At 36.7% G+C, this 264369-nt stretch overlaps 16 protein-coding genes and 2 pseudogenes across 19 annotated transcripts; 12 read left to right on the forward strand and 6 right to left on the reverse strand.

The window, feature by feature from the left end:
• The first annotated feature begins 2676 nt into the window (after positions 1-2676).
• On the forward strand, positions 2677-6974 carry LOC146165423 (uncharacterized). Its single transcript, XM_083380923.1, has 6 exons — positions 2677-2796; positions 3633-3748; positions 4180-4372; positions 4848-5033; positions 5896-6006; positions 6906-6974. The coding sequence occupies exons 1-6, from the start codon at positions 2677-2679 to the stop codon at positions 6972-6974; spliced, it is 795 nt and encodes a 264-aa protein (XP_083237049.1).
• Positions 6975-9515: 2541 nt separating this feature from the next.
• On the forward strand, positions 9516-13221 carry LOC146165424 (uncharacterized). Its single transcript, XM_083382266.1, has 6 exons — positions 9516-9697; positions 9811-9933; positions 10131-10329; positions 10724-10909; positions 11555-11665; positions 12298-13221. Exons 1-6 carry the CDS (start codon positions 9540-9542, stop codon positions 12508-12510), a joined length of 990 nt encoding a protein of 329 aa, XP_083238392.1. The 5' UTR covers positions 9516-9539; the 3' UTR covers positions 12511-13221.
• A 1702-nt stretch (positions 13222-14923) lies between these two features.
• On the forward strand, positions 14924-21203 carry LOC146165425 (uncharacterized). Its single transcript, XM_083382304.1, has 6 exons — positions 14924-15095; positions 15200-15322; positions 16221-16419; positions 17611-17796; positions 18905-19015; positions 20187-21203. Exons 1-6 carry the CDS (start codon positions 14938-14940, stop codon positions 20388-20390), a joined length of 981 nt encoding a protein of 326 aa, XP_083238430.1. The 5' UTR covers positions 14924-14937; the 3' UTR covers positions 20391-21203.
• A 465-nt stretch (positions 21204-21668) lies between these two features.
• Positions 21669-26693, forward strand: LOC146165426 (uncharacterized). Its single transcript, XM_083380924.1, has 6 exons — positions 21669-21826; positions 21928-22050; positions 23201-23399; positions 24457-24642; positions 25325-25435; positions 26481-26693. Exons 1-6 carry the CDS (start codon positions 21669-21671, stop codon positions 26691-26693), a joined length of 990 nt encoding a protein of 329 aa, XP_083237050.1.
• A 1757-nt stretch (positions 26694-28450) lies between these two features.
• Positions 28451-32063, forward strand: LOC146165427 (uncharacterized). Its single transcript, XM_083382282.1, has 6 exons — positions 28451-28669; positions 28764-28886; positions 29350-29542; positions 29949-30134; positions 30679-30789; positions 31561-32063. The coding sequence occupies exons 1-6, from the start codon at positions 28512-28514 to the stop codon at positions 31771-31773; spliced, it is 984 nt and encodes a 327-aa protein (XP_083238408.1). The 5' UTR covers positions 28451-28511; the 3' UTR covers positions 31774-32063.
• Positions 32064-33346: 1283 nt separating this feature from the next.
• LOC146165428 (uncharacterized) lies at positions 33347-43550 on the forward strand. The gene is made up of 13 exons (XM_083380925.1): positions 33347-33700; positions 33812-33934; positions 34891-35083; positions 35964-36149; positions 36655-36765; positions 37081-37288; positions 38055-38058; positions 38586-38753; positions 39641-39763; positions 40230-40422; positions 41023-41208; positions 41969-42079; positions 42621-43550. Exons 1-13 carry the CDS (start codon positions 33543-33545, stop codon positions 42843-42845), a joined length of 1989 nt encoding a protein of 662 aa, XP_083237051.1. The 5' UTR covers positions 33347-33542; the 3' UTR covers positions 42846-43550.
• Positions 43551-45768: 2218 nt separating this feature from the next.
• On the forward strand, positions 45769-49557 carry LOC146165429 (uncharacterized; annotated as a pseudogene).
• An 810-nt stretch (positions 49558-50367) lies between these two features.
• Positions 50368-56237, forward strand: LOC146165430 (uncharacterized). Of its 2 annotated transcripts, none has more exons than XM_083381313.1 (6): positions 50368-50557; positions 50913-51035; positions 51466-51658; positions 53492-53677; positions 53964-54074; positions 54835-56237. In XM_083381313.1, the coding sequence occupies exons 1-6, from the start codon at positions 50400-50402 to the stop codon at positions 55051-55053; spliced, it is 990 nt and encodes a 329-aa protein (XP_083237439.1). In that variant the 5' UTR covers positions 50368-50399; the 3' UTR covers positions 55054-56237. The 2 variants fall into 2 exon arrangements, with proteins under 2 accessions (XP_083237439.1, XP_083237441.1); XM_083381315.1 differs by having other exon boundaries at positions 53964-54094; positions 54835-55000.
• A 774-nt stretch (positions 56238-57011) lies between these two features.
• Positions 57012-63140, reverse strand: LOC146165431 (uncharacterized). Its single transcript, XM_083380926.1, has 4 exons — positions 62927-63140; positions 62398-62515; positions 60769-60889; positions 57012-57309 (listed from the first exon to the last, which is right to left on the reverse strand). Exons 1-4 carry the CDS (start codon positions 63138-63140, stop codon positions 57100-57102), a joined length of 663 nt encoding a protein of 220 aa, XP_083237052.1. The 3' UTR covers positions 57012-57099.
• A 1323-nt stretch (positions 63141-64463) lies between these two features.
• On the reverse strand, positions 64464-65252 carry LOC146165432 (uncharacterized; annotated as a pseudogene).
• Positions 65106-70187, reverse strand: LOC146165433 (uncharacterized). The gene is made up of 4 exons (XM_083382641.1): positions 69872-70187; positions 68869-68986; positions 67934-68054; positions 65106-65621 (listed from the first exon to the last, which is right to left on the reverse strand). The coding sequence occupies exons 1-4, from the start codon at positions 70083-70085 to the stop codon at positions 65412-65414; spliced, it is 663 nt and encodes a 220-aa protein (XP_083238767.1). The 5' UTR covers positions 70086-70187; the 3' UTR covers positions 65106-65411.
• Positions 70188-88158: 17971 nt separating this feature from the next.
• LOC146165434 (uncharacterized) lies at positions 88159-93500 on the reverse strand. The gene is made up of 4 exons (XM_083382213.1): positions 93248-93500; positions 92580-92697; positions 92219-92339; positions 88159-89225 (listed from the first exon to the last, which is right to left on the reverse strand). The coding sequence occupies exons 1-4, from the start codon at positions 93459-93461 to the stop codon at positions 89016-89018; spliced, it is 663 nt and encodes a 220-aa protein (XP_083238339.1). The 5' UTR covers positions 93462-93500; the 3' UTR covers positions 88159-89015.
• Positions 93501-98447: 4947 nt separating this feature from the next.
• Positions 98448-100816, reverse strand: LOC146165435 (uncharacterized). Its single transcript, XM_083380927.1, has 4 exons — positions 100603-100816; positions 99933-100050; positions 99539-99659; positions 98448-98657 (listed from the first exon to the last, which is right to left on the reverse strand). Exons 1-4 carry the CDS (start codon positions 100814-100816, stop codon positions 98448-98450), a joined length of 663 nt encoding a protein of 220 aa, XP_083237053.1.
• A 4725-nt stretch (positions 100817-105541) lies between these two features.
• LOC146165436 (caspase-8-like) lies at positions 105542-110739 on the forward strand. The gene is made up of 2 exons (XM_083382952.1): positions 105542-105638; positions 107570-110739. Exon 2 carries the CDS (start codon positions 107642-107644, stop codon positions 109676-109678), a length of 2037 nt encoding a protein of 678 aa, XP_083239078.1. The 5' UTR covers positions 105542-105638; positions 107570-107641; the 3' UTR covers positions 109679-110739.
• Position 110740: 1 nt separating this feature from the next.
• Positions 110741-176932, forward strand: LOC146165437 (phospholipid-transporting ATPase ABCA1-like). The gene is made up of 48 exons (XM_083382951.1): positions 110741-110873; positions 111346-111439; positions 111918-112068; positions 113770-113906; positions 114367-114485; positions 115074-115292; positions 116171-116365; positions 117141-117262; positions 118233-118324; positions 119701-119873; positions 120876-121052; positions 129110-129212; positions 131289-131400; positions 132851-133042; positions 135475-135589; positions 136066-136173; positions 136758-136867; positions 138739-138850; positions 139786-139967; positions 141585-141797; positions 142138-142368; positions 143307-143521; positions 144165-144298; positions 144597-144785; positions 145809-145962; positions 146551-146659; positions 147089-147219; positions 148367-148474; positions 149716-149760; positions 151262-151291; positions 152018-152171; positions 153106-153258; positions 153867-154006; positions 155318-155428; positions 156595-156712; positions 157404-157572; positions 158263-158432; positions 159243-159420; positions 160236-160397; positions 161161-161244; positions 161814-161952; positions 162542-162653; positions 163309-163503; positions 164267-164481; positions 170946-171142; positions 172024-172350; positions 174139-174252; positions 174934-176932. The coding sequence occupies exons 1-48, from the start codon at positions 110811-110813 to the stop codon at positions 175084-175086; spliced, it is 7026 nt and encodes a 2341-aa protein (XP_083239077.1). The 5' UTR covers positions 110741-110810; the 3' UTR covers positions 175087-176932.
• On the reverse strand, positions 167368-169707 carry LOC146165438 (uncharacterized). Its single transcript, XM_083382953.1, has 2 exons — positions 169296-169707; positions 167368-168654 (listed from the first exon to the last, which is right to left on the reverse strand). Exons 1-2 carry the CDS (start codon positions 169531-169533, stop codon positions 168233-168235), a joined length of 660 nt encoding a protein of 219 aa, XP_083239079.1. The 5' UTR covers positions 169534-169707; the 3' UTR covers positions 167368-168232.
• A 1034-nt stretch (positions 176933-177966) lies between the features above and the next one.
• Positions 177967-191813, forward strand: LOC146165439 (spermatogenesis-associated protein 6-like). Of its 3 annotated transcripts, none has more exons than XM_083381867.1 (14): positions 177967-178106; positions 178275-178358; positions 178566-178688; positions 179110-179215; positions 179683-179855; positions 180196-180303; positions 180853-180985; positions 182052-182230; positions 183086-183224; positions 185336-185386; positions 187283-187421; positions 188265-188415; positions 189211-189293; positions 191235-191813. In XM_083381867.1, the coding sequence occupies exons 2-14, from the start codon at positions 178308-178310 to the stop codon at positions 191389-191391; spliced, it is 1593 nt and encodes a 530-aa protein (XP_083237993.1). In that variant the 5' UTR covers positions 177967-178106; positions 178275-178307; the 3' UTR covers positions 191392-191813. The 3 variants fall into 3 exon arrangements, with proteins under 3 accessions (XP_083237993.1, XP_083237992.1, XP_083237994.1); XM_083381866.1 differs by having other exon boundaries at positions 188268-188415; XM_083381868.1 differs by having other exon boundaries at positions 188268-188415; positions 189211-189307; positions 191235-191369.
• A 28524-nt stretch (positions 191814-220337) lies between these two features.
• On the forward strand, positions 220338-248425 carry LOC146165440 (indian hedgehog protein-like). Its single transcript, XM_083381855.1, has 4 exons — positions 220338-221254; positions 238058-238181; positions 238994-239128; positions 246157-248425. Exons 1-4 carry the CDS (start codon positions 220607-220609, stop codon positions 247125-247127), a joined length of 1878 nt encoding a protein of 625 aa, XP_083237981.1. The 5' UTR covers positions 220338-220606; the 3' UTR covers positions 247128-248425.
• The last annotated feature ends 15944 nt before the right edge of the window (positions 248426-264369 follow it).

Below are 264369 nucleotides of genomic sequence, written 5' to 3' on the forward strand. Positions count from 1 at the left end.
TTTAAATAAAATATTGAAATATACTGGATAAACATGTTCCGTTTACGAACAAGTACAATCAATAGTTTTATTAAACGTTGTGTGCAAGTTTTAAAACACAAGACAAGAAAGAATTATACTAACAGGTAGGCCAAATCTGTACATTTAGATAACTCCTAAATAACTAACTGCGATAGCGCGAAGCGTAAAAAAGCTATTTTTATATACACACAAAACAGTTACTTCTCTAGAAATTATTATGTTTTCTTACTCTTAAGCGGCTTGGAACTGCTTTTGCGCGCCGACGCCTTTCCAAGGCAATCTTTGACGTAATTGTCGACCCAGTAGTTTCCATTTTTATCCTTCCGATTAAACACGTCACTCAATTGTTGTTCAAGGATAGCCTGTACACCATGAACTCCATTGTCGGTCGTCCAATTGTTCACATCCTTGGCATTTGCCGGAAAGCAACAGTGGCTTGCCGTACCGATTTGAAAGTGATTTTGGACCGCAACTGAACCAACATCAGGAGTAACAGTACCTAGTTTTACCATACTTAAATCACAGAACGCTTAGGAAGACTTTGGCATACCTTATTTCACTTTATTTCCTGCGTTGAACCAGGCATGTTTTGTTACTTTTCATCGCTGCAGCAAACAGGAAAAAAAAAACAGTAACTATTTTCATACGGTTATATACAAGTGTGAGTTATTAACTACTAAGTTTTTGTACTTTCTCTTTTCGTTAAACTATGCAAAAATAGTGAGTACGGAAGGCCAATTACGACAACATGACTAAGCTGCCTTGTCGTGAAAGAAAATGCTAGATCTGGTAGCAAGTCGAACTTTACAATAATTTTATTCAGCTTGTCAAAATGTACCTCGCAGATCACTTGAAAAACTACAGCGATTGGACCTACATTGAAACGCCTCAAATCACAACAGTTTATGCTTTACTGATTGCAGTCTTAAAATAACGCTGGAAGCCCCCAACACGACAAAATAACAAAACGATATTTGTTTTTCTGTAAATCTCGGTTGACTGATTTGCAATGCAAACACCAGTACGACCCATACGGAACCAGTCGTATGGGTTTCGAACACACATTGACAATTTTAAAAGCAATTAAAAGTGCTGGCATATGCAATTTGTTCACAAATTTAATGCGAACGGCGTTCTCCGGGAGACTAATACTAAATGTGGGTTGACTAAACAATAAATATTAAACTTGGCCAATTAAAGCTGCCAGTTCATCCAATTTTAAATGATAGTTTATCAGCAGCTAACCAAAACACACTAATTGGGTCCAACCATAGCGGTAATAAGACGTTTATTGGAACTCGTTTAGTGTAAACCAGTGTTTCTTACCTGTGGTACACGTACCAGGAGTGGTGCACAACGGCCTACTTGTTGAACGCGAGCAGTTTTACATAATGATTATACCACACAAATAGATTAACTTAGCTTATGTTTCTGTCACCATGAATCGATCTACAATCTAAACTTCCGGATAGCCTACACACATAGAAAAAGTCGCAATTATTTTTACGTATGTGCCGTACCGACTTCGTAAACGTTTTCTTAACAAAAAACAGCTAGAACAGACTTGCCATTCGGTTGTGAAATTAGCCCAGAAAATACCTAGACAAAATGTTTTAAGGTTATGTAAAAAGCAGCCTTCACTATAACAGTGAATTTGCCTTATTACTTTTATTTATATTACATTTGCAGTAATATTACGTACATCATTGGTAGCCTAAGTAAAACATATTTCTGATGCAAAACAATTTGGTTTGGCGCTCCAAGCGGGCATATATGACTTTGTAGTGAAAATGTTCATTGCCCCAAAGCATATTCAAGCCAAAATGTATTTAGACTGCTTTCGCGTAAACGCAGAAAAACAAACGTCCGTTGTTCAATGTCAAAGTCGCCTAATGAGTTATCACCCGCATAAAAGTGTGTTCTATTTTAGTCTAGCAAAAACAGCTTGCCACGACTCTCGTCGTAACATTAGTTGCTGCTGATTTGTCAAAGAAAGTGACGTGTGCTGATAAAACAGCTCAATCGGTGAGGAAACCTTGAATATTTTAAGGAAAACGTCATAAAATGTCGTCATAACGTAACGTTATTGGGCAAGTAACCGTGATAAAATTCTCATTGGCGGTCGAATTCATGCTAAATATGCAACTAAATGCGAGCATGAAGTTTGCGTTTACTTGGTTTAGTTGGCAAACTTTATAAATACTTGGCGCAATAAGCACACAAAAAAAAAAAAAAAAAAAAAAGATTCTGAATCAATGCGGCAAATTTTTTGATTTGCAAAGTTGGGCATTAAGATCTGTAATAATGTAGCCTAATATACAAGATTTAAAATTGACGGGTGAACATAGTAACTAAAACATGACAAGGACCGTTTTTTTAATTGTGACTCCCATTCGCCTGCTTAATTGCTTGCTCTACATTCGGACGATAATGCTGCAGCCCTATTTGTTGCGCTGAAATGGTGTTAAAGTAAACTGACCAAGGAGTAAACCTGGACAGGAAAGTTTGGTCAAACATTAACAGGAGAAAAAGAAAAAAAGAAAAGACTACGAAAAAGGCATTCTAGTGTTATTAGTTATTCACTGGTGCGTCTTTTTCCTCATTGTTTATGGTTAACTGAAGTAGGAGTTACTATAAACTAGAGTGGACAAAGTCATGTCAGTAAGCAACCTTCTACCGATTGTGGATTTTGGGAAATGCTCAATCGAAAGAGACGACTTTACCAGGGAAAGTCTAGTTGAAGTTGGCAATAAGCTTCTGAAGGCATTTTCAGAAGTCGGATTTGTCTATTTGAGGAATTGTGGAATAACCGAGTAAGTATGCTTTAGAACAGGGGTTCTTAAACTGGGGTCCAATGGACCCCTTGGGGGTCCGTGAATTAGTTTTAGGGGGTCCATGAAAGCCCAATTGAAATATTAGTGTATGCTAATGAAGTAATCAATTTATAAAAAAAAAAAATTAATTAAAAACAAAACGTGTTTGCACTGAATGTATTTAGACTTAAATCCTCTTACCCATTTTTGGACCAAAATCAGCAAAATTAAAAAGTTTATTTGTACTGTGGCGTCAATTTATGACGTCATTTTTAATATTTTTTGCCTACAGTGGTCCATGCGAGCTAAAATAAATTTTAGGGGTCCACGGTAGAAAAAGTTTAAGAACCCCTGCTTTAGAAGTATGTTTGTTTATATTGTTGTGTATAGGGATGTTCAAAGCAGAATACTGGCCATTCTAGAATATTAGGTTTCGTAAACCGAATAAATTGATTTAATTTACTACTTTGTAATACGGGGTGGTACAAATTACCCTCAATTGATCTGCCTGGAAGCCATTTCCAGGGTTCGTAAAACATATCAACATAATTAAAATAGGACGGTGCTGCCAAAAAACTCTTTGTCAATGAGTGAGTACCATAATGTAATCGATTTTTAAAATGATTGTGTGTAATATGTCTCACATACTGGCTTGCATGTCGATTTTTAATACGATCAGTTCGTTTTCCTAAACTAGAAAATGTTTAGCGGCACACAGTTTAAAAATCGCTTATTTATTTTGTGTTAAAATGTCTTGCTAGGTATAAAACCTATACTCATTATTCTCCATAAATCTAGTACATCAACCAAATTCACCGAACCACTGAAGCGTTTTTTACAAGTTCTGAGGCCGATAGAGAAAGGTATCAAAGAAGAGGCAAGGTTTTTGGTTACATGGGTCTTGCTGGCGAAAAGTAAGTTTGAATTTTAATTAAAAGTTCCTTTTTTTAGCATTTTACAGGCCTCTATTTTTAGTAAAACACTAGAAGACTACCACAAACAAGTTATTCATCAGATTGTTTTCAGACATGCATGTCTTTTCACGTAATCTAATTAATTATTACGAATTTTATCGCCATTGCTTAAACTTGATCGTCCTGTCCTTTTTCATTTCTCGTTATGCAATATAATATTCAGTGCCTTTTGGGGAGTCTTAGGGACTTAACAATGGTCCCAATAAACCGAAGGCATCACCCTAATACACTACATGCATGTGTCGCTATCAGGTTAAAGAAGGCACGAAATCTCGTTATTTTCATTGCCTGTGTCTATAAAAATTAAAAAATGTTTACATACTTCTGAAAATTGCACAAGCTTAACGCAATTACCAAATTAAATTTCCCAGGACGAATCTTGAAATTCCTTCTGATTACAAGGAGTTGTTCAACGTGGATGCAGCATCTTTTGCAAGGGATGAAAGTGAATGGCCAGATGACTTGGCTCCGGGATTTTCCGGCACTATGCTAAGTTTCATGGAACGGGCAAACTTGCTGACTATGAGGATTTTAAATGCCTTAGGGTTGGCAATGGATCTTAAGGTATTGAGAGAGTGCATTTGTAAAGTCATATTCTCTATATATTTTTTTCTTTTTTTTGGTTGTCGGAATGGCTCTTAATGGTTGGTAATCCCCCAACATAACAGGTTCAAAAGATTAATTTTGTTTTTTGTTAATTTAAATGTAAGTTTTTATGTCATCTTGTGCTTGGTTAATCATTCATTGCAGATTCTTACTTTATACTTATAAGGAGATGTAAAGCAGGTTAGCGTTATTGCAGTGAAATAGGACTTTTTATTGCGCTGGCCTAGAATCCCTACCACAGCTTTAAATTATTAAATCAACTCAGATTATTTGCGTTAAGGTGCGGTTTTGTATCGGGGTGGGTCAAGTATAATTAATATATTTCTTCTCCTAGTTTTAGTTTTAACCACTGGTTTTGTTACTGTAAACCAGGTGGTAGGATTCTAGACCAGCGCCTTTTTCTTTCTATATGAACATGTGTATTTTCCTGCAGGACGAGCATTACTTTGAGAAATGTCACAAGAGCATACAGACTGCCAACACATTCACTACAGCCCGTACATTGTACTATCCGCCAGTTGAAGCTAAATACCTCAAACCAGGGCAAGTTAGGCTTGGGGAGCATGCTGATTACACGTCCATTTCAATTCTATTCCAGGACTCTGTTGGAGGCCTACAGGTAAAACTGCAGTGTTTATTTAACTGGTTATCATGTGTTAGAATTGTAGTTGCTTAGATTTGTATTTATTGAACAAGAACCCTAAATGTTGAATGATATAAAAGCACATATATGTGTTTTTTACAACTGAAAATGGTTGGAGGTTGTAGTAAGACGTAACAAGAATATCAAAGCCCATACAGAATTTGGTATCATTTCGAACGAATTTAAAAAAATTAAATAAAGAGTTATTCGAAACAACCCAAATGATACCTACTTCTATATGGGCTTTGATATTCTTATGATATTTTGATATATCTTCTAAATTTGTTTTTTGACCAACGAATATGGCTTCCGTATCTATAGTTTTCCGAGTTTTTTAACAACCGCCTTGCTTGCATCATTGATCGAAGGGTTCGGTCAGTCTGTGATTGCTTTCGGTGTACTAAAAGATGCCAATATGTGTACTAAAAAATTGTAATCGATAAAATGTATTTGTAATACCGAGGATAGTTTTTTGGGCGACCAATTATTTGCCAATAACTTTCGCCTAATCATCAAGTGTTTTGGGGCTAGAGGCAAACGTGTAATGCCAGGTGCAGAGTTCGCCATTTCATTAAATGCTCTAAGTTTCCAAATTAGCATTCCATCGTAAAACGTGCTGGTCTCTGACAAAATGCGCTACGGAGTAACTCTGAAGGTAAACTTTAGGCTAATATTCAGCGAGGTTACGCACAACGTAAATTGTTACGTATTGGTTACGCATTGCTGGCAATAGTAACTTTGTATTCTTTGCAGCAAAACATTAGACTGCACATGGCCATCAACAAAGTTAGCAAAATCAAAAATGCAGGTTGTCAATCTCAATAAACTGTTGTTCCAGGTGAAAAACGTGGATGGCGAATATGTCGATGCCAGACCTATTGAAGGTACAGCACTCATTAACATTGGAGAGACCATGAAAATGTGGACTTGTGGGGCTCTAAAGTCAACTGTAAGTTGCAAACTTTTGATTGCTTTGCCAGTAAACCAGTCATTATTATATACGTAACTTGAGTCACAGTCAAGTCGCAGTCAAGTTATTTGCAAAATAACTTAAGTCTGAGTCAAGTCATATATGAAATACCTTAATCCAAGTCACTTTTTGAATAAATAACAAGTCAAGTCCCAGTCAAGTGATAATTAAAGCAAGTCAATTTTAGTCAAGTCATTGTCATAAAATTACCGGCTATGAAATTAATTTAAACTCGAAATTAAATTAAACTAACTAAAAAATACCGAAAAGACAACCGAGGACAAGAAAATTGTTTTATGTGCAAAAATGCAACATTTAATGTCAGCCCAAGTCATTAGTTTAAAAGACTTAGGTCAAGTCAAGTCAGTTTGACCGAAAGACTTAGGTCTAATCAAGCCATATTGAAACAGTGACTTAAGTGAGCTTTCAAGTCATTAACTTGAGTCACTACAACACTGTGCTTTGCTGTGGGCAGATAACTGGTACACCGGAGGTTCTTAACCGGGGGCAGTCACACCTATTGGTAAATTTGGAAAAATTTACTGAAAAAGCACGATTTTACTTTATTTACTAAAAAAGCACGATTTATAAATAGGGGCAACACCAACTTTCAAAACTTTTCTTAACTGATTGACTAACCTCACTAACTGTTACGCCCCGCCGCGACCTGTGCACTGGGGCTTGGCCCCTGACCCCATACAGTTTCCCGGCGGGATGCAACCTCGCGAGTTCTTGTTGTTTGGCGAAGGTTTCCAGTCAGATATGCTACCTGTCATAACCACAACTAGAAATCCAATCAAAAGTATATGGTTGCAACGAATTAAAACGTTATCAAATATAGCATTAGTGAACGTTATTTTCAAGTTAATGTGAGACAGACAGCCACCGCCTATTGCAGCGACTGTCGGGTAAGACTTCGCAAAAGACTTCTCAAGAGAAAAGCTTAAAGCCGCTAAGAAGCGACATGTATATAGCCAATACGCAGGAAGAAAAATAACACGAAAGTTACGTCATATTTGGCCAATAAGACTGGCCGGCAATCTGAAAACATGGCTAGGCATTACAGCGGCCATTCCAAGGCCAAATTTCTGCGAGAGTCAGACGCCAGCAAAACAAGTGGCTTGTTTTGCAGAACGTGAGAACATCGCCCGCAAGACTGACAGTTATAGATTACGAGATTAAAGGTTACATGTCAAGTTTGAAACGAGGCGAATTGAAGCAGGAAAACTCTAGAATTTTACACACAACAATACGGAAAACTTTGCATCATAAAATAGGATATTATGTAACTGAAGAACATATTTGGCAAACGAAAGCTGAAACGCGTAATCTAAAGCCCTATTTAAAAATTCGTAAGATAACTTAATATTAATATAAACTCTAAGATTTGGCTTATGGCAATTAACTAATTTGGGTGTTTAAGTGTTAATAAACACGTAACACTAACCCACCCTGCTTGCACAATATCCTGGCAACAAAGACGAAAAAGGAAAGCCCATAGAACCTAGGTAGCATTTTTTCAATGAAAACTTTACAAAATACTACCCACCCATGTATTAGCTTTGATATTCATTCTACGTCAAACTACAACATCCAGTCATTGTCTTAAGATTGATTTGAAACGTTCACTAAATGCTACTGACTTATGTATGGGCTTTGATATTCATTCTACGTCTAACTACAACTCCCAGCCATTATCGTAATTTTTCATTTTTTACACGTTTTTGATTCATATTTTTCTGTTTTTTGTACGGTTTGGTTTTTAGAAATTGGTTCTGAACAAGATTTCTGAAACAATGGGAAAAATGGCTAATTTTACTCAAATAATGCTATTGTCTCATCTGGTTTTTGTTTGTTTGAGAGATTACCTCGCCAAAGCTCACTGCTATACTCACGCTTAGTTTTTCGCCGCAAAAAGGTTGAAAAACACTGGAGTAACCGGATAAACCAGTGGCATTACTATAATATAATTAAAAAATAGGACCACACGTTTGTATGGCATTTTGACGGTTTCGATTTAGTAATGCCATGGGGTGATGCAACAATCGCAAGTGTAAGCACTAAGCAGAATTAAAAGGATATTGTACTTAAATATATAGTTTGACTTCTGTAGCTGTTACAGTAATTCGTCCTTTTAATTGTCTATCGGTGTAACATCATGCTGCACAAAAATACACCGTGATATAGCTGTTATGCCTTATGTTTTCCACCAAGCCGAAAAGTTATTTCTGATCGAAAAACTGCTTTTGTTTTACCTCAAACTTACGCTTCGCTTTTCTGTTGCCTTATTTTTTTATCTTGCATTAAATGTACATATTAGTCGTTTTGTTTTTATCCTGCCTCATTTTTCTTATCTTGCGTATAATGTGCACTGGTCGTGTTTTTAGTGATTAGCTCAAGGTTTTCATTATACCTAAAATGCACGCAAGACGTTTTGTTTTTATCAAGCGTCAAATGTACAATAGTCATCTTGCATTTTTTTAATTCCTTGTTTTTTCGTGTCTTAGAATTATGCAAGTTTTGATTTTTACTTTAAATTAGTCGTTTCTTTTATTTGCCTTGATTCAGATAACCGTAGTCATATGGTTTTTATAATTAGTTTTTTTTTATAAAATGTTAAGCCCTCTTAAAATGATTTACCAAATATTAAACTTTTATGTTGAACAAGGGATTAAAGTATTTTTTTTAAGGTATGTTGGTTCCACTTTTATACCGAATTTGCAAACGAAGCCACAGTGCGCCGTGGCACCCCCGCTCGGCAATCCATGCGCTGTGCCAGGGGTGGACAATTATGCGCTGTGCCAGGGGTGGACAATTATGCGCTGTGCCAGGGGTGGACAACTATTTTGACAAGGGGCCGCATGAGAGACAGAAATTTTTTTTGGCGGTCCAGGTTAACAAGGGGATTTGAAATCAACATAAAAATACATACAAACACGTAATACAATACAAAACAAGGCTTTATATATTATCGCCTTTACTCGCGCTTTTCTGCTTTTGCATTTTGTATGTTTTAGTTGCTTTTTATTTGCACTTTGACCTGATAAAGCATGGTTGGGTTGTGCGAAATCATTTGCATTTAAAAAGTGTCACCTGATTACCCTTGAATATAAAGTGTGATTCCTTTATCAAACTGGGTATACATATTTTAGTTTTGACAAGCTGGTATAGGAGTAGGGATAAATAAGGATGCCTTGCATGTGTAAAGTGATTACCTTAAAAAAACACGTAAAAGCTTACCTCTAATAAAAAAGTTTTATAAAAAGTAAGCCGCGGGCCGCATTTGGCCCTCGGGCCGTAGACTGCACAGGTCTGCGCTATGCGGTTGTGCGTTTGAATTTAAGCAACAGGTCAAGCGTTTTGCACAAGTTCACCTTTTAACTGTGAAGAGACACAAGAGAACGTTAATAAACGAGAAAAAAGGGTAACTGCTCGTACGCTCAATCTGCTGGTAAACAACTTCTGATAAGCCCTGCTTACGGCTTGCAACAAAGCACTGCCTTAGGTTGATAATGCTGGAAAGCAATTACATACCGATTGTTGATTTCGAGAAATGCTCAATCGAAAGAGACAACTGTAGCAGGGAAAGTCTGTTTGAGGTTGGCAATGAACTTTTGAAGGCGTTTAATGAAGTTGGATTCGTATATTTGAAGAATTGTGGAATAACTGAGTAAATATATAGTAGGCTATTACTATAAATGTTTCTTCTATAACAACTATATAGCAGATAGTTGAAACTTTTCGCTAGTACTGGTTTGTCCGATATCCTGTAACGTTTTGCAGTGACTACGTTGAACAGCTAAACAACACAACAGAAAAGTTTTTTTTGAGTAACGAAGATGACAAACGCAGATACAATAGGAAAGGCTCAGTTAATTTTGGCTACGTTGGTATTGGTGACGAAACGTAAGTTAGTATTCTTATGATTTTGTGCAACATACCTACATTTGGTTTTTAGCTTATAAAAATATAACTTTGGTTGGCAAAAAATCCATCTTGTTTTGTTTTCTTTGTGTTTGTAAAGCACGTTTTTATTATTTTTCCTTTTGAATAACAAACAAAATATGATTAATGTCCAGCATATTATAATATGTTTTATATAGTTTCAACCGCGGCTCAAAACTACCAGGTGATTACAAAGAAATATTTAATGTTAACGGCGAATCGTTTGTGAAACCTGATCGTCAATGGCCCGATGACATTGCCCCTGGATTTAAAAAGGCAATGTTGGATTTCATGGATTTGGGAAAAGTGCTTAGCCTCAGGATTTTACATGCACTGGCATTAGCCATGGAACTTGAGGTAAAACAATGTTCATAAGAACACTGCAGTTATATCTAAAAGTATTATACTTCGAAATTCTGTTATTTATCTTCTATAGCTTAAAACTTTGTGTTATTTTCAAACTCTGTTATTTGACATTGTTTGATAATTGAATGTAATTCCAAAGTCTTCCGTCAGAATTGTTTTGTGTGCAAACCCAAGCTATAACTTGGTCGAACGTGCAATTCCATTTTTTATGATTTTTATAATTTTTTTGGCCACATCCTACAGACCAAAAGTTCAGTTATTTATCTGTAAATTATAGGCTATGAAAGCTGTCTGAAAATATCAATCATTAACTTTCGGCCTTAATCAAACTTGCCAGAACTGTAACTGCAGCTCCATCGGTAAAGTCCCGTGTTTTACGATTTAGGACGAGCATTACTTTGAGAAATGCCACAGCGACATTCACACCGAAAACAACTGGACAGTTGCCAGAACCCTTTACTATCCCCCTCTGGAAGCCAAAGACTTGGTACCGGGACAGGTTCGGCTTGGGGAGCACGCTGACTTCACTTCTATTACAGTTCTATTCCAGGACTCTGTTGGAGGTTTGCAGGTAAAACACCTGATGTATAAGTTACATGTTGTTTAACTAAACTAGGTTGGGAGTTGAAATACATTTTAAATTTGGCATATGGCACCGTATCCTTTTCCCCAGCCTTAATGTGCGACTGTAAGAGTAAGGTTGTCCAGTGTTTTAAACAAGACTTTTTGATACGACTGAGGTCCTAGTCAAGTGCTATTCAAAGATTGAAAAGTCAAGTCCCAGTCCAAGTTAAGAGTTGCCTAGGTCAAGTCCCAGGAAATAAGTCACTATTAAAGCAAAAGTCAAAGCACTGATATGAAAAATAAAACATAAAACAATAAAATTGGTGTGTTCGGCCGATTATGAAAATGATAAATATTATGATATGCACTTATTGCCTATAGGCCTACTCGTGTATCAAGACAGATTTTTAAGTTATGATATTTCTGTTTTGTAGAATGTATGTCGCGAACAGTTTTGATTTTCTTAGTGTGCCGCAAGCCTAAAAAGGTTGACGATCCTTGACTGAATTAAATCGATTCAATAGCCTGTCAGTTGTTACGTTGCGAAGCTTTTTTATGTTAAGCTTTGCCTTTAATATTTGCAATTGTGATTCACTTTTTACATTGGATGGCAGTTTATCCCGACCCTATACTAAACCGAATATTTGTTTAGGTTCAAAACGTCAATGGTGAATTTGTCGATGCAACTCCGATCGAAGGAACAGCTCTTGTCAATATTGGAGAAACTCTGCGGATGTGGTCTTGTGACACTCTCAAGTCGACCGTACGTAAAACAAGCAACCATGCCGTGATAATTGGAAAAGTACACTATCGGTCTAGTTAAAAAAGACTATCGGTCTAGTTAAAACAGTGTTTGCACTTCGTTCCATCTAATTACAGTTGCCTTCAACTCAAATATAAGTTAAAATCATTTAACTTAAAGTTATATTGTCGAAGACACGAAATGTTCATTTATTGAAATGCTACTTTTATAAAAGGAAAAGTTCCAGACAAGGCTTAGGAAAAAAATAGGCCTGTTTATTCGACTTATCAAGAAGTTATCAAAAAAAGTCACTCGTCTGGGTTACACTGCACTGGCATTTGTATTTTTGTTCCATTTTCCACGATAGGACAAATTGCAGCTTAACCAGTTAGCAATGTAACTTAGCTGCTTAACAAAAAATATACCCAAATCAATACAATTTAACTGCATTTTTTTGTAGTACGACAACCGAACTAAAAATATAATGTTTACTTGCGCAATTTATACCAAAGTGTGTAATTATTTCATCTCTTGGACACCGCAAAACTTTTCGAATACCATCAATCCATATTGTGCTGCCTTAAGCGAGAGGCATGGTAAGAAAGCAAATCGGTAACTTTACCGCCACCTTCTGGTTTCTTACATTACGACAGAGACACCGCGTGGTGGTGCCCACAAGCGACGAGAGCTGCCGAAAAGTGCGAAGGTCTTTGGCTTACTTCGTTCACGCCAATGACGATGTCCTGGTGAACGCCCCTCTGGTCTACAAGGACAAGTCCAAGAACAAGAAAGAGCCAGATGTCCTAATGACGTCCTGTGATTATGTGTGGAAAAAGTTAAGGGCGCTTTGGGAACCTACTGAGTAGACGTTTGACTGTGATTCGAGCTCATGCAGCCGTTTGCTTAATCGTTTTTAAATTTCCACTGAAAACACGTAATCACCGTAATGTTGAAAGCTGTTTATGTTATTGTGTTCTTGTATTGCTTCTTTGCTAATTAAGATTTATGTGAGTAGCATTATGTTCTCTGTGTTAAATGTTTGGCAGTACTTCGTCACATTGTTGTTTTACCACAGAGAGTTTTTATTTTATTGCTGCATCACCGTGTGTTTCGTCATGGTAAGTTTTCGGTAAAAATCCATTGCCTAGATTTATTGCAATCGCATTTCAAGTTTTGCGTTATCTTTGCAGCAAATGTGCAAGATTCATTTTTGACACCAATTTTTATGCGTCACAGCATTTTCTAAAATAACGTATATACGTTTTAGCATATGTTTTCAAAACGCCGGTCCGCGCCGTGGTGTAAACATAGATTAGTTTTCCCCGGTCGCGTAAATATTCATTTGTTGTCATTTGACTGAAGTCAGAAGACGTTTCGCAACCGCGTTTTGACGTAAAAATTGTATGTTTAGCGTCAGAAATAAGTGTGAAGAAGGTTGAGTTAACGCCCTTTTTGTCACGTGGTATTTTGTTAAGTATTGTAAGAATTAATGACGTAAATGACGTAAATCCTTTTTTTGTTCACAGAAACTTTGCTAACTGATTCTCGTCTATAAATAGCGTGCTCAATCAATACAGAATGCCCTTTTACTCTGACAACAAATTCGAGTGCTTTTGTGACTGAAGCAGATACGGGATATTCAATTCGTTATTATGAAGATCAGTATCGAATAAAGTCTTGTCTGTTACTCAAGGAACCAATTGGAGTGCTCGTATGTCAGAAGCAGTCGACAATGAACAATTCAATATGAATGCAGAATCTACCTTGTAGGTCTTGAGGTTGATACGCCGAGGCACAAAAGACAATTAAATGAGTACTCATTATCACCCACTTTTTTTTGTAGAGTCTCCGAATTTTTGTTTTTGTGGATCTAACTTTTTTTTATCAGATATCAAACAAGGACCGAAATTTAATGTATTGTGTTTTTTTTTTCAAACTATACCGGGTCCGCGAAATGTTTAATCCGTCATTTATGCCAGATACAAAAAAAAACATAATAACCCACACGGCCACTCTAGATTGTTTTGTGTTACTTGATTCAATTATGTATTTAATTAACCATATCCATGCTATCAACGCACAAAAATTTAGTTATTGATAATTTCGCAAAACAGTGGTAAAAATCTATCGTCCTATGCTTTTGAAAGAGCTGTGCGCACCTGCAAAAGTATATAAAAGCGCAAAAGAAAAATGGACGAGTATAAGAATTCGGCACGAATATGGTTTGGTAAGTATATAGCTACAACTAGATGGATGTATAGAGCCTCCACAGATAGATTAGAGGCACAGAGTTACTACCGCTAGCTAGAGGTATAGAGTCACTACAACTTTACCAAATAGATATAGAGTACTGCTTACAGTTGTTTTGACGAACTTATGTACCTTGCTTACTTTTCAAACAAACTTGAGAAAAGAGCAGAGACTCTGTTTTGTCGTTAAAAATGTCGGCGCTGGTCTAGAATCCTACCACAGTTCTAAAATCAACGCACAAAATTTGAGTTAGGGTGCGGGTTAGCGTTTGGGTGTGGGTGGGTCAAGTATTATTATATTCTTTGTTTAATAATAATACTTGACTTACCTTAACCCAAACGCTAACCTGTACCCTAACCCAAATGGTGTTTCATTGTGGTAGGATTCTAGACCAGCGCCAAAATGTCAAATATTAGCTGAGCACCCTTGGATACCTTTTTGTACTGGTGCTCCCCATGCATATTTTAGAGCACTATAGAGTCACTATACAACTAAATAGAGATGAGATTAGAGTCACTGCAGCCAAATAGAGGTATTGAGTCACTACAACTGGAGATAGAGGGGCGCTCTTTCACTATTGTACGTGAAAAGTTATGCAAAAAAATATATTAATACCGCTTACCACAACGCATATTATTTGGGTTAGGGTGCGGGTTAGCGTTTGGTTGAGGGTTGATCAAGTAATATTATGTTTATTATTAATAATAACTTGACCCACCCTCAAACAAACGCTAACCCGCACCCTAACCCAAACAATATGCATTGTGGTAAGCGGCATTTGAAGAAAAAAATTTTTTTATTAATTTTTACGTACAATAGTGAAAGAGCGCCGATAGAGGTCCGTTTATTCTTCAGTCACCTAAGAATTGTCATTGCACAAACTTAGCTTTTACCTAACACGAAGCCGCAATACAAAAGTGGCCAAACAAAAACTGGATTTCTCCAGACAGTACAAATTCGTAAACTAATTCGAAAACGTTTACTGTACACACTGTCTGCAATGCTCTACTTTGCTTTTAGGGACTAAATGAGACTGCATAATAATGCCTGAAATTAACCATATACCGATTGTGGATTTTGGGAAATGCTCAATCGAAAGAGACAACTGTAGCAGGGAAAGTCTGGTTGAAGTTGGCAATGAACTTTTGAAGGCGTTTAAGGAAGTTGGATTTGTTTATTTGAAGAATTGTGGAATTACCGAGTAAGTATGCTGTTTAATCTTTTTCTTATATTGACAATTTAGCTAAATATTGAATCAATAATAATTAATATATCTTCGCTAATTACCTGCTATTATTTTTACAGCAACTATGTTGAAAAACTGAATAACACAACAGAAAAGTTTTTTACAAATAATGAAGATGATAAGATGAAATATGAAAGACAGGGCACCATTAATTTTGGCTACGTTGGGCTTGGTGCAGAGACGTAAGTTGGTGTTGTAACCAAATTTGGCAATCACCAAATTGGTCATGTTCAAAATTTTATCTGCATTCTTGATTGGAAATGCAAATGTGAAGTTTTATGAATAATTTAGAACTGAGTAGGAATATTGTTCTTCTTTATTTTCCAAATTCGTTTTAACATGTTCACTACAATTTTAGTGGTTTCACTATATAGTTCCTGTAACTGTTATCAAGGATGTCTGATACTTGACTGTTTATTGCGATGCACAATATTTCAAATATAATTTAAAGCAAACTTGCATGAGATATAATGGCGTCATTACTATGCTAAAACCAGTGAAATAGATTGAATTGTTATGTTAACAGGGAGTTTTATGAGGTTTCTAAGCCACAGCTGTTTACCATTCACAAATGCTATTTACAAGTTTAGTTACCTCCAGTGGTTAACTTAGTGTTTATTGATAAATTTACCTCCCAATGTGAACATCACAGTGTTGAACTGTAAATGATGGGTGAAATTACTATATTATGTTGGCATCAGATCGACAGTGACACTACAGTAGTATCAGGCATGTATTAATAGTATAACTTGGCCTCCGGTATCAATTCCGGTCCAATACTATCAATAATCGTTCCCAAAGTACTTAATGCACAAAATCTTTTTTTATTCACTTATATGGTATACTCATGTTGCCAAATTTTAAAATGCTAAAAATTTAAGTTTAAAATTTTTGTAAAGATCAGTTTTTCTTTGTAATATAACCCAAAAAACCTTTATTATACTGTATACAATAAAAAAATGCTTAGGATTACTACATTAAAGCCTATTAATCTTTCTGTTCAAGGCAAACTTTTAGCTACTATTTGCCAATCACACATAACCCAACACCTATATATCTAGAAATTATTATATTTTGTAGATTCGACTCCAAATCCAAACATGCAGGTGATTATAAAGAATTCTTCAACGTCAATGGCGATTCTTTTGTGAAACCTGATCGCAAATGGCCCGATGACATCGCCCCTGGATTTAAAAAAGCAATGTTGGACTTCATGGATTTGGGAAAAGTGCTTAGCATGAGGATCTTGCATGCACTGGCAATAGCCATGGAACTTGAGGTAAAATATAATACTATTGATAAAGATTACAGTTCTATGAAACAAAGAACTCTTTTCTATAGAAACTTTTCCTCTCTAATAAAATTATCTGCCTTTGTTTAATAAGTGAAATTGAGACATTTAAATCTGTTATGGCTATGGCAGTGCCAGGCAGTGTTTTCTGTAAAAAAATTCTTTCTAAAAAATATTTTTTTTGTTTTTAGTGTGTTTCTGTTAATTAATTTAATGAAGGATCAGCGATTTTCTAAATAAAACAATAATAATTAAGTCAAAAATATTTCAGACGGATTACATTTAGCTTGTTGTTGGTGTTATTAAAATCCCTACCAACTTGCTGAAGTCACAGCCTAAAAGGTTGAGCAAATCAGCATCATCTTGATACAGACAGTTTGACACACATTTGGCTTTGTTTTTAATTATCAAGCCACATTACAGATCCGTGCATAATGTTCTTTAGTCTTGACCAACTAGTTTTCGAACAAATTACTGTAGGAAATAACATATGGTTTTTTTCACATTTGACATGTCTGTGTAGAACTGTAACTGTAGTCGTGGTATTTGTAAACAAATGGTATATTTACATAATACATATATATGTATGTTTCTGTGACCCCTAAAGCAGTGAATGGAACACCACTGTGACCACCAAGTTAATTTAATTTCTTCCATATGCCAGATTTAAAATCCTTGATTTGCATGATAATCCTCAATAGTGCTTCGCCATGTGGCTGACTGTAAAACAGTTTACAAAAAAGTTTTATTTTTAAGACGGTTTTTATGTTATTACATACTTAATAACAAAAAAAATCTTTAAAACAATTCTTTTTAAAGTCTTATTGGATAAAAGCATATTCAAATGTTATAAGAAAATATAGAAAGAGAGATATATAAACTCTATTTAACTTTTTATAAATTTTACCATTACAAAATCCCCAAAGAAAGATCTTATAAGTTAACATTCAATTTAAAGGAGCTAAAAAAATTAGAATTACTGATTAAGATGGTAAAAAGCTAACACATATGTTCACTTTAGTTTTTGTTAACTTAAACAACTTTATTTGTTAAGAGTTTAACATGTGTCCGTACTAATAATCTTCAAGTCCAGCATATACTTGCCTGTGATACATACAGTCATTACCTTTTGGTGTTCTTTGAAATTGTAAGTACTTCAAACTCAATAATAACTTTCAGGACGAGCATTACTTTGAAAAGTGCCACAGCGATATGCACAGCGACAACACATTCACAACTGGACGCACGCTCTACTATCCTTCTGTGGAAGCTAAAGACCTCGAACCAGGTCAAGTTAGACTTGGGGAACATGCTGATTTCACTTCTATCACAGTTCTCTTTCAAGACTCTGTTGGAGGTTTACAGGTAAACAAGTCTTTCATAACCATCTGCTGTTTGACTTAAAACGTATTAACTTACATTTTAAAATTAGGATTTTATACATCCAGCTATTACTTCTTTCATAAAAAATACACTAGGTGCACTTCTAACTAGAGATTGACCATATCACTTTTTTGCTGATGCCAATTTTTATTTACCTGAATTACCTGAGGTATTGTAGTAATTCCAAATAAATTGAAAAAAAATGCAATTACAGGGTTGAGATTTTGCACTCATCCGTTTGCCAAGTAAGGGCAATTTACGCTGTGCTAGTGCCTTTCCCTTCTGCAATCAATTTGGTTTGATGTGCAACTACAAAAACGTGTTAAAAAAGCTTGCCAAACATGGTAAAAGGATGCTGGTCTAGAATCCTACCACATTTGTTTTTACAGTAACGAAACGTGTTGTAAAAGTTGAAAATACAAGGAAAGGCATAAAATATGAGTGATTAAATCGCAATAACAATACTTGACCCACCCGAATGCAAACGCTAACTCCCCTAACCCAAATATTATTAGGAACATAAATTCCCGGACGAAAACGTAGCACTATTCTAGACCAGCGCCTGGTAAAAGTCCTATGCAGTCAATGATATGATAAGCAATAAACAAAAAATAGGCTGGCCGTATGATGTAGACGCACCAAAATAGAAATACAGGTTAAACCAAGGTGAAAAGCAATTAGGTAAGATAGAAATGTTCAAACCTCGGCTTTATCTGCCTTTCAAATAGGGCAATTTGTCTTTACACGGTGCCACCGCATTTCTCTATTTCAAATAGGATGTCCGATAATATCGGAGCCGATACCCGATACCCGATACCAAGTGTTAGTATCGGTGCTCTACTAAGGTGGTATTGGTGCCGATCTGATACCAAATTAATATAGGAATTCAATCCAAATTATCATAGGGACGCGATGCAACCTAGCAAGTTCCAATTTAAAGTCAATTTATTTGTATCGAATCGGACCGCTATACTTTTTGTCCAAAATATCGGTATCACAGTAAAATGGCAAGTATCGGTCATCTGTAACTTTCAAAGCAATCCTAAATAAGTTGAAGAAAATCTTTAACCTGTCCATTTTATTTGTTCAGGTTCAAAACGTCCATGGTGAGTACGTTGATGCAACTCCAATTGAAGGAACAGCTCTGGTCAATATTGGGGAAACTCTGCGGATGTGGTCTTGTGATACTCTCAAGTCGACCGTACGTAACACACAAGCATACTTGTTGCTTTAAATAAGTTAAAACGACATAACACCACAACGCACAATAGACGGAGGTTGTGAGTTCGAACCTCACCGCAGTCTAGTTGTTTTTTTAGCCTGGCCTTGCTTGCACTGTTCATCTGGTCAGGCCGACTGATTTGAGTAAGCTGTTCCGAAAACATATTTTGTATGTGTCCAGGGTTTTTTTACGGTTTGGTTTGGGTGACCGCTTTGGTTTGGGTGAAGTCCAAAATTTGGGAAACCGCTGGAGAAATTTGAAAAAAAAAAAATCAAAACACCTTTAAAAAACACTAATGTGTAATAGTATGGGTGCCATTATGTTAGCCAGTACGACTCCAGAAGAGCTTAATCACAGAATACGCATTGTGTACGGATAAGTTTCAATTGCTTAAAGACACAAGTAATCAATACTTCATGCATAAAAGGATTTGTTAATTTCCTACAACAATCATGTTTTTTTTTAATCGAACTACCTGATTTTACAAAGCTTTTCACAGAGACTTTGGAGCATAATGGTTGGAGGTTGTAGTAAGACGTAATAAGAATATCAAAGCCCATACAGAAGTAGCTAGCATTTTGGACGCTTCGAATAACTCTTTATTCATTTTCAACATCAATTTGAAAATGAATAAAGAGTTATTCGAAACGTTCAAAATGATACCTACTTCTGTATGGGGTTTGATATTCTTATTACGTTTTTCACAGAGAGTTTAATATGTAACGAGACTTAATTTGTACTGTATAGCACCTTTGATGTGTCGCACATGCAAAATAGTTTTTGTGCATTCATTGACTAACATTTATATTTTTATTTTAAAGATATTATTAGTTTAATTTTATTCGAAGGACAAGGCTACAATGCTTTTAATGAAGGTTTAAAAATAGCTGTTACCTAAGCTAAGGCTGTGTTATATTGCCAATTGCCAATATTTTCCTAATCATTATCGGGGCATTTTTTTAAAAAATTTACTGACTATCACAAGTTTAAGATTGTACTAATCTTTTTAAAATCCAAAAGTTTAGCGAAAACAATTGTTTTCTGTCTTTAATTGGGATTTTGAAACCCAGTGTGCTTTTTCTTTACGGCTTACGCAATAAAGGAAACCGAAACCTTTGGCGCCACCTTACGTTTTCTTGGTCTACGATAGAAACACCGCGTGGTGGTGCCCACGAGCGACAAAGTGCGAAGATCTTTGGCTTATTTCGTTCACCCCAATAACGACGCCCTGGTGAACGCCCCTCTGGTCTACAAGGACAAGTCTAAGAACCGGGAACAGACGGACAAACCCATGACGTCACTGGATTACATCACTCAAATAATGCACGAGATTTGGTATAATGTTGAAGATTAGACATTTGGCGGCATGTGTCTGTTCAACGGGCGATTTCAAATGCCAACCATGAAAAAGTAATTACGTATATTTCGCCAATAATACGAAGATTGAACTAACACCAACTATTCGAAATTAAATTAATTTACAGGCTATTTTTGACTAAACCTATAGTTCTAATAAGACCTAAACCGCCATAATGTGATCAGGACCCCGGGGCATGGCGATTTCTTTGTATTGTCAACAGGGCTAGTTCGTACTCAGCTTGGTTATCATGAGTTTAAGACGTATACTTGTTGGTTCAGGACTTTATTCCGACAGGTTAAGGCAGTGGTTCTCAACCGGGGTGCCGCAGCGCCCTGGTGTACTATTTCTAATGCTCAAAGGTGCTGATAGGTTTTGAAAATTTAAAGAATATCAGTTTTGCTCGATTGGTAAGCTTCTTGATGCAACTATTTGTGTACGGTTAGAGACCATTATATCAAGTGATATTTTCCTACATGTTTTCAGTTGGTTGTATTGTTCCAGTTCCATTTATAGTGACATTTCATTAAAATACTTCAAACGAAAATTCCAGTCGGGGTGCCGAAAATCTATTTAATATTTTTGTGGGTGCCGTAAGCCACAAAAGGTTGAGAATCACTGGATTAAGGTCTTATTTTGGCCTAGATATTATTGCGTATTCAGTTTTATTATGTCTCTGATTTTTACACCATTGTCTCCTTAATCGCAATAACCGCGAAAGGTGTTGATTTTATTGTGCACTTGTGCTACTAGTGTTCTAAGAAACGTTTTTTATCGCTGGTGCTAAAGCGTAATACAATTAAACAATGAAATTCACAAAAGTGACTCTTGGTAATGTGATATCAAAAGTTTGTGTGTTTGACCAAAAATCAGTGAACAACACAAAGGTGTTTGTTTTAAGTAATTTTACGTAAGTTTGTCGCGTAACAATTTTGCAGAAAAAATCTTCTACTTTTTGTTCCGCATTTTTCTTTTAATTTTGTCAGCGTTCTGCAAGTTCGTAAATTTTCGAAACCACGGCCTCTTTCTGCAAAAGCTGTGTTCACAATTACAGCAGATTTTCTCCTATACTCGAAGTACAGATAAGTTCGTTTGCCGAGACAAATAACAAATAAGCTTTCAGGTAGAACCAAACCGCAAGGGAAAAAGGCATTTTCTGTAGACTGCAAAGGTAGCACGAACACTCGAACAGACTTGTGGTAAACAACCTCCAGGAATTCCTGTTTACTGTCTGCAACATTTCAACTTTCAGCGACTGAAAGAGACTGCTTAAGTATGCCTGAGAATAACCATATACCGATCGTTGATTTTGAAAAGTGCTCAATCGAAAGAGACAGCTGTAACAGGGAAAGCCTGGTAGAAGTTGGCAACGAGCTTTTAAAGGCGTTTAATGAAGTTGGATTTGTTTATTTGAAGAATTGTGGAATAACCGAGTAAGTATGATGATTAATACCTTGCTTTAAGCAGATTTACTTGTATATTGCACCGATTTGATACTACTGTCTTTTGCAATTACCTGTGATGATTTTTACAGCAACTACGTTGAAAAACTGAATAGCACCACAGCAAAGTTTTTTGAATGTAATGAAGATGATAAGCTGAGATATGAAAGACAGGGCACCATCAATTTTGGCTATGGTGGAATTGGTGCTGAAACGTAAGTATAAAGATCTTTGTCAACACTTAATTTGCAATGTTTTAGCGTCTATTCTATAGTTTACTAGTATGTAGTTTTTGAATGCATGGGAAATTTTATTAAAGTGCTTAAATATTGTAAGTAGATTTGCTTTATCCACATAATGCTTAAATCACCGTTACCCTGTAAACTACATTAGGTATAAAAAAACGCTAATTTTATTATTAAGAAAACTTATTGTTTTCATTATTTTTAATTTTTTTGCCGTTGGTCTAGAATCGTACCACAACGCATATTATTTGGGTTAGGGTGCGGGTTAGCGTTTTGAGTTAGAGTGGGTTAAGTATTATTATTATATAATAAATACACTAATACTTGACCCACCCACACCCAAACGCTTTAATCATTATGATAGGATTCTAGACCAGTGCCAATTTTGTTAATGCTAAACATCTCAAAACTAAAATGTTTAATTTCATAAGCTTAATGGTGAAAATAACGGCCCAAATAGACGTAAAAAGCGACATGCTTTATTGTTCAAACGTCTCGGCAAATTCTCATGTCATCATCAGTGATATGAAGGCCACGTCGGTTACACCCGTTTATATACACTTTGGTCGCATAAAGGAATGATAAAAAGGTGCGAAACAAGCAAGTTATTGCGTATTTTTGATGTGACGTACTGTCCTACTATTGTTTCTTTGCTTGTAAATATATTGTATGTCGTAGTTGCTCTGTACCTGTTTCTTCAGACGCACACTCGCAGGTGGCTTACATCTTTTTATCTATCGTTTTTGCGACGCTTGTTTCGCACCTTTTTATCATTCCTTTATTCGACTAAAGTGTATATAAACGGGTGTAACTGATGTGGCCTTCATATCACTGATGATGACATGAGCATTTGCCGAAACGTTTGAACAATAAAGCATGTCGCTTTTTACGTCTATTTGGGCCGTTATTTTTACAATTAAAATGTTTAAATATTAGGAAAATTTTGTTTAGGCCTGAAAAGTTTTTCCTTTAAAACAACTAAAATTTTTGTGTATTGCTATATTAATGAGTGGTTTTACAAAACCTTTTTAATGGAAAAATTTTCAGTCAACAACACCGTTAAATAGTTAATAAATCTACATATGTTTAAAAATATCTATATTTCCATTATTATTTTTAGGCCCAACCCTAAAAATAATATACCAGGTGATTACAAAGAGGTTTTCAATGTTAACGGAGATTCTTTTGTGAAACCTGATCGCAAATGGCCCGATGACATTGCCCCTGGATTTAAAAAGGCAATGTTAGACTTTATGGATTTGGGAAAAGTGCTTAGCATGAGGATCTTGCATGCACTGGCAATAGCTATGGAGCTTGAGGTAAAATATCATAATATTGTTGAAAGCTATGATTGTACAAAAAGTGAAAAATGTTGATTACAATCGTTTCATGAGCTAAATTTATTTAAACTTTAACATAGGCTATTTCAATTAAACCGTGTAATGGCTGTTACCAATTCATGTTTAGCACTATTTTCTTTTTAGTGGAAAAACTGTGATAAAAAACTTAAACCTCCACCCCTCTTGAATTTCCATTGGTTGCAAGTTATACTCAGCCCCAAACTAAAAGATCACTTGACTGAATGTAATTCAGACAAAGTTTATATATTTATACAAGAATGTGTTATATACTTTAATAAATGGACCGGTTGCTGTTTAGTTCTATGTGCCAGCCAGCTAGCAATTTAAATACTGCTTTATAAATAAAATGCCTAATAATTGAATTATGGCCTTTCTTTCGTGAAAGCAAGCTTCCTGATTTTGAATGTTGAGATACCAATAACTCTGATTGGACTTAAAGTAATTAACACACCGTGTCTTGCAGACAACATAACGCTTAACTAGAACCTTGATTTTAAGTTTTATGATTTTGCAGACATTCAACACAAAACATGCAGCAACATGCAAACCAGACTTGGACAACTAGATTTATTTTAGCTTTTTAAAATTAGATTGGAAGTAAAATTAGATCATTTCGGTTTTTCAAAATTAGATTAAAATTACTAAATTCCTAAAAAAAAAGTATGAACTAGAATTTTAACTAGGATTATTTTTATTTAATCACAATAAATTTAGTTTAAATTGCAGTTTATTCTAATCAGAATGTAGATTGCCAATATTTCTGTGCTATTTTTTATAGATTTCGACTTTTAAGGTAAAAATCACCTACAAGCCGTTCCGACCAAAAGTTCTAATTTAAATTTTTGGTTTTGACTGAGATACTAAATATGCTGTTGGACAAAGTAGCCGTTTAAGTAAAATCCGAATTAGATTAACACCCTTTGATACATCAATTATTAACTATTGCTGTTTGTTGGTCTTGTCAGTCCTGCTAATCACATTTTATCAATTTAAACTCTTGTGTTCTATTCTTAAGGACGAGCATTACTTTGAAAAGTGCCACAGCGATATGCACAGCGATAACACATTCACAACTGGACGTACGCTTTACTATCCTCCTGTGGAAGCCAAAGACCTTGAACCGGGGCAGGTTAGGCTTGGGGAACATGTCGACTTCTCGTCCATTTCAATTTTATTCCAGGACTCTGTTGGAGGTTTACAGGTAAAACCCCTCTTGCATAAGCTATTCGTCTAATTTGGGTGTAACCATACTTTTCTTCATAAAAGAGTCTGATAACTGAAAAGGTTAGGCAAGCATGATCCAGATAACTGTAAACATTAAGAAGGGCAGATGACATTTTTACCTTGCTTATAACTTGCTTATAATTTATCGATGAAGCCAGACAAAAAGTTATCACATTTTTTAGTAAACCTAATGAAATTGTTCTTAAGTTTAAAATTTGATTTAAATTTATCTCGGCTTTGCATCTGACAAGCATTCCTGTTGATCAATAACCATTTGAAAAAATCCTTCATAATTGAAGAAATAAACCCGTTGCCCTGGTTCAAATTATACTCATATATTGTCTTATATTGAAAAAAAAACGTTATTTTTTTCACACTAGGTTGTTTTTAATTACAAAGAATATGAAAAGAACTTCTATATTGGTGGGAGAACATGCAATTTATATTGCCTGACAAAAAAACGCATAATGCTGGGCATCATTTGCTGCCTATGGAACGCTATAGAGCATTTAAACTTTACACAAGGCTGTACCAAGCGCTATAAAGCAACCACGATCTTGTGCTTCACGACCCCGACGTTTAACTAACGGCTTTCAATTTTTTGCAACCTTTTAAAGTTCATGGCGACCTTTTAACCCGTTTTTTTTTTATTTGTTCAGGTGGAAAACGTCGATGGCGAGTTTGTTGATGCAACTCCAATTGAAGGAACCGCTCTGATCAATATTGGTGAAACTCTGCGGATGTGGTCTTGTGACACCCTTAAGTCGACCGTACGTAAAACGAATGAAATTGGTCTAAACAGGATAAATCGTGGCATAAATCCTATTGTTCAAGTTCCTTGGGTAAAGTCTATTATAGTATTTTCGTTACCAAAAAATGGTATATTAAACGCAAAGATTTACTATATAACATACTCGTCAACTAAGCAGGCTTTTTAGGCTATAAATTTGCTTTAGATTCTATATAGGTTACGTTTGAAGTCCAGTTTCATTAATGACACAAAAGGTCTAACTCTAACCCTAAAAATTTTTCAATGGTTGAACAGTATTTGGTATAACAACAATGTGGTAAATCTAAAACGGACTTTAGCCATAAGGTAAATTTCGAGATAAAGCACAGCTCAGAATAAAACCTATACAGGACTAAAATATAATAGCCGAAATAACGTTTAAAACGGCAAACGACCAAATCAGTCCGTACAAAAGCAACATGGTCAAAATTAGGCTTATACAACCTTTCTAACCCTGAACCCCTACCCAACTTAATCACCAAAAACCTAGTAGTTTTAAACCTAACCCAAAATATAACCTGACCCATAAGCCGCTCCTAAGCCCATAGGGGCAAACATTCCAGCGCCCAAACTTCGACACGAAAATGACCAATACCAGAGGCAGGTGTGTCGTTCAATCCCACACAGTCTTTCTCTAGTTTCGGGCGTTATTTTGCCCATTTCGGCCTTATTCCCGAGAAGTTTTGACCATTTTGGTCTTATTTCCGACGATTTTTTGTTTTTCTAATACAATGGTGTTAATAACCGTGTTATAAATTATTCTGCTTTAACTATTGTTGCCCTGTATTCTGCTTTAACTATTTGTTGCCCTGGTTTAATTGTGTGTTCCCTCTCAGTCTAAAACGTAGAGTGTAGTTAGTTTGCCGAATTTCAGTTGATTAGCCATTGTGTGGTAGTGCTATTTTACTTACTGATTACTTTATTCTAAACATGTCAGGGGCAATTTTAGCGGACCGTTAATTGTTTACCGCAATATTACAAACCGACGACTTACCGCCACCTGTTGATTTCCTTAATCACGATAGAGACACCGCGTGGTTGTGCCCACAAGCGACAAGAGCTGTCGAAAGGTGCGAAGGTCTTTGGCTTACTTCGTTCACCCCAATAACGACGCCCTGGTGAACGCCCCTCTGGTCTACAAAGACAAGTCAAAGAACCGGGAACAGACGGACAAACCTATGACGTCATTGGAATACATCCATCAAATAATGCACGAGATTTGGGGTGTGGAGATTTAGACGTTCTACGTCACCTGTATTTTCATTCTATCCATCGCTTTTAAATGTCATCTGCCAAAGTGTGATAATAATTTCAATCGTGAAAAATGTTGATATTATCATTCAATTGTGCAATGCTTGTTGCTTTAAAAACTTTATGTGCGTTGCTTAATGAACTAACGGCGCAGTTTTGTCATTAACCCTGTAAAGTATATTACCGTTGTGTTGCTTCGTGTTGGGTTACCAAAGTGACCATTTACAAACCACCATTCAAAAGGCCGTTGGGTTTCTTTATCGTTCCCGGAAACCACTGTTCCACCATCATTACGACGTTTCTTGTTAACTACATGGCCCAGTTGAATGTATGAAATATCTAAACAATTTAATTTACCCTTATAGCAGATAAATACCCAAGATAGTCTTTAATTTGATGAAATGTTTTAACTTTTTAAATATGTTTTTAACACGTTCTTAAAATTAAGCAAAACGCTTAAATATATAAATGTTCTATATACATTTTTCAAGTATGTTCACTTGTCTTACCTTTATAGCCAGTATTATTTCAACGTTAAAAAAGTCCGAACTATCGAGTTTTCAAAATAAGAAAATCTCCGTTGTTCAAGGGATACGCTGGCAAACTTGCATTAAATCACTTTGCAATAGATGCAAATAAAAATATTTTGCATTGTTTGTTTTTTTGTTTCAATATGGCTTCACCCATTCTTTTTAAGTGACTTTATTGATTAAAAATGTCGTTCGTCGACTATTTTTCGCAGAGCTCCAAATAACGGAGACCAGTGTTTCTTCTGTATATAATACAATGCAGTAAATTAAATTTACATTTCGTAGCATTAACAGTTAGCAGACATATGTGTCATGTTACGAGTTTATCGTTAACCCATAGCTTTGCTTAGTGAAGCTCGCTTAACATGTAAATAACAGCAAATTCAAAGTTATGGCATACGTATTGGATAAGAAAATATATGCCGCCCGAGCCTAGTAGAGGCTGTAAACTGTAAATGCGATAACAACTTGAACAACTTAAGAAAAAATGCGCCCTTGTAAGATTGACGATCAGCCATTTGTCGTAATCTGTCGTTTCACTTGATTTTGTCGCCTTTAAGTTAATACTAGAAAAGTAGCCTTACACCATTGTGTTCTTAATCGCAATAACCGCGAAAGGTGTTGATTTTATTGTGCACTTGTGCTACTAGTGTTCTAAGAAACGTTTTTTATCGCTGGTGCTAAAGCGTAATACAATTAAACAATGAAATTCACAAAAGTGACTCTTGGTGATGTGATATCAAAAATTTGTGTGTTCGACCAAAAATCAGTGAACAACACAAAGGTGTTTGTTTGAAGTAATTTTACGTAAGTTTGTTATTGAATATTTTGTGGTTTAGGAAAATATTCTGCTTTGTGCGTTACGCGCAGTCAATTGCCTCGCCGTGAAGTAAGGGTTTGAAATAAACAGGCGCGACCGTCGCGTAACAATTTTGCAAAAAAAATCTTCTACTTTTGTTCCACATTTTTCTTTTAATTTTGTCAGCGTTCTGCAAGTTCGTAAACTTTCGAAACCACGGCCTCTTTCGGCAAAAGCTGTGTTCAACAATTACAGCAGATTTTCTCCAATACACGAAGTACAGATAAGTTCGTTTGCCGAGACGAAGCACAGATAAGTTTTCAGGTGGAACCAAACCGCAAGGGAAAAAGGCGTTTTCTGCAGACTGCAAAGGTAGCACGAACACTCGAACAGACTTGTGGTAAACAACCTCCAGGAATTCCTGTTTACTGTCTGCAACATTTCAACTTTCAGCGACTGAAACAGACTGCGTAATAATGCCGGAGAAAAGCAATATACCGATCGTGGATTTCGAGGAATGCTCAATCGAAAGAGACAACTGTAGCAGGGAAAGCCTGGTTGAAGTTGGAAACGAGCTTTTGAAGGCGTTTAATGAAGTTGGATTTGTTTATTTAAAGAATTGCGGGATTACGGTGTAAGTATGATGATTGATGCTTTGCCTTTAAACAGATTTACTCGGACCGATTTCACACTACTGTCTTTTGCAATTACCTGTGATTTTTTTACAGCAACTACGTTGAAAAACTGAACAACACAACGGCAGAGTTTTTTGAGTGTAATGAAGATGATAAGCTGAGATATGAAAGACAGGGCGCCATCAATTTTGGCTATGTTGGAATTGGTGCTGAATCGTAAGTATAAAGATCTTTGTCAACACCGGGACTTGCCATGTTTTAGCATCTATAGTTCACTAGATGTAGTTTGTAGATGCTTTAACCTGTAGACTACTCCAAGTATTAGTTTTACTATAAATAAAAAAAAACATTTTTATTCCTAAGAACATTTTACTGTATCAAACAATATTGACGGTTATTATAGTCTGGTTATTTCAAGTGTTTGTTGATGCTAAACATCTTCAAACCAATTTTTTTAAATATTAGGAAAGTTTTGTTTAGGCCTGAAAAGTTGTATCTCAAACAATGGAAGTTTTTGTGTATTTCTATATTAATGAGTGGTTTTATAAAGCCTTCCAATTAAAATAATATTAGTTAACATAGTTAATAAATCTACATATGAATAAAACTACTGAAATATATCTACCATACATATGTAACTTTTTAATGGAATTGACTTGAATATTATTATTATTTTCAGTCCAGACCCCAAAATACCAGGTGATTACAAAGAGATTTTTAATGTCAATGGCGATTCTTTTGTGAAACCTGATCGCAAATGGCCCGATGACATTGCCCCTGGATTTAAAAAGGCAATGTTAGACTTTATGAATTTGGGAAATGTGCTTAGCATGAGGATCTTGCATGCACTGGCAATTGCCATGGAACTTGAGGTAAAAAGAGACTATTGTTATTAACAGCTATGATTGTACAAAAATTGTTTGTGTTTTTTATGTTTTACTAGTATCTTGCTTAAAAATTTAATTACCTTGGTAATTACCGAACATCCATCTTAAATGAATTATATTTATTGTTTCAAATAAACTTTTAGTGATTTGCAATCCTTAACATTTTACTTCAGGTTTTTGCAATAACTGTGGAAACAACATGCTATATGCAAACAGTATTATTTGCATTGGGGCCTATTTGTTTTACATCAAACAGTTTCAGACAGACTCATCATTCTCTATTTTTATGACACCCTTGCAATTCATCAATTATCAACGATTGCTGTTTGTTGATCTTGTCAGTCCTCCTGACCGCATTTCATCAATTTAAACTTTTGTTTTCTTTCCCAAGGACGAGCATTACTTTGAAAAGTGCCACAGCGATATGCACAGCGATAACACATTCACAACTGGACGCACGCTCTACTATCCTCCTGTGGAAGCCAAAGACCTTGAACCAGGGCAGGTTAGGCTTGGGGAGCATGCTGACTTCACTTCTATTACAGTTCTATTCCAGGACTCTGTTGGGGGTTTACAGGTAAAACACCTACTGTATCAGGTATCATCTATTCGTTTAATTCGCTGGTCACCATACTTTTTTCATAAAAAGGTCTGATAACTGATAGGTTTGGCGATTGAGGCCGGATAACTGTAGATATTAAAAAGGCAGAATATTTTTTTATATTCACCTCGTCTGACTTGATTATAATTTATTGATAAATGCAATACAAAAAATTTTAGTAAACCTAATAAAATTGTCTTTAAATTTGTGATTTATCTTTATTTAAATTCACACTAGATTGTATTTTAATTACAAAGAATGTGAGTAGTACTTCTATTTTGGTGGGAGAACATGCAAATTATAATGCCTGTCAAAAACGTATAACACTGGGCATCATTTGCTGCCTATGGAACACTATACAGCATTTAAACTCTACACAAGGCTGTACCAAGCGCTATAGAGCAACCTCGATTTTGTGTTTTTTATGACCCCCGACGTTTAATTGACGCTTTTATTCGGCTTTTTTGCGACCTTTAAAAGTTCATGGCGACCTTTTAACCCGTTTTTTTTATTTATTTAGGTGGAAAACGTTGATGGCGAATTTGTTGATGCAACTCCAATTGAAGGAACCGCTCTGGTCAATATTGGGGAAACTCTGCGGATGTGGTCTTGTGACACTCTGAAATCGACCGTACGTAAAACGAATGAAATTGGTCTAAACTGGATAAATCGTGGCATAAATACTATTGTTCAAGTTCCTTGGGTAAAGTCTATTATAGTATTTTCGTTACCAAAAAATGGTATATTAAACGCAAAGATTTACTATATAGCATACTCGTCAACTAAGCAGGCTTTATAAACTATAAATTTTCTTTAGATTCTATATTATAGTTTGCATCTTGTAGCCCAGTTTCATTAATGCCGCAAAAGCTCTCTAATCCGAAATATTTTTTTAAGGTTGTACAGTATCTGGTAAAACAACAAGGTTGTAAATCTAACTTCAGCCATAAGGCCAAAGTTATAACAACATTAACTTCAGACCAAAACACAGCTTAGAATTAAGGAGAATAAATAGCCAAAATTAGGCATAAACAACCTCTTGCCTAATCCTGAACCCCTACCCAACTTAATCACGAAAACCCTAATAGTTTTATGAAATTTGTTTTGTCTAATACTATTATATTATAAATTATTCTGCTTTAACTATTGGTGCCCTGTAGGTCTTATTTGTATGTTCCCTAAGTCTAAAACGTAGAGCACAGTTAGTTTCGCCTAATTTCAGTTGGTTAGCCATTATATGGTGATGCTGTTTTACTTACTGTTTAATTTAGTCTAAACATGTTAGTCAGGGGCAACTTTAGCGGATCGCCTGCGTTGTTTATAAGTGTAACGCGCGGTTGTTTTACGCCATATTTCAAATCGACCTCTTACCGCCACCATGTGGTTTCCTTAATCACGACAGAGACACCGCGTGGTGGTGCCCACTAGCGACGAGAGCTGTAAAAAAGTGCGAAGGTCTTTGGCCTACTTCGTTCACCCCAATAACGACGCCCTGGTGAACGCCCCTCTGGTCTACAAGGACAAGTCTAAGAATCGCGAACAGACAGACAAACCTATGACGTCAATGGATTACATCACTCAAAAGATCCATGAGCTTTGGCAAATCGAAGATTAGACATGTCTGTTCACTCGATTCGTCGCTTTTAAATTTCATGTGCCAAAGTGTTGTAATAATTTCAATCGTGAATAATGTTAGTATTATAACATTCAATTGTGTAATGCTTGTTGATTTAAATTTTTATGAGCGTTGCTTAATGAATCAACCGTGCAGCTTTGTTATTAACCCTGTAAAGTATATTACCGCTGTACTTTTTTGTTTGGGTTAACAAAGTGACTATTTTAAACCCTATGGTTTACTAACAGTTAAAAGGCCATTTGGTTTTCAAATCATTTTTATAAACCACAGATTCGCGATAATTGCGAAGTTTCTTGTTGATCACCCAGTTGAACGTGTGCTGTAAAACATCTAAACAATTCATTCTCATCTTATAGCAGTTACATACCGCAAAGAAGTCTTTATTTTGATAGTAGGTGTGTAAATATTTCATGAAGCCCACCCATTCCCTATCCCTGACAAAGAACAACAGTCCGGTGCTAAAACATCTTGGACCAAACCGCCCAAAATCAAAGGCAAAATGGTCAATCATCTCATACCCTATTCCTGTGTTCTTGAATGTTCTTGGTGATTCTGGATTAACCAGGGTTGGATGACTGATTGCTCCCCTTTTTTTGGAAACTGCGCTGCTGATAGTCGAAACAGGATTCCACTAAAATCAATCACAAATATTTCACGGTCTTGGTTTAGTGTTTCGCCTGAAGTTAACGATTGTACACTAATCGGTTTTGCAGCTGGTACCTGACAGCAGGGCTGCGGAGTCGGACTCGACCGAGTCGCTTTAATTTTGCTAGTCGGGCTCGGGACTCAAGTAAGAAAACTACCCGATTCTCGAGTCCGACATTTGCATGTGTAGGCTAGTAGCCTACCAAATTTTGAAACTGACATGGCCGCCAAACGCGGAATACCATATGGTGGATATTGCCAACCATGTATTGTGAGTTTTTGAGTTATATTACACCCCAGTGTTGTAAACAAGTCATTTTGAAATAACTTAAGTCCAAGTCAAGTCTTTTGAAAAAATAACAAGTCCCAGTCCAAGTCATCGGTTGCCCAAGTCAAGTCATTAGGAGAGCAAGTCAATTTCAAGTCATGTCATTGACATAAAAGTAAATTGTTAAACTATTAAAATTGGGAACTCGTACGATTATAAGCAACAATTTAACTAAAAAAACACACGAACGCAATATACAGCAATAAGAGTGTTTAATGTGCAAAACTTGAGATTAATTTAAATGAAAAACACTTAAAAAATGACTTAAGTCCAAGTCAAGTCATTTAAAAACAGTGACTTAAGTCAAGTCAATGACTTAAGTCATTACAGCAGTGTTACACCCCTATGAGTGGATTGCTGAATATCCACCGTATTTAGTGACGTAAATGGGTGAAACGGTGACTGTAGAGTTCAACCCGAACTCGGGACACGACGAAATCGCACATTTGTCCGGAATCGGTATTTGTTAACCGACTCCGTATCCAGGAGTGTCGACGACGCACGTGTTCAATTGGCGTCTAAAGATTCGCTTTTTCTGGACGTTAACTGACTGTTTTTGATTATTTTTTGCCCTATTAAGACGTCATTACAATTACTATTTTAACACTCTTATGACCGTCGCTATTTTATAAAGTCAATATTTATTAACGACAGACAAAAATAGGGGAATTTCCCAAGATGAAAATTTGTGACATCTCCCACTTTTTGGATTTCTGAATACGCCCCTGACTGTGTGCAATACTTTGCTTAAAGCGACCAAAATTACTGCTTAAATATGCCGGAGAACAACCACATACCGATCGTGGATTTTGAGAAATGCTTAATCGAAAGAGACAACTGTAGCAGGGAAAGCCTGGTTGAAGTTGGCAATGAACTTTTAAAGGCGTTTAATGAAGTTGGATTTGTATATTTAAAGAACTGTGGAATTACCGAGTAAGTATGATGATTAATGTCGTAGTAATTAAAAATCTAGTAACTGTTGCCTAATATTGAACCGCTTTAATACTACTGACCTTTGTCAATCGCCTGTTATTATTTTTACAGCAACTATGTTGAAAAACTGAATAGCACCACGGCAAAGTTTTTTGAATGTAATGAAGATGATAAGGTCAGATATGAAAGACAGGGCACAATCAATTTCGGCTATGTTGGAATTGGTGCTGAAACGTAAGTTTAAAGATCTTTGGCAACTCTTATATGGTCATGTTTTAGCATTCAAAGGGGGGACAGGGGTGCGGAGTGTAAGTAGGGATGTGGAGTGGGTTAAGAGCAACTGTAGTGTGAGTTTGACTAAAGTAACATATTTGAATCTTGCATTTCAGCCTAATTTGCCACTTTACCTTAGTCCTGACTTCGACTCTACAATCTGTATTACACTAAGTTATGTAACTAAATTAGGGTTGATATACACCAATCCTTAGGGCACCCACAACAAGTGGTTAAAAAATATTAGATTAATATAGGCTATTTTAACTTCAAAATTTTGCGGCTTCATCAAAGTGATTTTATTACTGCGCTTGTAGCGTTTGGATCTTGCATTGTCTTAATCGAGTCCGACCCCAGTAAAATGAACTGACTCTGTTGACCGCAACTTCACAGCCATGGATGCAGGTTTAAAATACATTAAAAATCTTATGTTTATCACATCGACCAGGTATGGAGAATTGTCTCAATACCGATTTTCATTGACCCACTTGCTATTCTAAAGATAACCAAAGCTTATCAAATATTTTCGAACATACCAAAATCTGTATAAAGAACAAACATTTATGGCACCACTGTATGGACCATGTGAAATTGCACCCCTTACAGGGCGTAGCACCAACCCAGGTTTGTTTTAACAATAATAAGATATTTGTGGTAGCTTACTTTGCTTGTTCTTAATATTAGTGGAAAGCTATTTTTTATGTTGGTCAAAAATCAAAAAATACACTTAAAATCAATATTTAGATGTAAAAATTAATAGAATAAGGTTAATTTTGCATAGTTTTTACTAAAACACCATCACTAAAAATGTGTAACTTAACTAACTACCCTTTCTTATTTGAAAAGTCATATATACGATACCCAATGTGACAAAACATACAATAACTGCAATCCTGTCTTGTTTTTGTTATTTTAAGTCCAGACCCCAAAATACCAGGTGATTATAAAGAATTCTTCAACGTCAACGGCGATTCTTTTGTGAAACCTGATCGTAAATGGCCCGATGACATCGCCCCTGGATTTAAAAAGGCAATGTTGGATTTCATGGATTTGGGAAAAGTGCTTAGCATGAGGATTTTGCATGCACTGGCAATAGCTATGGAACTTGAGGTAAAAATACATATATATATATATATACATATTAAAATTAATTAAAATATATCATTATAAAAAAAAAGTTATGTGTGTTTGTTGCAATAATTATGGCTTGTGTAGTGTATCACTTTAGGGGAATAAGGGTTTTGGATGCATTTTACCTGCTTTGTATATATATAGGTCATGTTTAGATACTTGTAATGCTTCTTGAGCAAAATGTATTATTTGTTGACCTCCAAAAATTTTCTTTTTAGTTTTTTGCCAACTTAATACAAGTCCTTGTTTTATACTATATATAACTGAGTAAACAACCTGAATTTTATAAAACAACAAATTTTGAAACACTTATAGAAATGCATATACAACTTTGGAGTTTACTTTTGTAATCAGTAGACTGTGTTTCAGTATCCCCTTTAACATAAATGTGCTTACTGTAAGAGGCAATTAAGTGTCATGGTTGATTTTCAATTGATTTACACTAAGCCTGCATAGTTAGTAGAGACTCAGTTAGTAGAGTGCAATGTTTGGGCCTAAAATAACTTGTGAGATATTCACTGCAGGCTAGATTTGTCTAGTCTTGCCTTAGTTCCAGAGAATTCCCTTTGTAATTTGCTTTTCTGTTAACCCTTTAAAGCAGTGGTTTTCAAACTTGGGTTTGTAAGGGGTAGCCTTCCTTGGGGAAGGGGAAAATGCAAGACCAACAATCACAACATCTATTAATTTCATGAACTGAATACTTATTTAACAGTTAGGTTTAAGGTTTGATTTTCGGTATAGTAATGATTTATCGGGTTTTCTTCTTGTTGGTTTTAAAAACATGAGGTCCATAAAAGGTGTGTGTTGTCATTTCTGTCAACTGCAATTTGTTAATAAGACTCATACTTTGTCTCTCAAGGATGAGCATTACTTTGAGAAGTGCCACAGCGATATGCACACCGATAACACATTCACAACTGGACGAACGCTTTACTATCCTCCTGTGGAAGCCCAAGACTTGGTACCAGGGCAGGTTCGACTTGGGGAACATGCTGACTACACATCTATCACAGTTCTGTTCCAGGACTCTGTTGGAGGTTTACAGGTATAAACACCTGCTGTATAAGCCATTGTTGCTTAACTTAAAATGCACTGACTTACATTTTGAAAAGTAGGATTTCTTTCACTAGGTTACATTTCCATCAGACTGAAATAACATCTACTTCCATATTTGTTGGAGAACATGTAATTTATTTTGCAGAGCCTAAGCGTATTACACTAGGCTTTATTTTTGGTCTGCAAGTTATAAAACAGAAAACCTTTAAACCTTAACTAGAAATGAACAAGGCCATATCAAACACTATCAAATTTATAGGAAAATCACTTTTATACCTTTTGCATTGAATGGTAGTATGCTTAAAAGCATTTCGTGATGCTAGGTGTGTTTTCAAACAGTGTTTCATCTTGGTCAATCTAACGGATTGTTTTAGCACGATTTAGTGTTTTTAATCTGCCCCCCTCCCTAATTAAACATCAGCTTTTATTGGCTTTTGAAGCGGAATCAAATTGTTTAACCCGACCCTATACCTGACCGATTATTATTTGTTCAGGTTCAAAACGTCAATGGTGAGTTCGTCGATGCAACTCCGATCAAAGGAACAGCTCTGGTCAATATTGGAGAAACTCTGCGGATGTGGTCTTGTGATACTCTAAAGTCTACCGTATGTAAACCTATAGCAAGCATGCTGTGATAAATAAAATGGGACGAGTTAATCTTGGCCTACATCATACCTGTAAGCACTTATGGAACTTTTTATTTCACCGAAACAAAGCAAATGATTCTGTTAGCCTTTTAACTATAATTTCCGTTTAACTATATTTTCTGTTAGCCTTTTAACTGTATAGCTTTTCTTTTAGCTATAAATTCTGCTGGTCTTTTAACTATGAAAAAGTATTCTGTGTTAACTCGTTTGCTCTGGTCTACGCAATAATACCATCCCTTTACCTCAACCATGTGCTTTCTCATTTAACGATAGAAACACCGCGTGGTGGTGCCCACGAGCGACGAGAGCTGTCGAAAAGTGCGAAGGTCTTTGGCTTACTTCGTTCACCCCAATAACGACGCCCTGGTGATAGCCCCTCTGGTCTACAAGGACAAGTCTAAGAACCGGGAACAGACGGATAAGCCTATGACGTCACTGGATTACATCACTCAAAAAATGCGTGAAACTTGGGTCATCGATGGTTAGGCGTTTGACGTCACCTGTCTGTTCACTCGATTAGTGGCTTTCAAATGCCAAACATCCAAAAGTGTCATCTAGTTAGTTGATATTATCATGTACTGGTGAAATGCTTGTTGCCTTCAAATATATTTTTTATTGCCGAATCGATCAACGGTGCAATTTGTTACTTACCTAGAAGTGTATTATCGCTGTACCGTCTTGTGTTGGGTTAACAAAGCAACCATTTAAAAAATCTGTATTTGAGTTAACCCGCATTGGAGTCCAAATTGTGATTGTAAGCCAACGAATTTGTGATCCGCAATAGTTAGGACACTTCTTGTTGATTACCTGGCACATAAAACACTCGGCCCAAACGATCTAACCATTTTACTTGCTTTATTTTCCTGATATGTTTCTACTTTTTTTAAATATATTTTTAAAACGTTTTGTAAATTGAGCAAATTAAAAAAAAATTGGGTATACGTTTTTTGTTTTATTTTTCCATAACATAATCAACATTATTGAATCCAGCGTATTCTTAAAATGTTATCACTATGCATTTTTAATTAATTAAGTTCTGATTAGTTAAAAATGCATAGTGATAACATTTTTTTGCTGAACTAATTAAGTTCTGAAAAATATACCTTCTTGACTAATACTATACACAAACGGTGTGCTTTGTAAAATTGCTATGTAGGCTACGTTTGTACAGTTGCACCAAACAATGTTTAGAATTACCTGACAATTGTAAAGCACTTTTTCATAACCTTAGAATTACCCACTTGTAGAAAAGTAACAAATGTTGAACTGCAATCAAACACTGATCAAACAACAGAATGCATTGCAACATTTCGCTTTCAAATGTCAACTTAAATGACTGGCATAAGGTCAAATATAGCATATAATGCACCAGACCTGGGTAAAACACGGATTCCGACCTGTCAAACATTTTTTTCAGGCCAACGGCCATTTTTCCATTAAAAAAAGTTAAAATAAAGCTTTACGTTTTTTAGCGCGATTTTATGGTATTTTAATTAATAAATTGCACTTGTAGGAAAAGTCTACTTTTTCCTGTTTTCACCAGCTTGTCAAAAAAATGCTATTTAAAGCTTTCTTATCAAAAAATATCCCGGTTATAATAGGAAAAGTTACCTCGATAAATTCCAAATTCTACATTTAGGGAAATAACCTTAAATGCCGAAAGTTTGTGATCTTGAATTGCAAACGTGTTGCGTAATTGCTTGTCCTTGGTTGAAAACCTATCACTAAATCATATATAAACTCAGCATTTGTTGAAAACTTGAAATGACTGCTTAAAGAAACTGCATTATGCCGGAGAACAACCAAATACCGATAGTTGATTTTGCCAAGTGCTCAATCGAAAGGGACACCTGTAGTAAAGATAGCTTGCTAAAAGTTGGCAACGAGCTTTTTAAGGCGTTTTCTGAAGTTGGATTTGTGTACTTGAAGAATAGCGGTATTACAGAGTAGGTAAACTAATGTAAAAATAAAAATGGTTGATATTATGGCGCTCTTTCACTATTGTACGTGAAAAGTTATGCAAAAAATAATAATAATAATACCGCTTACCACAACGCATATTGTTAGGGTTAGGGTGCGGGTTAGCGTTTGGGTGAGGGTGGGTCAAGTAATATTATGTTAATTACTAATAATAACTTAACCCACCCTCAACCAAACACTAACCCGCACCCTAACCCAAACAATATGCGTTGTGGTATGCAGCATTTGAAGAAATTTTTTATTTTATTAATTTTTACTTACAATAGTGAAAGAGTGCCAATATTATTTCCATTGTTGTAAACAAGTCATTTTTAAATGACCTAAGTCCAAGTCAAGGTATAAGTTCAAGTCATTGAAGTCCAGTCATTTGAAAAATCATAATTCGTCAATTTTCAAGTCAAGTCCGAACTATTAAAATTGGTTAAATTGTCCGATTATAAGCAATAACTCAAGTAAAAAATGACAAAAACGCAAATCATAGAAAGTTTATAAATCAATTCTATAAAAAATGCCCACTAAAAACACTTCATTTCAACCCTGTCGTCCAAACGGACTTAGCAAGTCAGTTAAGTAAAGTTATTTTGCCTTAAAGGCTTAAGTTAGGACTTAACATCTCTGACATTAATAGAAATCTTAAATGTTTTTTTATAAAAGTATTAAAATATATTAAAATCTACATTAGTTTTATTAAAACCTACCCTCACTTTTTTGATAAAACATGAACTCTGTGGATTCATTGAGCCATGACAAATCTTGAAATGCCTTGTTTTAGGAAAAAAACTAACACTTGACTTTATATCTATAATAACCCCTATGAATGTTTATCTATTTCACTAATAATGAAAATTTACAGCAAATTTATCGACAAAGTTCAAGATACAACAGAAAGATTTTTCTTAAGTTCTGAAGCTGATAAACTGCATCACAAACAGAAGGGTAAAACTGTTTTTGGATATGTTGGGATTGGAGCTGAAAGGTTTTTCTTTTTATACATTTATTATATAATATTATTCATGAAACTTTGTTTTTTAAAAACTCAAAAAAGACCAACATCATTAAAATGTAGCCCTCTAAAAAATATGTAACTGAAACTAAACAAATTCATCATAAATTGTTTATTTATCCTAACTATTCAAGATAAATTGTACAAGTATTTGATTAGAAGGTACGTATCTAAAAAAGTGGAAGTTATATAGACAAAGTTTCTACTAAAATATTAACTTAATATTTATTTGATATTATTTTTGAGAATATAGAATTAATAATGAACTGCTAAATTTAAAAGAGTTTAAAGAGAATAATTTTATGGTATTAGAAATTAAATGCTTATGCTAGATAAGATAGAAGAATTTGTGATGCCTAAAGCAATGTAAGAGTGTTTGGCTGTTCACTTCCAATTATCTCAATTCTTCTATCCGATGTATGTTTGATTGACTTTCCAGCACAAACCCAAATATTCCTGCTGATTTCAAAGAGGCATTTGATGTTAATGGAGAATCTTTTACCAAAACTGAGCGTCAATGGCCAGATGAATTTGCTCCTGGATTTAAAGAAGCTATGCTGGGGTTTATGCAACGAGGAAAATTGCTTGGCATGAGAATTATGAATGCACTTGCATTGGCAATGGAACTTGAGGTAATGTTACAGAGTGAAAAACCCTACCAGATAAAATAATTTCAGCTTGTAAATCACTTCTTGTTTGGTTTACCCTGTTTTTCAGTTTTACCAAAAAAGTAGAATTAGACTTTATTTGTAATTAATAATTTCTGTTCTGTTATTTTATGCCAAAGTTTTCTGTTTATGCTTATTATTACATAAATTAGTGTTTCTTAAACAAAGGGTCCTGGCTCAGAATTTGGTTAATGTTTTTATCGGTTGAGTCGCCGAATGCAGTAGTTCATATGGTTTAATTTACTGAGAGCTTCTGAGCAGGATTTTATGGAAAATTCACATTAAGAAATTGGGAAAAAAATATAAAGACATGGTTCATATCAATCAAATTCGAACATATTAATGTTAATCTTTTATGTTTTGCTTACGAAAAATTCAGACTGTTATACTTGCGCTGCTTTAATAAAAATGTTTATAAAAGCTGATCTGAACCCAGTGGTTTTAAATTTTTTTGACCTGTTAAACCCCTTTTACTTCTTAAAATATTTTAAGAAGTAATCAGTTTCACTCAGGTGAATTGTAGAATAACAACATACAATATTATAGATGTTTTTCCCCAAACAGGATGAACATTTTTTTGAGAAGTGCCACACCAACATGCACATAGGTGACACTTACACGTGCAGTCGAACCTTGTATTATCCACCAGTGGAAGCTAAGGACCTGGTACCAGGACAGGTTCGACTTGGAGAGCACGCCGATACTTCGTCAATAACCTTTTTGTTTCAAGACTCTACTGGTGGTTTGCAGGTGAACTTATTTCATTTATCCAGTTAAAATACATAGCTTTTGTTTTTTTGATATTTATGTTTAAGGTTAGGTTATACAACAGGTGTGACCAAACTGCAAATCCAACAATGTTTTATGGCTCTTTTATGTATATATAAAGAATTGTTCAAATTGATAGAGTTCGGATACAACTATGTTTTTTTTGTTTTTTAGTGTGGGAAAACAGTATTGTTTTCTGTATTCAACTGTGACAAACACTTCCTAACAGCGAGTTTCAATTTTAAAATAGCAAAGTTTTGGACACATTGATGACAGGGTGGATAATCACCTGTAGATACAATTTGACTGTACTATTTATGTACATTTCGCTTTATTTTCGCTTATTTACTAAACACCAAATGTCCATTTAAAATTTTTCTACTAAACTTGATTGTTAAGAGTGACAATTGACAACCCTTTCCAGAGAGCACCGTCGGACATAATGACATATATATTAATTATTCATAATTTGTGCCTATATTTAAAAATATGTTTTGGTGGTCCTGCCAAATAGCCTGCAGCCTCGTAGTTTTGCGTGGTTGCACGAAAATTCACTAAACTTTATTTAACTCTTTGTGGCGCTTAAAGTACTCAATTATATAATGTGGCTTTTATGCTAAAGGTTTACCTGTCCCTGCTATATAACCATAAATATACCTCAAAATTGTTAAGAATATGAGATTTCAAAAAAAGTGAACTTTTTATCCCTGTGACTTAACTGGTTTATTTGTCATAACTTAAGGTTCAAAATATTGATGGTGAATTTGTTGATGCAACTCCGATGGAAGGAACCGCTCTTGTTAACATCGGAGACATTCTGCAGAAGATGACTTGTGGAGCTCTGAAATCTACTGTGAGTACAACTTAAATACTTGTGGATTATTTTTTACACAGGATTCAATAAGTATGTGATGGATCATAATCAAAACCCATATGAAGTGCGTTTCTAACGTTTTTGTGAGTATCTCTTTGTTCATTTTGAGATCTTCGAGACGTTCACTAAATGCAACCTGTATGGGCTTCGATATTCTCACTTCGTCCAACTAAAACCTCCAACCATTATGCTCCAAATGTATGTGATTGTTTTTAGAAATTTGTCTTGGTCGAAAACGCTTCTAATATAAAATCAAGAGTTTAGTTTTGTTGTGTGATCTGCTGTTTATTAATATGTCTACTTTTTATTTTTCAGCGTTTATACTCGTATGTTGTTGTACGTTTTTCACCTGTTTAAACAATTTAAGTTTAAATCGAAGTACTAGAGAAATAAAACCGAGTCTTTTGTTAGCATTGTTATTAATAATAATATATGTCCTTTTCACGAAATATCCCTTTTTTTCAACAAATGTTGGTAGGTAAAAAATTGGTTCATGAAAGTTTGTTAAATATTTTCCCAGAAACACCGCGTGGTGGTGCCCGTGAGTGACTCCAGCTGTCGCAAAGTGCGAAGATCGCTGGTTTACTTTGTGTACCCGAACAACGACACACCGGTCAACGTACCACTGCTCTACAAGGACAAGGACAAGTATATACCGCAACCTGACCAGATAATAACCGCTGAAGAAATCGTACTAAAGCAAATCGAATATTTGTGGAAGAGTAATGACAAAGAAGGACCCTGACGTGATTTGCTGTTGGTAGCTTGGTAATTTTTCACATTTAATTCGCTATTTTTTTGGTGGTAGTTAACTGCTGTTTTATTCACAAAAAAGGGCAAGGAATTGGTTTTTCATTCTCAAGATAAATCCAGCTTAATGTGCCAATCATTAGCAACAATATATGAGTGACATCAAAACTAATATAGTACGTTTTTATATTTTAGCCATTTCAACTTTTCTGGAACAACATTCTGTTTAACAAGTCCCTTTCCTCACAAAATTAACTTCTGTGGTCTATGTGTAATCCCAGTTATTTCCCAAAAACATATATTACCGTTTGATATTTTAAAACATGATAAATATTTTTAGATATTTTACAACCTACACTGTGAGAAGTTGTTTCTAATTGTTTCACGTGTTACCGGTTTTATAAAAAGGCCTTGCAACGCTTTAAATACTTTCATTCGTGTAAATTGATAAATTCAAGTGGACTTTTATTGACCTTAAAAAACACGTGAATATCACTATTTCGTTCACTATGCAGCAACCGTGTAAAACAACACTGGTGCTTAAGCGAGAGTTGAACTAACGGCCTTGGGTACACGCAAGTATCGTATGTGAACGACTTACTCCAATTGCAAGCATGCTAATATCAGCGCACCCAACGTCTAAATACTTCTTGGTGTGTTTTCTGCACTTTGTGTATCGACGACCGACGTATATAGCAATGTTCCATCTTATCATTTTTTTGGCGTTATGCTGCCGTGTCAAACGATAAAAGAATTATGAGCATAATGGTTGGAGGTTTTAGTTAAACGCATTAAAAACATCAAACGCCCATATAGAAGTAGGTAGCATTGTGAACGTTTGAAATGTCTATTTAATTATTTTTAACATGATCTTACTACAGATAATCTATATTCAAGTTAGGAGTTATCATTTTCGTTATTATCATTTCAAAACAACAGGCGATAAAAATGATTTTCCTTAACTTGTACGAACAAACAACAGCAAAAATGACACCAATATGCCATAATTTCGCCTTTAATTTTACCCCTGAAGCGCAATTTTGAATTTGGTATGTTATTGGTATGTTACCGGATTTGGTATGTTACCAGACATGACCTACTGTATTTTTATGCCCTTCAGATCATCTGTTAATCTTGTGCTGCGCTTTTTAATTTAGTAATATGCAATAAAAACTTTATTCCAAAAAAAATTTGGGTAGATACTCTGTTTGATTTTAGACCGAATAAGCTGATATACTCAAAGGAGATTTTGACTATTTTCTATTTTTATATTATTTGGCCACCTTTCTATACTACCATCTAGCTACCACGTCTTTGGGTCTAAAGTTTTGGAATGTTCGAATACGATATAGCTACAATAAAGCAGTATCATAGACGCCGACTTTTTGGACTGGGGTGCCCAACCAGTAAATATTCAAATTTTATAGATTTAATTTATTTGGTTTAGCTTATTTTACCGTAGCAATGACGTCATTGTGTATGGGGTCTGTATGCTTTATACCTATAATATGAAGGTTCGTCTATAGGTATCGAAATGGAATATGATCGAACATCCCTAACTGCGAATAAAAATGCAAATCTGCTTTTTTTTTTTTTCGCAATTTATTATTTCGCACATCTTGGCAACTAAAGTATTGAGTAATCGGACATCCTAAACTGCTAAAAAAGCTAAAAAGAGCTAGTTTTTTAAAATGCGCAATTTCGTATCAGCACGCTCTGCTGGCAACTAAAATATAGGGTATATTTTTTTGGAATAAAATACTAAGGGCCGACATTGCGAACTGCGAAAAAAACTGCGAATCTGCTGTTTATTAGTCTTTGCAATTTCGCACATGCTGTCAACTTCTGTACAAGGCGTTGCGGTAGAACGTGTTTGCTTGGCTTGTTACAGCACGGGCTGCAGCTAGTGCTGAATTGCGTTTTTTTAAGTTCAATGTGCCTGAAAACTCTTAAATGCCGATTGCAGACTTTGCCAAGTGCCCAACTAAAACAAACAGACAGGGACAATTAATGAGAAATAGAAAAAAAATGGGCTTAACAGTTTGTTTGCATGAACCTGTTTGTTATGGAATGGTAGTATATAACTATATAGGCTATATAGGCAGGTATGACAGCGTTATGTAAACTGGGGTAACAATAAATTTCATGTTATAACCTTGTATAGAGGTCTATAGGTTTAATATTTTAAGCCAGCGCAGGGTACATTGAGTCGGTTAATTGTAAACAGGCTTAGTATAATGTAGAGTTGCATTGTAAACATGGTTTAAATAAAATATTTAAAAGCGAACAATATTTGTTCTTCTAGTGTCCATTTACAAAGTGTATTATATGTGCAAACTACTCATTACCCAAAACCAGGGGTTCTTAAACTTTTTTTTACCGCGGACCCCTAAAATATTTTTTTGACGTCGCGTGGACAACAATAGGCAAAAATTTTCAAAAAAATGACGCCAGTAATTGACATCACAATACAAATAAACCTAATAAATCTGTTTATTTCGGTCTAAAAAAAGTGAAAGTGAAATGGAGTACAGTCAGTGCAAAACCGTTTTGTTTTTAATTAAACTGCTTTCTTTGAAAAAATAAATACTTTTTAAATATACACTAATATTTTTTTTTTAATATACACTAATATAGGCCTTCATTGGCCCCCTAAAACTAATTTACGGACCCCCAAGGGTCCATGGACCCCAGTTTAGGAACCCCGGCCCTAAACGTTGGCTGTACCGACGACAGCGATGTTTGGAAACAGAAAAAGCAAATAAGCGTGCCTGTCGTTGAAAGAGAAAGAAAAGGGCTTGAGATATCGGTTAACAAGTTTAGCAAGTTCAAATTGTCTGGCTGCAGCATGCTTAACTCATCACATTTGCAGTCTTGACCTGTTTTTAATGCTTTTCGACTTCAAGGAGTGCTGCATTATGCCTGAAAACAACCATATACCGATTGTAGATTTCGAGAAATGCTCAATCGAAAGAGACAACTGTAGCAGGGAAAGTCAAGTTGAGGTTGGCAATGAACTGTTGAAGGCGTTTAATGAAGTTGGATTTCTGTACCTAAAGAATTGTGGCATTACAGATTATGTTAATTGCAATAAAGCACTTTTTGATTGACGTAAGCACACCCCAAATACAGTAGCCTTAAAGGGCAGAGTGTAGCCTATTTTGTTTTGCACCTTTGTTGTTTTTCAGTGAATATGTCGACGAAGTTCAGAAGATTACCGAAAGGTTTTCAAAAATTCAACAACTGATAAACGTCGACACAAAATGAAGGACAACGTTAACTTTGGTTACGTTGGGATTGGAGGCGAAACATAATATGTTAACGCCAACGCTTTTTACTAGTACTGTATTATATATATTAGGAAAAATAGCTTTCAAGCCAAAGCTGCTAATGTTTAGCTAAACAACAACTCACTAAGAACTTTTTAAAAATATGGTTTAGGAATCGTTTTTCAAGTTGGACGTCGGGTTTAAAAGTGTCTACTGCCTCATTATAAAAGCCTTTTTAAAACTGTACTGCGTAGCCAAACTTAGTAAAATTACAACTGAATTAATGCATATAATAGCATGTGGAAACTTTACAGTGATATCCGTCGCTTTCCTTTCTTTAAAAAAAAAATTAAATCTCAAAAAAAATGTTTTAGATTTTTTTCAAAGCATTTAGCTACCGATTAACCCCAAACTGAAAAAAAAATCCAAAATTTTTGTACTTTTGACGACACAATATATTTACGCTAATACCGACATTATTCCAGCAACAGGTTTGTCGACATTATTCCAGTAACAGGTTTACCTATATTTTTAGCCCGAACCTAACTTTCCTGCTGACTTCAAAGAGGCTTTTAATATCAACGGCAAATCGTTCACCAAATCTGACCGAATATGGCCGGACGATATTGCTCCTGGATATAAGGCCGCTATGTTGGGATTTATGGAACGAGGAAAAGTGCTTGCCATGAGAATTACGAATGCACTTGCATTAGCAATGGAACTTGAGGTAATGTTACAACGGTTGAGCCAGTGTTTCTCAGCTTTAATAAATACATTGCGGCAGTAACGATAGAAAATGCGAGGTTACCGTTTGACGTAGTGCACAAATATAAACTGCAAATTTAACATCAAGGTCTACAAAATGACATACATTGCAAGTTTGTTCTAACGCAGGGATTCTTAAACTGGGGTCTATGGACCCCTTGGGGGCCCGTAAACTAGTTTTAGGGGGTCCATGAAGGCCTAAGTGAAATATCAGCGTATATTTAGGAAGTAGCCTAATCAATTTTTTCGAAGAAAAAAGTTTTATTAAAAATGAAACGGGTTTGGACTGAATGTATTTAGACGCCATTTCACTTTCACATTTTTTAACCGAAATCAGCACATTTCAGAAGTCTATTTGTATTGTGACGTCAATTTATGACGTCATCTCTAAAAATGTCTTGCCTACCGTGGTCCTCGCCAATAAAAAAATAGGGTTTCGCGGTAAAAAAACTTTAAGAATCCCCTGTCTAACGTCTTTTGTCATTAAAGGACGAGCACTTTTTTGAGAAGTGCCACACAAAGATGCACATAGGCGACACTTACACATGCGGCCGTACCTTGTACTATCCACCAGTGAAAGCCAAAGACCTTGTACCTGGCCAGGTACGACTCGCAGAACACTCCGACACTTCTTCGATCACAGTCCTGTTTCAAGATTCAACTGGCGGATTACAGGTAAATCACATATAAGCTAATAAATAGGGCTGTTGGTACTATTTCGACCAAAAAGTGCTCTCAAAATTCACTTCATAGTTATGCCACTCCAATTTTAGTCTGATATGCGATAATATGAAATAGTTTAAGATGATAATTCCGCGTTATGAACCCTCAATATGTTAAAATCAATGTGGAAAATTATTGTTTATTTGTTTGTCATTTAAAATTTCCAAATTAAATCTTCAAATTACAGATATTATCTATTGGGGCTGTTTGCAACCTCCAAAAACAAGCCAAGCACTTAAAAAATCCATTCAACAATGGATGATATATTAGTCTTTTGGACAAACTTCATTGATTTGGGATCAAGTTATTAGAATATTGTTACCAAAACTGTTGTAGAATTTAGTATGTTTTTAGTTCCAATTTCTGTTTGTAAAGTAGCCTGCTTGCTATTTGTTACGTTTTTGGGGTTTGTGGTTCAAATAATCGCTGTAGATTGGGCTAATTTGGCAATTCTAAAAACTCTATTTTGATGAAAATACCTTGGACTTGGACTGGGACTTTGACATGCTGTATATTTACGCAAATCATACGACTTGTTTACAACACTGTTAATTTCTATATTAACATGAGGTTTTACCTGGTCTTGGTTTCGCGTTCAGGTTCAAAATGTCGACGGTGAATTTGTTGATGCAACTCCAATGGAAGGAACTGCTCTCGTTAACATCGGAGATGCTTTGCAATTGATGACTTGTGGCACTTTGAAGTCTACGGTAAGTGTAATAAATAACAGTTCAAAAGGAAATGGAAACCTGGTTTAAAAAGTCTGTTTAAAATCGTTCTGGCTATTTCCTTTTCGGGTAGCATTCATCCGTTAACTGGCCAGTAAATCCCTAACGCTTTTCCTAGACGCTTGTTTTATTCGAATTCTACTGCAAACCAGTAACAACAAAATGCGCGCCATACTTGCGAGACGTGTTTTTACTGCGATGTAGGCCTAAGCTGTTTCTGTTTTATTGAAAGCGGAGTTTCGAATGTACAATGAAATTGTAAGCGATCTGATACAATGATGCGTTCAATAAGTTTATTTTTTTCGCGAGGTTTTTATTATTATTAACTTGGGAGTCGGAGCTGTATTTGATATTTGTGCATTGGGATAAATGGCCCATTATATTGCAAGTGGAAGCGCGAGTTTACCGCGTTTAACACACAATCACAGAAATAAACCTGCCTTAAAAAGCACGCTTATAAAGGAAAAATTTGGTTTGGTGCATTTATAGCAAGCACACGACCACTTGACACATTGTTCAGTGTTGCAATGACCTAAGTCAATGACTTGACCTATATGCACTCAAGTCACTGTTTTAAATTACTTGACTTATGTATTGTAGCAAAATGATTGACTTGACTTAAGTGTCTTTGGGAGAAATGAGTGGCATTGAAATGAAGTGTGTAAATCGGGCATTATTTTAGAAAAACTCGGTCATTGATCTCATTTAGTGCATGTAAAACAATACTCCTGCTATATGTCGCGTTTTGTGTTATTTTATTTGAGTTATTGCTCATATTTGAAAGATTTTACTTATTTTAATAGGATAACGTCTAATTTTCTTGACGAGGACTTGACTTGGAATTGACTTGTTGTTCATTCAAAATACTTAACTTGGCCGTGACATTTAATAATGACTTGTTTACAACACTGAGATTGTACCTCTAAATCGTCAGACATTTCTGCTGTAACCACTCTCCTGAACGGCTTAGGAAAATTGTGAAGTTTGATTGATCATTTACGTATCACAAAAACACCGCGTGGTGGTGCCCGTGAGCGACTCTAGCTGTCGCAAAGTGCGAAGATCGCTGGTTTACTTTGTGTACCCGAACAACGACACACCGGTCAACGTACCACTGCTCTACAAGGACAAGGACAAGAATAAACCTCAACCTGACAAAATAATAACCGCTGAAGAAATCGTATTGAATCAACTCGAATATCTTTGGATTAATAAACAATAGATTCCAGTTATTTTTCTGATAATTTTATGTTTTAGTTGGCAAATTAATTGCTTGACCCCGCAGAATCTTTTAGCCGTCCACGTTGTATTTTTTGTGCAATTTTTTTTCAATGTTCCCAAGTTACACAAGAATAAACTGAAACCTAAATGTTATCCATTTAACTGCAGTTAGTAATTCCAACTCCAGTTTCTTAACTATTTAAGTGCAGTTCGAACTAAGGTAAGCTAATATTGTTAAGGAAATTTTTTTTTTGATTGGTTATGATTGTTTGAATCGCAATATCCCTATATGAGTGACTTTCTTAACGACATCTAACACTTTTTTGTGATCTTCATATTTTGAAACACTTTATTAAGTTAACACAATTTCTCATACACAACACAACAGTCTTAACCTGTAGTTTTATGTATATGTGTTAATGGTATATCAATCTATTTTTTTTAAGGTAAAACATGGTATCAATATATTTTTAGTTCGAAGGTAAAGTCACGCATTGTAATTTTTCAATATGTTGTTTTCTGTGTCGTTACAAAATAAATAATTTTAATCAAAAAGAGTTTAAAATTTTTAGATATAGTCCATAGTGGGTATAGTTTTAAATTTAGCCACCTAAAAGTATTTTATTTTTGATGCGAGTTGCATATCGGCTCACTGAGGTCTAGCTGTAGTCAGCACGTTCCGGAAATGACAAAACCACAGCCTCGAATTAGAAATGTTGTCACGAACTCTTGGTGGAAATCACGCGCAGTGTACTTTATAATGAACTCGGCTTAAACCAAATGCTTATACTTCCCCAGGCATTCGCGCCAATTCAAGCAAGTGTTGATTAATTGACAGCAGTTATGCCGATCAACAACTTGGTTCCAGTGGTGGATTTTCAAGCGTGTTCACTTGACAGGGACTCTTGTAGCAGAGAAAGCCTCCTAGAAGTTGGTAATGAGCTTTTAAAGGCATTTTTCAAAGTTGGATTTGTCTACTTGAAGAACTGCGGGATTACAGAGTACGTATGCAATGCCTTGGCTTACTTACTTCGTTGTTGTATTACGAAATAAAACACGGGTTTGCGACTTTCCAAATCAATATATTTAAAACATATTTGCGAACTTGCAGCCATTCACAAATGCAAGTAATCCAGCTTTTAACGCGTTTTATATAAATCTTCAGAATGGTTTGCTAGGACTTTCACATAACTATTAACTATATTTCCTCTAAATGAAAATGACTAACCATAGCTGTAGTTTGAAGTGCAAAACTATAATACAGTCTATACTGCCTTTTTTTAACTTATAGAATCGTTTAAATTCAAAAACGGCTAATAAAATGTTTCGCTGTAAATCGTGATTGTCGTTTTGCAGTGAATATGTCAACCAAGTACAAAAGACCACAGAGGCTTTTTTCACCAGTTCAGAGTCGGATAAACTGCGATATCGAAGGCAGGGCATCATCAATTTCGGCTACAGCGGAATTGGAAGCGAAAGGTAAATGTTTTGTCAAATGACAGCATCTGTTTTGCGATACAAATTTAACAAAAAACAATTCTAATTTAAGCTCGCATAAACTACATTGCAGCTTGCATTGTATAGTAGGTTAATACTTGGATATTATCCGTTATCTAACGCGCAGTGTATAGCTGAACATTAAAAGCATGTGTGCATTTTTTCATGCGTATTTCTAACACAAAAAGGAATTTTCAAAAAAATTGCATAATTTTTCGCTAAACTCTTGAAAATAATCATTAGTAACAGGGGTTGGCAATTATTTTAGACAGGGGGCAGCACGAGAAACGGAAATGTCTTGGCGGGCCAGTTTAAAAAGGGGATAACATACACATATTATAAAGCGTTTTTTTTATGCTAATTACATTTATGATGGTCCTTCCTTTGTATAGTGTGCTTTCATATTTTTCAGCCCAAACCCTGAAATCCCAGCCGATTATAAGCTAGCGTTCAACATCAATGGCGAATCTTTTACCAAAACGGATCGAGGATGGCCTGAAGACATTTCGCCAGGCTTTAAAAACGCAATGTTGACTTTTATGGAGCGAGGAAAGCTGCTTGGAATGAGGATTATGAATGCACTGGCCCTGGCTATGGATTTAGAGGTAATGTTACAGTAGGGCTACCACATTTTCAGCACCCAAAAAGAGGACATTTTTTGCCGGAAAGTAAAACGAAAGTAGAATTGTTCTGTTTGACTTTAATGATGTTTTACGCTGATTTTCGGGATGTTTGGTTGTTTTGGGATTCTCAAATATTGAACGCAAATATTGATCTATTTTCGAGCGCGATGGCTTTGCTGTTGACGGCTACGAAGAGAGTTATAAGCGGCGATTTAAAATCCTGCGTTTTGAAGTGAATAATCACACAACTTTGCTTTATTAATGGGTCTTTACATGTGAGGTTAGGTTGCAATTTTTATGGCGCAATGTTTACAATAACAATCAACAAGATAAGGGCTGGTAGGCAATTTATCGGAAAACTTTTTTTAAACCAGCAATTCAGCATGTTTCATGGATACAGTATTTTTTCGCAAATAAATACAACGTCTGGCCTAAAAGTCTTGTTAAAATTATAAGCAACTAACTCGAAATGCGAAAAAAGAGGACGTTTGGGTATGTTTAAGCGTCCTCGGAGGACCATTCACTTTTCTTGAGAAAAGGGGACAAATCCTCTTAAAAAGAGGACAAATGGTAGGCCTATGTTACAAGATATCCGTACATACAGCGAAAGCCAGCGCAAATTAACCCAATATTTCGAGAAATATACAAGCAAGGCAGTCTAGAAAAAAAAAACGAGTAGTCTCTCTACCAACTGAGCTATATAGGCTTAGACAGCATTCTGTCAGTACGAGCAACTTAATATGAAAGGGGGGGACCTACAGTACCATATCATTCAATAAAAGTTAAACACACAGTAGGAACAACTGTCATAGGGGCTAGATCACAGTTGTTGAACACATCGCGTAAACAAAAAATGGCAAACAAAAAAAAAACGGTTTACAGATAGAAATAATATTGATGATTAAAATAATGAATTTCTGACACTGTGAGCTCTTTCTTGCTCTTATTTATGCTGGACAATACTGCACATATGCTAAATTACTGGAAAATTGCCGGGTTTGCGATATGGGATATGGCCTTTAATGTTAACTTGTTGTCCAGTAACGTGCTATTTTTCTGTTGTATTTCGCAATATTTCTACAAATTCCCTCGCTGATTCAGTTGATATAATTATAATAAACAAGTTAATATTGATCGCTTACGTTTGCAAATAGTTCATGAATAAGTAACGTTTCATGTTGCGTAACAAATCCGCAGGTGGGTTTAGTAAGTTATATGAACTATTGAATTGCTTACCTATAACCAATAGTGCCTTTGAATTAAAATAAAAGTGTTTTAACAGGCGAGTTATAGATTCACATAATCTAACCCAAAAAGGCTATTTAGTACAAGAATGCTAGCATAACGAATGGACGCTTTTCAATAATTATTATAGACGGCCTCCCTACAACCAGCCTTATGAAATTCTATAGTTTTTCTTTTTAAAAAAATTCTATTCTGCCCGTTTTACACCACTATGCAACTAATTCTACAGCGAATCTAATTTGAAAAAACGTCATCAGAATCCAACCCAAACCTGTTAGAGTAATTCCTAAATTCATTTAAATGAGGCATAAATGGACAAAATAACGCTTTGTGTCAACGTTTAGACGCACTAATTTTAACGGCCCCGTTGGGGCGCCGCTATTAGGCATTTTGCCCAGGACAAAATTGCCCTTTTGGGGGGTTAAGGTGGAAAATGGTCTCAAATTGGGTTAGGACTGAAATTATTAGGGAAGTTAGTATAAAGTTAGGGGTGGGGTTTGGGGCTAGGTAAAAGTTCAAATAGATAAAAAATATTTTCGTCGTACTATTTTGCTTATATGTGTTAAACAGGACGAACACTTTTTCGAGAAGTGCCACACCAACATGCACATAGGCGACACATACACTTCCAGTCGAACCTTATATTATCCGCCAGTGGAAGCCAAAGACCTGGTACCAGGACAGGTTCGACTTGGAGAGCATGCCGATTCTTCATCGATTACAATACTCTTTCAAGATTCTACTGGTGGACTCCAGGTACATTTAACTGACTGTGTTACTCTGGAAAATTTAGTGATGTAAATTGGGTTATGTCGGCCATTTTGACTAACTTATGTTGTCTTTGATCTCCACATAGAAAAACAAATCTGTCAAGTAAAGTCATTTGTCCAAATGACTTAAATTAAGTCATTTGAAAACAGTGGCATTTAAATCAAGTCATTGACTTAAGTCATTACAACACTCATTTTAATACGACTTGTTTACAACACTGTTAATTCCTGTGTTAACATGAGGTTTTACCCGGTCTTGGTTTCGCGTTCAGGTTCAAAATGTCGACGGTGAATTTGTTGATGCAACTCCAATGGAAGGAACTGCTCTCGTTAACATCGGAGATGCTTTGCAAATGATGACTTGTGGCACTTTGAAGTCTACCGTGAGCAGTTTTTTTTTAAGGTTTGGTTTGGGTGACCGCCAAGTAGTTTTAAGAGACCGCAAGTGTTTCAAGTCCAAAATTTGGGAAACCGCTGGAGAAATTTGTGGGACCGTTTCGGTCCCCCAAAACACCTTAAAAAAACACTGACCGTGAGTGCAAATTGGTTTGACATTCTTAAATAAAATCGTGAGCCGTGCACAACAAAAGTTGACACTAAACTCTTCGCTGTTTTATGAATGTACCAGTTGTCAAGTTACTGTAGCACAATGAACCGCAGATTGACAGATATGAAACACATACTGAAAATAAGCTCTTCCGGTTCTTATTTATGTTATCTGACGTTTTGCCTACCGATGCAGATGCCTTCATTAGGGAAATGCAAGCAAAAAGTAAAACGATAGTAAAAGGGTAGATAAAATGCGATAACCAACGTTCAATATAAAAAGCTATAAGGGCAACGTTTATCCAATGATTTCCGGCGCAAAAGAACAACATTGTTGCACAATTTAAACACTTTTCCGTGATGTCCCACGTTGGACAAATTTAAAAAGATTAAAAAAAAGATTTGGTACCGGTATTCTACAATTTAAGTTTGTACTAAACTAAATAAAGTCAAAGAGCTTTACAGAAGCAATAAAATGTCCTCTGTCAGTCTATCTATATTAATGGAAAGCTGTCTTTTCCACAAAATACCCAATTTCCAACCAAATGTTTTTAGTTCAAAAAATTGCGAATAAATTTTTTTTAAATATTTTTTCAGAAACACCGCGTGGTGGTGCCCGTGAGCGACTCTAGCTGTGGCAAAGTGCGAAGATCGCTGGTTTACTTTGTGTACCCAAACAACGACACACCAGTCAACGTTCCACTGCTCTACAAAGATAAGGACAAGAATAAACCGAAACCTGATGAAATAATAACCATCGAAAGTGTGGTGTTGAACCAAATAAAATCATTCTCGAAAACGGAGAAAGAAGAATAAAGCCGCTTCGCACCCCGCATGCTTGGGGTAAACTTGTGTTTTATAATTATCATTTTTGTTTATAAAAAATTTAATGTGTTTTCTCTGTTGCAAGACATTTTCATTATAGTTAAGCTACACACTCCTGTAGGTTTGGAGTATCCTTGTTTTTAATTTTATTCGTTGAAAGTTGATTTAAATGGGAGCAGTGTAATATATAGTTAATAAATATGCTGTTGCTACCAGGCATAGTATATTTAAAATATAGTTCTTGGGGCTTGGGGTAGTCTGGTATTTATTTTTTTGTTTTAAGACGGTTTAAATAGGATTATATATTACACTGCTGTATGTGTGGCGTATTCTGGAATTTTCTTTTCTTTTGTTGTAAGTTTTAAATAGGATTGAGCTAGTATACATTCCTATGGGCTTATTCTTGAGTATTTTGTATTTTATTTATTTTGGTGTAAAAAGTTTTAAATTGGATTGAGCTGGCTGCTTCGCAACAGTAGTACAATTTGCTTAGTAAAAAAAATGGCATTTAATTATATAACACCTGCTCACAACCTATGGGATACACATAAAACTTTTTTTATTTTTTTAAACATACAATAAATACGATGTACGCCAGGGGTTATGAAAACTACTTTATTTTTCATTCAAAAGTTTCCCTTGGCTTTCAAGGTGCAGAATTTATTTTTGCAAAAAAATTATCGAACTCTTCAGTATCATTTCCGTATGGTCAGTCATAAAATGGTATTTTGTATTTTTAAACAAATAATTTGCTACTGTACATTGAAACAGAATTCGTATCAAAAGCGGTCGCCACCTTGCTAATAATTGCTTTAGAAATCTAAATTCGTCATTAAAATTAAGACTCGGTTTCCAAACAACTTAAAATTGTTTGTTTAAAATCGTTGGAAATTTACTGGGCTCTGATCTGTAATATCAAAGAGATCAGTAAAATAACGAGAAAAAGTGATATAGACTATATATCTTAACCGGTGTCTCATACTTCGTTACCTTTATTGTTGATATGCTATTTTTCCCAAAATCAAATTACACACATTATTGAAAATTAGTACTTCCATTAATCATTCACGAAGATTTTCTTTTTTTCCCGGTCACACTTTGAGTTGTAAATTATCTTAATAAATTGATTTTGGAAATTTTATCAACGAACAATATTAGGTACTCCTAGATTTTAATAGGCAAAAACAGAATTATTTACGCATTAAAAGAGCATAGATCCCAATATTTTTCAAGCAGATATTATTTTTTTGTTTTGTTATGCCAGAGGCCTTTGATAGCTAGAAATGTAGGAGAATTTAAATCTAGTTTGTATATAGCCTACACTTGTTTATTTGGACGTAATTACCAAATTTGGACATTTCTCAAAAACTATAAACATGAGACCTACAAGAAATGTACAAATGAATGAACATCAAACAATAGGAGCAAAATTGAAAGTTAATAAATTGATGGTTTATTGTTTGTAGATTCAAGGCGACTTTTTAATGGTTATTATCTAATCAGGTTGCTGCTTATTCTTGTCCTTGACGTTGTAGAGCAGTGGTACGTTGACCGATGTGTAGTTGTTCAGATACACGGGTACGCGATTTACATTAGGTGCACGTGAAGCAAAACATAAAAATAAATTGTTTTCGATTATTTTGTCTTAAAAGGTTTAGGAAAAGTAAATAATTAAATGTAATTTCTATTGCACTCAAACAGCATCCGGAACAACATTTTTGCATTTCACGTTGCCGTTTAGATTAGTGATTCCCAAACTGTGTGCCTCGAGAGATTGCCAAGTATGCCACGAAACTTTTTGTAATTTCGGAAAATAAAGTATTACACGCAAGCATTTTAGACTTGAATACACACTACCCATTACAGGTTAATCGTATTGGGACATTTACTTATGTCGTGTGTATTGTAAAATGACTCTATTGTTGTTCTGTTAAAAGTGTGCCGCGAAATATTTAAGATACTTTTAGTGTGCCGCGAGCCAAAACAGTTTGGGAACCACCGCTTTAGCTGAAACATTTTACAAATAAAAAACAGATATCAGAGCCGTCTGTAAACCAAAATGAAAGAATTAAACTTGTTCTCGGTGTTACTAAAGTGAACGTATTCGTGGATTCCAAGACGCTCTATGCATCCATTTTTCTCCAGTTGAGCGAGGTGCTGGTCAAATAAGACCTTGTACGAATCGTCGCTTTTGCCTCTTTTTGAAAATATCAGCAGCCCGCCGCTCCTTACCGCTTTCAGCATACCCTTGAGGCAAAGCGTGGTTTATTTCCACAAAAATCAACAGTGTTTATGGAGCTGGTACACCAGGTTTTGTGTAGTAAAGGTGATAGGTAGGTCGTTTATTTTTTGACTTGTCAAAAGAAGGCAAAATTTGGTTAAATTTAGACGTTCGTTCAAAATGTGTCAAAATTAAGTTCAAATCGATTAAAAATAAATATAAATTGTTTACAAAACTACTAAAACTATAGTCAGCTTTTTGAAATTGTCCTTCAGTTAAAATCTTATCAAAAAAAAATAGTTTTGAGTTATATTGAACGTCATCCTAACTGTGTCATATCTTCAGTAGAGCAATATACAATAATTCACTATTTTTAAACTTGAAATAAAGTCTTCGAGGTAAAAATTACTTGACTGGACTAAATTACCAACGACAATAACTTGGTAAAATAAGTTCTTTAAGCCAATTCCAAAACGTAATAAATGTTTACGTTTTATTTTTTTTGGTTGTATATATTGGCCGAGCGATATATTGGTTAGAATAGTACGCGTTCCCATGGGCGCCCGCACGGAGGGGCAAGGGGGGGGGGCACTTGCCTCCCCTGGAATTTTAAAATGCGATTATTAGTATTATTGTGTAACATGTATCACTTATGAAGGTTAAAAATATTATACATTATCCATCGCCCCCAGTGGCGTATCCAGGGGGCGGGAATTATTACCTCCCTCTTTTTGTAAGTGAAATTGTCGTTTTTTGTTCGTTTTTGTCATGGTTTAACAAACTGCTAGAAGCGGCGTGCTTTTTAAGCAATTGGGTCACGCATCTTAATCTAATGCGAAACCAAAATCGAGTGCAAGACGCCGTTTCGTCTTTTGTTTGGTCGACCGTAAACCCTGGATAGTTTTTCTCTTTCGTTATTTGTTTAGGTTGACTAATTAGCAAGTGTGTATTCGACAACTGACAACGCTAAGTCAAACCTTCTTTCTTTTTTCTTGCTAAAAAACGTCCTGGGAAAACCGATCTTTGTTTAGTATTGCAGGTGGTGAAAGACGTGCTTGTAATTTAGCGCTAGTTCCGTTCATGGAACTTGAAAACTGCGCTGCTGATAGTCGAATTATCTATGAGTCTAACACAATTAATCACATATATTTCACGGTCTTGGTTTATTTTTTCGCCTGATGTTAACGATTGCACACTGTGGTTTAGCAGCTGGCGCCTGACAGGATTGTTAACGACGCACGTGGTCGCTTTGCTAAGCGTATTTGGCTGTTTCTGATTAGTTTTTTTATGACGCCTTGCAATCACCATTCTATGACGTCATACTATCACTGTTTTATGACGTCATTATTCATTAACGTCAGACGAAAATAGAGGAATTCCCTAAGTTGAACATTCATGACCCTTCTTTTTGATTTTCTGGTTACGCTTCTCTGCGGGCGCCCCTTACTTTTGATGCTAACGACCTTAAACTTAATTTGTAATGCTTTGACAATAAGTCGTACTGTGACTTGACTTGCTATTTGTTTAAAACTATTTGACTTTATTACCGCCGCTCTATCCGGTTTAGATGTGTGTGTATCTCTCTTTGTCTCCTCCTTTCAGACATCTGCCTCAGCGTACACACTTACAATGAGTGCCTTCTCTCAAAGTTGAAAATGGAAAGAGATATTCGAAACGTTCACAAAATGCTACCTACTTCTGAATGGGCTTTGATATTCTTATTACGTCTTACTACAACCTCCAACCATTATGCTCCAAACTATTTGAATTTACTTAAGTTATTAAGTAGACTTGGCTGAAATTTATGTCATTTTGCAAATTTTAAAGGACCTTTTTTATTTTAAAATGACGTTTGCAGCATTGCAGAAAGAGAATGAGTGGCATCTTCTTGAGAAAATAATCACTATTGTTATGTAGCATTGTTGCAATGTTTTAATTAAACAATATTTACCAGCAACAAAAGCTATAGCAGGGATGGCGAACCTTTTCATCGCGCGGGTCACAAACACGGCCTAATCCTTAAAAAATGCTCAAGCGGGTCATATATTTAATTAAATGCTAATTTTATGCGAAACTTTGCTGATGCGTGGTGTTAAGAGTTATTGTCTGAGTTGGGGGTTCAAGGATTTAGACGTTTCGGATTTTCGGATTCCCACGAATATTAAAAACATAGATAGGTAATAAGTGCTGCAACATTATTTATGGGTTTACAGGAGTTTAACAGAAAGGTTTTCAGCTGATAATAGGGTATGCATAATTTTTAGTCTGCGAGTTCTTAATTTCCCGCCACCCTTTACGTTTTGCAGCAATGGTGGACAAACAAGTACTCTTTTCAAAATTATGAAAGGCCCACCACGCAAAAGTACGAAAACAGGGGCGGATTGAAAGAAGAATATACGCATATACAGTTATATACAGTTAAAGTTGGCAAAAAAATATAGTTTGACAGCTGGGGCCTTTCCAAGATGACCCAATTTAAAAATGATATGCCACACCAACTTTTAAATTAAAGTGCAATGAATGTATGGCTATCATGCGCCCCACAACTACATGATAACACTAAGCTATTTAAAAGTAACTCGCGGCCCACTAAAAATGTCTCTGTGGCCCACATTTGGGCCGCGGCCACAGTTTGCCGACCACTGTTTAACAGCGATAAACAAAATGCTTTTAATTGTCTGCTTTCTACACGCACTTGTTGAAGTGTAGTTAATATAGGCCTATACTCGTCACCCCTAACACACTTTTGCACGACCCACAGAATGGGCAGCCCTGATTTAAACAGTATATAGTGCTATTTAACGAAGAATCGTTTTTTACATTTATCATTTTCTGAAAATGATTGACAGCATTTCGGTATTTCTAGAGAGACAAGTGGGTCGTAAAACATCTGTGGTGGGTCACTTCGTGACCCGCTGGTCAGCGGTTCGCCATCCCTGAGCTATAGTATTTACAGTAAAAAGGTTAAGCTTTACAAATTTGTGTGGCTTTGTTAAAGTTGAAACAATTGCCACAACAGAAGTAAGAGACAGTTAGTTAGAAACTGTTGTGGGCGTCCAATGTAGCCTAAAGTTCGTTTTAAGCAATTTTACTGCATACTTCATATTCAGTATTTAGGTCAGCGATAAAAAGCGATATATTATGTAGAAAAAAAGTTGCTTGGCTTTTAGTAAAACTGAAACTTCAAGTCAAATTTTTGTTACGTTTGGCGAAGTATTTGTCACACCTATGTTAATCTTTATTAAAGATTTTGTAAAACTGTTTCAATGAACAAAACAAATATGTAGAACTATTTTTAGTTTCATCTGGTAAACCAAGTCCTTTGTCTGTTTACCATATTTCTCTTTTGCAAAAAAAAAAAAGTTCATACTAAATAAAGCATAATTAATCTAAACATGGGCGACCCCATACTCCTACGAGCGGTATATATAACTCAAGAAAGCTGTTAAAATGGCAGAAAATCTTTGATTTTTAAAGTAATATACCTTAACTGAAGTCGCCGGAATGTGGTTAGGCACAAAAGAACCGATGCAGAACATGACGTCATAACTGTCGTCACGCACCACTAACTTTCCGTCTTCGTTCACCGTGTGACGGATTATGTTTCTGAAGAGAAAACAAACAGATCCGTTATGGCTTACAGCACCCCTCAAATTAGTGCAGTTCTAAGCAAAAGGGTATACGACAATTAGGGCATCCAAAGGTTCAAGAAGTCTGACTTTTAGACTTTAAGGTCTTAAACAATGCACTAACCCAGGGGTTCTTAAACTTTTTTTAACGCGGACCCCTAAAATTTTTTTTAGCTCGCACGGACCACTGTAAGCCAAAAAAAAATTTAAAAATGACGTCATAAATTGACGTCACAGTACAAATAAACTTCATATATTTGCTGATTTTGGTCCAAAAATGGTAAGGTGAAATAAAGTGTAAATACATCAGTGCAAAACCGTTTAGTTTTTAATTAAATTGTTTTTTTATAAATTGATTACTTGATAAGTATACACTAATATATACATTAGACTTTCATGGACCCCCTAAAACGAGAAATTATCTTATGCCCACCCGAGTTTGGGCTTCCCCCCCAGCGTTTAAATAATTATTAAATTAACGCACGTTATTTGGGTTAGGGTTTGGGTTCAGCTAGGTCCAGTATTGAGAAATCTATCTCAATTTTTTTTTTATCTTTTGAGAACTTTCAACGAATATTTTCAATTTATCTATGCCGGGAGTTTACCTAAAGCTCCAATTAGTACATTGCCAGGACCTCAAGGTCTAAAAGTCATACTTTTCTGCCCTTGGATCTGGATGCCCTAATTGTCGTCGACCTTTTTGCTTGGTGCAACTGCACTAATTTGTCATTGACATTTATTGACGGTTTTGATGGATTAAGTATAGAATAAAAAATTTCTAGACATATTTTGAAAAAAAATAATACAATTCTAAGAAAATGTTTTGCAACTGTCTGTTTTTTCGTAATTCTAAACTTCCTTCACCTTTTCACTACCTAATGGGTTTCAATCAGTCCTTTACCAATTAATCGAGTAATGAAAAAACACACACTATAGAACGGCCGTATACATTTCGTTAAAATTGAGGGTTAAAAAATCAACTATTGCAAAGCTGATCACCACCCTTGGTTGCTTTTGGGTAGTACAGTCAAGTCATAAACAGAGCAAGTTAATTCCAAGTCACGTTCTTGTCATAAAAACTAAACATTAAACTATTAAAGTTGTTAAACTCGCCGGATTATAAGCAATAACTTAACTAAAAAACATAAACGCAACATGTAGCAAGCAAATTATTTTATGTAAAAAACTTAAATAATAGCCTAAAAAATAGCTTCATGAAAACAATTCACATTAACCGAAGTCATTTGTCCACTTTAGTGAATTCAAGCAATGCAGTCATTTGTCTAAAAGTTTTAAGTTAAGTCAAGTCACTTTGCCCCAAAATGACTTATGTCGAGCCAAGTCATTTAAAAGAAGTGACTTAAGTGCACTTAAGTCAAGTCAAGTCATTAACTTGAGTTATTGCAACACTTGCCCCAAACATCGTGTTTCAAAATGACAGTTTCGAAACTTAGTCAAAAACTTCCATTATTTATTGGTGAATACCTAAAGTTGAGATTCTTCTTGCTTGCAACATAAAGCATTTCCATGTTGGCGTCCATAATGTCGATATGTCCTTGGTAGTTCGCCGACTCACGCAACGCAGCACCAATAGTGCAGGTTCCTTAACAAACAAAAACAGGTAGTTTTTAATAATTAATTAATTCGCAGGTCAACATATATATTATATCAATATACATATATAGGCATTTTTAAATATATTGCAGAAACAGATATTATTTACGACAAATTAAAAAATTTCTCCACAACAGTTTTCGTATTTACAAACAAATAAAACAAAAAACGTTTTTTACCCAGAAAAAAACCTCAACGCCAGCATTTATAAAAAACCTTAACAAGCGAAAAATAATGCCTTACGACGATTTGACAGGGGCTTAGTCTTACAACGATATTTAACAAACTGTACACAGGACTTTACATTTAGAACGAACTGTGATTTTTTATTTTTTTTATTTTTTCACGAACTGTCATTTTATAATGACTTGTTTACAACAATGCAAATCTAGCCACTTACCGGATCCCACGTCCAGCACAGAATTGACCTTGAGGTTGCCTGAATACTTGGTGAAACACTCGACCGCGTACAACGGCAAATTTGCTCCCAGCGCAGTCAGGTCTTTATCGTAGTCTTTGCACCAGGCGTCGTAGACGCGCTGACATTCGTCCGCGGTTTTGCCTTCTAGAACGGTTTCCACCGCTTTTAGGGCAGACTCAACTTCACTACCCATTGCGTCAGGTTTACTTTTATGGCTCACGGCACCACTCAAAAATAATAAATAGATTTTGGCACCCCAACTGGAATTTTCGTTAAGTATGTTACTGAAATGTTTCAGCGCAAAACTTTCACACAACTGGTATACTTTCGGCAAACTAATACACAGCATCCACAAGACATTTTTGGGAGCTGGTCTACATTTCTACCACATTAATTTTAACACTTTTGCACCCTAACCCAAATATTGTTAGCAATATAAACCCCCGGACAAAAATGTGGTAGGATTCTAGACCAGCGCCCGTTGTTGCAGTTTTGTTTTGTTGATAGTTCACAGTCGTTGCAATTACTTCCGCTTTCTACTTCCCTCAACCGTCGAATTTTGATGAATTGTCGACTCAAAATTATGAGCTAAAACTGTTACCAGCTACTGCAACAATTGTTCCTTGGTTGTTTTGAAACAATAGCTCATAAAAGGGCGGTCATTTAAGCCAGTGCTTTCCAAACTTTATCAGTTCGCGACCCAACACTTTTAATGCAAGTTTTATTGTGCGACCCACAATGAGAAATGACCAAAATGATTTAGCAATAATTTAAAATGCAAATAATTGGAAATTAGTTAACAGTTACACAATACTTGTATCTTTACTAGCCTATACTGGTGATAATCAAATAATTTCCCTATCTAATAGAAAACTGTAAAATTTAGAAAGGCTTTGTGGCCCACCAATGGGTCGCGACCCACTGGTCTGGAAGCACTGACTTAAGGCGAAGTTAATCGTGGATAAATAAGAATTTGCTTTACGGTCAAAATGACCATTGGCAGTAATTTAAGGTAAATCGCTTCGTACCTTATACTGTGGCTATAGGTGACCTTGACTTAAGAAAAGTCAGTAAGTTTCAATATTCTTAACAGCTAAGTAAGCGTAAATATAAACGATTAAAAATCAAAAACTGTTTAATGTGAAGTCAGTTTTATGTTTAATTGCGGAACAAAGGCATTGTTAAAACTGGCCCTTTAGCAATGCAAGTTAAAATTTAAGAAATATACTAGTATTCAGCTACGTGTTTAGAAAGGGTGCATTCGATTCACATGATTTTGTGACCTCCTATAACCAAGAACTTATTTACAGTGTTGTAATAACGTTTTAGCAATGAATGCATTTAGACTCCATTTTACCTAAATCATCAGCATATTTCTGAAAGTCTATTTGTATTGTCACGTAGATTTATAAAAAAATCTGCATATTTCTGACATCAATTTGACTGTGACGTCAATTTATCACGTCATTTTTTTAAATGTCTTGCCGACGGTGGTCCACGCGAAATTTATACGCACCTATAATTCTTTTTTAACATCAGATAATGCCTATTTAACATCAGATAATGCTTTTTTAACATCAGATAATGCTTTTTCAACATCAGATAATGCTTTTTCAACATCAGATAATGCTTTTTTAATATCAGATAATTCTTTTTTAACATCAGATAATGCTTTTTCAACATCAGATAATGCTTTTTTAACATCAGATAATGCTTATTTAACATCAGATGATTGTTTTTTAACATCAGATAATGCTTTTTTAACATCAGATAATGCTTTTTTAACATCAGATGATTGTTTTTAACATCAGATAATGCTTTTTTAACATCAGATAATCCTTTTTTAACATCAGATAATGCTTTTTCAACATCAGATAATTTTTTTTTAACATCAGATAATTCTTTTTTAACATCAGATAATGCTTTTTTAACATCAGATAATGCTTTTTTAACATCAGATAATGCTTTTTTAATATCAGATAATCCTTTTTTAACATCAGATAATACTTTTTTAACATCAGATAATTCGTTTTTAACATCAGATAATGCTTTTTTAACATCAGATAATGCTTTTTTAATATCAGATAATCCTTTTTTGACATCAGATAATACTTTTTTAACATCAGATAATTTTTTTTTAACATCAGATAATGCTTTTTTGACATCAGATAATGCTTTTTTAATATCAGATAATGCTTTTTTAACATCAGATAATGCTTTTTTAACACCAGATAATGCTTTTTTAACACCAGATAATTCTTTTTTAAACTGGGGTCGATGGACCCCTTGGGGGTACGTTAACCATTAAGCGATTAAGGCCTAATTCAAATATTAGTCTTTATTTATAAAGCAATCTTTTTTCAAACAAAATAGTTTAACTAAAAATAAAACGTATTCGAGTGTACTATATATAGTTGGGAACCACTGCTTTATCTAAAACATTTTACAAATAAAAAACAAGATATCACAGCCGTTTGTAAACCAATATGACAGAGTTAAACTTGTCCTCGGTGTTAGTAAAGTGAACGTATTCGTGGATTCCAAGACGCTCTATATATCCATTTTTCTCCAGTTGAGCAAGGTGCTGATCAAATTTGACCTTGTACGAATCTTCGTTTTTGCATCTTGTTGAAAATATAAGCAGTCCGCCGCTCCTTACAGCTTTCAGCATACCCTTAATGCAAAGCGTGGTTTATTCCCACTCTGGAGCTGGTACACCAGGTTTTTTGTCGTAAATGTGATGGTTATCAAGTGCAGTAAAAACTGCGACGTTTTTGCGTTGCGTTTAAGATTAAACCTAAAAACGTTAACTTGTTTTTTATTTCTACGTTGACATGATAAAGCACGGCTGTGCGAAAGCTTGTCGGGAATTTAATACAGTTTGTCTTCATAGTAGACAAAAACGGCCATTTACAAAGATTAAGTCAATCACGAAACATAGCAAGTACACCGAAAAGCCATCGCAGACTCGCCGAATCTGTCGACCTATGATGCAAGCAGAGCAAGCCAGAAAAACAACTGGCCTGCAGTGAGGTTCGAACTCACGACCTCCGGTCAAGCCGGGACCGTCGCTCTACCAACTGAGCTATGCGGGCTCAGAGAGGAGCGAGTCGAGAAACAACCATACGCCAATACCCGCACATTCTGTTAGTTCAAGCAACTTCACATTTCCCCCTATTGATACGGAAGCCGTAATCGTTGGTCATAAAGCAGCTTCCGAGGGGCTAGATCACAGTTGTAATTAAACACATATGTGTGTGTGTCTTTCATTAAACGTAGCAAGTGTTTACGCTCTATTTGTTTTGGTTTAAGGCAGTGCTTCTTAAACGTTTTTTAGTTTTGTTCACCCCTAGCATCTATCACAGATTTCATTCACCCTTGTCTCATGACATCTATCTATCTCGTCTATATATAACAGCACCCGGAATATCCGCCCTGCTTTTAAGCTATCATCCATTTCTGACGGTTCACCATTATTCACCTGTTTTGGTTGGTTCACCCCTGCAAAAATTTTATTCACCCTGGGGTGAACCATTCACCTGATTAAGAAACACTGGTTTAAGGTGTTTGCCTTGCGATAAATTGGTTGGGATAGTGCGTGTTTACAAATAAGTTTTACAATTATTTTCGATGCCAACGACTTTCACTTTAATTTGTATTGCTTTGACAATAAGTTGGACCGTGGCTTCACTTGCAATTTGTTGAAAACTATTTAACTTTGACTTAAGGTATAATTTGACTGAGATTTCTGTCAATGTGCAAACTTATTGAAAGGGATTTTTTTTATTTTTAAACGACGTTTGCAGCATTGCAGAAAGAGAAAATGTGGCATCTTATTGGGATGGTCGCAGAACATTACTAAGTGTTAGGCAGCATTGTTGCAATTAATTAAACAATATTTACCAGTAATAAAAGCAATAGGATTTACCAGTGTTGTAAACAAGTCATTTTGAAATAACTTAAGTCCAAGTCTTTTGCAAAAATAACAAGTCAAGTCCCAGTCAAGTCATTATGAGAGCAAGTCAATTTCAAGTCATGTCATTGACATAAAAGTAAATTGTTAAACTATTAAAATTGGTAAACTCGTCCGATTATGAGCAAAAATTTAATTAAAAAACCCACAAACGCAATATACAGCAATAAGAGTGTTTAATGCGCAAAACTTGAGATAAATTTAAATGAAAAACACTTAATTTACTCCCAAATTATTTGACAAAAATAAATTATTTTGACAAAAATGACTTAAGTCCAAGTCAAGTCATTTTGATCAAAGGACTTAAGTCAAGTCAAGTCATTTAAAAACAGTGGCTTAAGTGCTCTTAAGTCAAGTCAATGACTTGAGTTATGCAACACTGGAATTTACAGTAAAAAAGTTGAGCTTAACAAATTCGTTTAGCTTTGTTAAAATTAAGACAATTGCCACCAAAGTAGTAAAAGACTGTTGGTAAGAAACTGTTGTGGGCGTCCAATCAAACAAGCTAAGACAAGGATGTAGCCCAGGGGTTCTTAAACTTTTTTTTACCGCGGACCCCAAACATTTTTTCTTGCCTCGTTCGAACCACGTTAAGGCAATTTTACTGCATACTTACTATTTAGCGTTAGGTCAGCGATAAAAAGCGAGTATTCATTTAGTGAAAAAGTTGCTTGGCTTTAAACAAAACTATAACTCTTAAGTCAGATTTTTGTTACATAGGGAAAAAGATTTGACGTAAAAAATATTTGTCGCTCTTATGTTAATTTTTAACATTAGATCCAGTAAAAATGTTCAATCAACAAAACAAATATAACTAATTTTTATATTTTTTTGGTAAGTTAACTCCATTGCCTGTTATTACCATATTTCTCTTTGAGAAAATAGTTCATAAAAAAACGTAATTTAAAAACGTAATTTAAACTTAGGCGATCCCATACTCACAAGGGCGGTATTATATAACTTAAGAAAGCTGCTGAAAAGGGAAAAAACCTTTGGCTTATTAAATAACACACCTTAACTGAAGTCGCCGGAATGTGGTTGGCCACAAAAGAACCGATGCAGAACATGACGTCATAGCTGTCGTCACGCACCACTAACTTTCCGTCTTCTTCCACCGTGTGACGGATTATGTTTCTGAAGAGAAATGCAAAACAAAAATTCCTGCGCAAAAGTGTCAAGCCTGTGAAGCCAAAATATCTCGCGACATAGCGTCATTAAAATTTATTGACGGTTTTGAAGGGTTAAATACAGAACAAAAAGTTCCAAGAAAATATAACCCAATGGGTTTCAATCAGCCCTTTGCCAATAAATTCAGTAATGAAAAAAAACAAACTAAAACAGCCGCATAACTTTCATTAAAATTAACGTTAAAAATTCCAGCTATTGCAAAGCTGAAAACCACTCTTCTCTGTTATTTAGTAGTTTTATTTTATTAAATAACAAGCCTAGTCACAGTCAAGTCAAAAATATAGCAAGTCAATTCCAAGTCAAGTCCTTGTGGTTCTGGCTGCTTTTTATGTCAAAAAACTTCAAATCAAAAAGCTATGGTTAGATTGAAAAAGAAAAAAACTAAACCTTAAACCATTGAAGTTGTTAAACTCGTCCGATTATGAGAAATAACTTAACTAAAAATAACGTAAACGCAACATATAACAGTCAAACGGTTTTATGTGAAAACCTTTTTAAAATTGTACGAAAAAGCACCATGAAATAAAATCATTTTAAGTAAAGTTATTTGTCTTAAAACACAAAATCAAGTCAAGACACTTGTCCAATGGACGTAAGTAAAGTTAAGTCATTTGTACCCAAAACTAAGTAATCCAAACCATTTTAAATCAGTGACTTTAGTGCGTCAAGTCATTGTAACACTGCCGCAACGAACGAGGTTTAAAATGACAGTATCGGAATTTAAATACAGCTAAATGTTTCACTATTTACGGCTGAGTACCTAAAGTTGAGATTCTTCTTGCTTGCTACATAAAGCATTTCCATGTTGGCGTCCATAATGTCGATATTCCCTTGGTAATTGGTCGACTCCCGCAACGCAGCACCAATAGTACCAGTACCTTAACAAAAAACGGTATTTTCTTAGCAATAAATTAATTCGCAGGTCAACATACATACAGGGTGGGCCAAAAGTAGGCGTACAGTTATTAAGTTTTTTAGGCATGAAATGGCCACCACGCTCACCTGACCTGACACCAATGGATTTCTTTTTCGGGGGTGTTGTAAAGAACAAGGTGTATAAGAAGAACCCCAAAACCATAAATTTACGTTTAGACCAAAACCCTGCATTTTATAACTGTAAACCTACTTTTTGCCCACTCTGTATATGTTATATATGTATACGCATTTATATGCTAATCGGCCTTTATTATAAGCATTATATATAGGCTATGGGTATTTTTAAATATATATATAGGGGTATTTATAAATGTATTGCAGAAAGAGGCATTATGTCACGACAATTCAAAAGATTTCTCCACAAGAGTTTTCGTATTTACAAACGTAAAAAACAAAAAACGGCATTTTACCCAGAAAAAAAGCTTAACGCCAACATTTAATACAAAACCTTCACAAGCTAAAAAACAAATATGCCATAAGTCCAAGTCAAGTCATTTAGTCATTTATAAAACAACATTAAGTCATTTTTTTAATTTAACTTTAAAAAAAAATGACATAAAAAACCGAAAGAACACTAACTACAGTAGGAAAGCTTTTAGGCACCTAAGACCATTTACTTTTGTGTATTGTCATACTTCCCCTTTTTAAAGCCGAATGTTTTTAGGAAGTTCGCACAGAGGATAACATTGCGAAAAAGCGTAACATAGTCGGGGCATTTTCGGCATATTTACATTGATAGATGACATACCTTGCACATAACAGGACACAATTTAAACGTAGTCATTTTGAAACGACTTGTTCACAACAATGCAAACCTAGACACTTACCGGATCCCACGTCCAGCACAGAATCGACCTTGATGTTACCGGAATACTTGCTGAAACATTCGACCGCGTACAAGTGCAAATTTGCACCCAGCGTAGTCAAGTCTTTATCGTAGTCTTTGCACCAGGCGTCGTACACGCGCTGACATTCGCCGGCTGTTTTGCCTTCTAGAACGGTTTCCACCGCTTTCAGGGCACATTCTACTTCACTGCCCATTGCGTCAGTTTCGTCGGTAGTCCTTACTCAGTGGTTCTCAACCTTTTTCTGGCTTACGGCACCCCTCAAAAATAATGAGTAGAATTTCGGCACACCACTGGAATATCAGAATATCAGTTCAGTATTCCACTAAACTGTCACTGTGAATAGAACTGGAACAACACATGAACCTAAAACAGGAAGGAAAATGTCATTTGGTAATATGGCCGCTATTCGTACATAAATATAGTTGTATCAAGAAGCTTACCAAAGCACATACCAAAGTAGGTATCATTTCGAACGTTTCGTTATAGAGTTTTCCGAAAACGTTCAAAATGATACGTGATTTTGTATGGGCTTTGATATTTCTATAACGTCTTACTACAAACTCCAACCAATATGCTTCAAAGAAGCTTACCAATTAAGCAAAAAAGAAATTCTAAAAATTCTAAAAATACCTATCGATACCCTTGAGCATTAGAAATAGCACACCAGGGTGCCGCGACACCCCGATGGATAAGCACTGCCCCAGCTTGATAAGAGGGCATTAGCCTAAATCGGTGTATCGCAGCTCATGGAGCACAAAAACAACAGGCAAAATTCGCGGCACACCACTTCAGCGTTTCGGGTTTGCTACAGGTAGGTAAGGCACTGGCCCTTAGGCGAAGGCCAATGGCTGCCTATGTCTCTTACGCGTTTATAACGTTTTAGTTTTATTACTTTTAACATTAACGTAAGTTCTAATGTTATATGTGTGCCCTGTTTAACTAAATGTCTGCCTACTCTGGTAAAATGATATCAAACGAAGGCCTATTATACAAGTTATTATGCTCATGTAGGCATTCAAAATGGCTGACACAAACACGGATGGTATGTTAAGGCTATAGGTTAAGAATAGCGCAATCACAAGCGCAATAATAACTCCATCTGGACCTCAACACTTTAACACATATTTCTGCTAAATGAGAAATGCATTTTTAAGTAATATACGATTGACTCCAAGGAGTAGGCCGCTAAAATACCTGTTCTTAACGTCTTGTTGAGCTCTCGACAGAGTCCCTTCACTCAGTTGAAATTGCTCGTTAAGTGTATTCACAAATCTCTAAAAATACGATAACGTAACACGGTGGTTTAGGTACAGTAGCTCTCAGCCTTTTATGGCTTGTGCCACCTCATAAGAGATAATAAATAGATTGCGGCACACCTAAAATCTTTTTCCGTAGTTAATTTACTAGAATGTCACAATAAACGGAACTGGAACAACATACACCATCTCTACACTACATAGAAAGTTATAATTTTATGTATTCCACTCTAATCTTAGACAAACAGTTTTAGGAGAAAAAGATTCCTAAACATTCCTAACTATCTCTGGGCACTCTCAAGCATTAGAAATGGCACCCCGGTTGAAAACCACTTTGCTAGTATAAAGCCATGTCAAGTAAAATACTATGGAGTAGAAACCAAAGCGAAGCGTCGATCCGCAAGCTATGGGTGGTCACACCTCAGTGGACACCGGTCACTTGTATTGGAAGGTCATATAGCTACAGAAAATTCCATTACTTAAAAAAATTACCCTTAACCAGGAGAGGGTCAACGCATTTTTGTTTGCTTAGGAAGCACAATAAAAAGATATACCGTCACAAGTTACGCCGTGACGTCATAAGTGGTGTGCGGTGAAGCAACTAAAGGAAAAATACCAACACGAAAAAAACGCGTTTGTCTGATTTTCTAGTTGCATAACTTTTTCGTTGCAAGAAAATTGGCACATGGGCACATAAAAGGATTAGCATTATGTACTGCGCAGCTGAAGCTATGTACAGACTAAGCACGAGGGGCTAAAGAGCATATTTGCCTTTAGACTGTTTAACAAGTTAGATTAGTGTTCCACATGATGTAATGGCTATATTACAAAGGCAATATAGATTTGCCCAAATGAAAAAAATGCATTAAATAGATAATTGAATAAATGCATTAACTACATAATTGGGCGAATTGCTCTTTGTAGGGTTCTGAATCAACACAGCTGTAGGCTGTGGACAAAAAAAAGCGAAAATATTAAACAGCTTTCAATAATATAAAACAAGAATGACCTGGTAGTAAATGAATTTCAATATACCATTACAAATTAAAAGCAGATAGATTAATTCTTTTTACTTTGTACGGTAAACCTGACATTCAATATCATCGTCAAAACTAACCCCACAAAATTGTCAAACTAATATTGAATTGGGGCCATTTTAGCAACGAAGTTCAAAGTTGTATGAGCCATAAGCAAGAAACTCAACGCAGTTTTGTGTTCACTACTAACCCTTACACCTCCCGAATCAGCGTACTGAGAAATCCGCATAACTTTCACACAACTTGTACACATTTTCCGCAAACTAATACACAGCATCCAATAGACATTTTTGCAGTTAGTTTTGTTGATTGTTCACGGTCGTTTGGCATTACTTCCACTTCCTACTTTCGCCAACCGTCGAATTTTGATGAATTGTTGACTAAAAATTAGGAACTAGAACTGATACCTGCTACTGCTGCAATTATTCCATGGTTGTTTTATTTGAAACAATAGCACGACGAATTTAATGGTGGAGAAATTAGAATTTGCGTTACGGTCAAAATAATTGGAGGTAAATCGCTTCCTACCTCATACTGTGGCTATTCCAATAAACTAAGGATTACATGCTAAAATGTGACCTTGATTTAATGACAGTCAATAAGTTTCAAAATTCTAACAGTTACCTAAACGAAGATATAAACGATTAAACAAATCAAAAACTGTCAAAATGACCGCTCCGGTAATTCTATAGTGCAATGGTTCTTAACCTTTGGTAACCTGTAGAACCCCTATGTTATCATACAAGCGTTCGTCGAACACCAAATTTTTGCTCAGTATTCGTTTCTTCCTCCTAGCAGCTGAAACTGGTCATATTTAAATTATAAACTTGCATTTATATAGGTTGAATTGGCCAAACTTTCAATTTATAACGCTGCGTGACACCTTGGGACATATTCCAACGTAGCTTAAAATTACAGCATTTATGTTTCAGAGGTCGTTCTCGCCGAACTCTTGAAACAGCTGTGTTGAACCCCAAGGGTTCGATTGAACCCTGGTTAAGAACCACTGCTATAGTGGTAATGAAATGCTGTTTGCTGCACAAACGGTCTACTATTCTGGCTGATTTCTAGGAAATTTAATTACAAATACGCCTAGTCGCCTATCTTTGTACGCTGTAAAACAGTCGGTCGACTAGTAGATGTCACTACCAAGGAACGCACAGTATTACTGCTGCTAACAGTATTCTAACCCGTCTGCCTGACGCCGAAGCTACAATTCGTAAAATTTCGGTTAAATTGCGCCACGAAATATCCCCCTTTTCAAAATATCCTTATTTTATCAAAATATCCTTATTTTTTCAAAATATCCTGCTTTTTCTTGTTTTAGGCAGAAACGACTGTTTAATTTTTTATATATACAGGATAAAGTGCGCGCAGGTAGTCGTATTATAATTTTGCTACGAAGCCTACCTGTGTATAAATAAAGGCCCAAATAGAAATTGCCGTCTTAATGCCAGGCCCTTATATTTTTGTTTGAGCTGCGTAATATGTAGACTTCTGAAACATAGGAAATACGCAAACCTTTGCCAAGAAACTGGTTAATAGGGCTCCTTTAAAACTACCAGTGTTGTTTACAGTGAATTTTGTTTAATGTGAAGTCAGTTTGATGTTTAGTTGCAGCTAAAATTCATTGTTAAACTGGCCCTTTAAAATACAATGTTAAATTTAAGGAATAAATTAGTTTTTAGCAAGGTGCATTATAATTGCTTGGGAATGACATTTTACAGATTGAATGTAGCACTGAATACGTAATAATGGAAATCACTCTGAACCTTGCAAGATAATGTCGACGTTAATTCCTGATCAGTTACAGCAGACTACTTTAACAAGAAAACAGTGGGATAGCAAAGCTAGCAATTCAGATCACGCACCATTAAAATATATTAAAACATGTATATATATTTAGCCAGCAAAGGCTTCGTCAGTATATCTTATTTAAATGTTTCAATAGCGTCTGACCTGAATTGCTAGCTTAGCTAGAGTGTTCTGCTGTTTACAAAAATAAAGCCACAAAGTTTCGCAATAAAACATTAATCCTAAAACCACCTGTTGAATGAAATTCTTGCCCGAATAGTGGGCTGAACCCAGTCTAATGGCGCATAGCGCAACTAAAAATCGCGTTTTTTTTGTTTTTAATAGAAAGCCTGGTGTTCATATAATGCATGGGCAAAAACATAACCTTTTCACGCGGCCCATAACCTACATGAGAAAACTGAGGAAATACAAAATTGCCCGTGGCCCACTAAAATAGCTCAAATTACAGTTTGTCGACCGCTGGCTTAAACGTTTGCTATGATTTAGTGGTTGGCCAACTTTTTTGTCGCGGCCTAAACTACTGTTTTCAGAACTAGTGAAGGCCCACTACCTAAAACCAGGGCCAGATTAAGGATACTTTGCGCCTAAGGCGGTTTATCGAGAAGGGCCTAATTTATTAGAGAAGGGCATTCATAACTCTAGAGCCCTAGACCTAATTTAAAAAACAACTCCGTGGTTCTCAACGGCCGGTTCGCGTTAACTTTCCTGTCGGTCCGCCAAATATATTGGAGAACCACTGCTTTTGAGAACCACTGCTATAACTAACCTGGCAACTAAATCACAATTACAATTGCCATTCTAACTAGGCTTGCAAAGGGATAAACACAGTGGTCGGCAAACTGTGGGCCGCAGCCCAAATGTGGCCGCGAGTTACTTTTGAATAAGCTTAGTGTTATAATGTATTTGTGGGCCGCGTGATAGCCGTACATTCATTGCACTTTAATTTAAAAGTTGGTGTGGCATAGAATTTTTAAATTGGCTCAGCTTTGAATGTTTCGCGCTTAATATTCTTCGTTTTATAATAGGCTATGTTTTATATTATGATATGGCAGTGTTTTGGGCACCAAGGCGCCGTATTATATTTCACCTTAAAATCAAATATCGTAAATCCGCCACCTCCTCATAGTAGTTTTACGTAGTGGGCCTTCAATAGCCCAGAAAAGAGTATTGGGCCGCAACAAAAAAGTTTGCCGACCACTGGCATAACATATTCAATTAAATCTGCTATCTGAAAAAAAAAATAGAATGACAATAATTTAATGTTGATTGGTAATACAACAATGTGCGGCGTCGCTTAACCTAATTCGCAGAAATTGCTCATTAATGGTGTCAATAGACGCCGGTCACGCAGCAACTGTATTGAATTGCAACTATTAAATAAAAAAAATTAGAGGCGAATTTCCAGGGCCTAAGGGTATAGCCTCATTAGCCTAATCGTTAATCCGGCCCGGCGTTAATCACTACAAAGAAGGGAGAATATAAAAAATTTTTTAGGTTTGGAGCATGCAAACTGTTTCAATTATTTTTAAAACACCTGTTGTTCTCGAGCGAACTTGTGCGCACATTTTAAAAGCCAGTCTAATGACGCATATCGCAAAAAAATATTACGTTACTTTGTTTTACATTGGCAAAACATCTTGGTGGCCCTGCGATGCACTAATGAGCCAAGATTAAAACTTTTAGCCACACCAGCTTTTAAAATACAGTACAGGAATGTTCATAAAGCAAATATATGCGATACGTTGTATTCAATGTAGAACAAACGCATAATAGTTTGGCCCTTTTTCAAGCCTATGTAGTTGTCATAGCATTCTTTATGATTGAAAATAATCCCGTTATGGTCTGCTTTAAACGACTAAAACATGAATATTAAAAAGCGTTTAGTGTAAAATACAAACAAAGGTTTAAATTTATGCGCACCTATAACGTTTTTTTGACATCCTTATGGTTACAAATATTTTGTTTTGTCTGCTTTAAACGGCTAAAACAGAAATATTAAAAAGCTTTTTGTGTAAAATACAAATGAAGGTCTACATTTATACCCACCTGTAATGCTTTTCTGACATCTTTATGATTAAACAAATATTCCATTTGGTCTGCTTTAAACGGCTAAAACATGAATATTAAAAAGCGTTTAGTGTAAAATACAAGAAAATGTCTAAATTTAGACGCCCCTGTAACGCTTTTTTGACATCTTTGTTGTTAAAAATTCCGTTTGGTCTACTTTAGACGGCTAAAACATGAATATTAAAAAGCGTAACGTTTTTTTGACATCATTAAACAGCATGTGAAGCTAACCCGGGTGAATTCGTTTTTTAACAATTCTATTCATATATTGTTGTTTCCTTATTGAATAAGCAATTTAACCCTTTGATTGCGTAAAACATTTTAGGTAAGCCTAATAGGAGATATTTAAAACAAAATGGTCTAATTTTAGATATTTTATGTTCACATTTTGCTGAAATCATTGCAAGCTTTTTTTGAAGTATTTTTTCACAGCATCTTCTCTGAAGAAGAAAAAAAGTTCTATTCTATTTTCTCTGGTATTCTTTTTTCTGACTTTTAGTGAGAAATAATTTTATGGTCCAGAATGCGGTTAGGTCGCATAGTAATCAACGTCAAGGATAGATCAAATTCAATCTTAATTTTATTCCTAAACCGATTTTGGATAAAAAGTATCCCTATCCGATCCCATACAAAACGTCATTTCTAAGCTTAAATATGCAAAATTGATGAAATTAAACCGTTTAAATCAGGGGAACGTGTTTTACCGCGGACCCCTAAAATTGTTTTTGCCTCGGTGTGTTCCAAAATGACGTCATCAATTGACGTCAGTGTACAAATATACTTCTGCTGATTTCGGTCGAAAATATGAAAGAGAAATGCAGTCTATATAGGATTCAGTGCAAAACCGTTTTAATTTTATACAAACTGTTTTATTTAAAAAAAGACTACTTCTTAAATATACACTAATATTTCAAGTAGGCCTTCATGGACCCCTTAAAACCAGTTCGCGGACCCCAGTTTAAGAACCCCTGGTTTAAATGTTTTTTTTGTAGGCTATTAGACCAGAAATTGCTTTAGCGTGCGTTAAAAAGTTTAGTTCCCTGCAGTTATATAAATATAAATTTACCTTTTTAATTGTGAATTGGAAATCATGGATGGAATTAACATTATAGTTAGGTATCGGATCGGCACCGGTGTAAAAAATATTAGAAAACGTTTAAACACATATTTATGAGCAGGAAACCCGGATTCGAGACTGTTTGAAAAGACTTCTATACAGTGGGCTATATAGGCGTTCAACAAACATGACGTCAGTTTGTGTAAAATGGGAACGCGTGTGCAAATAAGGATGTGTTTGTAATCGTCTCGCCTATACGAGCATTACTTAAATGTCATATAAAAACGGTTGCTACCAAGCAATAATATTAATCAAAAACTGCTCTTCTGGTAATTGTAATTGTTAACCAAAGTTTCTGCAACCGTTACAAGCGTTCGGTGTCATTCAACCTGAACAAGGCGACTTGAATATAGGTTGCTGAAAGGTTGGTCGACGATTGCAAATACCAGAAGTGCAGTTTTTGATAAACTTTAATGTCATATCACTTCAAACAAATTCAAACTTTCCATTTACATTCGACATATGATATAAAACGTAAGCCAAGAATATAGACGATGCGGCGTTTTTTTGCAAGACTTTATTAAAAGTGCCACCAGCTTTATTTAATCCTTGTTGCTAAAGTGGGATTGGGTACAAACCGCCTGTCGCAAAACGTGACGTCACAACTTTCACCGAACGGTAAAACCCCCTCTCTAAGTTTGGCAAGCATCTCCGCAAAAAATTGCACAAAACAAAAAATTACATAGTCATATCTCACCAATCTTTGTTAGGTTACAACAGAGCATTTGCCCAGATTACTGTAAAATCTTGGCCCACACAAAACAATACCAATACAGCGTTAACGCGACAACGGCTGGTAAAAAACATCCAGGCCTAAAAAGAATATGTGTTTAAAACTGAGTTTGTAACCCTACCAACGGTATCGCCTTTGAAAAGCCCCTTTAACATTCTTCTGATTATGACCACTTATCTTCAAGTCGAACATACTTTGCTGCTATAGGGCATTTAGCTTGAGTTTTTGGCCATTTTTTTCCTTGATTATTTCTCACTATAGTTAGGCTTCCACTTTTATAAGAGCGAATCGAGATTTGTTTTTTTGGGTAGAAGGCGAAGGGGGGTGAAACAAAAAATACATGTTGTTTTCAAGCGGACCCGTGCAAAAATGTGCAGCTAAAAACCAGTCTAATTGAGAATGTCCAAATGACTCTTATACTCTTATGTAATGTAAATACGTATGTTAACAGCATCATTTTGGCAAACAAAGGTAAAAAATTGAAGCAAAAAATACACGTTGTTTTCCACCCGTGCGAAAATGTACAGCTGAACCCCAGTCCGGGCACAGACGAATTCCCCCCCACTCTTAACACACGCGCACAGGCACAGAGCACCACCACGCGTTGGAACACGGGGTTCGCGCGTGCGCAAAATTTTCCGTTTTCTCGTTTGATCGTCACCAGACGACTGTTGTTTGGTTTCAGCTGCCACATTTGCCCTTGGCGCACGTGTGTTGCGTAAGGGTGTACACGAACCCAACCAGGGTTCAATCGAGACGGAGGCTATAAAAGACGGTTTTTCGATCCTAGGGCAATTCCTACTTGAGAAATCTGGTCTGCCGCCCACGGGTTGCTAAACGTCTGGGCATGAAGCTCGCGCCAGAGATTTTGTTCAACTGAGTATGCTGTTGCTACCAGGCATTGTATATACTGAAAATAAGTTTGTCCGGTACCAACTTGTTTTACCCGACTCCTATATACGCCGCCTGCCTTTATCAGGGATGGAATAACACTACGACCAATAGGAGAAACTTTTTGTGTCATTTTATTTTCGTTGTGTTAGGCGTGGTGTTGTTGCATTCGCCTAAGTCACCTGTATAGATGCCGAAACGCCAGATAAATCAAATAAGTACCGGACCAACTTCCTTTCAGTATCTGTTCAACTCCTGCAATGAAACTTTTTTCGATTTTCGCCTGAAACGGGCAAACATACTAATAGTAAGGTGATTGGTTTAATAAATATATGTAACACGATTGTATCTTTGCGGAATCCGAAACCATTGGCCTCCGGTTTTCTGCTTTAACCACCAGATAAAAGTATAAAAACCCGCGTAAAATAAAAGTCCAGTCTTTCAAATTTAGTAACTTGGCGTCGTTTTAGGCGAAATATTTATTCCTTATGCAATAACCCGATCCTGTATTATTTCCCAGGTTTTTAAGCCTTGATTTTTACTTATGTTAATTTTAACATACGGCCTTACTTTGATAAAAATATTCAAGTCGGATCATTGGATAAAATCCTTTTAGATTTAAATTTATTTTGTTACATTTCGACTAACTAATTAACTTTCTCACTTAGTTGTAGTATAATCACTGGTGATACATAACCAGAATTATTAAATAGGTTATCATTTGCACAAACATTAATTATTTCTTTCTAAATCAAAATATATCGTTACCGCGATTCCATAAATTAAAGGTGTCCAACTGTCCATAGAAGAAAAATTATCTAAATTTAGACAAACCAGTCCCAACTACGGGAAAATAATTTTGTGATACTCAGCTATTGACAAAACAAACATACGTCTATTGTTGCTTTCTGTGTTATGTTTGTGGATTAAAAAGCACAAAGCGACTGACTGCATTTATTCATACTAAGTTTATCTATATTTTGTTAAAATACCTCTCTTACATTAATAGCGCTACGGCAATGCAATATACAAAGATCGAAAAAGAAACCTGTAAGAGCCACATAAAACGATTATTGCTGGTATGCTGATAAACTTAACAAAATAAATAGTTTTACGAAAGCCCCCCGCCCGAATCCATCTGTTTCCAAAAATCTTTTAAACCTAAAAAAAATTAGCGAACTTAAAAAAATCGTCTTAATTAAACAGAGCCCATCATTGAAAAACAGTTGCAGCCTAGTAATTAAACGAAAATGTCGAAAGGCCAAGATGAGATTATGAAGGTGGTGGACACAGTGGTATACGGCGACAGCGTGGAAGAATCACAGAAGTCGTATGACGCTTGGAGCGCTAACTACGATGAAGATGTATCCAAGCTGGGCTTCAACCTGGCTCAAAGAAGCGTGGAATTGCTTATTAAGAACGTCAACGGCTTGAAAGTGAACGCCATATTGGACGTAGGAGCCGGTGAGTTTTGATGGTTGTAAAAATGATTATCAATGTATACACGTAAAGAGTAGGGCAAATATTTTTCGACTTAGCAAAGAATGTCAAAGTTCTGTCAAGATTTACAACGTCAGGTCTAGATTTGTCAAAATCATTTACAAAATAAACAAAAAAACTGTAGTAAGATCCTTGAAATTGTCGTTAAACATTATATTTGATCAAACTGATCGTGGTTATTTTTATTCTTGGGCGTGTTAATGGATTATGTTTCTCAGTGATCGGATGGGATAGATATTAAAATAATGGGTCGATTAAGCGGTGTCAAGCAGCATCCGACCACAATAGGCAAAAATATTCATTTAAGCATCGACAGACCAACACATTCGTGGAGTCGAAGCTAATACTTTGTAGTTACAGGAACCGGAACTGGAGGCAAAATGCTGCGCGATTTGGCCAATTACCAGGGGGTTATTGACATCATGGACGCCAACATGGAAATGCTCTATGTGGCCAGCAAAAAGAGCTTTGGATTCAGGTGCGTAATCGAAAGGAAGATTGTTGACTATATAAAGATAAGAATTGCAAAGCCAAACAGATCGACAGCCGAGTAGATCGACATCATCTTGATTAAGACGTTTCGATACGAACTTGTATCATATTCAGTTATTGTGAGCGTAGTTCTCAGTCACATTAACTGAAGATAATACAAGTTCGCACCGAAACATCTTAATCAAGATTATGTCGATCTACTCGACCTTTTTGGTTTTGCAACCCATCACCAAGCTAGAGATAAGAAATTTATTATAAATAAAAAAAAGTCTGAAACCGCGTTTCGTTGTAATAGTGTATGTACGGTTCAATACAACTAAAAAGTCTTGTTCGCGAGTTTGCCCATTCATGTATAATATTTAATATTTAAACTGTTGCTACCTGAAATAGTAATAAAAGTCACAAAACAGCTCCTCTGGTAATTGTAATTCTTTACCAACCTTTCGGCAACCTATGTAAGCCGCCTTCGTCAGGGTGAATGACACTGAACGCTTGTAGTACAATGTATGGAAAAGCACAAAGGAAAAAACGCGAAACGATAAGAAAACTTTGGAGCATAATGGTTGGAGGTTCTAGTAAGACGTAATAAGAATATCAAAGCCCATACAGAAGTAGGTATCATTTTGAACGTTTCGAATAACTCTTTATTCATTTTCAACATCATGTTGAAAAATGTTGAAAATGAATAAAGAGTTATTCGAAACGTTCAAAATGACACCTACTTCTGTATGGGCTTTGATAAGAAAACAATTAGCAAAACGTTTTCCTCTAAGGCAGGGGTTCTTAAACTGGGGTCCATTGACCCCTTAGGGGTCCGCGAACTAGTTTTAGGGGGTCCATGAAGGCCTACTTAAAATAATAGTGTATATTTAAGAAGTAATCTTTTTTTAAAGAAAACTGTTTGATTAAAAATAAAACGGTTTTGCACTGAATCCTATTTAGACTCCAATTCACTTTCACATTTTTGGACCAAAATCAGCAGTTTTTTAAAGTCTATTTGTTTTGTGACGTCAATTTATGATGTCATTTTGGATTTTTTTCCCGACCCTGGTCCACGCTTGGTTAAAAAAAATTTTTGGCGGCCGCAGTGAAACAAGTTTAAGAACCCCTGCTCTAAGGCTAGTCCTTCAACATGATATTTAACTTTTTAAATCGATATGCCTCCTCCAACGTTTATTAGGACGACGATCGATTAAGAAACTTACTGTGTTTAAATAAACTTTTAGAATAAATAAACAAATTTGTGATGAAAAGCGTTTAAGTTTGGGATCATGTGTTGTTGTAAATAGTGGACGCACGATTGCATACAGGTTAAACCAGTGGTTCTCGACCAGTGGGCCATGGCTCACTGGTGGGCCTGAAGAATATTTGAGGTAGGCCACAGACCAATTTAAAAAAGCTAGATTTAGTTTCATTTGTGTCACTATATTTAATTTTACAGAATTAATGACTTGGGGAGGATTTAAAAAGGAATGTAAATTTATTGTTCAGCCACAAGTATCCACGGTTGAATAAATAACTTGTTTTGAAATAAGTTCTGCTGTGTTTTGTTCTAAACCTATATTTTGCATTTTTTTCTCATAAAAATTTGTTGGGCCACAGAATTTTTTTTTTTGCAACGTAAATGGGCCACGAAAGAAAAAAACACTGGGTTAAACGAACTTGTTCATCTGATTGGCCATTCAGCAGTTGTAGTTAACATTCTATATCTGTAAAAGCATCCTCAGGCGTTTATTAGGGCAAAGTTTAACTTTTGAAAGAGAGCATTTACCCGGCCAACGCAGTAACTCAAATTGAGGCATTGTCACAAGTAGGTGTATGAGTAGTTACACAGTAGTTGAAATAAATCAGGTCAAAAATCAGGAAAATAATTAAAAACTATAAAATATTAATTTACTAATACTAAACATAACACACCTGAACCCAAAAGCTACCAACATCAAAAAGTGATGCAATCTTTAAGAACTCTATAAACCTGAGCGAAAATTGCTAACTCACTGCACAATCACTGTTGTATGTATGCGTAACTTGAGCTAGTAGGGCAAAAGTCACTTCCTAAAATGTTTGTGTTGAGTAAATTTTAGCGGCCATTCGTATTCTTAGGTGTTTATTGCCCGTTGAAGAGCTGAGCAAGTAGGGCAAATAGACCTGTGCGAACTTAGGGCGCCGAGATTTTTTACACCGTAAGTTCGGCCGCTAATAAGCTGAAATTTTTGTCAGTCCTTGTATTGGCTTTGGCATTTTAACAGCAATTCTAGCAATTCAACAATTACGGCTTGTACGTAAAGCATAATTACACTTTTAGCTTTATGGATTTAAAGAACATTACTACTCAGTTTTATTGAATATTAATATGCAGCCATTTCATCACCAACTAATTGTTGAAGTTTTCCGTTGAATGTTCCACAATATAAAGTACAAGGCGTACTCTTTAAAAATAGCTTTTGCTTGTAGTCAATATCAGTCGGGCTATGTGTTGAATATTTCATTAACAGCCACTTCGTAATAGTTATGTGTGAACCGGCGTTTTATACTTTCTTGATAATGGCTATCTTTTGTTTATAGAAACATAATCCGGCACTTGGTAACCGAAGAGGGGAATTTACCGGTCGGAAACGAAAGTTATGACGTCATGTTTTGCGTCGGCTCGTTCGTACCCAATCACATTCCAGCAACATCGATTAAGGTGAATGACTGAAATGGCCAATTTATATAATTGGTTCCCCAATAGAACAATCAACGTTCAGCTATGATCTTTGTCGCAGTCATTTTAATTATTGAAAAACTCCATGCTAACATTCTCATTATAGATTGTCTATTGATTTGAAAACTTAAAATATTGCCTTTTGCTGGCTGTACCTTTCAACTGCCGTAAGTCATGTTTGTTCTAAACCTTATCTCCTGTAATATAGTACTGATAAATTCAAATCAAAATACAATCCACTACAAAGGTTTCAAATCAATGATTCTTAAACTGTGTTCTGCAAGAGATTTTGAAGTGAATCGCGCAACGTTTTACTTTTAAAAATAAGATATTTGTATCCTAACGTGCGAGAAAGCAAGCGTGTTAGAACTTCGCATGTGAAACTTTAATGCACAATAGAAAACTAATCATTTTAATACATTTCCCCGTTGACTTTGTATTATTTCGTCGAAAATGTGCTGCGACTATTTTTTTATTTTTTTCCTGGCCGTATGCGCAAATAGTTTTGGAACCACTGCTTTAAAGCCTTGTGCGACGTTTCAAAAATTGCGATCAATGGTTAAAACATTTGTGTCACGCAACATAAAGTTTTAATGGTTTAATGTAAATATACACAGAAATGTAATTCATTCGTCCATGCTGCTCTTTGCCGAAAGAGTTACCTAACCATTACCAACCATTTTACTAACTTCTTAAAAAAATCCAAACTTTAGTTTAGCTACAAGAACGTGTGCACTGTGCAGCAAGTGTGTGTTACAAGTATTATCGCGTTTCTTTGAAAACAAATGACTGCATCAGAATTTTTTGTCCAGCAACAGAATATATTACATTTGATTGACAGCTAGGTCGATTTATTTTACTCGGCTGATCCTGAGAAGAAAACCAGTCCGTACTCGTGTCGAGTCCGAGAACTGGGATTGGCCACGCCGCATCCTTAGTAGGTAAAAAGGTAACTCGTCAAAACTGTTTAACAAGCTATATCAAGCAGTGCTGTAAACATTTCATGTCGAAAAAGTCCAAAGTTAAGTCATTTATAAAATAAAATGACACTGTGGTAAAAACACGATTCTCAATTCGAATTCTGCGAGGTCATAACAGTGTTGTAAATAAGTAATTTTTAAATGTAAATAAGTAATTTTTTAAACTTAAGTCCCAGTTAAGTCATTTCAAAAATAACGTCGGTCGGTTCAAGTCAAGTATGAATCTAGTCCCAGCCAAGTCATAATTACAGCAAGTCTACTTTGTCATAATAATAGAACTTTAAACTATTAAAACTGCTAAAATCGTCCGTATATCAAGTAAAACAACATAAACGCAACACATAGAAAGCAAATTGTTAAATCATTTGTTCAAATTACTTAATTCAAGTCATTTAAAAACAGTGACTTAAGTCAAGTGTTTGACTTACAAAATCATGACAACACTAATATCATAGGCGGATGTACAGCAGTGACCCACCCTATTTGTTGAACACGGTAATTTGTTTTATTAATGTGTTCTCCATACTAACCTTGGTGTATTGATTAAGTCGAGATTACCCATTACCCAACTAGCAAATTAGACCAAGGATTTTAGGGAGGGGACCTATGGGTGTTCAATTCATCGAGAATTAACTTAAGTTTAAGTCTATTTATTTTAAATTAACTCAAGTTCAAGTTAAGTGATTTGCCTAACAGCAAGACAAGCCCAGTCCAAGTGATTGTCATAACAAGTCAAGTCATTTTCATCAAAATAAATTATGATTTTTCTTAATTTTACTCAGCAAATGCTGACAAACAGAATATTTTATTGCCGTGGTTTAAAAAAATTTAAAGAAACTAAACGTATAATATAATATTATGTCTTTTAGATTTGTTTATGTTGGAAATACCACATTTCTAGAGCACTATGATTGTTACGTTTGATTGTTGCGCTTGATTGTTATGTTTAACTTAAATCCTCTACAGAATTCAGCTGTTCGCCAAGTAAAGTTTGTAGGCTGCGAACCTATTGTTTACATTTCATTACTTGGGCACCCCAATTGCTTATTGCCTTGTCGCTATCATGTGGTAAATAAAAATTAAACAGGTTGTAATTATAAAAGTTTCTTGCAATTTAAAGACCCTTTATTACTTCCAGCAGCCTTAGCGATTCCAACTTTTAACTGTGTTCCTGACTTCAGGGTATGCTCAAGGCAGTCAGAAAAGGCGGACTGCTGATTTTCACAACGCGTGCCGAAAGCACGGAATCGTACAAAGTGGTGTTTGACAGCAATCTGGCAAAGCTGGAGCAAGACGGAGTTATTGAGAGACTCGACTGTCAGCAGTTTGTTCACTTCGCCAACGCAAAGAATAAGATCAATTCGAGCTTTTATGTTTACAAAAGGCTGTAAAACTCCGTTGTGTTGTGGCCGGCTGCATTTATTTTAGATGCTGCTGCGGCTTCAAATGTGTGACCGTGAAAATAATTTTACCTGTAGAGTGTTAGTTTTGTCTTTCACAAAGATTTAGCCAAGTATGAATAAACTGGTAGTGTAACTGTGTAATGAGAACTGGATTTTTGAAGTAGGTCATTTCTTGACTTATGCTGCTTCCCTAAGGGGATAGACTGTATTTTGCGTTAATGTTTGAAAAAAAATATATAATGTGCTATTATTAAACGAGACTTTTTAAATAACGAAGCTGTTGTGTAAAGTAGTTAGGCCTGAATTGCTTGCAAGCCTAAAATCGAAAACTGGAGCCTTATATTAAAATCCTAAACTACAGTGGTTTGGCAATATGAATTTATTAACTTTTGCTGGTTTCCATAATAGCTTAGCTGTGTAAATCAGTCATTCTAAAACCACGTGCCGCGCTGTACAAGGCAGACTTGGTTTTTAATTATATTTTGTTTTGACTGAGAGACTAAATATGCTGTTGGACAAAGTAGCATTTTAGTAAAATCCGAATTAGATTAGAACTAGAATTTGAGCACACAAGCAATTCACAAATTAGATTAGAATTATATTTAGTCTCATTTCGATCTAATTCATTGAATTAGAAAACTAGAATTGTCTAGTTGTCCAAGATGGTACCAGGGTCACCAAACTACGGCCGCGGGCCAGATCTGGCCAGCAGTGTTAATTTTACCAGCATATTTCCGTATTTGCCTACAGTTCAAATATTGTCGGATACAATTTCAAACTAAGTTTTAATGAAATTTTTAACTGAACATCAATTTTGTACAGCTTATCCTACTTTCGTCTTGTCGCCTACTTATTTCTATTTCATTCGTTTATAATCTAGTTAATATTGTTAATACAGTTCTACATAACATTGTATATTCGGCCCCCGAGCGTAAATCAATGCAGTTAACCGGCCCTTATTTTTTTTTTAAATGCCGGAGCTCCGCACTACGCCATTGTTTTGTTTTTTCAACCAGAAAAAAAATTAGTGTGCCGCAGATTTTTTTAAACTTTGTGAAATAATCTTTTCGCATAGCAAGCAGACATACAGCCAAGTTTGCGAAGTTTACACTGGGGCACTAACTGATAATAAACATAATACATTCACAATATACTAACTGATAATGAAGTATTTTTTGCCAAATTCCGTGTTTTAGGGTGAATGGCGAGCTATAGTTCGGAGCATAATTGGTGGAGGTCGTAATAAGATGTGTTAAGAATAGCAAATCCCATACCAAAGTTGGTATAGCATTTTGAACTTTTCAAATACGAATAAAAAGGTACCCGAAACGTTCGACATGGTTCCTACTTGTGCATGGGCTTTGGTATCCTTACTATGAGCTACAGTATTATGGTTTCGTAGAAAATGTATACGGTAAATTGATTATTTCTTGGTTTACCGAAACTAAATAACTAAATAAACACCGATGTATATGCGTGCAATTTGTGCAACCGAGGCCGACACTATCTTTGGAGTTTGGTGAAAATGGATTTCTGCAAAATATGAAATTGTGCTTTGTTACCAGTTATCCTCTTTTGTGTTAAAAAACCAACTATATCAAAGCGTTTTGGAGGAGATTTAGGTAAATCTGGCCTTAAGTCTGTTTTCAAATGACTTGACTGATAGAATTTCGGAATAAGCTTGACTTGACTTAATATTTCAGATGAATAACTTGACTTGAACTTAAACCTGACCTAAATTCATTAAGTCTTTTATGACTTGCATTATAATTATGTCTATTTATATTAAATTTTTTAATTTGTTTATATATTTCATTTTTCGCACGTAAAACAATAGTTTGCTACATTTTTCGGAGCATTAATTATGCTTGTAGGTTGTAGTTAGACGTGTAGAATGTATATCAAAGTTGATAAATACATAAGACTATAGGTAGCGCATTTTGAACGTCTAAAATAATTCTTTATTCATTTTCAACAAATTGTTATTATTTGAAACGTTTAAAATACGCTACCGACTTCTCCACTGGGATTTTTCTGGAAAGACTTGACATGGACTTAAGTTATGTCATCTCAAAATGTCTTGTTTGACACTGGCCGTACTAACCGTGCATTGCGCCCTATAGCTTTTTAATATTATTACTTTTACCGTTATTAAAATAGATTTATTTTAATTAACATGAGTTCTGACCTTATTGTTCTGCTCAGCTCAAAAGCCTTAAATGCTGTCTATTCTTCAAATATAAAATCAAACTGTAAATTTAAATAGTGGGCTATATTAGCGACGAAAAAACAAATTTCACATATGCAAAATTATAATACATATACAGTATACAAAATCTAAGTAAAGTCCCGTAGCGTTTTCAGAGAGTCAATTTTAAGCGAGTTTTGCCTTGTAAGCCCCGTATATTTATACAGGATACTTACGGCATAGTGATGTTTCAGATTGGGCTGTGTTTTGCTTTAAGGCCAACAGGCCCGTGTAACCCGCTCTGTGGAGTGTAAACACTGGCTCTTACGAACATTTCAATAGCCATGAGATGGTGTAATTAGGACCAGAGTCGAATCAATTACATTAATTCAGTTCAATTACAATTACTCTCTTAAATGTTTCAATTACATTACAATTACAATTACATTAAAAACTGTAATTAATTACATCAATTTTAATTTCGGCATTGAAACTTCACTTTTCTCAAAATCAATGTATTGAGCCAAAATTTTAGCAAATAACAATTAGAATTACAAAGAATGAAAATGCCTCAATTACATTAAAACCTGTAATTAATTACATTAATTACAATTACAAATGATCCAACTCTGATTAGGACTAGGAAATCGTTTGCTTACGTATAAGTCCTTTAACCTAGCTATAAAGGCTAAACGTTAAAAAATGTTATGGCACGTTTGTAGCAATATTTAATGTTGCAATATGCAACACGCCCTTCTCACCACATGTAGAATATGTTGACCACCCCTGATCACTAGCCATGCCGATTTAATGACAAAAGCAAAATCTACAAAAATAAAAAGTAAAATTGCATAGGTTGATTCGTATATTGAATTTATCACTAAAGCCGCAACATTGCATTAAAATTAGGAGCAACGCTGCAAAAAATCCACAAAATGTATCAAACCCTCCTGTAAACGTAAATGCTCGAATTAATCTTCTTATCCAAGTTGGCAAAGTGAACGAAATCTTTGCAGTCCAGTTTCTCAATAACTCCGTCTTGCTCCAGCTTTGCCAGATTGCTGTCGAACTCCACTTTGTATGATTCCGTGCTTTGAGCACGTGTTGTGAAAATCAGCAGTCCGCCTTTTCTGACTGCCTTAAGCATGCCCTAAAGTCAAAAAACTAGTTAAAACATGGACTCCCTAAGGTTGTAGGAAGTTATGGGGTCTACAAATGGTGAAAAGATATCTTTATTTAAAATTGTTTAATTTGTGTTTACAGAATATTAAGTTTTTTTTAACTGTCATCATATACTAAAGTCAGAAAACTGGTTAAAACTTGGGACTAGCTAATAATGCAGGAAGTAATAGGGTCTACAAATTGTAAGTAAGCTATCCTAAAACTAATTGTTTAATTTGTTTTTACCGAATATCATAGCTATAGTCTTTTTTTACTGCCCTGGTCATGCCGTAAGAAACACGGTTAAACTTGAACTGGCAAAGGTTGGAATGAAGTAATTGGGTTTACAAATGTAAAAAGCAATCTTCATTCAAATTGTTTAAATTGTGTTTACAGGACACCATTGCAAGTATTTTGTAACCTGCCTTCATATCCTAAAGTCAGAAAACCGGTTAAAACTTGGACTATAGCTAAGGTTGCAAAAAGTAATAGACTACGATTGTATAAAAACACTTTCTTACTACAAATTTTGAATTTGTGTTTTTATCGCATATCATAGCAAAAGCCTCTGTTTGTGGGCATCTTATAAGGTTTAGCCGACTCATTGTACTGTTAGCTTGTTCAATTTGTGTTTACCGGATATCAGCATAAGTCTTTTTTAACTGCCCTGAGCATGACTTGAAGTCAGAAAAACAGTTGGCATTTTTGGGGGAAGAAAATAAATTAAAGCCAAAAAGTAACAGGTTTTCTACTCAAGTAAGTGGTAAAGTAAACTTGGTCAGTTATAGGATCAGCTTTTATCATATAAAATTAGTAGGTCCTTGGTTAAATCAGCGCTTCCTAATCGGTGCGCCGCAGGCATAAAACATAATTTTTTTAATTTTGTTTCTGGTTAGCTTATTTATCCTACAGTACTTTTAAGGTATGCAACTGTAAAGGCAATGTAATAAAAAATTGCAGGCAATTGAAGAGAAATACCGTTATACCCGAAAATGTGTGTACTCGCTTCACTCGCCAGGTCAAAGGTAAAGTCATAAACTTAAGAAACACTGACTTACCTTTCACTTCAATTATTTTGACTCTAATTAATGTATTATGACTAGGGCGAATATTTTTTGACTTGTCAAAAAAAGTCAAAATTTTGTCAAAATTTGCACGTTAGGTCAAAATTTGTCAAAATTATTGCAAGTCAAAATCGATTAAAAATGCACAAAATTCGTTTACAAAATTGAAAAACACTATGGTCAACTATTGTTTAGTTAAAATTTTATCAAGAAAATGTAGTTTTAAGTTGAATTTAACGACATATTAACTGTATTATGCCTTCAATAGAGCAAAATAAATACGGTATACGCGAGCTTGCAGAATTAAATATCCAGGCCTTTATCACATTAGGTTCAGCTAGAACTTGATTTTACATTATAGTTGTTTATCTCTGAAAACAAATGTATTGAACAGTATTGGCTGTCTTTTCCATAACTAGAGTTTTGCTAAAATTTTGAAATTATTTTTAAGTTGTGAGCTTATTTTAACTGTTTACACAACATTTTTCTAAAATACTCTTTTTCAAATGACAAACATAACAATAAGCATTTTCATGAGGTTCGAATAAACTCGAAAAAATATCTGATTTGTTTTGTCCGTACGTCAGTAAAACTTCAAAAACGTGTAGTTGACGACGCCAAGACACTAATGCAGGACTTCAAACAAAAATATGCTGTTTAAATCAATGATTTTGAAATAGGTCAAAATTTTGTCAAAAAAATATATTTTTTGGTCAAAATTTGTCAAAATTTTAATGTTTTAGGTCAAAAAATATTCGCCTCAATTATGACATCATAATAGACAGAGGTAAATGAACGCTCAGTCTGATTCGCCTTAAACGAAAATAAAATGGTACAGTTTGGCCCAGTGGTTGGTTCTCTACCTAGGTTTTATGCGAAAGTTTAGGCAAATTATAACAGATTTAATATGTCAGGATGTATATTGAAATAGGAATCCCAGCGATCTAATCTTTAAAGATAAGTTTATGAAAAAAATGGTAGGTTACAAACTGATCGTAACTAAACTTTAAAACGCAAAAGCTAGTTTTGGTCCAATAACCTGGCAAAGAAGCGTTTGAACGTTTTAATTCCACCTATAGCATTTGGCCTTTTTGAGCCTGTACCGGATCGGATTTTGTATTTTATTTATTTATTTTTTTTTTGTGAGTATCAGATATCGGAATAAAATATCAAAGATAGGACATCCTTAGCAAAGGTAATGAATATATGTAAAACGGGCCAAACAAGGATGCTAATCGTCACTTAAACCAGTGCTTCTTAAACTTTTTTAGTTTTGTTCACCCCTAGCATTTATCTCCAGCAAATTCAGCATCTTTCATGGCTTCAGTATTTTTTAGAAATAAACGCAACGCCTTGTCTGAAAGTCTTGCTAAAAGTATTAGCATGCAACTAACTTGAAATGCGAAAAAAGAGGACATTTGGACATTTTTAAGCGTCCTCGGAGGACCATTCAGTTTTCTGAAGAAAAGTGGATAAATCCTCCAAAAATTATTGGTTTATACCCTTATTCACCCCTATAAAAATTTTGGGTATAAATTTATACCCTTATTCACCCCTTTTGGTTGGTTTACCCCTGCAAAAATTTTATTCACCCTGGGGTGAACCATTCACCACTTTAAGAAACACTGACTTAAACAATCACCAGTTCGCTTCATTAGGCAACGTTTTGGTTCCAAGGACAGGCTTAGTGCCTAAAAAGCTTTGCAAATGGCCGTATTTGTCTAATTCTAAACAGGGTAATCTATATAAAGACAAATTGTTAATGGGTTTTAACGTTGGCCTGATGAAGCACGGTGGTGCGAAAGCTTGTCGATAATACAACATAATATGTCTTTATATAGTGCCACCGGATTACCCTATTTAGGAGCCTAAAAAGGTTATCATTTTAAAATAAAAAAAAAAGCGATAAAACGATTACCTCGATTGATGTCGCCGGAATGTGGTTGGGTATGAAAGATCCGACGCAAAACATGACGTCATAACTTTCGTCACGCACCGGTAAAACCCCTTCTTCGTTTATCAAGTGCCGGATTATGTTCCTATTTACATGCAAAAGAAAATTAATAAAAGTGGTTCAAGTACAAAGAACCAACAACAGCACATACAAGCGAAAATTAATTTGCGTACATGAGCTTTCGGTGTACTAATAAAAACGTAAGACGTAATCGTTGGTCAAAAAGCACCTCAGAAGGGCTAGATCACACCTGTTGATAAAAATATGTGTGTCTATTCTTCATTAAAGGATGATTTTTATTTGTATTCAATTGAATGTTATATACCTGAATCCCAAATTCTTTTTGCTTGCCACATAGAGCATTTCCATGTTGGCGTCCATAATGTCTATTTCGCCTTGGTAGTTTGCTATTTCGCGCAGCATTTTGCCTCCAATTCCAGTGCCTGAAATAAAACGCATGACGTCAATCCCATGTAGTCGGGATGTCCGATGAATTTGCAATTACGACAACTAACAACTACTTCTGAAATTATAACATTATACTGTAGAGCAGGGGTTCTTAAAATATTTTTTAAATGATTTTGACCAATCTTGACCTGACGTTATAAATCAGGGATCGCGAACCTTTTCATTGTGCGGGTCACAAACCCAACGTTAATTCTTTAATCCTTTCATGAAAAATTTAATCCTTTCATGATTGATAACACTTCGATACTTCCAAACGAGAAAGAGGGTCATTACAAATCTGAGGCGGGACAGTGGTTCGCCATTCCTGTTATAAATCGTGACAAAATTTTGTCCTGTTTTACTAGATCGATAAACATATTCACCCTACTCATCATGTGTATACTTTAATTAACATACATTTCTACAGCGGACAACACCTACCGCAGTGCGGTTCTCAACCTTTTTTGGCTTGCGGCACCCCTTAGAAATAATAAATAGATTGCGGTAACCCCATAAGATCACCCCGGCTGAGAACCACTGACTTACCGGCTCCAACGTCCAATATGGCGTTCACTTTAAGGTCGCCAACGTACTTCATGTAGAGTTCCACGCTTCTCGGCACAATGTTGTAGCCTAAGTCATCGAGGTTCTCATCATAGCTGCTGCTCCACGCGTCGTACGCCTTCTGCGACTCGTCCACATTTTGACCGTGAATTACGGTACTCACGACCTTCAAAATCTCCTCGTGACCTTTGGACATTATCGACCTTCAACACTTTTTTTGTATCTATACCACAGCATCCCTGTCGAAGTAATAAAAGGGATAAGTCTGGAGCATGACGATCGGAGGTTGTAGTAAGACGCAGTAGGAATACAAAGCCTATAACAGAGGTAGGTATCATTTTTGACGTTTCGAATAACTCTTTATTCAAAAGATATTTTAATTTGAAAAAAAAAATTTAACACGGTAATTTGACAACATAACTCAAGTCCAAGTCAAGTCATTTGTCCAAAATACTTTAGTTAAGTCATTTGAAAACAGGCACTGTTTGGGGCATCAAGGCGCCGTGTAATATTTAACCTTCAAATTAAATATCCTCAATCCGCAACTGTTTCGTAGTGGTTTATACGTAGTGGGCCTTCAGTTTCTCTGAAAAGAGTACTTTGGGCCGCAACAAAAAACGTTTGCCGACCACTGGTCTACTCTATGGTTTGTTTGCTATGATTCTCTTGCTAACTACCACTAAAACTAGATTGTAGAGTTAATAACAACATTTTACCGTTTTAAATCACATCAATTTCCTTTGCTTTAAGTGACCTAGGCTTGCTTATGTTTTGTGTTATTTTATCTGCTTAAAACAAGTCATAGAACAGAACTAACTATCCGATTCCCAGGTCCCTGTACATTTTAAACAGCAACATACAAAATGTTTGGGCTTCATTAGCAAGAACGTCGTGTTTTTATACTAAGTGTGTTTTACATATAGCAGCATAAACTTTGCCAAAGAGTTAGATTTTAGAAACATATTTATGCCAAGACAAATTGCCTTTGGCATCTCACGCGCTGTCTGATGCAACAGGTTTTATTTTGTACAAATCAATTCTGCAAAAAGTCTCACACTGGTCGCAAAATAAACTGGTTCGGCATTGGGGCATGCTTTGTAGCATAACGGCTGGAAGTTGCAGATAAATATTAACTCCCTATACTGAAGTAACTGAAGTAAGTATTTTCTACAAGCTGAAAATGAATATCACAGTAGTTGTCAAGTATACCTTCGGTATTTTAATGTTAAATATGATTAAATAATAGTTACAACGTTCACAAAACGCTCTACCTACTTCTGTATGGGATTTGATGCTCAAATAAGTCTTACAGAAATTTGGCTTAGTTTTTCAACAGTTGATACAAGACTTACACGCCTACTAGTCACAGACAAACCTGTATACAGCATCTTGCAAACCTGCAAGCTAAAGACAACCACAAACACGTGCCAGTGCACAGTACAACACTGTAAGGCGCACCCTGTGTAAACAAAACGATGAGCTCGCCTCACTTTTCTCGTTTCAAATTTCGCCGAATGGCCAAGCGGCGGTATGACGCAACAATTAGCGGCTTTGTTGCCAACAGATTTCATCAGAACTTCGAGTAGACTACTTCAGGACCCAGCTGAGCGAAATGAGCAACAGGACTCAAAACCAAAACCTGCACAATGTGCACTTACGATATGTGGCGATAAAGTGCACATTGTTCAATATCGCTGAATGTGCAACTTACAATGTACCAGTGCACGTTATATAGCAAAAGAAATAACTTCATATTATACGATTTTTCCGATGATGTTTATTGTATTGAGAAGATAAAGTAATGCATGTTATCCTTCGTGCAATTCTTTTTATTATTATATATATTTTTAATTGAGTCCCAATTCTATAGATTTCGGACTATATGGGATAAATTTACTAGAAAAATAACTATAAACCTGCAAATTTAGCGAAAAAAAAAACGGGAAAAATATTTTTAAATGTTCTTAATTTTTATCTACTCTGCTTATGTGGTCATGGTTATGGCGTCATTGGGTATCGCGATATTGGTTATTGAATAAAATGTCAAGTTTTGGGCACCCTAACCCAATTGCATGTTGACACTTTGTGGAGCGCAGCCATAATGAAATAATATTTATTGCAAATAAACAAACGACAAACAGTACTTACAGGTACTTGCGATATACCTACAATACTTAACTCCAACGTATACGCGATCTGGAACCCCACAATGAACAGTAAGACTGCTGGACGCTGGTTTAACCATTCACAATATTTCTTATATAGCCTTCATCGGCCTGATGTGAGTAATTGCTAATTTGTTAGAAAACGCGACACATAACACGACTTAGGAAATCAGCCATTCGACGAACGAAATTATAACACGAGGCGGGAAGTTAAAATGACAGAATGAGCGATTCAGCCGGCAAGCTGTTCACCGAATGGACAGAGTTGACGGGGTCACAGTTCCAAAATCCAAACTGCTACAACTTCTTCCATTTTAAATGTAATTCAACTGCAATATTGCATTTAAATTTTGTTAACTTAGAAAAAAGTTTGTTAGAATTAGTTAAACATTGAATATCCATAAGTCAGCTTAGATTGTTTGTTTTTTAAACGATCAATGACTCCTTAAAATAACTTTCGTAATTAGTGGCTCGATCGACCTCTCTGATTCACTGCAGTTAAAAAAATATAAGCATTCTTTATTATGAAATACATTTAAAATGGGTGATTGTAGAAGGTTAAGTCAGGCCATAATTCCGTAAATTTAAAAACTTCACCATAAAATTTATTTTACAAAACAGGAAAATTGAAGGCGTCACAGCACGCATATGGAACAAACACAATTAAGGAAACAAAAAATACTCACTACAGGGCGAAAACTAATAGCAAGAAAAAAAGTTGGAAATGGTTGAATAAAAAAATTTTAAACGGAAAGAGCAACCTGAAATGCAGCGGCAATATTTGCGAAATATTTTAAACAAGATTATAAACGAAATAGGTAGGCAATATGATAATGCGACAGAAAAAAATTAAATATAACCTCAAATGACAAAGGAAAATGGAAATATAGTAAAAATAAATTAAACATGACCAAAAAAAAACAAATGAAAGGTTATCGAAATAAAAAAATTAATAATCAATTACACTGAAGGGAAATTGAAGACGAACGTAGAAAACTGCTGCAGAAACATAAAAAATACATAAGGTTAGATTACAGAGAAAAAAATAATTACTGAGAATAAAAAGTAAAGGCATACATTTATGCAACATCTAAAAAGGTAAAGAACCAAACGCAACTGGACAAAGTTCCCAGTTTTCATTTGCAAATTTTTCCACATAAATTAATTGCAAATTGCAAACCTATTATTTTAGCCACGATAGCATAAAAACCTCCACTGCAAAACCGCACACTTATTTTTTTTAGCTCTGTACCTGAATGTATTCATTTTCCTTTTCGCCATAGACTTCGAGCAATCAATGCTTGTTTAACAGCCTTTCAGGTGCATTATCTGACGTGGCATGCCATAGCATTGTGATTTTACATTCAAATATTGCCTTTCGTGTTTGTAAATATATATTGCAGAATTTCTCATACAATTTTGAGTAACAAAAAATCTGGCGAAAATTGTGCGGTCCTTCTCCACGGGGACCGTGTTCCTTTTATCTGTCTTCTGGTAAGAATAGGCTATAGCAAGTACAAATCCTACATCTGCTTATCTGTCTGGTTTTAAGTTCAATACTAATCGGCTGCCGGACAAATAGCGCCTTACCATCACACGCGGTGGAAAAAGTGATCACGGAAAACAGAGTGTGCACCTTTACAGCCACCTTTGCCGCACATGCACATTAGATGCATATTTAGTGTACATTTGGTGCAAATATCGCAAGTGCACCATTTGCGCACTATGTGCACTGAACCGTGGGCATATCGCACGTTTTGGTTCGTGCACATATGACAAGTGCACAATGTGCACATTTTGGTTTTGAGCCCGTCTCGAAATGAGCGCGCCGAGATTTCTTTAGAGCAGGGGTGTCCAACAAGCGGCACGCTTGCCAAATGCGACACGCGACCTAATAAAATATGGCACGCAAGACCCCCTAAAATACTTAATTTGTTATTCAGCCAATTGTCAAAAAAATCTTAATTTTTTTATACAGTAAATTGTTTATTTCACTAATATAAAACAATCGCGGCAATCACGACAACTAACAATTACCTCTAATACTATAACATTATATTGTCATGGAGGCTAGCATCCATATATCTATTAAGTTTGGGGTGAAGAAACAAGAAGCAAAAGTCAGATCACCGACGGACACTTAGATGCAGTAATGCGCACTGCTAACTACACGTTTTTATTATTTCTAAAAAAACGCTTTTATTATTAGAAAGAATTACTTGCTAAACTTTGGAACGGGAAGAAGTTATAGGATAAAAATTGGCATGCCGGCGTGTTTGAGTTGGACACCCCTGCTATAGATAATATCTCCGAAAGTTTTGACGTTCCAGAGTTGAAATTTTTACACAGTCCTTGCATTGGTTAACGCTGTCCAGCAAATACACTTCTAACAAACAGTATTTCATAAATATGAATACTATTATTCATCGTATACACCATTGGCTGCCGAGACAACAAGTCCAAACTTTAAATTTATGAATATTAATTTTTTTTATATATTTTTTTATAATTACTGTTTTACTCTGTTAACCGTGTGCCTACTCAATACCTATGACATTGCAAACAGACAGCAGTTGACTTTGATGTGCACGCAACGGTTTTACTGCTTTCTTGGAGCCAGCTTCCTAAACAATAAAACAAATCTATCGAACAGCCCTGAAAAAACGTTGACTCCTGTAAGCTTGATGTTTCGAAAGGGGTCCGTGTATAAAAAAGGTTGGAAACCTAAATCGTAGCATAATGGTTGGAGGTTGTAGACGTAGAAAGAATATCAAAGCCCAAACAGAAGTAGGTAGCGTTTTAGCGTTTCGAACATCTCTTTTTTCGTTTGTTGAATATAAATAAATAGATATTCGAAACGTTCACAATGATACTTACTTTTGCATGGGCTTTTATTACGGTTTACTTGGGTTTTAATTCGCGATAAAACTGCGTTCACTTATTTATTATTGCATATCACTTAAAAGTCGAAATTTTCTTGAAATACATGCAACGCCACAGTAAAAACACCAAATCTATCAAAGCCTCCTGTAAACGTAAATGCTCGACTTAATCTTCTTATCAGCGTTGGCAAAGTGAACGAAATCTTTGCAGTCCAGTTTCTCAATAACTCCGTCCTGCTCCAGCTTTGCCAGATTGCTGTCGAACTCCACTTTGTATGATTCCGTGCTTTGAGCACGTGTTGTGAAAATCAGCAGTCCGCCTTTTCTGACTGTCTTGAGCATGCCCTAAGGTAAAACATTGATAATATACACCAGTGGTTCTCAACCTTTTTAGCTTACGGATCGGTAAAATTTCAAAACAAATTTTGCTGACCGGCGGACCTTTAAAATTCGAAATCAACCCAACATGTAATTACGAGAAACGTATGAACCTTAAAATCCTCAATTTAAAAGTATAAACCTTGGAAACCCCAATTTAATGAGCAATTTGCTGCTGTCTTTTTAATATCCTAAGTGGTTCCATTAAAATTTTTCTTATTTAAAGTTTGGGAACTGATTTAAAGTTTGGGACTTAAACGAGTTGTAGCCTACTTTTTACAGTTGGGCACGACACTGGCAGCATTGTGGCGTTCAAAAAGTAGTATATGGTACGTCACAATGCTGCAAATTACCGAACCGGTTAAGTTCTTAATTTGCTGGACAAGCCTTCTTGCATTTGCAATTGAGATTTAAAATTGTAATATATTTGGCGGACCGACAGGAAAGTTGACGCGTTTTAGATGCTAACGCCATTAAATAAGTCCAGCAATGTCAATATGCAAAGCGATATAAAATTAAATTCGATATTATTTTAATAAAAAGCTCAAACCAACCTCGTGAAATGGCAAATTGCGGTTTATATTAGATTTATCCATTTTTAGGAAAAATGGTCGGCCTTAAAAATGTAATATCAAACCCCATGTTTATCGAAAAATACACCTTACTACGTTTTCTAGGTACATTTTGCAAATTCGCGGACCGGCTGTCATAAACCACTGATATACACAATCACAATTGTGTTTAATCAAGTCCCCTCTGAGCCTGAATAGACCTCAGTCGGGAAAGCGACCGTCCCAGTTTTTCCCGGAGACAATATTCTGTTGTGGTAAAACAAACTAAAAAATTACCTTGATAGATGTCGCCGGAATGTGATTGGGTATGAACGATCCGACGCAAAACATGACGTCATAGCTGTCGTCACGTACTGGTAAAACCCCTTCTTCGTTTATCAAGTGACGAATTATGTTCCTACACAAGAAAAATATAAAATACATTGTTGGCATACTTCAAACCTAGACTAAAACCACTGATTCGCTTGCGAAAACTTGCGAAAAGCAAGCAAGCACGCACACACGCACGCACGCACGCACGCATGCACGCACGCACGCACAAACAAACAATTAAGATAAATAAACTAATTTTATTTAAATAAATATAATGAAAACTCCTAGTCAAGTGAGTTGTCCTCAAGGCTAAGTCATTTTGAAAACAAGCACGCACGCACGAAACTTTTTTATCTACCTGAATTCCAGTTTCTTTTTGCTTGCCACATAGAGCATTTCCATGTTGGCGTCCATAATGTCTATTACGCCTTGGTAGTTTGCTATTTCGCGCAGCATTTTGCCTCCAATTCCAGTGCCTGGAAAGAAAAATACTTGATAATGATAAACCCAAACCCAGCTTATATTCTTCATATTAAATATGACCGGTTTTCAAATTATACATGACATATAGTGCTGTTTTCGATCACGAGTCCAATAACCATTTCTTCAAGCTATTCTCGTTTACTTAATTACACGATACCTATAGTGCTGGGCCACGTCTTATGTTGCTATTTCTAGTCTAGCACTCAACACTATGGGGCGATTATTTTTTTACCTAAAAAATGAAAACAAATGACAAATTGAGGACATGATACTGTTGAATTGTTGTTGGATGTAAATCAAATCTAGCTTTAATCAAATATTAACTTAACGACAATCTCAATGAGCTCACGAAAATTTTTGTTTAGTTTTTAAACAATTTTGTGCATTTTTTAAGTTTTTGACTTGAAATAAGTTTGACAAATTTTGACCTAACGTTGTAAATCTTGACAAAATTTTGACCTTTTTTGCCAAATCAAAAAAGCATTCGCCCCACCACATATCACGTGTATTTATTGATGATGATTTCACCAACGGACAACACTCACCGGCTCCAACGTCCAGTATAGCGCTTACTTTTAGGTCGCCAACGTACTTCATGTAGAGTTCGACGCTTCTCTGTGTAAGGTGGCAACCTAAATCCACCATATTTTGGTCGAAGTTTTTGCTCCAAGTGTCGTAAACTTTTTGCGTTTCGTCCACGTTTTTCCCGTAAACCACAGATCTCACAACCTTTGAAATCTCTTCATGGCTTTTCGACATTTTAGGTTTATGTTACACACGTTTCTGTCAGGGCGCAAAATAGATCTTTGGAACAAAACGATTGGTGTTAGGGTACCGTTTTGTAAAAAGGATTTTCAAGTATCAATTTTTTTCATTTATACCCGTGGTGAAAGTATAAGTGATTCCGTTTTGCACCTAAACTCTATTGTGATATATAATAAATTACTTACAAATCTAGTATCCCCTAATTTCTTATAATCGAACTCATTTTCAGGCAAAAAATGCTTTAACTGAATACAATTTTCTGAAACAAATAAAACAAATTAATTGAATCGCTAAGTTCCTCGCAAATCCACCAAGAATTTTTTTACAGGCTTTGCAAGAATAAAAGTTTTATGTAATTTCTTTTTCAAGCTTTTTTGAGACCAGTTAGTTAAGTCTCCTCCTAATTATTTTTGTCAATTTAAATCCATAAACGATTTTTCGCTTCGCGCAAATGCTTTGTCTACTTTTCCCCTGTGAAAGATGTTCCACTGAGCCAGCGAGCCTTTGATTTATATCAAAAGTGTCGACAAAACGCTTCTTGACGCCCACGGGTGAAAGTAGAGGTTTTCTTACCGCAGGGCTTGCACATTTTCACATTTGGCGTCACAAAGGTAGATCATAATGGGACTGTTAAACTAGTAACATTTGTAAACCAGAGGTGATAGACGTGCACACGTATGAGACTAAATCTTAGTTTAACTACATTCAAGGAGATGGCGGGGTGGCCTGGTTAAAAAAGGACATTGTCAGGATAAAATCAAACACTTTACACCGGTACGGCGGCATGCAAAGAATTTTTTACTGTAACCCCGTTTCGTCTTAGTTTTAGCACTGCTGATGTGCTAAAACTCGTTCAATATTTTTGAGTCACGATGCCGTAAACTAATTCATCGTAAGCTTGACAAGGAAGCCTTATGGAAAACACGACCACAACCAGTGTTTTCTGAGCAATTTTTCTTCTGAGAAAATACTTGTTTCATTGAACTGCTTTAAGGCTGCATTGACAGAGTGACTGACTTAGGTCGACTTTATTCCCAGTCAAGTCTTTTCTAATCACTTAAGGCCAAGTCAAGTAATTTGTAAAATAAATTAAGTCACAGTCAATTATTTTTAAATAAATAAAAAGTCACGTCATTATTAGAGCAAGTCAATTTAACTCAAGTCCTTGACATAAAAATTTAAAAAGTGTACTTTTTGTTTGAGAGTTTTTAGCAATGTAACTCCTGACAAAAAGAAATCAATGTGAATAAAGCGATTACTTGATTCAAGTCAACTTAATCATTCAATTCGAATGGCTGATTGTCTTACCTGAAGGTTATTGCATACAACAAATACACTCGAGTTTAGTTTTGTTACTAAATAGATTAAATGTCACTTTATATATCGACAAAAGTATAATAGAAAATACTTTGACTTGGCGCAGTATTCTTGCTTCAGTAACACGTATGTTATAATATGTTACGAAAAACTTTTCTGCAAGGTTAGATTCCCATACACTTTCCTGCATTATATAGGCCAGGGGTGGGCAAACTGCGGCTCGCGAGCCATATGCGGCTCTCCGGCATGTTTTTGGTGGCTCTTTAAGTTGAATCGTAAAATTTCAAAAAATAAAGGTTACCAAGAGTACCGTTTATAAACGTTTCTCTATTTTTCCTTTCTTTATTTAGGCCAGCATTTCGTTTATGACGTACCACTAAACATAGAGTCCGAAGAGTTAGTTAACAAAAGACTGATAGTAATAAATATTGTGCGTCTTATTTTGTTATTACTGTTGTTATTGTGTTGATTATTACCGTTTTGTTAGATTACAATTCTGTTATTATTGCGACTGGCCTGTTTATTTGTATTGAAATAATTTTGAGGCTCTTGACTGCTTGTATTTTCTGCAAATGGCTCTTCCATTGAATACATTTGCCCACGCCTGATATAGGCGGACAGGCTGAATTCTAACGGTTCTTTTGAAACTGGCTTTGACTGCTGTAACGAAAAACGCTGCTTTACTGAATGATGTTCAACGAAGCGAACAAATTTGATCAGCGTGTCGTTTTACAGGATGTTACAGGCGCAATGCAAAAAAATCATTCAATGCCTTATGTGCGGGTTTGTTAAGCCTTACCACGGCTTGTGTATGAAACTGAAGCTTAACCCTATTGTTGTCCGATAAGGCGCCAGTGTTGCAATGACTTAAGTCAATGATTTGACTTAATTGCACTCCCTGTTTTCAAATGACCTTTGGGCAAAATGACTTGACTTGACTCATGCCTTTGGGGCAAATGACTTGACTGAAGTCTTTTAGACGAATGACTTGGGTTGAAATTAAGTGGTTTCATTGTTTTTTTTTCGTAAAATTGGGCTATTAATTATAATTGTTCAGAATTGGACGAGCTTACTCGAATTTTAAGCCAAGGTGTAATTTTATGACAAAGACTTGACTTGGTATTGATTTGCTTAAATTATGACTTGACTTGTTATTTATTCAAAAAGACTTGACTTGGACAAGTTATTTTACATATGACTTAACTGGGACTGAAGTCATTTCATAATGACTTGTTTACAACACTGTAAGGTGCAACCACGCGAGTTCTTTTGGTTGGTAAAGGTATATTCTGTCCAAAAATGCTACCTGTCAATACCACAACAAAATACTAATCAAAAGTGTATTGTTCACAATGTAAGCTGAATGTTAATGAACATTGATAAACGGAAACAAATATTTCGCAAAAAGCAGTCGTGTTGCTAATCCGAACGGGGTTATTTTACTTTGCCTAACTTTTATATGCAACTTTTTCTTTTGCCTAACTTTTAAATGCAACTTTTTCGAGCGTCGCGCAAACTTTTTTGCTCACTGCTATATATATTTTTCGCGTTTAGGTTGCAGAGGTCCCACCGTCTGTATTTGTTATTTACTGTGTTTGTTGTGCGTGTGCTAAATGCCTGTTGAAGTCGTTCTGGTATATTTCCTTTCCCTGCATCCTGCTCGTTAACTGGCCAGTTTTAATCCTCAACGCATTCGCTTTTACTGCAACGTTAGTCGTGTACTTTCTACTGCACAACAGTCAACAATGCACGCCTTACTGGCAACACATTATTTACTGCGCTGTAAGCTCTTTTATTGAAACCGAAATATGCTAAATTATGTGAATATACAATAAATCTGTAAGCGACCTGACAGTATGCTCTTTAAATTACAATGGCAGTTTGTTTTAGTTTCGATTTAGTGGAGTCAGTTAGCACGGTGGTCATGTCTCACCTCTTGAAATATACAAGGTTAACGAAACATCGGTACAATAGTTAATTAATAAAACAAATATATGCCGAAAAGACAATTTATAATTCATACAATGCCTGACAGCAACAGTATATTCAAATGTGGAAAACCAGTCTGGTATACGCGCTTCCAAATTCTCAACAACAAATGACTTAAACTAATTTGCTTGCCTTTTGCTTTCAAAACATCGCGTAAAAAAAATCCAACAAATTGCTGATATTTTAAGCACCACGTTATTCGTATTATTAGCTCTTGCCGGCGTAGAAACCTAATTTTCTAAACACACTGGTCCACAATCTGAGGCATAAATTCAGGAGTAAAAGTGAATTTATTCTTACCCGAACAGTTTAATATTTAAAACAATTTTAGAGGTGACGTCACAAGGTTACGTCATAACTGGACATCTAAACACGTAAACTTTGGAAACATTTCGGTTATTGTTCGACGTGGCGCACCAATGTGAAACTGAAATCTTAGTTAAAATACATTAAAGGCGATGGCAGGATGGCCTGCTAAAAAAGGACGCAGCTTTTTAAGACCATTTTTTACTGGTACGACAACTGGCTAGAACACACTTAAATCAGCACAGTTTTTTTTACAGTTACGTTGAGTATCCAGTCATAATTTGCGATTTTACTGCTGTAAAGTTACCTTTAAAAAAAAATTAATTGTAAATTAACGTACCAATTTTTGTAAAACAATGCTATCACATCTTGCTTAAACAGATATTAATTATTTTAGTATCCGGTTAGCAGCTGCATCGCTTTTTCATGGCATTACGTAACGCAAATGTCGCAACATATTGCGGTAGACTTTTTTTACTTGCGTGCCATTGAGAGATTTCGAACAGTTTTCACTCACGACCTTAATCTGTGAAATCTAAAAGCTTACTTTAGAATTATCTAAAAGGGTTTAACTTTTCACACAACAATCAGCACAAGTGTTCACAGGTGATGTTTGGGGGCCGCAAAATATCAAATATCCTAATGTTCTGACTCGACGGTTTGATTACTCCGTAACTTTGATGCACGGCACCTTAGTAACATCAACGACGGGTACATCTGGAGTTTTACTGAGCGAAAAAAAAAAATCTCTGCAAAAATATTCTCAAGTCAATTTAATTTTGGTTTTACATGCGGTATTGTAATGACGTTTTATTATTTCGGGTACATTTTAAATTTTGTTCCGCTGACCCTATAGGAGGAACGTTATTTTTAACGTTATTTTTAACTGCTGTTTAGGACATATTCGAGATTAAATTCAAGAAACATTTTGTAGAGTGTTCTGTTTAATAATATTTATTTTTTATACTTTTTTTACACGAGCTAAGGCCCAGGCTTTAATTACATATTGCTTTAGGAAATAAGTTAGGTCGTCCAATAAAGATGTTGGATCTTAAGTCATGTGATGTTTATCTCAGGTTTCCCAAAAGGTGTTTTACCTAATGGTGATAATAAAGGTAGGTAGGGTAGATATTTAGAAATTGGTTCTGGTTGGATTTGGTTCCGCTTTTTTACTGATGTCGCTTTTCTAGTTTTGGAATTCCAGGTTTGAATTTTTCTATTAATTATTAACTGTCTGTCAGATTACTGCATATGTTTTTAACAATTATTGGCGCTGGTCTAGAATCCTACCACATTTATTTTAACACTAACGAAACGAGTTGTCAAAAATAGAATTGTAAGCAAGGCCTAAATGTGTAAAAATAACTACAATAATAATACATGACCCACCCTAACCCAAACGCTAACCCGCACTCTAACCCAAATAATGTTTCTTGTGGTAGGATTCTAGACCAGCGCCCAAATTTATTACACACACAACTTTTAAAACCTAGCAGTAGGCCTACTATTTTAGTTAGACAAATCCGACAATTTTTAAAATGTTTTAGACATGAGCAACAAAAATTATATTGTTGCATAAACAAAACATGAAATAACTAAAAAAAGTTTACCTGGAATGGAACCACACTTAACCGAAAATCCTCAAGTCGAAAGCCAATTAGTTGACTACACAAGCTTTTTTGGTACAAAACCGAGTGCTGGTCTGGAATCTTACCGTTGTTTACACTACCGTAACAAAAGAGTTGTCAAAATTGAAATAGCAAGAGATAAATAAGTTTGGGAGAATAAATGTAATAAAAATACTACTTTACCCATCTGAAACCAAACGCCAACTCGCACCCTAAACCAATTTATGTTAGCAATATAAATATCCTGGTGGAAATGGGTAGGAATTTTGACCAGCGCTTCATAGCAAAAAGTTTAAATATATTAATTACCAAAGAACCATGTGCTGTTTTTTTAACATTTTAGGAACAATTTATCAAATTAAGGTTAACATTTTTTTAATTCTGAAACTGTTAGTCTTCATCAGTTTTACAAACCTTTGCTGATACATAAACACTTAAGTTTTTTTTTTTTTGACCTCCAATTCATTTCATAAGACTTTTTAAACATATATTTTATTTAACTATGGATGATCCATATTTAACATTTCTATACCAATACTGGATGCCTGAAAGTATAGCGATCCGATACCAAATGACGCCATTCTATTTGTCAAACCAGAAAAATAGATAATATTGAAACACATTTCAAGGTAATTTTTTCCAGATTTTGGCCAAAATCTGCTTTAATGTGAAGACTTTTTACTAGTTACCTCCAGTTGTTTTTATAGTTGCCCTCCATCTACTATGTTTCAATATTTACTTTTCAGGGTAGAATCACTGCATTAAATAGCAAATCATGACTTTAATTCCTATTTTAATTTGGTGTCGGATCAGCACGATGCCATACTAGTATCGTACGGGTGCCGATTCTATCACTTGGGATTGACTTCCCGATCCAAACCAACATCCCTAATACATACATTTTGTGACATGATTATATGGTCATTTAATCAGCCATCTAATGTTCAAGTAGTTTCAATTTATCGTCACTCTTCTATAAATAAACAAAGCCTTTGTATACCCTGGTATGTAGGACAAAAAAGCCCCTGGAATGTACGACAAAAAAGCCTTTTTAATAGTTTTACATTTCCGAATTTATTAAAAAAAATACAACTTTATGAAACATTTAGTTGAAATATTGCATCATTTCCCAATTAAAAGTGTATCCAATCTTCTTTGGCTCACTAAAATTTGGTATCACAGACTTGCCATAAAGTCTTTCAATCTCTGAAAGTATTGAATTGATATGCATGTCTCATAGAAAAAAAAAAACTTTTTCCAAAAGTCTTTAAATAACCTTTTGACTTTATTTTAAGTTCTGTTGAAAAAGTGTCGTTGTAAAACTAAGTTTTCAACTATTTGTTATCGGCTTACAATGGTTTATACTGTTTCTTTAAATTATATTAGACAAACCAAGAGCAGTCCAATTTTAGGCCTTTCATAAATGCAAAATGGTCTGAATTTTTTTTTTATAAAATTGTGTGTCAAACCCTGTGTAAATAGCCTTACAACTTTTTATTGCTTTCAGGATTTTTGCGACTTGCATATACAAATTAATCCCTTTTGAAAGTAAACTCGTCTTCGGACAATCCGTTTCATAATGGAGGAAGGAGAAGAAGACTTCCGGCATTTGATGCACTCCATCATGGAGGGACTAACATCGGAGAACGTTAAAATGATCCGATACCTTTGCAAAGACGCGATACCCAACGGTCGGCAGCTCAACACTGCTCTAAGCTTTCTTCAGTACTTTGAAGACAAGGGCTGGATCAACTTTGGCGACATGTCATTTCTTGCCGAGGTCCTCTACCGGATTAACAGGCAAGACTTGCTCAAGAAGTTGCCGGGCGTTAAAAATCGCCGTGACTACGAAGACTTTCTGCTGAACCAGCGAGCGCAGAACTTTACGCCGTTTCGAATCGCCTGCTTCATGTTAGTAGATGAGCTGACACATCACGAATTTCGCATGCTCAAAAATCTTTTTCGCGACAAGCTCAGCGTGCGGAACTTCAATCGTTCAGAGGACGTTATTTCTTTTCTTGTTTGTTTGGAAGAAGAAGACCTGGTTTACGAAGACGATCTCGATTGTTTATTGAACAATCTGAAGCGCTTGGACAACCAGAAACCGTACAAGACCTTTCTGAAACTTCGCAATGGCGACACCAGTTACGTTTTGCCTAGAAGACACCAGAGTACATCGCAGTTACAGCAAATGGACTACAACAGAGACAAGCAGTTTCATTCCCACCACAGCTTGCCCAACATGCAGTCCACATCACACTACAAAGTCTACAACCCAGCATTTTTAAGCCACGTTCCTGGCCAGGCGGTTAACTACGGTGAACCAAGCGGCTATCCATCGACTTCATTTCAACCTTCCTACCAACCCAACTTCCAGATGTCGAGTAGAACCTTCGGAGGCCCAGATGATGGTGATGTCCTAAAGTATGGACAAGGGCCTAGCACTACAGTGGCAAATTGTAGCCAAGTGCCCGAACATGAAACGTGTCCAAAGCAGTCTGCATATGTAGCAGAGATTCCGTTTAGAACATCATCTGCTCCGGCTGAGCACTCCTTGACCACGGTTAACGACTGTGGGGCTTCTTATCCCGAAGAACCGTCAGTGAATCAATTTTCCGGGATGCAGACTGAAGCTGAGACCCACCAATCTGTTACGAACGAAGAAACGCTGGCGAGCTCTTTGGAGGAAAAAATCCAGGTTTCGAATGTCGAGGGTGAAGTTGAAAGATTAGAAGGGGGCTGTTACTCAATGGAAAACGACCCTTGCGGCATCTGTCTGGTCATCAACAACGAAAAGTTCGAAGGTCAGGTTAATACCGAGGAGGTACAAAGAAGGGTGGCTCTACAAAGCAAGGACTTCCAGGTGCCAAACACCAGTTTCAAGGATCGGGCGGGGAGCAGAAATGATCTGGAAAGCATCAGCACACTGATGGAGTCGTTTGGCTTTTGTGTGAAGACATACGAGAACCTGGGTCACCGAGAAATAAAGAAGGCCCTGTTGGACTGCGCCAACAGTGACCATACGATGTACGACTGCTTTGTGTGCATCATAATGTCGCACGGCTTGGAGGGAATCATTTATGGCATTGACGGAATGCCCGTCAGCACCACGAAGATCAAAAACACCTTCAAGCCGGAGAAATGCCCAAGTCTTACAAACAAGCCAAAGCTGTTTTTCTTCCAGGCTTGTCAGGGGGATAGAAGTATGGTCGGGCATTCGTCGTCGCCGATGGCCGACATTGAAACCGACTCGTCACAGTCTGTCATCGAGTTGACCAATGTTCCGAGCGAGGCAGACTTTCTGATAAGTCACTCCACCGTGCCTGGGTACGTCTCGTACAGAAACCGACAGAACGGCAGCTGGTTCATCAACGCGTTGGTTGATAATTTGGCGGCGCATCACAAGAGAGACGACCTTCTGAACATTTTGACGCGTGTCAACAACCAAATTTCGCAATACCCGCTTTTCAAGCAGATGCCGATGCCGATCTACACCCTCCGCAAAAAGGTCTACTTCAAGAAACGCAGAAAAGATGCAAAAACTGTGGTGGCAGAGCCCGTGGCACAAACTGCAACGTTTAGTCTGCCTGTTCAGAATCAAGACCATGAAAACTAAAGCAGAATTGGGGATGTCTGGCACGATTACGTCAAGATATATACCTAAAACCAGATGATAGTAACATTTTGAATTTGAATGAATATTTTTGGCATGGTGTTTTTTTAAAAGACTTTTTTCTATAGTGTAATCTGTGCTTTGATACTACGGCAAAATAACATGGCTAACATTGCTTTGGCATATTTTCATTACTTTGTTTATTTGATTCTAAAAATTAAGTAATTGCTATTGAGGTTAGACAGTTGCACTTCTGGCAAAACGAATCACCTAACAGTAAATTGTAATATAGCCATTTGGATTAATGATCTACATGTTAAAATGTGCATAATTTTGTTCACTTTCACGCTTATTTAATAATGTTTATGTTGCATTGGCAATAAAATAAGTGTATATATCAAAAATCAGTTGTTCTAATGTTGCACAATGGGTGGCTTGTATTATGCAATGGCATTTCAAAAAAAAATTTATTGTATAAAAAACAAAGAAAATAACAAGTTAGAAATGTCTACTTAAAAACTTAATTCTGTAATTACTACTGTGACTTTAAAGTTTTAGGATTTCAAGCATTACTTAAGGGATTGCCATTATATAAACCAAAACTATTTTATGTTAACAAAACTAATTGTGTGTGATCATTTCACTTGTAAAAATGTTTTGAACATACCTACTTTTATGGTATTTTGATTTTTCATTTTCTTTTTTTTAAATGGCAAACTTTTCTATTGTCATTATCATGGTGTGTACATTATTAGCCTAGCGAATATATACAGCTAAAAAGTTATAATTTGTTCAATTTGTATGCACTGTAAATATAGCAATTTTCCCTTTTGTGTGTTTGCTTCATGCTCTTAATGTTTACAGACAGACTGTCAATGCCCAAATAGTGTAAACACAGTTTCCCTTCTTTTCTCTTCACTTGGTGGCACAACAGAGCAGTAGTGAGCTTGCCTGTCATTATTGTCATATCATGCTTTATGAGACAGCCTGTAGTTCAGTCTAGTCACTGTTGTGCATTACTGTACATAACATGCTGTAATAATAATGCTGTTTTTTTTGCCTAGCCAGATTTTTTGTTAGGTTTGTAGTGTTGTTTAGTAGTTGGGATGACATAACTTAATAGAGTGGGATTACAATGTTTTGGAAGCAGCTGTATCTGCTTCTGTGGAAGAATTGGATTTTAAGAAAACGTCATCCAGTAAGTAATGTCGCTATAACTGTTTTCAAGTTATCTTTTCCTGATTTTAGTCAAAGTTAATGAACTTATTTAGGTTACATTTCTTATTTAGGTTGCATTGTGTTTACTGTTCTTAAGCTTTAAAAAAGAAATGAATGGATTTGAATTAACCATTTAATTAAAAATGTAGGTTATGACCAGCAGTCAGTCCATTTATTACACAAAGACTAGAATTATGTACCAAATATTTGTCCTTCGAATTTGTATGTAAAAATAAAATAACTAGAGGATAAATATTACTTTATAAGTTTCATTGGTTATGGTAGGACTTTTTTTATCATTGCCAAAGTTACCCAAATAAATAAATCATAATAATCACCCAACAAATATATCAAATTATTCTTCATGGGGCACATAACAACATCAACAGTAAACCTAAATTAATGTTTTCGTTTAGCATTTGAATATATGTGTATTTTTGTTTTTTATTTAGATAAGAACTGTTATCGAAGTCCTTTGGCCTCTGGTTCTTTTAATTGTCCTTGTTGCAATCAGACAATCTCAAGAGGTCGAAACAAAAGGAGAATGTAAGTATTTTTGCACTGTTTTATGCTAATTAAAATATTTTTATGCAATATGCCAATTACAATGTTGGTTAAATAAAATGTTCAGCAAAAATTAATCAGTTACTAGTGTTAGGCATTTTGTTGTATGCTTTGATTAGTTATTTTATGAAGTATTATGTTAAAAACAGTTATTTTATAAAAAAGCTGCTACAATGTAGTTTAAGTAAATATAAAACATATTACTTCAATAAGTTTCTGGTCTTTTTCTTCTATTATATATTATTTTTTTCAGTTAATCTATGAAGAGTTATGTAAAAAAACTATAGTCAAACTTTAATGCAATGAACTGCAAACATATATACTGTATTTACCAAAATACTAAATATTTTCACACCGTATAATATGAATTAAATATGGTGTTTAACCTAATTGCGGCACAATTATCATCTCTTTTTAACCATAACCATTAAATAATTTATCAAACACACTTGTGCAATAGGTCACTACCCAGCGAGAGCAATGCCGTCAGCCGGTGTCTACCCCTGGTTCAAAAGCCTGCTGTGCGACATTCAAAACCCCTGTTTCAGTGTCCCTGTGCCATCCGAAACCCCAGGACAGATTAACGCCCCACTGAACATGACAAACGATGGGTGAGTCAGCGAAAAGTTATGTAACACTTGTAGGTAACTGGATGAAAGGTCAAATCAAGGTAAAACAAAGCAGGTTGACCTTGGTAAAACAGCACTTGAATTATATATTTGCCTTAATTTCCACTTAACCGAATTAACTTCCTGAAGAAGATTGTAGTTAGACGTAGTAGCACTATCCAAACCCATATAGGTAACATTTTTAACGTTTTTTAAAGCTCTTGATTCATGTTCAGCATTTTGATAAAAATTAAAGCATAATTAGAAGTATATAACATTTTGACTGTTTTGCATAACTCTTTATTAATTTTAAACATCTAATCTCAATCCTTTTTTTCAAATGTTTCCCAAGCGTGTAAGGTGGTTGAATGTTAATGCAACCCAGGGGTTCTTAAACTTTTTTTACCGCGGACCCCTAAAATTTTCTTTCATCTCGCGTGGACCACTATAGGCAAAAAAAAATTAAAAAATGTTGTCATAAATTGACGTCACAAAAGAAATATACTTCCTAAATTTGCTGATTTTGGTCCAAAAATGTGAAAGTGAAATGGAGTCTAAATAAATTCAGTGCAAAACCGTTTTATTTTTGATTAAATTGTTTTCTTTAATAATGTGATTACATCTTAAATATACACTAATATTTCAATTAGATCTTCATGGACCGCCTAAAACTAGTTCACGGACCCCCAAGGGGTTCATGGACCCCAGTTTAAGAACCCCTGATGCAACCAAACACTGTCATTGTTATTGTCTTTCGACAATTTTGTGTCTCTTAAACAAATAGAGTACGTTCCTGCCTACAGGTTAATTATTTACATAAGCCAAGCCCAGATAGAAATAAGGAAATTGTTTTAAATACCTTTCTAACAATAACCGCCCACAATACCTTAATGCATTGAGGCATGATGATCATCACTTTCATTTATATTGAATCGAAACATTTAAAACAATCACCTTTAGGCATGTGAATATATATATAATCTTTATTTCCGTTGACCTTTATTTAAAACAATTCTGGTTAAAAAAAGACGATGTTTATAGCACTAACGTAGATAAAAGTAGAATTTGATAATTTGTGTTTGTATTATTCCTGTATAGAAAGTATTCATGTGAGTAAATTACATACCTATTAAACATGGATTTATATAACATTTTTCACTGCCTAGTGCCTATTATGTGCATACATTCAGGTGTATAATTCTGAAACATCTTTATTTTCTTAAAAAATATCTGGCAGTATTAATTGTCCACTGGAATATTTGGCCACACAAGCCACATCCCTATTTTGTTTTATATCGCCATTCAGTCTAAGGGAGGAATTTTTAAACTGGGGTCCATGGACCCCTTAGGGGTCTGTGATCTAGTATTAGGGGGTCCCTGAAGACCTAATTGAAAGTGTATATTTAAAGAGTAATCAATTAATAATCGAAAACATTTTAATTAAAAATAAAACGGTTTTGCACTGAATGTGTTTAGACTCCATTTCACTTTCACAATTTTGGACCAAAATCAGCAAATTTATGAAGTCCATTTGTACTGTGACATCAATTTATGACGTCATTTTTTAAACTGTTTTGCCAACAGTGGATCACCTAGGTAGAAGAAAATTTTAGCGGTCCGCGGTAAAAAAAAGAACCCCTGGTGTAAGGAATGTAGTCAGACAGTGGTTGCTCATTTTGCAAAACAGGATTTTTCTCTCTTTAGGTTAAGCACGTCGCTGTTCGGCATCGCATCACTGCTCACCCAGAACACAAGCATCTTCAACAATATCACAAAACTTGCAAACGATCTTCAAACCATCACCAACGCCCTACCTAGTGCCCTGCCCAGCAATGCAACAGGTAAAACTATTTTTTACATGTGATGTGAGTGTCTTCCATTTAACAAATATTGTGCTACTAAAATTGTATTGCAAACTTCTAATTTCAAATTTGATACTTCAGAATAATAGGTGATAAAATTTTAAAAAAATATAAAAAAAACTTTCAAAAAATTTAATTTGAAGTAATTTTGAACATTAAGTTTTACCTTTCAGTTATTGCTAAAATAAGTAAAAGAACATGTTCCACTGTATTTTCCTAATAAATTTAAACCAATTCGAAATGAACTTAATCAACTGAGTTTTAATTTTATTTGGTAAATCATTAACCCTCTAACCATTAGCTCATGGCTGTGTCGTGTGTACTGTCCAAAGTTTACATCGGCAAACTTGAAATAATAATATTTTACTCTGGTTGGGTCTTATGTTGATTTATCCTAAAGCCTTTCACGTTTTGGCTGATTTTATAAATATTTTTTCAGCACTGCTTTCAAGCCTACTTGACAATGGAACAGCGTATCAATCGTATCTGCAAACAAACATGTCGATAACTTCAGGTGTCACGCAAACAATTGTTGCCAGTCGGGTTACATTTATTCAGGTACGCCCAGCAGATATATCACTTAACAGTAGCTACTAATAATATTTTTTTTTCGCTTTTATTGTCCCAATACTGCCACAGTGCTTCGAAGGTTATAATAATGTATACAAAATCAGAGAATAATAGCTTTGATAAATTCGACACCATACTATTTTAGGTTTTGGTTTTAATTTAGAAAAATGTAAATGACATTTGCAGTTTCTATTTTTGTACAAGCACTTATATGCTAATATTGTTAATAATTTGCTTTGAAAAAACATCAACAATCCATTTTAATTTTTAAAACCAAACATTTCCCAATGACTTCTTTATTGGCAGTTTACAATACTTAGAGTTATTTCTTATTATCAAATTAAAGTACCGTATTAAAACCAAAATAGTTATTTTGCCACTTTTTTATTTTTGACATTTTTTGAACAATATTTTTTAGGATTCTTTCCGATTATATATTGTCATAGCATTTTCTTTTTGCATATCCATACATTTTAAAAGTGTTTTTTTTTACCACTTTTAACACACCAGCCTATCTGGTTGTTTTCCAATTCTCCCCTACCTTAACCCTAAAAAAATCATTTTGGTATTTTTAAGGCATCAACCCTTGCCGCTACCCTTGGATCCAGGATTGTGGTTTGCAACGAGACGTCGTTAAACCAGGCTATGCAATTTCCAGTCGCTGGTCTTGCCACAGTCACTCAAGTGTCCACATCACTTTGTAACCTCACAGATGCACAACTCACTTCACTGACCAGCATCACTGCGCAAAACCTTGGGAATATTACTGTCTTGAACACAAAGTTTATAAGTCAGGTATTTAGCAAACAGGGCTGAATAGTCTGACTCTGGTAAAAAATGTATTCAATTGTGACGGGCTCTGACTTACAGCCTGTATTTCTCTCATTTAAATAACTGTCTTGAACACCAAGTTTATAAGCCAGGTACAGTATAATATGGTAACCAGGGCTGTGTAGTCTGAATCCTGCAAAACAATTAATTCAGTCGAGTTGGGGTCTGACTTACATCCTGCATTTCAGCCATTTTCATAAGTAAAATAGGGTGCATATTGAGCAATTCACTAATAGGGGTGTTATATATTTCATCCACCCACAATACATGGTGAATATATTCGAAACTATTTTACCATATTCTATTACATCTTTTAGCGTTAACAGTTTGAGGCCTTATCAGTTTCGATATTTATTACTGCGCATAGCCGCATACCCACATTGGACTGTGGTAGTCATACTCAGGTCCAAAGTCTGACTCCTGGCTTGTCCTAAATACCAAATTAGTACAGAACTTATTACTTGTAAATATTTTTGTGTGTGCTTTTAAGTGCTGACGATTTACTTAGAAAGTTTTAAAACTAGCGTCTGAACGGGATGGAATTTGGACAGCTTCTGGCACTTAACTTAAAAATATTTTAATTTTTAAAATAGAGAAATTGTGTAGAGTTGAAACAATTGAAAAATGGAGTTACAGTTGAGACCTTGTTAAATAATGATTTTAAACAATCAGTCCTATTTTTAATTTGGCTCTTTAATGAATACATAAAGTAATGTTAATTAGGTCACTTTGTAAATTTTACTAAATTTAAAAAAAATTTCAAGGCAAAATTGTTACTAAATTTATGAATAGTTTGGGTTTGGGTTTTCATGTCGCTAATTTACTAATATTGATTTTTAAAGGGAATTGTTCCGGTCAATCCAACTTTGCTACTGAATGCGACCAATCAGACTGGCTTTAACCAGTATCTTGCGGAACTTAACCAGATACAAGGACCCCTACTACAGTTACTCAGTGTGCTTAATCAGAATACAACCTCTACCAACTTGCTATCTTCTTTACTGGGTGTGGACCTTTCTTCTGAAAATGCTATGTCTGTAAGTTAAAATATTTTTTATTTTAATTCAATATGTTATTCCTAGGCCAAGTCCAGTGCTGTAAGTTAAAGGTGCTTGAGGTTAAAAAGGGTCTTAACGTATTTTACATTTTTTTTAACTTCCTTTGATAAAATAATTGCAGTCTATAAAAATTTCCAAACCTTAAAAAACTTGACCAACGCTATGGGCTGCTGGGTGGAATTTTTTAATAAAGTTAATAAAACCATTTTCCATCCAGTTACTATCAACTCTGTTTGCTAAGAGTGGAAATTGCTGTTATGTAATTTTATGTCACCTACTAAATAAAGTTTACTTAAGTGTTTACCTTGCTATAAAAGTCATAAAAAAGCTTTTATCTAGGACTAGTTGGTAAGTTTAGCTTCAAAACGTTTTACGCTGAATCACGCCATTAAGTTTACTTTTATGTGGGTCGAAATACAATGTTTGAAGTTTAAACTATGTAATAAAAACTTTATTTTTTTGAATGAAAAATAGATTTTGATTCTTACTGTAAAGTGTAAAGCGTTATACAATTCAAATACCAAGCTTTGCATTTTGTGGTGAAGTACTATATATGTGATTAATTTTTTTTAAACATTTATAGCTAATTAGTTTCAGAAAAGTATACCAGTTTATGATGTTACAATAATAAATCTGCCCCATATTTCAGCTATTTGTACCAATTTAAGATATTATCATAAAAAAAAAATCTGCCCATATTTCGCCATTTCATCCCAGTTTTAGGATATTTCTTAAAAATCTTTCTGAATTACAGGAACTCTGTGGACATCCAGAAAATAAAACAACAGTTCTGAACAGTTTTGCCACTCAAGGACTCCAGGGCGCAGTTACCAGTCAACTCAATGCGGTTGTGAACGAGTCAACTCTCAACCAAACGTAGCCTAATATTTGTTTTCATTCTGTCTAGTTTCCCATAAGGGTCGCTAAACATTATTAATTTTTTTTAACTTTACAAAAAATATGATTATAGTCAAATTTCAGCCCGTTCTTTTTATTTGGTCTAGTTTGTCATCAGAATTGCTAAACATTATTATATTGTAACTTTACAGATAATATGAATATAGCCAAATTCCGGACAGGTATTTCTTAGTTTTTTTTTCTAGTTTGTCATTTAGGATTGCTAATCAATGTCATTTTTTTAACTCTACAGATAAAATGAATAAAGTCAAATTCCAGACCGGGATTTGTTTTATTCAGTCTAGTTTGTCGTTAGGATTACTAAACATTATCAATTATTTTGTAACTTTACAGAAAATATGAATATAGTGAAAACCCAGACCTGTATTTCTTTTTAATTCTGTCTAGTTTCTCTTAAGGATCACTAAACATTATTATTATTGTTTTTTACTTCACAGTAGGCCCTATAATATGAATGTAGTCGGATTCCAGAACTGTCAACATTTTTATGTCATTAGCAAAGTGGTAGTGCTGGTAGCGCTAACATTCATTAACTGTAAATACCATTGTGTGTTTACTTTTGTCTAGGACTAATTTGCCCTTAGGCCATTATTTGCAGTGTTTGATTATGATCCAGAAATGAAATGAATCTAAATTTTTGACACAATTAACTGAGTTTCTATTTATCAGTTAAGTGAGTTTGCATATATATATATATATATATACATATATATTTATATTATGCAGATTTACTTCCAATTTCAAGGTTGGGCTTTACAGTTAAAAGATTAACGAAAATTACCCAATTGATCAAGTTTACTCTAACCTTGCTAAATTAGTTAATGTAAAACACTTATATTCCACAATTTATTAATCATACATGACATTTCATTTAAGGCAATGCTTTGGAACTATTGTCGTAACACACTTTCCTTTTCTTTTTTTTCAGTTCGGTAGAATTCTGTGATAACCTGATCGGTATGTTTGAAAACAACTCACAGTTAACTTTCTTGTGGGATACAGTCAAGCCACTGCTATTAGGTAGGATACGTTTTTTTACTTTTTAGTAGTACATACATTATGATGAATGTTCCATTTTGTTTATTTTTTATCGTTTTGTTGTTTGTAGAAATTTCTTTCAGTATCAACTGCAAAATAAAATAATCGTTTAATGAATATTTGAACAAATTTTTTGCATAATAAAGCTTTAAAAAATATGCCGACTGAAATTATTTCGTTATGCATTTGGATGTCATGTTAAAAAGAATTGTTGAAAAAGTGGAGTAACACAAACTGTATAGAGCATATTATATAATAATATTGTGTTTGTGTTCTATATAGATGTAGCCGTGACATTTTAAACTGGTAATAAATAGGATTAGCTAACTTAAATAAGTTAACGACATTTTAGATCTAGTATATACTTTACAGCCTAAAAATAATGAAGTTTGAAATGTGCCGAAGCGATATTAATAAAAGTTATTTTTTTAGTTACGAAGTTTGCCTAATAAGTTTAACAAAATATAGCAATAATTTTGGCTGCTGCAACGGTGATTGTGTGTTTCTAGAAACAATAAGAAATCAGCGTTGCTACTTGTTTTACGTAGCACGTCATTGCAGTCTTGAAACGGTCTTTTTATATGCTGTATTGCCGCCGGCTGTTAGGCACTTAACAAGCGGAAATGCAACAAAATAAAGTAGCGTTGGGCGAGTTTCAAGAGCTAATGTAAAATGAACGATGTGGCCAATCTCATAACAAACGTTAAATGCGCAAAAAAGCCAAATGCTTGAATGTTCCTAAAGCTTCCATAAGTAGGATTTTTCACATGTGATAAGGGGTTATGGTAACATTGAATAAGAATCATATGATAAAAAAACTCACCGATGGCGCCACAAAGTTACGTCAAAACGTGACATGTTGTCATATTATGAAGACGAAAAAAACTGCAATTTTAACTCGGTCAAACGTTTATTTTTAAAGGGGCAATGAGACGTTCGAAGTCCATACAGTCATTTGTGTACGATTGAAATAAAATAATTGAAAAAGATTTCCTGATTTTAACCTGATGTTCACTGCCTTGATGACATGTTTAAAAAAATGTTTCAAACTTGACGCATGATGGCTGAATGTTGTTGTCGAATTTCAAATCCTATACATAAGTGGTAGCATATTTGAAAAGAATAAATAATTATTTATTCGATACCGCCAAAATATGCCACCAACCTCTGTATGGTCTTTGATATATTCCTTCTACGACAGTATAAACTGTTGATTTTAACTCACTAAAAAAGGAAATGTTAGAGCCTATAGGCCACAAGTTTTAACCTAAAATACCGGGTAACAGAATCGGAGTAGGTAAGTGTCAGAACATACAGCAATTAGTCACTTCTAATGACTCCACCTGTGCTCACAACAGGGAAAATCCCGTACAGCCCCCATACACCCCTGACGGAGAAAATCATCAAAGCGGCAAACCGGACTTTCGAGTCGATCGCATTCATTCAGTTTCTCGGTGAAAGTTGGGAAAATTCGACCGGACCCAATCTCTACAGGGAACTGCAGGACGGACAACTAACAAGCTCTTTAAGGGTAGGTTAAATAGAACATTTTTAAGCAGAACTGATTATGCCGTTTTTGGCGTAATTCAAGTAATCCGTTTTTTTGGCGTAATTCAAGTATTCTGTTTTTTTGGCGTAATTCAAGTATTCTGGTTCTTTTGGATCTTTAAGGATGATTTTACTCAGACAAATCCTGAATGTAGCTGGCAGTGGGCAAATGAAATCGGTTGGACGAATAGAATTTTTTTCACATCATAAGGCATGGCTAGAAAATTGCAGCCTGCTGTAACACTGTTGATAACTGAGCCGTTATCGTTGGTCACTATGGCTTCAGAAGAGACTTTGGTTACTTTCTTTTAAACAAAAAAGGCTTATCGCCTTATTTATGCTGAAAATTGCAGCTGAACAATCGATATAGTTTTACATAGCCAATTCGCCACCTTTCTGGCAATTGTTTTATCCAAAAAATTTTGATTATTTTACTTTTTGTGCAGTAGGCAGTCTACGGATTTAGTTCCAACTGGCAATTTGCTTCAAAAATTAGAACAAAATTGAATCAAATTGATAACAACGCGCAACATCAAATCACTGTTATCTCTCAAAGGCCTTGTATTTTAGTAACAGCCGTCACTGTATGGTTCACTAGTTGTGGCGTTTGGCGCAAGAGCATAAAGCATAAAGCAGTGGTTCTTAACCGGGTGCCGCGGCGCCCTGGTGTACCATTTCTAATGCTCAAAGGTGCTGATAGGTATTTAAGATTTTTTAATAATCTGATTTTTGCTCAATTGGTAAGCTTCTTGATACAACCATTTGTACGGTTAGAGACCATTATATAAAATTCAATTTTCCTACATGTTTTAAGTTGATTGTGTGTTGTTGCAGCTCTATTGATAGTGACATTTTATTAAAATTCTCCACAAAAATTCCAATCGGGAGCCGAAAATTTATTTATTATTTTTGAGGGGTGCCGTAAGCCCTATAAGGTTGAATATCACTGGTCTAAATTATTCTAAAACCTTTTGAATTTTCTTAGGCTCTACTGAACAACACGCTCACAGTAAACGCGATTGCGGCTCAGACCAACCTCACCGTTGCTCAACTTCAGCAACTTGCCGTGTTTCTCTCCAACGACGACAACCCCAATGACCAAGTGACAACGTGGAAGGACACCTACAGACAAGTTGACATGCTCGTTGCGCTTGTGACCAAGGTAAGGTGTTCACGTTAGAATAGTGGTTGTCAAACGTTTTTCTCCGACGCATTTATAAAATTTTTTTTACTAATTTTTATTTATTTATTTATTTGCTACGGAAAATCAAAATCAATCGCTCTAGTTGTTTTTCATGGTATAATAATAATTATTTGCAAGCGTTTTATTAACACAATTAAGATGGATATGAAACGAAACCATTGTGCGACGCCCATGTTGAAACGAAACGGTTTTAGAACCTCTGCATTTGGACTTTAAAATCTGTGTTGGTTTAGTCTTTTCCAAAGGCTGTGTGCTTCTATATGTGAAACGAGTGTTGTGGATATTTAGGCACCAATAAGCTAATTTCGGTAAGGTATCTATTGGTTTTAAGTACTTGTTTGGTTTAGTTCTTGTACTCCCAGGGGCGTGTACTTGTTAAATTCAACCACCATTTTGTTATTCGAAATAGCTTGCTTGTATTTTATAGAAGTTTGGTTGTGTTACTTTGGTGCCTTTCGGAATAGGGCATGAACTCTGCTCAGCTTAATTTTTTCAATTCCAAAGGTCGATTTTTTTTCTGTGCAAAATTGCTGTAGTTGAAATTAAAGAACCTAGTTTTGCGGCGGAGTGTAACTTTTGATTTGTGCAATGTTTTTTCTTGAGCGGATGTCCTAAACCATTGGTTATCAACCTTTTATGGCTTGCGCCACCCCCCAGCAATAATAAATAGATTGCGGCACCCCTACAAGATTTTTCCGTAGGTAATTCACTAGAATGTAATAACAAACGGAACTTGAACAACACACATTAACACAGCACAACGTATGAAGTTATAATTAGATTTATTCCACTCTAATCTTACACTAAAGGTTGGAAGAGTTGAGCAAAAATCAGATTCTTAAAGATTTTTAAATATCTCTCTGCACCCTTGGGCATTAAAAATGGCACCCCAGAGTTCCGCGGTACCCCGGTTAAGAACCACTGAACTGGAGCTTAAGAAACAATATTTGAAAGGGGCCTTGGCAGAAATTGGTAATTTAAAATCGAAAATTTGACATGCGGTGATGCGACAAACAGCGACATATCCCGGACGTTTGTTAGAAAAACAAAAACAAACCTTGTCTTTAGTCTATTTCTGTCGCCTAAACGTGTTATCAATGCACCACGCGCATGTAGCTATACCAGTCTTAACCTATAATTGTACGAACAATCGAACATACGTTTTGCAAATGTCTGTCTTTGATTTTCGGGTTTGCTACTCTTAGTAATTTAAACAAATACTGGTTGGTTTAAACGAGTTACTTCGGAAACTTTATCAATGGAAGGTCTAACTTTGGTCGGTGCACTAAACTTTTGTGAAGTGTCTCGCATATTTTACGATTTCAATCACTTCGCATATATTGATGTACCATCTTCGTCTCAATATAGATTAACCACCGATTTTTTTAATTTTTTTGTTAAACTGCGGAAAATTTCTGCAGATGCAAGAAATAGTTCAGGACTCATTGTAATGTCCCACTTTGGGGAAATCTTTAGTATAATTAAAAAAAATTAAACATTGTGAAATGAGACCTTGGTAAGATCTTATAGTATATTTGTGTTTTTTTACTCGTGAAAATTGATTTAAATTTCACAGCTTATTAGTGGTTATTGAAAAATACCCCCTTGTTAAAAGTCCAAACTCAACGCCAGATAATTGCTTAACACCTGCAGTTAGGCGTTGTCACAAAACAAAAAGCATTTCCGAGACGTTTCCTAAAAAAATAAATAACAACCAACGTATATTCTGCCGACCAAACGTGATACCAACGCACCACGCGCGTGTGTGCAATATCCGAGTCTTCAACTAACCTGTGATTACGTGTCGGAAATAGCTGGCTTCGCTAAGCCGATGTATTTGTGATCACCCAGTGCCCTCTAGACCTAATTGAAACAAGCGAAGAAAAACGCCTAGTCACTCCAAATGGCCAGACAAAGAGGCCGTTTCGAAAATAGGCCCTTTTGTATCCTTGTTTTTTGTCCAGTTTTAAAGTTACCGAACAGCTGTTTTTTGATTTATATTGAAGTTACCGTGTTAAGGTTATACTATGTTGCAATAGTGACCAACTAACTTTTTAAAACGCGCTTGATTTTAAAGTTATTTATTTACTTTAACCGATTTGTATTAGTAAAGTCGAAAAAGTAGTTCCATTGCTTAGCCCTAACAATAGGCCGTTGTTATACCGCCCTGGCCAAACAGAAATTTTAAACTGTAAATATGGTATGCAGTCGTTTTTTTACATTTTCCCAATTTACAGTAGTCCATAACCTATCCATGCTGGTGAACAGCTTGAAAACAGGTCCGAAAAACTGGTCGAGCGCTCTACTTAATTGCCTTGTAAACCTACTCCATGTTAGCATTGTGATTCACGTTATATAATCGCCCTACGTCATTCGAAAAGTCGCACGTACGCACCAACTGTATGTAAGGTTCGGTTTGGTAAAGGTGCGTTGTCTGGTCCTTGTTTGACAATGGGTACAAAGGCGACACGTTGACAATGAACTGGTTTGTCTCTGTTAAAAAATGTCGCAATTGCCGCGCTAGTGTTACTAAATAATTTAAAGGCGTTTTACACTTGTAAAAAATGTGATGGATTAATAGGGATACCGCGAAACCTGGTCAGTATGAAAGTTTTGCAACTGTAGGTGATTTTTAACTAACTAGCCTGCTGATTTTTTACATTTCATGCTAGGTTTGTTAACATTTATAAACCTTCTTTGCTTTTCTGGGTATATTTTGACATTTTGACTTCAAAGCATCACGTTTTTAACACTTCTGTAGTTTATGAAAACTTTCCGCTTAAATATTTTCGGTTTCTTTTTTCTTCGCAAACAAGTTTTTTGTTCAAAAAATTTTCTATGTGTCACCAAACAGCATTGCTGCTTTATAACACACAAACCCCAGTTCCATAAGTTAGTAGTGTTTAAATAACACTTACACAACACTGTAATATATGCCAAAAAGATATGTAATATTTTCAGATAAAGTAATTCTTTGATTTGCAAATTAAATAGTTTTCACTTACTGCGGTTTATTTATAGCTTACCGACCGTACGTGAAGGGTCCATTCAAACCGAAATAGATAAAAAATACCTAGACAGGTTTGGCTGCGAAGAGATTCTATTTGTAGCAGTGGTCGAGATTGAATGCAATGTTGTAATAGCTACGAGTGATAGAAACTTTAACCATATAGTTCTGCGTGATAGGTTAGCTCCATGAATATTGTATCTTGAAACGCGTTCAAAATATATGACCCAACTATTCGTTATCCATTGCTGAATCAACAATCATACATCACTTATCAGTAATTTGCCACCATCAGTTAATATAAGATTTCCACTTTATCAGTTGGTAACTGTTACCCAAAATATTCTCAAACATTAAAAATAACAATCATTTCACTTGCCGCTTAAAATGCTAAATTAGTCTTATTTGAATTTTATTTAAACAGATTGTTGTTAGCATTTTAAATTTAGTAGCAAACCATTTGTTAACATCCCAGGTGATTGCCCTATTTGTTTACTTTTAAAAAATGCTGTTACGTTCATGACTCATCAATCGGTCACTGTTACGTCACGGAAAAATGCTGTGCGACGTAGCTTTAACCTAAAACATTGAATTAAAATTTCACTTGAATCTAACTATTTAGTTCTGGTTGATAGCCATGTTCATGAATTGTGTATCTTTAAACGCGTTAATAGATCTGTCCCACCATTTCGTGACCAATTTCTGAAACAAAAATAGAATATCACGTTTGCGTCATCTTCCATCATCAGTTAATGCGAGATGTAGTACTTTATTATATGACAACTATAACACAAATATACTGAAAAATTAAAAAATAACGTTAATTTTTACTTGTCGGTCAAAATACTAAAAAAACTTTTTAATCCATTGGAATTTTGTTGGCATTTTAAATCCAGTAGCAAGGCACAGTGGTAGCATCGCAAGGAATTGCTGTTTGTTTACGTTTAAAAAAATGCTGTCTGTTACGTTTATGACTTATCAATCGGTCACTGTTACGTCATGGAAAAATGCTATGCGACTAAGATTTGACCTAAAACTTTCCACGTTCACTTGAATTGAGACACGGCGAAATTCCCCTCAGAAAATTGTCATTTAGGCTTTCCTGTGTTTGACATCCCCTACCGATTTCGCGATGCATGTATTGTGACGTAATAGAGCCCGACGCTTCCTGTTTTAAAATTGACTAACTAGGCAGCAAACATTATGGCGTCAAATGACATAAACATGGATATTGGAAGTTTAGTGTACTGCGTCGCTTACTAATTTATTTACGAGGCACTGTTTTTTGGTGCAATGATTCTCGTTATAGTAGAATATGGAGCAGCGGTTATAACGCTGGACCTCATAAAAATGATCTGATATAGCTTAAAGGCAAAATTCCATGACGTTTACCTCGCATAACATAAAATATTGAAACGCCGACCTTGTTCAGTATGACCTACAGGGCCTATTTAAAGCAAATATCCATCTTGTTCACAGCTTTAAAAACATATAGTGCTTTGCTTTATTAATAGAAGCTAAATTAGACTGCAAATCCTGCGTTATTACGCATGTTACCATGTTTTCCGTCCATGTGATATGATTGAATACATATGTTTAAAGCAAATTTGGGCGTATCGTAAAATATGTTTAGCATGTGTGTTTTAAACCTGTTTGAACCACTGGGAATCTCACCTATATTTTTTGTTCCAAATTTTTTTAATATCGTATTTTATCTAGGAATCTTGCACAACTCGTGTAGAAGCCGCAATTGACTAAATTACAATAAGCAATTGACCATTTCCTGCTATATAAATACCTGTGCGCTCGATTTGTTGCAAGTCTTGCATTGTTAAGGATATCTTGTAATTATGGATGCCCGATAATATCGTACCGGAGCCGATGCCGGATGCCAACTGGCAGTATCGAAACTCAACCGATATTAGTGTGGTCTTATAATGCCTAATATAGAAATTTCTGCCTTTTTTGCATTATATTGTAACGTTCCCCACCTTGACAATGAATTTGTCAAAATATTGTAATAACTGAACGTTTAAAGGTTTCAAATTCAACTATTTTGGTTGTTTGAAGATAGTAATAACGTCCTTTGTGATACTTTTTGTCAAAAATTTCGGGTGTCGGAATTGCCTACTTGCCATTTGCTGTTTCTGCTGTCAGCTAGATATAGTTTGTGTCGTTTTCAAGTTTAAAATATGTAGCGTTTGCCATTTACCCGATTGCTTTAAAACAGAACAATGCAAATTATAAAAAGCTTTTTGAAAACCCTTTTTGTTAGCATTTCGACGATTTTTTTAATGAATATTCAAATAAATCGATTTTATGGGCTAAAATGGATTGTTTAGGGCAAACATTGATGCCACTGTTTGGTCGCTTTTCCTTAATCCGATACCCCACAGCTTCCACTATTTCAGTCCACATAAAGGCTACAATGCCGTGTGCGGACAGAACAGATGTAGAAATGAATATGGCCATATCGGTTTGCAAAGGCGTATGTCGTGCGGCAAAGTATCAATTTACATAGCTCGACCAGTGTTCCACGGAAAATAAGTGAAATTTATGCCGAACACCTTGACGATCTTTATATTGTTAGATTGATATAGCCTAACTTATTAAGGTACCAGGATTCACACGATTTTCTATTCACCCGCCTTTTGCCTATTTTTCTTGGTGCCTATTCAAAATACTTTATATACACCTTGTATTACATAGCAGGATTGAAAATATTTGACTGTAATCTTCAAATTACTTTTGAAGATTGCATTTTTCCCCGATCAATAAAGAGCAATAACGCCAACAATACCAAAATTGTTGTCTTGTCAACGTTCAATTTGCAATTGGGTTAAGAACAAGAATAAGCCAGAGCAGCGTCGTTTGTGGAGCGTAACCCAAAGTGGCTTACAACTCACGTTCGATCGGCGTTAATGGCAATTATGACGCAACAGTCCATTCATCTGGCATTTATGACGACACAATCCACCAGCCGGCGGCAGTTTTCGGTTTCGTTCGTTGCAAATTCGAGCTGATTGCGCAATAAGCTGAAAATCACGACCAGTCAATCAAAAGCCATATCGCATTTCGTACAGATGGTGCGTGATAAATTATTAGCTGTCTGTTTTAAAATCGTTCTTCAAATCCAATTTTTTTTAACCGGAGCCGGATTAACTCCAGTAAAATAAGCAGTATCTCAAATTTGATCAATTTAGTGGATTTCATTGAATAAACGTTAAACTTTTTTGCTTTTTTGCTTTTTTAAACAGTTTAACATCGTAAAATCAGCAGTATTTGAAATTGCACCAAAAAGAGGATTTCATTTAATAAACTTTAAACCCCAAGGATCAGGGAAAACAGATTGTGTGTTTTATTATATTCTTGTAGACTGAAATATATTTTTAATAGTCACGAAAGAACAGAACAAATATGCTCTGCCCTTTCTCAAATAGTCACGCCTCACATAAAATCCAAGCTTGTCAAGGCCTGTCCTAGTTATGATGTTATTAAACCCCAAATACACGTCGAAAATAGTTTTTTTTTTATTTTTTTTTTTATTGAAAAATATATTGTTTTTTGCTAAATTTCAAAAATTTAACCATATGTCAGCACAAATTAAAATTGCTTTAATTGATGTTTATCTTTTTCACTATTTTGTTGTACGAGTGAATTGAAAATGATGGCCAAATATAAAAACCTATATAGTAAGAGGCGCCACTCATAAAAGTTCGAGAACTACTGGTATAAGATGTTCAATCACTTCTGCCATAAAAAATAAACAAGCACCCTTTACAAACCAATTATCTTTGGTCAGTTAGGCTTGCGAAGTTTCCGCTAGCAATATACACTTGTCACTTGTGCATGTGCGGTTTGAGATAGTGTTATAGAAAATTCACCAAACGTGTCGAACTAGATTTTGGTTCCACCGCCGCATATAGACACGCTGCTATTAAAAACACGTTTGTTACTTTTGTTGATGCATTTGTTTTTGTGGGTGGTGGTCTATGGCGCTTATTGGTAAACCTGTTCTGTCGCTAACTTCAATTGGTAGAGCAATGAACGCAACGGGTGTGTTGCCGTAACTGCACACCCGGAAACAGGCGTCAAAAGTGTGATGTCATTTTATATTAACATTGCGTCACAAGGTGGGATTGAAAAACAGAAACACAATAACATCAGATGTACGCGTCAACGGTTGCAAAAAAAGGCTGAACTTTTTTAAACATTTTTGATAAACGGACCATAAATTAGTTTAACTCAACTAATTTTAGAACATTAAAAAAGCTGCATTTAATAACTTACTCAATCCCAAGTTGTTTTGTTATACATTAGATCCCTATTGAATTTACATATTTCTACTGTCATGTGCTTTGTATTATTTTGTTGTGAAATACGGTTTTCGTAGTATTTTAAAGTTCTGCACACCATTACGTATAGTTTTCTGAAAAAACATTCGTAGAAAAAAAGCCTATCGTTGCACATTTTTTTTCAAAGAATCGCTATTACAATTTTTTTTCAAATTTCATTGCGTTTCAAGACAACGTGTGCAACTGTACTGTCGATGGCTTAACACAGTTTACCTGTTGTGATTTTAACAACCATCTTTCCCAAAATATGTATCTTCTTTCCCAAAATATGAATTTTGTTCATGTTTGATGTTGCTTTCACATAACCAGGGTTAATATATGAATATCAAAGCCCATACAGAGGTAGGTAGCATTTTAAACACTTTTCTTGAAAATGAATAAACGTTTAAAATGCTATACTGTATGGGATTTTGCTATTCTTATTACGCCTTACTATACAAACTCTAACCACTATGCTCCAAAATAAAGAGATATTCCAAATGTTCAAACTTCTATCTACTTATGCATGGGCTTTTAAGTTTTAACTACGTCTTACTACAACGTCAGCCATTATGCTCCTAAGTTATGCAATAATTCAATAATTATTGTTTATCTTATAACGTGGCTTAATTTGCTGTAAAACATCCAAGTTATATCTATTTTTTCTTGTTTAGCTTTTGGAGTGCGTTGAGTTGGACAAGTTCGTTGCCTTCGACAAAGAGCAAGATCTCGTCTCTCATTCGATGGATCTGATAAAGAACAAGACTCTTTGGGGAGGTTGGTAGCCTTTATACTGTTTTTTTTTCACCAGGAAGTTTAATACCCTAGGAACAGTGAATTTTTGATGTCTGTGCCCCTGAAAGAACTTAATGGATTGAAATATATGTTACAAATGAATATTATTGGAGAACGTTAAAGATGTACTTCTGTAAGGGCATTAATATTCTTACTACGTTAATTTTTTTTTAATATATAAGGTTCTGACATTTTTATTACACTGAAATGGTCGTATAATTTGCATTTTAATATAGACACAACTTCAGTTGAAAGTCTAAAAAGCACTTTATGCCTCTAAGTCAGGGGTGTCCATCAAGCGGCACGCGTGCCAAATGTGGCACGCGAACTAATAAAAAATGGCACGTAAGCCCTCCCCAAAAAACACTAAAATTGTTATTTAGCCAATTTGCCATAAAGCTCAATTTGTTATTCAGCCAATTGTCAGAAAATACTAAGTTTATTAAACAGCCAATTGCCATTGTTTGTTCACAATATAAAACAATCGCGGCAATCACGACAACCAACAATTACTTTTTATATAGTAACATTATACTGTGTGGAGGCTAGCATTCATATAATATTATATAGCTTGGTGTGAAGAAACAAAAGCTCACCGAGAGACACTTTGATGTGATGATTCGCATTTCTACTAAACAGTTTTTTTCTAGTTTAAATAAACGTTCTTTTTTTTGGTAAAATAAGCGCATTTATCATTAAAAAGAATTGGTTCAATTACGAAACTTTGGCACGGGAAGAAGTTATAAGATAAAAATTGGCACGCCGGCATGTTTGAGTTGGACACCCCTGGTCTAAGTGGTCAAAAATAGCTCCCCTTAATATTTTCATTATTAAACCTTCCGGTTTACCCAATAAATTACCAAAGTAACATTCAGGGTTAAAATACTAGAAATCGACCGATATCAATTTTCGGACGAAACCCGACTTTTACCGTTTTTGCCAACCGATACCCGATACCAACTTATATACGCCTAGAATATAGTCAAAATTTAAATAAATTAAAAATAAAATTCAAATAAAACTTAAGTTTATATACCCATATTTATCAAACTCTTATTTTACATGTGAACTTGGCATGATGCTAAACAAAAAAATGCAAAAAAATATGGAATTTGTTAAATAGTTAAGAAAATTTTCATCATATTTTTGTAGTAAATATGAACTTTCGGCCAACTTTAGCGGTAAACCGGTATATTGGTTTATCTTTATAAATTACCAAAAATGAACTACTACTTCTGTTGAAACTAGTTTAATTTCCGATTTGCCCATGAATTGTTGGCAAAGTAACGAACACATAATGCCCTTGTGGTTAGGTCAAGTATTGTGTGAACAAATTAGCTTTGAATATGTAAAGCAGCCATGGCAACTCAGGTGGAATTACAGCCTTAACGACCTCGCATTAGCGCTTTAGAATCCTGTTGTCAGTGCGTCACTGGTTGCCTTAATGGTTCGCATTAAAGCGTAGCACAAGACCTAATCTATTCAGCCACTAATAGGGCCATTTAACCGCCACCTATCACTCTGCCCAACAATGACTAATTAAGTACTACTTTTTCATATTACCCATATTATACAAACTTTACGCTGTAGCTTTAAGTGTGACACCCCTAACGACTTTTTCCTGTAAGATTTGCACATATGGGTATTTTTGCAGTAGAATTCTTATGGCCATAGGTTTTCGTTTATACACTTTTTTAATTTTGTATTGGCTATTATTGCTTTTGTACTATGGTCATTTATCTGTTCTTACATGAAATATAGGTTACCTTCGAGCATTTGTTGGCAATTTTTGAAATATTTTAGAGCTTGTTTTTTAATTTATTTTATGTAACATTTTATTATTTAAAAAAGCACGACTTGGAGAGCCCATATTTTATCAGTTTGACTCAATTTTTGTAATTTTAATTAGTTTGGCTCCATTTTTTTTAATCTAAAAAAACTCAAAAATAAACACTTAAAAGCAATATAATTATTGAGTTGTTTCCAGTCCAATCATTCTTTTCATTCGTCCATCACTGTGAGTGACCCTTTAATAATAAAAAAAATATTTTGTCGTAGGAATCGTATTTTTGTCCCCTTCTGAGTCGGACACTGTGATGCCCGAAATAATCCGCTACAAGATCAGACAGGATTCCAGCACTGTCACCTGGACCACCTTCATCCGTAGATTGTACGTAGAACTCTGTTTGTATTGACTGTTTTTTTAGGAGTCGTTAACACAGCACGTTATTCATTGTGAAAGTGATAATAACACTATAATGATACATTTCCATGTTAGCCTATGCAAGTCTTTAAATAAGTTTTTCTATATATTTTTTTTGATTTAGAATAGTTGTCCACTAACGAAACTTAATTAAACCGCGCCTCAGTTTTTGTCGCTGATAATTTTATATTTTAAAAGCTTAAACGTACGGTCTTATACCTATCCTTTCTATGTCCGTTTTAAAACTGTTAAACATTTTACTAGGTCTTTAACGCCTTTTTTTAAAGAAAACTGGGTGCACTTTTTGTGTTTTACATATAACAAAAGTAGGGTATATTCTATCTATTAAATAGGCAATATTTTATTCGTAGCATTTCTACTGAAAAATGCCCAAAACAAGCTGTCACTTATTTCTTTATCAAACCAAAAACAACAACTACGTGGCCTGTTAAGTCGATTGTTGTCGGTCGCTGCGTTTTTGATTAACGTTTGGACACATTTTTGTTCAGTTCTTAGCAGGTTTTAGGTTCAAAGGTTACAGCGGCTGCCAAGCTTACCGCTGGGAAACCTCGGCAATCTCTTATTCTTGATGACATGACAAATTCTAATGATTTCCAAATAATTCTTATTATACTCTGTAATTTTGGCCTGTATCAAATTTTGGCTTAGTTTTTTTTATTAGAGTGCTGTTAAGTGTTTGTGTAATTGCATTACAAAGTAATTTTGTGTATATTAATTTGCGTTTAACTTTCTGCCATTGTCTGTAAAACAGCTGATCCGACTTTCAGAAACTTTTATGTTAGCATTTTCCAATAAAAACATTATGGTTTAGACTTTGTACTTAATAATACAAACTGCCTAGATTTACAAAAAGTTTTTTGTGTTTGATGTTCTTATTCCCAATTAAATTTTCTCCAAATGTTTTTTTTTGCATTGAAATAGTCCGAATATTATCGTTACAATGCAATAGCAACACGCGTATTGAAATTCACAAGACCAAATTTATATGCATGTATGCCCCCTGTAACTTTCTTTAATTTTCAGCAATCCGGCATCCACATGTAATTTCCATAGCTTTTACCTGCCAATTACAACATATCTATTAATAACAACCTGTAATTTCTAGGTCCTAAAAATACTAGTCACAGTGCAAAATCAGCAATTTTTAATTTGCCGTATCTAAATTATTAACACGGGTTTATTTTTAAATTTTTCTTAACCCACCTTCTTTATTCCGCAATAACCAAACAACCTGTAATTTCAATCATAAAGTCAATTTATTTTAACTCCTGAATATACTAGCTACAATGCGAAATCAGATGGCGGATTTTAATTCACAGTACTCAAATTGCATGCCCTTCTTTCCAATTCATTCCAATCAATTTTCTTGCAATCAATCAACCTGTAATTCCAATAGCTTCTGGCGTCCAGGCGCCGGCACGGGAACCAGTCGCGTCAAGTATTACATCAGTGGCTTCGTTCACCTCCAAGATCTGGTGGAAAGCGCCATCCTTATGGAGACGGGCGAACGTCATAACCCTGGAACCCGACACGACCCAACTGGCAGCTACCTACAGAACATGCCCTACCCCTGCTTTACCAGGGACAGGTGACCTTTGAAGGCTAAAAGCCGTCGCAGATGCAGCGATTTGTCGGCTTAAGGCGGTTTCGAAGTTTGGAAGGGACCGGTGGTACTTAAATTTCGAAGGGACGTCTGTTTTATTTTTTTCGGGATGGCGTAAAATCCAGTTACATGTTTGGGATCTAGTGGACCAGTGCCCACTGATTATCAATCCTAAGACCTTCTCTTTCAGTTATGTATATAGTTTCTTAAAAAATATATATATTTTGTTGCCACACCGATAAACAACCATTACCCTATTTAGTCGTTATCGCCTAATTTTCACATATTTTTTGTTGGCTCTAAAAAAAATCGGGTTTAAGTTAATTAAGTAACTTAGAATTCTAACTTTTTCGTGGAGCCGTTTTATGGATTCATTTACAAGCTTAGCACACCGGTCGAATTAGTTTTATGAGAGATAACTCCAAGGCGATAGTTTTTATAATCCTAAACACCAAAAATTACCCGAGGAAACAGGATTATTTATATTGCGAGCAACCCGACGAAAAACTGATTTTAAAGACAAGCCATACCCCTGCCTCCAAAATTTTATTATTTTTTTTAGCAACATGCTAATGTTTTGGCTATTGTACCACTAGTTGCTTTCCAATTCACGTCCCGCCAACCGTCACCCTTTGCATCTGCGACAATCCCTAACCTTACAACTTACTAACCATTCCGCCCATTATTTTTTTCCCACGCAAAAAATCGCCCGAAGGCCTTGGGTGCCGGAAGCCAACGATGACCCCAGTTCCATACTCATGGGCTACTACACCGGGGGCTACCTCTTCTTACAGGACATTATGGAGGGGGCCATGGTCAGGGTGGCCACCGGGGAAAGTCCCTCGGCCAGCCCCCAATTCCTGGGCGCCTATATGCAGCAGTTTCCCTATCCTTGTTACTCATACGACGAGTAAGAATGCGGTCGCTGTGTTCGCTTGTTTGGTTGGCACGCCGCAATCAGGAACACTCAATTTCGCGTTTGCGCGCGTGTGTGTGTGTGCAAGCTCGTGCACAGAGATGGATAATTTGATTCATTTGACTCGAAAATTACGTGAATTTTTGTGCTTGTTTTCATAACTTGAATGTCCAAGGATAATTCTTCGTTTGTGTTTGAAAATATTGCGGTAATCCAGGGATTCGTGTTCGTATCACTAGCGTGTCCAATGATAATTCTGCATTAGTGTTCATGGGATAATTGTAAAATGGACCAGACTTCAAGTTTGCCTTTTAAGCAAAGCGTACTTTTTAGTTTGTTCCATTTTAAAAAGTATATATAAGGGTATATAATAATGTGAATTTAGTTCATGGTTAATCTATAATATTACAGCGTTTCTTATTGTATCGGAGTTAGGACAAGTGGTTCTAAACCTTTTAGTTTTTACTGCATACCACCTGCTTTAATCTTAGGTTTATTTAAACCAAAAACGAAATTAAAAATCCTTTTTCACAGCCCTAGCCGCAGCTTTAACTTTATTTTAGGTCGATTTTATGTGTTCAGGAGAAAGTATAACTGCAACAATATCATTTTTGCGTCGAAATTCCAAAACTCGCATTAACCAAACGCTACTCGCGAATAACTTGTGTTACATGGTAGCAGAAGTTAAGAACCACATGTTTAGATTAGATGCTTATTTCAACGGCCAATGGTTATTTATCAATGTTGTTTATCTAACAAGGTTATTAGCAAAAGTCCCCTAGTGCGTTTTTATGTTATTTTGTTGCTTTTTTAATGAAATGTAGTTTAGATAATGAAATGCATCGCTTATTTAGGAGAAAATTTGTTGCGCTTCCATCCTTATTACAAACCAACATAGCGTGAGTTAGCGAGTGAGCTGTATAATAAACTGGCGTTATGACTAACTGCATTAGTTTGCAAAACCACGTATGTGCAGTTAGGCAAGCCCACTTTAATTCCCTTTACCCGACTTATGAATCAGACGTGCAGCCCGTATAATGTTACACATAGTGTGTTATTTATGCACTAGTTAATTGCTGGCCGACACTCCTGGAATGAATAACAGGATCACATCTGAATTAGTTTATCATTGTACATTAACTTGTTCAAAGCATATTTCTACTTCCTACCTTTTTAAAATAATGTTTGAATAATTATTTTTCCTGCAATTGGAGTGCCGTTAATTCCACTGTCTATCTTTCTTGTTTTACCTAAACCATACGTTAATTTTTCATGTGTTGTGTACAATATCTTGAAATATATATATCACTTTGTTTGAAGTTGAACGTTTTGTAATGCAATTTATACTAAAATTAAAAACTGTAGAAGTTAAATTGTAAAAAAATAATATTTATACACCGTTAAAAAATAAAGCTAACTTTGACAAACGTAACTCTAATTTAAGTATGACGCAATTCAAACGTCACCATGACGTACCTCTGACGTTTGCTTTCGTTGGCAGGTTTCTGGAATATCTCTCCAGCCTGCTTTCCCTTATCATGACCCTGGCGTGGATCTACACCGTGTGCATCACCATTAAGAGCATTGTGTACGAAAAGGAACAGAGACTTAAAGAGGTAAAGGGGCGTTCTAAAACTTTTTTGAATTGTAAACCAACGATTATTATGTTTTTATGAACTGTTACATTGTTTTGGGTGAATTTTAGCTTGTTTCAGTACATTTTAAGTTGGTATTTTAGTCGATGTATATCGTTTAAAGCCCTTGTTTTTTAATTTTACAAGTGTTTTTCATGCTTTTAGAATAATATAGCGTCTCGTTAATAGATAAATTACGTTTAAAGCTTCCGTTTTGTACATTTTAATGGTCGTAATTTTTTTCATGCTTTTAGATTAATTTAGAGTGTCGTTAATGGATAAATATCGTTTAAAGCTTTATTTTTTGTAGATTTACATCGAGGCCTGTAATTTTATCCCAAAAAATCGTTTGCCAATGCATTAGAACACACACAGAAAATGACAAGGCTATTGATTGCGTTGCTTGGTTTTAAAGCGATGCCGCGTGCTTGGTCTTAAATAGTTATAAATTTTTCCAGGTGATGAAAATGATGGGACTGAGCAACGGCGTGCACTGGGTGGCTTGGTTCATTAACACTTTTCTTCTCATGTTTATCTCTATAGTGTTCATGGTCATCATTTTAAAGGTAGGTTTCTCACCATTGCTATTTTTCTTTTTCTTGCCGAACCAATAAGTTCAATCTCGTATGTAAAGCTTTTGCATATATGTAATCTACTATGTTATATTCAAATGTTTCGAATAGCCGTCTATTTTTGTGGTACACGACGGCCATTGGTGCCTGTTTTGACGAGGTCGTGAGTTCGAACCTCACCACAGGCTTGTTAAGGCAATGATGCTATGTTTTTTTTCCAGCTTGCTCAGTCTATGTTGCTCAGTGGATAGAGCGACGGTCCCAGGATAAGCGAGGTTGTTAGTTTGAGCCTTACCGCAGGCTAGTTTTACGAATATGATGCAGCATGCAATGCTGCTATGGTTGTTTCTCGACTTGCTCCCCTCTAAACCTGTGTAGCTCAGTTGGTAGAACGACGGTCCCGATGTGGCCGGGGGTCGTGAGTTCGAACCTCACCACAGGCTAGTTTTTACAACATGATACAGAAAACGGTGCTACTGTTATTTCTCCACTTGCTCCCCACTGATCCTGCGTAGATCAATGGGTAAAACGGCTGACCCGGTATTGCCGAGGTTTTAACCCCACCTTTTACCCCCCAGGCTGGCTCAGTTACCCCTTTCAGCAACATGTTCATCGTTCTTTTGTGGCTCTGCTGCTTTGCGATCGCCACCATCGGACAGGTCTTCCTCATCAGCTGTTTCTTCTCCAAGTAAGTCGATATTTTTTACCTTTAGGCTTTAATAAAAATTTGTACGGGATGTGTTTGAAAATGTTTCTGAATATATTAATAATAACAACACAATGTAGTCGGAGCATAATGGTTGGAGGTTTAGTTGGACGTAGCAGGAATGTTAAGGTCCACATAGAAGTAGGTGATATTTTTAAAGTTTAAAATAACTCTCCATTCTTTCTCACATCTTGAAAAGAAAAATACGTTAAAAATTAAAACAATTGTTAAACGGTATTGCGCTTTTCTTAGAGGTCTATACAAGAATTGGGAAAACATTGATCAATTGTATAGGGAATCTAAGCTAATATACACTCAACCATATTAATCGTGTTTTTAAACAAAAAGAGAGATATGATATGGGTTGATAAAAACTAAATGGCCTTTGGTGCATTAAAATTTCCCGCTTATCAATTTGTGCAACATAACGCTATATCTGGCAAACACTTTATAATAGATACAAGGCCTTGATGAGGCTCGAATTGCTGTTAATGAAATACTTGTCTCCGAAATTCAGTGATTTAAGCACTTCGCAAAAACCAAATCGTTGTAACCGCCCTGGGGCCACGTGCAGTGCTCAGTAAAACGATAAAACTAGGATTTTAATTCCAAGAGAGTTACTCTAGTGCAGGGGTTCTTAAACTTTTTTTACCGCGGACCCCTAAAACTTTTTTTTGGCCTCGCGTGGACCACAACAGGCAATTTTTTTTTAAATGACGTCATGAATTTACGTCACAATACAAATAAACTTCATAAGTCTGCTGATTTCGCTCCAAAAATGTGTATAACGGAGTTTAATGCATTCAGGGCAATGCCGTTTTATTTTTAATTAAACTGTTGTGTTTGATAAATTGATTACTTCTTAAATATACACTAATATTTCAATTAGGCTCTCATGAACCCCCTAAAACGTACTACTTGGCTGTTCTATACAGCACACGTAATACCTACAGATATAAGCCACCAACGGGCTCGAAATCCTCTTAAAGATATACGTGTTGTCCACATATGTTTATTTCATTACTTCGTCCAAAAAATCAAATCGTTGTAACTACACACGGTCAAGGTATAGTGCTCAGTCAAACGATATAAAATAGGTTTATCGTTCCAATAGAGCCGCTTCAGTGACTGAGGTCGCACTTGAAAAGGCACAGGTGCTTATCATGATTTATTTATGCTTGGTATACAATAGGTTTCTACCACGGCGTCCCTGTTGCTTAGATAATGTCGGCTGTGGCATATTTTATCAACAAACTGACACGGCCATTCAAAATTCTGCTGAAATATTAATCGGCCCGCCGACACTTTCGTTCTACCCGCCTCGTTAATTCGCATAAAATAGCTACTGTTTTATGACTCTCTTACGCCAGCCTTTTATGCAAATTTTTAAATGCAGAAAAGTTTGTTTGTGCTTTAATTATTGTGTCATGTTTTTCTGTTCGACCATATCACTTTTTTTCTACTTGTCTCAAACTTTGGTTTTTTAGACTTACAGTTTATTTGAATAAAAAATAACATAGATGATGTTCTACAATTGCTAAATAATTTTGTTTTATATCTAGGTTAAGCAGTAAGCAGTATTTTAGAGTTACAAAAATCAGTTAGCCCTTTTCATTATTCTCCTGTTTTGGGGGAAGTTTTGCCTTTTTATTATTATTTTTTCAACTACATGTCAAGGCACCATGCGCTCAGTGACCTTTGACCGCAGGTAATAGAATGCTTACACAATTAATTTAGTTATAAAGCACTTACACCAAAATGCGCAAGGTTAAAAACGTTGTTATTGAAGAGTGCCACTTGATTTCCAAATCCTCTTCATTTTTGCTCCGATTACGCCCCCTTCTTTCCTCCAGGGCGAACTTGGCTGCGGCTTGCGGAGGAATAATCTTCTTCCTGCTCTACATCCCTTACAACATGGTGGTCGCCTGGGAACAACAGATGACCTTTGGAACAAAACTCGTGGCCGTGAGTAGCCCAATAAAGTTGTGGCGCATTTTCAGATACATCGAAAATCACTTTTTTAAACAATTTAAGCCATTTTTGTGATGACGTGATACACGATTTAAATGCTTATTGGAGTCACTAGTTTGAAATAGTTTACTTTGACAAGGTCATTTAGGACTATACACAGAAATTTTTTTCAACAAATTGCCATTGCTTGGCCCGTTAAAAGCTGGATTTTTACTGTTTTTAGGCAATTTCTTTGAACTCTATTTTGCGTTCGCAATTTTGTTTTACATTTTTGATAACGTGCTAAACAGTTAAAAACAAAATGAAAACGCTGTTAATACTTTGTGCTCTAGTAAAGGCTATTTCCATGGATGGAAAACTTTGCTGTACTTTTTGAAGCATAGGTGGAGGTTTTCGCTATACTTTGTTGTTCAGACTTTAACAGCGGCTTATAACGCGGTGGTACCTTAAAGCCGTACGACTACCAACCTAAGATTTGACCTATTTTCTCGTCTCTAAATGAAATTGCTTGAACACATCGTATTATCGCAGTGTCTTCTATCCAACGTTGCCTTCGGTTGCGGAGGTCGTGTCGCTTACCGTTGCACGAAAAAGATTTTGTAAATTTTAAAAGTTTTTAAAACCTGTTAAATTTATTTCGGATTTAAAATAAATTACGTGAGGGCAGATAACGTATGATGACAAGTGCACTCTTACACAGTTAAAAAGAAACTTCATTTGCCCTAATCAGGATTCTATAGGATAAGCAAGTCAAGGACGAAAAACTTAAAGTTAATTTTTGCTGTTATTTTTATATTTTTTTTAACACATTTTATAACGTACGTTTATAGCAATTTAAACTAAACGACAAAAGGACAAGTTTTTGTCTGTCACTTTTGCCCGACCCCCCCAAAAAAGTGATATTTTTTTACTTCATCTTACCATCGCAGTGTCTCCTATCCAACGTTGCCTTTGGTTACGGAGCCGGTTACATCTCTTCCTTCGAAATGTCGGGCGATGGAATTCAGTTCACAAACTGGGCGACCAGTCCAGACCCGGACGATGGCCTTAACTTCTCCATAACACTCATAATGATGCTATTCGACGCATTTCTCTACTTTCTCCTCACCTGGTGAGTATTAAGCTGTGGTTTTGAATAGGGATGTCCGATAATATCGGATCGGAGCCGATACCTGATACCAAGTGGTAGTATCGGTGCTCGTCCGATAATATCGGATCGGAGCCGATACCTGATACCAAATGGTAGTATCGGTGCTCGTCCGATAATATCGGATCGGAGCCGATACCTGATACCAAGTGGTAGTATCGGTGCTCGTCCGATACTAGGCTGATATCGCTGCCGATTCATGATTTTTGATCGGACACAACGATTCTATTTTGACATGGAAGTAAATAAATTAAATAGAAGTATTATTAAACCTATTACCCCTAAAGAAAATTTTGCTTTAATAACCTGGTAGAAATGTTATTTATTTTGCTTGTGTAAGCACGGCAATGACGTCATTTGGTATCGGGTCGAATCGCGATACTTTTGTCCAAAATATCGATTATCGGTATCGGAATAAAATGTCAAGTATCGGACATCCATTGTTATAAATGTGAAAAATACGTCTGCTCGTTGAATTGTCTGTAAACTTTGATTTTCGACGGTTGAACTGTCTTTGAATGCTCGTCCAGCGATGTTTTTTGTGACTGTGAGTAAGAATGTCCGATAGTATCGGATCGGAACCGATACCCGAGACCAGCTGGAAGTATCGGTTGTCTTAACGGGTATTTTGCAGCATCATTTTTTTTTTTCTAGACATGAACAAAGCAATTGCGTAATGCCACAAGCTTAATAATTAACTGTTTTTTAACATGTTTGCTCATTTTGAGGATAAAGCGTTCAAACGCAACGGTTTCTGCCTAAAAGGGTATTTCTCCCAAACTAGTACATTTACAACTGGCAATGTCGGATACTTAGGATTCTTTCCAAAACCTGATATTTTTGCAAAAAGTAACCTACGGCTTTTTTATCCGATTCCAAATGACGTAATTAACGCACATAAGCAACATCACTCCTAAATCGGACTCCATCCATAAAACCGAAATAAGAACAACGTTAACGTCGAAAAAAACACAGTTCGGAATAAGACCAAAAGAGCACTAAAAATACCTAATAGTCGTAACAACGTCTAAATTGAAATAAGTCCTAAATGTGTCTGAATAAGACCTACACTTTCAGAAACAGCCTGTACAAGTCTTTACCTAACACCAAACCATACCCCGGCCCTAAGTACATCACTAACTCCCCTAATAAGTTTAACCATAATCCAATTTCTAACCCCTCCCCCACTGACCCCAAACAAGGACAAGTAATCCTCCGGTGCCAAAACAGAGGCCCCCTAACGGCGCCAGTCAAACTAGGGCGTCCAAACGTCGCCACCAAAACGGCCGATGGCAGTACCTACAGTTTCCGGCGTTATTTTGGCTATTTAGGCCTTATTCCGATGAATTTAAGGCGTATTCCGACAGGTTTAGGTCTTATCCAGACGATTAAATCATATTCCGTACCGAATATTACTGCGTATTTGGCTTTCTTATGTCGTTGAACTTAATACTATGGTGTTATAGATTTTTCTGCTTTAGGTATTGTTGCGTTTTAGGTCTTATTGCTTGTTACCCCCTAAATCTTATTGTTTGTAACCCCCTAAAATAAATCATCGCCCCCCTAATTTTTCTACCCCAGGTACATCGAGAACGTGTTTCCCGGCAAGTACGGCGTTCCCCGACCCTGGTACTTTTTCGTCACCCGCTTCTACTGGTGTGGGACCGCCCCCGGGGGCCAAGGGGAAGTCCCCCTGAACCCCCAGGCCGCCAACATCCTGGACGCAAAGATGGAGAAGGAACCCGAAAATCTGCCGCTGGGGGTCGCAATGCACCGGCTCAGAAAAGTTTACAGGTTTGGAAATCTTTTATAATGACATTTTAGTTTTTTTGGTGTAAAGAGGCATATTTTTATATGCGATTCTAATTGAATCTGGTTTATTTGTCATACACCAAAATTTGAGGGGTACCGCGTAAGGTTTTCGAAATCTAAAAATGGGAACCGCGAGAATTAAATGGTTTTCCCACCACTGTTCTAATCCTAATATGTTGCAAAGGAACACATCCTCAATAATTACCAATTAAATTATTACCGTATTACAGCCTAACCATGCAATACGTGGCTATAGCCGAAAGTATTACCCACTAGTACTGCACTCTAATTACCGCTTCTCTAAACTCACTGCATTCCCCAGCAATGGAAAAGTAGCGGTCGACGAATTGTCCCTGAACTTCTACGAGGACCAGATCACCTCCTTCTTGGGCCACAACGGCGCCGGCAAGACCACCACCATGTCCATGCTAACCGGGCTCTTTACGCCCACTAGCGGAACCGCGCGGGTGTACGGCAGTGATATTTGCACCGAGATGGACAACATAAGACATCAGCTTGGATTTTGCCCACAGCACAACGTGCTATTCGGAGAGTAAGTGCTTTTCCGTGCCTGGCTCGTTGGGGTGATATTTAAAGTTTATTTTAGGAAGATTTTTTAAACGTACCTTTTCGCCTTTCGCGTAACGGCCGCTAGTTAGTCAGAGAGTGTTTTGTATTAATTTAACAGTATTAAGGAATACGATTTTTATCGGATGTAGATTACTAACTTGTTGAAGTGTCTGTGATATACGCTGTGTTGATAGGGTGTTGTCTCTTTCATTTTAGGTATAGCATTTGTTTTTTGTTGTCCAATTTTATATGTTTGACTTTTTCGCTGTTTCTGGTCGCCCTATTTAATAACGGCTCTAAGTTGGGGTGAGGTATTTTTATGAGTTTTTTTTATGTTAAATAGCACTTTTATCAAATACCGTTTCACCTCTTTATTTAAAATATTGATGTTTGTCGTTTCTATTAAAAATGGAAAAGGAAATTTCGGGCTAGGTGCTGTCAAAAAACAATTATGTTTTTTAGTAATCAAAATAAACGCAAAAGCCTTAACTTCAACGCAAATACTTAAAGGTTGTTTTTTCCCAAATATGTCTCGAATTTTTATTAGATATCAGAATCTCGATTTTTTTTAATTATCCATGCTTTATTTTTTATAAGTGCCTATGACAGCGTTAAGTTTTTCCCAATTGTGCTTTTTTTTAATGTTTAAACTTTTTATAACTCCTAAAACTGTTTCGATATTGTAATTGGAAATTGAAAACAAATACTTGTTCAACTCTTCTTTCTCCTCGTAGCCTGACAGTCCAGGAGCACCTGAAGCTCTAGTAAATTAATTACCTAAGTGTTGATTTTTCCCCTAAATATTTGTTTTCTGTTGAAGGTTTTAAACTTATTCAAAAAATCTTTTGTAATTGGAAATTGAAAACATATTCTTATTCAACTTATTCTTTCTATTTAATTTAATGTTCTTTCCTCTCGCAGCCTGACAGTCCAGGAACACTTGGAGCTCTACTCGGGCCTCAAGAACTCCAAAGGAGGCAAGGAAGAGATCCGGAAGATGTTGGTGGACGTTGGACTCCCGCACAAGAAGAATGAGGTGGCTCGACATCTCTCTGGAGGAATGAAGCGCAAACTCTCGGTGGCTGTCGCTTTCGTGGGAGGATCCAAGTGCGTCATCTTGGATGAACCAACAGCAGGTAGGTTGCATGTTGTATATAAAACTGCATTTGTTTATATATAAATACAATAAAACCGAAAACAATGTTAAGATAAATCCAAAAAAAGAGAAAAAATATATAGTTAGTGACTTGACCTATGCAAAATTGTATTTATATATGTATATATTTTATTTATATTAAATCAATTCACATACTTTTTCAAACTTTTGTGTGTATTCTAACAACACAAAAGTCTGTAAAAAGTTTGAAAAAAATTCTTGAAAGTAAGTCTTTAGGTTTTAAAGGTCTTTGAATTTATTATATGTCCAGCCGAAGTTCTGTGCTTTTGAAAGTGGTAAATGTTTTTTTTTAATTGTGTCAACCATTGTAAATTTTATTCAAGAATTGTCGATCAATCCAATTTTGTCATTTTTTTATATACAAATTTTCTTTAAAAAATTTTTGAATGTCTTTTTTTTTTCATGAGTCAAGTTATTGCAGTGAATAGATGTTTAAAATCTGAGATAAATGCTACTAAAGTATTTGTGACAGGTTAGCAACGCCTGATTTGCAAACTACACTTTTGTGACGTCAACAATGCGTACTGTTTTATAGGAACATTCGCACAATGGCCGCATGGGCTTTGATTTGATGCTACAAGTATAACCCGATTGCTTTACAGGTGTTGATCCTTACGCAAGACGAGGCATATGGGATCTGCTTCTAGCTTATAAGGAAGGTCGCACCATCATACTTTCAACACATCACATGGACGAAGCAGATCTACTGGGAGACAGAATCGCCATCATATCACATGTAAGTGAAACCGTACCAGTGTTAAAATGGAACCGTAAAAGTGGATGTCTAAATTCGAATTTTAAATCTTTTCCGATCTTAAGCTAAATGTCTTAACCGTAAAAAAAATTATAAAATTGATGAAAACCAAAAAAACGACCACATAAGTTCGATGTTGTACATTGCTTAAAGTTTCAAAGTTTGTGGTTTGGAACTGTGTTTTTACAAACTTTAAAAATTTATATAACATAGAAAATTGTGATATTCGTTTGCGAAATTTGCTATTTGACCCTTAAACCTTGAACTTTAACCCTTGCAGGGCAAGCTGAAATGTTGCGGGTCGTCGCTTTTCCTCAAGGGAAACTACGGAGTGGGTTATTACCTGACCGTGGTCAAGAGCCCCTTGGGTGGTGGGGATTCCCCATCGGAGAAGCGGCCCCTCCCCTCCGACGACTCGTTGCGCCCACTGCTGGACGAAAAGATGAAGACTGCACTTGATAGTGTTAAGGTATTGTTTCTTCGTTTTAAAGACATTTTTTGTGGTGTTTATCTTAACGACTTATTGTGCATTTAATTTTCGCATTTTGTTTTCAAATTTTTATGGGCTTTTTTAGTCAAATTACGTTTGTTTTTTATGTTCCTATATTATAAGCCTTTAGTGAGTAACAACAATATATTAGTTTTTCGTCCATTTGATATATCATTGCCTGATGAAGCTTTCCTATATAGTTCATCTAAACGTCGGTCTATTTAATATAAAAATATGTATGACAGAACAATTTTACAATTGATACAATGCCTGCCAGGAAAAGTATGTTCAATTTATTAGCTGCGATTATTAGCTCTTCCCGAAAATTCGCAGGCGAACCTATCATACAAATTTATGAACTATGCCAGGGGGGCTAAACACATAGAGCTACATTTCTTACTTGGTTAAGTGCGAAGAGTCACACAAACGGGCAGGAATGAATATCACCCTGTTTCTATATCATTTGATCACTTGCCTTTGCTTCGCTAGATTTGTTATACATATTGCACACTGACAAAATTTGGAAGGCTACATTAAGGCGAAATATTATTCACACTGCAGGACATCTCAAATAAATGCCATACTTGAACTTTGTAAAATCGGTTGACTTGGCTGTACGGAAAATAATCAGGGTTGTAAACACGAGTTGACCCCGCAATTTTGTATGAGGGGACACGGTAAAAACGTGACGCAACAAAATTATTCTCAACTTACAACACAATTCTATACTTTTTAAGTTTATTTATAATAGACAAAAATGTAACCACACTTTGACATTGGATATCCCAAAAAACTGGAATACATACGAACGTAAGAGTCGCATAAAACTGAATGGTTGCCGTAAAAATCTTTGAGTCTTTAGAAGTCTTTAAATTAATTTACGTATTAAAATATCGACAAACGACATTTTGTTTTAAATACCAACAGCCGTATACACTTCACAGTACATAGGAATAAAGCGAGTTATACCGGACATTATAGTACGTTATGATTTATTTTTAGGCATCTGACGAGGGTTTTGGTTCGACTCGCACCGGCGACCTTTCCTCCGTCTCTTCGTCCACATCGGTTGGTGAAGGTTCCAATGCGCCTTCCAGTGAAACACCATCAAACGATGTGAACCTAACAGCAAGCTTCGCCGCATCCGAAGACAGCAGTAAGTTTTTGGCAAAGATCTGTTCAAACGTAGTGCTGTGATTGACTTTAGGGGTTTTCCATGTTTCCATTTGCTAACCATTTGTGTTGACTTTGAATAATGGAAACTGAAGTAATAAAACAAAAACTAAAAAGCGATACTGCCCATTATTTGTGCTGTTTGCGATAAAACGAACACCCCGTATGGGCCACAGCCGCAAAACAGTATGCCAGTCTTGAGTCTTGGCAAAAACGTGGAGTTCTGTTTGAAAAAAATATATATTTTCCCTAAACTTCGGACCCCTAAAAATGTCTTTTCTTTTAAAAAGTTATTCCATTGGTAAAATAATACACTAATATTTCAATTAGGCTGTGATGGAACTCTTTAAACAAATCCACTAAATTAGTTTAGAATGAAAAATACGTCAAGTTTTGTTTAAAAAATATAATTCCCCTAAAATCAAACGCGGACCCCTAAGAATATATATAATTTTTCAAAAAGTAATTCAATTTGTCAAATAATAAACTAATCATTCAATTAGGCCGTCATGGACCCCTTTAAACAAGACACTGACCTCACAAACCAATACTTTAAATGCCTTTTTTTCAGGTGATTACTCGAAGCTTGTGATGGACGTGATATCGGGAGCCAAGGTCCACGAGCAAGACGCGAGGGAAATCACCTTCGTGCTGCCCTACGTTGCACAGAACGACGGAAGGTGAGAAAATCAGTTTGCTGGAGTAATTTATTGCAAAATATTTTTTCTATGTTTTTATGTCTTGTTCACTTGGTCGATTTTCAATTATCTGAGTATCCGTCATTATACCGTGTTTACATGTACTTAAAGTATTTAATCAGCCGAACAAGATGTATCAAAAAAAATTGTGACTTGAAGATTACGTTGAAAATAACAAAAGGGCAAAGAGTTAAAAATGTTTAAACGCTCGCCCAATGAAAGTGAGCAAGAATTTGAGATATGGTACTAAAATAGTTTTATATATAGTTGTTCGCGTTTTTATAGCAAACTTTGCCTAATTTAGCTTTAAAATAGTTGGTAACGGATGACACTTTCCATTAAAATTTTCATCAAAAACTGGAGGCTTTCCTGTTTTCCGTAAGTGCTTAGTTATACTTTCCTTGTTTTTAGATACGCGAAGCTGTTCGCTGCACTGGACGAGCGAGGTGTGAGTTACGGTTTGACCGACACAAGTCTGGAAGAAATCTTTCTCGCGGTGGCGGAAGAGAACAAGGACGATGGAAAAGACGAAAAACGATCTTGTGAGTTACAGTAATGGGACGGCGTTGTTATCAGAGAGTTACAAAAATCGAGTTGTTCCTTTTTGCAATATTAGAGTTTCAAATAGTTTATCTCCCCAGTCATAGACTTTATATGTAACCTGTAATGTGCAATATACACTTTCAATTCTTGGCATACGACAACAGTTTTCAAACTTTTTTTTGCGACGCCCTTGGAAAAGTTTGTTGGACTAAAGACTCACCTAGCAAGAGGGCTTTAACTATTATTTTTACTAGATTGGTACGCCAAAGCGAATTTTTTTATTTGCTAGTATTAGAAAATCAGAATTAATTGCTGCATTTTTTGTTAATACTAAGTAGGCATTATATTGCACAGTAGAGTTAGTGTGGTTGGATACGAAACAAAGTCGTTGTACGGCGACCAAAGTTATATCGAAATTTGTTCGCTTAAATTAATCAGATACCAAGTCATTTAAGAACCACCCTCAACTAAATAAGATCGATATTACAAGACAACGAGTACTCACGTAGAGGTTTACATCCGGTGACCTCAAAGCGCATTCCTATGACGTCACCATTCCATCCGAGGGGGTGAATTCGGACCCCGGGGGTGAAAATGTGCTCGACCAGAATGTAGCTTGATAATAAATTGCAAAGCCAAAGGTGTCGAGTAAATCGACATTAACTGAAGATGATACAAGTTCGTATCGAAACGTCTTAATCAAGATGCTGTCGATCTACTCGACCTTTTTGGCTTTGCAATTTATTATCAAGCTACATTACAGATCCGTGCATAGTGTACCTAAGTAGGCATTATATTGCAAAATAGAGTTAGTTTGGTTGGATACGCAACAAAATCGTTGTACGACGACCAAAGTTATATTGACATACCAGGGCGTCGCGACCCACAGTTTGAGAACCTCTTCCAAGAAATAATATTAAACAACTTAGATGCTGGGCGAAATAAATATTTTCTTTTCCAGCAGAAGTTCATCAAAATATTGAATGCACAGTTCATGAAAAAAAATTAAGTTAAAGTTTGAATAAGTCTAATGCTTTTTTTTTTACTATTTAATTTTGAATTTGTATTGCAAATTGAAGTATCTTCTTTAGTTATTTACTTGATTTTCCTCCTCATTTATCTGATCTACATCTCTACTTCCTCCAGGCTGCTCCTGCTTCCCGAAGCGGCGCGGAGGATCGGTGACTCCCGACACCATGTCCTTGACCGAGTTCCAGGGAAGGAGGGGATCCAGCAGACGAAAGAAGAGAAAGAGTAAGCTCTCCTCCCACAAATCATCCTCCTATTCTTAGAGAAACTCTCACAGAAATTGGAGTTTTTTTTAGCTTAGTTTGCATAACTTTTTTTAATTCATTTTTTGCTAATTTTCTTAAGAAGCTATCATGGAAATTTGCCAAGTTCTTTAGCTGAATTTTTTCGGCTTTTTGTTGTAAATTCAGTTTGTAATTTTGCCAATTTTCTTGACAAAAATTACAAACTAAATTTTTGCTTTTTTTTTTTTTTAATTTTTTGTTTTAAAATGCTTACGATTATTCGACTGCCGCAGGGTTCGTACCATTGACCCTTCAATTTCCAAAAATCCACCTCCCACTTTCAGAAAAGCTTTCATTGAATTCGGCCGAGTTTGTTTAGCTTAATTTAATTGACTTTTTATTGTAACTTCAGCTGATAATTTTGCTAATTTGCTTGCGTTTTTTTTAAGTAATTCGTTATATAGCATTTGCAAATTATTTAATTGCGGTAATTTAACAAAAAAATGGTAATTTTGTCCTTCTGGTTCGAAAGAGCTTACAAAAGAATCTCAGAAAAACTCCCATCTTGTTTTTTTTTACTGGATTGTAAAAAAACAATTGTTTAACCTCAACCAAAATTTCTGGTGATCACTTTGCATCGTTCAATAACTAAACTAACCTGGTTAATTATCAAAACTCAGGCATCGTGTCAATAAAAACGTACAAAATAATTGTTTTGTTTTTGAAGACCTGATTTTAAAAACTACTTAAGTCACAAGATTTGGAGATAATCGACTTAAGAGATTTGTAAAGCTGCTACAAATCATGAAATTTTGTTTAAATTTGTTTGATGCCTTCTTCGATTGGTGATATTCATGTATTAAAAGAAACTCACTAATGTTGACTTAAAAATGTTTTTGTTTATAAAAAGTAACCCAAAAAATAATATAGACATTAGCAGTCTTCTAACCAAGTAGTTGACTTTACACTTTTTTTTACTTATATTTAGATAAATTTGGCATTAGATGAAATTCGGTGGTAATAAACTGTAATACAGTATTTTTTTCAGATAAATTTTTGCACCGAGGCACAACCATACCACTCATTTCTGGCAAAATCTCAATTTTCACAAAATGTTACTCAGTAGTTTTTAATCTCAGGTCTTTATTAACACTTGTCTAAACTTACCAACCACTACCTAACACCAGCATCCTGATTTACGGCGCTAACCTATTATTTTACTTTTAATTTGCTTGCTTGCAGGTACGCTAAAAGTTACGTCATGCTGCAAGGGTTCTAAAACTACTGGTTCGTATTTTAATACTTTGTCTTAACCTTGTTTTATTTATGGCTTTGACCTTAGTTATGTTGTTTATTTTACATCCCTGAAATTGCCAGGTTGTACTAAACAACCAGTTCTATCAAACAAACTGCAAAAAGTTGACACTTTTCTTCTTTAAATGTTTCAAAGTTAAGATTTCTTTCATGGACATTCCTCTATCATTTGGTATCGTTTTTTTTACCTTGCTTTATTCCGATATCAATAACCGATATTTTGAACACACAGTATCGTCAGCCGATCCGATATCAATGACGCCATTGTCATGTTTAAAACAAATTAAAATAGACAAAATTGAAACGTTTTTTCAATGTTAGCTGTTACAGTAGATTCACCAAGTTGAATACGAAATTATTGCTGATATTCCTATAATATAGAAGGGCGTATCTTTATGGAATCCAAAACCATTGGCAGCAGGTTTCTGCTTGTCGATCACTGTTCCGCTGACACGTATATAAATAATAAAACTCCAAGTTTAAAAACCAGAGTAAAATATAGTGTATTTTACTTTACTTGTAGGAATTGCCGGCATAGGCGAAATATATATTCCTTTTAAAAAAAAATGTCTGATCCTGATTTTACTCTTGGTTTAAACTTTGAGTTTATTGTTTATTCCTATAATAATTTGTTATCGGATCGGCACCGATACCACCCTACTATCGGACTACTACCGATACTATCACATGGCATCACATATCGGCTCCGATCCGATATTATCTCACATCCCTAACCAGTATGGTAAATAATATTGTGGTTTGAGACAGTCTAACTAACAAACATGCACAATACAGTTTTTTTTTATGAAATATGGTAATTCGTTAGTTATACCAGGATATACTTGTTGTTAAAACGTCACAATAAAACCTCGTTAAGCATCATGCTGTTTTGCAACTGGAATGAAAAACGTAAACTTGAGTAACTAATCGTGAAGTAACTACCACCCTTGCATGCACCTGTTGTGAGTAATTCTACTTTCAAACAACCTCACATAATTTAACTCTCCAATTACTAATCAAATTCAGAGAAAAAATTGTCACTTTATTATCAAGTTTTCTGTAATCTGTGTTGTGTCTTTTGAATGCTAAAATCTATGCTATACTTTGGGAGCATAATGGTTGGAGGTTCTAGTGAGAAGTATTAAAATACCAAAGCCTATACAGAAGGTAGCAGGCATCATGTTGAAAGTTTCGGATATCTTCTCATTTAATTTCAATGTGTCGATGTTAAAAATAAATGAAGAAATATTCGATACGTTCAAAATACTGCCTACCTATGTATGGGATTTGATAATTAAGTCTTGTAACAACCTCCAGTCATTATCTTAAGATTTATTCGAAACGTTCAAAATGCTACCTGTACTTTCTGTATGGGCTTTGATAATATACAATACCTAATTCACACCGAATTTCACCGTCGTGGTGTCGTAATCAACATCTGCATGAAAACCGTCTTGTTGTTCTTTGTTCACAGACACCTACGATCCAGCCTACTCCTTCGTAGGTAGGCATACCACCTTTTTCCTTACTTGTTTATTTTATTGCCGATGCATGGAACGCCAATGTGTGTTTCAATTTTTCAATTCGTGTTTGTTTGCTCGTGTGTTCGCGTCACGATGACATGGCTGCGAGTGATGTCATCACAAGATCGAGTGACGTCATCACATATTAAAAGGGCGCCAGGAACCCAAACCATTGGCTTAAGCCTATATAGGCCGTAAAAATGTGCCACTGACAATTAAAAATACGAAATGTAGAGGAGCTGTTTTTGATTTATATTACCATGCCTGGTGGCAACATTTATATTACCATGCCTGGTGGCAACATTTATATTACCATGCCTGGTGGCAACATTTATATTACCATGCCTGGTGGCAGTGTATATATAGTACTCGAAGTTGTTATTATTTTAGTGATGTCAAGATATATTTTGCGGTAAAACAACCTGAAAAGTTTTTGTGCATCAATTTTAGTTGTTTGAAAAACCTAAACGTGTTATTACTACGCTAATGTGGTCCATGTGCGATAAAAACTAAAAAAACATTATTTGTTTGGGAAGAGACAACACTTTCTAAAGTTTACTTATCGGCGACGAAAATAAAACAAAACATTTTCAAGAAAACATCCCTGGCGCAAAAAATCATATAATCTATTTAAATATGTTTTACCGCGATTTTGTTGGGTTCGAAAAAAGCCCAGTCATTTCATTAATACAAGTAACAACTTGCAGGTCGAGAAAGCGACGCAATATCTGATGTGGTTGAAACCACAGGCAACCAGTTTGACGATGGTTCACTTGGCGCTGGTTCGTACAAGATTGCTGGCAACAAACTGGTCTTTCAGCAGTTCAAGGCGCTCTTCATAAAGAGGTTCCACCACGCAAGGTAAACTATATGTGTTTTTTCATGTTTTTTGTTTTTGTAGGAAGTATACTCCCATTAACCTACTTATGACCCATCGCATAGTCTTTTCTTAAACCCTGTAAGTTTGACTTTATTAAAATATCTTTGAAAATGGTTTATCCAGATATTAAATTTATTCATTGAAAATGGCTTAATACAGATGGAAAAAACAATTATAAAATAAAAACTAACGTTAGTAAAATAGTTACATCGGATTTTAAAAGCAAGAGCTGACATAATTATTTTTAATTTCAAACTGGAAAACCATTCCACTTTTCTCAACTCATATTTATAATTATAAAATAGTCGGTCAGAATTAAACAAATTTTTGTTAACCGTACCTGACCTGCCATGCGCTACATATTGAATGGTATACAAGTTAAAAAAAAACGTTTTGCTTGTATTTGTGCAAAATCAAAATAAGTATTTTCCCTAAACAAGAAAAAATGTCCATATGTGATTCCACCGAAGAGATAACAGTTAAAGGGAAAGTCAGTTTGAACGAAAACCCGACATTTAAAGATATATCCAACGACGTTGCCTTACCAAACAAACAAAGGGCTATGTCAGTGGTTCTCACATAATGGGGAATCTTTAAGAATTTGAATATTGCTAAACTCTTACAACATATTGTTTAAAATTAGAGTGGTATAAATCCAAATATAACTTCCTACGTTGTGTAGAGCTGATGTGTGTTGTTTCAGTTTAGTTTATTGTATCATTCTAGTAAACTACCTTCGAAACAATAATATAGGATGCCGCAATCTATTTATTATTTCTGAGGACTGCCGCTAGCCATAAAAGGCTAAAAAAATAAAAAATAAAAAAAATAAAAAACCTTAAAAGGCTAAGAAACACTGGGCTATGTGATACGAACGTAAGCCAGTTCACATTGACGTTATAATTGCTTTTACAGACGCAACGGTAAAGGTTTTATTGCCTCTGTGTTGGTGCCTGCCATCTTCGTTGCCCTGGCCCTTGCTTTTGCCCTCGTGTTGCCTGGATACACAGCACTACCACCCCTGGAACTACAGCCTTGGATGTACGGAGACTCGATCACTTTCTACAGGTAAGTTATCTTATTTTTCCGACCCGCATATGTCGAATGTCTTGTCTATGCTGGGCGTACTGTGTCATTTGGGAAATCTAAAAATTTTAGGCTGGGTTTGTTTTTGTAAAGAATTTTGCTAGTGTGGAATAATTATAAAAACGAATTATGAGGAAAGGTCACCTATAAACCTAAAACGATGTACGAATTAATAAATGATACATTTCATAATGGAATGTGTTCTCATAGTGAATATTTTGTAAAGCATTTTTCTTTCTATAAATATTTTTCCGGTGGGGAGAATTTATAAACAAAGAAATATTAAAAAAGGAGATTGTTTTGTGATAAAGCCATCTAAGCACCTAAAATGAAGCACAAAATAATTAAAAAGGGCATTTTATATTGAATTATTTTCTCATAGTGGCCTTATTCAAAAAGACATCAAAAACCTTTATATATACTGCCGCGTTTTTAATTTTTGTTTTGCGTAAAAAAATATTCACATTTTTTTAACAAAATTATAAAAGAGATTAATATTTAAACCATTCACAGTAGTCCCCTCCAAAATTACAATATAATAGTTCAGTTTACTTTGTTATGTAAAATTTTTCCCCTTTTGTCACTAACAGCAACGACGCCCCCACCAGTAAGATCTCTAGTGACGTCAGTGAGGGGTTGGTGAACCCCCCTGGAATCGGGATGCGTTGTGTGCAAAACTACACGGTGGTCAACTACAACGACAAGACCATTCCGTGCGACAAACCACTGGGTGAGTGAATCTCTAAGAATTCGTATGTGCCAAGTATTTGATATATCTTCTGATTTTCTGCCCAGAATACTTTCAGTTCCCTTCTATTGCTGAGAATTTGGAGTTTATACTCTCTGAGAGTTTTTGCACTTAATATTTTCCGTGCGACAAACCACAAAGCGAGTGATTCTTTAAGGATTTAAATGTGCCAAGTATTTAATATATTTTCTGATTTTCTGCCCAGAATACTTTACCCTTCTATTGCTGAAAATTTGACGTTTGTATTCTGTTAGAGTTTTTGCACTTAATGTTTTTATCGGTCCACTATTTGGAGAAATTTAAATTAATTAAACCCTGTGCATATGTTTACACTTCGATGTAGTTTTTCGATGTGAGCCACAGAGTAAGTGATTCTCTTTAGCATTTATGGTACAACTATTTTATACATCTGTCGTATTTGGGCCTTGAATACCTTTAGTTGCCCTTTTATTGCTGAATTTGGAGTTTATACTCTCTGAGAGTTTATGCACTTAATTTTTTCATTCGCCTCTTTTTTAGAGAAATATTAAATACTTACACTCTGTGCATTTGTGTACACTTGGGCTGTGTTTTTTTCATGCTTAACCCCTAGTGGTCCCTTTTAGCAGCATTTTCAATTCTCTGCATTCTATGCAATTACACTTTATGAGTTTTTCAGGACTGAAAACTAATGGATCTGATCCGATACTGAAGTCTTGATTTTCTGCCCAGAATACTTAACCCTTCTATTGCTGAAAATTTGACGTTTGTATTCTGTTAGAGTTTTTGCGCATGAGTCCACCATTCGGAGAAATTTAAATTAATTAAACCCTGTGCATATGTTTACACTTCGATATAGTTTTTCGATGTGAGCCACAGAGTAAGTGATTATCTTTAGCATTTATGGCACAACTATTTTATACATCTGTCGTATTTGACTTACACTCTGTGCATTTGTGTACACTTGGCTGTGTTTTTTTCATGCTTAACCCCTAGTGGTCCCTTTTAGCAGCATTTTTAATTCTCTGCATTCTATGCAATTACACTTTATGAGTTTTTCAGGACTGAAAACTAATGGATCCGATCCGATACTGAAGTCTTTATCAGTGAACAGAAATTTATTATTAACACAATTAATCCTAACAAGGAACCTTTTAGTTTTTTATTAAGGCCTACTTTTTTTTAACGTTTACTTATTTTCTTTATTCTTTATGTAAAAATTTCTTCGTTTTTGCGTTTTAAAATAATAGATATAGAGCTGCATGTATACCTTTTTTTAGTCTTAACTATAGAAAATATTTTATGTACTTTCAGATCAAGCCTGGAACTTAGACAACACCACAAGAGGCTTCAGCCAGCTTGTGACGTCACAAGAGAATGTGACGTGTGCGTGTACAGGAAAGTCAACCAGAGTTCTGCTTGCGGGTAAGCGACTTGTCTTTTGTCAGGATTGTTGCGGCGGTAAATCCTTAAAGGTATTTTAATATACCCTGACATCAATTAAAGGTATTTCATTCCATGAGATAACGAAATTCTAAGTTAAATAGATTCTTGCAATTTTCGTTAACCTCTTACGGATGAACTGGGGTCCAGTTGGGGGTTCGTAGGCTAGTTTTAAGGGTTACATGATGGCCAAATTGATTATGTATAATTTAAAAAACAGTAAAATCAGTTAGATATCGAATGCTTACCGATACCATTTTTGTATATGGTGAGGCCCGATTCTGTTATTTAACTTTGTATATCGGCTCAAAACCGATATCGTACACCATAGTTCGAAATCATTACTGCCATATCTATTCATTTTAACGCCGACCCTCACACGTAATGTTTAATTTAAACTGACGGAAAATAGAAACGAACTTTTGTAAAAAAAAAGTGACAACCCTAATTTGTCACCTCGAAGCAAAGGATTAAAGAGTTTATTGTGTTTGTTAGCACAAGCAACCTCATTGAAGGGGATTTAGCTATTAACACACATATGTGTGAATGTCGCATTGAATAAATGATATGGTACTGTGGATCCCCTTCAATTAGGTTGCTTGTACTAACAGATTGAGCAAGCATTGGCGTATGGTTGTTTCTCGACTCGTTCCCTTCTAAGCCTGCATAGCTCAGTTGGTAGAGCGGCGGTCCCGGCTTGACCGGAGGTCGTGAGTTCGAACCTCACTACAGGCTAGTTGTTTTTCTAGTCTGCCCTGCTTGCATCATAGATCAACAGACTCGGTGAGTCTGCGATGGCTTTCGGTGTACTAATTATACGTAAGCCGTAGTCGTTGGTCAAAAAGCAGCTTCGAAGGGCTAGATCTCAGCTATTAACACACATATGTGTGAATGTTTCATTGAATAACTTTATGAGTCTGCTGACTTCTGTCAAAAAATGTTAAAAGTGAAATGGAGTCTAAATACATTGAGTGCAAAGGCGTTTTATTTTTAATTAAACTGTTTTCTTTGGAAAATTGATTATTTCTTAAATATATTCTAACATTTATATTAGACCTTTATGGACCCCCTAAAACTATATCACGGACTCTTAGGGGTATATGGACCCCAGCTTAAGAACCCCTGACTAACCTTAACTCCTCGTACAGAATGTCCTGTCGGTGCCGGCGGAGAACCTACCCCACTTACTGTGAGTGAGACGAGCAACCCGATGTACAACATGAGTGGGAGGGATGTGTCCGACTGGATGGTCAAGACCACCGACCGGTAAGTTAAACATTTAGCGGCCATTTTTGGTCTAAGATTTGGCAAAAAAAGTACGCGGAAAGTTTCATAAGATTGATTGCGTTGCATTTCGAGCGTTATTAGCTGTTCTTTTCGTAACTTGGATAAAAATAGGTAAATTTTAAATGCAAAACATCAGGTTTTGCAGTAGATCCTAAGAAAAACGTGAAATTTATTGGTGATTAATGCATATTTTTGTTATAGAATATTGATATAAGTTTTTACCTAAGCATAGTGAGAGAATAACATATATCAACTAAAACATTGGGTTTTTATCGCTCGAATATTTTCGCGTTTTATTTAAACTTTGTATTTGGATACTCTCTTCATTTGTGTTGGAGATTATAAACTCAGTAAAAACCATTAAAACCTGTTGCAAGTACATACGATGACTTGCCAGTTTATTTATTGGAACCTTAATACAAGAGTTTCAATTTGTTTTCACTATATTTTATATTATAGAAAAATCGTGATAGACCGTGCCAATAACTGTAAACGTTTTACAAGCACAACAAAAAAAAACAAAGCGTTATGGAGTTTTTCAACCGAAAAGCGATATACAGCTCCCCGCACATTACCAATATATTTTTTCAACATAAAATATTTAGGTCTAAAGTCTAAACCAAAAATAGCTCTCACAAACATGCAATCATTACAATAAAAAACACCGCAGATTCAAACTGGAACGTTACGGCGGTCTCTCGCTGGGCGAGACTTTTCACACCGGTTGGAGCAACGGCCAGTTCGACCAGCTGGCGTCCCTGTTGCTAGGCAACACGAGCGCCGCAAGTAACTTCTCCGGCATTGGAATCGAGAACTTCGCACGAACAGAGAATGCACAGGTCGGCAAACTTGAAACCTCAATTGTCGTTAAACGAAGGGTTATAAATAACCAAAATTGTCGTACTGTTCAAAAAATTTTATTTAATTTTAATTTGCACCCGACAACATTTTAAAGGTACCTTATTTTCATAAGGAATTATGCCGCGGGCTAATTGCTCCGGTGGGCGGGATCTGACCCACGGGCCGTAGTCTGGTGATCCCTGGTATACACAAAAATTTATCTATTTTACCTGGAAACAAACCAAGCACAGATAAATAACCGTGTTTGTAGTGTTGTGTGAAACTAATGGATCCGATCCGATACTGAAGTCTTTATCAGTGTACAGGAATTTATTAATAACACAAAGGCTTACACAAGTGGATTCATATCTTAATTCGAATGAATACAAAACAATGTTAATAAAACAGAAACAGCATCAGTAAGTTAAACATCATCGCCAAACACTTATAAGTAACTTACAATGTGAGCTCCTACCGCTACAAGGTAGTAACACCAACTGCCGTAAGGACAACTACAATGTCAGGGCACCATGTGCTCAGTAACTTTTGACCTAAAGTCATAGAATACTTACACAATTAGATAGGTCATAAAGCACTTACATCAAAATGCGCTTTGGCAAACTTACTGTTAATCTTAATATTGTGAAACACACAAAAAAATGCGTATCTTTTCGTGTGTGTTTCGCCAGGTGTGGTTCGACAACAACGGATACCATTCGATGCCGACTTGGCTGAACGTTCTCAACAACGCCGCCCTGCGCTCCCTGCTGCCCCCTGGTGTCGACCCCTCCAAGCACGGCATTGCGGCAATCAACCACCCCCTCAACTTCTCCGAGAACCAAGTCGATGAGGCCGCATTGTGAGTCAGCGATTCGCTTATGCTGATTCATCAGTTGTTGTATTAGAAACACATCAGTATTTTGTCTATGAGGCCGTGGCGGAATGAATTTTGTTTTGTTATTTTTTTTTTTATTATTGCGACTAGAGATTGTTTATTCAATGCATTTTCATTGTAGTATTGGCAAATTTCTTATAACAAAAATTAGAAATTCGTTGAAATTCCTCCTGCCTAACGCCGGATACCTTCGGAAAGGCTTACAGAAATTAGTCGGCCTATAGTGAGGACTATGGTGGAAGCAAGCCAGGCTAGAGAAACAACTAGTCTGCAGTGAGGTTCGAACTCACGACCTCGGCCATACCGGACCCGTTACTCTACCAACTGAGCTATACCGGACTCAGAGGGGAGCGTGGCGCGAAACAACCATTTTCGATTTTATATTAGAAAAGGCGTAAATATTTGTTTACTAAACAGTTATCCTAAACGGCTAAAAACTTTCGCGGGCCAACATTATTCGTCCAACTTGACAAAATAAGCTTCTACGACTGTGTTTTGATTCGCAAATTGATATGTCAGGTGTTTGAATGGTCTTTGAATTCATTTTTGGTGCAGCTTACTTGACGTTAAAAATGTTTCGAAGGTGTCAGAGTAAAACACTTTTTTTAACTACTTTTTATTTTATTGACGTGGCATTTATACTTTTTTGTTTTCGAATAACATCCAAAACACGTCGAGCTACACAATTTCACGTCTTTAAATAAATACATTTTTTTTTATTTTTTTTTTTGTCAAGTCTTTCAATTTATTTGAACTTATTTCTACTTGTCACAGCACCCAATCAGCGACTGATACGATCGTGTCAATTTGCGTCATCTTCGCCTTGTCGTTCGTCCCTGCGAGTTTCGTGTTGTTCCTCATCGAGGAGAAAGTCACCAAAGCCAAGCACCTTCAGTTCGTCAGCGGGGTCAACCAGTTCGTCTACTGGATCGCAAACTTCCTATGGGATATGGTTAGTGAGGCTACTTTTTAAATTTATTGACCTCAAGCATTAATTTGTTTCTTGTCGTAGCTTAATTTGTGTATTTTAATTTTAGCGAAAATAAACATTGCCTACTTACTTAAGAAATTTAGGGTTGAATGAAATTAAGACGTATCTGCTCGTTGCCGATTTATATAAAAAAAGAATTTTAGCTTGTAAAAACGTAAAACTTTCATGACTTCTCATGGGATATGGTTAGTGAGGCTACCTTCTTATATGTTTTGTTGACCTTAAGTATAATTTGGGGTTGAATGAAATTAAGAAATATCCACTCGTTGCCGATTTATAAAAAAAATTAGCTCGTGAAAGCGTGTTTTCTCAAACTTCTATTACATTTTTTGTGACATGGCTAGTTTGCTTATTCTTTCCTTGTTGCTTTTTATTCGCGTTATTTGGAATTGTACAAAGGTGTGATCAATAAGCTTGAACTTTCGTTGTTCATTTACGGGTTAAAGTAATATTCGAGCCGTTAAATGTGTTTCCTCATTATCTAATGGAACATATTAAAAATGGTGGTTGTTGTAACTTTAACGGCATTCTCTACGATTGACTTGATGAATCATTTTTGGGTTAGATAAATCGTATATTTCTGCTCGTTACCGATCTGTTAAAAACGCGTTTTTAGGTTTTAAAGGATAATTTTGTTCAAACGCTTTGTTTAACTCATACCTCAATTTGTTTAACTCATACCAATTAAACCTACCAAATCTTGAACGACAAACCGTATCCTTTTTCATGACTAAATTTCGGAATATTCACTTCAAATTTATCTTTTTCTCCTCCAGGTCAACTACTCTGTTCCTGCCATCATCGTCATCCTCATCTTCATTTGCTTCCAAACCAAGGCGTTCGTCTCTCCCGACAACCTCCCTGTCCTCATCGTACTGCTCTTCCTCTACGGATACGCGATCACACCAATGATGTATCCTGCTAGTTTCTACTTCACCGTGAGTTTCATTATTTTAACAGTGCTGCTCAACCTGTGGTACCGTGGTTTCGATGCAGTTTTTGTTGTTGCTGTTACATATGGACTTCTTAGAAACGCGAAAGTCTGATTTTTTTTTACCATTTTAAAAACGAGACGTGATATGCCGAGTTTTGGTTATATGTTACACAATGTTTGTACGCGTACCTATTTTCAGTTTTTGTTAGGCTGGGCTTAGGTAACCATTAAATTAATTTTAAAGGACCCCAACTGTTTCATTCAAGTACTAACAAGAGGCTGACCGATATCACTTTTTTGGACCGATACCAATATCCGATTTTTAGGTTTTTACCGTGCGATACCCGATACCGATAAACGAATTTTAAATATACCTGAGATACAGCAATAACTTTATTTAACTGAACGCATAATACAAACTACATACAGTTTATCTACCTATTCAATTGTACAACTATTTTTTTGGCATATTAACTTTTAATGATGTGTAACACAAATAACCAAACATTATGTTAAAGCCTTTAAAATCAAAGTAAATATCGTTCCAAAATTTGAAAATTTGTTTATTTAAAAGAAATAGCTATATATTATTTCAAAAGCAAAATATCGGCAAGAAGATCGGTCTTGCCTGTAGTAAATCTAGAAAAAATACAGTGGTTTAGGGATTGAAATATCTTGGGGAATTAAATACTTCGAAAAAATGCGCTCCAAAGAATCAACATTTTATTGGAATTACATTGTGCAAAGGTTGTACTTTGTTTCCACAGGTGCCCAGTACCGCTTACGTGGTTCTCACCTGCATCAACCTCTTCATTGGAATCAACGCCAGTCTCGCCACCTTCATTCTAGAGGTGAGCGAAACACAGTGCGACTCTTTAACCTGCGTTAAAAGTAGTAAAATATACTTATATATAGTAATGCTGAGTTGTGATTCCTTTGGTATTGAAAGCCGGGCAATATGAAAATTCTTCCGCTGATTACTAGCAATAAACAACTTCAATAGCAAATTACCGCTTGGTATTGCTTAACGTTAGGCATATATTTGTTTAGAATTCAGAAATACCATTAAATATGATTTACATGATTTTTTGTGGTATCTGCATAGTATGACAGATAACTTTGAAACGTTTATAGTATCTTTCTAAATCTTTCAAAACATTTTTGTTCTGTTACCCCATTTTTACCCCAATGGCCAGTTCGCTATTCTAAAAAGCTTTCTTATTTTGTCCCGTTCCACTGCCTTTATTTAAAATATAAAACATAACAAAAAAATGCCTTAAATTACAGAATATGTCATAAATAGGATTCGTACTGCAAAAAGGCACGCCCGTTTACGTACAAACTTGCACTAAGTCAAACGTTTAATAGAGAAAAAAGTAGGTTACAGAATGTGTAAATATCAGTCTGTTGTTGATTTCAGCTTTTGGACGACCCAGTTCTTACGAATGTCAACTTCTATTTGCAACGAATCTTTCTAATATTTCCCCAGTATTGCTTGGGTAGGGCTCTTATTGACATGGGAATCAACCAAGCCTACGCCGACGCTTACGCAACATTCGGTGAGTATTGCGCAATGTAACTGTAGCAAACGCGCGTGTGTTTCAACGCTGTTTAAAGAAAACCACTAATGGTGCCCATATGTTTGCGCAATAAACTTCAACCAGCACAAACTATGAAACTTTTGGGAGGGTAATGATAATTTTGGTCAGACGTTTTATATAGAACGCAATCATGGATTTCACAAGCCCTTATATGCCAATTATTGCGTTAACGTCTTACAACGAAAAATATGTTAGAAACAATCTTCCTGATAAAGATGATGTAGATTTGCTTGACTCATTCCATTGCAACCTTTATGCTCCAAAGTTTATTGTCAGCCACTATGGAGAAAAGTCAAGAAGCAGAAAATAAATAAAGCGTTATTCGAAACGTTCAAAATGATAGTTACTTCTGTATGGGCTTTGATATTCTTATTACGTAATTCATCACAGATCCATACATACTGCAAAATGCCTAGGAATCAATTCTCTTAAAAAGATTAACATATCAAGGTTGGCGGAGTAACGTATCATGAACGCAACCAAAATAAATTATTAAAATCTACACGAGGAGTTTATTTTGTGGATCAAATTGCGATTTTTCGACCAGGCATCAACCGCTTCAAGAATCCGTTCGATTTTGACTTGGTCGGCAGAAACCTGCTGGCTCTGGCGGTCGAAGGCACCTTCTTCTTCATACTGACCGTCTTCATTCAGTACAAGTAAGCACTTCATTGTATAGAAAACCTGAAAAGGACATTTCGTTGTCCTTTAAATAAGTGTTAGGTCGAAATTTTTTGTTAGGTCGAAATTCTCTTTAACGTTACCAAGCCTAGTTAATCGTTAACATAGTTTTGACTTCAGTTTTTAAATTACCCTTTTTCTTGTAAACTGAACTTTCAAGATAGAAATCGCTTCTTGGAATTACAAAATTATAGCTGTAATGGATAAATTAATTTAGTATCGTAAACCATCTAAGTACAAATACCAATTACGGGACTTGGCATCTGGTATTTAACGTTTGCATCCATTTATTTTAAATATAGCTTTGGCGACTAAAAACTAATGGATCCGATCCGATACTGAAATCTTTATCAGTGTACAGGAATTTGACATTTGACCGTTTGACCGCAAGTAATAGAATGCTTACGCAATTAAGTCATAAAGCACTTACATCAAAATGCGCTTAAGCAAACTTACTGTTAATCTTAACAGCGAACTGAGATTTTAGAAGACCGCAATTATTTCTTTTCACCAGATGTAACAATCACTGTAGCTGTAGATAAAGCCATATTTTAAAAGATAGGTGAAGAAATTTAACAGATAAAATACCATAAAAAATGCTGTGCCTGTCAAATTGTCTTCCTTCTTTTCAAGGTTCTTTCTCAAGAAGAGCGCCGGAGGAGATATCAGCTCCTTTCCTCCGTCCCTGGAGAGCCTGGACTCGGATGTGCTCCAGGAGAGGCAGAAGATGATCCATGGACGAAGCGCTGACGATGTACTCCGGGTCAAGGGACTCTCAAAGATCTACAAGACGAGGAAGACAAAGAAACCGCTTTTGGCTGTCGATAGGTGACTTGAAATATTTTTTCTAGTACCTGTTTGCTTTGTTGTTTTGTTTTGAATCGTTTTTCTTAAATATTACATTATCCCTCATTTCTTCATTAAAATGACATGTTTTTTTATTCTATGAATGCAGTTTTAAGTAACTTTGAAATACGTTTCACCACCATTTTTTTTTGTACCGGTTTCGTTCGTTTTTTCGTTTTTAATAAATATTATATTCTCTTTATTTCCAAACTTTAAGTTCTTTATTAAGTTTGCATGTTTGTTTTTTTATTCTATGAATGTAGTTTTGTCAAGCAACTGAGAATTACGTTTTACCAATTTTTACAAAAGGCGACTCCTTTAAGATACTAGGAGTCGCTTTACCACATATATCTCAATTATAAACCTTTTATTTTCCCTATAACTATTGAGATATGTTGTTTGAAGCGCCTCAGACAAAACGTTTCTTCTATAATTGCCCAACTCGATTCAATTTACCATATATTATCTCTATTACTAACTTTCTAAATTTCTTTCAAAATACGTTAGATCCCATATTGCGAACCTACATCGTTAAAATTCTAGAGATTTTAATCTGTCTTAAACAGCCTATTCGACCAGAATATTTTTTGACATTTCGAAACTCAATACTTTTCTCACTCCTAAGAACGATTTCTTTCACCATTTGGGCTTCAATTTGTCAAATTATTTCTGTTTTAGGCCATAAATTTAACTCAACGCCATCCAACCACCATAACCCCCTTTAATTTCCCCCAAATCTTTCCAGAATGCACGTTGGAGTTCCAAAGGGCGAGTGCTTCGGTCTTCTCGGGGTCAACGGCGCCGGTAAGACCACCACCTTCAAGATGCTGACGGGAGACACGGACCCCAGTGGAGGCGACGCTATGATCTGTGGTCACAGCATCCTACACAACATGAGAGACGCGCAACAGAACACAGGATACTGCCCGCAGTTCGAAGCACTCAACAGTCTGCTTACAGGTAAAGATGAACAAACTGTTATGGCAGTGGTTCTCAACCGGGGTGCCGCGGCGAATGCTTACTGGTGCCGATAGGTATTTAAGAATTTTAAAGAATCTGATTTTTGCTCAATTGGTAAGATTCTTGATACAACTATTTGTGTACGGTTAGAGACCATTATATCAAATGACATTTCCTTCATGTTTTAAGTTGATTGTGTGGTTCAAGTTCCATTTATGGTGACATTTCAGTTAAGTATTCAACGAAAATTCCGGTTGTGGTGCCAAAAATCTATTCATTATTTTTAAGGGGTGCCGTTAGCCATAAAAGGTTGAGAATCACTGGGTTAGTCGTACAAGCTATTATAGTGTAGTTGTTGTTCGGGCGATATTTAAACCCGCGACCTTTGGAACTTTTGACTCTGAAATTGCCAGGGCTAGGGCTTGTTGTGGACCCTTGATATTTAGAACATGCTGTTATTATGTGTGCTAGATAATCATAATTTTCTTTCGAATAAAAGAATCCAACTGAATCCGAATTGTGAAAAGCTAACGATTCTGGTTGCACTTCAATGATAAAGATTAAACTGAGTACAGAATTATGTAAACGAAAAACAGTTTGTTTGGATGGATGTTACATAATAACTAAGAAATAATTTCATTCGAATGTAGATACTATAATATATTTATCGTGTAACATCCAAACGAACTAATTTTTGAGTTACTAATTTCCTTACTTAGTTTAATCTCTAGGTGTGCACTGTGCAAGACCCGTATTTTTACCGAAGTAGGCTAATGGTTGCAAATAAGATGTTTTTGCGGTAATAATGCTTAAGTTGGATTTGAAACCGCGACCCTAGGAATTTGCAGTCATTACTGACTTAAAACAGTTTGAAGTTTGTTTAAGTTTTTAGGCGTATTTTTCGCATTGAAAGCGATAAAGACGTACGAAACAAACTAAGCGAGTAGAGTTAAGACACAAAAATAAAAAAAGTAAAAAAAAAACAAAGTAGAATCAGCGTATAAATAAAGAGCTTGGCCCGGCAATTCAAAAACGTCGTATTACTCAAATGACCCCAATGAAAATTCTTAATCCGTAATATATAGATTTTGTCAAATATTACTGTTTCGGGACTTTTTATTGAAATCATCAGACATAATTTACGTACATACAAAAAGTTAGTCAAAGTAACTAATTTCAGCCGAGCATTTTCGCGGTAAACCTGATATTGGGTCAGTTGTCCCTTTAAGGGGCTTTTTCTAGGGATAGGCTACAAACTCAAATCACCTTAAGGTAATGCTGGAGTTATTAAAATGCGGGAGAGGATTTGGGAAAATCCCTGTCGGTGTCCTTGAAGTTTTTATTGTTGTTACTTAGTTAGTGTTAGGTGTCTTAATTGTAACAAGTGTACTCATGGCAGAGTTGAAACTAAGCATCTTTGAGTGTTTTTGGTCGCCTTTATATTTATATCCTCATTAAAAAGTCCTTTGTTTGAATTTATTTTGTGCAGCTTAAGTTATGTGATTTAAAAGTCTTGCTGTGAAACAAATTTGAACTATTTGTTATGTAGTGTATCATGGCATTTATCTTCCAATTATATTCAAAACACGTAGAGTGACTCTTTTTTAGGTCTTTCAATACCAATAATTTGTTTAAATTTAGGAACACTAAATACAGATCTGTTCATAATCTTCAGTAGAAAAAGAGGATAAATGGTAAAAGTAAGCCAATAAAAGAATGAATCTTTTATCATTTATTTGGGCCACTCTTTTTGTATTGTTTAAATTCCTTTGAATATGTTTCTAAATTATGTAGTAAACTTGTATAGGCTTCTATTTACTCAGCCGAACAATTATTTTTGCCGTTATTTTTTTTTGGGTTTCATATGGTTTGCTATGGCATGTTTCAGACCGATTTTTGTCCGAAGCTTTATAGACATCGTGGAACCTTCAAATTTTCAGACATGGCGTAGAGTGGTATGTAGGTGCTTTGTAGAAGTTTATGAGGCTGCACCCCCAGGGACCTTTGCTTGGGGGGCAAAAACCTGAAGTATTGCGTTTTAGCTCTCTGTAGCTAGCGACTGCCATCTAGTTATAGTAATTCAAAAAATTAAACTTGTTGTTTCATGGCTAAAGAAGTTACCCCGACAATTGAGTTTGTAACGATGATATTTATAATAAAAATACTATTGTTTGCTACAATCTGGGTAAAGCCATATCCAATAACGGCTTTAAACAAATAAATTTGCCAAGTCATTGTAAACAGAATCAGACCGGTTTACGTAATATCACCGTTTTAAGAATAAAGGGTGTTATTTTAACTGGGAATTTCCCAGGTGAACCATTGGGTTTTAATTGTCGTACGTTTTTAAATAATTCCCAATAAATTTTGGGTAAATATCCCCTTACCGACTTTCCTTAAATGTAACCTAAAAAAATACTGCTTTGTTCTAAAGTACAAGTATACAACTTTTCTTAAGATGCTGTGTCGAATGTAAGAAAATTGTGCTGTACTAATAATATTATATGAAAAATTATTTATATCTATTAATAAAAATAAAATCGGGTCTTGTGTGGTAAATAAATTTTCAATAAGTTATTGATGCTTGGTTATTAAATATATAAAACATTTATTTTAGTAAACCGCCACAAATTGTATTGGAATGCTGTTTCGCATACTAATTAAAAATTCGATATAAGAATAATGAACACAGAACATTGCCGTGTTGAAAATATGTGTTATGAGAAGTTAACTTTCACAACGTAGGCGCCTGGGTACTGTTGAATCGGGGATATTAAAACAGCAAACACAGCCTTATTGACTGTCTGCCTTATTGAGCAATGTTTCCTTTTTAGGAGATTTTTTCTCCACGTCAAGCATATGCCTTGCATAAACAGAATCAAACGATTGCACAGCGATGGCTTTTATTACTAAATCTAAAACATTTTGATAGATGTCTAAACATGCAAATAAATAGCGGTCAAAAGCAGTACACACAGTTTAACGGAAGCTGCAAATCGAGCTTTAGGTCCCAAGTTGTTTCCGTTTGGCACTGTGTTGTGTACTTTAAGATAGAAGCAGGTATAAATATACTACATAAAAGCATTTAACCATTGCGTCAAAAGCTCTTGGTAACATCAGCATAACGTTTTAACAAAGGGGGTTGCCAAATCACGACTTGTTGTGTCGTTTTAAACCGACCTACTGTCTAAAAAAATAGGCCTAAAACAATGTATTTTATAAAACTAATGTAACACCAAGTTGTCAGACGTTAATTATCTGTGATTACGTTATTAACGTTTAACATCTAAACCAGGCTGTTTCCCACCCTACGTCTAATATTTACTGAAATAAAAGTGAAACCCCTCTGTGCGTCACTTCTCATTCTTAAACCCAATATTTCGTCATTTTAATATCGTTAGTTAATTTTGTTTTAGCCGTTTTTGCTTTGTCATACAAAGTTGCCTGGCCTTAACGACAGTTATAATGGGTTATTTTTTTAATTTAATTACACAAAGTTAGTTTTTACAACATCGAAATGAGTAAATCTTTTTTCCAGTAAACCAGTCCCTTAATAAATAAGTTTGGCGACCCGATCTTTAGATAACTAACTAACAAAACAAAAAAGGCAAAAAAATATAAAACAAAACAGCCATTTGAAAGGAAAATGTTATAGATTTGACGACCCCTTCTTCAAAAAAAGATAACCTAACCTAAAAATAAACGAAAGCAAACAAAAAAAACAAAAAAAAGCATCAACTGAAAAAAACGATTATACATTGGAAGGCGGCACTTGATTGAGTGGAACAGCAGAAGCAGTTTGTACAGGCACCGTATATTCCGAGGACTGTCGCGAATGGCTGCTTCCAGATTCGGCCTTCCTGACATTACTAGAACTGCAAACATTTGCCGCAGACTTTGACTTCTTGCCGCTAAATTTGTTGTACGCCATGCAGCTGGCAGCCGCAAACAAGCAGAACCCTAGCCCCAATGTAGCGAACATCCAAGGCTGATGTTGAGTTGACTTCGCCTCTGGTTCATCTCCAGTCACCTGGCCTGTGCGAATCCCACGTTTTTCTTCACGGCTGGCGTTCATAGATTGTTCTAGAACCAGCACCCGTTCTTCGAGTCGCGCGATTTTGTCGTCTTTTTCCTTCAGCTTTGGCGCGAGCACGAACAGTTCAATGTGAACTTCTGCGATTGAAAACAAAACTTATTTTATTCGAAACATATTTGTTAATCCAGTTTAATCGTAAACAAACAGAATTCTTATCTGTTACAATTACATAAACTTATACCACAGTAACATGTGTAACTTATTCAAATAGAATATAAAACAACAATGTTATATAAAACAAGTACATAGAATAATGATAATAATAAACGTATTAGCATAGTAAGCAACTGTAACTGAAAGATCAACAAGCTATAATACAAAGGCTGGAGCTCCTCACTGCTTGAAGCACAAACACAATTGAAGGACAAACTAACATTAAATTCACAGCAGTCCAACACATGAAATAAACCACATGAGAGACTGAACACTGTATTAGACGTTATAAAAGCATCAAAGCCCATACGTAAGTATATAGATGACATTATGTGAAGGTTTAAAGCGTTTACTCAGTGCCACGCAATAATATATATAAAAGCTGTAAATTTAAATTGAAATACTTGAAAAAATTGAACTCTAAGTCAAAACTTCACAAAACAGAATCCCAGCGAAAACTATTTTTTAAGAAAAAAAAAAAAAAAACACAGCAAAATAAGCTAAAAAAACGATCGATCAGAAATTCGCAGTAACAAAACAGCTCTAGAATAATTAAATAGCTTACTTGGACAGGTGTTCCAACAGTAGTTTTGATCCAAATCGACCCTACACACTTCACTGCAGTTGCGACAGTCCCCGTTAAAAAGATACTGGTCTGCGTTACACGCTGCGGCCAATGCTTTGTCGTTTTTAATTTCTTTCCGTGCAATATCTTTCATTCGCTCGTCCCGCGCATGATTGGCGGCTGAAATGCAGGGCGCGAAACCTGCCAGCAGCAAACACGCAAAGCTCAAAAAGTGCATTTCGTGGCTGAAATGAGTTTTCGAATACAGTAGGTGAAGAAGCAGTCTTAAACAGTTTGTCAACCGAATTCGTAACTTTTAGTCTTCGATTTCAAAAAATAAAGGGGGGCACTTATTAACAGGCGAAATTTAGTCTTCGATTTCAAAAAATAAAGCCACAGTGCTACAGATGAACATATTTTCAACGAATAACTGGACGCTAGCTTGAAGCCTGTTAATAAGCGCCTTCCACGTTAAAATCACCGTTCGGGAATCCCCTGGAGAATTCCCTGGGACAAAACGGCCACCGTTCGGGTATGGCTGTTCTCAAATATTGACAAGACGATAAGTCAGATTTCTCAACTTGACGGAAAAACATGTTGGTGTTGTTGTAATTAGTTGTCAATCGCTTTTATAGATATTTCAGTCTATCGTAGTTGTTGTGATTCTTTTTATTTTTAATCCGGTTTATTCGTGATATGATCAACAAACAAACAAAAAAGTAAATAAAGTAAAAGAAAATCTGATGGTGAACCCAAACGTTTGTCGGGGACTATGAACTAAAATTAGAAAAAAACATGCTATTCTTTGTTATTAGTTAATTTTTTTTAAATCCTATTGAAAGTTTTGTGCTTACTTGGTTTAGTTCCGGTTTATCTGTCAAGTAATTTAAGAAGTAAAAACGAATAATAAAGCAGGGGTTCTTAAACTGGGTGAGGGGGGCGTTAATCCTCGCGAGTAGTGGGCGCAGAAAAACTAAAAAAAAAGTGGGACACGGCCTAAAAAGTCCAAGAACTTCTGTAGGGAATGGGTATCACCATTGTGTAACAAACGAGTTTTGGCATTGTCAAACAAACAGCGGAAGTATTGACTTAAGAGTGGCTGTTGTGTGGCCGGGATCGTGTTTCTCAAATCACGGGGTAACACATGATGACATACTCCGGTGTTCCGGTTGTTCTAGGGCTCTATGTGCAGTTTCAACGCCGCTTGCCGAGCTTGGGCAAACACCAGCTATTATTTGAGCGAATTTACGCTCTCACTGTCCTGGCTGTTAGTCGCAATAAAAAGGCGATGCGTTTTGTTTTTGTATTTCTTTATCCAGTGTTCCTCAACCCATAGGTCCAAATCTAAAATTGGGAAAAGGGTTGGTTTGCGAACATTTTTTAAGAAACCTTAAATAATATTATTAAAAAAGGTGATAACAAAATTTTTGAAATGAACTTCTCTACAAATTAAGAGCTCTGTATAAAAAGACTTACCCTCAAAATACCTCCAGCACACTTTCTTTTAATGTTTGAACCGCAGTTTAAAAATACAAGAAAACACTTGTGAATCGCGAAATGTCGATTTTATGGAATATATTGACCATAATATTTTCATTTGAAACCATTCTGTTCCCCAAATTTGGTCAAAAAAACTAATTTCCCTTACAGGTCGTGAGCACCTTCAGTTTTACGCCAAGCTGCGTGGAGTTCCACCCGAGGACGTTGACAAGGTTGCCGACTGGGGAATCGAAAACTTCGGGCTCAAGATGTACGCCACGAAATGCGCCGGAACTTACAGTGGAGGAAATAAAAGAAAGCTGTCGGCAGCCATCGCATTCATTGGATGCCCGCCCGTTGTATTTCTGGTGAGCTTTATTTTTTATTTAAGTAATTTTGTACGAGGTGTGCCTGACAGATTTGGACAACTGGACTTACTTAGACTTTTTTAATTAGATTAAAATCAGAGCATTTCACTTTTAGATTTGGAACTGGGTATTTTTAGTTTTCTCTTATAATATGAGAATTACCTAAAACCAAAATTTAAACTAGAACTTTACTAGTATTACATTTAATCGTTCACAATTTAAAGTGGTGAAGAGAGGCAGTGAGCAACAATACTGTAAGCAAGGAATGTTTATTTTCCGTTCGCGTTAAATAAACAAAAGCATAACAAGAAACTGATCATGCGCCATATCGGCCGAAGCAGCAATTGTTCCGAGGGTTTTTTTAAGGTTTGGTTTGGGTGACCGCTAAGTAGTTTTAAGAGACCGCAAGTGTTTCATTTAAATACCAAAAAGTTGCAAGTCCAAAATTTGGGAAACCGCTGGAGAAATTTTGGAGACCGTTTCGGTCCAAGCCCAAAACACCTTAAAAAAACACTGGTTCCGATGAACTTTCCAGTCAGCTACAGGGTCATAAAAAACCCTAACAACTGTAAAAGCGTTTTCAATACCTTGATTCGTAAAAAAACTTTTTTATCGGTTGTTCCTGGTTACAATATTTCGCTTTTTCAGTTTAAACAGTTCTAAGGTTGAAAAACTGATGTTAATTAAAGTATGAGGCTTTGTTTTATCGCTTTTCGTAGGCCTCTTTGCGTCAACGAAGTGTAGCGTTGCAAAATAAAAAGACTAAGCGGTTTAAAATTAAAAATAAATGCACCTTAAAAACTGTAAAAACATTTTAAAAACCTTTAATTTTAAAAGGCCGAGAAAAAACTTATATAATTACATTTTAAGCTTTTGTTCAGGACGAACCTACAGCGGGAATGGACCCGATGTCCCGTCGTTTCCTGTGGGGTCGCATAGCCGAGGCTGTTCGCGGCGGCAGATGCATAGTCCTAACCTCACACAGCATGGAAGAATGTGAAGCCCTATGCTCACGTCTTGCTATTATGGTGAACGGCAGATTCCAATGCATAGGCTCGCCCCAGCACCTGAAGAACCGCTATGGCGAAGGCTACTCCCTCAGTCTGAAGGCTTCTGCGGCCTGCACCGATACCTCTGCTCTTGAGGCTTTTGTCACCAAAGCCTTCCCTACATCGCTGCTTAAGGAAAAGCACAGCAGCATGTTTCTGGTAAGCGCTTTTTTTTATAGGCTTTAAACAGGTTTTTAAACTTAATTGTACTGTTGTTTTGGTTGGGCGGAGCCCTTATGTCTCTAAAAAGTTAAAAATTAAAAACTCCTTATTTTAATTTTTAATTGATATTCGTTTTTGTTTTTTTTAATTCAAATTTTTATCTAATTCGAAAAAACACAAATGTAATTATAATATTAGTCTAATTTGGAAAAACTGTAATTTTTTAGTTTTGATTCTAATTTAATTTTTAAAAGGTAAAATAAATCTAGTTGTCCAACTGTGCGTCGTAGTTTCAATAACTACGAGGTACAAAGTACGTGCCGGTAATTTGGCTGAACAACCTTTGGACTTTATTACGTCACAGACTAACAAAGCTTCCATCATTCATTCGAATGCTTTGTCCGCTTTATGTTACCATTTGTGACTTTAAGCTGTGCGCGATGTGTTGGGCAGACACGCATAGCTCCCGGACGGTAAATCCCCCGGTATTTTGGCATAAAAATTACCCACATGATATTTTGCGCTTTTTTACATTGGCGTCAGGTCAGGTGAGCGTGGTGGCCATTCAGAGCTACCTAAAAAACGTTTAATAACTGTAAGCCTACTTTTGGCCCACCCTGTGTTTGGCGCTTTAGTTTATTGATTGCTTTGAAAAGCAGGTGATGTTTACACTGCTTTTACACTGAAGGTGATATGAGTTCAATAATGTTTAAAGCTAATATTTAATTTTTTGTCTAAAGACTCTGAAACAGTGGTTCCTAAACCTTTTTTTACACATCCCCCTTAAAATTTTTGGGCATTGCGTAAACGTTGGCATCGTATTTTTAGAGATGACGTTATAAAATAATAGACTTAAAAAACCTTCTGTTTTCGGTGCAACAAATGTGAAACTGAATTGAAGTTTAAATACTTTCAAGGAGAAGGCGCAAAACCATTTTTTTTAAACTATTTTATTTTGTTAATGTAATTTTATTGTTTAATTACACATCAAGTTTCAAATTAAGCCATCGTGGACTCATTAAACTAGTTTACGCACCCTCAAGGGGCCAACGGACCCCAACGATAAGCTTACAAATTCTACCGTTGCTCCCAAAGAAAAATTGAAGGATCTTTATTTTGTGTAGGGTATATTTAGGTCTTTTAAGTGCTTTTATATGATTTAATCGCTTATAAAACATTCGCCTTTAAAAAATAATACAGCGACACAGAGGATAAAAAGTCAATAAAAGCGGGTGAAAGTATCACAAAAACACTAATAATTAGGTTTATATTTCAAGGACTAAGTATTAGGTTCCAGTCTTCTGGCCGGGGCTGCGGAGTCGGTTAAAAGCAATCCAAATCCGACTCCGGCCAAAAAATTGAACCCGAGTGTCCAAATTCTCAATTTTGTCGAGTCCCGAGTGCGGCGCTGACTGTACAGCCTGCGTGCATTCCACCATTTACGCTTCTAAACAAGGTGGTGGATATACAGCCAATCAACTCATAGGGTTGTCGTATAACTCATCCACCCACAATACATGATTGGAAAATATTCAACCTTTACAATTTTTAGTTTGCGGCCTATCAGTTTCAAATATTTGTATTGCACATACGCACTTCGGACTCGGGCGGGACGGTGGTTTTACGCAATCTTACTCGAGTCCGACTCCAGCAAATAACCCGACCCTGTCGAATACTGATTCTGGCTTCGCAGCCCTGCTTCTAACGGTTCTAATTATTGCAACCCAAAGCGGGATTAAATATAAAGCTCGACATCATCACTTAAACTTGTAATTTACTCCTCAGTATCAAATCCCGCTGAACGATGCCAAGCTCTCCTACATATTCGAGACACTTGAGGGAAGCAAGGAGCAGTATCAGATCGAGGATTATTCCATCAGCCAGACAACATTGGACGAGGTAAGTCGAAACCTTAAACAATAACTTACTTAGTTCAATTTAGTCGCTAGATGTTCCCTTAGTGTTGTAGAAAGGCAATTCTGAAATGAGTCACATTAAAACTTCTGCAAAATACCTGAGTCAAGTTTGTTCTTGGGTCACATCAAATCACTGGCATTAAAAAAACAAATGTAAAACTATTAAAATTGATATATCAAGCAACATGCTTTACGTGTGGGGTTAAGTTAAGTAATTTGCACCAAATGCCCACACCAAGTGAAGCCATTACGACACTGTGTTTCCTTCAGGTGTTTAGCACAGCTGTTCAAAAGCAATGAAATACAAATTAGTTCTAAGAAACATATTGTAAGCCCTTGGAGTTGTTCACCACAGGTCTCTGATAGAAGGCAAATCCGTTTTAAATATCATCATACAACGTTATTTTTCCCAGGTCTTCAAATCAAAATTATCATTTCCAAAAAAACGTATTATAAGCCCTTAGGCCCCTAACCCTAAACCTAAAACACAAGTCTCTGAATGAAGCCAAGCCCATATAACATGTGATCCTACAATGTTGTTTTCCCAAGGTCTTCAGAAAAATCCGTTTTAAAACAACGTATCGTAAGCCCCTATGGTACACCACAGGTCTCTGACAGAAGCAACACCCATTTTAAACATAATCCTACAACGTAATTTTCCCAGGTCTTCGTCAACTTTGCCAAAATGCAAACGGACGGGCTTGAAGATGAATACGGACTGCAAGCGAAACCCATTCAGGGAGACCTCCCTGGACTTGCAGGACACGATAACGTTATAGTGCTGGAGAATGTGGAGTCCACCAACCCATATGTATAAGGGGCACCGGCCTGAACTTTAAGTTTCTTTGATGTCCAGTGTTTTTCTAGTATTTTAAACGCTTTATTCTGCGGATGTCGCACTTTAATTGGTGTTGTCGTAACTAGGGATGTCCGATAATATCGGGTCGAAGCCGATACCCGATACACGATAACAAGTGCTACAATCCGTACCCGTCCAATATTAGAATAATTTTTGCATTGCAGTCATGTTTTACCAACCTGCTTGTAGTTTTTTACCTAAAATGGCCAATTCCTTTGGTAATTTTTCTTTAAAAAGTAAAGATAAACATTAAACAGACTTTAAACGGAAAACCGAGTTTCGGTCTAACACCATGAAAATTTTTATAATTATATCCATTTGTTTTTCTTATTTTTGACAGAAGTCACGTCATTTGGTATCTAACAGTTCGCGGTAGTTTTTGCCCAAATATCGAGTGTCGGTATCCAGTAGGTCCAGTTTTTTTTTAAGGTGTTTTGGGCTTGGACCGAAACGGTCCCCCAAATTTCTCCGGCGGTTTCCCAAATTTCGGACTTGCAACTTTTTGGTATTTAAATGAAATACTTGCGGTCTCTTAAAACTACTTAGCGGTCACCCAAACCACCAAACTTTAAAAAAAAACCTGTCAGTATTGATATCGAACAGATTATCAAGTGTCGGACAACCCTAGTAGTTACAGCGTCCTCTGTTTTTAGTATTTATCCACTGCACTGCGTTGGTTGTCGCTTTACTGGCCAATTTTCTATGCGCTTTACGTGTTTATTTTTCGGTGTTTGTTCCAATCAAGACATTTGAAGAGATTATCACTTTGTTAATCTTGCCTTTGGTTTCCAAAGCGCATCAGATTAAAAGTTTTTCCTGATTCATAATTTCAGTATTATTGACTATTGTTTCAATTTTTGCACCAAATCATTTTTCCAGGCCAATCAGGGGATTTGTATTTATAATTACGTAATTTTATCGCATTTCATCACCGAGTAATTTAGCTTTGCTTAGGAGAAGCCTCATGAGTTCTGATTTAGATCTTTACATGCTGTAAACTTGTATGTTTTTAGTATAGTTTCATATCCTTGATCATGTAGTTTCGATTTGCACTTCTGAAATGCACTCTGTTGTTTTTGCTGTCCCAACAAGTTTCGTGCACACTGCATACGTCGTAGTGTTTTTGTTCAAGTTGCACGGGATAACATGGTCGTCTTAAAACAAATGTGTACAACCTTTTTCCTGCTACCATTTGCATTATAAACTTAATTTTATTTAAGGCAGATATGATAAATTCGTGTTATAAATATACGACCTTAATACTTTAAAACGTGTAAGGTTTTTGGTAAACTTATCAAAATGCCTGGCCACAATAAATTATAATTGGACGTACTTGTGATTATAGACAAAATGAATAATTTCTGTACGACTGTAAGGTTTTGGGTTGCGCTCCTTTGGGTTTTTGTTGATATGCTGTAGATTGTTTGTGGTGTTTTTTTACACATAACTTTCACTGAAATATGCAAATCCAGCATACGTCGCACTTAATGCGTTTTGAGAGCGTTGACATTTGTTTAGATAGAATATACGGCTTCTAGTTTTGCTTTTAAAATCGACCGTCACTGTTCTTTCTTGAAAGAGTTCCGTAGCGATTGTACAATCTTTTTCAGTATATCTTAAGTCGTGACGTGTGTTTACTGTTTACGGCTTAGTTGTTTTATTTGCTTAAAGTGTACATAAGCCTATGGGATTGTTTTGGTGAGACTATATTTTTGCAATTTCAATGCATTACATTCCTATCAAAGAGACATTTTTCCTTCAATGCACTTTTATCATCATCCCGTCCGTTTAGAATTGATACTCAAAATTAGAATTGATACTCAAAAAAAAAAATTAAGTATAAAATATGCCATCCAATTATATGCATAGGTACTATCCTTTTTTCACATTGGAATTATTCGCTGAGGTCCGTCCCCTCATTTGCTTACTGAAATTGTCATAACATGCCTACAAACTGTATTTACTTCATTATATTCTATTCGTGTTGTTTCGTGTTTTCAATACAATTTTGGAAAAATACAGCAACAACAAAACATGTGTGGGGAATGTCGCTATCACGTCATTTTTGACGGCAGGGGTTCAAACCTAACACATTTTTTAGCATTTCTGAAGTTGAACTCGAGTATGACTGCGAAATACTAACCGAGTCATGAGTCTTTAGTGACCAGTACCCAATTTCGAAACTTATAGGGTCGCCAACTGTAAATTGGAATAGCACAGGGTGAAAATTTTTCCAACTATGTTTTGTGGGTGAATTGATTGCTTGACACCCTGATGAGTGGATTGCTGAGTTATTTTAGTTAAGTAAAGAATTTTAATAAGGTAGTTTTGTATCAGGCGGCCCGGAACTCGAGGTATTTTTAATCAACTTCTCAGCTGTGCTTTTGAGTATATAAAGATTATACCTACAGTATTATAATAAATATTTCAACGTTATATAAACGTTCCTTTTTTAATGTTTTATTTTGTTTTACAAAACGCTATGCACTTTCTTTTGGATGTTAACTGGCTTTTGCAACCCCCGCGAAACAATTGGTTTTTTTCTACATACAGGATAGTTTGTATTAGTTGTTCAGTTAAAATATATTTTTTGAGGCGAGCGTGTTGTCAATAAAAAATTATTTTTTAAAGGAAAAAACATTAAGCATTAAATCAGTAAATAGTTAAGCGTTATTTCATTCGTTTTGCCTGCAAATATTATTTTAAGGCGTTAAAATCACGAACGTTGGTATTTAAATAAGTAACATTCTCTATCGATCGAGCTTTCTTCCGTTACGTGCGGTCGGGATAAACCGGTAAATTCAAGAACAGAAAAAAGGTAAAAGTTTCAGTTGCTTAAAAATTCATCGGAGTTTGCTGTTCATTATAAGCGATTAGAAAGTGATAGGCAATTACCGGTTAACTGTAATTTCGAAGTTTTTTGGCAGTAAAATGGATAAAAGAACGGGTTGAACTGTTAACGGACACATTTTTACCAAGTACGTAATTACCTAAATAGCCTAAGCCTAATTAAGTTAACCGGATTAGCGGTTTGGTCTGCTAATGTTTTTATTTTTTTAAATAGACTTGTAAAGCAGTTACCTATAACTTTTTAAATACTTGTGTGTAGCTGTGTAAAATATTAACCGTTTTTTTTTTTATTGCAGACACTATTTCGACATTTACTCTATATTGGAATCATGCCACGGAAAAAGGCTTTAAAAGTGATTGTTGACATTCATTTTCATGCAGTAAGTATGTAAATCAACACAATAGATATCCAGAAATATGAAGTTAAAAAAATGTAAAACCTTAAATGCCCCAGTTCATGATACAGTTTTTATGTTGTATTCCAAGAATTACAAATAGTTATCTTTACAAGTTAGTTATGATATAGAATTGCATTTGATGTAAAACACACTTTAAAATGTTTTAAAATCCAAAAATTATTTTTGCAGATAACTTGTCCTGGAGTATTTCTACCAAACCAACAGGATGTATTTTTAAATATCGAGGGTTTGGGGCAGCGAAAAAGAACCGCATCTATTCCACCAGTGTTTCCCTTTTTGTTTCATGAGAAGGTCTTTGAAAATTAACCGTTTTTCAATTAAACATTGTGGTTATGCTTTAAAACTGTTGCAAATTATGGAATCTCAAAATTGTCCTAAATTATTCCTATGTAATTTGTCAGATAAAAGTTTTTACAAGCAGCGCTTTGGTTTTACTAAAATTGTCAGGTTTTATTTGCCCTTATTATTCTATGCTTTACTAAGTACACTAAAATTGTATTTACCCAAATTGTAAATTTTAACAAAAATCTCATTTACGATGATTTCAAAGTTTTTGTGGTTGCATCTTGGGGCAAAATGTTAAATTGAATAAAACAGTAACTTTGTCATACTTTGATCATGTTGATGACAGTTACTTTTGATTTTTATCCTCAACACTGACAACTGTCTTTTAATGAAAATTTTAAAAGCATTCCTTGTTTTATTTTTTCAGTTGCGCTTTGAGAAAGTTTTCAGCCATGCCACTGACCCAGTTCAGGTCGCTTCTGCTCTTTCTGGAGAAACCGTCAGAATAGAACTCGTACAACTCACCTATCCAGGTAAAATATAGACTAACCTACCTGCAATGTGCACTCTTGCAATGTTTTTGTAACTGATTTAGCCCTTCATAATAACTTTTACTTAGCAACTAAGTATAATATGTTTGTGCCAGTGCTGCAGTTTAGAGTTTTCTAGGTCGCTATATTTTGACATACAGCTAATCCTCCTATGAATATTAATATTAAAATTAACTTAATGACAAGCAACTACCTGGTACAGGGGTTCTTAAGTACTTTATTAATGCGTACCACTAAAAATATTTTGGTTTTCGCAGAGTATGCTTGGCAAATTGACGTCATTAAACAAGTTCATTTTAGAAACAGTCTGCTGTTTGTGGTCAAGCAAATATGAAACTGAACGTTTTTTATACAATTGACACTTCCCATTAAAATGTGTTTAAACCTTTTAGCAAGCACTTTAATTAACATGAACAAATGTAAATCCTATTTTGGTTTTCTTTGTTTAGGTGGTGAGTTGTTAGCCACATACGAGGACAACGCTCGTGAGTTCTTGTTCCCCACTCCACGTGTGAGTCCCACTTATCCTGGAGTAGACAGAGAAGTTCTTTTGCAAAGAGCTTCGTCTTTCCCTGGAATTGCCCCAAAGCTGGAATTTTCTTCTCGCACCATTATTAAAGAAGTAAAAATTAAATAGCCGATACAATATTACCTGTTTTTTTTTAGTTTAAACTAACTTTAAGTGGATTTAATTTAAATAGTATAAATTTTAAGTTGAAATAACCTCATCAAATCTTGCATTGTTACTTCTACCTGTATTGGGCTAACAGTTTAAATCTGCAAAGTTTAAGACCGTTAGCTTGTTTTAATAATCGCTTCTTCATTGAATATGTTTTGAACTTTTAATAACCTACTGTAAATCTTTGTTTGTATAATACGAATTTTACCTTGGTTTCTTGATGGATTTGAATTGAACAACACATGTAATTTTACATAATTTACCACCCTACCTTTTATTCAAGGTAACTTCTGTTAGTGGAAGTGGAGGTTCACGGAGACGAAAAGAGAAGATTCCATCTGCGGAGGTGGAAAGTAGCGCAAGGGCTCTTCACAGTTACCAGGAGTTTAACGTAAGTTTAGACCACACTTTTAAGTAATTTTATCCTGTTGCATTACCAGTAACTTTTTTTTTTTTTTTAAGTTTTAAAGATTTAAATATTTTCTTTCTGATAAAAATATAACACTTTGAAATTCCTGCTAGACCATATGTATAAATAATATTGCAACCTGCAATACAGCCCTGGTTTCAACTATGAGGCATGTAGAAACTTTCTTTGGTTTGGTCTTGCTTATAAATGCCATTATTGAACAGTGTTGTAATTAATTTAGTGTCCCCCCCCCCTTCCAAAAAATAGATCAACAAAAACAAAAAGACTTTTTCGATACGTATCATCATGTGAATGTTTTTTTACCTGATGATGATACAACTATGTATCAAGACGTCTTTTTAAGGGGATGTCGATTTACTCAACCCTTTTCGCCTTGACATTCAATATTAAGCTAAATACAGTCTGATTTTGTGGTTTTCATTTTTTGAAAGTTTTAATTGTTAAAATAGCTCTGTGACCGATATCCAAATGCTTTTAAGGTTGCCTCACAAACCAATAATATCGTTCCAGCATGCTCCTGTTGAAGCCTCCACTCCCCAAGTCCAACCCAACACACATTCTTCGCGCAAGAAGAAGTCAAGGTCATCTGGCTCTGCGTCAAGGTCAGGCAGAGCAAAGGCAAGGTCGGCAAGTCTAAGCAGAGGTCAGTTCAAAGTTAAACTTTAAATAGCAAGGTTCCCCTATGGAGGTATTTTTGATATAAAGTTACTGTTTTTATTTTTTGAATATATTTGCAAATGCCGGATTTTGTTTATTCCGTATGCTAGAAATTGTATTGAAAATTTTATTTGATTGTCACAATTTTTAGCAAAGTTTTAAGGCAAGTTAGAGCTGGATTATTTTGATAACTTTGTTTTGCATGCTCAAGTTGCACACATATTCTAAATGGTTTGGTAAAAAATCCCTTAAAAAACTTTGTCGCTGGTCTACAATCCTCCCACTTTACACTAAGAAACGAGTGGTCAAAATTGAAATTGCAAGGAAGAAAGGAAGAATAAATATAATACTAATACTTGACCCTCACAAACCCAAATGCTAAGTCGCACCCCAACCCAAATAATGTTGGCAATATATACCCCGGAGGAAAATGTGGTAGGATTCTAGACTAACGCCAATATTGCCCTGGTTGAGAACGTTTATGTGGTGTCCTTAAAATGAATAAAATGCATGTTTAGTCAGAAACCAATATATACATCCCTTCCCTACTGTCGAACTTGCTTGATGCCGTCCAGTTTGCCATATAACAGCACCAGTGTTGGAAATAAGTCATTTCAAAATGTTAAGTCATTTGTAAAATAACTTAAGTCCAAGTCAAGTCTATGGCAAAAAATAACAAGTCCGGTTGCCCAAGTCAACTCATCATTAGACCAAGTCAACTTCAAGTTAAGTCATTGACATAAAAATCTACTAAACGAACAGCAATATAAAAAAATTAAAATTTGAGAATAATACCCCAATTTCATTAACAAATTTTTAATAAAAGCACTTAATTTTATGCCAAGGTATTTGGCACAATGACTAAGGTTCACGTCAAGTCAGTTTCGTCACAAGACATAAGTCAAGTTTTGAAAACAGTTATTCAAACAACACTGAACAGCACATAACAAAACCTTAACAAGATATGGCAAAATCTAAGCAGTAAGCAAGCATCCAACCCCACACGTAGACACAAACTATAAGTACCTAATAACTGTTTATTGTACTTGTAGCTACGGGCGGTTCACGCAACTACGAGATGTCGACGATCGCTTCCCGAGCTCGCTCGCCCTCCCCATACACAAGACGTAGGATGGCTCAGCTCTCTGTAAACGACCCTTTCGAGTCGGCCGCCAAAGCTAAACCCTTCAAAACCGAGCTCGAAGAAAGACCGGAGTTCGTTGTACGAAAGGTGAGAAAACATTGTTCCAATTTCGAAATTTGACAAGGTTAGCTATTAAAAAACCTGCGCTTGGACAAAATTATTTAAAATTATGGGCAATCCTTGAATATCCTTAATTTTCCCCAGTATTTTACTGATTTTTTGTCAAAAAAGGCTGCTTTTAACGACTTGCCTTGCCACAATGCTGACAATGTTTAATATCACATCCACACATGTATTGCCTTTGGTGGTGTAGGATCCTGGCAAATCAAGATTACAGATTTATTGCCTTGTTTGAAACGCATGATTTGCCGTTGTAGTTTGTACCTACACTGTATGTATAATATATTTACCTCGACTTGTTCCGACATTTAACTTTAGCCTATCTTAAACATTTTACTGTTGTAATCAGCTTTATTTATTCCACGACGTTTGTCAACAAGGCGTCCTGTAGCCTCCTGTTATGCTGAAGTATTCTCTTTATAGCTAAAAAAAGAATCTCAAACCCAAATAGTTTAAGTAAGTCGATATCATCTTAAGGCTGACGTTTCAACGCAACTTGAATCGTCAACAGTTAATGTATGATACAAATGCCGCTGCGTATCGAAATGCCTTTATTAAGATGCTGTCGATTTAGTGGACCATATTTGGCTTTGCACTTATTTTGAAGTTTCATTACAGATCCGTGCATAAAGTACCTATAATCTCGTTATTTTAAATGCTTTATAACAAGCTGAATCTCAATTTTAATCTGTTTTCGTGGCTGTATATTCGGCTCGTGAAAACTAACGCACGCAATTCCTAACTTAAATTCAGGTAATTTCTAAACAGTCCACTACACATGATTTATTTTAAAACAATTACGACCCATTTTTTCACCCACAGGCGGCCAAAGACAGCCTTTCATCTAGCAAGGCCCCACCTCCCCTACCTCACATGACCCCCTCCCCCGAACAGCGGAACCGACTGCGGACCCCCTCACCCAGGAGCCCCAGCTACTCACCCTCACGCAGAAAACAGACACGTGAGTCAGAATGTTTAACGAACAAAAAAATTGTATTTTTTTTTCTGTTAATGTTTATCTATAATTTTGGCGTTTTTTTACTTCTGATGTGATTTTTTTTACTGCTTTCATTTCTAAAAACTACAAAACAGTAAATTTTTAACTTTCTTCATCATTCGTGCAGAAATGATTTGTGGCAAAATCAACGTCCGTTGAAGTTGTTAAGTTTGTATAGTTTGGCCAATCTTTTAAGCTTTGCTGGTATACCTTTGTCGAGTAAAAAATTGCTTTGTTGTATTAAATACAATTTGGCAGTTGGTCGTTGGTGTCAACAAACTATACAGAACCCTTTGACTAGTGTACAGTAGACTAAGAGTTGCCATGTTTAATTGTCATAGAGGTGTATAGTTTTGGTTAACTTTGCATGACTTGGTATAGTGGTGTCTCGACCGTGCTGACAACAACAGAGTCATATAAATAATGCTACCTGGAACTGTACAATTATTCAACCTAAAGGTTTGAATTGGCGCTGTATTTATTCTAATGGACGCAGTGTTGCCACTTTAAGCCTGTCTTTAAATTGTTATGCATTGTATTTTAAGAGAAGTAGTTTAGACACACCATTGTTTCCAAACGTCTTTAAATAGTCTTTCAATCTATTTTATGTGCAGCTTACGGTATGTGTTTAGAAGAGCCATGGTGAAACAAATTTTAAACCATGTGTTATTGTGTGGACCATAGCATTTCTACTGTTTTGTTTTCGAATTAGAGTAAAAACCTGTGGAGTGATCACATTTCAGATTCATAGAAAGTCTCAAGAGTTTCCTTGAAACAAGTCTTTTGAATATTTTTTTCATAAAGGATTGGCAACCCTGTGAAAGATTCACAGAAAACCGCTTTAATATCAACAATACATCAATCAGCATTGCAAGTCTAACAGTTAAAGCATACGAAACAAAGCCAATACATTCCACTGACCCTATCCCCGTATCGCAAAAACACCGATTTCAGCGTCGTTTAAAATGCCTCGATGTCCAATCAATCTCGCTCAACTCCCTCAAAAGCGGCGACCTGAAAATATTATGCCCGTACATGTTCGTCACGCCGAAGTTGCTTGGTATGGGAGTCGTGTTACGATCACAGACCGCTTTGCACAATGGCGGGCGAGTGTGCGTGGCGCTGTAGTAAGAAACGGTCGTCCTATTGTGTCCAGCCAACGTAGTCGTGTACCCGCTGTTTTTATTTGACTTCGAACTGGGATGGGTTTTCGCGCGGTTTCCATGCGAAAATACACAAGGGCTACAGTTTTCTACTACTACAGTTGCTAGTTACGATTAATATGTTTTTTAAAAATAATAATTTAGTTGCATATTTTTGCACTACTTCAAAACGATAACTTTTAGTTTTCGAAGTCATTCTTTTCGCTTGTTTACTTGTTACTTGTATCAGACGACTCGTTATGGCGGAATTTAAAATTTAACTTTAAATTTAGAAAATGTTTCGCATCTACCAGAACATTTTTTCTTAAACTTTTAAAATGCAAAAAAATATGTATTTGGATGGAAGAAATCGTATTTTTGACAACTTTGTTGAGTTAATTTCTCGGTCACTTTGGTCCAAAATAACATTATTCTTTATTTTATTTTTTTAAATGGATTGCAGCTTGCAGATTTTACTTTTTCAATCAAAAAAACGGTTAATTCAAACACACATGGTTTTGGCTATTTTATTGTTTTAACCATTGCATTTAGACTGTTTTATTGTAGGATTATTTTAAAAACCCAGCAAGTGATCTAATTAAAGGTTTTTGAAAACCAGTATATTACTTTTAAAAGTATTTTCAAAATGTAGAATTTATTTCAAAAAAATGTGGAAACCCTGAATGTAAGTGTACGGCTGTACGCCTGTTGCTCAAATGTGTTAACCGAGATCGATGTTAACTTATCTTATAACAAGCTGATGAAACGACACCCTTCACATACGTTATTAGGAAAAAAATTGCATTTCCATTAAGATTTACCCATATTGTTTGCTACTTAGTTCCGCCCGTAGTCGCAAATTCGCACAAAAACAGACTGTTGGCTATTGGCGGTTACAGGCAAGTGGCGTAACAATGTCTGTGTTTGTTTCAGCGGGGAAGCACCTATCAGGTCCTAAGCCAGTTTTGGATCTCGACAGTGAAGGTATTTGTTTAATCTTATAATTAACATACGTTTTAATCGCGAACTGGATTAATTTCGTTGATTTAAATATAAAAGTATAAGACCAAAGGGCGCTCTTTCACTATTGTACGTAAAAATTAATAAAAAAATTTTTTCTTCAAATGCCGCATACCACAACACATGTTGTTTGGGTTAGGGTGCGGGTTAGCGATTGGTTGAGGGTGGGTCAAGTTATTATTAATAATAAACATAATATTACTTGACCCATACCCTCACCCAAACGCTAACCCGCACCCTAACCCAAACAATATGCGTTGTGGTATGCGGTATTATTATTATTTTTTTTTTGCATAACTTTTCACGTACAATAGTGAAAGAGCGCCGACCAAAGTCATGTTGTTTGGGAAAAAGTCCAGAATCTTAGTGCCAAACGACTTATAGACTCGTAAAAACGCTGGCCAAAGGTTCACCGACTAGTTTAAATCTGTACATTTAAGAATTCTATATATGGCAGTTATGGCGTGAAAATGTATATAAATTTTTGATAAGCCGAGGGCAAGTATCACCAATTGGTAGAGGAGTGGTCTCCAGTACGACAGTGTTAAAATTTGAAAGAGTGTTAAGCAAAACTGAAAGATAATTTAATCGGTTGGAGATGCGAATTAGTAGTGAATGTAAGTTGCTATAGATTAATGTGTCCAGTGTTCACGAATTGCACGGTATATAGCAAAGTCAGTTACAGCAACAAGTTAGTTTTGAAACTACAAACATAAACTTTGTCTGGGTAAATGTGTCCAGTGTTCACAAAATGCACGTTTCAGACGACAGCAGTTTATCAGCCACAGACCACGAGGCTTCGTTTGACGTAGCAGCTTACAACGCAAGGGCACAGTTGCTCAAATCTAAAGCACGCAGAAAACTAAACGCCCTGAAATCAGCCTACTACCGTCCAATAACCGCTGGCTGCTGCATGGGCCTTCGAAGGCAAAACGACGAAAAAGACCTACGCCAGTATATCAAGGACAAGGACTGGCAGCTCGATATGGATTTAACCCGCTCACCCGGCTCCTATGCGCCACCTTCACGCAGCCAGAGCGAGATTTCTTTTCCGCTATATGGTAGTAGAGAGCCGCCCAGCACTAGAAGGCGAAAAAAGTCAGGAGGCTGTGTCAGGTTTAAAAGTGAGTATAAGGTGGCGGTTAGAAGTGTTGGTGTTTATATAAGATTAGCTGACTCTGTTAGTTCCGGCAGTGACAGGTAAAAGCAGCAGCAGAAGTTATGGCAATGTAGAGTTAGTATCAGTCGTATGTTGTATTCAGTGTAGCTTTCTTAGTTAAGCATCGTTCAGCAGATCACAGTTATAATTGGGGTTCAGTATTATGGCAGAATATATTCGCACACAAATGAAAGCAGTTTTCTTCATAAACTGACTACCACGGTCAACCTTATCCACAGTCCCAAAGTATTCACAATAATTTGAAACTTAAAACGAACTTGATTTTCCTGGTTTAATAGAAAAATAATAACTTTTACCAGTTTAATTGTGGCCCTTTTTAAAAGAAAACTGTTGTTAATTGTTGTTCAAATTTAATAATTTGTTATCACATTCGTTTAATGATTCTAGCTTGTAAGTTTATTTATCTCCAACACTGTTTTTGCTTACGCCACCATCTTGATCGTTTTGCCAAATTCATATCGGTACATCATGCCATTTTTTGTGCGTCAAAGCGTCAAGTCTCTTTATTTATAAGGCAAAATTTGTGCGAATTTATACCACATAACACTATCATTGTTATAGGCGCAATTCCCACTTTATTTCAATTCACCAATTGTCCACGAGTCTGGGCACACCAGTTGCCATTTTACAAATATTTTAACCAGGAACACTTAGTTTAAAAGCGACGATGTTCTTGCCAGGCACGACCGAGTTGATTGACAGCTCGCTTCCTCACAACTACAGCCGCCCTTCGTCCGCACGGAGCGCCCCAGAGTCGACGTACAGAACGCCAAGAAGGGATCTCTCCTTCTCAGGTGAATTCGACGAACCATTAACAAGGTAAAGGGCTAATTTGCTGAATTATTTCACTATTTTATGCTGCTTAATACTTGTATGTTGCGTCCAAAAACGTGCAAATAAAAATTCGTTACCTGATGTTTGCATAGTTCAAGTAGATTGTCTTGTCGGACTAGTTCCTAGTTTAGGCAATACTTGCCAAGGCTGCCGATACAACTGTTGTATTTCACTATCATCCGCGAATATATTATGTGTCGCTGTTTTTGACGAGCGTAATTAAACCACAGAGACGGGGCTAAGACCTTTTGGTCACTCGGTTAATATATTTTGGAGCTAAAGTATACTAATATATTTTTACAGAAAAACGTTATATTCTAATATAAACGTAGTATTTATTTATTTAAACTTTTAAAAGGTAAATATGTTTTTCCCAGTACAATCTTAACAAGATAAAAGTTAAACAGCTAAATGTGCATTGCCGCCTGTTCTTAATTTTTGCTAATATCCACCTAACAATTCTATTTTTTAATGGCAGAGCCTGTTTTAACAATCCTATTTTTGTTGGTACGTCAATAAAACTAAAAAAAATCCGAGCCTTTAATATATGCTTTACAAAGCCGGGTTCGTGTTTTGTTTTTAGTCCTGTAAAAAGTATCTGTTAAAAGGTAGATTCATTCCAAATGAAGAACTGAAAAGATCGTTTTAGTTTAGACGAAATAATATTCCTTTAAGAAAACTCTGGTTCCGTATTTTACTCGGGTTTCTTACGGGTTTTATTTGTTCATTTAGTCGTATTGTTTAAAAAAAAACAAGCTGTTTTATTGTTTCACATTCGGTGAGTTTGACAAATGAATATTTTTGACTATTAACCCTGTATTTTGCGAGTAGAAGCAGTAAGGCGGCGGCCCCGGGTTCGATCCTCTACCGAACCCCATTACGAGAGCGCTTCTCCACAAACAACGAACCCTCGCCTTACGAGAAGATCAGGGATCGGGTCAGGGACTTGCTCCGATCTCCCAGGGCTACGCAAATCGTGGTAAGTTAGGTTTGAGGCCTGTTCAACTCGCTGTTTAGTGTCTTATTACAGTGCTTTCGTTTTGTTCACCCCTAGCATCTATCTCCAGATTTCATTCGCCCTTGTCTCATGATATGATAAAACTATCTCGTCTCTATATAACAGCACCCGGAATATTCGCCCTGTTTGTAAGCTATCATCCATTTCCGACAGTTCACCCTTATTCACCCCTTTGGTTGGTTTACAGAAATTTTATTCACCCTGGGGTGAACCATTCACCTGATTAAGAAACACTGTCTTATAATTAATATACCTGTCGTGAAATCATGACTAGTAGGATAGATTAGATATGGTCTTTGGCAGTGCTGTAAACATCTCATTTTTCTAGAATAACTTTGGCCCAAGTTAAGGTTTTTTGCAAAAAATAACAACTAAAGTTCGAGTTGACTCAATATTAGAGCAAGTTATTGACTAAAAAACTTAACATATTAAAATTGGTAAACTCGTCCAATTCCTAAGCTATAACTCAACTTGAACTTCATAAAAAGCAATGTATAGCAAGCAAATTGTTTTCCGTGCAAAAATTAATAAACCGTAAAAAAAAAAAAAAACTCTATTTTTACCTAGGTCATTTGCCCAACAGAATGTCAAGTTAAGTAGTTTTGGTCTAAAGACTGAAGTCAAGTAAATTAGTCAGGTCATTTGAAAAAACTGACTTTATATTTTGCGTTGAAGAACATATCCTAATAATTCTGAAGCTAACCCTTCCTGTATTATATTGAACACCTTCTTGATAACGCCTCACTTTTATTGCAGGGAGATTCAATCGCTGAGGCAAGCGACAGATACTGGGAACGAAAAAGTGCGACTCCCTCACCCAGATCTCCTCGCTCGCCAAGGTACTATTAGGCAGGTCAGCAAAAGTAGAACTTTGTCTAAATAATTGTTTCTTACCACGACCGTGTCCTTCTCCGTACTTATAATAAGGGATGTCCGAAATGTGTTTTATTCTGATACCGATACCCTATATTTTGGTCAAGAAGTATCACCATTAGGTTCAATGCCGAATGACGTCATAATTATATAGTCTTATGGGCAAAATTGTTGGTTTCAAACCTGCGAAGAAAACGATTGGTTTTTAAAGACAAAATCTGGCGTAGCGTTAAAAGCGCCTGGCTGTGGCTTTCAAGCTTTTAAATTACAGGCTTTGTCGTATTTTATTTACAGTCGCGTCGCTTCTTATCAGTTTTTATAAATTTGACTTTTTTTTAATATTTCTTATTGATCGGTGCACGGCAAACTCAGTATCACAAAGCGTTTCTTGTCATTTGAGATGAGCCCACTGATACAGTACCACATCTTGCATTGTACTGATCGCAGCTTGACCTGATGAACTACCGTGCTAGGTATCCCAAATCCAAGTAGAACCTCATTTTCAATCGGCGTCAGCGTCAAATCACGCAATGCCAGGTCAAATGGCCACTTCGAAGGGCTCTAGGCTCCTATTTTTAGCTACGTTTTTTGTGACACTCCTGAGCAGTTCGCTGAGCCCTTCAAAAAAACAAGCCGGGTCCCTTTTCCCATGTTTTTCTTACTGATTGACTTGGAATGTCCAAAATATCGGCATGGTGGTGATGCCCAATGCTAAAGTTTTCTTATCGGTATTATTCTGACACCGGCGTGTTATAGGTGCCGATGTGATACCAAATTAAAATAGGAAATTTATCCATGATTGGCGAACTAACAAAGCGATTCCACTTTGAAACTAAATTTAACAACTGGTGGTAAATAAACGTAAAAAAAACGAGTTTTGGCCTAAAAGAACCATCTTTGAACATTTCCATTTCATTTGTTTTTCATTTTTGAGTAGAGTAAGGCGTCATCGTATGGTATAATTTTTCCAAAAAGTCGTGTATGGTTATCGAAAAAAAAAACGTCTCAGGACATCCTTAAACGTGCAGAAGACTCAGGCACAAAATAGTGAAGTCGGCCTGTTTTCACGGAATGCAAACTGACCAATGTAATTGACGCAACTTTGTCGTCCCACCTTCACTTCTCAATCCTTCCAGTGAGAACAACAACAGGACGTGATATCGGGGCTGTTAGTCGTCCAATTGCCAATTGGCTCGCGTCGACAGGCCTCTTATAAGCTCGCTTGATCGAGACAATTGATAACTTCCAAAGTGTTGCTAAATACAGGGGTGATATATAAAGGTCAAAGGTTACGGAACTGCTTGACGCCAAATCGTGCTTTTTTCAGTGCGTAACTCAGGTCGTGATCTGTAAGGTTTTGCGCTTAATTGCTGATTGGGTTTAGGTTATTTTTATGGCTTTTACCATCCAATTAAGGTGATATAATTATTTTAAGGCATATTGTTTGGATGCTGCAGTAAGAATTACAAAGCCCATACAGAAGTAGGGTCATTTTGAACAGTTTGAACATCTCTTATACTCACTTTCGTATAGAGAGATCAATCGATATCACTTTTTTAGACCGATGCTGATACTCGATTTTTTACAATTTTGTTAACCGATACCCGATACCGATTTTTTTATATACCTGGGAAATGTAAAAAAACCTAAATTACTCGAAAATCAAATCCTAATCACAGTTTAGTTTATGTAACTTTATTAATTATAAACTATTATTTTGCATATTAACTTAGCGTGTTGCTAAAATCCATTTGTTGTACTGGAAAAATGAAATCATATTTTTGTACTTACATATCGGCCTACATTTACCGATATATCGGTAGAAGCCAAATATCGGCCGATATCATCGGTGAACCGATATGTGCGCCCCCAAATGCTTACCCCAAACCCCACTTTGTACCCCCTAGGACCCCAGCCGGCGTGAGCGTTCGACTTGGAGCTGACAGCTACTGGAACGAACGAGCAAGTGAGTACAGCGGCCGCTCACACCGGCAAGTGTTCGACAACAGTGTCGAGAAAATCTACGACGACATTTACCGACGCCACAAGACCTCCAAACCGTGACCTCCTGTTGTAAGAAAACTAGGCATGTTTAATTTACACTTCAAACGCACGTTAAAGTGAGCATATTTTCTTGCTACTCGTTCGCTCAATGGTTGGAGGTAGGCCCCGTTTTCTACCTATTTTTGTGCTATTTCAACTGTACATTGGTCAATTCAAAGTTTTCAGTTTTTTGTTTTCTATCCCAATTCACAAAAAACGGTAGTTTAAGGTTTAAACATGACCACTAAAAGTAACTTGCTTTATTTCTACTCGCTTTTATAATTAGTTTAGTTTCTTTACATTTTTGGTGAAAAATCGCATAAACCTTGGGTAGAAAATAGAATAACGTTTGTAAGGTGACCTTGTTATTTAGTGGTCAACCATGAGGGAAAAGCTGTTCAATCAAAATTGCAAAATGTGCTTTACTTTGTATGCATGTCGCTGTACAACGTAGATACCAAACCTGTTTAAACCAGGATTATTACAACAATTTTTAACTGACAAATCTTACTAGTAGTTTTATTGGACCCTTAACGATAATACTTTTGTGTTAAGCTGTATTCAACTAGAACAACTGCACACGTACAATCGTACATTGTACAATTCGCTTAATTAGGCCCCATATGTTAACCGTTAGGGTCTCGTTTTTGCTAAATTTTTAATAAAACTTGCTATGGGATTGGTAGTTTGCAAAAATCTATCTGGAACTAATCGAGTTCTAAAATGAGTTTGCAACTTTTTAAAAGAAGCGCTGAAAAAGTGTGCTCTTTACCAGGAGTGCAACCTTTTTTAACGCAAATACTAAAGAAACATTTTGGTTGTGAAATTAGAATAGAGTTTACATACACATTAAAAGCGTTTCTTTCTAATTAAACTTTATATAAAAACAGTTTAAAAACCCCTGCTTTATCACTTGTTCCCAACTGAGTTCCATTTTCAAAGAAGCCCATTTACGAATACCTTATTTTCGCTCAATCCCCTGTGTATAGTTGTCACCCTGTAGCTTCTAACTTTCCTGTGTCTTGTATGTGTATTGTAAACTGAATATTATGCTTTGTAGTTCGCTTCGCAAAAGAGTTCTATTTTTGCTCGCGCTGAGAAATGTCTATTTTTTGTACGACGGCTTCTGTTTTGGCCCAATTGGCGACAGAGTAACTTTTTTTAGCCTTCATTGGCATGTAATGTGTTTTTGTATGCTTGAATATGTTTCGTTTTATAAAGTTGTCGAAAATGCGACTCTTTATAATTCGTTAAATTTGCGTACGGCAATGTGTATAAAATAATAAAGTTTATTGCTTTTAAATAAAACAAAGCAGGAATTAAGGCCAGAACTCGTTAAATTTTAACAGGGTGTCCACAAAGTCTTTTAAAACCCTTTGTTTTTTTTTTAATTTACGAATTTTAACTTTTCAAAAAAACATTTTTTTATTGCGTTAACCATGCTATTTTTGCGAATTAAGAAATAAATTAAAAAACGTCGAGCGATTTATTTTTAGGTCTGTGTAAAGCTATAAATTGTCTTTAGTCTTTGAATGTCTTTAAAATTTTATCATAAAACTGTGTGATAACCCTGTATAACGTTCCTGTCTTCGGTGAACAGATTAAACTGTTTAGATAACGTAAAACTATTCGACGCACATGTCATTTTTGTAACTTTTTAGTAATGCAGTGTTACTGTGCTCTGTGTTCTGTGTGACCCAATATCTTCATCCATAATTGTTGCTGTAGCTTAAACCCGTAGCCGCCCTTATTTCTTTAGTGGTTGCGTATTATTTAATTCGCGTAGTTGTACAAGGCCGACTATTTTTTATTGTGTACGTTCGACAAAGAAGGTTTCATATTTTTCTACTTGTGTTAGAGAATTTTTTTTCGGGCATGATTTTTCCAAGTAAATTAATAAACCATTTACGCATGTATAGGTTTGTTGATTTTCCGGCCGGTTTTCTTTGTGCAGGAATGTCGTATTATACGTAGGTTCTGTGTTTTTTTAAGGTGTTTTGGTGACCGAAACGGTCCCCCATATTTCTCTAGCGGTTTCCCAAATTTTGGACTTGCAAATTTTTGGTATTTAAATGAAACACTTGCGGTCTCTTAAAACTTAGCGGTCACCCAAACCAAACCTTAAAAAAAAAACCTGCGTAGGTTCTTTGGATGTCCGATAATATCGGATCGGAGCCGATACTCGACCGATACTAGGGAGGTATCGGTGCCGATCCGATACCAAAGTTTGCCTGACAACCTGGAAAAGTTTACCGCTGAACGTTTTAATTTTATCTATTCTACTTGCTTTACGTAGCAATATCATCATTTGGGATCGGATCAGATCAGATCGCGATCGGCATCGGAATAGAATATCGAATATCGGACCATTCCTAGTAGGTTGCTCCGAAAATCTAGCAAATTTCCGAATATAACAATTTGCTTAATCGAGGTTTACTGTCCGAGTTAAAATCTCACAACAGGCTGTCTTTAGTTCGAATCTCACCACATGCTTACGAACGAAATACAGCAGGCTACAGTATGTTGGTTGGTTGAAGAATTTCTTATCGGCTAAAACTAACGTTCAGTCAATAAAGCGACGTTCCTGGTATTAGGTCGTTGGTTCGAACCACAGGCTACTATGTGAACCGGATACAGCAGGCAACGGTGCTATGGTGGTCAATCGACTTCCACCGCTCTTTACCAACGTCGTGAGTTCGAATCTCACCACAGTTAAGTTTTAAGAACGGGATGCAGCAGGCAACGGTTTTAAGACCACTTTCAACTGAGCCTGTGAAGCTTAATCGCTAAAGCATCGGTCGCAATATGATCGATTATTATAAAATCACAATCTAACCGCAAGTTAGTTTTTGCATTGTCTTGCACAAAAACCAACGAAAGAAAATATAAAGCATTCGTTTTCTATTGTGGATTGAAAAAAATAATCTGTTGTCTGACGCCCATTTTGAAAAAGGCGACTTTGCGGTAATTACAAATCTATCTGCGGCTGGGAAAAGTCGCAAACAAATACAGGACTTACAATTCAAATGAACCGAACTCGAGAGTAATTGGAATATGACAGCTGGACTGGCCACTGCTTGAACAAATCACATCAACACTTTACCACTTCAAGTCGCCGTGAAGCACAAAAAGAGCTCATCTTCAAAATAGGTCAGTTAACTTGGCCCCTAAACGAGCTGGGCTCTCTATTTTTTTTCATTTTTACACCTTGGCTAGTTCATATGGTATTTTTTAAGAGAGTCTCCTACGAATTTGATAGAAATAAAATATGCAAGAATTTATTTTTAATTTTAGCTCTTTTATCACCAAATGTGTAGTCTTTAAAGCAGCCTGTTCACTTGTCGAAGCAGTGTTGTTAACAGGTAAAAATACTTTAGTCCCAGTGTTAAGTCATTTAAAATAACTTTTTGAGTCCAAGTAAGCCTTTCAAAAAATAACAAGTCCCAATCCATGTTATCAGTTGTCCGAGTTGAATGCCAGGTTTTCTAAAGTAAAATAAAATATAAAAATGGATAAACTTGTCTTGTTTATTAACAATAATTCAAGTTAAAGATTACACAAAAAACATGTAGCAACTTAAATTGTTTTCCATGTAAAGAGTAAGATAAATAGCAATTTCATAACAAAGTGTAAATAAAAATACTTGTAGTTTCAACCCAAGTCAATTCATTTGTTTAAAAGAATCCAGGTAAGTCATCTAATTTTCCAAAAACAACTTCAGTAAATCGTGTACAAACATGGGCTGAATTCAAGTCATTATAGCACTGTCTAAATAAAGATAACGAGAGTTGGACTGGTTTTAAAAACGGCCACAAGAGTCGGCCGTTTATGTTCTGCCCATTTCCAAAGACACCTGACAAAATGAAATGACCCGTGTAGCATTGCAAGTGACCAGGACTACAGCACGCGTCATTGTCAGCTCGTAAATGGACATCAACTACTCTGCTCACTTGGCATTGATGGATGACCATTAGAGTGGGCCTTGGCAAAAGTGGTCTACAGTTAGATCGTCAATGTCGGAAACTTTAGGATGCTTGAATTCAATTAGGATGCTTGGATTCAGACGGACCGTTGAGTTACTTGATCTATATCCGTTTAAAAATCATTAGGTGAACAGTGACTCAGCTGTAGACCAGCGATTGAGTTATGTATGTTATTAATAGTATTCTTCACGGAGACTACACATTCACCCTTGTAACAATTGTTTCGCTTATTCCACAAAAACAATTGTTGATATATTTAAGCTAATTCACAAAATTTTACGCCTTACGAAAAACTAAAACTAACGTCAATTTTTGAGCTTTCTGTCGTAAGTCACCTAAAAACTCGGCATTTGGTTAAAAAATATAGTTACTCATTATGCTGAGTTTTCAGTAAGTTATACAACTTTGGTAATATGTGATATAAATTTAACAACGGTAACTTTTCAGCATTAATATTATTAAACGTCTTGGTTGGCTTACCTTCTGGAATAATCGTTAAGAAAAAGGTAAATCTGGTTAAAACGATGTGCCAAGGGCCCTATATTTCTATTTGGGTTTTGTTCATTCATCACATAATTTTTTTAAACAATACGACCCCTGTTAAAGGCCTGTGCGCTTGGACTTGTGACTTTAGGTCTGGTTTCTAAAACGGAAATTCCTGCATTTTTTGGTGAGTATAGGCTACAGCATATGTTTATGAAATACACAGGCCAAAGGTAGCAGTTTCTGCCTTAACATCAACAAGAGGCGTACATTACAAAAAACTGAAAACGTCGCCCAAAAATCATTTGCAAAATTTCTTATGCCTATGTTTTACAGATTTGTTAAAATTTCCAATTCGATCTGTTTCTTGAATAGCCTAAGGTTGTTCAGTTTTGATGTCTGAACTGTTTACCGATCGACCGCTAAAGGGCGTCAACACCTCGTGATGTTTTTCGTGTTTGACCAGCGCTTTTCTTTCTAGATTTTTCTTCGGGCTTGACCTTCTCGGACCAATCCTATTCAGGAAACTGTTGAACGAAGCATTGAGCAACTCACCTGACTGACCATAGCGAAAACAAGTCCGTACAAGACAAGCCTAACTAAGGTATAGTTCGCTGAACCTTGCTTACGCTCATATTATAGCGTCATGAAGTTATTAGGGATGTCCAATCCTTCTAAATATGATACACGCTATGTTATGGGCTAACGACAGGAGGAACCGATGCCAAATTTTTAATTACTAAAAAATTAGTAACATAAATAAAACCTAAATGTGTAAAAGGTAAAATTGACTACAGAATTTTTCTATTGGCACATATACCATTCCTTCGGTATAGGTTTCTATATCATATGTTCTCCGAACATTCACTTGTTCCAATAAAAGCAACACGCCGAAGACTTTTGTTGGCATGTGTTAAAATGGTCGTTCGTTTCGGTATTTTTCTTGAGCATAATTATTTTCCCATCCAATATATCCAACACATTTTGGGCAACAAAAAATGCCTTAAAACAAAAACAGGAAGTGTTGATAACAAATGTGCTATTGTGCTCACTTGGAAACATTTGTTGATAGTGCAAACTTGCCTATCATGACTCAGCAAATCCACGATGGAGTTACGTAACTGCTATTTATCGGATATCGATTCATTGATTTATTATTGCAATTGGATTGGCAGTTAATCTCACTCTCCTATGCCATATTTAAAGATGTCAAAAGCGAAATATCATAAACTTCTACAGATTTTTAGCCAAATACAGCATTAAACTACTTACTTTTTCTATTTTAAAGTTTCTCAGAGTCAAGATAGCGAAAGCAAAAAAATCAAAGCGAAAATAGAAGCAAGCGGAAACTGAGTATGTTTCCAAGTGTTTAGGTTAAACCCAACATATTTCAAAACAACGTTCTTTAATCAAACCTAATACGATTACGTTATTTATTCAGTTACACGTTCTGTTTAGAATAAGTATAAATCTATGTAAGGTGTAGTCTACACTTTAACGCAAGGGCTTCCATAAAGTACACAAGAATCGTGACCCGGGGCGGCTGCAAGAATGTCGAAAGATCCGGGTCAGTCGGAAGTTTATTTGCGGTGACCTTGGATTCGCCCGAAGGTCACCGAACCACGTGGCGACCGCTGAGTGCTACAACCCGGCAGGCCGGCACCCAACCTCGCAATTAACCGCGAAACAACGGCCTTGTGGTCAGAATGGGCGCGTAGCAATTACAAACTCTTTTGTCTCTCGCTTGGCCGACCTGCTAATTTTCAGCTCCACGCTTTCGGAAAAGAAACGTGATGAGATTTCTGCGAAAATCAACAACGCTTTCGGGTGTGGGTGACAGATGGGTAGGAGCTCGCGTTTTGCCAAAGGGTGTAACAAGGTTTGGTTTCGAGTTGTCATTGACAGCTTTCTGTTAAACCTGTGGTTTGTTAATTAACAAACTCGCAGCACATTTTTAATAAAACCTTACAATTACAATCACAACTCAGAGCTTCTTAACCCTTTTCCGCGGCGACCCAACATCTAAAGCGTAGAAGTACAACAACAAGTTTTGGCGACCCAATTCTCTAACTGCACTTTTTGTAAGCGAGTAAACATAAGAAATTGGGATTACTCAGTGCGAATTTAATTAATATTAGCCATGTCTTACGCAATATTCCCAAATTATGGAAAATTATTTATCAGATTTTGGAGCATAATGGTTGGAGGTTGTAGTAAGACGTAATAAGAATATCAAAGCCCATACAGATGATACCTACTTCTACCTACTTCTACCTACTTCTGTATGGGCTTTGATATTCTTATTACGTATTTATCAGATGTTTTATTTTTAATTTTCTAATCTTAATAAATCTGACCATATAAAAACTACTGCACTCGGTGAACCAACTAATTTAAACGGTCACCCAATTTTGGGTCGCGATCCATAGGTTGTGAAACACTATTCTAACAAAGAGCAGAGGTGAAAGTTAACCGGAACGACCCGAAATGGTTCTGGTAAAATAATATTTGCAGATACGCCGAACCATTTAAAATGTTATTTTTTACCATCTCCTTGGATGTATTTAAATTGAGATTTCAGTTGCTTAAGATCGCTTGTTTTGGGCGTCCTATTATGACGTAACTGGTGGCGTCATCTATGAAAATTTTCATGCTTTCCGGAAAAAATATTTCATACGTCACTAATTTTTTTGCTTCGGGCAAATCACAATCTTACCTTTTATTGCCAAAATCAAACCCGGTTTTTGAATAGAACTTGTAACTATGGTTGTACAGTCCACCCCTACTGTAATTATGTTCCTGGCCTACACGTATTGACCAGGCCTCGTTGATTGGGAAATTTTGCTAAACCCTACATGCGCCCAAAATATATTTTTTTGCAAATAAACAAAACAGACCAGGATTCGTAATAGAACTTGTACCTAATGTTGAACAACCCATCCCCACCGTAATTATTTCTAAAAGTTGATGGGATAGGACATTTTCCGCCACATTTTGGATTGTTTGATAATTTAATGTCAACCATTTCGTCTTACGAAACGATCACGCGAATTTGTAAAAGAGCGTGTACCTGTACTGTTGGAAAGCCCACCCCACTATCATTATGTTTCTGGCCTACACAAATTGACCAAGCCACTTGATTGCGACATTTTGCTAAACCCTTGAAACGCGCCCGAAATAACTCCTCTTTCGAAGTAGAACTTTCAAGAAGGTTTTTTTCACTCGAGAGACCGTGCGACTTTTCGCAAAATAACCCTCTACGCCGTTGGACCGCGTTCCGGCTATAAATAGAACGGGCGTGTTGTCAGCTCCAAGTGCATTGGGTCTTTGTGCCGATCGCTTCCCAAACTGCAATAAACGGTTCCCGTTCGGGCTGGGTCCAACGATGACGTAAGCTCGCCTGTGACGTAGCAGACACGGCGTGGAGTAATTTGCCGTCCTACCTTATGTGACAAGCGTGTGAAAATGCAGGGCGGCCCTCGTATACCCTCTCTCGACGCGACAGGGACTTTTTTGCGTGTAAAGGCAAACCCTGCTGGATTTATTTCCACGCTGTGATTCGCGAGCCCGCTCCCCATTTGGGGCGTTTACGTGGTTGACATTGTGCAGTGGTTTCTAAAAGGTTTTACTCATCTGCCGTACAACCTTTGCCAATAGCAGGACCGCTTCAATTTTCGAACAAAAAATATATCGCATAATATTCACACTTACAATTCATCAAATCACTACACATACGAACTTCCTAATTGGCATAACTTTCAAAGGATTTTTTTGAACTCAATGAAGACCATGTGCTCCGGGTATATATTTATAATTTTTTTAAGTTTTGTTTTATTTTTTTGATAACGAACCCTTCTCAAGTGATTGCAACACGGACTCGGGTTTGAAAACAAATAGTTGATGATTGGCCTATAAAGCTGAGCTTTGAAAGTTTAAGAAAAATTAAATGACCTAACGAATCCTCAATATCGATTGACCCCTTGTGTCTAATTAAGATAGTTTTATCTTCACGCAACGTGCAATTTTCAAGTGGAAAATAATAGACCGGTACACTTCATTACGCGTGAGAAATATGTCGTACTTATTTCACCCAATATGGATATACAAATTGTCATTTTATAAATATTTCAACCTTTTAAGGCAGTGTTTCTCATCCTATGGTAGCGAGATGTGGATTTGTAGAAAGTGTGGATTGTAGAAGTTTTCATCGTTAGATTTATGGATATCAGTTCTGAGAAACGAAATAAAACTATCAAAGCCCATACAGAAGTAGGTATCATTTTGAACGCTTCGAATAACAGATGCTGTTGAAAATGGAAAAAGAGTTAATCAAAACGTTCAAAATGATACCTACTGTATGGGCTTTGATATTTTTATTACGTCCTACTACAGCCTCCAACCATTATGCTCCAAAGTTCTGAGAAAGATTTTCTCAAACTTTGAGACTGTTGCGGAAACGATATGAAGACATGACTTATAGTTTAATTCGCACTGAGGATGATAATTTCTTGTTTTGTTCGCTAACAAGTAGTTTATAAAGAGAATCGGGTCGCGAAAGCATCGCTGTTTTTCCTACGTCATATAGTTTTAGGTCATGGCGAAAAAAGTTTGAAAAACACTGTTTTAAGGAATGTAAGGCACCTCTAATTTCGAGTCGCGTTTAATTGCCACGCGGAAAATATTTCTTTTAAATCATTTTTCTTCCAGTATAGACGAAGCCAAAATTGATGTTTGTACAGTTTTGAAATAAAACTTTTTTCGGCGGTAAAAATTGTCACTGCCCAACCGAAAAAAATTCTTAGATCGCCCCTGCTACGAAAATTGTTTCGAAAAAACTACACCGATTGATTTAGATTTCTGTTACAAACAAATAAATAAAGTATATAAATTTTAATCGCACGGGTACTGTTTTTGCATTTGGGTACACTATGCACGGATCTGATCATTACGAGCTTGTATCATCTTCAGTTAATGATTCACATCGATTTATCAAGATGATGTCGATCTACTCGACCTTTTTGGCTTTGCAATTCATTATCAAACTACTCTTTTACAAATTAAAATTTTTTTTTCAAAAGGCATGGCAAGAAAAAAATATTCAGAAACACCGCTTAAAAGAACCGATTTTGAAACGCGTTAATGGCCCGCCATATATCTCTATGCTTTCAGCAGGCCGACTATTAGGGGCCGCAGTTTACTTTGAATTTCAAGTGTCAAGAGCCAACGGTTGCGACACGACAAAAGGTGGTGCGAAGAATTTGCGGCCGAGGTATAAAGTGGTAGCGAAAATTCTCCAGCCAAACCCAGACACTCAACCCGACAGTTCGTCATTTCAACAGCTTTATGCCAACAATAACTATACGGCGATGATGTCGCATCGCTTTAAGTCACCCTCCCCACCTCGGCTAAAGCCCCTCTGTCCGCGATAACAGACTCGTATCCAAACAACTCTGCTCTGACGTAAGGACTCGTGCCAACTGGTCCGTTTTCGGGGCCAATTTGGCAAGTTCAGGTCCCCTTTTACCGCTTTTGAACAGTTTACTGTAAATATGTGCGCTTAAACGTTTCGTTTGTGAGCTGTTTCCCGGTTTAATTGTAACCGACTTCATAAAAATTTATTACAAATTGGGGAATTGATATAAAGTTAATATTGCAATCAATTAGAAGCTTTAGCAATGGGTTTTGTTGAATTGAAAGGCAGCAACCGGGTTTAAACGAATATAGCAAGTAAACAGGTCCAAAAACATATTTTTGAAGAACCGTATAAAATGTTCTTGCATGATTTAAAATAGGCACAAAACGGTGACTTAAAAACATCAAAATTGATGAACAAGTGTTAAAATCCTTTAAGAATTCATTGGACTTCCATTAAAATGCCGGATGAACTCGCAAAGGAATTGATAATAGTCATTATACTAAGTTTAAAGATAAGTATAAACGATCTCCACAATGGGGGACAGGGCTCTAAATTAAAATTAGCTCTGCTTTTAAAACCTTGCCAGGGGTACAAAATGTAGCCTTAAAACACTACAGCTGAAAACGGAACCAGTCCGCCATTGAATCTACCTCATAAACCATCATAACGGTGACAACTCATCGGGGAAAACGGCCTAAAAGAACCAAGAGTTGGCTACGAAATCCGGCTGGAAAACTGCGGTCTTGCCTCTCGCGTGTCTAGCTCGAATCGCTTCGTCGTTGACTTTGTCAACAAATGTCATCGCGGCTGACAGAGACGCGCGCTGCGGCCGTGAGAACACGAAACGTTCCTCTGTAGTTCGCACGATATCACCCCCTCCCCCCAATACCCCTCCCCCGGGGCAAGGCTTTAAACCTGTGACGCGACTCGAACAAAGTCGACAAAAATCCGCCGCCTTTCGAGCGCTCAAAACGGATGAGAGGACTGTTGCGTCATCCGCCCTCGAGCCGGATTTCAAACACGGTTGGGGAGCGCTTGTGCAAGCAAAACGATGGACGACAATAAGCTCGACTCATTCCCGCCTACGCCCATGGCTTATTCTGCTTTCTTAGCGCGGTTCATTTCTCTCTGTTGAGAAAGACTACTGAAGAGCGTGTGTGGAATAAACTGTCGGGAAAACTAATAACGCTTGATTTTCTGTGCGATATGCCAGTCGACATCCTTAAGCTGAGAGCTTCATTGACTCAACTTTCGTGCGCTTAAAGTGGTTACGTCACTCTTATACACTTTCCCGCTTTCCAGTAGGAAAACTATTTCAGACAATCTTTTGAAAAGTCGATTTTTAATTCCAAAAAAGCACAATGTCTGGCAGTTTAGTCTCGCCTTTCTGTAACCGTGGTTTCTTTACCCTTTTTCGTGGTAACCCAAATACTAAGCGTTTGTTTAACAGTGAAGCTTCAGCGACCCAATTCTCTTCACCAAACGTTTCGTAAGCTTAAAATTGAATGGGTGTACGATTCATGTTTTCGTATTGTGACCCATGGGTTGGAAATATTCTATAGAAACACTGTTTGAGGAGGTCTTTTGGAAAATCGAATTTCAACCAGAATCATCGAATTTTAACCAGAATTGTCGAATTTTAACCAGAATCATCGAATTTTAATCAGAATTAACAATACATTGTCTGAACACTTATATACACTGCCAACGCGTTGTGTGAAAGTAAATGTTAGCTTATTTAGATCAATAAACATTTACCGAATACTTAGTTCGTAGGCTACCCACGAAAATCTCTGAAAGGGGAAAACAAAGTCATAATAGTTCGTTTAAATTCAACTAACTATTAAAGCAACATACCATACCCTGCTGCCACACTTCATTCTATTACATACTTTTAACCTGCGTAAAACGTAAATACTAAATTTCACGTTTTGCGTCCAACTTACGCAATTAAGCATGCAAGGACCCTACTAAATCAAATGGCCATATCACAAAACATACCGGGCACCTCAAAGGCTACAAAATGATCAACTTTAAAACACAATAGTCCAGTATGCAGCCTTAAAGAGAATTTTCAATTATCGTCCCATTGGCTTTAAAAAATACCTGAAACATCTGCAACTACAATTGAAGGAAGCATACTTTACTCTACCTTTAAACCAAAACCTCTGAAATTTAGCAGTAACGACGCATGCTAATTTTTCCGCTAGGTGTCTCAGAGCGTCGGGAGCAACTAGGCCCGACAAAGCAGAATTAGCACAACTAATATCACTATTGGAAAAAGAACTGCACCAGAGTCGGAAAATTAATAGAAAACTTTTCCCATTCGTTTCAGAATTTTGACAAATGAAACTTACTGGAAGTTTTATCTTTTCGTTAAACCAACAAACAAACCCATTTTGTTCATATTGTTCGTACGTCTGATTTTCAAGAAAATTTGTTGGGTATTTTCCTAATTATTTCCAATTTTAAATCAGCCAGATATGCTTGGTATTTTTTCGATTAACGTTAGCAAGTAAACAACCTAATTAGTTAATATTGTTTCCGCGTATGATGTTTTTCAGAATCTCTTGGGTATTTTCCTAATCATGTTAAACTAAAGTAAATAAGCCAGTTATGCTTGGTATTTTATCGTTTAACGTTAGAAAGTAAACAACTTAGTTAGTTAATATTGATTCTACCTCTGATTTTTATCAGAATTTCTTAGGTATTATCTTAATTTTGTCAAACTTAAGTAAATAAGCCAGTTATGTTCGATTTTTTTCCGTTCCGTGTTGGTAAGTAAACATCTTAATTTGTTGAGAAACACAAAAATCGGCGCGACCCAATTTCTCCGGCGCGCAAATATTTGCCCTGGTCGGTCGTTTGGCGAAAGCAGAAATCCAGGCTCGCGCCGTTTGTTGAGCGAGTAAAATTAGACGTCTCGCTTGGTTGAACGCGCGCCGCAAACAAAATGTAGCAGCCCGGTTCGCGCGTCACAAGGGTTTGCAGGGGCATTGACCCTGAGGCATTAAATAGACAGTTCATTCTTATTGGTTTGTTTGTTTGAATTCCATGTGTGCTAAATCTACACGGAAAAAATACACAAGTTGGGTGAGCTATGCAAGGATCTGTAATGTAGCTTGGTAAGGGTAAGACTGCAGCCCCGAATTGAACGTTGACACCTTATCAACACCGCTGTTCCTGTTTAACACCCGAAGGTGCTAATAATGCTCGAACTACAGGAACTTGATAATGATAACAATTGCGTCCCAACTTTTATAAGTGATGCTTGAATTACTTCTCAGTCATATTAACTGAAAATGATATAAGCTCGTATCGAAACGTCTCGATCTATTCGACCTTTTTGGCTTTGCAATTCAATATAAAAACACAAGTTATTGGTAATAATCGAGCACGGCAAGATAGCAATTAGGCGAGTATTTTGGTATTAATCTCTTAATGAAATCCAAATACTTTATGCTAGAGTTGTTTCATTTATTTAACCCTACAGGTAGTGTACTATCGAAAAGCTAAATCTAACTATTTATAAAAAATCAATCTAAAAAATGTTTACTAAGTAAGCGTGAGAACAGAAAATAATTTGTTTTTGAAAAAATAAAACATTATCTTAATGGTGAAAATAACGGCCCAAATAGACGTTAAAAGCTGATCACTGATGATGGCATTAGAAATTGCCAAAACGTTTGAAAATAAAGCATGTCGCTTTCAACGTCTATTTGGGCCGTTATTTTCACCATTAAACTGATGAACAGATCCGTATATAGTGTTCTAAAACATTATCGTTATGAGCGTAAATGAAACAGGAAAACAACGAAAAGGTTACAGAAAAAACTAAATAAAAGTGAAACCGACAACGTTTTCGGCTCAAATATTTCCTTGACGTGATTTAAAAAACCCAAATGATTGGCGTAAGTGAATTTACCACTCTCCCTGAACGAATTCCAACATGAGGCTAAATGTTTACCAAGAGGGGGAGGGGCAGGTAAAAAGGGGGTTGGGGCTTGTAGTTGTCGTCAGAGGTCATTTACGCCGGCGCAGAGTGACTTGCTGTGCTCCATTAGCGATGCTTACTGGTGAAAGTGTTTGTGTCGCTTAAGAGTGACGCCCTAAGTCGTGTTGTTACAGTCGCTGGAATAACACTGGGGCTATTTTTCTGCTCTCTTCGGGTCGTCAAAGTATTGTTGGAAGACTGCGACCTGTGGTCAGTTAGGACCGGGCCTATAGAAACCGGTTAAATTTAGTGCGTTTCACGTTTGCCGTTTAGGGCAGGTCGTCAATCAATAGATTGTACAACATCACGCCACTGCTGCACGCAATAACAAAACTTGGCCGACTTTTCTATAGAAAGCGTTGTTCATGGGTCAATATATTTCTATCAGTTAAAAAGATATACGTTATAACTTCAGAGGTAGGACAGGAAAATGCCAACATATGTTTCCCATAAATAACAAACACTTTGTTGCTGTTTTCCTACTAAATACTTTACGATACTGATGCACAGAATAACTTACACAAATCACCACCTTTTAAAATCACACTCAGTATCCACCCCTTCAATTTTCGAAGCTAGGAGGCTAAGGTAATAAATATTTCTATAACCTAATGATTTAAAGTTGTTTTTTATTATCAATTACACCCGCGCAAGGGAAAAATAAAACGCATAGAAAAAGGTAATGGGGCAAAAGTAGACAAAATTGCTTACCGTTTTTAACAGCTGTCTAAAAAAAGAACTTTAAAACTTCATCTTTAAAGTTTATCCCTTTGTTAAGTTGTTTTGATTGATAACTCAACTATAATAAGTGTGCCTTGCTTAGGTAATTACTTACACTTTAAAACTATTTTTGTAGGCTATTTAGAATTGGATGGATATTGTCAGTTTGCAACTGTTTGCAAAAACGTTTGTTCGGTATATACGTGAGAACCAAGACGTAAAACCTGTGGCAATGATTATCGGGTTTAAGAGCTTAGTGGCGACACAGATTAGGCCGGTACGGGTATCAGATAAAACAGATAAAATAGATAAAAGGCTGAGAGGCGCGAACACAGACTTTCACTTGTCGAAATTCTGAGAAGGCGGCTAACAGGTTTTATCAGATCAGGGGTCATTGGTGAAGAATAGACATCCTATTCTACCAGCAGGTTGCAAACGAACTACGAGCAATAATTTATCTCTAGCTGAAAACATTTTTTTATCAATTGGATAATATATAATATTTTGGCGCTGGTCTTGAATCCTATGACAGCGTTCAAACAATTATATTAAATCAAGGCACAATATTTAGGTTATCGGGTGCGGGTTAGCGTTTGGGTGTGGGTGGGTCAAGTATTATTATTTAATATGCTTAACACCCAAACCCAAAGGCTAACCCGAACCCTAACCCAAATAATGTGCGTTATGGTAGGATTCTAGACTAGCGCCAATATTTTTTAACCTTAATTAGTAATACATAATATACTTATAAACAATAATAATAATCAAACTTCAAAATTCCAGTGGGGGACGAGTTGCCCCCCTCACGCCACACTAAGGGTTCTCGGAGAGATTGTCAATTGTGCCGCGAAACTTTTTGTAATTTCACAAAAGAGAGTATTTGTATTACCAATAGGCACACACGCAAATCATTAAAGACTTAAATACGCACCACCCATTACAAGTTAATCATATTGAGACATATACATTTAGTTTGTCGTATGTTAAGGGCGATTGTAAAATGACTCTATTGTTGTTCTTTTAAAAGTGTGCCGCGAAATTTTTAAGATATTTTTAGTGTGCCGCGAGCCAAAAAAGTTTGGGAACCACTGAATTACAGGAACAACACGTGATTACCCAATAGTGCACACTACAGAAATAATTTAAATCAAGAAAATAGTTTGTAAATGGTTCGATAACAGTAAATTGGAGATCGCAGAACGAATATCTACTTGATTAGGGGCATATAGGTGAAGAATAGACACCCCCCGTTCTACCAGCAGGTTGCAAGCAAACCGACTACAAGCAATCCTTTATCTCTAACTGGAAACGAAACACTAATTAAATTGCATTTCTTGCACGAAAGCGGCGTCCGACCACATAAGTGCGCGGACGGTTTGACGCAATAGCGGTCCACTACAGCCTTCCGCAAAGCGTTTTGCGCCGGATTATGACTACTCAAGAAGTGGATACACCCGATGAACTTGCTACGAACTAGCAGGTGACGCCCCTGAATGATAAGCGCCTGTCATTTTTCGGAGACTCGGTTCTTCTGGTGTGAGGCACGAATGAGTAGCTCTGTTGGCCACACCATTGCAAGTTTCGCTTTTGATGATGATGTTCACAGGCTGAGTTAAGGCAGGGCCAAATGGTCTACCGCATTGTCGTTTGACTAGTCTTGCTTTGTAATTCTCACGGTAGGCTATTACAACCGTCATATGCACCACATTTCATTTGCATCTTGACAGCCACTTCGTCAATTTCCTCATTTCTTTAACTGTCATTTCGTTTTTTTAACCCCTTGCCCAGTTTACTAACAAGTGTAATGCTTGTGTCGTGGGTAGCTGGATTTGTACTTTTTTATCCAAAATCAGTGCTACTCTACATTTTTAACCACTTAGAGTTATTTTTCATACTAAAAAAATGTCAGTTGCAATTTTTCTACAGGTATTCTTACTCTTTATTTAATCATTTTTCCATCGTATAACGGCATTGAAAAAAATTTAAACCCGCTTTATTGATAGTAAATTTCCGCTGTTATTCTTACTTCTGACACATAAACATGGCTTATACGAAAAACACAAAGCTCTTGTTTTTAGCAAAGATAAGGCCCTTTTCAACCCTGCAGTTTACTCGACCGCTTCGAAGGCAGCATTCCCTGTTTCATTTTCCCACAAAGCTGCCGAGTAAATAGAAAGTAACGCGTGTTTGCTAATCGCGCCAAACACCACAACAAAATAGCTTTCGTGCCATTTTAGCGACGCTGAAGTAAACAAGGTAGAATTCGGTATGTGGGAATTGTGCCTAACTTTCTATGGATCCATGCTGTTGTATTTTGAGGGTACTCTAGGTCCAGGGTGAAATCTCTGACAATTTCTTGAATGTGCTTTATTTCCCGTTCGCAAGGTACGAAAACGTAGTTTGAAAGGTTCTAGACTAGAGACTGCTATAAGGTGGCCGAGTTGGTTGTAAGGATAGAATCTACGACCAGCGGATTTTGCTTCAGCAGCATGCAAACTGGGCTGTAAAGCACCAAACAACGCCGAAATATCACCGTGTGTCGCCTAAATATCACTGTTTTTGCGAATTACTAAGTTGCAACGTGAATCAGTCATTAAACGAAACGGCAAAAGTAAACGCTTGACGAAATGCTCGTTGCCTTTCGCTCGACAAGTTGGACCGGGGTCTGGTGGTTGCGTTGAGGTGTAGGTTGTATATGTCAGAGATCGTGAGAAAAAAGCCAATGCACAATCGCATGCAGAAGCAGAAAACTTGGAAAAAAGAGTCCAAACAATTTGGCTCAGGTGTTATAATCTGGCAACGGAGGCGCAAAAACTAAGTTAAAAAACATGCCCTTTCATAAAGGGCCAAATATTCTAACTGCCTAGGGAAAATCAAAGTAAATAAACAATTAAGGAGCGGCAAAAATATTAATCGAAGATGGTGTAAACCTGTAATAAAAATATGCATAGCGCCTGCACCCCAACAGTCAGATAAACTTGCGGTCATGTGGTAAAAATAACTGTATAAAGCACAGTTAGAAAAACGACCGTATTCAATTGAAGCAAAGAAATCAATTGGAAAAAGCAGATATAAGACAGAAGTCAGAGAATTTTGCCTAAATCGCGCGCCAACGTTTGCCTTCGTTTGGGCAAGTTTCCACACAAAAGCGATCAGGGCTGTTCACTGACAGTTGCTTTAAACTTCTTTGCAAGTGTTGGAGCCGGAATATGGCAGGAAACGAGGGGACAGGTCGCGACAGTTTTGGCTTGACTCGCCAGTGAAAGGACAGAGAGCCTTTTACCTGGCGATATTGTGTATATGCTGCACCTTACAGTTAGCAGGATCCTAAGATAGCCAGAGGAAAAATTTTAATGAATTAACTTGATTTAAGTGCACTTAAGTCACTGTTTTTTAATGAATTAACTTGATTTAAGTGCACTTAAATCACTGTTTTTTAATGAATTAACTTGATTTAAGTGCACTAAAGTCGCTGTTTTTAAATGACTTATTTGACTTGCGTCTTTTTTAAATTATTTGACTTGACTTCAAAATCACGTGACTTGAACTTTAGATGTTTTATAAATGACTTGACTATGGTAAGTCTTTGTGGCCTATGTCATTACACTGCATTTTGGAAAATTTAGTATGTGGAGCTAAATGATCTGTAGTAATACATAAACTATTGCTACCAGCAGTGATATTATTTAAAGAATAGATTCTCATGGTAATTGTATTTAATTGGTAGAGAAGCTACCCTTTGATTCCTCTGTGATGGCTGACAAAGGTGCGGTTCCCTTATACCAGTGCTTCTAAACCTTTTTTCGCGGCGACCCAAATATTAAGCGTAAGTATGGCGACTGAGATTTGGCGACACAATTGTTTTTTCTTGTAAGCGAAATAAAAACTAGCTGCTTGTAAGCGAACAAAAAATAGGCATTAGCATAAAGAATTTCGAATTTTAATAATTATTCTAAGACATTATTTGTATTGCCTCCTTAATTTTCTTAATTTTTCAAGTTTATTTCTCAGAACCAATCTCAATTAGTATAAACATGTGACTACTGCGGTCGGCGACCCAACCAAATCAAACAGTGACGGAGTGTTGGGTCGCGACCCATAGGTTGAGAAGCACTGCCCTATGCAGAAGGTTTTTGCTACAATTCGGAATCATATCCGAATTCTCCTACTTGAAAATCGTAACGCTAAACTCTAGAAAAATGTTCTATGTAGCGACATGACGTGTGTCTATTGTGGTGGTTCGTAGAAATGCCTTCCGAATTTTTCCCACCCATTGATTGTGAAGCCTTTCTACATGAATGGAAAATGTGTCAGTCAAGTGCATAGCGTGTGTCCATTTGTAAGCCACAGGCCTATAATGTTTGCAAATGCGCAGTACTATCAGATTATAAAGTTAACGATTGCACACTAAGCGGTTTCGCAGCTGGCGCCTGGCAGGATTGTTGACAACGAACGTGTTCGCTTTGCGTCTAAAGGTTCGCTTTCACTTGACATTATTTGGCTGTTTCTGATTATTTGCGCGGAATACTCAGTATCTCTTGTACACAGAAAACTATACCAAAACAATAAGAATCTGTGTAAAAAAAGTACTTTGCTTGGATTTTATTTATAGGGGACTTAATAACTGCGTTAGAAAAACGTTACGACATGTAACTGTGAAGAATATTTTAATTCTACTTTCAATGCGAAGAGCCCTAAAAGTTATATTATTTTTTATTACCTTATTCATCCACTACGAATTTCAAAAAAAAAGATAAATGTACATGATACGAGAGGGCATGTGGTAGGAGGCGGCGAAAAGTCAAAGAGTGGCCACTTGGTCAGCTGACACCACCGGCCAATTTAACTTGACCGCGCAACTGACCCCGGCTTATAGGTTACGGATAAGTGTCCCGCCGAACAAAAGCCCCTGTCAGGCAGCGGGGAATTTTATATTATACGACGAAAGAGCGAGCAAAATTTCCCAAGGGGCAATCAATAGCACAAAATAGCGTCATTTAGCTTCAACCAGGATAGGCTTCACTACTTCAGGGGCTCATCCGGGATTTTGTTTAGGGTTCGGGGGATGAAAATAATTTGAAGTTTCGGGAAAGCATCGTAACTGTAAAAAATATTTATTTATTACCAATGGGAATAAATTGAGGGGATATTTTTGTCTATTTTAACTACGTAAATACACAATTCAAAAAAATCGCTTTTGACTATAAGTGCCGTGCGTCTCGTTGTCTTTTAGAAAATGCTACCAATATTTGCTCGATTCGTCTCATACAAAAAAGACAAGAATTCATGAATCAAAAACGAGCTTTAAAATCAGAAAACATATACACCAACGAGGATCTAACATACACTCGATACAACCTCATGTTTTATTTGAAAAATTTGCCAGAACTTGAGGCTACCGGAACGCACATTGGAGCTATAACGGTAAAAGTTGGGCAGAACTGGTTCAAAAAAACGTGACGTAACACGTTATGTCAAAACCCTGCGTTATTTGTTACGTCAAAACGTGACGTCACATGTTAGTTCAAAATGTAACGTCATAAAGTTACGTGAAAATGTGACGTACAAAAAGTTACTAAGCGTGATGTCACACGTTATGTCAAAGCTTAACGTCATAAAGTTACGCAAAAATGTGACTTCACAAAGTTACTTCAAAACGTTACGTAACGTGTTGTGTCAAAACGTAACGTCATAAAGTAACGTCAAAAAATTATGTCATAATGTGACGTCACAAAGTTACGTCAAAACAGGACGTCACACGTTTTGTCAAATGTACCATCACAAAGTTAGGTCAAAACGTGACGTTTTATTAAAAATACGGAAAAAAATCACTAACAGCGTACAAAACGCCTTTAAATAGTTCAACTTGCTCAGTGTTTAGTTTATGTTGTTTAAAACATAAATTTTACAGGCCATGAGACACACGGGGCCTTTGGGATAACCGGATTTCAACAAAACGGGAAAAGACATATTAGAAACACAATTTAGAATCCTTCTGCATTTACCTATTTATAATAGACAAACGTTATCGTTTGTAAGGGGATCAGGGATAACTCTCCCCCCAACACACACCTGGGCCCCGACCCTTCTTTACGCGGGGAATTTTCCTGGGAATAGATTTAAAGCGTTGTCCTCATTCCATCGTACATCGTAGCGAATGTAGCTGGTCACGTGTAATTTTTTTTTGTATGTGTCAGTTTGTACCAGTTCCAAGATTGCCTTGTCGATTTGGGGGTTTAATCTGACGTTTTGCACCATTAGCCATGTCAGAACGCGAGTCATACTATAAAGCATAATGCTTAGAGGTTGCAGTAAGATACAGTAAGAATATCAAAGCCCATATAAGAGTAGGTAGAGCATTTTAAACGTTTCAAATAATTTCAAAAGGTTCCAAACGAACTTCTGAATGGGCTTTAATATATATATATATATATATTTTTTTTACGACAAGACATACACGAAACACAATTCTTTTTACATTTACCTAGGTAAAATAAGAAAAAAAAATACTTTTTGAAGGGGTATCGGGCAAACCCTTGTATCCCCCCCTACTCTATGCGGGGAATTTTGTTTGCAAGTCGCACGAGCAAAAATTTTCCCACGGTCTGTCGGAAAACCTGACAGAGGGGGTTAGTGCACGACGCGCGATGCCTTTGTTTGTCGCGTCGGGATCGTTTGATGTTTACCCCCTCGCTCTGGGGGGTTTGGGTGACTTGGGGCTGCCGGGGCTGCCGGGGCTGCTTGGGTGTCGCCCCGGGGGGCAAAACGATCCCCCCATAAGCGTCAATCGCGACAGGGGGGCTGGGGTCAAATTTGTGGATTGGCGCGGTTTAGCGCGTCCCCAACATAAACTGACACCCAGGGGGTGATGGTTGGGGTCATTGGGGTTCGGGATAATTGAACGCGGGGGGAAATGGAGTAGCTTTGCGTGCACAGCTGCACACAAACAGAGTCCAGATTTCGCTGGAGACATCAATCAAGCCGCGAAGGCTGTGCATTGTTCTTGAGCTGATTTTAAACAGCTGTAGAAACTGCTACAGTTGAACCACTCACTAGAAATCTTTTGCAAAGCATTTTGTGGTTTTCAGCTTGATTGTGCCCCTGGAATCGCACTTGAAAAGGGCCCGAATTTCGAAGCGTTTTTCTGGTCTTTTACGGGGTTTTACACAGCTGTTGAAACTGCTACTGTTGAAGAACTCACTAGGAATCCATTGCAGGACGTTTAAAAGCCATTAACCTTAAGATTTTTGTATGTTTTTAGCTCGCTTTTGACCTGCATGGAATCAAACTTAACTTAAGGCGTTTGAATATCAATTACTCCCCATAAAAGGCCGTTTGCTGAGGTTTCAAACGGGTTCACACAGTTTGTTAAAACGACTACAGTTGAAACGAGCGTTAGCAATTGCGGAAAACCTATACAGCTATTCCCTCGCGGTCGTTATCTGACTTTGAGGTGAAAATAAACTTAAAAGGTATCCCCCACCAGTGCTCAAACCCGTAGCCTATTACGTCGTTTTTTTAGGTGATTTTGAAATGCTGTATACACTGACATGGTTAAACAGCTGGCTATTATTCTATTGCGGAAAATTTTAAAGTGTTTTAGATGATTTTTGCTGAACCTGGAAGCGAACTTAACAAGTCTCAAATATCGATTAGTGCCCAGGGCCGTTTTCTGGGTTTGAAACGTTTTTTCACAGCTGTTAAAACTGCAACAGTTGAACAAATCGCTAACAATATATTGCGGTACAATTAACAATTTTGTGCTGGAATCAGGACTTAAAATCACCCAGGAATACTTAGCGGTAACCGTCGTTCAGCGGTGGTTTTTACGCCTGAAGCCGAACCTACAGTTCATCACAGTTCATCAATCAGAGCTCAAGGCGGTTTGCTAATCTTTTGATGGGTTTTACACAGCTGAGATTCTGCTACAGTTGAACAACGCGATGTATATTTGTAGCATAGGCGTGCCAGGGTATATTTTACTCTTAATAATTTGTTTTGTAGCATTTATGAGCAGTACCACAACATTTGATCACAGGTATGCCACACTGTAATTGTCATCCATTGTTACGTCACAAACGATTTAGTTAATATAACATTTACTATACATTAATGTACTTTTACTACTTTTAGACAGTTTTTCCTCTTTGACTGTTTTTTGAGAATTGCGTTAACACTAAGTCAGTTGCTGCTCGAAACGGTTTGCTAGCATTGGTATTTGTGTTCGTTACGGCAGTTAATACAATGACAAAAGTTCAACAAAAAATTACAACTTTTTGGCCCCCCCAAAAAAAAACTTTCGGCTGACTATGCCACTGATTTATAGAAGGACCATCTACACCTATAATAGCGCTGTGTTTTCTATGTGGTTTGTGGATTGCAATTAAACTGAAAAACGTTTCGGAGAGGAAAATTTATAGTTCTCAAAACCGTGCGTTGTATTCCGAGCTGATTTTAAACAGCTGTGTGAAACTGTTTCTTAAATCTCTAATAAAAAATGCTCTAACGTTTGGGCGCTGAACATCAGACAAACTTCGCAAAAGCAGTGGCAACTGTAGCTTCAGTCAAACAGCGCGTAGATCGTGTCACGTGGCAGCACCAGCACTCCAGGAGCCTACTGGCTGCGGCTTTGCCCTTTAAAACACGCGCTCGCATTTGATTTCCACGTCTTTCAGACCGCAGGTGATTAGCACTCGCGCCCGCGTTCGCTGTCGAAACACATTGCTGTAATGAGCCGCGATCGAAAACATCGTTCGTGATTCCCTCTCGCTACAGCTAACACCGCTGTACGCTTTGCAAAAAGCTTTAGCCAATCGCGTTTTTTTTCTAATCGGCATCGAAAAATGAGCATTTTTAGGCCAATGTTTTATGTTTTTTTAAATTTAAATGTAAAGCGAAAAAGATTAAGAGAAAGCACAAACCTATTACCTTTTATATAGTGAACTCTCCATTTTATACTAAACTTTCTAATAACTCAAAAAATACACAAATTGATGATAACGGTCACAACAGTTATAATTGGTACTACTGTATTTGCTATAGTTTGGGCTGGCAGTGTTTACCTTAACATTTTTAATGATATGGCACAAGTGTGCTACAATTTGTAGTTTGTCGCTGGTTTAAAGTATTTTATTTTATTTTATATTTCACAAAACCGCCATAAAGTAACATATATCCTGGATTCGGGCGGCATTTCCTAGTGCTGAAGTGAAATCCGTAAGATTTAATCGCGTAAGTTCTCTAAAGTTCACCGTCGATTAGCGACAAGCGTCAGTCGCATTTGTTTTTACGCGACAGCGCGACAGTTAAGCTGATTTAAAACCCAATTTTCTAACGGATGTCTTTAACATTGAAAACAAAAGAAAATTGCCATATAAGCCTAACAACGAGTTGTCGTAAGTTCACTATGGATCAGCGACAAGCTTATCGCGATTTTAAAGGCAAACCTTTTTAATGAATTTAGTGTTGCAGCCAAGCATCGTATCAACTGTAAAACTGTTCTTGCTGCATAATTGTTGGGAGGTTGTAGTAAGACGTAATAATAATATCAAAGTTCATATAGAAGTAGGTATCATTTTGTGCGTTTCGAACAACTCTTTTCATTTTCAACATCAAAGAATAAAGACATATTCGAAACGTTCAAATGTTGCCTACTTCTTTATGGGCTTTGATATTCTCACTACGTGTTATTCGGGCAATTGTTTTTTTTTCCGCCGGAAGAACAGTTTCTACAAAATAACATTTTTGAGTGGCACTTTGAACGTTTCGAATAACTCTTTATTCCTTTCCAACATCGACATTTTTAGCGGCAACTATTTTTTTCTTGCCGAAAAAACAACTTTACAAATGAGACATTTTAAAGTGACACCCTAACATTCAAATTCGGCACCAAACCGTCTCAAGTTCATAGTCCATCGGCGACAATCGTCGGGCGCTTTTGTTTCTGCACAACAGCGCAACGGATCAGCTGGTTTAAGCGCGGATTTCTGGCGTAAGCTGGAAAGGCGAGATGCTGAGAAGTTTCGGCGGCCCGGTCGTCGTTCTGCTAGCGGCCCTTCGTCTCACGACTGTTTGTTTTCACCTGCAACCCGCGCTAGCTTTCTCGCGTGCCTCGCCGACCAGCAGCGCGAAAAACCAACGCGGCTACAACTTTCGCGCAAGGCGGCGGTGCCCAACTCAGCGGAGTATTCGTGTTGTAAGTGTTGGCTGGCTGCGCAAGGCTGTTGGATTAACAGTTACACTGCTTTTTTGTTCACCAGTGAGAAAGGCTAGAGGGCGGTAATAGTAAGCGCTGTGTAGAGACCAGTTTAATTTTAGCCTTTCTTGTATTGATTTAGTAATGAATTTCAAAGCACTGAAACAGTTTGAAAAAGCTGAACGAACGTCAATGGTTTCAAAGATTGTTGACCGCATAGTAAAAACAGGCCAGGTTACATGCAACAGAATAGACTAGATTACACTTATAAGCTGTGCAAAACCCTAACAAATCAGGGTTAAAATGTTTTCAAACCAGCAGCGCGAAAGTGGTGAAGGCTTCGGCGAAAGGCGCGATTAGCCAAAAGCGAAAGCGAGAGCAGATTTCCGCCGCTGCGCCAGGAATTTGCGACCGGATTGGCGAAAGGCGCGCGCGGCCAATTACAAGCGATTAGCGCAGCGGGAAATCTGGCTCAACTGCCAAACCAGCCACAGCACATAGCAGAGCACTCGCCTCGCTTTACGCAGCCATTTCAGCCCGATGTTACTCGAGCCGCAGCCGCCAGCAAAAGCGTTGCAAGCGATCGGGGTCCACAAAGGCGCGTCGCGGCCCCGGGGCCACCCGCAGGGGTCCCCGACCTCCCGAAGGTTAGGCCCTGTTTGGCTACACACGACACCGTGTACGCTGATTTGGATTACATAGTGGAAACGCGAGTGTGAGAAAACGCAAGTTCGCCCTTTTTTGTCGCTTCCCTTTTGCTGAAGAAGCTTGTTTTAACGCGAAAAAGCTTTCGGAAGAAAGCAAGCCTCGTCAGTCAGCAGTTGTGTCCACTTTCGGGGTTTAAAATCGCCCGGGTCAAAGCTGTAGGCTGCGGCGTACTAGCGAGGTGAAATAAGCCCGGGTGTAGCCAAGTTTTCGCACGCCGGAACACGACGAAAAAGCAGTTCGCACGAGCTATTTTAAGGCTCGAATTTCAGCTAATTGGCGTATTCGCGCCGCCTCGAAAAGGGTGCGAGTTCGGCCATAGCTAGCACAGTAATTAGCGCACAAAGCGGTCGCTTCACCTCATACCAACGCCCTGTGTTCTTTGACGTTGCAACGGACAGACAAACTGGCGATTTCTGTTCTCAAAAACCGCTGCTAAGTTATGCTAACCGGCCGCACCTTTGCGATACTGAAACAATACAGTAGGTCAGTCAAGTCTGTCTGGCGAGAAAGTTTGGTTATCGTCTAGCGAGAAAGTTAGGTTATTAAATGCAAAGCTAGAAGCGTAGCTTAACCCCGTGACTGCTGAATTCTTTTTCGCTAAATCCCAAGTTTTAAACGGGTGTTGCTTCATGACTTGTCCTGCAATAGTCTTAGAAGATAGCCAATAAGTTTCTCTGGCAAAGTTGTCTTCCCATTCTAAAACTCAGTCGTAAAACAAAGGCAACGGCTTGGAGCTAGCTCAGTCACTTGTTAGCTTCGGAGCGTCGTAAAAAGAAGGGCCACAATGCGACCGTAAACGTCACCTATATTGCCTCGCAAACGGCGACCGCCAATCTACGGTCCAGGGCCCTTCTGAAAAGGCCGCAAGTCGCGGGCAGAAAGAAACGGGAGAGTCGAGCTAGCGTTTTTGCAGAGGTGCTTTGGCAAAGCGTCCAGACCTTGATCTTGGATCAGTGTTTTTCAACCCCTGCGTCGTGAGCCAAAGTTCGGTCGCCGTTTGATTTTTTTGGGGTCGCCTGCTCGGTTGTATATGCTTAGATTTATTGAAATTAGTTCGGATAAAGATTTCTCTAAGATTCGTAAAAGTTGCGGGCGCGTCCAAATAGAACTAAAAGGTTTCCATATGGAAAACTCCAGACAGAACCACAAACGGTATAAAAAAGATCTAATTCAATTTTATTTATAAAGATCAGAATAATATATTTACGCAATAAGCATTATCAGTTCTACTTGAAAACGTGATCAAATTTCCATTTGAATAAAGCTGTTTTAGATTTCGTTATACCCTTTGTGGTTCTGTCTGGATCTTACGATATGAAAAAAAGATGGGGTCAGTGTTCGAACAGGCTCAGATGCGAATATAAACAATACAAATAAAAATATATTATTAATTGCGAAAGCCCGACGAAGACAATATCTCATGTTTTTTTCGCATTTTCGCATTAGGTTTACAAAAAGTTCAGTAAAGAAAGCTTGGTGTCATACTTAGGCGCCTAGTATATGGGTCGCTTCTAAAAAAGGTTGAGAAACACTGTCTCCGAATTTACGTCGCTGTCGGTTCTTGGCCGGGGAAAGAAGGTACAGAGTGCGGAATGCAGATCGTCGCTCTGCGGGCGCGTATAAAACGCCAAGGCCGACCGTGGTGGCTTTGACGGGCGTCGCAGCGGGGGAGACAGGGTGGTGGGGCTCAGATCAGGAGATATCGCAAGTTTGACGCGCGAGATGGATTAAAAATGGCGGCCATATCGCGTATCTGTACAAACAAATGGAAGAAGCGCACGCCCGCGAAAAAAAAAGAGAATAAAAACTGTCGGTTTGGAAAAGGTAGACAATGGAGCCTCAATGTTTTTTCTGTGTCCTACAGGGCGCCATAGGATACAGAAAAAAACGGACTCGGCCCCGCTAGAAAGGGAATTATTTGCTCGCGGCAAACAGTCGAGTGATGTCGGTTTAATTGGCAGCCGATGCGACGATGCGACGTCGGTTTGTGTGCTCAGTGTAATCCAGGCTACGAGGCGCCCCGGCTACAACAGAAAACAAACGATTGCCCCATTGCGCGCTCGCCAGTTGCAAAGCAGAGTATACAGCAGTTATGATCAAACCGAGATTTGTAGAGTGTGCCGCGAAACTTTGGTATAATTTTTGAATATCTCGCCAGTTTGGATGCACAGCTAACAGAAGTGGTTCTTTAACTGCGTGTGCCTGGGGAGATATAAAATATGCCGCCACGAAGCATTAATATACTTTTACGGATATTCGTATTGCAAAAATATATTGCAGGAAATCATGCTAGACTTGAAGGCGCGCTCGACTTAGAAAAGTGGATAATTTGATGGCATTTTTTTTCGTTGTAGTAAGGTTGATTGTCAAATTATGATTGACGTTTGAGTTGTATGGAAAGTGTGGCACGAATTTTTTTGGTATTTTTCGTAGTAAACTTATTTGTATTAATATTACAAATAGTCGTCCAATCGACTTTGCCATACTTTTTTTAAATGAACTCTGTCGATTAGAAATAGATAAAATGAAATACCCATGGTATTTCTTGCTGTGTCATGTAGTAAGGTCGAATGCTAAGTTATAATTTTTAAAGTTATATATAATGTGTGCCACGAAATTTTTGGAAGTGGTTTAAAAGAAATACGTTTGCAATACAAAAATGCGTCCAAGCAAGCTTGCGAGTTTTAATAAACCCTATTTATTTAAAAGTATTAAAATTAGGATATTCACCTATAACCTTTCCGTGTTCCGAAAGGGATTTGCAATTTGCCACCGTTTAGCAGAGAGTGTGCCGCAATTTTCTGTGATTTTCCGGTGTGCCGCAAGCCGATAAACGTAAACCGTTGTGAAATGTAGTGTCAGACCCTTCACCCCCCGAATGAATAATGATGGCGGCGACGAAAGAGCTTTAACAAACGTTGGCTTGCAAAGTAGGGCTTAGGCCGCTGCTGTTTCCGTACAGATTATAATAGGAAGTCTGCAAGGTTTTATTTTGATGACAGAAGGCAAACACACTGCGGCATGTTGATTTACGCTTGTGTAGCAAGTTTGGAAAATGAAAACCCATAAAGAAGTGATTTATGCAAACGTCCGTATTTGTCTAACTCTAAGGTAATCAGATGGCACTATATAAAGACAAATTGTAGTCGAGAATACAATGTAACTTGTTTTAGTGAAATGCCACCTGATTAAACAATAAAGAAGTACGGTTGCTTTTAGTTAACCTTTATAGAAATCTTAGTTCATTAATCGACACTCTGAAAAAGTTTGTAAAAAAGCATATGGAAGTTTATAAATATGTTTACACCTAAAAACGACACGAAGGTTAGATTTACGAAAGGCTAATAGCCGGCCTCAAAAATAACCCTTACATCTGAGTAAATCAAAGTTGCAAAATATTATAGAAGTCTGCCACCTGTTTTATTCAAGTATACAGGATGACAAATACCTATTTGAAAATATCTTTGAGATATTTGTTTTTAAGAGCGATACCTAATTTAAATGATTAAATATTTTAATGTCCTTTTATATCTGTTCCTTAGTGAAAGAGCGTTACGATTACGTTTACGTTAGCTGTTCAGTAAAACAATTACAATATTTACGGTTTTGAGGCGCTTCATTTCAAGTTTTCACTTTTTAGTAACGGCGAAGCTGTCATGCAAACTCGCACGTATAAGGTCGCATTCTAACTGAAACCTGCTTGTCAAAACGACAACAACAAAAAACAACAGCTTCAAATGAATCAGCGCAGAAACATGGAGCGCTGCACAAACCCGGAAAATGGACTTTTTAGCGGAAATGACGAAATGCGACGACGACTGAATCCCCAGGTTCAAAGCGACAGCGCCGACGAAAGCGTCAACGGCGATTTTACGAGTTACAATGCCAACAGCGGTTCGGCGCTAACCTGCAGCTGTCCCCTGACAAGGCCAATGCGGAACCAGCAGTTCCTAAACGGCCAAACGCGTCCGGGCGGTCCTATGGTCAGAAAATGGCCCAGAAAGCCCATTTCCTTTTCGGCCCACCGGCAAACCCTAACTCTTTCGCCTTCGAGGCTCGCAAGCGGATTTTTACTCTGGACATTTATCGCCAACCCCATTCTGCTGGGTTTCTGGGAGCAGCCAATCGGGGTCCTTTTGGTCGAGGGGTGTTTCCCAGGGCCCCATAGTGGTCCCGAACGCCGTGGCAAGGGGATTCAACCGATGCGTGTGGGTCAATACAAGCCCCACATGTCTGAGCTCACCCTGGGGGCCAGTGGGCCGGCCGAGGGTCCAATCGCCCGAAATTCGAAGCGATTTCGCCAGTTGATGGAAAGCTACGACCCTATGGTGGTTTTCAAAGAGGACGCGGGTTCGGAGGACAACAGCAGGCACATCATGTCCAGGGTGAGGCTCTATGTAATGTTGGTAGTGCCATTTACCCAACTAAATATGTCTAGCGTGATAACGAATCTCTAACTAAGCCAACAAGATTAGGTAAATCGACATCATCTTTATTAGAAGACGGTTCGATACAAGTTGTATCATCTTCAGTTAATGTGATTAAATTAAAGCATCACTTATATAAGGGGCGCAATTGTTATTATTCTGAGTTTTTAGCCGTATTAACATATCTGCATATTAACTATTGCTAACTGGCACAAAATATTAATCAAAAAACAGCTCCTTTAATTGGTCGCTGAAAGATTGGAGAAAAATGGAATTCATTTTTTTGAATAAACATATTTGGGTACGGTATTTTTAACGACATTTAAAAATTAAAGACTTTGAGAAGCACTCAAATAAAAAGATATTACTATTGTTTTGATCCCGTATAACATTAGTTTTACCATTCGTTTTAGAGTTTTGAAATAATTGAAGGACATGTTATAGGTTTATAGATGAGTCTGCCGACCATTTTAGATCTTCACGTTAAAGCACTGTAGTCTGCTATAGTATCATTTTACCGGTGTGAGATTAAACTAACTTCTAAATTATTGGGACAAATTTGCAAGTATATATTTGAGACTGCATTAGAAAGGTTAGGTTAGAAGATCTTTCCGATTTCCTGCAAATATATTAAAAAAAACCTGTCTTCATAAATAAAGTAAATTTGTTTGTTGTTTGTACAATCATGAGAGTTAATTGTAAGTGCTAGTTTTTAGGCACATTTGCACAAATACATTTGCACAAATGTATCAAGGGGCTGTGTTTGGTGGAAACTCTAATTGTTCCCGTAGATAAATATTTCTGTCCTTGTATATGCTTATATATGCTGGTGAAAAAGGGCAGAAAAACATGTGCAAAAAAAATCATTTTTTACAAATGTTCGCATCGCCCTATCTCGGTGCCGAATTGAGTCGACCAAAACGGATTTAAAATTGCGGTGCATAAAAGTCACGTCCACAAATTTTTTTTCCGAAAAAAGTTGGCATGAAGTGCAAAAACAGAGGCCCGGTGTTTTGCTAAGTTTAGAGCGTATACTTTGTCGCTGTAGCGGCGCCTCGCTGGCAAATTACACGCCTTCAAAATCCCAGATTTGCTCGGTCGCACTTTCTTTTGATGTGGCAGGTACGCGCGTGCGCGGCCGTTTCCGCCCCCTTTTCCTACACCCCTAAAACACCCCCATGGGGGAGGGGGGCTTAAAAACGCGTGAAAACTCAAAGTCTATCTTCCCCTCGCTTCTTTACGTTTCACGCGTGACGACGATCGACGCGGTTCGCCGCTCGCGAGTGTTTAACTTTACCACTTAACCACTTTCGCAGGCCGAAAACGCGCCCTGTTTTCACCCCCAGCCCCCGTTTTCGACCCCTCCCTTTTTTCGCGCCACCGGCGATAATTGCGCGATCCTGAAAGTGGCGGGTTTCTGACGCTTTCAACAACGACAAGCGATTTGAACTTATTTATGTTTTACTTGCTTGAATGCTAACCTTGGTTATGGGCTGCAAAAATTTGTTCACAGTCTTAATTTGAATTATTTTTGTTTTGCATTTTATTTCTTCACACATTTCTCACCTCCTTGCAGTGTTGTAATGAGTTAAGTTAGTGTCTCGACTTAAGTGCACTTAAGTCACTGTTTTCAAATGACTTGACTTAACTTAAGTCGTTTTGGTAAAACGGCGTAACTTTACTTGAATCGTTTAGTTTAGACTAAAGACTTCACTTGGACCTTTTGGGGGAACTGATACTTGTTACTGTTCAAGTTAAGTGGTAAAAAAGCGAAAGTGGTGGGAAAGTTAAATATGCGGTACATTGGGAAAATATGGGGTACACCCTGTTTTTCACCCTCCCTTTCTTCACCCCCTCCCTTTTTTGAGCGATAATGGCGCGATTTGGAGAGTGACGGGTCCCTGACACTTTCAACAACGACCAGCGCTTTGTCGTTTATCGAGCGAAACGGCCTCGATGCGTTGAAAGCGCAACCTCTTGTATGAGTTCCCTCGCAAGTGGCCAAGTTTCGTGGCTTTTTTTAAGGCCCAGTCCTCCTAAAATGGCCAATTTACCGGCGGTCGATACCCGATGCCAAGAAGTCGTATCGGTACTACCAAGTTAACATAGAAATTTTAGCAATGGTTTGCCAATTTTTCTACAATTTATTTAAATTTATTAAACGATACTAAAGGTAACTGGACTTCTTAACGTTAAAATAAGTTTTAGCCTAATAACCTGAAAAAAATGGACTGCCAAAATGGCTAAAATCAAAATGAATACAACAAAATTATGTCGCCACGCCTTAGCTCGAGTTTATTAATCAATCTCTAGTAATTCGTGAACATCAGAGATATTTTTACCGACTTAAGTGTATCGAGTCATGTTGTTTTCAGTCGCTCGTTAGAGTTTGTTTAATTTCTATTTCCTGGTATCACCGTTTGGCGGTTAAACGTGATTGTAAATTGTGTAATTCTCAAATGAATATACGGTTTCCCAAACAGGTGCGTGTATTGGCGCTAAACTATAAGAGGGATTTTCAATGAAATCATAACCTCAAAATGATAAATCAAAGACTTGGATAAACGATAATCTTTAGAATATAAACTAGAGCAACTATATATAATCCCTGCTTTTGTACTGCACTGCCACCCACCCAGTTGATGAGTAAGTACCAATGTTGTAAACCAGTATTTTCAAATAAATTAGGTCCCAGTCAATTCGTTTGCAAAATAAATTAGGCACAAGTCAGTCATTTTAACAATTTGCAAGCTCGGTCCCAGTCCAAGTTATTTATTACACAAGTCAATTTCAAGTCAGAGCAATGGCATTATAAATTGATATTAAGCTTTTCAAAAATTAAAATTTTCACTGTCTATTCTGACCAATCATTTGTCTAAATAATTTCAGTCACTTCAAGTCACTTTATTAAAAGATCTAAGTAAAATGAAGTTAAGTCATTTACAATAGCGACTTAAGTGAACTTATGTCAAGTCAGTACAACACTGGTCAATATTGCTGTACAACATTATTTGACATAGCGTGGTTACGTATTTTGATTAATTTAAAATAAACCAGAAAAGTAAACTGATCTTATACAACCTGTAGAAATAACATAAACCTCTTTTCACAGCAAGACCGTTTTATAGTAGGGGCGGTATCTTCAATCAATTTTAATTTACAAATTTTTCCAAAAATAGCCCAAGTTTATGACGTTTCGAATAGTGACCTTTAGGCCTTGTAGAGTTTGCCCACCCCTGCTACGAGACGCAAAACAAATATCAAAAAGCCTACACAGAAATGTGTAAAATTGCGTGGGCGTAAATAAGGCTTTTCATAAAGAAAGGGCGTTCGCACGTAAAACGTCACATTCTTGCTAGGGGCACTGACCCTAATCTTAGAGCTTTTATTAAACTGTCAAGCGAATATTTTCGCCCCTTTTTGTAGTGAATCGTCAATCCAATTTTTCCGTATTTGTGTGTTTTTAAAGTGAATCGTCAAGCCAATATTTTCCTTGGGCTTTTTTCCCTTAAAATTAGATCGTCCAGCCAATTTTTCCTGCTTATTGTTTTGATAGTGACTGTCTCCAGCCAGTAGGTTTTTCATATTATTCCTTACGATTTTCCCAGGGCAGTTTTTTATGGGCTATATTGTTTTGCCTGAAAATCGCCAAGACGATCTGACGTAGCTTTTTATTTTATCTATTATTTCTAGCAAAATTTCCTCAAAGTTCGAATTTTACAACGCTTGTAAACTCGCGGTATTTCGTTAAACATTTTACAACAATCTAATTATGGTCATCAATCTTCGAGCAAATGCTTCCTAGTTTTTACGAAGCCAAATTTTCAATTAAAACACAAATACAAGCTGCGCTTTCCATTTAAAAACAAATTTCGAGCCGCTTATTTTGGCATCTGCCTTGCAGCAAGTTACAAATCCCCTGGCTCCGCCGTGCTAATCGGACCACGGGGGCGCCTGGCCCGGGGGTCAAACGAGGCCAAGCGTCCAAAGTGGCCGTGACCAGGGACGGATCCAGGCTTTATGTCCGGGAAGGTCTATATGGAATTTTATGCAAGGCGTCAATCAATTATGTCGTAAAATACAAGTAACCTTCTGTAACCCGTGGAGCACGTATTTACAGCAAGTTTTTAGATATGACGTTACGAAATATCGTCATAAATTTTAATGTCGCTTAACCATGATAAAATGCATTAACATTACGTCACTGAACATTTAACCCCAAAATCAATTGCCCAAATTGGTCGACTTGACAAAAAAACAGCGACTAAAATCGTGTCTGAAATAGATAACATAGCCACGCACTCACTTTTTGAAATTATAAAATCCAAGAAGAAAAAAAATTCTGGTGTAATTTAAATAGCTTGAAAAAAGTTTACAACTATAAATATGTTCCACAGTACGTTATAAGAGTAATGGCTACACCAATCTTTTAAAATTACGCCATAAATCCAAGAAGGAAAACAATTTTCTTTTATTTTAGTAACTTGAAAGAAGTTGTCCACAATACTTTGTTATAGCAATCACTACACAATTGCCCACCACCCATCCGCCTTTGTATCTGCCTCTGGCCGTGACCTCCTTAGGTGCTACTGTTAGCTGCTGGCGAGCGGGCTTTGTGCGCGGATTGTCCGAAAAATCGATTCGCCAACGTCGCTTCAAGCGCCATAAGCGCCATATGGAATTCGACTTCCCTTACCTTTGTTTGCTCGCGAGCGAGAAACGGCAGACATCAAACGACCGACGACATTTTCCGTCGTTTTTCTTTCGCGATCGTAAAACAGCGACGCACCGCGCGATTCCAGACGACACGTTCCCCTGGCACTGACCCCAGCCCGGAACATGTAACCGTGAAGTTTAAACGTAGACATGTACAAAAACTTTTACATCGCTTACAAACGCCTTGCTGTTTCAAGGTCAATTGTGGTCTAAAGCAAGTGTTGTAAACAAGTCATTTTATGATCACTTAAGCCCAGCCAAGTCATTTGTAAAAATGATAAAGTCTAAGTTAAGCATTTTCGAATCAACAACAAGACAAGGCCCAGGCAAGTCATTATTAGAGCAAGTTTTTAGCTTTAACCGGTTACCTAATGAATGACTTGCTTCTAGAATACTTGCCTCCGTATATATCGGTAACACGAAAACACCCTTGCAAAATAACAAAATGAGTTTGTGGCACACTTATGTTTTCTCTGACCCGCAATTGTCAATTGTTACTTCCGGTTTTACGGTTATCTGGCCCGGTGTGAAAACAGTTTGTTTAACCCCGCCTTCCCCTAAAAGTAGGGTCGTTTTTTGTTGTGCCAAAGCTCGTCAGCTTTAAAATACAATTTGTTAACAGTGTCACTTGTTTTCAGTATTTGAATGAGACAAATGCGGCCATCAACCAAGATAGCTTTTTCGGTTTCTTACCGCCTGTTCAGTTTACACATCTGCTTTAAAAACACACGTAACGGCCGCGTAAATTGTGGCGCAGACGCTAGACAGTCGTAGAACCGCAAACGGTCAACGTCCTTCGGTTCACGTCGTAGCTCCACGTTTAACGATCGCATCCGACGCTTTTGTACGAAGCCGCTGCGTACGCAGATGAGGCGTGTAAGCGGCGAGATTAGGTTGTTTTACGAGCCGCCGTGGCGCAAGCTAGACGCCGATTTGTCAATATTGGGCAAATATATATCGAAAACTTGAAGGAGCTGAGCGCAGTGTTTTATCGAACCTTTTTTGGCGCAACCTGCATACTTAGCGTTCTAATTCATTCAGCTTTAATGGCGTTTTGCATCGAACCTTAGGTTTGAAACTTTCAAGTCATTTTGAAACAAGCAAAATACGACAAAATTTGAAACTCTTAGGCCGAAGCTTTGCGACCCTCAGAGATGCGCTTAGAATTAAAACCAGGACAGTTTTGTTTGGACGCAATTCACCAAATTGTTTGCGGAACTAGTCATTTCGGCCACAGACGCAAAACTCCATAGGATGATGCGCTAAACCCCTAAAAATCGCGCGTAAATATCGGAATCTTTTTTCGCCTATATCCACCCTTAACACAGCGTCAATAAGATATATTTCGGGGGTGGTTGGATCAAGTGAGATGGGCCTTTGAGATTAGCAAAAGCTGCAACAGCAGGTGCCGGTTCTCGAGGCGTGTCCATTTGCTTTGTACAGATCGCAAATGAACATCGACACCCTTTAAAACCCGACATTAGCTAAATAAACAATCCTCCCTTAGTAATGACACCTCTACATTCTCATTTCAACGATCCGAGCGCTTATTCCTAGACCGTCACCCCCGAAAAATACCCCCTACGCCTGTCGGGGGCCAAGATCAAAAAGCTGGGGCCAATTTCGGGGGTCCTAGGGGCGTCCGGCGGACCGCCAGACTGTGAAATATTGCCCCTAAGACCTCGTATTAGCACTAATCCGCCGACAAGAGAAAGTCTTGTTCTGCGAGTGCAACCCTTGCTTAAAGGCGAAGTGCGACAACCGACCATCAAGGTATTAGGCGACCCCGGGAACTTTAAGCTGGTGCGTTTTTATATTTGCGCCAAACGGCATTCCATTCACACCTCTGGCTTCCGGGAGAGATTTTTTTGACGAAATTTGAAAACTTTCTTTTTCGATTTTGTTTCGTCATTGACTGGTGTGATGATATGAATAGGGGTGTTCATAATGGATTGCAACCGGATAATCACTCTACAAGTGGGTGCAAAGACTGAAGGGTGCCACAACTTAGGATATCCGATAATATCGGATTGGAGCCGATACCCGATGTCAAGTAATAGTATCGATACTCGTCCGATATTATGGTGGTATCGGTGCAGATCTGACATTACATGATTTTGTGCGTAAAAACCATGTTTTGTAATCCAACCTAGAGTATATTTAAAGATAAATTTCCAATAAGTAATACTTTTAAATAGAAGATAAATATACTTTCTAGCAGAAAGATTTCAGCCCAACTCTGAAAATGATTTAGATTGCACCTTGTAATTTGATTATGGTTTTTAGACTACGGTAATGACGTAATTTGGTATCAGATCGTCATACTTTTTGTCTAAAATATCGGGAATCGGTGTGGGAATAAAATATCAAGTACCCGACATCCTTAAACAAAAAGATGATTACTATTATTTGTTTTAGAATCTATATTTACAATTGTTTAAACTGAACCTAAAGGGACACCAATATACTTAGATACGTTATGTAAATAGGTACACTATGCACGGATCTGTAATGTAGCTTGATAATAATAATATTACGTTCCGCCTTTTATAAGCGAGGTTTGGATATATTTAGTCACATCAACTGATGATGATACAAGAACGTATCGAAACGTCTTTATCAAGATGATGTTGATTTACCTTTTTGGGCTTTGAGATCATTATCAAGTTGAACCAAAAAGATTTCAAAAAGCAAAGTGAAATGTTATTTGGATATGGAAGCCACACAATGATTAACCGCCCATCCTGTTTTTAAGCGTTTAAATTTAGACGGCTTGTTGACAGAAACAACAGTTGTTTTTAACCGTTCGAGTCCCAACATAAAGGCGATATAAACATATAGAAACCGTAGCCTATTGCTTTGGTTCAAAGGCTAAATGTTTTACCTTTTTAAAAGAAGTCATACGTTTCCGATTTGTACTGGTGAAAGTCATTTAATTGTTGATGAGTTAATACACAAACAATTCGATGGTGTTTAGACATCAGTTGTTTTTCATTTTAAATGGATTCCACCGACTTTCTCAAAAACAAAAAGTTTCAAAATTTGTCTATCGTAATGCCTTATACACCAGCAAATATATTACATTATTACACTTCTGTGTTTTTAAGTTTTTATTAGTTTATTTACAAACAATTTACTGGCATTCTGACTGCAATGTTGAGTCAAACATGAGATAAACGCTTTTATCCGGGGCACTGTAGTATTTGTTTAGAACGAACCACAAAATGTTTTGCGATTCTATGTTAAGTAGTAATACCAGCAGATGATATATTCGTCAAAACTTCCGCCATTTTGATACATACAAGCCGTGGTATTGGAAATAATGAAATGCGATCGGGCGCTATTAAGATAGCTAAAAGCGGGCGGCGCGGGGTATCATTTCGCCGGCTTTCGATTCCGACTGGAAAAGACAAGATTTAAAGCTCGTCATGACGTCATAGCTTGTTTAAGGACACTTTACAAGCCATCTACAACTATTCCCTCTATATTTTCAAAAGTTTTTGTAATGACGATAAAATTATACCAAGATTCACTTTTTGGGGGAGAGGAAGTCCGCAAAAAAACTATTCACTTTCCACTTAAAACAAAATGATTTAAATCCTCCATAAACTTTAAACGTATTTGCAGCAGTTCGTTCCGCGTAAATTGTTTTAAATTTGGGAAAATTCCCTTGTAGCCATTTAACAGCAGGTGCTATCCGGTTGCACTTGCTGTGCTCAAACTGTTGTGCAATCCATGTAGGGCCAACACCCATACGAGAAACTCAAAAAACAAAGAAAAAATATAGCTGCAACGAACCCCCCTTTTACTTTGTACGGCCACATAAAGCTGCAAACACACAAAGACATAAAAGTATAGCTCTCCAACCAACAACGAAACTAAAGACCCGTATTTACTATTTTGTTGAAACACACGAGCTGGTAATTGTCTGCAATCGTATACAGCGCCATCCGGTGTCGATTCGGTCGCGTTTTGGTACCCCCCTCACCCCCAAGGGTCCCCAGATGGGTTAGTCGCGCGACGTCGGGTCCCAAAGAGCCCCACGCCGTTTGTTTGTACACAAATCGGCCCCCAATCTGGTATCGATATCACTTGGGAACCCCTGTATCGCGTAACCCCCGAAAACGTACCCCAAGCAGTCACCCAAGACCCCTATTAACCGCTGGGGCGCTTTCTATTTGTACTGTGTGCAGATTCGGCGGCAATACTTTTTGTGTTATTTATTTCTGCTTAATTGAACCAAGCGAATTTACATTTTAGGTGTTTAGGAAGAATTTGATTAAATGTGTGATGTTGTCTGTCCTATGAATATCATTAAACGTAACTTGTGTTCCTTACAATCGTGCAAGATCAATTTTTAACCATGTACTTTTGGTAAATTTATTATCTTTTAAAATTTGTAATGTGACAAACATCTAAAATATCATTTGCGATTATATTATGCAGTGCTACCTAACTATAGGCTTGCAATGTTGATGAAATGCTTATATTACACGACAAGTCCTTATTTAGATGTTTTCACATAAATTTGGTGTTGAAACTCAGAGAACCGTATATAGGTGTGAATATCATTCTGACGGCCATAAATAAAAAGGATTTTAAGCGTTACCGGCTGGGCACTTTGCTGCGGGCGTGATTCGCCAGCCTAAAGGGATCAATTTGCAAAGGACCGCCACCGCAGAATCGGCCGATCCTGATTCGAAATCGATTCCCAGTTTGACGGAGCTACAAGACCCAAATACCAAACGTCAAGGCGCAAATACAAATGCAAACCTGTCGCGAATTCATTCCATAATTTTTCATTTCGTTCTAATGGCACCGGCAACAAGGTTTGCTCCAAAAACTTTTATAAACAGAAAACTTTTTTTTCTTAGCTATTGACACCTTAAACTCAACTTAAATTTAATTTAATATGTGGTAATAAGGGTACGACTAAAATAGCATATACAATAGCAAACAATTTTTTATTATTATTTTATCCATTTACATCCTACAACTAAGATTAAACATTCGCGTTAGGACGTATGCGATTAAAACGGTATGTAAAAAGGCGGACCACTATTTTGTTTATTTGTATAGTAGGAACATTAAAGATCATACTGTACGTCTAACAACAACCTCCAACCATTATGCTTCTTAATTTCTTTATTATTCAATTTTCCATTAACAATTAAGGTTGAACATTCGCGTTAAGACGTATGCGATTACAGCATGTACAAAGGCAAACCACTATTTCTTCATTTGTACCAAGAAGATCGAATATCAAGCCCATACTACTTTCATTTCCAACCTTCTATCATTATGCTCCAATACTTCTTTATTATTCCATCTTCCCCTTACAATCAAGGTTAAACATTGACCAACGTATGCGATAAAAAAAGTATGTATAACCGGAAAAACAATTTTCCTTGATCAAATAAACCAAGCCAGACTGCTCGGGTAAATAGAAAACATGCGACCATCTTCGCTGCTTTTCACGTCCTATTTTTAGGTTAAAACATGCGGGTAAAAATCTATGCGATTAAAACGGCCTGTAGAAACAAACCAAGGCTTTGGAATAAACATAACTTGAAAGCAAGGGTCCTAATCGTCGTGTACACTGGGCTCTTAGCGGCCTACACTTTTACCGTTGATATCGATCTGACGAACTTGAGACGGCAAGCGGGCCGTTAAAATCACTTTGTTTACGCCCGGAACGCTTTGGCGGCTTAGACGGAACCGCTTTGGCGGCTTAGTAGGGAACGCTTGTCGCATTTTGTAAGGGCGTTTGATTGAATGGGCGGTTTCGAAGCGGGTCTAATACAACCTATGCGATTAGGAAATGTTTTCCGCTGCGTAATTATACTACAACAGCACGGGAGAAACTGTTTTTGTGTTTAATCATTCGTTTTTTTCTTCCGGTTTGCACCTAAAATAGGAGTTCAACTATATAGGCACTATTTTAAATATTTTTGAAAATTGGACCATTTCAACGTTTTTTTCCCTTCTACACCGAAAATAGTTTGAGTTTGACCGGATAGGCACTATTTGACATATTTCTTAAAATCGGAAGAGTTTATTGATTACAATACTTATAGGTTTTAGTCAATAGCCCGACTTGAGTAACTGATGATTCTAACTGGAACTTGATTTGCTATTGTTCGCAAATGACATTCAGTAGATCGTTTTGCTAATAATTTGACTTGGACTAAAGTCATTTAGCAAATAATTTGACTTGTATTCTGTCATACAAAATACCTAGTTTATAACACCGGACAAAGGCCTGTTTTTCAGCTTGCGAAATTCAGCTATGTCCCTCGGCAATTATTCACCACTAACGTCGTTTTAGCAAACGAGAATTAGCGCTTTCAAATGAAAGAATTAGCCTTAAATGTGCATGGAAACGCACGAAACCGGCCGCTCAAGTTTTGCGGTCTTAGTGCGGCATTTAAAAGCACACGTCGCCCCACAATGCTAATTGCACGGCGCAGGTTGGCGAAGCACGTCACTGTCAAAAGCTTTTATTGCCCGCCTTAAATAGATGATTTTAATGCGCGTTCATTCGGGTTGTGTGCTTGGACCGCCAGCTAGGATTGAAAGCCATACATGGCCTAATATTTTGACCCTCACTATCATTGGTCATAAACTGATTCCACCGTGTTGTTTCGATTTATTTAAATATCGAAAAGGGGTTCGGAAAGTCCGTCTCGATTAAATACTTTGGGGGCCCGTAAACTCTGTGACTAAAAAAAGGATTGAAGCCACTGCTCAGAAACTTTTTTAGCGCGGCGTAAAGAACCAAGCTCTAGCAAATTTCCAGATATTCTAGCCCAAAAATAAAGAGCACAGCGTAGGTATCAGCATAAGGACGTGGAAACGGCGCAATCACGCCTTTGTAAAAACCGCAGTGCTTCCATAATAAACGTACACTGGCTCGTGAATGTCACTGATCATTAGCAGGCTGGTGCCGTCGAATGACGCGTTATTAGTCAAAGACTAGTTATCATATTGCTCGGAGCCGGGAATTATCAGGGCGAAGGGTGGTCGGAGAAATATCCAAACAAACCTAGGCGCGGCTGGGTGGAATGGGCGTTGCTCTTTTTACGAGAGTTCACCGCCAGATTAGCGCCGTTCCCCGGCCTTTTAAACCTGTATTTCCCGCGGATTCGCGTCGACAGCTTGGACCGCCGTTCTTGGAACTCTCTGATTTTGCTGATTTTGTTTTTTCCTCGATTTTTCTCAGAATCCGTTGGTTTTCAAAATGTTTAAGCGGCTAACCTTGTGGTTTCTGTAGGTTTTGATCTGTCGCATTTCGATTAAAACGCGTAAAAATAAATTTGCGATTTGATTATGTTGTATTACTAGAACCAAGGATTTTGAATAAAAGAAGGAGAATTAAATAAAGGAGGAATTAAAGTCACCGTAATCTTTATAATTCGCTGTACATTTTTACGAACCTACCGATACGTCAAATGTAAATTATTTTACGCACTTTTTCTTTGAACTCGAAAAATGTTTTTAAATGGACCCAGCAACTTTTTGCTGCATTTCCTTTAAGGTTAGATTTGTCTTTACCTTGTTTCACAAGCGTCAGATCTGGAACCGTAAAAAATACCATTTTTGCCGCGCTCCGGGAAACCCCCGGTTCTAATTGCTACTCGGAAAAAATTCCAGCTTTCCCTTTGACGAATATTTAGGAAAGGCGCGCCTAAGTGCCACACCTATAACGACCATTACCAACGCATTAGTTCACTATACATTCAGGCCCAAATATTTGCAATTTTTACCACTTTTGGGCCGGTGTACTCAGCCTACCAATGGGTACCAGGCTATGTTTCAAACCGTGTGTTTTAGGTAGTCCAAGATAAAGTGGATAGCATATGGTAAAAGTTGACCTCCCTAACATTGCCGAAACATTGAATATAGATACTAGGCTATCGTTTTAGATAAGCTATTGTCGAACGTACCAAGCCTTACTAGACCCTCCAGTCAACTTTATTCATAATATTTCAAACTTTTTGAACTTTGCCATTTAACTTAACTGTTTAATGCGAAAAACGTCGCCAACTTTGTTTTATTCTGCCACCTTTTCAGACAGCTTATGTAAAAAAGCAGAAAAAAAGGTCCTAAAAGAAGGGATAAAATAACCCGAACAATAGCGACAAAAAAACTAAATTAATGGTAAAAAAGAACCAAAAATATCGGTCCTTTAAAGAGATGGTTGCTTTCAAAACGGCCTCAAAAACGGCCTAAAATTTGGCCTAATAATTGGCTAAAAATCGGCCTAAAAATGGCCTAAAAATGGCCTAAAAATTGACCTAAAAACCGGCCTAAAAGCGGACTAAAAGCTGCCTAAAAATTGGCTCAAAATCGGCCTAAAATTGGCTAAAAATCAGCCTAAAATTGGCTAAAAATCTGCCTAAAATTGGCTAAAAATCTGCCTAAAATTGACTAAAAATCGGCCTAAAAATGGTCTAAAAAAATGGTTTAAAAATGGCCTAAAAATCAGCCTATAAACAACCGATTCCAGCCGACCGTCGCAAATGGTCCGTTTCCCTCTCGTCACACCACTTACCGCTAACGAAGGCGATCGCGCGCCGCGGCGACAAAGGCGGAATTATGTCGTCATAACGCGGTCGCGGGCGAGCGTCGCCCAAGGGCCCGGGCACCCCCTCCCCCACCCGGTTCCGCATCACCGCCCATGTCACAACACGCCGCTAAGTGGTCGCGCTTTTAGAAAATGGCGGCAAGTGCCTGTTTCCGTTTCTGGGCCCTTTCGATTTTTCTTACCTCCTCGTGGTTTTTACCGCTTTGTCGGGCAAATTTCTGTTGCGTAATACCTGAATTGCCTATGGCAGTAGGGGTGGGGGGGGGGGGTTGCCATGGGGCCACATGAGTAACATACAATTTTTTTTTTTTTTGGTTGGGGCTTGTATAAAAGCGAATGTGAAGTTCGCATACTACAAACTCTTAATTCATATTTTAAGAAAGGTGTTTGTACTGCAGGAATGCCCGATACACTTTAATCCGATACCGATATTTGCGACAAAACGTATCGCGACCCGATCCGATATTAAATGACGACATTACTAAGCATCAATAGATGAAGTTAAAGGGGTTTTTTTGCCAAAATTTGCCTAAGCTTTAGAAAGTTTAGTTATCTATACTTGTTACCCTATACTAATTTTTGATGAATTTACAAAAAAATGCTTAGAGGGAACATTGCTGGCCTTCTTTTTGGGGCGGGTGCCGTTATGCAATCGGCGGTCAATGGTACGTTTACGGCCTATAGAAAGCCAAATGTGAGTCAGACCACTCAGTTTGGTCAAATGATGCACTTGGACGTTGGACTACGCCCCATTAACACACCGCACCCGAAATAAATATAAAAAGTCCTTTGTCTTTCATTGGGGGCCGAAATTCTCCGCTGTTGTGTCACTTGTTTAAGACACAATCTTTCCACACCTAATGTATTCTTAGTATCGGCGAGAGGTGTTCTGTAAATATTGCGGAAGTGAGAATGTGACTTCACTTGCGAGTCACTCTTTTGCTATCGGACAGTAAGTGACTAAATCAGTCTAAAAATATAACGTAGAATGGTTACACCGAATTACAATCTTTCCAGTGTGTATCTATAGTGTGAAAATGCATTGGGGAATATACAGTTTAAGCAAGGTTTTACAGCAACATCGAAAGTCCCATTTATCATTAGTAGAAATGTGAACTAAATTATCGTTACACAACAATGTGAAAATTTTACATTTCGACAGTGTTTCTTAATTATTTCTTTCTTTTCCGTGTGCGTATAAAGCTAAATGACTCAACTTTATTTGGAGAACTAATAGATCAGCCTAATAATTTAGAAAATACAATGCAGCATGGCTCATACAAGAATACATACGTGTTAATTGCAACACCAAATGTTGTTCCTAATTCTTACCAAATGTGTTCCTAAAGAAATGCACATGCAGAAGTATTCATTTGTCAACATTTGGGGATTGAAAGGTATAAAGAGATATCCAAAACGTTCAAAATTAAACCTACTTTGGTATGGGTTTTCATATTCTTACTACATCTAACTACAACCTCCAACCAATATGCTCAAATGTGAAAAGAAGTCGTAAAATCAAATTGCGTGCTCTTCACTAAATTGCCCGTGCCCAACTTTTAAAATCAACTTAAAAAAAGCGTGTTTTGCGAACAATTTTCCACCATGACAGTTCGCGTGTCAAATGGAAGCCAACGCCGTAACTTGAATGTAACTAACAAGACAGGCCGCAAAAATCATTAGCGCATAGCTCTGCTATGCTGTTGTACGTTGCAAGTGAAGCGTGCTGCGTCTGCCGCTAATGTCTTCCGCAGCTTGTCGCCAATGGTTTAGGGCCTTTGCTGACAGATCTAGGGCCACAGCCTCTTTAACACGTGGCTTCCTGATAACGGGGATCGCTAAACTGTTTCATAAAAGTTTCGAAAACTCAAGGTTGCGGCGAATCATAAGGACAACTATAAAATCGATGGCAGGCTGGTTTAAGGCAGACTTAGGCAACTATAGCTATTTCTAGTTTCCTAATTCCATGAATTAGCACAAAATGCGGCTTATTCCAATCTAATTTGTGAATTGCTTGAGTGCTTTAATTCTAGTTCTAATCTATTTCGGACTTTATAAAAATGCTTATTTGTCCAACGGCATTTTTATTCTCTTAGTCAAGTAAACATCGTCAAGTAAGGATTGACGTTCGCGGGCCGATTATAAAATTCGGATTCACCTTTTTGACTCAAAATATAAACAAAACAAAAAACAGGCAAGATTTAATAAATGCTAATAAAAGTTTATACTGGACTTTCGAAAATTATCGTTTAGTTTAAACTTTTATGAGAATTTGAGATTACGTTTTGCATCCGACCAATATTTCAGGTATTACAGAGTAATTTGGATATCTCGCTGGCTGAGAAATTAAACCACCGTGCTGTAGTTTTGTGAACATTACCTGAGAGCTTTTGCGAAACTTAACCGCGATGACATTTAAAACTCCCTTCAAAACTCCCCCACCTTGAAAGCTTGGTTGCGTCTATTCGGAGCCTTGTATATAGTTGATATTTTACATTTCAAAAAGCATACATAACTGGCAAATAAGCTTAGTATGTGTTCCCCGAAAAAATCATGTCCTCCAACAGAACATATGATGCCGACGACAAAAGTTGTAAAAAAATGTTGTAGCTTGAGAAACTCACTGTTTCGAAGAAAAAACAGCCAGCGAGGTATTAAAATTTGTAATATAAAATATGCATTTCGCCAAGTAAATTGCATCAGCAGTTTATCCTAATTCGATTGACAGGCCTTTTTATTTTATTACCAAATATTAACCCCTCGACTGTGAACAATTACGCATTTTTTGAAGTATTTAATTCATACTTTTGTGTTGCTTATTCAAATACTGATTCTTCGGGCAAACTATTGTCCGGATATTTGACAATCGTTTAGCTGTTTACTACACAAAATTCAAGGGTAACTGGTTTCAATTTATATTGTGAAACAATCGCACACGGTAGCTGTTTGCGCTGTCACGCCTTATTTGCTGTTACAAGTTGTTTCTTTGAAATATAACACCGTGCGCAAAAAAGGAATCCATCCGCAAATCAACGGGTCCAACGTATTTCCCAGGGTTAAGGGTTGAAACCTCATATCATGCCTAAACATGTTACCAAATAGAAAATAAGGATGTTGAGCAAATATGAAGTACAAACAAATTTAAGCTGTGATGGCCAGGCAGTTGCATAGTTAATACATTTTGTTTTACAAAATAAAAATGATATATTTTAAAGATTTTTCTACAGGTTTTATTTGCTCCATCACATTGTTTATCAATTAGTTTATTATTGTTTACTAAAAACAAAATATGTATTACAAAATAAAAACATTATTGTTTTTAACACTAATTGAACAATATTTTTTATTCTTTATTCAATATTTTGCCTCGATATTTTCAATTGTACATTGTTAGTGTTTTGGAAATTGTTTAATTCTTATTAATTTATTGATAATTTAAAACCGATTTTTGTTCACAGCGCTGCAGCGATCGACTGAGCACCCTGGCCAGTTGGGTCTTCGATACCTGGGGGGTCAAGGTGAGGGTCACAGAGGCCTGGGCGCCCGAGAACACCCACGAAGAGAATTCTCTGCATTACGAAGGTGAGAGGATACTGTTGTACTTTAAGTCCAAAGTCCAACAGTTAGACATGCTTTGGCTGTTTTTTCTTGGGTGTTAATATTAATTGGATAGCAACAAAGTGTATTTTTTACCAAGTAAATTTGCAGTAGCACATTAGGATTTATTTTTGGAAACAATTGCCTGTTCTATGCAGTGTTCATACCCCTGGGAACAACAAATCGGCCACGGGTTATTTTATATTAAAACGCAATTGTAATTCCACTTAACACAAGTTACCAGTGAACGAAGGCACGTTTGGCGTACATAAAGTCGAACTTGTGATCCAAACGAGCCCAGTATATGTAAATGGAATAAACGTATACCCAAAGTGAACATTAGTTTTTTTTTCTAGACATTTACATACTCTTCTTAATGGTTTTTGTCTGCTGATTTTACGTTTATATATATAAACAAAAACAAGAATGAAAATAAATTTGCTGCGAAATCGTGTTTGTACATTACGTTTTGGACAGTATGCGTTACTCTGTATATAACTTGTGTGCAAAACCTGTTTAATTGGTTACATTCAAAGAGCTGTTAGCAATCGAATTAATCCGGCTTTTGGAATCACCCCGAAAACAAAGTACAATTGCAGTAACCTAATACAATAATCAAATTCGTTTTGTTCTTTACCTGTCATATTTTAGCTGTTTTCGCAGCGCACTTAAGTTTTTACAGGCGAAGAATAAAACGATTGATGCCTTTTACATCCAAGTACAATTGGTCAATTAACTTAAGACTAACAAATATAATTAGTCAATTAACATACTAATACGTACATATTTTTACACAGGAAGAGCAGTGGACTTAGACATGGCCGACGGCGATTCAGACAAGTATCCCATGCTGGCCGGAATGGCCCTGGAGGCCGGCTTTGACTGGGTCTACTTCGAGGGTCCTAACCACATCCATTGTTCCGTGATATCAGGTTCGAGGGTTTTTCAGATTAGGCTACTAAACCTTATAGACCATCCCGAGTGCTTTGAGTGTTTGTTTTCATTTGTTAAATGCTTTGGTGAGTTAGAATCTGATCAGTTTTCGTTGGTGGCGTTTTCTTATCGGCTTTGTAGGAGCGATCTCCCAACGCGTTTTCTTATCGGCTTTGTAGGAGCGATCTCTCAACGCGTTTTAAGCAAACCTGGCAACCCGGCATGGTTGAAAAAAGGGTTAAATTTGTCCTATTCATAGTTCAGTTTGCGTTCAGCTGTGTTTTGCATAAAAAATGAGGGACTGGTTCTGTGCATATATTCTAATTTAAAGTCCCTATCTTTCATTTTCGGTCTTTAAACCTATGGGTGGCGACCCTAAATTGAGATGCCGTTTAAGTTGGCTTGGGTCCCCGACCGCATAGTTCACATAGGCAGGTTTGTTGGGATTGATTCTGAGCAAGATTACTCGAACATTTTGAAAGAACTGTGAGTGATATACGAAGACATTAGTTATATTTATTATTTTAATGATAAAGATTAAACTAAGTACAGAACGAAGTAAACCAAAAATCAGTTTGTTCAAAAGTTACAGGATATACACATTTTGCTCTAATTAATTCGAAATTATTAATGCTGTTTGTCTTCTGTTTCACTCTCTTTCAAAATTTAGGTTAGGCGAATTGACTCGCCAAAGCTTCGTTGTTATAATATACGCGTAGGATTTGTCCGCCGCCACAAAAAAGGTTGAGAATAAACACTGGCTTAAAGTAAAGCTACAATCCGTTAACCATTAGCGAGAATGCTCCAGGCATCAAACCAACTCACTTTTGGCCGCAAAATCGACAAAAGACACGTTCCAACTTCGCCGCAAGCCTAAAGTCGTTAACAAGCGTTACAAAGCAGGGACTACAGATCCAGGGGTGATGTTTGTCTATGGGGCAGGGACAATGTGGGACGCCCTAGGCACGTCGGGGGCCTTTGGGGTCCGTTGGGGGCCGCGACTCGACGCGCGATCGCTCTGTTTTGAAAACAAACAAGCGTCGACCTTGCCGGCGCGACCTTTTGTGACGTCACAATGCGCTACTTAGGATCGCGCGCGAATCGACGAAATCCGAATGTTGCCGTTTCCGTGGGGCCACGAGGGGTTCGAAAAAGGGTGAAAAAGGGGCAAGGGAAAGTTATTTACTGGAATGCGGCGCTTTGGTGCGGTAATCGATTCGCGTCGGTTAATTGGTGGGGTTTGGGGTTCACTTACCCAACGGGGGGGGGGGAGGGGTAACACGAGATGCCAAATTCCAACGATTTGGGCACTTTTATGTTCGTGATGAAAAGCGCTATTTTTATGTTTAAATTTAAGCACTGACATCATTTTACTACTGAGGAGTGACGAGTCGGTGTCGAACGCGCCCCCGACTTGGGGGTGTATTTTCGCAGGGGCTTGGGGCTTGGAGTGGGTAAGAGGGTAACACGCCCCAGTTTCAAGTGGACAAAAACCCATTTGTGAATAGTTGCATCGATGATTACGTGTTGTTGTTTTTCGCCCTTCGGAAAATCGCATTGTTCCTTGACATGGGGAGGGGTGTTACGAAAAAAGGGGGTTACTTAACCATTGGGTTATACAACATGGGATCACTTACCCATATGGGTGCGAAAAAACAGGCCACTTACCAATGTGGACGCGAAGTACAATTAAATTCCGCAGCTAAACCCTCAATGTTCCCACGGCCGGTGAAATAACGGCTTAGATACCCGGCAGAGATGACCTTGTCTTTAACGAGCGAGCAAATATTTGGTTACGGCAAGTGGCGGCCAATAAGCCCTAGTTTTTTTCACGACCGTAGCGCTGTGACCAAGCTAGGGTCTTAATGGGCTTGAATATGACGCTTATGTACGGCTATTCCCATTAAGCGCATATTTGAGTGTAGGGTCGGGCGCTGAATGGACCGTCGGGCGCCGCATTAGGACCTGGTCTGGGCGGCTTTGGGCGGTTTATTGCGTCATAGATAGAATGTCGTGCGGGGGAGCTCAAAGCATGACGTCATTGTCGCCTTTCTGTTTTTTGTGAAGTGCCCTTGAAAAAAACGCAATTTATCTCGTTCTTTTCTTGTGGGCGTTTTATTGAAGTTTGTGATTGTAAGTACAAGGGCGAAACTTAGCGATCGTTCAGATCTATATATTTTACAAGGATAACGACATTTTATTTTCTAAACAGAATTTAAAAATTATTTACCATATAAGTCTTAGCATCCATGAAGTAGTAAAAACTGATCTTGGCACACATCTTATGAATACGATCAAACCTTATACTTAACGTGGAACTCGAAACCTTTTGGGGTTTATATTAGAAACCTCATATATTTCTCTCCAACTATGCCTTAATCAGTATCACATTTTAAACAAATATTTTGTTAATAATAATCAAAAACAACTCCTCTGGTAATTGTAATCGTTAATCAACATTTAGGCAAACCTATGCAAATCGCGTTCTTGTGGGTGAATAACAACGAACTCTCGTAACGGTTGCCGAAACGTTGGTTACTAATTTTAATTACCAGATGAATTTTTAGTTAATTAATAATATGCCTGGTAGCAACAGTTTAAAAATATTTCATTCTTTCACATCTGCAAATATCACTAGCCGAACTGGTTTTTAGTAAGCCTGATCTCATGCTCTCGCAAGCTGGTACTCATGAGAAAACAGACGATAAATTTCAAAGCTTCTAAGGTGGCTAACAAACATCCATCAGGGGAATCGCAGAAGGGAAGTAGCGCATTCTGTGTGAGGATTTGTTTAGCTTCTAAGGTTGCAAGGTAACCAAATGCCCTTGTACTAAGCGACCCGATCACGGTGGGTTGGTGTTTGGTAACTGCGAATCATAAACAGACCCACATCCGTTCACATAAACGCCTGAACTGGTAATTCTAACGCTGAAGCAATGCAAAACATGCATATGTATGAAGAAGATGTCGGGAAGTATTTAGGTCGAGTAGAATTTGCTCACAGTGGGGTTGCCACGTAGGTTGATATAAAGCATTCAACGAAACTCATCAATGAAATAATGGAACACCGGGTGCTACCTTTAAGACGTTGTCCACTACTTCCCATTTACAAAAAATAAGAATAATAACTTCATAATTCTCGAATTTACTTTAAAAAAGTACAATTTAAGAGTGTTATAGGTAATACAACTGAATAACTTTGGCTACTTTTATTGATTTTTTGCCAAAAGACTAACCATGTTGCAAAGCATTGTTCGCAATCTGAACACTATATAGCTCACCCTATTCCGCATCAGAGAAAAAAAGTATTTTAGGTCAGGAGTCCCCAAATCCTGTTGGTTGGGCTTTAAATTGCAAGTTGTTCATGCAGTAAACAAAGCAACTTAACTACGTATAGTCTATTTAAGCCACTAAGGCTAAAAATTTAGTTTTTTTAATATACTCCCTATGTGCAAAATTTGAAAAAAAAGTTGTCTAATGGTTAAAATCGGGGAAAAAACTATCGCTACCTTTCGAACGGTTGGTTGGGACAGTAATTTTCAAACGCGTTAACCTAACATCTCACACCCTGTGTTGCTGTTTGCTGCATACACAGTGTTTTGGCTGACGTTTCAGTAAAGGCCAGGTTCCAGCTAGTAACGCGACGGAAATGAAGTATTCTGTCAGCGTGTTATTTCGCGTAACCCAATGTACTCCAGCCCGGCTCGCTAAGACCCTGTTACAACCATCAAACACCCGTGCCGCATTTAACTTGCTATAGGCAAATGAACGTTTTTTTTTTATTTAACAATCTGTATTCCTAAGCGGTAATCAAGTGTTGTATGACACTTATGTCACTGTTTTGAAATTACTTGACTTAAACATTTTCATGAAAAATTCTGTTCTTAAAGTAGGTTATTTGTCATAATTTTAGCACATAAAATGATTTACCTGCTATATGCTTCGCTTTTGTTATTTTTAGTTGAGTTATTGCTCATAATCGAACGAATTTACCAGTTTTTGGTAATTGTGTTTTTTTTTATGTAAAATGAATGAATTTGAAGTTGACTTGTTCTCATAAACGACTTTGGACCAGACTTGGGCAACTGATGACTTGAACTGGGACTTTTATGTGCTGGGACTTTAGTCATTTTTAATGACTTGCTTACAACACTGCCAATCAAAGTACAAACAATACCGAGACTTCGTGATCGGTTAAGATTCAATGCAATCGACCTGTCATAGTCGTAAGCAGAACAGTGTTTGTTTACCGGCCGAGACTCCATAGGATTCTTCCTTGGTACTTTTGCCGATCTCACCAACTCGTTGTTTGTTTAGCTATGTAAGCCACAGGCGTAAAAGAAACGCGACCGTAAGTGTGTGTGTCAGGGGGGTGGGGGGTCTATTATTCGACGACGGACCCCAATTCAAAGCCCATTCGTGCCAAAGACACACAATGGAGATATATCCGGCAAAGATAGCAAATCGCAGTGTTAGAGTTTTCCCTTTGGTGCTGTCCGGGACACCTCTGATCTTACTGCTGTTCATCAAGGCTCTTGTAGTCATGTCTGCGCGATTTGAGTCGGGGTCTTAGCATTGTACAAACAAGTCGTCACCGCCGGGCAATTTGCGCCTAAGAAGCGATTTAACTATGTAGAGGATTAGCGTGTGAAGTTTATGGGAAACTAACAGCGATTTCAAGCGATGTGTACAGAGTCTAGCCGGGAGCGAATGAATAATAAGGAAAGTCCGGGCTAAGCTTCTAGTTGTTGTTTCTGCCCCTTTAGCCTTCCCTTTCTTGTGAGGGTTTGTCGCGGCGAGTTTTGGCGCACTTGAGTAGCTTGAACGTTCGGCGGCACGACAAAGTTTAAAAGTGAAACGACTGATGGCTGTTGTTGTGGTGACGATGATGTTGAAAGATGAATGTCTTTACGCTTTTGAGCGCCAAGTTTTTCAGCACCTATCGTTTCGCGACCATTTTAAAAGGAATCGGCTCCGTTTCTTTGGGTGATAAAAATGCCTTAGAATAGTAAGGATTTAGTGCAGCTACATAATACGTTGTTCATTGGATTGGGAAATATGCTCCAAAAATACCGACTCCTCATATTTGAAGCCTGTGTGGAAGTGATTCACAGCTTTTCACATCAATGGGTATCTTAGCATTTTGGCTTTACATCCTAACTTTATACTTTTAAAGCGATGTAGGCTAAGAAATTTTAGTTCCTAGCCAAGAAATTTTAGTTCCTAGCCATCAGAAAAATTTCGTTTTCCAATAACTTCATAGTTACCTATAGCACCGCGCCAATATTCACGTTATAGTTGTCCTTTCCCAATAAATTGCTGATAGCACTAAGGTGACATCATGCTTGTGTTAAAAATGTTGTTGTTTAACAATGACGACTGGTAACCGATGTTGAGTCTATATTAAAATAATCGAAAATCTAAGGTTTCCTTTTAGGCCTATACAGCACACTGTTTACAGTTAAATTAATTTCCTAAATCCCTGTCACCCTGTTTAAAGCAAACGTTGTGGTTACAAACAAAAAGTGCTTTGTCTACCAATATCGCCCTTATTTGCTATTTTAACCTTCTACCGCGTACCACATTACTAATTTTAACCTCATGCCGCATACCACATGACTGTAACCCACTATAGCACTTGTATACAGTTGGGGTAATTATCTTGTTTTTCCTCGGCAGTAAAACCCGCAGCTGTGCAAAGTAGGCGTGTTCAAGAAAAGGCACGTCATATGGTTGTGGCTTAAGTTAGAAACCAGTAGGGATTTAAAGCCTTCGGGAACAAATGAGCGGGATTTAGTTGGCTGACTTATGGCAGGCTGTTGGGGATTAGGTTTGGAAGCTGTGGGTTGTTTTGCCTTTCTGTGCTGAAGCTGCTTTGTTTAGCTTGATTTCTAGTCTTGCGTTGTGCAATAAAATTTGTGTCTTTCTAATCGAACATGGAATTTTTGTTTACACTATTCTATTATTCCAAAGTATTAAAACACACCATGTTTAGTAAATTATTGAATATTCAACATATACTCTGCTTTTGCTTTAGATCAGTGATTCTCAACCTTTTTTATTTCGTGGCCCATTTTCGTTGCACAAAAATTATGTGGCCTAATAAATGTTTATGAAAAAAACAACTATGAAATAGGTTTAGAACAAAAAACAGCACAACATGTTTCAAAACAGATTATTTTTTTAACCGTGCATTAGTGAGATACTAGCTGCTGAACAATAAATTTTACCTTCCTTCTAAATTCCTTCCCAAGCCATTATTTCTGCAAAATGAAGTGTAGTGACTGACACAAATAAAACTTAATTCTTCATTAAATCTAGCTTGATAAAATTGGTCTGTGGCCCACTCAAAATGTTCCCATGTCTCACTAGTGACCCACTGGTTGAGAACCGCTGCTTTAGATGCTTGGAGAAAGTTATTGCTTTGTGGTGCTAAAAAAACAGGGTTTTTTTGGTGCTAAAAACTCAAACAACTAGTTGTACATATTAATGCAATATAAATAGCATCGTTTAAAAAAACCTTTTGTCGGTTTGTGAGGTTGTTTTTTGTTGACTTGACCTATCTATAACGCTTCTTCAGGTTGTTTATATGGGCGTCGAAGTGTAACAATTAGAAATAACAATACGGTATAGCGGTAATGGTAACGGCTTTGGATGGCTGTGCAGTGTTTCTTAAACTATTAGGCAGGCAGCCAAACTTGCAGTAACATATATTGTGCTTAACCCCACTTTTAGCCCTCTCAACTTCACAACCTGAGGCGTGTAAGACCATGTTCCCAACAAATACAACTCTTTACTCCGTTCAAATTCAACACGATTTTTTTTAAACTTGATGCTGTAATTTTGTTTTTTCACAACATGGATGGCGTAAGTCGTGTCCGAAAAAATGCAGCTCTTCACTCATACTATTGACATTTAGCAGGACTAACTTGACATTTTCTATTGTAAATATATCAATGCAGATACTTTGATTACAAGCTGTTCATTATTGACAAGCAAAATAACCAAACCTCTATTTTCTGGACAGATTCGTCAGACGCGGCCAGAGAGGGCGGGTGCTTCCCCGGCGACGCCCTGGTCCAGGTGCCCGGGGGCGGCCAGGTGCCGATGACGCAACTGCGCCCTGGTGATGACGTCATAACGGTCGACGAGCAAGGGCGGACGGGAGTGGACACGGTGCTGACTTTCATGGACTGGCAGCCCGCTGAAATGAGGAACGATGACGATGGAGACGAGGGAATTGCGGAAAAGCGGATGCTGGTGGAAGTGCGGACCGCGGACGGTTTCGGCCTTCGACTCACGCCGAATCACTTGCTTTACGTTTCGAGTCGCCGCGAAAACGCTGAAACGCGGAGTAAGCTAAATTCTGCGGAAAATGTTGAAACACGGAGAAGGCAAAATTCCGCGGAAACCGCTAAAACACGGAGTAGGCTAAATCCCGCGGAAAACGCTAAAACATGGAGTAGGCAAAGTGCCGCGGAACAAGAAAACGAAAACAGGTGGAATCGACAAAATTCCGCGGAAAACGTGGAAACATGGAGCGGGCGCTTATCCTTTGGTCGCGGATGGAACGACAATATTCCGCATCTCACCACCCCTGTCGCAAGATTCGCCGGGAACACTCAACCCGGTCAATACGTTTACGTCACAATGACCAACGCGAGCCGGCCCGACGGCGCCACCGTGCGGCCAAGTCGGGTGGTCAGCGTGCGCGCTATGACGTCATCAGCGGGGGCGTTTGCGCCGATGACGCGCAGCGGCAAAATTGTGGTCGACGGGGTCGTGACGTCATGCTACGCGGCCTTCGAAAACGACGCGGTAAGCCACCTAGTGATGGCGCCGGTGCGCTGGTTCCACCTGGCCCGGTTAAGGGTCGGCGCCTGGATAGGGCTGCCCCGGCGCCAGAGGGACGTGGAACCGGGGATTTCCCTTTACGCTAGGTCCCTGTTTCACGTTGCGTCCAGCCTCCTGCCAAAGTCGATATTCAGGGGGGCGTGACCCCCCCGAAAGTGGGGTTGTGGGTGAAGTTTGGAGTGACCCCGGATGGGGTCGTATCGTCACTGTAACGGGAACGCTTCGTGGTGGTAGAAAGCGTTTGGGGGCGCCGGGGGTTAAAGGGAAACCCCCTTGTCTCCCCCAACATAAATTTGCAGTAGTTTTTTTTTATATTTTCGCTTCTCTTCTTTTTGTTTATGTTCCTATCTTGCACAGCTCTATCGATTTTATACAGAATAATATTGTGGTTGTTGTCGTGCCTATCATTTGTATCGCGTGCTGTTTTTTTATTATTCCCTCTTTTCTATATACGCTTGTTTGTTTGTTTTTGATTTGTTCAGCACGTGAAATGGTATTGGTAATATTGTTTCCCTTTTATTATTATTATTATTATTATTATTATTATAATTATTCTTGAAACGGCGTTTTTGACGCTGTTCGTGACTCTTATATGTTCCTGTTATTGTTGTTGTCTTATTGTTGCTGTTTTTCTTGTTGTACGGGCCGCCGGGACTCCAAGCCGGTGGCAGACCTTGATTCCCTCCCGCTTGTTTTAATGCAGTCTTTTTCATGCAGAGTTCTTCATTTGTTTTGGCAAACTTCTTCACAAACCTTCTCCCGTTGTTTTCGTGCTCGAGCAAACCATGCGCATGTGCGCATGAGTGTGCGTGCGCGCGCTTCAACGAGCGAACTCAAAGTTCATTCGGCGTTGTGTGTCTTGTATTTGCAACCTATTCCCACGCAGCCTAATACCTTGATACTGATTTCCATTATACTAGTGGTGCACATCCTGAGGGCCGTAGATATAACTTATTCCACTGGGTCTTTTATAAATTAAAATAAATGTAATGGCAACCAAACTTTGATAAAAAATGGCTGCTTACCAAGTAGGTCATAAATTTATTGATTTGCGAACCGCCCTCCGACAATTGTATAAAACAGGTTAATTTTTTATTTACAAGTAAGAGTAATATTGTACCAGTGTTATAAACGACAATTTACAAAACAAACAACTTGAATCCAAATCGAAAGTTATTCGGCTAAATGTTTGAGTCAAATGAGTCAAATGATCTGTCAAAATGCTGTAAGGCAAGTTCGAGTCTTTTGAAAACAATACCAACCGTTTTGTCTTTTTACACTCTACTTCATAATACGAAATCCTCAATTTTTTGAAAAGGTTGTGCACCCCTGAAATAAACTCAACCACACTCGCATATATATGCGTGCAAATCTTGCTTTCCAACGAGTTTATACGTCGAAAAAAAAACAAGCGCTATGCAGCCAGCAGTTCAAAGCGGGCCACCGACTTTTTTGCGATGCGAATAAACAAGATGATGTGAGATAGAGTTTGTGGTCGATTTCAACGCAGCCCACTGAGTCACACAATCATGTAGCTCAGACACTTATCAGCTGAAGTCTACCGCAACATTGAGCATTGTTTCGCGAAAGCCAAGCCTAGTGGCCTTCTAGCAAGTAAGCGGTTCGTCTTGTTGGCATTTTGGCTGCCCGGAGCTAGCGCCTGATTGGTTTGCTGTTAGTTCGGAGTAGAAAGCAAGGAAATGCATTTTAACAACAGCACACAGACTCTTACACCTGTTGAGGAAAGCGGTTCAGGTGGTGGTGAGACAAAGTCGTCATTCAGGTAAAGCTATAGTCTCTAAGTTATTTAATAGGCTGCAGAAGCCCGTACAATAATATAAAATATGATAACAACTGGAACTAACATTAAAACCTTGGCTCTTTTATGTCAAACATTGTGTTACAATAAGATGGTTACAGTGTCCCTTTGAAGTTCCAATTTCAAATTGTTTTTCGTCTGAATTTGTTAGTGACTTGATTTGTATAAAGTAAAATCTGTTAGTGACTTGATTTGTATAAAGTAAAATTTGTTAGTGACTTGATTTGTATAAAGGTAATGTTCAACCTCAAAATGGGGTATCTGTTTCAGAATAAAATAGCAAATATAAGTATAGTAACACAAAGATGGGATATTTCTTTCTAAAAAGTACATCAAAATCAATTAGGGTCCGGCCAAATCAAAATAGAACATTGAAAGGAACATCTGTGCCAGAAATTCAACGTCTAACGTATACATGCCAATGAGCATAGCGCCACCACTAAATAGAACTGATTCTAGGGAAAATACACCGACTCCGACTCAGCAGCCCTGGTTTATACCTTATTGTTCTTTTTTCTTGCATCTCAATTTAGTCTCCTATATATATGTATAGTATTTTTTACGCCGTTTTGGCGTTAAAAGAAACAGCACAAAATTGTATGGCAGCAAAATCAACTTTCCTTTTATGTTTATGGCTTTTTTAATTTTTAACTGATCCCCATAATCACCGTGCACAAATTTCAAGAGCATGGAATATTTGAGAGATGACGTTGTGACAGTTATATTCAGTGCAACGGCTGTCCTTGCTTTTTGTCAACGAGCAATGCAGAAAAGCCGCTTTGCATGCTTATTATACAGGTTTTTGTCCGTGCGCAATCTGAAGTTAGGAGCATGGTGTGGACTAGTTCTTCTTGTCATTGTTCTCTCCATCGTTGGAGTTTGGTATTTAACTCGGAGGACATCGGATGCGGTAAGAGTAACCTTTTTTCTGTTTTGAATTTTTTAATGACGTTTATATAATGTATGATAAACTAGTAATTAAACGTTCAAAAATGAATAACAATTGTTAACAATGAAAAACTGAATATCGTTTGTATACAATATACAATTATACATGATTAATGAATATGCCAAAATATTTTTTCACCTCGCTGACTAACAACACTTTTACTTCTTCCCAAGAATGCAAATGTAAGCACGCCGAGAATCATGTAAGAGAACGTAATTCTATAAAGTCACTTAGTAGCTTATTCCGATTTAAAGTACTTGTAATTACTAGTGAATTTTAATTATGGCAAATGTTTAGAGGCTAAAATAAATTCATTTTAGTAGCAGCATGGTTCTCTATCCATGTTTATCAAGGATGACTGTGTCGTTTACAATAGCTTACCCAGCAAATAGTTTATTTCCCTCAAAAGGGCTTAGTAAACATAGAAAAAAAGTAATTTTGGGTCATTTTTTTTTTGGATAAGCGTAGCAATCCGACAGTTGTCTCACATTTTTCCGTTCTCTATGTCCAGCCAGCGTCTCATGCAGAGCAAAGATTGGTTTCTCAAGTAAAAGCCGCGAACTGGCCAACACAGCAACCCCAACACGACATCCCTGTGATCTACACACAGCTGGATTTGTTCGACATTAAGGATCACATCGAAGAAACTAGGAAAATAAATTTGAAGCGATTCGGAGAAACCGCCCTTAAGATTGAGATCCTTAATGAGCGCTTAAACATACTAGAACGTGAAGTTGTTAGGCTCAAGTCTAGATCTCCTGATTGCTGTGATGTAAAATCCCTTAACAAAACGACCAAAGAAAACAATACAGACGTACAGGCAAATTTGCGGATTTTTGACAAGGATTCTTCGCCAAATAAGACTGTGAATGCTCAAATCAATCTTGAAACTAAACTCAACGCATTAAATGAAACTATGATTTATTTTCAAGAAAAGGTACAAAATGATTCAAAATCATATGAAAGGAAATTACAACAACAAAATGTCAAGTTTAATTCGACATTAAAAGCTATGGAAAATGCAACAAATGCAAAAATTGTTAACTTACGCAAAGAAATCGTTTATTCAGATCGCCTCAAACATGCATCCCTACAAGTAATGATAAACAATTCGTGTCAAATGCTTATAAAGGGCATGTTATCAAGTTTTCCAAACCAAAGCATTGACTTAATGAAGTCACATCTTCATAAAGACTTTACCAACTTCTCAAAAGAAACGAAGGACAACAGTAGCTTTTCTAGTCAGGAGGGTGCAAACCTAAAACAAATCTTGTTGCTACAAAAGCAGGTACAAATGGTGAACTCCAGCCTGAAGACTCATAACCAATGTTGTGCTGCTGTTAGTCGGCAAAACGCTAGCGAGCCAAGCATCAAGACTGTTGTCGAAAAGTACAAAAGTCTTGCTGTAAAGTTCAATCAGCTCCAGGCTAACATTACGACCAAGTTAAACGCCATGCAGGACACTATAGATGCTTTCGACTCCAAAACAACAAAGGATTTACGGACTCTAAACGAAACTTTAATCCAGAGCATAAATTCCACAGAGGTCCTAAAACTGGAAAATGACAAGGACTTGTTTCAATGTCAGTGCAATATAACAAATGAGCTGCGAGAATTTCGAGCGGAGTCGAAAACCTACGTCGAAGTCATGATGGGGATTGAGAAGACCGATAGGATTCGTGGAGATCTTTCACTGCGGAACAGCCTTAACAGTCTCCAGTATTCCCAGTTCAACAGGAGGCTGAATGTGGTCGAGGCAAAGCTAAGGAATGCCAGAACCTTGATCGGGGATAACTCCAACTCTACAGGGGAATTTAAACGTATGTTGCAAGGTAAGCTCTTGTCTGGTAGAAGTTGCTAAATTTAGGGCGGATTTATTATAGCTTACTTAATTAAATCTTGTGATTCAGACGGTTTGCAGTAACTGGTTTTGGGCTTGTCCATTGCCAGCAACTATAGTTGTTGGCACAACTTATACTTGCTTTGAGAATTCTGACTCGCACTTAACTTCCTTTCAGTGACTTCCAGGTTTTTTTTAAGGTTTGGTTTGGGTGACCGCTAAGTAGTTTTAAGAGACCGCAAGCGTTTCATTTAAATACCAAAAAGGTGCCAAAATTTGGGAAAACCGCTTGAGAAATTTGGGGGACCGTTTCGCTACCCCAAAACACCTTAAAAAAACACTGGTGACTTCAATATCCAAAGAAAATGTTGTAAATTAGGTCTCGTGGTGCCGGGAATAATTGTAAAATATACTACAACTGGTTTTACATTATTTGGGAAAATACTGTACAACCCTTTTTTTTTATATAGGAAAATTATATAGCAAATCATATGCCTTTTTTCTAAAAAAAATTATATTTTTTAAATACATGTTTAAGGCTGACCTAATTACAATTGTTTTTTTTTTTAACTTTATAGAAAAATCAATGAAAAAAATTGTACGAAGGGAAATAATTATACGGCCTAAATTCGGACGGTTTGCATTGCAACAACCAGTTCTGTCGAGAACTATAAGTCTTTATTCTATTTATACTTGATTTAGGAGTTTCGGATAACATTCTACGTTCCAGACACTTAAATAGTGAAACAAAATGTATTAGATAGATCCTGGAGTGTAGTTGTTTTTATAGAAAAATTTGGTTATACATTATATAAAAATATATAAAAAATAAGATTTTCGTGCTATGTTTTACAAACATGTTTGATGTCTTGAAAATAATTTTTAAAGCTTTTTGTTTTAACTTAAAATTGTGTTTCTTTGCTGAGGTCTAACTTCATCATTATATATAATTTTCAGGCAAACTGGACGCTGGTTGGATACAGGCGCCCAACGGACGGGCGTACTTGGTGCTGAGGAACGTTGGTTCGTGGTACGAAGCTTCGGATAGCTGTGTGAAAGCAAATGGACAGCTCGCCTACCAAGGAATAAGGAACGAAGCAATGCGCGGGTGAGACAAGCACAGGACTGTGGTGCATTTTTAATTACTTAATTATAGTAGTTTTTAAAAACGTATGGAAGGGACTTGAGTTTTGGGGGAAATTGTCTAGGCGCCGGAGCAATTATATATATATATATAGGCCCGACTACTGTAAAAATGTTAATGTTAATGTGGTGAGGTCTGCACACCATCGCGATACAGTGCAATCCACTACTTGTAAAACCAACGGGTGTGGTGTGTGTGTCAGGGCTGTGGACTCTGGACTCCAGTAAAACCACGTAAAACTACCAGAGTCCGATGTGCGCATGCGCAGAACCAAATTTTAAAAGTGATATGGCCGCAAACTGTAATTGTAAATGCTGAATAGCATGATGGATAATTTTACACCATGTGTTGTGAGTAAATGAATTATATGACACCCTTATAAAGGGATTACTGACTATCCATCTTATTGTAGGTACATAAATTGAGAATACACGCTGTAGAGTCGACGAAAATCGCAAATTTGGCCGGAGTTGGACTCGGGTTATTTTTAATCAACTCCGCAGCTATTTTATGAAACACATTGTGGGGCAGCCTTGGACGGAATCGTCCATAGGTACCCCACCAGTCATAGGCCCGACTACTTCAAGGATATTAATGCCTTGAGGTCTGCACACTTTAAACCAGGGGTGGGCAACTTTTTTCTAGTCGCGGGCCAAAACCAAACTCAGAAAGGTCTCTGCGGGCCGCATAAAATGTTAACTAATAATTGTGTTATTAACATGTTAGAAATTTGAATCAGGCGGGCCTCGGGTCGTTTTTGCACTTAAAATCGTGTTTAATGACATTTAAGTAGGCAGTAAGCAAAGCGAAAAAAAGCGTTTGTTTGTTTTAAAATTAGATTTCACACGTCGTCATCCGTGTAACGAATGAAAAGTGTAATAAAATTACTTTGATGGAACGCGATAACATTCACAGGGAATTTATAGCTCCGTGTTTGTTAACCTTTTGAGGTCAAAGTAGACTCTGGCGAGCGAAGCGAGCGCGATTTTTTTGTATACGGGAATTTCTTTTAAATTTATTGCAAGTTTTTATTACATTGCCGAAAATGAAAAATAAATAAAATGTTAAAAAATCGATGTCCAATATTTTAGAACAGGTACATTTCCGTTTTTCCGCGACGCACTTGGCAACCTTCCACGGCGCAACGGTAATAAAGAGCTAATCTAGTTCAAAAGACAGCATCAAAACGTAAACAAACCGGACGCAGAATGGTCATTCGCGCCAAGCGCGAAAATGTTTCGCTCTTACGTAGTTAAAATAGTCAAAAAGACTCGTTTCTAATTTGTCAAAGAGGCGGCGGGCCGGATGAATTACATCGGCGGGCCGCCCCGCGGGCCGTAGGTTGCCGACCCCTGCTTTAAACAGTTGTACAATTTTGGCTGCAATCCTTGCGACAAAATTGCTAAATTCCTTCCAATCACCATTTTCTTGTCTATTGAATAAGCGGTGATTTACCGCACGCTTTGTCTGTCTTAATTGCGCTTCTGCGTGAAGATTTGCACAGGGTACACTTCCAACAAAGGTGCTGGTGGCGGACTTCCCAAAACCTTACAGAACAATTTAAAGCATGGTTTTCCAGCCAGCACTAATTCCTTTTGTTTAAATAATTAATATTTTCAGTGCTTCTTTGTATTTCGTTTTATTTTGAGGCAACTTAATGAATAATGAACAACAAAAACGCATTTCGCCCCAGATTCATCCAAAGCAACCTGGTCCACCCTGCGGGCGGAACCGGAGCCTGGATAGGCTTGCGTCGACAACTTCGCAACACCCCTTGGTTTTGGCTGGACGGTCAATTCCTGGTTCGGAGCAAGAGCAACTGGTTGGGAGGTCAGCCTAACTACTACACGGAGGGCAGGGCATGCGCTATGACCACCAGCGCTTTTGGGAAATGGAATGATTTAAGTTGCTCTGCTAAGATTCGAGCGGTTCATGCGTTGTGTGAAAGACCTTCTTCGGCAGATGCTGCCTAACCTTTAACTTTTGCCAAATAAACGCAAATGTTTACGCGTTTCACGCTATTAACTGAGCTTCAGTTGCATAATTGCACACCAGTTGTTCGTCCGACTATGGCCGAATGTACGATTTCGTGGAGTCCCAATTCCGGCTCCGATTTTTCAGCCTGTATTCCACCCATTTACGTAACTATAATAAGATTGATATTCAGCAAGCCACTCATAGCTGTCTCATATAATCCATCCACTCACAATACATGGTTGGAAAATTTGTTTCTTTTAAACAATCTTTTGATCACAACGGGTGGATCCTGTTTTTTTGTTGGGTTTGGGCATGCAATTGTTCAAGGATGACGTCATGAAGTTGAGCCGTATAATGTGTTACGTCGTAAAACACTCCATCTTTAAAATAACGTGCTGTTTTCACGTTAACTTACGCTTCAATACAAAACCTATGTAGACTTGACTGTTTCCGTCATAGTTTCACTGTGTAATTTGTTAATATATACAACCCCAGACAAGATTTAGCAAAGTCTACAGAAACAAGGAATCTTTCTTTTTTTCAAACGGAAGTTAAAGGTGCATAATGCATATATTGAAGAATTTATTTTTTGAACCTTTCTTACATTAAGCGTTAGCTCCTGTGGTTTCTTATCGACTTCTTTTGTGGCTAGTGTTGTCCGTTGTGTGATCTTTGAAGTGCGGTTTACAAGCTTAATCAGCAACCACTGCGCGTTGCCTCGGCTGTTCAGATTACATGCTATTCCCGACAGTAGTATCAATTGCAGTTTACTATTTAGGCTACGTCTATTTTCCAAAAGCTACTCAACGTGCACTATTATTTCAGTTAAAAGGAAAAAAGTTTTACCTGGTTCAAGAGTTTTAATGTATTAAGCCTTTTTAAGTTTACACCCCAATGTACCAAACAAACCCATGCTTTATTGCGAAAATCCATATCTTTGAGCTAACGTTAACCTAAAGGTCAACCAGACTTGGACAACTAGTTAATTCTAGTTTTCTAATTCAATGAATTAGAGCAAAATGCGGCTAATTCTAATCTAATCTAATGCGTGAATTGCTTGTGTGCTCTAATTCTAGTTCTAATCTAATTCGGATTTTACCAAAAATGCTACTTTGTCCAACGGCATTTTTAGTCTCTTAGTCAAAACAAAGAACTTGAATTCAAAATCTTTGGTTGGAACAGAATTGTCACAGTCTAAAATGCATATGCTATGCTAAAAGGCTTAAAAATTAGCATACACATTATTATCATTCACATTCTTATTAAAATGCTTCACGATTTAAATGTAACTGATTGTGAATAATCAAATGTAATCCTAGTTTAAATTCTAGTTCAAATTCATTTTGTTACGAATTCGGTAATTCTAATTCTAATCTAATTTGGAAAAAAAACTGAAATGCTCTAATTTTAATTCTAATCTAATTTTAAAAAGCTAAAATAAATCTAGTTGTCCAAGTCTGCTTCTAACCATAGGTGTGGGTAAATGTTTCTTGTGGTAAGGTAGTTTTTTGTCATACAACGTCACATGACAATTTTTTACTTTAATTTGTTGATATAACTCTTTTTTGTTAGCAAAATATGCCTTATTTTGGTATTCAACATACAAACAAACATTGAAAAATTTCTTAGATGGGAACAGTTATTATATTATAAAACTTTAGGCAAAGAACAGTTTGAATGCTAAAGTATTGTCTTACGGTTATATAAACAGGCTAATCTCATTTTGATACTCTGTTACACCACACATTTCAGTAAATTGTATCGTTTGAACAGCATCGACGTGTTGCGCAACAATAGCTATTGTTTGTCAGCGGGAGGGTAGAAGTTTTGAATCAATACATTGTTCGTAACCTTTTTTCATTCAAAACCTAAAATTAAACTGCGATTCCACGTAATTTTAGGTTGTATAGTTACCATAGTATTGCAACAAAATTAGCCACATAAGCCGTTACTTGATAATAATCGATATTAAGTGACGCGGTGACTTCTATAGCTGCCGAACTAGTATCCTAAAATAAATTGTTTCGTTTTTTTAGTTGTATAAATGTCTTTAAAGACGCTTTTCAACATCAGCATTGAATGAAATTAAAACATAAACCTTTTTCTGTGTTTTTTTATTTTTTTAAGTGGTCAAGTTGTATTGCACTTTCCGTAGCCAAATACGCATAGATATTTTTTCACACATGAGAAAATAAAAAAAGGATTATAGTCAGTCTAATAACTGCAAATTAGGTTTAACAGATTCTTACGCAAATTAGAAAACTCGTGCTTTGGCATTTACCAGTGTTGTAATGACCTAAGTCAATGACTTGACTAAGTGCACTTAAGTCACTGTTTTCAAATCCCTTGACTTGACTCAAGTTATTTTGAAATGACTTGACTCAAGTCTTTTGGACAAATGACTTGTCTTGACTTAAATTTTTTAGGACAAATTACTTGGGTTGAACTGAAGTGTTTTTCTTTTAGTATTTTTGTTTTTCCTATTTTTTAACCGTACGAGTTTAAAAATTCTAATAGTTTAACGTTTTTTTTATGACAAGGACGTGACTTGAAGTTGACTTGCTCTAATTATGACTTGAATGGGACTTGACTTGCACAACTGATGACTTGGACTTGCACTTGACTTGTTATTTATTCAAAACTTGACTTGGACTTAAGTTATTTTACAATTAAAAATGACTTGACTTGGACTTAGGTCATTTTAAAATCACTTGTTAACAATCCTGGCATTTACTACACTAATTTGGACACTTCGTGGACCGAACGTTGCTAGTCCAGCCGTAAACTTATGAAATCATTTATCCGTGCTTATTCGCATTTACACTTCAATGTCTACTTTGTACAAAAGAGCCCATTGTTCATCAAAATAAATCAATTAGTCATACTTCTATAATAATTAGCATAAAACCAGTGGCCGAAATGGCGAAACGTTCACTTGCAATTCGGTCATATATGAATCGCATTACAAACTGCAGCAACATATATATTTGCAAACCAAAGCTCAATACCAGATAAAATGAGTGGAGTCAAAGCTTCAAGCGAGCAGGGAAAACTGCAAAGTGACTATCAATCAAAAATCACTGGGCTCTTCAAAAGAATCAAAATCGACCACGGGGTAAAAGACGATGACCACCACGAGGTTAAAAAGGGTCATTTTGTCTTGTCGAAATCGGTCCAATCTCCTTCGGACGAAAAAGCAGCGAAAGCGGGAAATTCAACATCTGTCAAAAGCCTTGGAAAAAAAATGGCGGGAAAGGCGCGAAATTCCGGTGCCATTGTTGCCTCACAATCCAAGGGCTTCGCATTGCGGAGCGCTAAAACGGCGAGTGGAGTCGAAGTGGAAGAAACAGAAGACGTTCCGAAACTTCTCGACTTCACTTCTAAAGCTCTGGGCAGGTCGGCCCAAATGACCCTCAAGGTCACCTTGGGGCCCGGCGCCGCATCCACCCTGGGTCAGGCGATGGCTACAAAGGTCCAGGGGCTAGAGGGGAAGCCCCATGATGCGGATTTGGGTTCCGACAAAGGCGATGTGCATAAGGAATACCTGGAGACTAGAGATGAGTTGCTGGAATTTGGCAAAGACTTAGGTGGAGAGGAAAATAAAGTTGAGAAGAAATAAGCGAGCGAATAAAATGTAAAGCAGTGTTTCTAACAATGTGTGCCCCAACTGATTTCCCGAGTGTAGTTGTTTGCTGGTTTTTTTAAGTTTGTCTTAAAGTAAATTGTGTGACCTCTTAGTCATTACCCCAAAATTTTGAACTTACAATTTTTTTTTTTAAGTTTTCGGATTAATTAAAAGTAATTATTTTTACCAACAATAATTGCAATTCATCAAATCCGTGTTGCAGTGACTTAGTTTACTTAAGTGGCGGTTTTAAAATGACTTGACCTGGTCCTTCGACCAAAATAACTTAACTTGGGTATTTTGGACAAATGACTTTACAAGGACTTTATTTGTGTTAAATAACTTTGGCTGAAATTAAGTGTTTTCCATTGCATTTTATCCTAATTTTTACATGTCAATTTAATTTATTGCGTTTTTGTTATTTTCAGTTTAAATATTGCTCATATTCAGCCGTGTTTACCAAGTTGAATTACCGTCTTATCTTAATGTCAGTGACATGACTAGTTGACTTGCTCTTATAATGCTCTCTTGACTGGGACTATATTTGGGTAGCTGATGACTTAAACTGGGAATTGGCTTGTTCTTTTTGCAAAATATTGACTTAGCCTAACTGGGACTTACGTTATTTCAAAAACAATGTGAATATTTGTATCGATGTTTATTGCAAAAATACGAAAAAGGAAAACAAATATGTTCGGGAAGAACTTCAAAGCAAACCGCCGATACCAGCAGTACGCTTAGGACCAGATGGCAAATGAGCTGATGTTAACATGGGATAAAATTAGGGATGACTGATGTTTTTTTTTGGCAGCCGAGATCCGGTGCCAAACAGTAGTATAGGTACTCGTAACACCGGGCTATATTTTATAATTCGATAGTTTAACTTCAACATACAAGCTAAGTTAAACCTATGGGTATATACACCTATATAATAACTTTTGTCCACCATGAATTGCCATGCTTCTCTTCGTTCAATTGTCCCAAATATTGGGCATCGGAATTAAATGTAAAGTATCAGAAATCCCTGTTGCACACATAACAACTTTTACCCACCACGAATTGCCATGCTTCTTCATTTAATACTTGGATGCTGTATCGAGCATGTGTTTAGTGATCCACGTTTGGACACGTCGACGTTTTTGTTGAATTATAATCAAAATATCGAATATAGAATCCCAATACAGCTCTAGATATGTTAAGGATACGAAAATCTCTTTCAAATTGTGCACACACCGGACAAAAACAGGGCAATATCAACGCCCAAGGGTTGGTTGTTTCAACCTTGTTGCACAGTTAATGTGTTGTTTCAATCTCGTTTATAGTAACGTTACAGTTAAGCACTCAGCAAAAATACGAGCAAGGGTGCCGCGAACTGTTTATATTTTCTGTAGGGTGCCGCAAGCCAAAAAAGGTTACGAAACAGTGCATTAGATACACCTATAACTTTTGTCCACCAACTATTTCTTCTCTTCGTTTAATACTTGGCTTCTGTCTCAGTCATGTGTTCAGTAATCCACGATATGAACTTGGACACGTCGGTGTAGACCCCCGGCATGAACCTGACCCCACAACCGATACCCCAACTGACCGCCCCCACCAACAGGAACTTCTGGGCCTCGGCGTCGTAGCAGGTTAGGGGACCTCCCGAATCGCCCTGGTACACAAGGTTAAGGTTGGTTTACATTATATCGGTTGACAACAAAGTGTTTTTGTTACGTGGCCCAATGGTTTAATGTTTATGAAAAACAACAGTGTTGTAATAAATGACTTGACTTAAGTCACTGTTTTCAAATGACTTGACTTGACATAAGTCCTCTTGGAAAAATCGCTTAGTTAGTCTTTCAGACAAATGACATGACTTGGAATTCGTTATCTCACTTCTAGCGATGGCTAGCGAATATTTATCAACAACAGTTTTTTTCAGTTTTATAAAGATTTTTCTGCCTTATTATTTTGGACACCAAAAGAGGCTTCACTATAAGTTTTCCATTAGTCGGTTAAAGTAAAACAACTGAAGCGTACAGCTTCTAAAATCTAAAAACCAATAGCATTGTAATTTGTAGCAATTTAATCGTTCAACGTGCAAATATGGGGATAAATAGCTCAATTTTAGAATAAAATAGTAAATGAAAGCACTTTACCCAAAAGTCATTTCACTCTAAGACTAGGGTATAACACTGGGATTGTTCGATTAATTATTTAGCCTGCTAACCTGACACGCGTCCCTGCTTCCGTCAATCGTACCAGCGCAAATCATGTTCTCAGTTATCATTCCATCGTGCCAATCTTCCATGTTGCAAAACCTGTTCGGCACTATCTCGACCGGTGCCCACTGGAGCGTGTCCGGTAGTTCCCCGCCTTCAATGGTGACGCCCCAGCCGGAAATTTGGCATCTGCGTGTTGTGTGTTTTATTGCCAGTGTTATAAACAAGTCATTTTGAAATGGCCTAAGTTCTAGTCAAGCCATTTTTAAAATAACCAACTCCAAGTCAAGTATCTATCTCAATAAATTTTCCGCGTTGACAATGAAAATTGTTTCAAAAAGATTTAAAGTGCAAGTCAAGTCCAAGTCATAAGTTGGTAAAGTCAAGTCCCAGTCTAGTCCTACTTAGAGCAAGTCAATTCCTAGTAAAGTCCTTATCATAAAAATGAACCGGTAAATTATAAAAGTTGGTCAATTTGTCCGAGACTGCGAAATAAATCAACTGTTACAAAAATGATGAATCACCCTATTTTAATTATACGAATTTTTCATTAATCAAGGTCAGTTTTTCTGGGTAAACAGTTTGTTTGGTATATGTTACGTTTTTATTGTTTGCAATTTAAAATGTCGCCCATGAATGGTCGAGTTTAGCAATTTGAATAATTTACCGCTTTATTCTAATTTCATAAATAGACTTGGCTTGCTTTACCAGTGACTTGGGCTGGGACTTGAATATCTATTACTCGGTGTAGCAATGACTTAAGTAAATAACTTTACTTAAGTTCACTGTAGTTCATGAATTCTTAAACTTTTACCGCGCCCCTTAAAATTTTTTTTGACGTCGCGTGAACCACGATAGGCCAAAATTTTGAAAAAATTACTTCATAAATTGACGTCACAATACAAATAAACTCATAAATCTTTTGATTTTGTTTTAAAAAATGTAAAAGTGGAATAAAGTCCAAAAACAATCGTGCAAAACCGTTTTGTTTTTAATTAAACTGCTTTCTTTGAAAAAATGATTAGGCTACTTTTTAAATACACCAATATTTCAATTAGGTCTTCGTCGAGCCCCTAAAACTAAGTTAAGGCCCCCAAGGGCTCCATGGTTTTAAGACAGTTTAAGAACCCCTGCTGTAGTTACTGAAAAACAAAACTTGTACTTACAGTGCCGATGCCGTTAGTGGATAATTGGCCGGGGGCAGGCAAACCGGCCTGACGTCATTAGTGAACTGGAAGTGATTTTCGAGTCGCAGTAAGGCGATGTCCTCGTCGTATGTTTTTGTGTCAAACAAGGGGTCAAAGATCAGGTCCTTGCCCTTTGACCTTTGCGCAATTTGAGTCATCAGGCTTCGGACGCTGACCCCGGCGTACGCCGTCCAATCGCCGGCCCTTGGCACCCTGCGGTCGAGGATTAATTAGGAAATTGAAAATTTGAAAAAAAATTTAAATGTTTCGTTTGCCGAAAAAAACGTGAAAATAACCATTTCTTGTTAAAAATTTGTTGTTAAATGCAAAACCTGGAGAGAAATACAGGTTCTAGCAAAAAGTAAAACTGTGCAAATTTGAGCAAAACGAAACGATTTTTTATATCAGGGGGGAAAAATTGTAGTACATTCAACAAGATTTAATATAATAATAATTCTTCAAAAATTAGTGCGGCAACACATTAGGTGATTATTAGGTAAATTACTGCAATTCGGTTTTTAGTACTTACATTTGCTAATACCAAAAGCAAGCAAAAACAATTTTTGTTTACTTACTTTTGTTTTTCTTATTTATTTACAAAAAAAAACATAGTGTCAGATTCATCACACGTGACTTTTTTTAATTAAATCGGGTAAAAGACAATTTTTAAATAAAAAAATCCGTATTAAAATATTTTTTTAGATTAATTTCTTTGCACTAATAGAAAAAACTTTTTTTAGTTTTTTTTATCAAATCACCAACTGAACAATAAAATTACCCACGATTGTGCGCAGTGGGCGGCGAAAAGAATCCAATTGGAAGCAATGATGCTGCCTCCGCAAGCGTGGTAAGTCGTCCATAGCGATACCTAAAAAAATATAGAACTTAAAAATATTTGCAATTTAGTAACGAAATCAATTCTCAATGGACAGATGCATTTTTTGGTATGTGTGTGCAGTGTTTTTTTTAGGGTGTTTTGAAACGGTCCCCCAAATTTCTCCAGCGGTTTCCCAAAATTTGGACTTGCAACTTTTTGGTATTTAAATGAAACACTTGCTGTCTCTTAAAACTACTTAGCGGTCACCCAAACCAAACCTTAAAAAAACCCTGTGTGTGTGGTCAGCGGTTTAGTATGAAAATTTGTAAGAGGTGATCTAATGAAGCTACGTTTACGACCGACAAAGTGACAAGTTTTGAAGCAAGGATACGGCACTACATATGAAGCTGACTGAAAGGTAACGATTAAAAAACATATGGTCCTAACAATAAAGCCGCTATTTTCACTCTACTTTTTTACATTACAATTTATAGCAGTGTTTCTAACCTTTTTAGGTTGCTACATGGCGAAAAGATAGATTGCTGCATCTTTACTATAGCAATATGGTTAAGTGGTTTAATGCTGTAATGTCACAATTTGAAACAGTACATATCAAAGATCAATAATTTTGGTCTCGTGATTAAGTTTTTTATCAAGAGCTTATCAATAGAGAAAAAATTTAAAATCTAAAAAAAAAACGAAATATCCCTCAACACATTTAAGCATAATAACCGCATTTTTGACACACGTATGCCTAAACTTAAAATGTCAGTCACGTCAAGCCGAAAGTTGACTTGATTGCTAAAGCAAAAAAAATCATTGTTATTATGTAATTTAATGCATTGCTGTTATAATCTGGGTTAAAGAACTTGGTAAATATAAATAAATGAAGTCTCTCACTCCTCCGTTAATGTAAAAGAATTGATAAAGAACTTTTAGAAACTAAAATAAGACAAACTAAGCAGTAAGCACACACCTCTAAAAGAAGCACGTTTCTTAGAAATAAGCACAATCTGCACCTAAAAATAAGGACAAATCTTAGAAATAAGCACGGTATGGCAACCCTGATTATAACCGCACCTTAGCGTGTACCGTTAACCTGGAAAAGGTACTGTTGTATACAGTGGTAAACATAAACCTAGAACGCCTTTCTGACTTTTTATGTACAAAGTATAGGGTAGAAAACGTTTTTTTTTGGCAAGGCTATCCAGTCGTCTCCTTCAATATATTTTAACAAGGTTTCTGGTTGCATATTTTAGGGGCTACTTTGTTATAACATAATTTTGTGACGTCATTTCTAAACATTTTTATGTGTTCCAATAAAAAATTTTAATCGTTCTAGAAAACTATTCTACTCTCACCCCTGGTTGTATAGGTTAAATTAAGTGGTTAAATTGCCACGCCACACGCTTACCTGCCAAGGGTGTTGATTTATATTTGTTTCCTCTCCACCGACAATTTTGGCAGGGATAGGCAAGTCGTAGATTTCCCTTCTTTTTCGATTCGGGAAGAGAGGGTTGCTGACGCCCGCCCCTAGCGTCCCACAGGTGGCGCTGTTCAGCCAAACTGTAGAAAAATACCTTTTGAAAACTAGAAAAGAATCTATTTTGTTGCGTAAGTGTAATAAAAAAACAATGGTGAGAATACCGAATCGGAGCCCATGCCCGATTCCGCATTGTAGCATCGGTACTCGCTACACTAGGCTTGTATCATATCCCATCCAATATCAAATTATAAGATTTTTAGTTTATTTTTTAACCAACATAAGCGCATTTTAATAATAAATTGCAAAGCCAAAAAGGTCTAGTAGATCGACATCATCTT

This window comes from Ascidiella aspersa, chromosome 2 (assembly GCF_963924565.1).
Source record: "Ascidiella aspersa chromosome 2, kaAscAspe10.2, whole genome shotgun sequence".
NCBI classification, from domain to species: Eukaryota; Metazoa; Chordata; class Ascidiacea; order Phlebobranchia; family Ascidiidae; genus Ascidiella; species Ascidiella aspersa.

Coding starts and splice junctions, on each gene's coding strand:
- LOC146165423 (XM_083380923.1), top strand. CDS start 2,677: ATGTCAGTAAGCAACCTTCTACCGATTGTGGATTTTGGGAAATGCTCA. Junction 2,797..3,632: donor TTCTGAAGGCATTTTCAGAA/GTCGGATTTGTC, acceptor CCATAAATCTAG/TACATCAACCAAATTCACCG. Junction 4,373..4,847: donor GGTTGGCAATGGATCTTAAG/GTATTGAGAGAG, acceptor ATTTTCCTGCAG/GACGAGCATTACTTTGAGAA.
- LOC146165424 (XM_083382266.1), top strand. CDS start 9,540: ATGCTGGAAAGCAATTACATACCGATTGTTGATTTCGAGAAATGCTCA. Junction 9,934..10,130: donor GTTGGTATTGGTGACGAAAC/GTAAGTTAGTAT, acceptor TGTTTTATATAG/TTTCAACCGCGGCTCAAAAC. Junction 10,330..10,723: donor CATTAGCCATGGAACTTGAG/GTAAAACAATGT, acceptor TTTACGATTTAG/GACGAGCATTACTTTGAGAA.
- LOC146165425 (XM_083382304.1), top strand. CDS start 14,938: ATGCCTGAAATTAACCATATACCGATTGTGGATTTTGGGAAATGCTCA. Junction 16,420..17,610: donor CAATAGCCATGGAACTTGAG/GTAAAATATAAT, acceptor AATAACTTTCAG/GACGAGCATTACTTTGAAAA. Junction 19,016..20,186: donor GTGATACTCTCAAGTCGACC/GTACGTAACACA, acceptor GGTCTACGATAG/AAACACCGCGTGGTGGTGCC.
- LOC146165426 (XM_083380924.1), top strand. CDS start 21,669: ATGCCTGAGAATAACCATATACCGATCGTTGATTTTGAAAAGTGCTCA. Junction 23,400..24,456: donor CAATAGCTATGGAGCTTGAG/GTAAAATATCAT, acceptor TCTATTCTTAAG/GACGAGCATTACTTTGAAAA. Junction 24,643..25,324: donor ACTCTGTTGGAGGTTTACAG/GTAAAACCCCTC, acceptor TTATTTGTTCAG/GTGGAAAACGTCGATGGCGA.
- LOC146165427 (XM_083382282.1), top strand. CDS start 28,512: ATGCCGGAGAAAAGCAATATACCGATCGTGGATTTCGAGGAATGCTCA. Junction 29,543..29,948: donor CAATTGCCATGGAACTTGAG/GTAAAAAGAGAC, acceptor TTCTTTCCCAAG/GACGAGCATTACTTTGAAAA. Junction 30,135..30,678: donor ACTCTGTTGGGGGTTTACAG/GTAAAACACCTA, acceptor TTATTTATTTAG/GTGGAAAACGTTGATGGCGA.
- LOC146165428 (XM_083380925.1), top strand. CDS start 33,543: ATGCCGGAGAACAACCACATACCGATCGTGGATTTTGAGAAATGCTTA. Junction 36,766..37,080: donor GTGATACTCTAAAGTCTACC/GTATGTAAACCT, acceptor ATTTAACGATAG/AAACACCGCGTGGTGGTGCC. Junction 41,209..41,968: donor ACTCTACTGGTGGTTTGCAG/GTGAACTTATTT, acceptor TCATAACTTAAG/GTTCAAAATATTGATGGTGA.
- LOC146165430 (XM_083381313.1), top strand. CDS start 50,400: ATGCCGATCAACAACTTGGTTCCAGTGGTGGATTTTCAAGCGTGTTCA. Junction 50,558..50,912: donor AAGAACTGCGGGATTACAGA/GTACGTATGCAA, acceptor GTCGTTTTGCAG/TGAATATGTCAACCAAGTAC. Junction 53,678..53,963: donor ATTCTACTGGTGGACTCCAG/GTACATTTAACT, acceptor TTTCGCGTTCAG/GTTCAAAATGTCGACGGTGA.
- LOC146165431 (XM_083380926.1), bottom strand. CDS start 63,140: ATGGGTAGTGAAGTTGAGTCTGCCCTAAAAGCGGTGGAAACCGTTCTA. Junction 60,890..62,397: donor AAGAAGAATCTCAACTTTAG/GTATTCACCAAT, acceptor TTTTCTCTTCAG/AAACATAATCCGTCACACGG. Junction 57,310..60,768: donor TTCCGGCGACTTCAGTTAAG/GTATATTACTTT, acceptor CTTTGCCTCAAG/GGTATGCTGAAAGCGGTAAG.
- LOC146165433 (XM_083382641.1), bottom strand. CDS start 70,085: ATGGGCAGTGAAGTAGAATGTGCCCTGAAAGCGGTGGAAACCGTTCTA. Junction 68,987..69,871: donor TGTGCTGGACGTGGGATCCG/GTAAGTGTCTAG, acceptor TTTTTTGTTAAG/GTACTGGTACTATTGGTGCT. Junction 65,622..67,933: donor TTCCGGCGACTTCAGTTAAG/GTGTGTTATTTA, acceptor CTTTGCATTAAG/GGTATGCTGAAAGCTGTAAG.
- LOC146165434 (XM_083382213.1), bottom strand. CDS start 93,461: ATGTCCAAAGGTCACGAGGAGATTTTGAAGGTCGTGAGTACCGTAATT. Junction 92,698..93,247: donor CATATTGGACGTTGGAGCCG/GTAAGTCAGTGG, acceptor GTTTTATTTCAG/GCACTGGAATTGGAGGCAAA. Junction 92,340..92,579: donor AAAAAGAATTTGGGATTCAG/GTATATAACATT, acceptor GCATGTAAATAG/GAACATAATCCGGCACTTGA.
- LOC146165435 (XM_083380927.1), bottom strand. CDS start 100,816: ATGTCGAAAAGCCATGAAGAGATTTCAAAGGTTGTGAGATCTGTGGTT. Junction 99,660..99,932: donor AAAAAGAAACTGGAATTCAG/GTAGATAAAAAA, acceptor TTTCTTGTGTAG/GAACATAATTCGTCACTTGA. Junction 98,658..99,538: donor TTCCGGCGACATCTATCAAG/GTAATTTTTTAG, acceptor GTTTTACCTTAG/GGCATGCTCAAGACAGTCAG.
- LOC146165436 (XM_083382952.1), top strand. CDS start 107,642: ATGGAGGAAGGAGAAGAAGACTTCCGGCATTTGATGCACTCCATCATG.
- LOC146165437 (XM_083382951.1), top strand. CDS start 110,811: ATGTTTTGGAAGCAGCTGTATCTGCTTCTGTGGAAGAATTGGATTTTA. Junction 110,874..111,345: donor TTTTAAGAAAACGTCATCCA/GTAAGTAATGTC, acceptor TTTTTTATTTAG/ATAAGAACTGTTATCGAAGT. Junction 156,713..157,403: donor ATGGTCAAGACCACCGACCG/GTAAGTTAAACA, acceptor AAAACACCGCAG/ATTCAAACTGGAACGTTACG.
- LOC146165438 (XM_083382953.1), bottom strand. CDS start 169,533: ATGCACTTTTTGAGCTTTGCGTGTTTGCTGCTGGCAGGTTTCGCGCCC. Junction 168,655..169,295: donor CTGTTGGAACACCTGTCCAA/GTAAGCTATTTA, acceptor TTTCAATCGCAG/AAGTTCACATTGAACTGTTC.
- LOC146165439 (XM_083381867.1), top strand. CDS start 178,308: ATGCCACGGAAAAAGGCTTTAAAAGTGATTGTTGACATTCATTTTCAT. Junction 180,986..182,051: donor GTCGGCAAGTCTAAGCAGAG/GTCAGTTCAAAG, acceptor TTGTACTTGTAG/CTACGGGCGGTTCACGCAAC. Junction 182,231..183,085: donor CGGAGTTCGTTGTACGAAAG/GTGAGAAAACAT, acceptor TTTCACCCACAG/GCGGCCAAAGACAGCCTTTC.
- LOC146165440 (XM_083381855.1), top strand. CDS start 220,607: ATGAATCAGCGCAGAAACATGGAGCGCTGCACAAACCCGGAAAATGGA. Junction 221,255..238,057: donor GCAGGCACATCATGTCCAGG/GTGAGGCTCTAT, acceptor TTTTGTTCACAG/CGCTGCAGCGATCGACTGAG. Junction 238,182..238,993: donor GAATTCTCTGCATTACGAAG/GTGAGAGGATAC, acceptor ATTTTTACACAG/GAAGAGCAGTGGACTTAGAC.